This window comes from Metopolophium dirhodum, chromosome 1 (assembly GCF_019925205.1).
Source record: "Metopolophium dirhodum isolate CAU chromosome 1, ASM1992520v1, whole genome shotgun sequence".
In the NCBI taxonomy this organism is placed as follows: Eukaryota; Metazoa; Arthropoda; class Insecta; order Hemiptera; family Aphididae; genus Metopolophium; species Metopolophium dirhodum.
The window spans coordinates 40910408-41198765 of NC_083560.1; the positions used below are offsets into that span (position 1 = coordinate 40910408).

Genomic DNA, 288358 nt, shown 5'->3' on the forward strand with positions numbered 1-288358 from the left:
CTGGTGCAGTAAAATAATACGCCGCGTCCAAGTTGTATGTCTTTATGCACACATCACGAAAATTTTCAAAGACGTCCGCCAGCAGCAACACGTCGATTTTCAAGTACAGATCACTGTACTCGCCCATCGTCTTGCAACCGAAGTGGTCCCAGACCTCCTTTGCATGCGTGTATTCCTCTTCCTTTATTCCCGACTCGTTTAACGTGCTATAAAAGTCCCTATTCCTCGGTAGTCTCTCTTCATCCAACCTGCTCCAACTATCTGTGTACTCGTACGGGTACACTCCCTTCCGAGTCACGAGCGGCATATCGACTTTATTGTTACGGATCTCCCTGGAGGTCCGTGCACAAATAAAAACAACGAACACTTTCGAACTAATTACTACTCTCTATATTTAACTTGAAAAGAAAAACTTACAATGCACTTAATGAATTATTTAATGTTTTATAAAAAATGGTCTGACAAATATAATGTTCTGGTGCGAATCACAATGTTCCGTCTACTGCTCTGAAATGCCACTGGCACGGCTTGCTATACGAGCCGTGACTGAACCCAGCGCTTACCTGGAATTGCTGTCGCAGCAATTCCAGACAGTCGCCGTCGTACAATATTATATTATACACTATTATATATATATACTAACTAATATAGCCAGGGGTTCTTAACACCCCCCCACTTAAATGGAACTTAGGGACCTAATGGTTCCCTAATGTTCCGTACAATATGTTTTCACAACTAAATTTATGATTATAATATTTACTTATCGATTATTTAGTGATAAAATATCCGGTAAATCCGGAGAGTACATTCTAATTATGCTATTTCTAAACTTAATAGCTAATCCACTAACTACGGATATTACAGTTAACATTAAGATATACACAAGTACCATATAAAATTCCATTTGAAATATTATTAGAGAATCTGTTGTTACCTTTGGTAACTTACTTATTTCTATTAGCCTTTTGGATAAAGAATTAAAATCGTGTACGATACTTATGTCTTTTAGGTTCTAGAGAATTATATTTTTAAGACTCTCTGATAATACTGATTCATGTTTTTTGCTTTCTGGAATTAAATCAGTAGAGATACCTCTATTAGATCTACTTGTCGGAAATATAATGGAATTTTCTGTATGGATTTCACAATCTTGGGAGGTGGTCAACCTTCCTACGCCTGAGATCTGAAATGTTATTATTTGTGGAGGTTCCGCACATTTGATGGTCACTAAAGTTGGTTGAGTGTAAAATAACCATGCATTGGAATCCAATAACTTATCCCAAATGGATGTTGTTAATGTTACCAGTTTTATTTTGCAAGTTTCTGGGATTGGTTGATATGTTAGAAGTACTACTTCGCAAACATTCGATCTCGAGCGGCGGTGAAATGTTTGACCATACCTTTACATAATTTGTAAGTTCCTAAATTTACACATGATTCCCACTGTTTCCCTATCATAGTGAAAAATTCCTCATTATCATTGTTAATTACCAAATGTTCGACTTCGGGTTCAATTAAAATTAATGTATTGGTAGAATATATCATTGGTAATGAAACAACTCGATACACATTTAATACTTTACTTGAAATCAAGGGTATTTCAATAGAAAATATTAAGTACTCGTTTTGCACGAAAATCGTTATTTCAGAGATTTTGAAAAGGTTTGGCATGCACTCGGGTATTACTTCTATAGGGAGGTCGTTTCCCATGGGTAAGTTGATTTTAATTTCTTTTAACTCCTGTAATAATTTTCTGGGGGTGATTACGCTGGTGTGGATCTGACCATCCAGTGCTGCATTTATAATGGCAACAAGGTTTTGTGTTTCGTAAGCATACTGATTGAGAGTTACCTCGAATAAAAAGGCTTGCTCTAACAGTTTATTTTTAAATTCTAATTTGTTGATTTTAACGATACTTCCTTTGGTCAGTGTTTGTAAATACTGCAAGTTATTTTCGAGTTTCTGTTGATGTTCTGTGACTTCCTGTGAAGTATGATTTGCATCCAATATTACTGCTTGTACAACTCTTGTTTTTTCTTTGACTAAATTAATATTCTGAATTTTGTTTTTGGTTAATTCTACGATCTGTTTAAATATGAATTCGGTGTCGATTTTCAAGTATGCACCATACAAAACGTTGATCAGGCACTTGAAGGTACCTCCCAATCCTCGGCGATTTCGAATTTCATTATTTGAGTTATGCTCTATCGATAACATCGCGTTACGACGATTAAACTGAATTTCATATAAATATGGACGGGTTGTAGTAGAAAATTGGTTTACGAATTGATTACAAATGTTTTATATTTCTGCATTACCAAAGTTTGCTATCATTTGCTTACAAATTGTCTCCATTTCGCTATACTGGGTCATCAACTTTTCATATTTTGTGGTCAAGATTCCAATATCCAGATACGTTACCAAATTCCATTTAGTGTGAGAAGTTTTGATCATTCCGTGAGATTCATAATAGAATCCTTTGTGACCTGGGAAGGTAGTAATGTTATAATTCTCTTGAGCTTCTGATGTACTATCCCATATCCACATTATCAGGATTACCATTTTCGGGAATGACGGATTTTTCTTGGAAATTCCAAAGAATGCCATGATGAGTTTCCTGGAACAAATTAATTTTTCTTGTTTCATTTTTCGTGAAATAACTTAAGTAAATTTTGGTGTATGGTCTGATTCTTCTTGTTACTTTTTTTTATGGTTACATTTTTATTTGTCGGATTTACATCTAAAATTTCATATGGACCCAACCACTTCGGGGCCAGTTTGTTTTTCGCGGTTTTTTCTTGTAGTTAAACCTTCTGACCAACTTCAAAAATTTGATGTTTTGCTGTTTTGTCGTACTGTTCCTTTGACTTACTCTTTGCTTCCAGCAAATTGCTTCTTGCAAAAGCCTGAGCTTCTTGCATTTGTCTTTTGACTTCGAATTGGTAGTCATTATAATTGTACTGAGGTTCTGGTTCGTTAGTGAAAGATGTGGGGATTTTTACAGAATTTCCATAAACCAAATGGTATGGCTGGAATTTCGTGGCTGAATGAACAGTGGAGTTATGGCAAAACATCACATATGGAATTTTAGTATCCTAGTTTAGTTGATCTTTTCCGATAAAATTTCGTAAATATTCTGCTAAAGAACGATGACTTCTTTCGAGACGGCCATTGCTCTGAGAGTGGTAAGGTGTGGTCAACGTCTGTCGAATTTTAAGGAGTTTACACACCTCTTTAAAAACGTTGCTTAAAAATTCCGTACCACAGTCTGTCACCAAACTTTGCGGTATTCCGTGTAAGCACACGAATTTGGTCACAAAATGTTGTGCTACCGTATTCGCTTCATGATTCTCCATGGGGGAAGCCCATGCGAATTTAGTGAGGTCATCTCGTAAAGTTAAGATGAAAGAATTTCCACTATGTGAACGAGGTAGTGGTCCTACGACATCTAGGAATATCTTTTCGATGGCTCTGGTAGCTGTGCTGGTAATCACCATAGGCTCTTTTGGTGTTCTTGTCGCTGTTTTATTCTTTTGACAATCTGGACATTTTTTATGAATTGTTTGATTTGTTTTCTCATGCCCTTCCAGTTATGTTCTTCATACATCTTATTGAACGTTCTAGTTAATCCATGATGTCCACCTAGCGGGTTTTCATGCAATTCTTTTAGTTTCTGTATTTTCTGATCTTCTGTTAATTCATCTCTGGTGTAGATACAGACTTTGATGTTCGAATTTCCAAAGGTGTTTCGAAACATGTTTCGGATGATTTCCCATTGTAGTCCATCTGCTTCACGTCCAATCCTTGGACAAGCTAGACTGGTTATTTTTAATTGCATACACAATTCTTTAAGTTTCTGTAAACAACTATAGATTGCTTGATACGTCGACTTTTGCCAGTGATGCTCTTTTGTTAATAAATAAAATATTGTACGTTGTTCTGACTGAATAACGGCTACATCAGCAACTGATTTTTGTTCTTTTCGCAATTGGTCCACCTGCCCGAATTTCCGTCTCATTTGAAGGGCGATACCTCGAGACATATTAAAATCAGTGGAAACGCAATGTGCTATTGATGTAGTAGGTTTTGAGTCGAAAATATTACCTGGTAACTCAATTACATTGGTAGTAGGTTTAGCTTCGGTATTTAAAAAAAATTGGTATTCATCAGAAGGCTCTGTATTGCATAGAGGTTCTGAAGTGTTCGAGACTTCCGATAAATCTACAATGTTTATTCGGTCGGAACCATTTGTAGACGTTACCCTATCTTCTAGTCTTGAAGGTTCTGACTTGATTTTGGATCTAGTCGTGACAGTTCTGATTCGACTTAATGCATCAGCGTTGGTGTTAGCAACACCTGGCTTATAGTGGATTTCATACTCATATTCTTCTAGTTTCAACCTCCATCGGATTAATCGGGACCCCGGGTCCTTTACGTTGAAAAACCAGCTTAACGCTCGATGATCTGTAATAATTTTGAATTTCTGACCATATAGATACGGTCGGTATTATTTGACTCCCCATACTATTGCACAAAGTTCCTTCTCCGTTGTATTATAATTTTGCTCTGCTTTGTTTAGAGTGCGCGATGCATATGCAATTGGTAGATCTTTCCCAATTGGTCCTTGAGATAATATGCAGCCAATTGCAAAATTGCTGGCGTCACATGTGAGATTGAATGGTTGTTCAAAATCAGGGTATTGTAGGAGAGGTTCTTTGGTGAGAATAGATTTTAATTTGTCAAACGATTCTTGGCAAAGATCCGACCAATAAAATGGAACATCCTTCTTTAATAACGACGTGAGTGGTTTTGCAATTTGTCCATAATTCGGAACGAAACGTCGGTAATAGCCTGACAGACCCAAGAATGATTTGATTTATTTAGCACTTGTTGGCGTTGGAAATTTTACTACGCAATCAATCTTTTGTGGGTTAGGCCTTACTCCTTTGTCGGTTATAACATGTCCTAAATAGTTCACTTCTTTTCGCATGAATGAACATTTTGACGGTTGGAGTTTGAGGTTTGCTTCTCGTAATCTGGCGAATACTTCTTTTAATTTCCTTGAATGATCTTCAAGGTCTAGGGCATAAATAATGATGTCGTCCAAATACACAAATGCTTTGATCCCATTCAATCCCGTTAATACGGAATTCATTAGACGTTGGAAAGTGGCTGGAGCTCCCTTCAACCCGAATGGATCTCTTAAAAATTCGAAATGACCTTTGTCCGTAGAAAAAGTGGTTTTATTGCAATGATCTGGGTGCATTTTGACTTGATGGTACCCTTGGGCAAAATCCAACGTAGTGTAGTACTTGGATTTTCCCAATTGGTCCAGAATTTCTGTAATGTTCGGTAGAGGATACGCGTCTCCTGTTGATATCTGGTTTAACATTCTGAAGTCCACGCACACGCGATACTTCACGACTCCGTTTTCATCAGGCTTCTTGGGAACTACGAGTAATGGCGCATTCCAAGGGCTTTTGCTCGGGGCAATAATGTTGTCCTCCTCAAGCTTCTGAATTTTTCTGTCAATTTCTTGTCTATGATTAAAAGGCAACCGATATGGACGTACATTAATCGGTTGTGTGGCCTAACTTGTTTTGATCTCATGATAAATCTGGTCAGTGCAAGATAGTTTATCTCCGTCTAGATGGAAGATATTTGAGTATTCCTCACATATTGGCATAAGAGATTCTCTTTCTTCTTGGTTTAGATGATCCAAATTTAATTTTTCCCTTAGGGTTTCTAAACGGCCTTGTCCGCTGATCTTTTCTGGTATGTTCTGAGTTGCATAAACATTAACTTCATCAAACTTATAGATGAATAGTAATTGATTTCGTTTGTGCTTGGGTAAGTTCCACTGAAGATTCCGTGGGATTAATCACCGCTATGAGTATCTGATTCTGGTGCACTTGGTTAACCATATTGCTACATAGGATATTCTCTGAAACCTTTTGAGCTGGGATTAAAAGTGTTTCACCCTCTTGATATTCTGTGATAGGTATTGCGATTGAAGTTTCTGTTCGAGCTTGGATTTTCATGTTATCGGTATCTGGTACTATTAATTCGTTAGTTTGATAATTAATAATCTTATGGTTCCCTATTATAAAGGGTTTCCCTAAAATTCCATCTTGTGTAATGGGAAAGTTGGAATGTACTAATTGAAATTCTACTTGCATCATACGCTCGCCAATTTGAATGATTATAGTTGTCCGTCCTAATGTTGGGACTAACTGTTCGTTGATGCCCTTTAAATAGTAAATGGTATCTTCGTATACCATTACCTGATCCAAAAGTGAACAAATTTTAATTAGATTGAGATCACTTCCTGAATCCAGTAAAAATTTAGCATTGGGGTTAATTGTCTGAGAGGTTCTGCATGTAAAAGTATTATCTGTTAAATTTGACTTTAATGTGAAGATTCTGGAAATGATATGGTGGCGCTTTTTATGCTCCCTACCGGACGTCCGCCGGAAGCGCCCGGTTGATTTTGGTTTTCCGAAGTCTCTGCTTGAGCTGCTTCATTCCTTTTCCCGGTAACATATTTTAATTTCCGGCATACATCTTTTGTGTGCCCCGGTTTTTTACAGTACTGGCACGTGATAGTGTTCACTGTAGCTTTGGAGGTTCCGTGTGGCGTTCTGGAATTTTTTGATTGATTTCTGTTGTTACCTCGGTTGGATCTACAATCGCGGGCCCAATGTCCTAATTTATTGCAAATGTTGCAAGAACCATTTGGCTTTTTCGTTGCCACCGAGTTTCCTTTGTACAGTTTCTTGGATTCTTCGGATGACATCCTAATCCGTTCTTCCTCTCGGGCGGCTTGTATTGCCTTATCTAAAGTAAGCGGGTTTCTTGCCTTAATGTAGTCCTTTAGATTTCCCAAACCTACCATAAAGACTTGAATTACCTGTCTCTTAATAGAAATTTCCATCGCTTGAGCAATTTCTGGTGAAAAGTCTGCAGTTTCCTGTTCAATGATAAGATTTTGTAAAGCTTCTATTCTCATCTTCACCATTTTTTTGTTTGATGGCGTACAATTCTAAAAATAGATGTTGTGTGGTTCGCTTGGGTTCTAGACTTGTTTTAAGTGTTTCTCGTAATTCTTCCCATGTGTCGAATGTTTTAAACTTTGTTACCTGCCTCGCTTTCCCGGTTAACCTGGTTTGGATTGCCTGAAGCAGTCGTGGAATCGCCGGTTCCACTACACATGACACAACATGTGCTAGATCTTCAATGTTTTTGTAAAAGAATTCTGCATCTTGATCAGAGCAAACTCCAAAAAGAATGTTTGCTAGTCTTCCTACTGCATTTATCAACCCGCGGGGTTGTCGATTTGGATGTTCAGAAGTTCTGTGGTTTGACCCAAGGATTCGTATGACAGAATTGAAATTTGATTCAATTTCTTGCATGAACGGAAACGTGGATTGTATGAAATCCGTACACGCACTAGTTAAGATCGAGTCCTCTCTTTTTTTCAGTTGAATACAAACGTCTCCCGTTTGATCATGGAATTTCTGGAGTATTTGGTACTTCATGTAATAAGTTGTCAGATTTACGTAAGTGATGAAATCCCAATTTGTGTAAGATATGCGAAGAGGTCCCATTGCTTCAAAGTATAAGCCTGATGAGTTCTGGAATGAAGTAACTTGAAAACGTCCGCTCTGAGAGTTTGAAAGTCCACAACATAACAGTGAGATTCTGAAACACAATTTAGATTTCATTCATGAAACTTCTTCAATAGATTTTTGTGCAATTTTACATGTTTATTTTTTTTTAATATGGTCACATTCGGAGAGTCTGTATTAGTTTCCACCACTGTGAATGGTCCTAACCACTTAGGTGCTAATTTTCCTTTAATTGCTTTTTCTTGCACTATGACTTTATCACCTACCTTGATTTGCAATGGTACTGCTGTACGATCATATCGCTCCTGCGATTTGTGTTTTGATTTCATTTGTTGCTCTGTTACCATCTGATGCGTTTCTTGCATAAGACGTTTCATTTCATATTGGTAGTCTTGATAGTTATACTGAGGTTCTGGCTTACGACTTATAGAATTTGGTATTGATAACGGATATCCATACACGACTTCATGTGGTTGAAACCCTGTGGAGGTGTGTACTGAAGAATTATGACAGTACATGGCATAAGGAACATATACATCCCAGTTTTGCGGATTTTTTCCAGAGTAGTTCCGCAAATATTCACCAAGGGTTCTATGACTTCTCTCTAAACTACCATTACTCTGAGGATGATACGGAGTAGTTGAAGTTTGAGAGATCTTCAAGAGTTTGCATACTTCTTTAAAAACCTTACTAAGGAATTAGGTTCCACAGTCCGTCACTAGAGATTCTGGTTGTCCATGCAGACATACAAATTGAGTAACAAAATGCTGTGCGACGGTGTTTGCTTCATGATCCTTCATTTCACAGACACAAGTGAACTTTGAAAAATCATCGATCAGAGTTAATATATACGAATTCCCGTGGTAAGACTTGTTGAGAGGCCCTACAATGTCCATGAATACTTTTTCGAATGGTTTCGAAGCAGTAGTTGTTATCACCATAGGTTCCCTGATGGTCTGGTTTGGAGTTTTGTTGATCTGACATACAGGACATTTCTTTATGTATTTCCGGATTTGTGCTCTCATGCCCTGCCATTGGTATTGTTGTGCAATTTTGTGGTATGTGCGCGTTACACCTTGATGTCCACCAAGAGGATTTTCATGAAATTCCTGGATGATCTGCAGTTTGCTATCTGCCGTTAACTCATCGCGGGTGTATATCTGAATATACACAGGAGAGTCACGGAAGATATACCTTAATATATTTTGTACGACTTCCCACTTCAGTCCATCTAGGTCGCAACCTAGACATGGACAAGCGAGCTGTGTAACTTTATACTTGACACAGATTGACTTGAGGTTCTGCAGACTTTGAAAGAGAATTTCATAACTTGTTCTTTGCCAGAAAAATTCTTTTGTGATTATATAAAACACCTGATGATTGTTCACATTAATTGCAATCTCTGTTGTTTGGCATTTTTGTCGACGGAGTTCATTAACTTTTCCAAATCGGTTTCGGAATTCGAATGCAATTCCTTTTATCGATTTAAAATCTGCCGATACACGATGAGCTAATGAGATTCCAACATCTACGGAAAACAGATCTCCTGTTTTCTCGGCAATGTTCTTCGTAGGACCCAGCTTAGTTTCATCTGCTTTCAGAAATGCTTGATAACCAACATCACCTTCGCCCTTCGATTCTAAGTCTAGGTGTTCGTTATCTACTAATTGTAAAGAGGTTCCTTGAGTTTCTGGAGGTTCTGACTGGTTGTGATGTCCCAACGAGGTTTGAGCTCTTGTAGTTACTATTTGAATACGACTCAGTGCGTCTGCATTGGTATTATTCACTCCTGGTTTGTAATGAATAGTATACTGGTACTCTTCAAGCTTCAAACGCCATCGAGTTAAACGTGATCCCGGGTCTGTAATATTGAATAACCAAACCAATGCACGATGGTCCGTTATTACGTTAAAATGCTGTCCAAAAAGGTACGGCCTAAATACTTTTATTCCCCATACAATACTAGTTAGCTCTTTTTCCGTAGTGTTGTAGTTGATTTCAGCCTTGTTTAGTGTCCTTGATGCGAAGGCTATTGATAAGTCCTTTCTAATAGGTCCTTGAGACAGAATACAGCCTATAGCGTAGTTGCTTGCATCACACGTTAGATTAAATGGCTTCTGGAAATCTGGGTATTGTAGAATCGGAGCTTGAGTGAGGAGGTTCTTCAATGTTTCAAATGATTCTTGACATAAATCGCTCCATTTATAAGGAACGTCCTTTTTTAACAATGAGGTCAGTGGCTTAGCAATCTGCCCGTAGTTTCTGATGAATCTTCTGTAGTAACCTGATAGTCCTAGATAAGACTTGACCTCTTTCACATTTCTCGGAATTGGAAATTGTTTCACACAACTTATTTTCTGAGGATCTGGCTTGACTCCTTCGTCAATGATTTGATGTCCGAGATAATTAACTTCTTTTCGGAGAAATTCGCACTTCAGTGGTTGAAGTTTGAGATTATATTGGCGGAGTCTCTGAAAAATCTCGGTGATTTTCTGTGAATGATCATTTAGATCTTTTGCATAGATGATGATATCATCTAGATATACGAATGCTTTGATTCCATTTATACCGATCAAAACTTTATTCATGAGCCTCTGGAAGGTTCCTGAAGCTCCCTTCAAACCAAATGGCATTCGTTCAAATTCGAAATGTCCCTGGTCTGTAGAGAACGCCGTTTTGCTACGGTCGGAGGGATCCATCAAAATTTGGTGGTACCCATGGGCTAAATCCAAGGTACTGTAATATTTTGACCTGCCTAGTTGGTCCAAAATATCCACAATATTTGTAAGTGGGAAAGCATCTCCTATCGTGACCTCGTTCAGTCGGCGAAAATCCACACAGACGTGGTATTTAACCTGGCCATTGACGTCGGGTTTCTTCGGGACTACTAAGAGTGGAGCGTTCCAAGGTGATTCACTAGCTGTAATCACACCTTCCCGTTCGAGGGCCTCCATCTGGTCCGTAATTTCCTGTCTATGCCTTTGTGGTAACCGGTAGGGCTTCACGTGAATTGGTGAAATCGCTTCTGAGGTTTTGATCCTGTGCGTCACCGCTGTAGTTGCTGATACTCGATCTCTTTCTAAAAAGAATATGTCTGAGTAGTCTTGACAGATGGCCACTAATGATTCCTTTTCTTCAGAATTCAGATGATCGGTTCTAAGTGCTCCTTCCAGTTGTTTCAGTCGACTACTGCTTGCATGAGGTTCTTCCTGTCGATCCATGACTTGTACCGAATGGATCAAAGCTTCCCTGAACTGCTCGTGGACCAGTTCCTTTAAATTTGGCGTCTTTAGCCTAATCGCTTCTTCACTAGGGTTGATGAATGTGGCTAACACCCTTTTGTTTTGTACTTTGGTTACGGCGTTGCTGCAAGTGACTGATTTCGTGATTTCTTGACATTCGATTATGATGATTTCGTCTTCTGCGAGATTCCCTGCTTCTATTCCTACAAGGGTTTCAGTGCGGGGTTGTAGCACTATTTCAGCCCCGTCAGGAATGATAACTTCATTAGTCTGATAATTCAGAATGATTTTGTTTTCCACCATAAATAGACGTCCATGGATACCATCATTGGGGATCGGGAATGCAGAATGGATTACTTGGAACATTGCAACTATAATTTTATCCTCGATATATAGTTCAAGTTGTGTTTGTCCAAGTGTGTGTACTATCTGGTCATTAATGCCCTTCAGGTGATATATAACGTCTTCATACACGATTGTCTGATCCGCGAGAGAAGATATTTTTATTAGATTAAGCTCACTCCCAGAGTCTAGAAGTAGCTTTGATTTTTTGCTGATGGTCTGTTCGATATAGCAGGTTAGATGATCTTGATCTAATTCTGCTTTGAAGTAGTGGATTTGGCGTTGCCGGTGTTTTTTAACTCGCTCACCGGGCGCCCACCGCTTGCGGCCGGTTGCTGCTGGTTTTCCTGCTGGTTGCCTTCCTTTTTTGTAGTTTATATAATTCCTTTTAAGACAATCTTTCAACAGGTGTCCTGGCTTTTTACAATAGTTGCATTCAATGCTTCTAATTTGTGCCGTTGTGGAAGAAGGTCTTGAGTTTGTCGTTGTCAGTTTGCTTCTGCAATCCTTTGCCATATGACCAACTTTACTACAGTGGAAACATGTGGGTTTCTTCGTGGGTTGGTTTGGCGCTCCATATAGCTTCTTTGTCGCTTCTTGTGAGTTTCTGACCCGTTCTTCTTCCCTTGCTGCTTGTATGGCCTTGTCTAAAGTTAACGGATTCCTGGCCTTGATGAAGTCTTTTAGAGGTCCTAGTCCCTCTACGAATACTTGAATGCTTTGCCTCTTGATACTTGCTCCTAGCGCTTGAGCTACCTCCCAACTGTGCCCACTTGTCTCTTGTTCTATGATAAGTGTTTGGAGTTGCTCAATCCTATTTGCGTAGTTAGTTACGTCTTCTCCGATTTTCTGTCTGGTTGAATACAATTCTGAGAATAGATAAGTGGTCGTCCTCTGCGGTTCCAATGCAGATTTCAACGCTTCCTTTAGTTCAGTCCAATGTCTTATTTCCTTAAACTTGACTGCCTGACGGGCTTTCCCTGTCAGTCTAACTTGGATACCTTGGAGAAGTCGAGCCTGTACATGGTCATGTGCGCATGCTAACGCGAACTCGCATTTTTCCAAGAATATCTCCAATTCCTCCTGCTTGTCTCCACTGAACGAGCCTGGCAAGAGTTTTAGAGCGGCCTCCAGTCCTATTGTCTCTCCTTTTGATCCGAATGAATATCGTACACCGGATGGATCTGGATTTTCTTCGATTACTTGAGGATTTGTTATCGTTTGAGTGTCTACATTTGATGGTCCTTCAGAATTTACCATGCCGCTTTGCTGGTTATTACTGGTACCACCCTGTGTTTGAGCTGTTTCCTGAGTACCTGGATTCATGGTTTGGTCACTAGAGTTAAGAGGAGGGGAGGTTATATTCTGATCTAAAAGATTTTCTTCAATGGATTGGTCTAGGATATTAAGGTTGAGTCGATATTCTGCTTCCCCCAAAACGGTATCTACTTCCCCCAAAAATACTGAGACGTTATGTATTAACTCTGAATTATGGTCTATTAATACGCCAGTTCTGATGAAGATGTTATCAGTACTGATATTCCCAATAGAACGTTCGGATGTCGGATTTTCTGGATTTGAGAATCGTATTGGTAAACTTACACGAGGGGTAGGACTTGGCGGTACTATTGGATTACTCGATTCGTTATCTGAATTTGGGGTTGACCTATCTGAATCGTTTTCTGATTTTCCACTCATTAACTACTTAGCTACTTGACTGATACTTAATAAATTGCTGAATTGACATGCACAAGTGTGTGTATTTACATGCAATTATACAACACTGCTAAGGTTAACTACGATATTAATATTATATTAATACAATACTACGGATTTATGATTCTGAATCATACATTTAAAAAAAAAAGAAAACATAGTTATCAGTTAGTACGGAGTGCAGTACTGATGACCTATCACTTAATCAAGATACGGTTACAGTTTTTTTTTTTTTTTCTTTTTAAATTTAATTTTGTTTATTTTTTTACTCACAGTATCGCAGTTACAATGATCCTTGCCATGGTTTTTTTTTTTATATTTACTGATTTTTATTATTTTTTTTTTTCTTCTACGGGATGCTCTGGATGGTCTGCACGGGTTTTCGGCTTGGCTTGAATTGAATTCCTTGACTGTTAACGACGACTTTCCTCTTCGACTGCGCTTGTGGAATTGAAGTTCGCTAGCCCCGAAACTGCTGGCGCGGGGACCACTACACCCTGTGGGTTTCTATGATAATACTAGTAAAGTATAATTTTATTTCACGTGTCAATGAACACGGCGCACTCGTGTAGTATATTTATATAAATAATATATACTACTATAGCGACGACCCGTGCGAAATATTTACGAAAACTGAGAGCGCGCGTAATATTAACGTATATGATAATACGATATAGATATATTATATATACGTAATACGACGGCGGTGGCCCACACTGCTTGATACTACTAGACGGCAGTATTTGTTTACAAACACGACGTTACGGCGACTATATTATAATATATATGTATTTATACACACGGCGGTGGCACAGACGTTCGGTTTCGTTAGTACGCACGGCGGATGCGTGCGTGCGTAAGTGAGTGTCGTCTGATTCGGCGGCACTATCGACACGGCGGCGGCGGCGCGTGTATTATGATATATTATAAGTCGTTTTTGTGTGTGTCAATAAATTGACCTTCGGTTTCAGCGGTAACACGTACAACGGACGCGGCGGCGTTGATGCTCGTATTACAGGTTCGCGTTCGCGTGCGTGCGTGCGCTACTAACCATTCGTTCGGGCGGCGCTACTGCGTGTTCCCTCTCCTTGTCTTGTACACTGAGTTCCTGTACACCTCGATGTTTTGGATTTTCTGGACACTTCGGATTTTCTTCTTCAGATTTTCTTCTTTAGATTTTCTTCTTCAGATTTTCTTCTTCACTTAATTATATTAAAAGCATAGATTTACTTTAACTCGAAATCACACGACATTTACTAACTTATTGTTTAACGAACTGGAATCTACGGATCCCACCGCTGCCACCAAAAATGTTATGGACGTCTCCAAAACCGAGTTTGTTCGCTAATAAGAAATACGTGGTGTAGGAGTTATCACTAATACTTTATTAATATAATCAGTTGTACAGAATACTTAGATTTAAATAATTAGACTTAAAAGATTAACAGAGGTTCTGCTCGATGGTCTGACAGTACAACACTAACTCTTATACAGACAGCGAGACACGGTAGGGGCTCGCTCGGGCTCAAAACTGTCCACACAGCGAATTCCCTTAGCCCGTGTGACTCTGCCTGTTCACATATTAATATGCTTACACACTATTCTATATAATACTATTACTATATCTTATACTGCGTATAGCATATAGACAGGGGTTCACAACAATGATTTCCTGAATCTTTAGATCAATTAATTGGCTTAAATCTGGATTATTTGAAATGTCTGTGTTCAACTGTGGTCCTAGTGCACCACTCTCTGTTGGTTGATTTTTATCTCCCATTATTTCCAATGGTTTTTGATTTACAAAAAGCTTAATTCCTTGGTTTGTCGATTCAACTGTGTCGTTTGAAGATCAGTCTAATAGTTTTTCTTGATTGGTCTGTAGAATTGTTGTGTTTTGGGAATTTTCTGAATTTTCTGTTGAAGTGGTTTCGAAGGCGACGTGAATTAAACTTTTGTCTATTTCCCTAAGTTCTTCGTTAACTTCGGCTAAAAGACTATTTGTTGCTACAGACAAATCCGCCTCCTTAATAAGTAAATGGTCGACGGAAAGTTCGTGTATTTGACGCTCGGAATTTGGATTGTCGGGATTGGAGCACCTTACAGGTAAACTTACTCTTGGTGTAGGGGTAGGGGTATCAATAACGGACGTGTTAGCCCCCTTGGTGGTTGAATCCTCCCCCGAATTTGCGCTCATTAAAGTTTGCCTAAGAGTTTCCTAAAAGGTTTATTCTCTAATCGTAAAGAGATATAAAAAAAAAAGAATTCGGAATAAGAAACACTGAGAACATGTGTTTACAAAGAAATACCTTTTTTCTACCATAGGTTTATGTTAATATACGATGTATAATAATTTATTATCCTATGTTTGTAAAAAAAAAAAATATTTAACTATAAACAGAGCTGAAAACTTTGACTGGAAACACAACTTTACTATCCACAAATTATTTTCCGTCTCTTAACGTTTACGAGGATTCGGAAATAGCTTTGTTATGTTTAAAAACGCGAAATTTATTTCCAAACATAAATTCAACTAATAACCGCCTGGAGATAGATGTAATTCCCTCATTAAATCATGCACATAAACTAAAAACGTTTATATTTGTTTTGGAAGAAGGATGTTATGAAATCGAAGATATTAACAACAAAATTAAGAAAGAATTATTTCACTTCAATAATGAATCCAGAACACAGCTAACATTCAACGTATCTATTGATCCCGTAGATTTTAGAACATACATTAAATGTAATGGAAAACTAAAGTTAAATATTCCAAACAGTATAGCATCTGTTTTTGGATTTGCAAAGAAAACCTATGATCCAATGCATGAAGCTCTTCGGTCGGGAAAAGCTGCTAATTTAAACACAATTAACTCTATAAAAGTAATGTGTAATATTGCTCATGGGTCATTCGACAACCGACTTCAAAGTCATTCAATATATGAGTTTTTCCCTAGTGGGAGAACTGGCTCGAAAGTAGTTCAGTCACCACCAAATTTGATATATTACAGATTAAACAAAACAGCCATTAATTCAATAACTGTGCAGTTAGTTGATCAAAACAATAATCCGATCGATAACTTGAATGAGTCATTGACAGTTGTTCTACATATAAAACGTCACGAGTCTCATTATTAAATTTATATCTCAGATAGCAGGATGTACGAGTCAGTTACTTTAAGTTTAACCGGGAACAAAACCATATTATCTGCAAATTATTTTCCGCCTATAAATCTTTGCGAAGACTCAGAAATTGCTTTGTTATGTTTGCAGACATTTAATTCATTCCCGAATATCAACAATGATAATAATAAATTTACTATACCAGTAGACGACCACAATAATAATTATACTGCTCGTATGTGGTGTTATATTAAACTGGAAGAGGGATGTTATGAAATTAAAGATATTAAACATCGAGCTAAGGAACAAATAAATATTTATAATGAAAAATTCAAAACCCAGTTAACATTTGACATTTCGGTTGATCCTAACGATTTTAGAGCAAATATAAAATGTAATGGAATACTACACTTTGAGATTTTACATAGCATAGCACCTGTATTGGGTTTTGAAAAACGAGAATATAAGCCAGATTATGAAAGACTCGTATCTACATCATATCATCATCGATCGGAAAAAGCTGTCAACTTAAACACAATTAATTCTATAAAAGTAATGTGTAATATAGCTCAAGGATCATTCAACAACCACCTTCAAAGTCATTCAATTTATGAGTTTTTCCCTAGTGAAACGTCAGGATCGAAAGTAGTACAGTCAGCCCAAAATTTAATATATTACAAATTGAATAAAACAAATATTGATACGATAACCGTTCAGTTAGTTGATCAAGATCATAATCCGATTTTCAATTTTGGTGAGACATTGATAATTGTGTTACATATTAGACGTTACGGGTCTTGAGATGGGATTAAAATTCAATATAAACCCACTACTTCGGATCAGTACAAGACTAAAGTGCAACCAGTAACATCAAATAAAATAAAAAAGGGTAGGACTTGGCGGTACTATTGGATTACTCGATTCGTTATCTGAATTTGGGGTTGACCTATCTGAATCGTTTTCTGATTTTCCACTCATTAACTACTTAGCTACTTGACTGATACTTAATAAATTGCTGAATTGACATGCACAAGTGTGTGTATTTACATGCAATTATACAACACTGCTAAGGTTAACTACGATATTAATATTATATTAATACAATACTACGGATTTATGATTCTGAATCATACATTTAAAAAAAAAAGAAAACATAGTTATCAGTTAGTACGGAGTGCAGTACTGATGACCTATCACTTAATCAAGATACGGTTACAGTTTTTTTTTTTTTTTCTTTTTAAATTTAATTTTGTTTATTTTTTTACTCACAGTATCGCAGTTACAATGATCCTTGCCATGGTTTTTTTTTTTATATTTACTGATTTTTATTATTTTTTTTTTTCTTCTACGGGATGCTCTGGATGGTCTGCACGGGTTTTCGGCTTGGCTTGAATTGAATTCCTTGACTGTTAACGACGACTTTCCTCTTCGACTGCGCTTGTGGAATTGAAGTTCGCTAGCCCCGAAACTGCTGGCGCGGGGACCACTACACCCTGTGGGTTTCTATGATAATACTAGTAAAGTATAATTTTATTTCACGTGTCAATGAACACGGCGCACTCGTGTAGTATATTTATATAAATAATATATACTACTATAGCGACGACCCGTGCGAAATATTTACGAAAACTGAGAGCGCGCGTAATATTAACGTATATGATAATACGATATAGATATATTATATATACGTAATACGACGGCGGTGGCCCACACTGCTTGATACTACTAGACGGCAGTATTTGTTTACAAACACGACGTTACGGCGACTATATTATAATATATATGTATTTATACACACGGCGGTGGCACAGACGTTCGGTTTCGTTAGTACGCACGGCGGATGCGTGCGTGCGTAAGTGAGTGTCGTCTGATTCGGCGGCACTATCGACACGGCGGCGGCGGCGCGTGTATTATGATATATTATAAGTCGTTTTTGTGTGTGTCAATAAATTGACCTTCGGTTTCAGCGGTAACACGTACAACGGACGCGGCGGCGTTGATGCTCGTATTACAGGTTCGCGTTCGCGTGCGTGCGTGCGCTACTAACCATTCGTTCGGGCGGCGCTACTGCGTGTTCCCTCTCCTTGTCTTGTACACTGAGTTCCTGTACACCTCGATGTTTTGGATTTTCTGGACACTTCGGATTTTCTTCTTCAGATTTTCTTCTTTAGATTTTCTTCTTCAGATTTTCTTCTTCACTTAATTATATTAAAAGCATAGATTTACTTTAACTCGAAATCACACGACATTTACTAACTTATTGTTTAACGAACTGGAATCTACGGATCCCACCGCTGCCACCAAAAATGTTATGGACGTCTCCAAAACCGAGTTTGTTCGCTAATAAGAAATACGTGGTGTAGGAGTTATCACTAATACTTTATTAATATAATCAGTTGTACAGAATACTTAGATTTAAATAATTAGACTTAAAAGATTAACAGAGGTTCTGCTCGATGGTCTGACAGTACAACACTAACTCTTATACAGACAGCGAGACACGGTAGGGGCTCGCTCGGGCTCAAAACTGTCCACACAGCGAATTCCCTTAGCCCGTGTGACTCTGCCTGTTCACATATTAATATGCTTACACACTATTCTATATAATACTATTACTATATCTTATACTGCGTATAGCATATAGACAGGGGTTCACAACAATGATTTCCTGAATCTTTAGATCAATTAATTGGCTTAAATCTGGATTATTTGAAATGTCTGTGTTCAACTGTGGTCCTAGTGCACCACTCTCTGTTGGTTGATTTTTATCTCCCATTATTTCCAATGGTTTTTGATTTACAAAAAGCTTAATTCCTTGGTTTGTCGATTCAACTGTGTCGTTTGAAGATCAGTCTAATAGTTTTTCTTGATTGGTCTGTAGAATTGTTGTGTTTTGGGAATTTTCTGAATTTTCTGTTGAAGTGGTTTCGAAGGCGACGTGAATTAAACTTTTGTCTATTTCCCTAAGTTCTTCGTTAACTTCGGCTAAAAGACTATTTGTTGCTACAGACAAATCCGCCTCCTTAATAAGTAAATGGTCGACGGAAAGTTCGTGTATTTGACGCTCGGAATTTGGATTGTCGGGATTGGAGCACCTTACAGGTAAACTTACTCTTGGTGTAGGGGTAGGGGTATCAATAACGGACGTGTTAGCCCCCTTGGTGGTTGAATCCTCCCCCGAATTTGCGCTCATTAAAGTTTGCCTAAGAGTTTCCTAAAAGGTTTATTCTCTAATCGTAAAGAGATATAAAAAAAAAAGAATTCGGAATAAGAAACACTGAGAACATGTGTTTACAAAGAAATACCTTTTTTCTACCATAGGTTTATGTTAATATACGATGTATAATAATTTATTATCCTATGTTTGTAAAAAAAAAAAATATTTAACTATAAACAGAGCTGAAAACTTTGACTGGAAACACAACTTTACTATCCACAAATTATTTTCCGTCTCTTAACGTTTACGAGGATTCGGAAATAGCTTTGTTATGTTTAAAAACGCGAAATTTATTTCCAAACATAAATTCAACTAATAACCGCCTGGAGATAGATGTAATTCCCTCATTAAATCATGCACATAAACTAAAAACGTTTATATTTGTTTTGGAAGAAGGATGTTATGAAATCGAAGATATTAACAACAAAATTAAGAAAGAATTATTTCACTTCAATAATGAATCCAGAACACAGCTAACATTCAACGTATCTATTGATCCCGTAGATTTTAGAACATACATTAAATGTAATGGAAAACTAAAGTTAAATATTCCAAACAGTATAGCATCTGTTTTTGGATTTGCAAAGAAAACCTATGATCCAATGCATGAAGCTCTTCGGTCGGGAAAAGCTGCTAATTTAAACACAATTAACTCTATAAAAGTAATGTGTAATATTGCTCATGGGTCATTCGACAACCGACTTCAAAGTCATTCAATATATGAGTTTTTCCCTAGTGGGAGAACTGGCTCGAAAGTAGTTCAGTCACCACCAAATTTGATATATTACAGATTAAACAAAACAGCCATTAATTCAATAACTGTGCAGTTAGTTGATCAAAACAATAATCCGATCGATAACTTGAATGAGTCATTGACAGTTGTTCTACATATAAAACGTCACGAGTCTCATTATTAAATTTATATCTCAGATAGCAGGATGTACGAGTCAGTTACTTTAAGTTTAACCGGGAACAAAACCATATTATCTGCAAATTATTTTCCGCCTATAAATCTTTGCGAAGACTCAGAAATTGCTTTGTTATGTTTGCAGACATTTAATTCATTCCCGAATATCAACAATGATAATAATAAATTTACTATACCAGTAGACGACCACAATAATAATTATACTGCTCGTATGTGGTGTTATATTAAACTGGAAGAGGGATGTTATGAAATTAAAGATATTAAACATCGAGCTAAGGAACAAATAAATATTTATAATGAAAAATTCAAAACCCAGTTAACATTTGACATTTCGGTTGATCCTAACGATTTTAGAGCAAATATAAAATGTAATGGAATACTACACTTTGAGATTTTACATAGCATAGCACCTGTATTGGGTTTTGAAAAACGAGAATATAAGCCAGATTATGAAAGACTCGTATCTACATCATATCATCATCGATCGGAAAAAGCTGTCAACTTAAACACAATTAATTCTATAAAAGTAATGTGTAATATAGCTCAAGGATCATTCAACAACCACCTTCAAAGTCATTCAATTTATGAGTTTTTCCCTAGTGAAACGTCAGGATCGAAAGTAGTACAGTCAGCCCAAAATTTAATATATTACAAATTGAATAAAACAAATATTGATACGATAACCGTTCAGTTAGTTGATCAAGATCATAATCCGATTTTCAATTTTGGTGAGACATTGATAATTGTGTTACATATTAGACGTTACGGGTCTTGAGATGGGATTAAAATTCAATATAAACCCACTACTTCGGATCAGTACAAGACTAAAGTGCAACCAGTAACATCAAATAAAATAAAAAAATTGACGGTGAAGAATAAAAAAATTTTACAAAATCTGGGTTACCAATTAAAGCAGAATGCCTGAAAGTGATATTTTGGATATAACTTCACAGTACGAAACGGATTCTAAGATTACGAAAATTGAATACCATTCATATGCACCGTATACAACATCATTTAATAATAATGATGAAATACGTATATCAATCCAGCAAACAGATGTTTATCCATATCTACACGAAAGCTTTATTTTTTTTGAAGGAACAATTACTGATGCTACCAAAGTGAAACCATCTAATAACGGTTACTCTTACCTCTTCGAACAAATACGATTGGAAATCAATGGGATAGAAGTAGATAGCACACGTGTTCTTGGAATCACTAGCTCGTTGAAAGGTTACCTATCCGGTACGCCAGACAACTACAATTGCTATGAAAATGCTGGCTGGAATTTTAAAAACGCAACGCAATCGGAAAATGACAAAGGGGAATCTAGTGCTTGCATTCCATTGAAATATTGGTTAGGTTTGTTTGAAGACTATAAAAGAATATTAGTGAATTCTAGATTGGAATTAATATTAACCCGAAGTCATAGTGATTTAAATGCTTTACAAGTTAAAACTGGTGCAACTGCTACTGAAGGTAAAGTCGTTTTAAATAAAATAGTCTGGATGGTTCCACATATCACTGTTGACGATGAAGAAAGGTTAAAATTATTGAAACTTATAGAAAAAGAAAAAAGTCTATTTATCCCTTTTAGATCTTTTGAAACTTTTGAATATCCTGAACTCGGAACCACTAAAAAAGTTGTATGGAATTTGAAAACTGCTTCAAAATTAGAAAAACCTCGATTTATCATAATTGGATTACAAAAAGGACGCAAAAATTTGATAACAAAAGATTGTAGTATATTTGACCATTGCAATTTAACAAACGTTAAAGTATTTCTGAACTCGATAGCTTATCCGTACAATAATTTGAATTTAGATTTTACTAAAAATAATTTCACCTTATTATATAATATGTATACATCGTTTCAAGAATCCTACTATGAAAAAAGTATTCGTAACCCTATATTGAGTCCTTCTACTTTTCTGACAAACGCGCCAATTATAGTCATCGATACTTCGAAACAGAACGACTGAGTCACTGCTTCAGCAATAGATGTTCAATTGGAAATTGAAGCTTCAGAATTGCTCGCAGGTGTGACTGCTTACTGCTTATTAATTCATGATAGAATTGTAGAATTTGTACCTTTTACTAGAGAAGTAAGAAAACTTGTGTAAATATAATTAAGAATTAATTTATAACAGTAAAAAACTTTTATTAATTTGAAATATTTTTATTAAATATTATTTTAGTTTTAAGTAAGGTTTGATAAAAAATAATTTTGAATATAGTGTAAAAAATTTATGTATATACACTAAATAATTTTGTGTAATTAATAAATAGGTTTACAACATGTGTGTAATCTCAGTAATATGTGTCTCAGTAAATCGGTGACCCCTGGAGGGATATCCAGATTAAGTCTTAACCATTATGTTATAACACGTCAATGAACTGTAAACATACAGATGTATACTACTAGTACAGGATAATAAGCGATCAGGTTTATATAAAAATGATAAACTTGTTACACAATTGGTTAAGTACAATATTGTTTTAAATGATTTAGTTATACAAAAAATTAAAACATAATTTTATAAGTTATAACACTAAATTTCAAAATTGAATGATAAAGTATAAAATGTATCATTATTCTATATATTATTTATTTAATTTTATTTAATATTTACAAGGTCAATGTTCAATTTACAATATAGAATAACGATATTAACAAAAGTATAATAATATTTACCAATTATTACATTTTTAAATAATTCAATATAAGTATAGTATATAAACATAAATAGTCTTATATATTTAATATAATAGGATAAATAAAAAGTAAAATTATATACATTTTGCTTCATCATCTTCATAGAACCGCCATATTTCAATTTCAAAATTTATTATTAAATAATTACAGTATCATAAATCATATTACTTACAATTTAACATAATGAATCTCGACCAAAGTCAATCACAATACAATTATGTATATTATTATTTAATAATAATAAAATAGAAATTAATCATACATAAAAGTTAATGACCAATGTTGGAATATTAAAATATATACATAGTTTTACATACATTTTTCATTTTTACAATTTATAAAATGTTCAATGTATTATACCCCCCCCCCCCCCCCCCATAACTTCAAACAAAATAATAAACAATATTATGTCATATTTAGTAATATTAAATTTTTAATATTTTTATTAATTTAATTAGTTTAATTTATAATGTCCGTATGGTAGAGTGCAAATACCATCTTTTAATATGACACGTTTATCATCATTTGCACTCAATACTATTTTTCTGGTTGTTTTGGAATAAACATTATGTTTTGTTGCCTGTATTGAGTTAATATCACAGTATGCACTAATTTGACTAGATTCCCCATTTTGTGCATCCAAATGTTGGGAATTTTGTATACTGAACTTTGATAAAATATCTAAATAATGATTGACCGTCATATACTTGTCTCTAACATACTTTTTTACACCTTTTGTCTTTTTATATTCAATACCACTTACTGTGAGAACAGGAATTAGAACAGGAACCAAATAAATAAATACTCACTGAATTGTAAACAATATATGATTTATTGGTATTCGTTGTATAAATGATTTGCAGATTCAGTACCCGCGAAACTAGAGAAAATTACAATGATTATTGAGTCATCTTACTGATGATGACAATGATAAAAAAATAATGTAACGTGTATATAAAAATGAATACGAACACAACTTGGGAGCTGCATTAATAGAGAGCGTATCCAGTACGACACTATTATAATACGAAGTATTTTTGGTTATATTGACACAACGTAAAGAAAAACAAAATAAAAAAAATATAAATTATGGTGGTGTTTACATTGATTTAGCAAAGACATTAGAAAAACCAGAAAAACCGTTTAGGATATTTCAGAGCCTATATTTCGCTTTGTCATCCGTGTTAATGGTTTCATTACTTCAACCTTGTAATACAGGTTGTCCACTTTAAGTTTCAATCGTATTCCAACGGTTTTAGTTGAATGGTCATCTTGAAAACTAAAATCAGAACAAGTGACTCGCAGATCGTCGGGGATTCAGTTTGACAGCTCTTCACGATTGGAACACCATTTTCTAAGAGAGAATCCTCCCCTTTGCATAATTGTAACATGTCATCTTGAAGTTTGGCAGCTTCCAAAAGAACGGTATCACTGGTCAGAAGATCATCTATATAGAAGTCACGCTTGGTAATACGTGCTGCACTAGCAAGGTCATTCCTTTCACAGTCTGCTAAGAGATATAATGTTCTGATGGTCATAAAAGGTGCTGATGACGTTTCATAAGTAACCGTATTTAAACGACGTGTTTCCAATGGATCGTTTGGGTTTTTACGGCAAAGAATTTGTTGATATGACTGACAGTTTTCACTAACATTGATTTGCCTGTACAAATTTTCGATATCAGCTGTAAGAACTACCTGATGCATTCGGAATCTCATTAAAATTTTACAGAGATCATCTTGATCCTAACCTACCAATGTGGCAATGTATGTTATAGTTATACGTTACAGCAGTACCACAGCACACTGTATAGACAAATGAACCTTATTAAGACTGTGTTATGCTAATTGTTATGACTTATGAGTTATGACGTATGTAATTTTAAATATACTATGCCTAACCGTATAAAACTATAAGTGTTCCGTGATTCTAAAAATATATTAATTAAACCGCACATGATATATTACAGGGACTGGACAATTTATGATTTGATAGGTTTAAATGTTGGCTTCGGTTTGAGTTTTGGTTTTCAAATATATAAAATGTCTGTTTCGGTTTATACTGGTTTAACCCTTTTTGTTATAGGTAGGTACTTGATTTTTTCACCTATTTACGTGGAACTTTGTTTTAAACTTTTAGTAACTATTGGCTATAAAAGTTGAACATTTATTAAATATTTAACTACAAAATTATTTGAAAATTTTCAATTTGATAAATTACGACAAAATTTGAACTTTAAATGATAATAAAAATAACGTGGCATGTAGTATTAATATTTTTCATCTGCTATTGTAACAATATATCAGGAGCCTTGTATTAATTGTTCACGCTTTTCGACCCAACAAATAAAATGCATTATAGATATTTATAGAAAAAAACCTAAAAAAAATTGAAATTTGAAATTGTACGTAAACAAGTGAAAACTCAAAACGATTCAAAATATCTTCAAAATTGTATTGTGTATAGAAAATGGAAATATAAACATTCAGTTGAATTTTCATGTATCTAGAGTTATTCGTTCATATGTTTTAGAGTTACAGCAAAAACTAAAATCAATTTTTCGTAAAAGCTCCTGTTTTTCCTTAAGTCTTATGTTGTTTTTCCCGGCGCTTTTGATAACTATTGGGAATTTTAAATGTTGACTTCCCGAACGCACCAACTAGATTCACTTTCCCAACAAACAAGATACTGTTGAAGAAAATCAAAGCAGTTTACTGTCCAAACGGTGGTGACTCCAAATTAACTTAAGTATAATAAATTAAATAATGGCGGATACGGTGAATATGGTTCTCTATATATTAACAAACTATGTAGAAATCTATTTTGAATGGCCTCTAATTCTTATAAACATTATATTATTATTTAGTGAAATGTTCATCTACATTTGGTAATTTTTTTAAAGTTACACCAAAAAACAAAATAAATCTTTTTGAAAACTTAATTTTCGTAAAAATTTTTCTTAATTTTTTGTTTTTTTTTTATCCTGATGGTTTTTGCATATTTTGGTGATTTGTTCGTCTTTAGTCAAAATTCGAACTTTAGATGCTTATAAAAAAAATTGTGTATATGTGTTTTTAATATTTTTCAACAGCAATTGTAACAATATAATATAAGGAAACTTGTATTAAATTTTCACGCTTTTTGATCGAATGACTACAATTTTATTGGTATTTATAGAAAAAAAACTGAAAAAATTAAGAACTAAAAACGTCCGCAAAAAGCTCAAATAAAGATTCAAAATATTAAATGATATTAAGAAACATATCATAAATATATGAAATAAATTTCAAGTGTCTACGGTTATTCGTTTTTGAATTCCAACAAAATAAGAAAAACGCTACTTGTGAAATCGAGTGAATATCCAATGTTGTAAAAATTTTAACTTCAAACGATCATAAAAATTTAATTTGACTTTCTTATAGACAATTTTTGTTTGTGAAAGGTAGATAACTTTATAAGGAATCTTGTATTACATTTTTAAACGTTAGATTCAAAAATAAAAATGTTTAGGAATTTCTAACCCAAAATCAATTTTCGTGATTTTTACGCCTTTTATCAAAATTTAAACTTTAAATAATAATAAAATAAAATTGTGACTGGATTTATAATATTTTTTAAATGTCATTGTAACAATATATTAAGAGCCTTGTATAAAATTTAGGTTGATTAGTTTTGGAGTGCATTGCACGCAAACCCGTTGTACGTTTAATTTGTATATAATATAATATAAGATATATTATGTGCGTCTAGGTATACCTGACTTGCAGAGTCACATAGAGCTGTCTAAGAACTTAGCTAAAGTAGGCACTGTTTAGGTAACACAAAGTACCTATAATAACCTATTCAAATTACGTGGATTGAAATAATAGTCATTGAGATGACTCTAGAATCCATACCTAATAAGTAATAACTTCACAACAGTGGAGCAATAGTTAATTTTATCATTGACTTTACATGTCTTAATTAAACAAAACATTTTTAGCATTTTCCCCAACAAATAAAATAGTATTGAAATTTATAGAAAAAAAAACTAAAATAATTAGAAACTGAAAATGTCTGTAAACAGTTCAAAATAAATCAAAATATGTTGACAGTTTTATCGTGTATAGAAGAATAAAAACAAATATAAGCAACCAGACACCAGTAAACATTTCATGTACATGTTCATTTGTTTTAGAGTTACACCAAAAACCAAATAATTTCTAATGCTACTAATTATCTCAACATTATGAGTAAACATGTTTTTTTCTCTAGTATAAATGGTATAGCTAGAAGTCAAAATGATTCTAATAGTAATATTGATCACATATTTTTAAAAAATATAGATATTAACCTTATCTCTAGTTGTACTATACGTATTAGTATTAGGTACTCATCATATGGTACTTTCAACAGATATCGATTCTCTAAAAAACAATAAACAATCTAAATATGTTTCTTTTAATCAAACTACAATTTATTAAAAAGATTAATTATAACAGATTAAATTCAATCTTAAATAGCGAAGATTGGAAGAAACATTTTTTTAATCTGCCTATTAATGATGCATTAACTATGTTCAATGAAAAAAATAGTAGGTACTGCTATAAATAGTCGTACAAATTAAGTTAAAATACAAAATTGCCGTAAATTTATTCAACTAAAAAAATGGATAACAAGGAGTATCTTAGTTTAATTTAATAAAAAAGAAAAAATGTACAAAAAAAACGAAATAGGACTTTTGATTTAAATTTTGCTACTAAATTCTCAAAATACAAAAATCTACTTAAATTGTTATTAAAAATGCACGTATACTACACTATCAAAATAAAATTATATACAAACAAATTTAAATACTAAATCTACATGGCGTATTGGCGTATTATAAATGAAATAATTGATAATAAAAATAAACCTAAAATACCAATTGCCTCGCTTTATAGTAATGGTGATAAAATAGTTGAAGACAAATTTGAAATTTGTAATATTCTAAATGATTATTTTACCAATGTTGGTGAGAATATATCAAAAAATATCATAAATTAGATTGAAAATATTTAAATAATTGTCACGTAGATGAATCATTATTTCTAAAACTATTAAAACTTATTAAAAGATGAGTGTTCATATTATGAATATGGAATGACAAATTATTTTTTAAAAAGATCGTTTTACCTATTTTTTTATTATTTAATAAGGCTATAAAATTTGGAGTTTTTCCTGATTGTTTTAAAAAATGTTTCATTGTTCCTTTATTCAAAATAGGCGATAAAAAAATCTGTGACAACTATAGACCTATTTCACTTTCACTATCTATTAGTAAAATATTTGAGAAATGTTTAAAAAAACGTTTATACGACTTTTTAATAAAAAATTATTTTTTTCAAAAAACTTATATGGTTTTCAGTCAGGTAAATCAACAATTAACGCTTTAGTCCAAGCAGATAAATATATTAGGGAAAATTTAGATAATAATAATAAAGTAATGGGCATTTTTCTTGATCTGAAAAAAGCGTTCGATTAGGTAAACTATAATATTTTAATCAGTAAGCTTGAATATGGTGGTGTTCGCGCTAAACACTTAATCTATACTCATCTTTTTTGGTTGGAAGATATCAAACTATTAGAATAGATAACGATTTAAGCAACTTTTTACCAATTAACTATGGAATCCCACAAGGTACACTGTTAGGACCTCTATTTTTTATAATTTATACAAATAGTTTATTTGGTTTAAATTTAAACGCTAAAATAATTAGTTTTGCTGATGATACCTTAATTTTAGTTAGCGGTACCTCAAATAATGTAATTAATACACTGGCTACACGCACCTTGGAAACAATTAATACCTGGTTTGAAAATAATTTACTTAAACTTAATATTAAAAAATCTAAGTATATGTATTTTAAAATGTATAATAATAAAAGTTTAATATACAATTCTTTAGTAATAATACACTGCTCTAATTGTAATATGTCATTAGATTCTTGGAAATGTGATAAACTTGAACATGTTGACTCAATTAAATACCTTGGGGTGATTTTTGATAGAAACTTGAGGTGGCCTGCACATATAAATCATGTGGCTAGTATGATACGAAAGCGGTTTTATAAATTTAAATTCTTAAAAGATATCCTCAACTCCAAGACCTTGCGTACAGTCTATTTAGCATTAGTACAATCCATTATTAACTATGGTATAGTTGTTTGAGGAAACGCATCTAAGTTTGCTTTAAATCCGCTTATTATTACATTAAACTCACTGTTGAGATTTATACTTTTAAAACCGTATGATTTTCATTTAGATGACCTTTTTAGGACATTCAATGTAAGAAACCTAAATGGCTTGTAGGTATATATGGAATATCCTTAATTATATTTTTAACATAGATCCAAAAGAATATTACCCGTCACATAGCTATCAAACACGCATGAAACAAACTGTAAATCTGAATATCCCAGTAACCAATAAAGAATTTGTTGGAACAATGGTTTTTAATGTCGGTATTCGTTTATGTATTAAACTTAACATTAATTTAAAATCAAATAAAAATAAATATCATTATAAAATTTTTTTAAAACATCTAAATCTTAACTATGTTACATTATATAAAAAAAAAAATAATACTTTTAGTTGTATTCTCATCTTTATATTACTCTAAAAAATTAAATGTTTATTCTATACTTATGTAATACGTAAATAATAATATAATATAAATATAAACAAACAACGATTCTGAGCGGTGACAGTTTGTCAGTGTGGAAATTTTATATTATATCTACTATTATTAAAGACTGGATGTAGATGTTTTTTAAATTGTAAAATATGCATACAAACATGCACTAAAAAAAGTCAAAATATGCAAGAACAAAATACAAAATTATAGTAAAATTTAAATTTTTATTTAACTTTAATTTTAGTAACATTTTTATAAACAATAAGTAAAATATAATCTACCACAAAAATGCAGTACAAAAATGTAATTAAATTTTTAGATTTTTAGATTTTTAAATTTTATTCATTAATAGATTGCAAACCAAGTAAATACCATTTTAGTAAATAGGTGAGTATGACACGTTTAATTCTTTGAAAAATAATATATGATAATTCAACGTACATATTTTAATCTTTTTTCATATGTAATATCACTAATATGTGTTTTAAATAGTATCATACTTATGCCATATAATTTATTTATAATGTCAACCATAAAATTATTGGATATAGCCATTAAGTCATGGGAATATTAAATTAGCAAATTTAAAAAGTGCGTTGAGTAAAAAAGCTTGAAAATTTAATAGAGGGCTCCTAATTTGGTGTTTCAAAGGCAGATGAAAAATATTTAAAATACATAGGCACATTTTTTTTAATAAGCATTTAAACTTTAAAGTTCGAATTTTGACAAAATTTATCAAAAACTCGAAAATTATAAATCATTGTAATTAAAAAATTATAAAATATTCAGTTTTTTGACTAAAGATTGAAAATTATAAACAAAGATTCATATAGGTATAGGTAATTATAATTTATTTTTAATCAATTATAGATATTTTATAAACATTATGATAAATGATATAGAAACTATAATTATTGTTCGTAATTAGACTCATAATGGGGATTGATTTCGTTTACATTTCCATAATCATTAACGTCCACACTTTCCAATGACTGTGATGAGAAACTTGTACTTGGTGCCGGTGAATATTGTGGTAAATTTACGAATTTACTGGTATTGCGTGTTTCTAATTCGAAGACCATTTGAAGCGACTTCATTTTTGCTTCATTTATCAATGCTGGACTAAGTTTTTTAACAGACATCGCGATACGTTTAAAAAATAAATCGATCTCATCTTCACGATTTTGAGCCATATTCTTCATGATCTCATTTCTCTCAATACGCTTATCTTCTAGAAGCTGTATAACTTTTTCATTATATTTTTGACGCTTGCTTTTTAGTGATTTTTGCAACTTCGAATTTTGTAGAGTTGGGTCTTCATTTGAATTTTCACCGATTGAACAAATCGATTGGTTATTAATTTCCTCTGGTACCTGCAGCAAATCATCGTTTACTTCTGTACTCGAATCATCGTCTCCACCTTCCTCGCCACACTCAATATTTGATATGCTACTATAAATCAAATGTATATGGTTAAATTAAATTCATAAACAAAACATTTAAAAATAAATACTCACTCTCGCTTGTAATCAGCTTTTCCAAGAAACGACAGCTTATCAGCTAATGACCAATGCTTAGGTTTACATAAAGCAGATGATCCAGTTCCCATTCCTTTCTTAACCCTTTTATGGTACGTGTCCTTGATGTTCCTCCACCTTTTTTTACAATCCTCTACTGCAAATAAAAGTAACAAAATAAGTACTAAAAGCTGATAAAACAACAAAAAATACAGAAACAAACTTAATTCGTAAATTTAATGACAAACTCTTTTTAGCGTAACTTGTTGCAGTAAGTGGGCGGTGATGAATCAGCCAGGACAAGTTTTTTTTATATATAGATAGACATACGATAAACTTACCTATATTATATAATTGTTATTATTTATATAAATAATTATCATATCGTTTGAAATGTACAGTCACGTGAATATAGTTTAGGGCCAGTTGCACCGTCTATGATTAAAATACGATTAAGCTTAATCAGCTGATAACAGATATTTAACCGGCCAAATTTGGTCGGTTAAACTGTGATTAACTTTAATCAGAGACGGTGCAACTGGCACTTACAATAATAGGAAAATATAAATAATATTATATATAATACTATTAATACTACTAATACTTATATAATAATCTAATATGTTATTTATACCATTTTGATTGGGTCAACTATTGAGTCAATATTGAAGTATAAATAAATTGTTAGTACACAACTAGACAGGAATGATATTTTAAGCTCGTTCATAATTATATTAAACAGTTTATTATTAGTATCAATAATAACAATAAGTAAAATAATTTTGTATTTTTAGGTTTATGTTAAGTGGCGAATTGTACCACTCACTGCAATTTGCATTCAGAATATCGGCTAGTTACATTAGAAAAATTGTAAAAATTACACTTAGAGTTCTAAAAGAAAAATTAAGTCCTATATTTTTACCGTCGATCAAATGTGATGAGCTGAAAGGAAAAGCTGAAGAATTTGGACAAAAATGGCATTTTCCTAATTGTGCAGGGGCAGTTGACGGTAAACACGTTCGCGTGTTTTGTCCTAAACGATCAGGGTCACTGTACTACAACTACAAAATTTTTTTTTCCAATGTCTTACTAGCTGTTGTTGATGCAAATTATAAATTTATTTTTACGGATGTCGGATCATATGGTAAGGAGGGTGATAGTGGTATATTCGACAAAAGTAATCTAGGAAAGCTGTATAGAAATGGGAATTTATTTCCTCCACCCTGTAAGCTACCAAACTCGAGTATTGTATTGCCACACGTTTTTTTAGGTGACGAGGCTTTTCGCTTACATACAAATATAATGAAACCTTATTCTTGTACTGTTGCAAGGTAGTAATTCTTGGCTGAATTTCTTCTAATTCGTTTCTCAGTATAACGAATTTTTTTTTCATATGGTACTATATTATAGTAAAAATATTATAATTTTTCGCGTGTCTTTAATATATTTTCGTGTGCCACCTCGGGCACGCGTACGATGGATTTGCCATCCCTGCTCTATAGAATATAGTCGCGCACTGCAGACGCTAGCTTTATAGTGTCTAATTCTTCACGCTGAATGAGTATATAAACCAGATCGTTTTCTAATACTAGGAAGTATATTTAAAAAATATAAGATTGGTATGATAAGTCTACTGTACCGGTCACCCTTTTTCTTTAAATTTTTTACCCTCAAAATATGTGTACAACTTTACTAGCGGTATACTGAATTCAAAAAAATTTGAAAAAAATTGCGGAAACTTAGGCCCTGTTCAAAAGTTACAGCAAACCATAGTTTTCGATATTATACAGTGCTTCCTGCTCAAATCTGGTTGACTTTTTCTATTTTCTACTCCCACGGGATGTCAAGTAAAGTAGACTTATTCCGAAGTTTTTCGTTACCTCGAGACCACCCAATATGATTTTACTTAAAAAATCGAGGGATGTTTTCGATTTTAATTGTCCGAACAAGTGACTCCGCTATAATATTACATTTTGCTGTAATTGGAATTTATTTCCGTAATAAAGAAAATATTATTATTATTATATGTTTTAAATCGATCCAGAACTTATAATTATCCTCATATGTGGTGATGACAGGTTTGGAGGCCAAACCCATAGTAAGTTTTTACAATAATATCTACGATATATTTATTTAAAGAAAACCATGTTTGTAAATTACTGTTGAAACTGAATGCATCAAATGTTTATATTTTTAAATTACTATAATTTTCCTTTACAATATTTATGTATTGAATAGTTGGTAAAACTGCGTAAATTTAAGTATCACTCCTCAAAAGTTCAAAAACCACTAAAACACTTAAAATTTCAACTTACAAAAAAAAAAAAATTAATTAAAATTAAAAAAATAATATGTCGTTGTTACGTGTAAGTATACAATGTAATAACTGTGTAAAAAAAATTCTATTTTTATCGTTGAAGTGTGAAAATTAAATAATATAAAAATGCATAAAAGTTTGAAAATATCAATCAAATAATGTATATATTTTATACAAACAGCTGTAAGTCAGGTGTATGTTAATTAATTCTTTTGAAATTCTGGTTTAAGCGTCAGAATATTGTAACGATAATTTATTGATAAAAAAACAATAATTTTTTAGTGTCTACCACCGCATTATTATATAATATTTAATATTTAAATAAATAATACAGAATATTCAATGTTTTAATATATTTTAATAAATAATAATAAATAAATGATCAAATAAGTCTGTAAGTAATTGTAAGTAAATGTTTAATATCATTATCAACTAGTTAAAATAAAATGAATAAAATATAGATGAACTATAAATAATAAATACAATTAGTACCAGAGTAATTTTTGTAATTCTAAAGAGGCTATTGCTTATTTCATGTACTTCAACACTTTTATAGATATGTTTTACACAGTGTTGGGAAGGAACGCGTTCCTGGAACGCGTTCCTTTTATAGGAACGAAGCTCGGAACGAGTTCCTATTTTGAAGGAACTTGAACGAAAATTTCCGTTCCTCAAATAATGAAAAAATTTTAACACGTTGAGTGCCACAGTATATTTTATGAAGCGCATATAGTGTGTTTCCGCGCCAAAACTGAGCCGCGACGCCGTCGGTCGACTACGTGTCGTGTTCCGGGTCGTTTCCGGTTCCGCGCTCCAAATTAGTTCTTCTCAAACAAAACAAAATGTCAGTATAAAAATATTTTTTCAAATAAATTGAATTAAAAAAAAAAACAGATTGTTGTATCATACTATGTCCTATACTCCTATGGGCTATAAGCCTATAACCTATAGCATGTCTCTATGTGTGGTGTATCGTGTATAGTACACACTATACACTGTATACTATACTACTATAGTAATATACATGTATAATATTATGCAATTATGCAATATGAATGTATATATATAAAGTTTCAAGTCTACGCTATACAACTTTTGAATTATAACAAAAAAAATCTAAGACAAATCACTTTTGTTAAAAATCGGTGCTCCTAGAAAGGAGTGAGTTAACCGATTTCAGTGGTGGTCAATGGTGTTTTTTGCGAAAAATTTTTAAGTCAGAAATAATCGGTTAACTCTCTCGGTTCGATTATTTCTGACTTAAAAATTGTTCGCAAAATACACCATTGACCACCACTCAAATTGCAAAAAAAGGAACATGAAGGAACGGGAACGCGTTCCTTTTTAAAAAGGAACGGGAACGCGTTCTTTTTTCGGGACAGGAAAGAGGAACGGGAACGAGTTCCTTTCTTACAGTAGGAACGAGGAACGGGAACGAGTTCCTTTTTAAAAGGAACTTTCCCAACACTGGTTTTACATTAACAAATATTCCAGTGATCCAGTTTAATGAACTGTTGGTAGAAAAAGCCATACATATTGAACAATGCATTTTATTATTAATAACATTGTAACTTAACCACTTACGTTGAACAACTTCTTTGTTATGTTTATTTTCTAGATACCTATAATATACCTTTGAAACATCAAAACATATTTCAGGACCAGTAGGCTGTATTGGATGACTGTTGACAAAAGAAACTTTTACATTAGTTGACATATTTATTGGTGGAATGGAATATCCAGTACTACTAGTATTGTCATTTTCGACATTTGCTACATTATCAGTTGTATTAATATTAAAATCAAAATCATTTTTCAAACTATCTGGGATTTTATTAATATGTTCTTGTGTAATATCTATACTGCCATCATCATAATTACTATTCATTTCTTTGGATGGAATTACAGATAATGTAGTAGCCTCAACATTTTCTTGTACTATATTAATATTTGAATTATTGCTAAGCCTAAGTTCTACAGATTTAATAATTTCTGTTGAAGCATTCTTGGACACTTCTGTAATCTGTATTAATGTTTTCAATTTCATGTTTAGTGTTACCATTATTATGATTTTGGACACTAACAAAAGATAACTTGGACTGTTTTGGATGGTTAGCTGCATAAATAAGCTCAGCTTGACGTTTTTTTTGTCGTTTTTGATGACCTGACAGCATACTTGTATGTTGTTTATTATTCATTACGTGACTCGTGTATTTTATTTTGATATACAATCTTCTGTAAAATAATATTTAATATTTTTAACTAAGTCAAGTAAGCAAGTAGGTACCTAATTAGCAAATGATGTGTTTGTATTCCAGATTTGTATTAAATCCTACAATGCATGACATTTTGTGTTAAAAAAAATTCTTTTTCATGAGAATTTGATGCTGAGTTCGGGAAAAATTTCAAAAATATCGTTATTTTCAAATAAAACAAATATGGTTATATTTAAGATTAGGTAAAAACAAAAAATTAGAAAATCGATAGTCAACATTTCGCTTGGAAAATTTGGGAAATTATCAACAATTATACGTATCTACAGTTTCTATTAAAATTAAAAAAAAAATACTAATAATGCAGCATATTACATAACAAAAAATACCAAAGTTATAATAACAATTCCAAAAAATAAAACGTGTGAAATAGAATGTGTACGTGCGGGTACGATTATGCCGCGATATCCCGCAAGCGTATGCACGGTACACCGCTTCGTCCAAACATACCAATGATAATTTTTTTCCAAACTAAATAAAGCAATTTATTTAATATAATTAACTAATAAATCTGAACAATTTACCCGCGGATTATGATTTCCGACTATGAGATAATAAAGTTTATTATTGTGGTATGTGAGTGTATTAAATAAGTAGCAAGCGTGTGGGTTTTTAAACCGCGATTTACTCTCGAGCTACACTCTGTAGATTATCTGACTATATACAATATTATAATATGTAAATATCTTACCGTTATAGTTTGTGATATGTAACTTATAAAATAAAACTTGATAGTTGACGTTGACACGCTGATCAAGACGCACAGACGACAGTCGACAGTCGATAGACGATAGTGCCGAGCATCGTGCAGTCAGCACTATACAAAACAATCCAAAAATAGAACTAAAACGTGTATTTTAACCACCTCAGTTCCTTATCTAATTTTGAGGTACCATAGTGTTCCAATTTTCTATTTATCTTACTGTGGTTTATCCGTTGTATATCGATTTATAATATTATATAATATAATAATATAGTATTTATCGCACGGTATTCATTATTTTTAAAATAACACAATACGACTATCTAACACGATTATATCTACAATCTAAGTTATTTATGAACATTTTAAATAATATAATCTCAATCGGGTAATGGCTGTAATGGCCCATTTAGCCGAGGGCCCAGTCGGCGATCGCCGACTCGCCAACCTGGCCAGGCCGCCACTGTATAGATATTTATTATATTATAATGGATACTGTCTGTATAATAGTAATAGAATTGACATCGGACATCACGCGAACACTGCAGTGGGATGTCAACCAACAACCCAGCACCGATTTAAATTATCTTACAAATTACAACAAATACATTTCATCACGATTTGAACTAGACGATTATTTTTTTAATAATTTAAAAATGTGTTCATTGCTATCGTAAATTAAGATTTAATTTGAGAAAACATCAATTAATCTCAAATTACTATACTATTATACATTTTACTAAATTTATAACGAATATTATTAGTTTAAAAAAACATAATAATATTACACCTAGTGTTTTATTTTTTTTGACATTGCTGACTAGCAGATAAAAATGTGCAAACACTATTTTCCTCGCACTTCGTAGCCAATTGAAGTCCTTGGATAAATAATTAGGAGGTTATAGTATCATTTTTTTTTTTTAAGACTTCAAACTGCATGGTTATTATAGCTGGTTTTTACTGTGGACAATATTCCACACCATTATTTTTAACTTGCAATTCACTATGTCATGCGAGAGGTTCAAAAATAAATCAAAAATGAAGTTTTTTTGACACTCGGCAACCCCATTCGGTTTATGTGGGGGCTACAGTTGGTACGCGTTTTTTATGTGAAGCAGATAGATCGTCACAAGGAACCCTGTTGGTCACCCATCTGAGAGCCTGCTCGACCGCTGCACACATTATTATATTAGTGACTACGTCCAATCACTGCGCTCCGCCAGGTCACCATACAATGAACTCTAATACCAACCACGTTAAATTGTATATTATAGGTATGTTTATATATTTACCAGTTTAAATTCTTGCCGAATGTATTATATGTAACATTTGACATATCAACAAATTGTTTACAATATTACAATCCTTAATATAGCAATAGTATTGAGTAGGTAGTAAAATATATAATGGTATATACAGAATACAGATTAGTGTAAATTAAATCATTTGTTGGTTGTTGCCACATCGATAAAATCAAATATTTAAGTAACTTGATCGTCATATTGAAAAGGTGATTTTGAAAGGATTTATTATAGATACTTGTATATTTTAGAAAATTAAGGTTTCAGAAATATAGTAAAAATATATTGGATAGGTTATGATACCTACGTTATGATATTTGGTATTAGCAAGACTTAAACTTTAACCTAACTATTAATTAATCATATAAATAATAAACTAGGTATAGGATCATGTTTGATAATGTTTAGAAAACTATATAAATATTTAAATTAATAATTATGTGTATCCTTATAACGTATCTACTATACAGAGTATATATGAAAAAAAAAAGAAAATTAAATATGTCCATTTATGTTCAATTATTACCTAATAATCGTTAGGGATCAAATATGTACCAGGATAAGGTATTTTTTCATTGCTCAACATTTAAAAAAAAAACCCCAAAATATATAGATTTATTAAAAATTTGATATAGATATATAAATAGTATGTATTATAATAATTAAAAAGTATAAAATGTATCAAAAAAGAATAATGAAAAAGTTCAACAAATCAAATTATACTATCGGTACCTAGCTGAATACTGATGCAATTATTAATTAAGAAAAATAAATCAATAATGTAGTATTGTAATATTGTAAAATATATCAATTTTTTTGAACTTATAGTACCTATGAAATCAAAAAACTGTGCAATCGGACCAGAAGTTTTAAGTTTTAAGTTTTCAGTAGCTAGTACATAATATTATATAATATATAGCGGTCACCAATTAATATTTTTGAAGGTATATTATTTTCCACGAACGTTTCCCCAGCCGCCCCCCCCCCCCCAAAAAAAAGATTTTTTGAAATTTTTTTTCATTTATAATTAGTATGGAATATGTATGAATTTGTACGATGAAAATCAGAATTTGTACGGATTTATTTTATAAGGAAAAAACAAAAAAGTGTGGGGGGGGGCTGTAGAAACGTTTCTCCAGCCCTCCCAAAACTAAAAAAAGGTTTTTCCAAAATTTTATTTCGCAAATATTTAGTACGAAATTTGTATGCATTCGTACGACCATTCAACAATTTTCCGGAAAATCCCTTCCAACCAAAAAACGGTTTTTCCACAAAGGGTGTTTCCCCAGCCCTCCAAAAACTAAAAAAAGGTTTTTCCAAAATTTTATTTCGCAAATATTTAGTACGAAATTTGTACGCATTCGTACGACCATTCTAGAATTCTCCGGAAAATCCCTTACAACCGAAAAACGGTTTTTCCACAAAGGGCGTTTCCCCAGCCCTCCCAAATACTAAAAATAGGTTTTTCCAAAATTTTCTTTCACGAATATTTAGTACGGAATTTGTATGCATTCGTACGACCATTCAACAATTTTCCGGAAAATCCCTTCCAAACGAAAAACGGTTTTTCCACAAAGGGCGTTTCCCCAGCCCTCCCAAATACTAAAAATAGGTTTTTCCAAAATTTTCTTTCACGAATATTTAGTACGGAATTTGTATGCATTCGTACGACCATTCTAGAATTTTCCGGAAAGTCCCTTCCGAAGAATGTTGATACAAAAGAAAATTTTAAGAAAATCCACCGAAAAACTGGATGTAAAAAATACAACAGTGGCGCAACAGTGTATTATAATTTATATTGATTGTTATTGGTTAGGTTAGGGCATGTTTGATGATTTGTATTATTGTTTTTTGTCAATATATATAAAAATAAATAAATGTTTGTATGTAGATTACACCTCTGGGAAGAAGACAGGCTAATTTAAAAATGGTTAAATTTGGTTTTTTTTATTCATCTGATATTAGTACGGTTAGGATTTTGTATTTACTAATTATATTAATATAATCCATATAGGTATAACTTTGATAATTGAGACTTAAATCATACACTTACGTACAAACATCACGGTGTCCGCGATCTACCCAGGTATATTGCCTACCTGATAATATACTGCTGCGAATCAGAATCATTATTATTATTTCGGGCAACGGAAAAGTTAAGATAAATGTTGAACACCATACACATACACTGAATATTAAATATCGAATTGAACAAAGTTTGAGTCATATAGATTTTGTACATTTAACGGGTAACGAAGTACACTGGATCAGCTAGTATAATATATATTATTTATTGTGTTAAAAATATAAGAATTTATAAAAATTAAATTTATCTCATAAAATAATTAGTGTATTGCGACTTTGCGAGTTGCGACATCCGACAAATTGTAATCTTTTATATAATTTTTTCCAGAAAAAGTTACATTTAAAAATATCATTGTTTGTATAAAATATAGTAATATAGTTTCAACTTTCAAGTACCCACGAATAATATTAGATTCGGAGCGGAGCGAAAGAATGTATTTGTTTTACAATGATGTGTGTTTTTTTTTTATATTATTTTTATTTTTGTCTCTGTCACCACCTTTTAGGACAGTAAAAATGCTTAGATTTTCTTCAACAGTATCTTTTCTGATAGGAAAGTGCTAGTTGTTACTTTGGGGGGACATAAGTAAAAATGTCAAAGAAGTTTTCAAAAGCACCGCGAAAAACATTCTGCGAAATTTTCATGTATCTACAGTTCTTCGTTTTTGAATTGCAACAAAACAAGAAAATCGCTACATGAGAAATCGATTGAATGTTAAAAAAAAAAAAATGAAAATGAACGAAATCCAATATTGTAAAATTATTAACTAAAAACACTCATAAAAATTTTAATTTGACTTTCTTGTACACTTTATTTTTTTGATAAATGTAGACAAACTTATAAGGAATCTTGCATTACATTTTCAAACCTTAGATTATTTTCAAACCTTAGAACTTAAAATGTTTGACAACAATTAAAGGTACGGTAGAAACTAGATTTTCTAGCTTAGATAATATTGTTAATTGTTATATACAAATAGGTATACTAATGGGCAGACAGTGGCTTTAATTGAAAAATGGTGTATAGGTAAGACCGCTGAGCGAATATTTAAAATATTATGGCGACAATGCATTAATTACGTGTATGAATTTTATTTCGACGGGATACGTCACGGACGAAAGTTCATAAGATAATATTGCTCCGTTTGGAAGAAAGAATCTAAAAATACTTTTATATTATTTACATAACCATATTAAATATTAATAGCCATGATATTATTACTATTAGAACTAGTTGTTTCTAATATTATGTTATACATTATTTTTAACGTGCTCAGTGTTATGTTTCATTGTCCATTGAACAAGTACTTTTTGAAACCTTATATATTTAAATCCGTAATTTAATTGAATTAAAAATTATTAAAATGAGAGGACGTAAAGCATCTGTTCATCCTGACAAGATAGTCCAAACAGTGCTTCGATTCAGAGATAGAGTCGTTCAGGAAATTAATGGAGTAAGAAGTAAGTGATTTTTTAAAGTTACCAAATTAATTCCAAAATATTTTTTAAAAACTTTTAAATCTAAGTCTTTTTGCATTTTTTCATACCTGCCATAAAAAATTATTGTTTCTTAAGATTTATTATTATTGTCTTATAAATAAATATATGCTTACTTCCATGTATTACTTACAACATTCATATTTTAACTGCTAGTACAATAATTATAACAGGTACCTACTTACAATGTGAATATCTACATATTTTTATAGGTATGCTATTTTTTACAAAATTAAATTACTTATATTACCTATTGGCTGTTACTATAATAAAATATTAAATTATATAATATATAATATTTATTTATTGTTTTTTCAAGAAATTTCTGTTGCGACAAATGATGTATGGAGTGACATTAGTAAGCATTTAAATGGGGCAATAAGTAAAGGGGCTTTACATTTATTTGTCCACAATGGAAGGCATGGTATAAAAGAACACTTAGGACTTCTTCCAGTTATAGACCAACTCATAACTTCTGCTGCTATACAAACTGCAGACAAATTACTACAGGATGATTCTGGTAAAACTATTACCTATAACAATATAATAATGAGCAGTACCTAATACCTTTATAATATATATACTTATACTTAATAATTATTATTAATTCACTATATTAATTTTCTTTTAATAGAATCAAATAGCAGCGAAGATTCTAACAATTTTCCAAAAAAAGAATTTGTTATCACATTTTCGTCAACTGAGTGGCAACAAATTCAGCCTGAGGAAGTCGTATATAAATTAAACAATAAATCTAGGCCTATGAGCAGTTGTCGCTCTTTTTATGTTTTACCAAAAGGAAAATGGAGTCCAATGATAGCTGAACACTTTTGGGAGCACACACAACTACCTTGTTGTATCTCTTTTAAGAGATCTAAAGTGTTCAATGAAGGATCTATATATGTTTGTGTCATTGGAAGATGTTCTATATGTGGGTCCAGCTTTAAAGGGATTATTGGAGAGAAACCTGTTGGAAACTCAAGGTATATTTTTATTTCATAATTAGAAAACTAAATTTACATTTACACTATATTTAAGACTTTAGAATATGAGAATCATTATTAGGTAAGCAAACAAAATAAAAACATAACTATAATGCTCCAAACATAAAACTTTTATAATAATACCAAATTAGTACCTTTATTATATTATTATGTACTGTTATACCTAGTGTTGTCAGTTGACTTTTAAAATTGTAATTTATGATTGTACCTACACTATATTTGAAAATTTAGGTTCTAATGTACGATAAATGTAGGTAATATAATTTACAATGTACTGATACTCAACCAATAACATAATAGTTCATCGAAATATTATTTCATACTCCTATTCCCTATTAGTAACTTTATAATAATAATAACTACAAAATAGTATATATTATTACTATAAAGGAACAATATTGATTTATTTTCCAATTTTCCATTAATACAAAGTTAATAATTTTTTCAGATTAACTATTATAATATTAAATTTAAATCATATTTTATTAATATTTAAATTTATTGAACTTAGTATTGCAGTTTAGTATCTTAATAGTCTGTGTCTACTACATCAATCTTGCCTATAAAATCTATATTAAACTAAATTAAAATATTAATTACCTACCTATTTATACATTTATAGAGTTCTTATGCAATGCACATACATTGGGAATTTCACCGATGAACATAGACAAGTTAAGAAGCGTCGAATGATTGGATCAGATATTGACAAAGCATTAGAATCGGTAGTAAATAATGGTATATCGTGTGAAAGTTATAGAGAAATGGAAGCTCGCCGTCTGGTTAGTTGAAGTAAACTTTTATTTTTATCATTAACTTTAGGTACTAGTTATAATGCATAAATTTATACCTTAGGTTAAAAATTGACTATTATATTGATTATTAGTATCAGAAAAAAACTAATTGTTCTTAACAGTAGTTATTTAGGTATGGCTATTGTATATTTTATAATTTGAATTTTATATTACTCCATATTGTTATAATATTATATGATAGTAAAACAAAAACGGGTAACATTATACATTTTGTAATTTGTATGCAATTCATAAGTATTTATTTTTAATTCTTATAATAAATTGTGAATCATTTTTTAAATTTAAGTTAAATAACTTATTTTATTGTGGTTCATAGAAAGTAGGTAAGTAAACAAAATGTAATTTTGTTGTTATTAGATATTTTATAGAACAAGATTTTCAAATTTCTTTTTTAATATTTTCATTAGTTAAGTTGTGATATATACATAAAATTAGGTACTTACTTTAGATTATAATTTACTATTACTAATATTGGAAGAGGGCGGTATTTTAAATAATTTTAAATTTATACTTTAATACTTCTAATACATTTTATACTTAACGCTCTTAATAAATACAAAATACTGAATGATAAAATGTATTTTACATATTTCTTGCCTTGCAATATACTTACTGTTAAATATTTTTGTACAACTTTTGTATTTCAATTTAATTTAATTTAATTCATTTTGGATATAAGAAGCATGAAAGAAATATATCAGTATGATATAGTGTCTATTATGGTTAACTTATAACGATAATAAGTCAGTAATATACAAAATCATTATACTAAAATATTAAACCCATTTGGAACCTAATTATTTTAGTATTCTAAATTGGTGGGTCCATATTTTAAAACTGTTGTATTAGGTTGATAATTGTATATAATACTATAATAGAGCTGCTGCTGATTATCATATATTTATTTTGTAGGAGCCCCAAATCCAGGTATAATCCCAACAGGAAATGCATTGAGGATATTAAAATCACGTAAACAGGCACAAAACAAAAGGCATACTGACAAACTTACAGCTCTAGCTATTATGAGAACCGAAGAAGACTTCAAAAATATATTGCAGGATATGGGGAGTCATCCATTTTTTATCCACTACCACTGCTCTGAACAAATTCATATATATAGGAGTTATTGCCGAAGTGTACAATATCCACGCTTAATAATTGATGCAACTGGATCAGTTGTAAAAAATTTTTCAAAATTTGGCTTTCAAAAACCCGTTTTTTTTTTCTATATGAAGGTGTGATTTATGATAATATTAAAAAACACAGCTTCACAGTATCTAACATGATCAGTGAAAGGCATAATAATATATCAATATTTAATTGGTTAGCTAAGTGGATTAATTGTGATATACCAACTCCAAGAGAAACTGTCTGTGATCAATCGCTTGCCCTTCTTTCAGCAATAGTACAATGTTTTACACAATACTCGTCATTGAAAGATTATTTGAGAATTTGTGCTGATATTGTGTTTGAGAAGTTACCATCTAATTCACATTGGTTGCCAAATTGTTTTGTGCGAACAAATGTGGCTCATTTTATCAAATTAGTCAGTAAGTGGACACCATTGAAAACAGCACCAAGAAGAGTGAGAGAAATTATTATTCGTGTCATTGGAATTATTTTAAAAAGCCAATCTCTGGTCTTTATTGAATCAATTATTATGTCATTGTTTATAGTAATTACCAATGAAACAGATGGTACTGATTTAATATCATTTGAAGACACACCATGCGAACAGCATAAAAAAATCTTAATTCAAGCTGTAAGTACTGAATTACATTTAGAAGAAATATTAACATTAAAAGAGACAGGTGATGATCAAAATATAAACATGGATCTTGAGTATGAATGCCAGAGCGAAGAAGTAGAAAACATTGATAATCCCTTTCAATCGTGGTCTGAAGGTTTATTTGAAAAAAGTAAAACATTTATCCGCGAAGGAAATGGTATCAATGCAATGTTTTTACCTGCATTAGTTCCTTTTATATTAAAGTGTACAAAACTTTTGCCACTGTGGTCCGGATTAATGGTTCCTTTTTTCGGTTATGGTGAATTAACTACCAGTTCAGCTGCTGTCGAGTCCAGTTTCAAAAAGCTAAAACATGTTATATTTAAACATACTTCTCTACCAGTGGACATTGAAGAGTTTTTAGAAAATCATATTATGTCACTGCAGGGCGCATCACTTATTCGGTCTGCAGTTAATACCCAAACTATTGAACCATTACCAATTTTAGTTGAAAATGTAACCATTTCAACTCAAATTGTGGAAAATTTGGATAATATGTTAGCCTATATTAGTAATGATTGTCCACTATGTAATAAAGGTAATTTACCAATGCAAAATGGAGCTCATAAATGTATTATATGTGGTATACCTGTGCATGCTCTTTCTTCTTGCTCCACTCATGAACTTGGACAAGAAGAAAGAAGAATATGCAGAAATTGTTCCCAGACTCAAAACAAAACTTGTTTAGGCGAAGAAGACATTGCTTGTGAAAATTGGAATAGAAAAAGCAAAAAGCAAGCCAATAAATCATATTTGACGCCAAATTCACTTTTACGCCATTTAGGAATAAATAATCCAAGAAATATAAGATTATTACCTATACTAAAAAATGGATCACGGGCAGAAGAATTGAAAAGTTGTACAACTGCTGAGGTTGGAAAAGTAATTCTTAGTAACACGTGTGCTTTTGACACATTAGCTTCAATATTTATGGCAGCATATTGTGACAGTGATAATTATCAACAACAGATTGATGCTATAAAAGAAAATGATGAATACTTCCAATTTATATCCATCATAGTCACAAAAGGTATAACTGCATCAACATATTCAGACAGAGCAAAATTTATTATAAATATGCTTAATCCAGATTTAAAACAACTAGAGTATAATACAACTCTTGCTATTTGTGATGCAACAGCAGGAACAATTCTAAAAGCTGTTTTGAAACAAAACCCAACAATAAATGAAATTAGTTTATGTTCAAACTCTGAATGTAAAAGATCTCTAAGTCAAACTATCACTTATATTACATATCAAACGACCGATGGTAGTATAAACGACCTTCAGCAGTTCTTAGATAATCGTTTATGTGAAGAAAGTTCAGTATGTGGTTATGGTGAATGTATTGGAATAAAAAGTATAGATCCAATAATTTCAAATATGCATATTATAATAGAAATTTTATATTGGAATAGTGAGTTAACGGTTTTATTATTTTCCTAAAAATATATAAAAATAAAAGAACTTAACCGTTTTTCTTGTTTGTTTGTAGGTGATGAAACCACTTACAGCACAGAAGTAGGACGCTTTGTTGAAACAAAATTGTCTGATTTACCTCCTGTGTTAATATATAATGAATCAACATATGAGCTGAGAGGTGTAGTAAACTATATACGTGGATTAAGCAGTTTGAGGACATCAGTTGGGCATTATACTGCTTATAGTAAACGCAGTGAAAGAAGTTTGGAACTAATGGATGATCAAAAGAAAAAAACCATATCAGTAAAAGCCTCAACTAAAGTCATATGTGAATATTTAATATATACAATTTAATATTAAAAACAATATAGTTTAGGTAACAATAACTAATAAAATATGTGTTTTAATTCAAATTGATTATATAAGTTATTCAATATTTAACCATGTAGATATCAGAACAAGAAAAGGCATACCTGCATTACCTATAATTGGTGTTTTCATAAAAAAACACCTATGTGTATTATTTCTATTATGTACTTTATTATTTTGAATATAAAGGCATATTTTTAATTTAATTGAATAAATTAATATGAAAGCATATTTTTACATATTTAATTATGATTTTCGAAGAAAATTGGAAGAATATTTTCAACTTTTTAAAATATTAGCATCTTATTTTAGCTATTTTAAGATAATATTATTCAGGCCTCTACTGAGTTTTATGTTGTAATTTATCACAACCATATAATATAGTTAGGACAATACAATATAAATATTGACCAAATAAAGAGTGCGTAAGTGTATGATTTAAGTCTCAAGTATCAAAGTTATACCTATATGGATTATATTAATATAATTAGTAAATACAAAATCCTAACCGTACTAATATCAGATGAATAAAAAAAACCAAATTTAACCATTTTTAAATTAGCCTGTCTTCTTCCCAGAGGTGTAATCTACATACAAACATTTATTTATTTTTATATATATTGACAAAAAACAATAATACAAATCATCAAACATGCCCTAACCTAACCAATAACAATCAATATAAATTATAATACACTGTTGCGCCACTGTTGTATTTTTTACATCCAGTTTTTCGGTGGATTTTCTTAAAATTTTCTTTTGTATCAACATTCTACATTTCTACAAACATCTTAAAAAAAATTTGAGCCAAATCCGTCCGGCCGTTCTCGAGTTTTAGCGAGTAAAGGAACAGCAATTCATTTATATATATATAGATAGAAATTATGTTTAAATGTTTTTGATGGGGTTGTTATGGATATTTTATATAAAATTAGAGGACTCGATTTTCGATACTTCATTCTCAAAATCGATAAAATCGTTAAAATTAACGAATGCATACAAATTCCGTACTAAATATTCGCGAAAGAAAATTTTGAAAAAACCTACTTTTAGTATTTGGAGGGCTGGGGAAACACTCAGTGTGGAAAAACCGTTTTTTGGTTGGAAGGGACTTTCCGGAAAATTCTTGAATGGTCGTACGAATGCATACAAATTCCGTACTAAATATTCGTGAAAGAAAATTTTGGAAAAACCTATTTTTAGTATTTGGGAGGGCTGGGGAAACGCCCTTTGTGGAAAAACCGTTTTTCGTTTGGAAGGGATTTTCCGGAAAATTGTTGAATGGTCGTACGAATGCGTACAAATTTCGTACTAAATATTTGCGAAATAAAATTTTGGAAAAACCTTTTTTTAGTTTTGGGAGGGCTGGGAAACGCCCTTTGTGGAAAAACCGTTTTTCGGTTGGAAGGGATTTTCCGGAAAATTGTTGAATGGTCGTACGAATGCATACAAATTTCGTACTAAATATTTGCGAAATAAAATTTTGGAAAAACCTTTTTTTAGTTTTGGGAGGGCTGGAGAAACGTTTCTACAGCCCCCCCACACTTTTTTGTTTTTTCCTTATAAAATAAATCCGTACAAATTCATACATATTCCATACTAATTATAAATGAAAAAAAATTTCAAAAAATCTTTTTTGGGGGGGGGGGGCTGGGGAAACGTTCGCTTATTTTCCACATTAGGAATCTGGAAATTGTTGGCGACCATCAAAATTTCAGACGTCAGTAAAACCCAATGAACAAAAATAATAAATTACAACACTAAAACCTCCTTTTCAATTTTTATTCAATTATTGTCGTTAAATAATATTGTTTTTCGCTAAATCAAAAATCTTTGAAATTTACCCATAAACCATAAGTCATTTCGTATTAGAAGTTCAAAAGTAATGAACATATACAAAATTAAAGGCACAATTTTATTCATAAGCATTTTAAATTCAAATTTTTACAAAATCTATCATAATCCCAAACATTATCAAATTATTTTGTATTTAAAAATGTATATTATGTATGGTCAATTTTTATAGCTAAGAACTAAAAGTTTAAAACAAGGTTAAAATATTTATAAATATAAAGTTATACCTATTTAGCTATTGCAAATAATAGGTAGGTAACAACTTGGCAACAATAAACAGCGGTAAAACCGAAATTTTTACACAACACCAGTTTTGAATTAAATTTATTATGATGTTTTTGTTGTAATTGAAAATGATTAGGTAACCCTAATGAGTTAAAATCTTAATCAAATACTTAAAGTACTTACATTTTATATAGACCTGATATTACAATGTCTAAAATATTTTAAATTTTGTAGAGTCTGCATATTACCTACCTAATAGTTTATTAGGTATTATAGCAAAATCATTAAAAATATGACATCTAGGACGTTACTAAATAGGTATGTGATTTTTATTTATTAGATTTATCGAATTCGTTACCAAAAATTCGTACCGGACTCGACAAGAAGAATAATATGAGTTCTAATATTTACTACGATAACCATAGGTGGTCTTAGGATTTGAATTTTGAAAGTAATTTAGTCTCGTATACATTTTAAACATAATATAACGAGCCTATGGCTGATGGGCCTTTCGCTGATAAATTATTTAACTAAAAGCGGTTTTTGAATTAATCTGGCTTTTCAAATCTATCCTAAGTGCACCTATAATTGTATAATTAATTGTAATTAATGCAATCTAAACTACGTCCTGCAGCCACATCTTAATTGGTTGACGGAACATCACTTCACGCGTGAAACTTACCTTAGCATGGTAAGTACTGTGTTGGTAGCTATTTTAAGTCGAGGAAAAATAATTCAATTAATTGAAAACATTACTTTACTTTACTTCAATTTAAACACTATACATAAATACCAAACTTAAAAAAAGTTAAATGCTTATTGGAAACAATTTAGTGTCGAAATATTACAATATAAATAAACTAATTCTATTCGATTAAACAGTGTATAGGCACAATCGTCGTCAACAATAAACAATACTAGCCAACACAGTATAATATCAATGTTATATGCGACATAGTGTTTACTGTTTATACGTCATAATAATATTATAATAATAATAATGGGGGACGGAGTGACCGAACGGATTAAGGCGTCGGTTGCGACGCACGCCGGCGCCGGTTTGATTCCGGCCGCGGGCGGCTTTTTTTTTCGGACAAGTCACGGTGTCTGGAGAAAAGTGCAGTCATCCTCCACCCGGGCATTGCAAATACCTACAGGTGCCCACTAAAAAATATGCTAAAACCAGAAAACACACATGTTTTAAATTTGCAGTACCCACCCCTACAGTAAAAACCACCCAATGGCCTAAGTTGCGGGTTCATTAGTAAAAAAAAAAAAATAATAATAATAATAATAATAGGTATAAAACGTCATTGAAGGTACTTCAGGTATTACTTGTAGGTATATACAACAGTATATTGTGCGGCAAGGGCTGGAAGTGAGCAATTTCAGTCGCGGGCGACGTGTGTAGCGAGCCGCAGTTGTGGGCCGCATTTCACTAAAGACTGAAATTGCCTTCCCGTACGAGCCAAACATACTATTTTTTGTCACGCCTCTGCGTTCATCGATCACAATAACAAATCGGCAAAGGTAATGCATTATGCACTATGCAGAGATATTCTATGCAACAACCAGACTGTTCTATGAAAATAATTTCATGAAGGAAAATTGTTTGCTCATCATGCACGGAGGTTACAATATAAGTATAAGATGGAGCCCACGTTGTAGATAACCTAAAGTTTATGTTTTGTAAGGACCGCGGTATAGTTTTCAGTGTTGCCCTAATAACTTATTAATTAAGAAGGGGTAACATTTTTTTTATCCCCAATGATTTTTTGACAGCATACAGTATACAATTTATATATAAATCTATCTAGTTAAGTCTCAACACAAATTAATGTGACTTTCTGGTAAGGTTTTCTTTTAACTTTTCTTTGGCAGACAGTCGAAAATTTTTTAATTTTCTCAATTTTTATGAATAAAGTTTTTACTTTAGACCCACATTAAAAATAATATATTGTGGATCTGTGTTCAACTTGACCGAGAGAGAAAATTATTTATCGATGATATTTAAAAATAAAAATGTTCAAAGCTCATAAAGAGTCAATATATTTTGAATATCTTGTAGGAAATATCTTATAAGGAAAATGCTCATATTATATTGTATAAAAATGTTGTTAAAATATAAAGTTTTTACGCTTATTCATTTTTGAGTTACAACAGAAAAACATAATCGATTTTGTCGATAACTGGTTTTGTGTAAAAATTACTTTAATTTTTTTTTTTGTTTTTCGCGACGCTTTTGAAAATTACTGGAAACTTTTTTACTTTTGAGTTTTGACCCAAGAAAGTACCAACTAGATTCACTTTCCCATCAGAAATTATGCTGAAGTAGAAATTTGAACCATTTTTACTGTCATAAAAGGTAATTGCAGACACAAAATAAAAATAAAATATAAAACCACTAATCATTGTAAAATAAACTTCATTCATGTGTGCCGGCCGCCGGGGGGCCATCACCCCCGCTATTTCAGTCAATAGGTAGGTACTAATTGTTTTATCCCTTGTAAAATAAAAATAGTAAATGTTCTGTATTATCAGAGATTTTTGACTTTTTACACAATACTATTGATTATAAATACTAGAATTTATTTATTAATGGTAAAACTATTAATTAAATTATTAATTAGTTATTGACTATTTCTAACGTTATTACACAGTACACACTGCACGCTACGACACACTAGGAAGTCATCTTTCTTATATTTGTACAATATATTTTTATACTTAGGATTACGACTACCCACCAATTTTGGAGGTATACCCACCCCTTAAAATAGGTGTGGCGGTATTCACAAAATTTGAGTTTTGTGTTCATGAATATTAAAGCTTTCGCAAAGTTCCCATTCTTCATGACCTAACTGCGTGAATGAAATATTTTTTTCTTTTACCTTGCATCGATAATATTCATACGAAATATAATTACGGTCTAATTCAGGGAACTTTTCTATAAAATGTTGGTGTATAAAAGTTATAGTGACATCACTTGGTAAATAACGAATGTTTGGCGTGTGTTCACGGCGATAATGTGAAATTGTTGGATTAAATGATTCAATGTGATCTATAACTAAGGTTTCATATTTAAATTTATTAATTGCTAGATGTTTACCCTGTTTACCAGAAGTCGGTGTAATTTGACCTTTGGGGGTTGAAACAAGAACATTAAGCACACGATCATTAGTCTTCTTAAATCCTAAAGTAGTTAAAAAAAAGGCTTACAAACTTGCATTCGCACATCAAATTCATCATATAAAAATAATTTCAAACTATTTAGTCTTTTACAATTTTCATTATTTTTATGTGATTTTACGTCAAAACGTTCGCAAGTATTTAAAATATAAGATTTTCTTTCCAACCAATTCATTTCCCAATACTGTTTATTTATTTCTATTCTGCGATTTTCCGTTATTTTTTGTGTACATTTGTTTCTATATTTATCATGTTCACACCCAGGTAAAATAGTATGTTTATATTTCACAAGTTCTATTTTTTTTTTCTTTACGAGTTTTAGGAGACGTGTTATATTTCTTACGTTTTCTTATTTGGCCACGTTTGGTATAGGACTCATTTTCGGAATTGTTCGAAGTTGATGTATTGTCGTGAGCTGGATCGACATTTTCAATTACGAATCCGTCATCAAAGTGCATGGGCAACGCTGCAATATCAATTATTTCATCAAGGTCATCTAATGTTTCAGTTGAATCTGTAATTGTATTAAGGAAGATGATATATTTCTGAAAGTTTGTTTTGAAATATTAAAAAACATAATAAATTATAACCGATGCTTACTTGGTGAGGCAGGTACAACCAGAAGATTTGGATCGTAAAAAAAAGGTTCATCATTTTCATTATTAATTTTAAAAATTTAAAAATTATTACATTTGAACGTGGCAACGATACAATGTAAACTAAACTCCACCGTAGAAAAATAATTAAATATCGAATAAGCCTATAATAGGCACCTATAATTCAGTACTTACCATAGGCGGACGTTTGTTTGAATTTTTGGGGCTTAGTAAGTTCCCACACGAAAATTTATTCGGACTTACGACTGACAACTTGAACGTAGTTGGTCCAAATATATAAAAAAAAAAAATAATATAATGTGTAGGTATATGGTTCACATATTATTTGTACTTTCACAAGCGTTTGTAGTAAGATTTGTATCAGAATTAGCACTAGCCCAAATACTAGGTGGGGGGGGGGGGAAACTATATCAATAACAAAATATCAGATTATAACTCAAAAATAATTACACAGTATCATAAGTGTGCGCACAGGGGGGAGGGGGGTGGCAGGTGGTCCGTGGCCCACCCTGCAAGACGTACCGAAATTTGTATACCTATATAGTAATACATGATCTAAACATCACGATTTTTGATTTTTGAAATCATAAAACTTTAAATAGGTAGGTGAAAAATAACATTGATACTCAATGATCATAAATAATAATAAATTAAATGTCTTTAAAAATAAAATTAATAACATATATTACCATTACAGATTGCGAAATTGTATTTACTTAAAATTTAAAACTGTGTTGACAGTTGAAATATTTGTTATTTAATTTTTTAAAAATATGTATCGGTTTTTTATCATATAAATGATCTGTGCCTTAAATAGTGGGTGATTATGAGTAGGTAAATTAAAGTATGTACCTAAAATTTTAATTGTTTCTTCAATCAGAGTTGAGGTTTCTTAATGTTTATTGACTTAGTCTACCCTGCTACAGATATCTGCGCACGCCTATGCTCAGTATGACTATGTGAAGTGTTTGAGCTTTCGCAATAAGCCAAATAAAATTTAACTTTTTCTATTATAGTAGAGTCCCGCTAATCCGGTCATCGCTAATCCGGACATCCGGATAATCCTGACAATTTATGTTTCGAATTTAGTACTCATGTATAATATATATATTCGGGAATACCCATAATTAAGATATTATCGTTTCGATTATATACATATTGTGATATTTTTTGCTAATATTCGGGAATGCCCATAATTAAGATATGGTTTAAACTTATCGTTTCGATTAGGTACATATGTATTGTGATATTATTTCGTTTAGTGGTGATTGTGTACCAGTGTAGACCGTTCCGTTTATTTTTTCCTCTGCTTATTATAAAAACAACATAAAATGACAACTTCGGTTAAACGTAAGAAAGTGACTGTAACAATGGAACAAAAACTCCTAGCTTGATTAATGAGTAAGTTAAAAAAAAACGTAATTCCGTTTAATCCGGATTTTCGATAATCCGGAGAGAGTCCGGTCCCATAATCTAGTCCGGATTAGCGGGACTCTACTGTACTATTATTATAATTATTATAACTATTATTATTTTATACCTATACAAACAATATGTGGACCATACCTACACATTATAATATTAATTTTTATTATACATTTGGACTAGAGTGAATTAAAAAATTGATAGTACTTTTTTTTATGCAACACGAAAACAAACAAATTTTAACCACATCAATTACATTTAAGTTGTCAGTCCTAAGTGTGAATAAAGTGGGAAGGAAGTTTGTATTCGGTGTAATTTTTTTTGGTGTGGGAACTTACATTCACCCGAATTTTTAGGGGGCTATAATAATCCAATGTAAAGTGACACACAGCACCCGCTATCAACACACAAGTATAACATATAACTAATCCAAATATTTATTTTAAGTTGTAATAAAAAAAAAATACTAAATAACATATATTAAACAATAGGTAATTAATATTTTATTTTAATGCCAAATATCTATTTTTATCAGCAGAGATATTCAAAATATCATTGCTATTAATATTTTTGTTCAAATCTTTTTCAATGTATAGTAAAGAAAGATCGATGAATCTATCCTGAAACATCGATGTCCTTAGCCAAGTTTTTATTTTTCGCATTGACTGAAACTTCTTTTGCAAGTACCTGAACTGATTGGTATCGTTAATGCTATTGTAAATAGTTTTTGAAAATTAGGGAATATTGTTTGGTTTTCTGACAAAACTCTTATAACATCTGTTATATTAATATTCACATCAGAACCGATATTTTGAACTACAACATTTTTTACCGCTGTCATTTCTGACATTCTTTGGACACATCCATTAAAGACTAAATAAATATATAAAATAATACTAGTTATAATAATACTAGTTAAAATATTAATAGGTAGATTGCCATTAATTTAGGTATTTACATAATAATGGTTAATGAAATGAAGACTACTTATCATTAAAATTCAGATTGAAAAAATGATACAAGGGTATATTATGAATTTGATACATTTAATTCCAGTAAATTATTTCCCAGCGACCAGCATTATATTTTCCAATGTAAGGTATATTTATGTTATTTTGTAAGGTATTTTATTACCTAGGTACATTCCCGTATAATATTTTCCTGTATTCCTAACTAATAGTCTCAGGATTAGTATCTACTATCTAAGTACGTAATACTTTTCCGATTTTTTTTATTCCCGTTAAATACTTTCCCGATATATTCATTTCTACGTAATAATTGTTTGTGTGTAATTTTTCTCGTGTAAATGTGTAATGTTTTACATCATTAGATCGTAGAATCGTACGGCGTCCGTGGAGGTAAAACGAACAGAATTCCTAGAATTACTGTTGGGGACCATTTGGTAATTTGTAACTATGTACCGATGGAACGAACAAAAGTACTCATTACTGATTTGTAATCCAAGACCGTGATTACAGGAGTTCCGCTTATCACTAGTCGGTTGTCTTTTGTTTTCGTCGTAGTTTAGGTTATAAAGAATATTATTATTTTTTTTACCGTGTGTGTCTGTCTGGCTAAATAATAAATAGGCGTTTTTTCAAACATTCATTCTAAGTTCCAACTGCGTACAATACAGATAACTGTCTACTGATTAGGCTAACTTCAATATCCGACTTGTCAAATTGGTCTCGGTGGTTGCAGTTTTATATTAATTATTTTAACTAAATATTTGATAGTAATATAACAACAATACGTATTAAAAATGCATAAGTGTATAGTGTGTGGCAATACATCGAATAACACCAAGGTCACTCGTCCAGGAGTTATGTATCATGGGTGAGTATCAATTGGTTCTAGAAATTTACTCGCTCAAACTGTTGTGAAAAAAATGCACATGGATTTTTGAATCATATGATGGTTCATTATCCTGGTGCGGGATACTGTGAAATAATTTTGAACCGGTTTAGCTTAGTAATTTCTACTTTGTGTTCCTAACCTAACATTAGCAATTTATTGTATTCATTGATATTTGTTTTAATATAGAATTCCCAAGAATCCATACATGAGAAGAAGATGGCTTAAAGTTTTTGGAATTGATCGTTGTCATGATTGGCAACGTATATGTAGTGATCATTTTTTAGAAGAAAACTATAAGCCAGGAAACAAGCGATTTTTATTTTCAAATACTATTCCCCAACCTTATGATCCAAATGGTTTTCCTACTAAGTAATACTTCTGGATCTCTATAATTTAATTTTTCATTTTTAATATTATTTTTATTTTTATATAGTTATGTTACTCAAAATAATGATGTTGAAACTGGAAATAATGTAAATTTACCAATGGGACAATATATTATAAAGTGAGTTAATGAAAATTGTATTAGACTAGATTTTGTTTTTTATAATTATTTGACAATCTAGAAATTTGGCTTATTATGATGAAAGTGATTGCATAAAATTTTAATTTTACAGGGAGGAACATATTGGAAATGGTGTTATAAATAATTTTAAATCACCAAGACGGTCATCTAAACTTACTAGAAACAATGAGGATATGAGTAATAAAAATATGCAGGTCAGTAATAAGTATTAATATTTTTAATAAACATTGTCAATACGGTCTGATATTTTTATCTTTTTTATGATTTTCCATGCTTTCCTTATTGATTATGTAAGGCCTTGGTCTTAAACGTCCTGTTTCCTCTTCTTTAGTAATTTAGTGCTTCTAATTAGACGTTAGTATTATTCTTGTCCACTTATATTTTTAAAATAGTTAGTTGTTTAACCTCCAATGTGGTGTACTCTTTTTGGTAAACTCTCGGGATATATATTTTAGCCGCTACTAGTGTATTGTTAGAAAATATCTACTGTAATTATTAGGGGATCTGTGGATTCATTAAAGCATTTAACTATAGTTCAAGATCTTTTATGAAAAGAAAACCAGTTCTACTATTTTTCTGAATTTGCAACGAAGTTGCAGTAACTGCATGTTATTGCATAGAACGTCTTTGGTTGATTTATGCTACTATCAGTCTCGTTGGTAATCCAGAAAAATAGTAAACCAGATTGAAAAAAAAAGTTTTGTAAAATTGAGTTACGACAGTTCTTGTTGCGGCAGTCGATATATAGATTGCATAACTATTGCCTTTCATTATACGTGACAGTATGAATTTCTATTTTAAAACAGCAACTGAACATTTTTGATATACTTAAATGCGTACATAATATAAACCAATATTTCGTAAAATATAAAATCAAAATGGTCAACTAATAACACCCAAATAAAGCTGTGTGTATATTTACTATAAGGAAATAATCATCTTATAGACTGTTCATTGTATCATAATATACGAATAAATATGTACACACAATTTATTTTGCATAGTATACGAATAAATATGTACACACAATTTATTTTGCATCATATACTGTACAGCCAACGAGGTACTGAGAATCATTGATTGTAAATATTAATAATTGTTCTTAGCTTACATCTGAACAATACTGCAATGATTAGGAAAGATTAGCTGGGTTATCAAGTGGTCTATAATAATAAGTAGTATTATGATTCTATATTATTCACAACCAGTACTCTGTAGTTCATTATTTTGGTTACAAAGAAATGGAAGGATCCATACCCTCTAGTTTCTACAAAAAAAAGTCTTTAGACTATCGTAAATATATAGACTCTATACAAACTAGACTATTGAATGTTATATCACTAAAATATGTATTTAGCTCATATTATATTTTAATTTGTACTATAATTGGCAACCTAGCTGTTGCTAATATTAATATATTTTTTTTTAATATAAATTATGTGTTTAAATTTTTAAGTACCATACTTTAGGATCTGGATTACGATGTTCCGTTAAAAATTGCTTTAACAGGCATTCAAAGAATCTTAGTCTCTTTGGCTATCCTAAGGATTTCACGCTGAGAAAAAAGTGGATGGAAAAATGCGGAATAAAAATAGATCCTGCTCAAATAGTAATGAGTAGTACAAGAGTTTGTAGGACTCATTTTGAACTCGATTGTTTCAAGAATATTGAATTAAAGAACAGATTAAAACCAGGCGCTGTTCCATCATTATTTTTAGATAATGGTAAGAAAAAAATTAAGTACTTGTTATTTTATTTTGTATTCACTTTTTAACTAATAATTAGCATTCTATTATTATAGTTTAGGTAAATGCAAAGTTTTATTTTGCTATATAGTGTAATAACTTATACATTTTTTTTTTAAAAAGAAAAAATGTACTTCTTCAAATCTTGAAACCCGTGCAGTAAAAAAACTAGTTCATAACCACAATTCCCTTTTCTTTCTATTAATATATATATATATATTTTAATAATGTTAAGTTGCAACTGCAATATGTAATTATTGATTAAAACATTTTGAATTTAATTAATTCCATATTAATTTTCAAAAATTTATCCTTAATGACCGCAGAAAATATAAAACTTACTTATTTTTGTTGAATAAACATGCTTAAAATAGTAATTTTTCCTCTTAAATCAATTAATCCAAGATAAATACTTGGGATTATCCTTTTAAATAATCTTTCGCGGATGTTATATTTCTTTTTTATAATAAAATTGTATTTAAAATCTATATAATAATTTAAAACTAAAATTCTTTTTTTCAAATCATTAGCACCTAATGATTTGCCAGTGCCAATTAATGAGGTACCTGAATTGAGTGAAGATCAATTCATAAGTCCAATACACAATAAAGTTGCTGAACAGTCGTCGTCAGAAAAAAAAAATAATTTAGAAGGTACTATGTAAAAAATTCTTACTTAAATACATTTTAACTTGTAATTTAAATCCAATATTAAAATCAAATACTGAAAAAATGTATAACCTTTCAGATAATATGGATAATACTTCCATGACAATTGATCTTACAATTGATGATTCATCTAATAGTTCATCGTCCATCATTTTGGAACCAATTGAGAAAAGAACATCACAATGTATTAAAATGAATGTTTGCAATACTGAAGATTTTACAAGCGATGACCACAGGCTTATTTTTGAAATGTCTAAGGAAGTTGTACTTCCTAGTTTATATTGGAAGAGTGAACATCTTAATACACATAATGCAACCCGGTTTTATCAACGAGACGCCAATGATGTAACTGTAAAGAAAATTAATTTTAATAATAACCTTGTGCCAACTATACAAATATATGGCAAGAAATACGAATTTAAAACGCCTATTACAACAAAGGAAGAGTTGGACGATCTTTTAGAAAAAATCGATAGTATTGAAAAATGTTATGGTAGAGGTGGATTTGTCTTTGAACAATGTATAGGATATTTTGAAAATAGCTTAGATAATATGTGTTCTGGCTGTCAAGGATTGGTAAAAGATCGAGATTTGCAAAGAATGAAAGCAAAACTTGAGGCTAAAAACAAAAAATTGGAAAATTTTAAAAACAGAGTGAGTTTACTGGAGGATCTTAAGTCCTAAAATAAGACACTCGTTCTTTCAAAAACTATTAATGTTTTTAAAATATTATTTGCCATAAGTTGTCAAAAAACAACACATTTTTAAAATAATATATTTTTTACTTTTTTTTCACTATAATTTTTTTAATTGTTTACTTTTTTAGTGATAACATACATATTCTTTGAAACTTTTATGTTGCATATTTTGCATATTTTGACATTTATAGTTTTGATTAATAACAAAATAAATTAATACGTACACTAGTTGGTGAAAAAGGTTTTGTCAGGGAATTTATTTTTTTCTTTACAAATAATTATTTAGGCACCTACCTAAATAAATTCCTTTTAGAAAACATTTTTGATGTTAAGAGGATGCCACACAGACATATTATGTTGTCTCCGTCTTACAAGTGCGTAACATAGCAAATTTACTCTAGAGTTTAAAAATTAGAGTGAATCGACCTATTATGAAACTTGATGGTAAGAACATTATCTGTGTTCGTATGGTTTTTTTTTTTTACGATTATACAGTATTTAAGTGAGTTATGAGCATTTTTAATTTATGTTATATATTATGTACGCATAATTTGTTAAAAAATGAAGTATCGTAAACTATTGCAAAAACATTATCTGTGTTCATATGTTGGTTACACAGGTAATGTACTTACCATCAAGTTTCATAATAGGTCGATTCACCCTAATTTTGAAAGTAACTGAGCTAAGCGTTATCCGCTGTGCGTAAATTTGGTATGGTACACACTTGTCAAACAAGGACAACAAATGTCCGGGTGGCATCCTCTTAATTGATTCCTATTTTTCTTATAGATTAAAACTACCTACAAAATACAGATATTATAAAGAAAAGTATTAATAGTAGCGTTCCATAATTTTAAATTTAACATTCAGAAAATAAATGAATTTTTGAGTGCAAATTTGAACATTTTAGTGCATAATATATTTTAATATATTTATGCATTTTTAAGATTTTTTGACGCATTTATAGGTGGTTTTTAATGCATACAAATTCGAGCTCCAGTTTTAAGTATTTAAAACTTCAACAAATTAATGTGGAAATACTCCAAATAATATTATGCTTTGTAATTCAAAAGGTTAAAAAAAAAACCTAAAATGGCTTATGGTATTATACTTACGATAAAAAATATTGTTATGTAACGAGTTCATATTATGTAAAAAAAAATTTTTCCAAAAACATTTATTTTCTGAAAGAACGGATGTCTTAAGTCAAATGGAAAACCCTGTATATTAGTTACTTATTAAAATGGCTTATATTTTATTTTATAGATTGCTGAAAAGAAAGAACTTTTATTACAACTAAGAAGAACGATGGCAGAAAATAAAAGAAATCGTCAACATAGCCTCGCGTTAAAACCATCAAGAATTTCAAATATTTGAAGCCATAAATAGTATGCATTGTATTACACAATATTCATAATTTTTTTTTCTTATTGGGGGTTTAGTCTGAAGTATATATTAAAATGAAAAGCATAGGAACAATAAAAACAAGAAAACGAACTTTGATAAAAAAAACATATTTTTACAAATTCAAAATATTTTACTTAAAAGTTTTTAATAAATAGTATTTATAAAAAATATTAAAATAAAGTAATAAAGAAAAATTGTCCAATAAACACTAAAAAATATATACCTTAAATCAAACAAAATCATAAAATGCAAAAAAGATTCTAAATTGAGTACATTTGTTAGTACCTACCTAATAATTTTTCTTTAACGTTAACTGGAACATTTGATTAAACTAATTTAATTTGATTTCTATCTATTACCAGCATTTTTAACAAATCCTTAAAGAACAAAATCTGATGGAGTCATCTCTAGACTACATGCTTGGCGTTGGCTATTGAATTTTCAAACTTTGTGTACCCGTCCACAACCTACAAAAAAATCTATAAATAAAGAAATTTGGCTCAAAAATCAAAATCAACTAAATTTGCAAAAATATGTAACATAAAATTACAGATTTGAATTGGTCGTAACATAAAATAAATTTCAAATTTGTATCTCTGACATTTTTTTTTTTTTAAACATACAAAACAATATTATGTAAAATATTGTATGAATATATTTTTATTTATTTTATAGTTCTAACATTTTTTTTTTCTTTAAACATACAAAACACTATTATGTCAAATATTGTTTGAATATATTTTTATTTATTTTATAATTCTAAAATGTACATTTTAGATGAGCGGAGTGCAACAGTTTTTATTTTATATCCAAAATAGTAGAATTTGAGTAACCTAACATAAAAAAAAATGTAAGCCACACTGTATTTAAAAGTAAAATATTTATACAAATTTATTATCGGTATAATATTTATTACTATTAGTTATAAATCAACAATTTTCAGAATTTATAAATAAAAAACATTTGGTTTTGTGAATATTTTATTTTTATGGGCACCATATATAAGTAATTATATAACAAATGTGTGTAAAAATACCAATTAGTAAATAAATTATTAGTACATTGTTTATCCAATAATATAAATCTAAAAAAACTGATTTCCTATAAAGTATAAAATGTATAATAGGTATATCCAAGGCTGGGCAAGTTAATGATTTTTTTTAACTCGGATAAGTTAAGTTTATATGCATCAATAACAAAAAGTTAAAAGTTAATTTAACTATAGGTTAACTCAATTAAGTTAAAAGTTAATACACACTTTTAATTAAGTAAAAAAAAATTTCATTTGTTTGTTTGTACAAGGCTAGCGTACTTAATTTTTTTATAGCCCAAAACTAAATTAGACACTATAATGTTTATAATGTATATAGTATTTCTATATAAGTTGGATTCAAATAAATATGAATAATACATTTTTTTTAATTTAAACAATTCACAGTTAATATTGTTTGACATGACAACAAAATAGACTGAAATAGTGAAATATAATAAAATTAAAAACAAAATAAATTAACATAACTTGCGTCTTAAAATGAAAAATTAATTCGTTAATTTCACGTTAATTAAAAAAGAAATTCAGTAAGTTAATAGTGAGGTTAATGAAAAGCCAAAAGTAACTATTTAAGTTAAAATGTTAAAATAAAATAAACTTTTTAACTTAACTTTAACTTTTTAACTCGTTAATGCCCAACCTTGGGATTACTATACATTTACATTTAGTGTTTTTTTAAATTTTAATTATGTACATTTTCTTTGGTATATAGGTACTATTTTAAACTTCTGACAAAAAATGTATTAGCTATTAAACTTACAACTTACTAAATAATAATCATAATTATTCTTTTTATACTTATTATTATTCTATTGGATTTAATTTGGATTTTGTTTTTCTAATAAAAATTAAAATGTAAGTATGAATTTAAATTATTTTTTTATTTTAAAATTAACTTCAAAGGACGCTACGCTCACATGTGTTGTCTCCGTCATACAAATGTAAAACATAGCAAAAACTGTTTTGGTGCAGGAATGAATCGAGGAGGTTAGAGTAATTACTAAGAAACAAAATATTCACCACATGAAAAGAAGAATTTTAGCTGTGAAATATCAGTTTTTATTTTTTTATATCAGAACTACGGAAAAGGTTATTGGGGTTCGAAAAATACAGAAAATAATGGATTTTTAAAACAATAAGAACTTTTTTTGTATACCTAAGTGGTATCAAATAATTAAAAACGATATTTTACAGATCATGTTCTGAACTATATTGTATATCAATTTAGAGTCATAACTATCACTATCCAGTCTAAGTGGTTGTGGTTATATCCTGCGCAAAATAGTTTTTGCTATGTTGTACATTTGTAAGCCGGAGACAACACATGCAAGTGCAGCGTCCACTTAAGTTCAATATTTTAATAGTACCTACACGTGCCATAGAATAGTAAAATATAAATGGTTGATGTAAGATGTTCATCACCAAATCACCACAATGAATTAAAATTACATTTCTATTAAGTCATTAATATTTAGTTATGATACCCTAATTCTATAAAATAAATACTAAAAAAAAAGTTGAAAATATGGTGAAGTGCCTAAGGCCTAACTAAATATTATTTCAGCCCTTGAAAAAATATGTAATTAGAATATTAACATTTGTCGTTTAATATTAACAATATACCTTTAAAGGATCTTATTGTAATAAGTGATTAGGTGCTGTAGAGTTACAAGTGTAGACAATCACAAGAATACATTGAAAAACTAGTAGATAACTTGATAACTTGCAAAAGCTATTTATTACAAAAAAACATTTTTCATCAGATAATTATTTAAAAAGTTATAATTTTGAATACATAGAATAGGCTAGACAAATTTGACTCTACATTTTGGTCCTTTTGGCACTACTCTATATGGCTTTGTTGAACAGTGTATGTATATATAGTGTATATAGTGGCTTACACATGATGAGGGTTTTAGATGGTCACAAACCTTTGAAACCCTAAATTGCCTTTTTTGAGTCACAAAAATTGTATTTATTATGTATCATACAAAAGTAACTATAACTATTGAGTTGGAAGGAAAAAACTAAAAACATAAATACTTTTATTGTGATTTACAAATTACTTCAATATAAAAATTCACTCATTTGAAATGAGTTTTTTTTTTTATCGATTAAATAAAAATGCTGTATACGCCACTGGTATGACAAATCATTTATTGCAATAAAAATAATTACAATTTAATTTCTAAATACATAACTAACAAAAACGCAATAAAATACAATAATATTGCACATTCGTGACGCAGTATAATCAATATTGACTTAAAATATATAACACGATATTTAATAAAGTTATAAAATATAAAAAAAAAATTTATTTTGATGATATTATTGTGAATAAAGTAATTATACATATTATATATCTATTGAACTTTTTTTGAATTTTCAAGCATTTTTACCAAACAATTAAAATTTTATTGACTTTTATAGAAAAAAAAAACTAAAAAATTTGAAAAACTTACAATGTCTGTTAATTGCTCAAAAAGAGTCAAAATATTTTCAAAATCTTATAGTGTATAGAAATTGAAAACATAAACTTTTGTCAAGATATAAACTTTAAATGTTCATAAAAAAAAACTGTAACTAAGAACTTTTAATATTTTTTAAATATCATTATAACAATATAGTAGGAGCCTTGTATTACAATTTCAAGCTTTTTTACCAACAAATAAAGTTTTCTTGACATTCATAGAAAAAAAAAATTATAAAGTTGGAAACTGAAAATGTCCCAAAACAAATCAAAATATTTTGAAAATGTTATTGTGTATATAAAATGCGAACATAAACAACCAGTGAAAGAGTCAAGGGTTACGGTCAGAGTTATGAAATTGAAACATAACAAAAAAGCCTGAGATGTCCTAGGTATCTTTCCTTTAAATTCTATAAGAGGTAAATTCACTCTAATTTTTATAACGGAGCTAAACGTGATCTGCTGAGCGTAAAATGTGCTATGTTAACCACTTATTGTAAGACGGAGAAAACAAATATCTGTGTGGCATCTTATCTTAACTCTAAGGGATTGCGAATTTTTACCATAAATTAAATAATATATCATCATTTACATGACCATATTTACGTCCATACCTCCTACAACATGTACGATTGAAAGATAATTTATTACCTAGAGTTCGCCACGTAAAAACATGGTTAAGAATTAAGATCTACAATGACGGACCAGAGACTATCTGGATTATGTAGGTATACTTAGTATACTTTGTCAGAATATTCAAGATTTAAACTTAATTCCAATTATTTAGTTATATAATGTTTTAGATTCTGAGTGGAGCGATAAATGTATTGGTTTTACAATAATGTATGTTTTTTTTTATATTTATAATTTTTAAATTTTTAAATTTTTGAGTGTGTATACGATAGGTAGTCGAGTAATGCTTCGATTTTCAATTTCAGTATCTTGTTCGATGGGAAAGTAAAATATATTGTTGATGCGTTGGGGAGGTCAAAATTGAAAATTTCCAGTAATTATCAAATCGCCGTGAAAAACAAAAGAAAAATGAAGGAACATTTTGTAACAAAATTTTTCTTTTAAAATCTAAGATTTGAAAATGTAATACAAGTTTACCCATAAGTTTATCTACCTTTATCAAAAAAAAAATGTCTACAAGAAAGTCAAATTAAATTTTTATGAGCGTTTGAAATTCACTCGATTTCTCGTGTAACGATTTTCTTATTTTGTTGTAATTAAAAAACGTATGTACCACCGAATAAGCGGACGTAGACGATTTGTTGTCTCCGTTTTACAAATGCGTAACATACCAAATTTACGCTCACGTTTAAAATTAGAGTGAATCGATGTCGATCTATTATGACACTTAATGGTAAGAATTTTACGATAGTTCAATTTGTTAGCAAGTTATGCGTAGGTAAATTATAAATGCTCATAACTCCCTTAGAAACTGAATTAATGTAAAAAATCCACATATAAACACAGATAATGTTCTTATCATCAAGTTTCATATTATAGGTTGATTCACTGTGATTTTTAAACCAACAATATTGTAATAAAATAAATAGTAGGTACATAATTTAAGTTGAAATAGCAATTTTTTAGTCATATAATATTATTCCTATCTAATCTACTAATATATTATACTACCTATACACAAAATTAAATGATCAAGAAAAATAACAGAAATGTTTGTGTTATTATAGTACTGAATTATTTTAATTTTAATATCAATATAATATTTACGTACAAACCCATAAAAAAGAAAAATTTCAAAAAATGTGTAATTTGAGAAAAGCTAAGTTGTTTCAACTGTCAATTAAACTAGTAAAGCTCATACAGTCATACACTCATACGTTGATTAAAAAATTAACTAACTAATTTTTTAGCCCACCTTCGCATATTAATATATTATACAGATACAGATAAAAAATATCGTGGAAACGTGCAGCTGTTCGTCGTCTCCAATGACCGAGTGTACTTATACTACTAGTATTACGGACTTACGGTTCGGTAGGTATATACCACGGAATTCAGGGGAAAAAATGTTATGCTATAAATGATAAAATAAAAATGTAGTGAAAAATTGAAATATCTTCAGTAGTACAGTTATTTGTTTTTGAATAACAATAAAATAAGAAAATCGTTCAATGGGTATTCGTATATAAACGCTATATAAACATTCGGTGAAATTTCCAAGTATATTCATACGTTTTTTTAATTACAACAAAATAAGAAAATCGTTACACGAGAAATCGAGTGAATATCAAATGTTGTAAAAATATGAATTTCAAACGCTCATAAAAATTTAATTTGACTTTCTTGTAGACATTTTTTTTTCGATAAAGGTAGACAAACTTATGGATAATCTTGTATTACATTTTCAAATCTTAGATTGAAAAAGAAAAATTTTTATGAATTCTCAACTCAAAATAATTTGCTAATTTTCGTATTTTTTCGTATTTTGTCAATATTTGAACTTTAAATGCTTATAAAAAAAAACTGTGACTAAGGATTTTTAATATTTTTCAAATGTCATTATAACAATATAGTAGGAGCCTTGTATTAAATTTTCAAGCTTTTTTACCCAACAAATAAAATTTTATTGATATTTATAGAAAAAAAACTAAAAAAAATAGAAACTGAAAATGTCCGTAAACAGCTCAAACCAAGTCAAAATATTTGGAAAATGTTATGGTGTAGAGAAAATGCTAATATAAACATTCAGTCAATATTTCATGTACCTACCTCTATGGTCATTTGTTTTAGAGTTGCACCAAAAACCAAAATCGATTTTCTCAAAAACAGATTTTGCTTAAAAATTCCAGTTTTTCCTTAATTTTTCTTTTGTTTTTCATGTCGCTTTTGAAAACTACTGGACAATTTTTACTTTTGACCCCCCAAAGTACCAACTGGATTCACTTTCCTATCAGATAAGTTACTGTTGAAGAAAATCCAAGCACTTTTACTGTCCTAAAAGTTGATGACAGACACAAAAATAAAAAAAAAAACACACATCATTCTAAAATCAATAGATTCATCGCCTTGCTCTGAATCTAAAATCTTAAATTTATCTTAGATCAAAAAGAGTGAAAATATTTGGAAAATTGTTCAGCGTATATAAAATTATAATATAAATAGTTGGTAAAAAGTTCTTTGCACTTTTCGCTAAAGGTGAATTTACTTATATATTAAATACGTAAATGTATTCCACAATATTTCAAAAATTGTGGTCTACGCAAAATAGTTAAGCAGCCAGCCACGATTTACGTCAAACCGTCACTGCAATATAATGTATATTATATTTTTGTATTATACATTAATACTGTATTGTACACATTTAAATTATACCAATGATTACAAATTAAAACGAAAGGTAGACAAGTTCACTCTGTTGTATAGTAGGTGTATTATAGAGGAGTCAATGTAACGGATGGGTTAAATTTGAATTCAACGATTCTGAGCGAAGATTGTCAGTTTGTAATATTACAAAGACACAAAGTATATTATTTTATGATATTATTATTGTGATCAAATTAATTTATTTTACTATTAGGCATTAGTATTAGTGTATTACAGTAGGTATAGTCGTATAGATTAGGTAGGTAACTTATTTATAATTTGAATTTCAATATTACTATTACATCCAAATATTTGTTTTGATTGTATAGGTACATTTTACAATTAATTTTTTGTTATACATTTTGAAATTTTGTATCGAATATTTAATGTTTTTTTGTTGTTATGATTTATTCTTAAAATTCATAAAAATATATCCTAGATGAATTGAATATACCTAGTTGTATTAAAAATATTTATGACTTTGGTACGCAATGTTGCATATTTCAATAATTGCAACAAACTGAAAACTTGTTTTCTACAAAAAAAACTATTAGTCCAATATTTTTTAAATTTTTTTTCTCAAACTCCGCAATGATACAATTAGTTTAAAAAATGTTAATTGATAAAAAAATATTTATGCGTGATGAGTTCGCTATCTAGTACTATAAAGAAATCTGTGGCTCCGACCATAATATAGTTATCAGCTGTGGGACAATATGTGTCTTACTAGCCGTCCCATCACGAAAATAGGGTTAGCACATTCTTTAAGACCGACAAAAGCTTACACATAATAAAATAGCAATAAGGAAATATTTTTATTACCACTATAGGTATACTTTGTTAAAATAAAAACAGTGGTTCTTAACGATTTTAAAAGTTTCAAGTACCCACGAATAATATATTTAAATTACAACAAAATAACTAAAATCGTTATTATTCTTCGTTTAAATATCTAATTTCGTCAAAATTTTAACTTTAAATGGCTGTAAATAACTGTGTTTAAATATTATTTTATTAAATCAAAAAACCTTTTAAATGTTCAATCCTTGGAGCTTGGACATACAAATTGAACATTTTATAAATTTTTAACTACAAAGTAGCTTGCACATTTTCAAGATTATAATGAATTCTGTAAAAATTTTAACTATACATAATGATTATAAAAAAAATCATTACTTTAATGTATCTTTAATATTTTTCAACTGCTATTATAACAACTTATGAGGGACATTGTATTACATTCAGTGGCGTTTTTTATTTTAGTTCGGTTAGGATTTTACCTGAGTAAATTATTTACATTATTTTTTTCTAAACTGCTTTTATACAACAAATTATAGTTAGTCTCAAATGTAGTATATATTTACAGTGTTTAACCTGGTCATCCATAAAGCCTCTTTGGGCCGTAATAAACGTGGTAATAATCGACGGACTATACACCATATTATCTATTAAAAATGACAATCAATAATTGATCGGTGTGTATAAAAATGGTGGTAAATAAGATTTTTGTAGAAAAAAGAAATTTCAGGGGGTGTCAGAACTCTAAAACCTTACGACTGCGTATGCCACTGATAACATTTATCAAGCTTTTTTAACCAAACAAAAAAATGTTATTGACGTTCTTAGAAAAAAAACTTAAAAATAGAAATTAAAATTCATAATAGACTTAAGAAATAGGTCAAAACAAGTTAACATTTTTAGAAAATGTTATCAATGTTATCATAAAAAGATAATAATATAAATATTCAATAAAAACTTCAAATATCTAACGTTTTTTGTTTTTGAATTACAACAAAATAAGAAAATCATTCTATGAGATATTGAGATATTGGGTGAATATTTAATGCCCTCAAGATTTTAACTTCAAACGCTCTTAAAAAATTAATATGACTTTCTGGTAAACTTTTTTTTTGGTACGAAATCTCACGAGGAATCTTGTATCACATTTTCAAATCTTAGATTTAAATAGAACATTTTTTATGCATTTCTATTTTAAATTATTTGGACATTTTTGTGATTTTTTACTTCAGAAGCTTATAAAAAATTATTTTGGATTTACGCTCAAGTTTTAATTTTTACAAACAAAAAGTTATGATGAACATCGTACTAAATTTGACAATAGTTAATTAAAAACTAATGAAAATTGGAATTTCCTTATACACTAATAAATATATAGTTACATTTTAGAATGACACGAAAAATCAAAATCGATTTTGTCAAAAACTGGCTTTGTATAAAAATATCTGTTTTTCCTTAATTACTTTTGATTTCTGAGCGGAGTGACCATTTCAACAAAATCGATCTTCAAAAAATGACCGTAGGTACATGAAAAGTTCACTGAATATTTATATTAGCATTTTCTATATACCATAACATTTTCAAAATATTTTGACTATTAATTTGAGCTGTTTACGGACATTTTCAGTTTCCATTTTTCAGTTTTCAATTTTATTAGTCTTTATTTCAATAAATACCAATAAAACTTTGTTTGTTGGTTAAAAAAGCTTGAAAATTTAATATAAGGCTCCTAGTATATTGTTTCAAAGGCAGATGAAAAAAATTAAAAATCCAAAGTCAGAATTTTTTTTTATAAGCATTTATAAGTTCAAATATTGACAAAATAATACGTACAATTTACGAAAATTTGGAAATTATTTTGATTTAGAAATTCATAAAAATGTTTCTATTTAAATCTAAGATTTTAAAATATAATACATAATTCCTCATAAGTTTTTTTACCTTTATAAAAAAATGTCTACAAGCAAATCAAATTAAATTTTTATGAGCGTTAAAAGTTCATATTTTTACAAAATTGGATATTCACTCTATTTCTTATGTAGCGATTTTGTTATTTTTTTGTAACTCAAAAACGAATAACCGTAGACACTTGATATTCATATCATATGTTTATTTTATCAATTACTATACTTGATACAATTTTCAAAATATTTTGACTCGTTTTAAGCTGCTTACGGACAATTTCAAATTTCCATTTTTTTTAGTTTTTTTTGCTATGAACTGATACCTATTTTTAAACTGATAAACAAGTTTTATCTATTGGGCCAAAAAGTGTAAAAATTTAATACAAGACTCCTGATATATTGATTCAATAGCAGTTAAAAAATATTAAAAACACATAAGCACAATTTTTTTTATAAGCATTTTAAGTTCGATTTTTGACAACATGTATTAAATTTAAAATTCAATGATTATTTTGTAGTTAAAAATTTATAAAATATCCAACTATTATAGCTAAGGATTGAAAATTTAAAACACGTAAATGGGTATATTAAGTTAATAGGTTATATATAAATTACTTTATTCACAATAATTTCATCAAATATTCTTAGTAATATTATAGACTGACTGACCGTCTTCGCTCAGAATTGTTTTCTTACACAATGATATTATATCATTAAATTCAAATTTAACACAATCCATTACAGTGACCTACTTATAACATACTGTACAGAAGGAAGACACCCACTCGCGCACCTTTTTTTTTCGTGACCATTTTGAAAACCGCTGTGAATTTTGGTTGGCATTGATTACTCAGGTAGATCAGGTACAAGCATTTATCAAATTGTCGAGTTTACGCGGCCTTAATTAAAAAAACAATATCTTAAAACAAAATGTATGTTTGTAATTGTAACTTATATACTCAAAAACTTTTTGACGAAAATCTCAGAGATTGTTTTTAGAGTTATCAGAAAAATGTAGAGAGTAAGTAGTTTAAGCCATGTTCTAAATCCAATCACATATTGGTTGCCCTTGCCCATAGGTATAGGTTGAATTATTTTACAAAGCTAAGTAGGTACTCTGACGCTGATTTGTCCGTGAACTGTCCTACACTAAAACTGAGATACACATATATTCGCACACGGGTGAATCCAGGTTCTTCAGCTAGTATAATAAATATTATTATATATAGCACGAATCGACACAACTTACCAACAATATTTTCTTTGTCGGTTGTATAACTGTTGAATATAATTAAATATTGTATAAAGTGTTATCATATTGTGCAAAAACAACAATATCGTTATTATTCATAATGGACAAAATCACGCCATATCACGCGGTATAGCAAGCTAACTAAACTACTAAAGTCTTCTCAGAATATATTTTATATTTTACGAGTCGCTATTCAAAAACAACTGCGGGTCTACGGATACAGCTGCAAGTAGACGTTTGCACATGTACGACCGTGTGTAGTAAACACTAATTCGGGACATCGACCAGGCGACCCAGAGCGAGAACGCTTATTGCTGCAAGGGACAAGAGAAGTAGAGAGGTATATATTGGCCTGTCGTTTGTATATTTTGAAAATACCGACAACCCACAGCCAGATGTGATTTTACAAATAGCTAGTGCGGGACTCCGAGCACGTTTACGCCAGACGATCTTTTAAAATATTAATTTGCACGGACAGAGTATAATATTTTGCAATATATTGGACGTCGATGTATGATATTGCAGTATTGTGTATTTCTATAGAATCTAGACATTTAGAAATATTCGTTGATCCAAATTTCTAATATACATTAACATTTACGATTTGAAATTCAACGTTACTTTTGAAGCATTTTGAAATAAACAGTGAATAATTATTTGAGTGTAGGTACGTATATATAGTCATTTACAACTCTACCTCATCTTGTCTAATCAACGGTATATGAACGCGGGAGAACACGAAAAAGAAACTATAATATTATAGTTAAACAAATTATAGTAAATATAACTATTTAATAGGTAAAATAACTAAAATGATTTACTTATTATTTCTATATAAATATAGTTATTAGGTATGGTTAGATTTACTATATTTAATAGTTAATGCAGTTTTGAATGTTTGAATCAACTAAAAAATATAGTTAAAATAGCATATTTCAGTTCGAATAACTATAATAACTTGACTATAATATTTTAATAAATCTGATTAATCTTATAGGTATCCCTATAGCAATTATAATGTACAGTCAATCCTACTATTTTTATAGTACAAACAACTGTTTTGTTTTTTCCGTGAACCTATACAGCTATCGGTCTATACAGTCTACACATTTAATTGACACAATCATTATGACAATCTTTTATTATGATATACATACTTACATGTCACGTGTGTACCCACTTCTCAGACAAGGTGATAATGGATTATAATATTATTAATAACTTTAAAATATGCATTAACCGTCAGCCATGTCAATAACAAAATTATGTCGAATCATTTATTATTTTCTGATAGTCCGTAAGGTCTTTGTGTTATCTTTGATCCGGCCTCGGCTAGAATATTATGATAAAGACCACTTATTTATGTACCTACCTATCAAACAAATATCAAGGATAAAAAATGAATGAATCAATTTTGAAAATAAAATATTACTCTTGGAGTATATATTTATAAATTATAAGTTATATCTAAACGCTGTATTTAAACCTAAACCTATAACTATTTTAGCTAATGGCCGGCGCTTTTTGAAATAGCAGCCTCTGCCACAGTTCCATGCTGCTTAGAATATATTGTAACTATTTGTAATTAATTATAGTCACTCATATAGTACCATGAATACCTAAATTATTAATATGAATAAAACATTATTGTTAACAAAATGTAATAGGCAAAATATATTATTTTAAAAATGCTAAATGTATTATTGTTATTCGTAGGTAGAGTAGGTATATAAACTATAAAAAAGTGGGTTTACTTTGCTTCACACTAGGTATCTAGAGAGTCACTGTAATGAATGTGTTTAATTTTAATTCAATGGTATAAAATCATTGAAAAACGTTTCTGAGCGAAGACGGTCTGTCAGCCTATAATACTACCATTGAGTATATTGGTAGGTATAATAAGTATACAGTATATACCTACTCAATGTTATTACTAACTACTAAGTATATTTTATGATATAATTGTGATTAAGGTAATTTATTTTAATATTAGCATTACTGCATCAAGGTAGTTTGTACTACAGTAGGTTAAATTAATTTTGCCAAACGAATTGCATTTAAAAATGTCATTACTCTTGTGTGTATAAAATATAGTAGAGTATACACTAAAAGTTTCAAGTACCCATGAATAATATATTTTTTAGATTACAACAAAAAAACTAAAAACGTTATTCGTGATTTTAATATTTATATGTAATTTCGTTCAAATTTTAAGTTAAAATGTTTGTAATAATTTGCTTTTGATGAATTTGTAAAAAATCTAACCTCAGACGCGCATAAAAAATGACTGTAGATTTACGCTAAATCTTTTTTTTAATTTCCACCGACAACAACTTGAGGAACATATTGTATTCAATTTTCAAGTTTTATGACTGAGTGAAAATTTTTTTATTGACTTATTTTTTAATAAAAGCTCATAATAGGTAATCGATATTTTTTATACCTATAATTAGTTCAAAAATAGTCAAACATTTTTTTGAGTGTACCTATAGGAAATTCCAATATAGACATTCCGTAAAAATGTATCTATGGTTATATTTTTTTAGAGATACCTACACCCAAAAACCAATTCGGGTTTGCTTAAAAACCTTAGATAACTAAAAAAAACCTTAATTTATTTTTATTTTCTCACTGACGCTTGGAAAAGTACTGGACATTTTTTAAATTTCACCCCTAAAAATAACAACTAGATTATTTTATTTTCCTACCACAAAATATGCTGAAGAATAAAACCAAAGCATTTTTATTTGGCCCAAAACACACACAAAATCATTGTAAAATCAATACAGTCATCGCTCCGCTCAGAATCTAAAATAGAACTACTAGGTACCAATACTTATCAAATATAATAATTCAACTACGAAGTGACTATTATAGGTGAACAACTATTTAGGTAAGTAAATTATAATAACGTATATTGTCATTTCCTATTTATTCATTACTTTTGTGTCTTAATATTACACACCTATATTGTATAACATATATTAATATAAAAGTTAGAAACTAACTAAGTATACGGAATAATTAACATATCATAATATATAACGAAAAACCATAAAATATGTGCACCAAATAAAGCATCATGAATCATCATAATGAATATACAAATATGATCAAGCAAGTAAAAATCCAACAAATATGCAAAAATATGCAATATTATATTGTTAATTTGAATTCTTAAAGTAATTAAATAAATTTCTATCTTACTCAAAAATATGATAAATGCATAAACATCCCTATGAATGGCATTATTTTTGCTTTGTATTTTGATCCTGTTCTGGATTTACAGCGTGACAATACCACGTAATGTTATTCCTTGATAGCAGAATATAATGGCATCGTTGGTAAAGAAAAATCACATTATAATTGTTTTTAATATTATATTGTTTATTGTTATACACGATTACTGATTAGGGTATCTCCGAACTCCTAGTGAAGTCCATGGAGAGGGGGGGAGAGCGTTCAGGCGCAGTGTTTCTAGATATTCTACAACGAAAGAGAATCAAGCATGTACTATGTAATAATTTTATTGTTTTACATATTTCTATTCTGAGCAGAGCGATGATATTGTATTGATTACAATGATGCGTGTTTTTCTTCAGTTTCCAGTTTCCAGTTTTTTATTTTTTTTTCTATAAATGTCAATACAATATTATTCGTTGAAAATGCTTATTCGCAAAAGCTTGAACATGTAATACAAGGCTCCTATAATAATATAATGTTACAATGACAGTTGGAAAATATTAAAAATGTATAGTTTAAATTTTTTTTATAAACATATTTTAAAGTTTAAATTTTGACAAAATACGTAAAAGTCAAGAAAATGTGCCAATTATTTTGAGTTAGAAAATCATAAAAATTTTTCTTTTTAAATCTAAGATTTGAAAATTTAATTCATGATTTCTCATATAAGAACAGGACAGGAAATGATTGTAATATCTTACTTTTTTAGTATTATTTCTATTATGAAATCGGAATTGTTACATGGTTTAACTATTGCATTAAATTATTCAAACATTTAAATTAGGTCCCACATTTTTAAAGGCAGTGTTGTATATGCATGCGCGTTGCGCATATATGTATGCGTGTATATGTATATACGTGTGTATGCAGGTATATGTACCTATATAATATGTATGTATGTAGTACATATATAGGCATATAAGGCTCAATAATTTGTTGACTCAGGGTAAAACGAGTATGTGACCGATTCGATTCTCACGATGGTCTACCCGAAAGGGCTGGGTCAGCACATTCCGGACGCCCCGGACGGCGAACGGCTGCCGAGTCTGGTGAAAAGAGCACCCGCGTTACTCAGCAGAGCATCCTTTGAGTTTTACAACAGAGCCTCATAAAGTTTTCTAATCAGACCCTCTCATAATATCAGTGTTCAATATTCATGATATACAATTATATAAATTATATTCATTTCTTCAGTTAGAATTGAGTTAGAAATAGAGTTTGATACCAAATACCTATGGTTTAACGTTTAACGTTTTAACCATTCGACGTTGAATTACACTTCAGCAGTACAACATAAGTCTATAATTATTAATCAAAACAAATTAAATTGATGGTTAACTATTCTACTTCAGACTTCACTCTGCTTCAACTAATACTCTAAACGTCTGGATAATGATAAGATAATGGTTTTTTTAGAAGTTGTGTGTTGTTGTATGAACAATCGTTAAACCAAAAATGTGTTGCAGCGAAGAACTACTAACCGTCTAATGATAAATTAACTAAAATTTTTATTTTAATGAAGGATAATGAATAGTATATTGACTATTGAGTAAAATATTGTAATCAAAATTATAGATCACCGTTTTATTCTAAGACGATAACAATATAACAATAATTATAATTGCCTTTAATTAAAAAGAAAAAATGTTAATTTTAGTAAGAAAGTGTAAGTTTTTTAATTAGGTATTCAATAATTGTATCTACGATACAAACTAGAGTGGTTTTAAATCAAACTAACTGGTCATGTATACATATTATAATTAGGACAAGGATTTATATTTAACATATAACCAAAAATATTATATATATTATATTATATATCTATAATTAAAATTACCAAAATAAAATATCCATGTAATGAAAATTCAAAATACGTAAAAGACACTATACAGTCAAAATTATGCGTTTTCATACAGTTAAGTATTTGTATCCAAGTGCACACGTAAATTGTAGCTTAATATAGATTGATATTTCACTATGAAAAATATGTGATTAAAACAGTAAAATTCATGGTTATACCTAATAGTAATAATAGTAATAGTAATAATACACTTATAAAAATAAGTTTAAAATATTATGTAATATTATATATCTATAAAAAATGTAATATAATATATGAGCAGATTTTTTAAAAGAAAAAAGACTAGATAATGACTAATGAATAATGAGTTTTATTTTTTTTATTTTAGTACCCATAAGCGGGATAGCCGTAAGTCAATTTACTCTAATAAATTACTCTAAATATTTTACTTACTAAAATTTTTATTTCCCACATACCTACCGGCTACCACATAATATATTTATCATGAAAGTATTTTGTCTTTTTGTTTTATTGGCACTTCTTTTTTTTTTTATCCTGCCTAGGTGGTAGGTATACCGTAGTTTTTCAATATCATTTCAGATTGAGTTTCAATTAGTTTTATTTACAAATCGTCATTCTCTCAAATATAGTATCTAAATATTACTAATAATATCCGGTGAATCCGATAAAAGTCCGATAAATGTCAACAAAATATTATCTTGCTCAAATTATTATTTAAAGGACCATACAACACAAAAATCATATTTTTTTTTTTTGTCTATTATTATTATTACGAATTTGCATAAACAAAAAATGTAAATACAAGTTGTCAACGGTGATTCGTTCTAAAGTTACAGCAAAAAAAATGCATGCGAATTACTACTTCAAGAACTTGTAAAACACGACGAATGTAACATCAATGTATTTTTGACAGATCGACATAAGGGAATTGACTAAAAACTCAAGAAAAAAATCATCATAGTGCTTTTATGTGGAAAACAAGTATAATAAACCACTTATGGTGGTCTGTTCAAACGTGCGATGGTAATGGAACTGTATTAGTTGAAAAATGTACACCAGTTCTGTATCACATTTCAAATATTCATCAGTGGAATGATAATGAAAAGACAAAAAAATGTGAGCACCGATGAAGAAACAAAAAATAAACTCTGGATTCCTAAAAATAGTGATTTGTATTTTGCGTTAAAAAAAATTATTACTGCCAAAGATTTATAGAAAGATTTGCCTCATGCTAAACATTTTATTCACAGGGACTGCCTAGAGTCATACCACAACACACGTTTAAAGTACATGCCAAAACGTATACATTTGAAGTACGAATGCATGTAGGTATATTCGATCAATAATTGCTATTTTAGATTATAACGATAATACCTTCAAAAAAATAGTTGGAGATAAAATGGTTTATTTCAAACCTCTAGGACGGTATACAATAAAAAATACTTATGAAAACACGGAAGGAAATTGGAGAATAGACATTATAAACAAGATTCATTTGATGGCAATAGAAGGTTCTTCGGGACCACTGAAACTACCAGAAAAAAATTTAATACCAAAAAATATTGTATAGACACCAAAGCCATATGTTGAAGAATTAAAATCAAAAAAGTATTTTAGGTTTAAGTAGTGTAAATTATTACAAAAATAAGTATAATTTAATAATGTTTTCAAATATTTAAAAAAAATATTACTGTGTCTAGGATTTCTCCTATTATTTATATGTAATTTTACTGTAATTTCGTGTGTTCAAATTATAACAATTAGCTCATGCTCAAATTATTTTTTATTTCTGGTGGTTTATTCCAACGCTTTCTTACACAAGTAAAAAAAAAAAAAAATACGAGATAAATTCATTCAAAGTATTTTTGTACATTACGATTTACGATTTATTTATAGTTTTGAAGAATGTAAATTGATACGCTAACCAACTATTATTAAAACAATAATATTATCCATTTCCAGTTTATTATTATTATTATTATCATTATCGATCAGTATTACAGCAGTAATGTTTTAGTCTACTTTTGGATCAGTTGTTTGTTCGTTATAACGAGTGTAAACCTTATCAGTTTGAACCAGATTGTTTAAATGAGCGGGACTCAAACAATTTTACTGAAAATAATGATTTTTAAATTAACGTAGATAATCGAAGTGGTAAATTAAATTGGTGCAAATGTAGACAGTGCGTAGTTATGACGACGGATCAAGAAAGCGTCTGTTGTCAAGAAAGTGAAAAAGTAAACTAAGTTATAGTGGAATAGCTGGTTGTGTGACAAACAATGTTTTATTCAACAAACTAGTTTTAGACAAAGATGTTTTAAATATTTCTCGTCATAAAATGATTTTAAAGTCTAAAAAAAACAGAAAAAAAAAGTTTTGTATAAAAGTGAACCACAAAATAAAGTCTGGCGATACTTGGCTTACAAACAGTTTATTTCGTGGATAAATGCATGAACAATGATTGGAAAGGGAAATATCAAATAGGATAGTAATTCCATCATGTGTGATTTATAAAATAAGACAAACTTATCCAGAAGAAAATGATGTTCTACCTAATTTCTGTATTTCTGATTACTCGCTGTATGTACAAATATTATGTTTTTTTTTTTTTTTAATACAATACTTATAATAATATTAAATCAATTTAACGTTGTTAACAACATTTGTATACGTACTTGTTATTAATAACAATAATAATAATAAGTTAATAAATAATAATGATTAAGAGGACGCTACCCATACATTTGTTGCCTCCGTCTTACACACGCACAATATAGCAAATTGTCGTTCACTAGTTTTAATAGTGTGCTGTTAGTTTTGATACTAGAGTGAATTGACCTATTATAAAACTGTTAGGTCAAAACATTATCTGTGCTCAAGCGTTGCCAAATTTTCAAATTTTTCATTTTCAAGCAAGATATGGGTATGTAAATTATTAAAAATAAAAAATGCTCACATCTCGCTTGAAAGTTAAAATAGCGAATAAAAGCCAACGCTTAAGCACAGATAATGTTACAATATAAAAAATTGATAATAGGTCAAATCACTTTAATATCAAAACTAACAGCACACTATTGAAACTAGTGAACGAAAATTTGCCATGTCGTACGTGTGTAAGACGGAGACAACAAATGCATGGGTAACATCCTCTTAATACGTAATAAAATACATTGTTTTGTTACTCATATGAACCAGATGTTATTCGTCTTAAATAAACAATATCATAGCATAGTATCATATTATCGAAAAGATAATAATTACATGTTTAGAAAAATTATGTGAAAAACAAAAGTATAGGAATCAATTTACGAAGAACAGTAAGAAGACACTCGATTAGTAACAGGCACGTGTACACGTTGCCGCCGCGAGTATAGGATCTTATGACGTCACGCGTGATTTTAAAGACTTCGTAACTCGAAAACTATTTAACGCAGAAAAATATTATTGGTACCATTTTTTTAGTCTGATTTTTTGTGATTTTTTAAATAAAAGTAAATTTTGAGTGTTTAATGGTCCTCTAAGAATTGTTCGATAACAATAAATTATTAAATTTGGCAACGTTGGTAAAAAAAATAAAAATCGAGCGTTCTGAATCTTTTTACTAAAAATGACATTTTCAATCATACACCGTCCCTCAATCGAAAATCGTATTTTATCGCCTAAACTGTAAGTGAATTTCTGTAGAATAATAAATAATTAACCAAATTTACATTTTTATTTGTTCAATATAAAAAAAAATAATAATACAATACAATATTGTTATACGATTGTAAAATAACATTCTGGTCACTGGTGATAATAATATGATTAAATGAAATTATTAAAATTAAGGAAAAATTTCATGAGAATTAATTTGGATTACTTTAATTTAATATAATATTGACCTCCTTGTTTTTATATAAAAATAAAATTCGATATACATTTTATAAGTAAACAATATCAGCCGCACTCACCCGATTGTGGCAATATGTTTGTAGGTAATGTCTCTGGACATTGCTTAAACACTATAAATATTAAATACAACGTTCCAACAAACAAAAACAAGGTTCCACGTAAATAGGTTATATATAAATTACTTTATTCACAATAATATCATCAAAATATATACTTAGTAATATCATCGGCTGACTGACCGTTTTTCATATACAATGATATTATATCATTAAATTTAAATTTAACACCATCCATTACAATGACCCACTTGTAACCTACGTAAAATTGTTTACGTAAAATCCATATCAATAAAAATAACTATAAATAAAAATGTTTTATAACATTATAGTTTTTAGTTTATTTGGTTACAGAATTAATTACTTACGTTTAACCTTGTTTTAAATTTTCAATCCTTAGCTATATAAAAGTTAAACATCATTGACTTTTTCCTTTAATTAATGAAAACGCGTATTTTTTTATTTAATTATTATATATTTATTAAATGACACTGATCCTTTAATAAAGAAAGGAATAAATTAATATTATTGAAATATAAATAACTTTTCAATTATTACAAATATTAATTAATCTAATACAATTATAATAATAATAATAATATTTTAATAATAATTATAGTTCTCAGTAGTTCTCAAAAACATCCGGGAAAACAAAGTTTTTTGGTGCAATTCTGAAAAAAATTACGATTTTATTATTTTGTTGTAATTTAAAAACGAATATAGTAGAGGTTTCTTCTAAAATTAAAAATAGTTAATTTATCATTTTCTATACATTATAACATTTTCAAAATATTTTTAATCGGTTTGAGTACAGTATTTTCCATTGGGTCCATATTCTTGTAAATTTAATACAAGGTTCCTCATAAAAATAGTTCATACTGTAACCAAAAAATGTTTAAATATATGAATAGGTACAATGTTTTTTTAAATAGACATTTTAAGTTTAAATTTGGACAAAATTATAGATACCTATACCTACTTAAACGAAGAATTATGATTTTAATTACTTCGTTGTAATTTAATAATTTAAAAATATTATTTGAGGGTACTTGAAACTTTTAATGTATATCATTGTATTGTATGTGTCGCATCCACTTAGTGAAATCGCTCATTTCATGAAGTGGATGTCCACTTCATGAAATGTATCCATTTAGTGAAAATGACGTTTTACTACACTATATGGACAATTTGCTGACCTTTTCATGAAGCGGATAAAATGAATTTCATCCACATTCTGTAATAACACTATTTATGTATACGAGTATTTTTGATATTGGGCTATTGTACGATTTGCAGTAGGTAATTGTGTATAAAATAAATATAAAAGTTGCTTGATATAATTTGTAACTTGTACACTGTATAAACTGGTTCGTCAGTCGATCAGGTAATTTCAAGATAAGATATCAAATAATTGAAAATGATTGTACAGATACACAGTAATATACAGATAGTGTATGATCCCGAAATCCTGTTGACAATAATGTGTCAGTCTGTCTTATACCAGTTGTTGGTTACGGACTATTACGACTGAAGAAGAAATTGAAGAAATTGAAGAAAATTAAAAAAATGTACAATGCTCAACAGTTAATTATACATGTCATACATGTGAAATTGACATACATGAAGTTGTAAATTTCAAGATGAAGCTGGATCTATTATGTGTAAACTATGCATAAAAAAGGAACAGATTAAAATGCAACGAAAAAAAGGCTCTGATGGCATTAAAAAATTTGATGAAAAAATGTTACAGGTAAATTTTTAAATAACACAATTACCTAATGCAAATCCAAAATAAACCAATATAATAACCCATTATCAAAAATACTCGTATATATAAATAGTAATATTACAGAATGTGAATAAAATGAATTTCATCCACTTTATGAAAAGGTCAACAAATTGTCCATATAGTGTAGTAAAACGTCATTTTCACTAAATGGATACATTTCATGAAGTGTACATCCACTTTATGAAATAAGCGATTTCACTAAGTGGATGCAACATATACACACCATGACATTTCAAAACACAAATTTTTCGAAAAAAATAATTTACCCTGCTGTAGTACCTATACCTAACTAATGTTTAATAGTAAAATAAATTACTTAAATAACAATAATTACAAAAAATATAAGGAGGTACACTTAGTACCTATCATTCTAGACCTAATGTATAGGGTGACCTACTGTTTTCGCTCAGCATTGTTTTTCCTATACCTACAATAGCATTTAATTAAAATTGAACACATCCATTACAGTGATTCCGTTTATTATACTCGAGCGTTGCACTTATATTATTATAATAATATGTAAAAGTTATGTATCACCAGTCACTGCTCTAAACTCATTGTACAAATGTAGAATATATTTATATTTAAATTATACATAATAATATGTATAGGTATAATAGGTCCTATTTAAAAAATATTGTATCCGACCTTAGAGTGCGTTCCTATAGTAAATAATTTTAGATTTTGTTTCAAAACGATAATTTTTATGTAACTACACAGCATTAAAAGAAAATAATATTCGCGGTCTACACATTAAACGATTTCATCTCATTTAATATTGATTATTTAATATTGATTAAGCTCATAATTTTATATTTTAAATAGTTTTTTCTGTACACGCAGAGTCGATATTAATGGTCATGTCTGTGATAATTCGATAGATATAAAAACAAAATATTTATAATTTTTTATAAATCTCTTATGCATAGGTACTTAATACTGTTTTAATATTATTCAGTACCTAAAATGTCTCTACTTATATGTTATTAAAATATTATATAGTTATTTGCTGTACATTATAAATTATTGTAATTTATGGAGGTACCCATATAATATGTTAAATTGTTGCGGCATAATATTTGTTAGCTTTGTATGATTGTATATTACTGATACATGTATCTAAATTGATATTATTATCTGAATTAAAAATTAATATTTTACTAATTCCATCCGCTTTTGATCTGAGCAATGAAATCGATATTCATATTTATCATTATAACATTTTAGCTGTACAATTTATAACATGTAAAATATACCTATACCATATTATGTTTTTTTAACCACTTGTATAATAATTTACCATGCATATCTAGTTATTTTAAAAAGTGATTATTTTGTACATTGTTTATATTGATATATCTTTTATGGATATATATTATGAAAGGTAGGTACTATAGTATAGTTATAGTTACAGTAATATGCACTCATACATCATATAGGTCACGCATTGAACTTATTTTTAACAATCCCTACTCCAAAGTATTGAAATAATATATAAATTATAAATATATTATCACTTACCTATCGTATCAATTCATAAATTAAGGTTTCATATATTCGTTAATCGTTTTGAACTGATCATTTTATTTTAATATAGGTACATTGTACCTACCACAGATTGCAAACGTTATAATAACGTTATGATTATAACCACAGCTAAGAATTGTATGCAATAAAAAAAAAAATTGTAAAATGTGCATTTTATTTACCAAAATATGCAGAATTATGCATTTTAATTATTATAAGATGAATACAAAAATATGGTTACAAAAAAAATATTTTTTATTGAAATACATTGTAATTGAGATCATCATAATTTTTCGTCGAGATTAAAAATAAAAATAATTTAATTATTTATTCTTCGCATGCATATTTATTAATTATTATTTTAGTAATACAATTTATAATTCACATTCAACATCAACAGTGGAAATACGTGTGCTACATGATATGACCATACATTTTTTGTCTACAATTCTACAACAAATTTTCGTAATTTGGCACTTTCATTATTGACTTTTGGCATTTTTAAAACAGAAATCACACTGAAAAACAGTAAAACAGTCTAATAAATGGTGATGCATGGACTGCTAACGCCTGAACGGTTTGTTCAGACAATATCTATTAGGATTGTGTGTAATAGGTATTAGGTACACTATAATACCGGAAAAATTACATCTTATCTAGGATTTTATATTGACACCTATATATACTTTTATTAGGTAATTGTGTTTATATTTCTCCGTCAATCTATTCATCCTTTTGTCGAATACTGTACCATAGGATTTTATTTATTAAAACAAAATTTAAGTTGTATATACCTAAGCTCAATATATCCCAAAACATGCAAAATAAAAATAATACTTACCATTTTCATCAGAATAATATAAATCGTGGACATGACTTACTAAAACTCCATTTGGATTTTGGACGTAGCAAAAAAATACGCTGTTGCATACAAATCTCAGTGGCGTCATTTCAGTTTTTAATAGAGGGGGGCAAAGGTTTAGACCGGCCCAAATGAGTAAAAAAAAATTGCTCGCTTCGCTCGTAGTAACAGGCAGAGTCATAAGAATATTTATAATTTTAAGAGTTTCTTGAAAAGCATTTGGAAGTTGATTTAAAATTTTGGAAATAGAATAAAGGTCATGAATTCCATCATCTCGGTCTTTGTTTGCATGATTTATTAAATTTTTTGCAGATGGAAAATCACTTTGAAGATTTTCATAATTAATTTTAAAATGTCTATAATGGTCAATAAAGGTTAACTATTATTATTCACTATTATTGTTGTGCATACAATATTATGTTTTTTTCCTTCACAAAACACACACACACACACACACTAACACACAAACATGCACGTGCCCGCATGTGTCTAAATATAAATATACAATATAGGTATAAGGTATTCCAACTATCAATTATTAATTAAAAATGTATCTTTGTGACAATAATTTCTTAGTACACGATAAAATATTTTCTGAAAATATTATAAAAATAGGTACGTTTTTGAGGTAATAAGATATAATAATGATTAAACGGCAACAACCCGTCACAGGCCCATCGGCCTGCTTTTAAAATCAGACAGGGGCAAATGCCCACCTTGCCCCCCCCAAATGACGCCACTGACAAATCTTAGCCTTGAATATAACGGTTATATTATTTGACAAAAAAAAAAACGGTTGAAATTTGTAAACGTAATTATAGGTACCTATACAATAATCAAAAATAATTAAATACCACATGATAAAAGATAACGATTAACAAAATATATAATATATCAATAAACAAAACATAGCGTATAACGTAGTTTATAGAATATCACCAAACGAAAAATAACGCAAAACGAAATAATTTATGATATAACTTATAATATTGGTTTCGTAGAAACATTTATTCCATGCGATTTATTTTTGTCTAAGCAAAACACCTAAGAATTTATTATATATTCCGTATCTGGGCATTAGTTATTATTTTAGATACTGAGAGAAGCGATGAATGTATTGATTTTATAATGATGTGTGCTTTTTTTTTTTTTGTGTCATCACCTGTCATCACCTTTATTAGGACAGTAAAAAATAAAAATACTTGGATTTTCTTCAACAGTAACTTTTCTGATAGGAAAGTGAATCTAGTTATCCTTTGAGGGGTCAAAAGTAAACATTTCCCAGTAGTTTTCAAAAACGATGTGAAAAACAAAAGAAAAATTAAGGAAAAACGGGACTTTTACGCAAAATCTGTTTTTGAGAAAATCGATTTTGGTTTTTGGTGCAACTCTAAAACAAATGACCGTAGACATGACATTTTTACAGAATGTTTATTTTAGCATTTTCTATACACCATAACATTTTCCAAATATTTTGACTCATTTTGAGCTGTTTACGGATATTTTCAGTTTCCATTTTTTTAGTTTTTTTTTCTATAAATATCAATGAAATTTTATTTGTTGGTTAAAAAAGCTTGAATAGAATAATTTATAATTTTAATAGAAGGTTCCTAGGTTATTGTTTCAAAGGCTTTATCAAAAAAAAAAAAAATGTGTATAAGAAAGTCAAATTAAATTTTTATGAGCGTTTGAAATTCATATTTTTACAACATTTGATATTCACTCGATTTCTCATGTAACGATTTTCTTAATAATGATATAATATTGCGATAACAGTTGAAAAATATTAAAAATACATAGGCACAATTTTTTTTTTATAAATAACATTTAAAGTTTAAATTTTGACAAAATTTATTTTATTTTATTGTATTTTATTAATTAAAATTATTTTTCTTCTGTAAATGTCAATAAAAAATTATTTATCTGGTCAAAAAGCATAAAAATATTTTACGTAAGTATTTACTATAGCTAAAATATTAACATAGGCATCATGGTTATTTTTTATAAGCATTTAAAGTTCAAATTTCGTCAAAGCCACAGTTAATTTGTAGTTTAAAACTTATAAAATATTAAATGTGTATAAGCTAAGACTAGAATATTGAATATAAGGTCCTTTTTCCGAAAAATTACAAATAATTTTAGGAAAATTGGTATGCAAATACAATGTTTTTTCAAAAATGATTTCATTCTGGTAAGACGTATAATATGTTATTATTTTTTTTAAGTAATTATAATACGAGGAATGGGGGGGGGGGGCCTTCAGCCCGTTATCACCCCCTCCTGCGGACGCCACTGATAAAAGCAGTCTGTCTCTCATCCACATTCCGGCACACAACCCTTCGTACATTAATATGAGAATGATCGATCCATTCTTTTATTATCTATGGTTATATATAATTATATCATTGAATTCAAAATTAACATATCCATTAGGCCTCTTTCACAGCCGCGCGTACGGTACGCGACGTATCGTACGCGCGCGTTTTCATTTACATTGAATAAGTTCATACGCGCCAAACCGACGATGGCGCGTTTCCCTCGCCGGTTTGGCGCGTATGAACTTAATCAATGTAAAATGAAAACGCGCGCGTACGATACGTCGCGTACCGTACGCGCGGCTGTGAAAGAGGCCTTACAGTGACTTCTGTATATACCTGCAGCCTATACTATGTATATCAGCACACTTGTCGATTGATGATAAAATTGAAATTTTAAATTTTTATAATACATTACATTTTATGTTTAACGTGACGGATGCTTATAGTTATTATTTTGTATTCAATTTTTGAAATCTTAGATTTAAAAAGAAAATTTTTATTAATTTCTAACTCAATATAATTTGCAATTTTTCGTGATTTTTACGAATGTTGTCATATCTATATCTCTAAAAAGGCGGATAAGTGGATGTCACTCTGCTGTACAGTAGGTTACAAGTGGGTCACTGTAATGGATGGTGTTGAATTTGAATTCAATGATATAATATCATTGTATAAGACAAACGATTCTGAGCGAAAACGGTATGATATTACCAAGTATATTTGATGATATTATTGTGAATAAAATTATTTATATATAACCTATTTACGTGGAGCCTTGTTTTAAATTTTCAATCCTTAGCCATAAAAGTTAAACATTTTATACGTTTTTAACTACACAATAATTAATAAATTATAAATTTGATAAATGTTGTCAAAATTTGAACTTTAAATACTTATAAAAAAAAATTGTGCCTATGTATTTTTAATATTTTTCAACTGCTATTAGAACGATATATTAGGAGCCCTATATTAGATTTTCACGCTTTTTTACTCAACAGATAAAATTTTATTGATATTTATAGAAAAAAAAAACTAAAAAAATTTAAGACTGACAATGTCCGTAAACAGCTCAAAAAAAGTCAAAATATTTCCAAAATTTTATGGTGTATAGAAAATGCTAATATAAACATTCAGTGAAATTTTCAAGTATCTACAGTCATTCGTTTTTTAATTAAAATAAAATAAGAAAATTGTTACATGAGAAATCGAGTGAATATCAAATGTTGTAAAAATATAAATTTCAGACGCTCATAAAAATTTAATTTAAGTTTCTTGTAGATATTTTTTTTTTGATAAAGGTAGACAAACTTATGAGTAATCTTATATTACATTTTCAAATCTTAGATTTAAAAAGAAAAATTTTTATGAATTCTCAACTCAAAATAATTTGCTAATTTTCGTGAATTTTCAGTATTTTGTCAAAATTTGAACTTTAAATGCTTATAAATAAAAACTGTGACTAAGGATTTTTAATTTTTTTCATCTGCCTTTGAAACAATAACCTAGAATCCTTCTATTAAATTTTCAAGCTTTTTTACTCAACAGATAAAATTTTATTGATATTTATAGAAAAAAAAAACTAAAAAAATTTAAAACTGACAATGTCCGTAAACAGCTCAAAAAGAGTCAAAATATTTTCAAAATTGTATGATGTATAGAAAATGCTAATATAAACATTCAGTAAAAATTTCATGTCTCTACGGTCATTTGTTTTAGAGTTACACCAATAACCAAAATCGATTTTCTCGAAAACAGATTTTGCGTAAAAATTCCCGTTTTTCCTTAATTTTTCTTTTGTTTTTCACGTCGCTTGTGAAAACTACTGGGAAATTTTTACTTTTGACCCCCCAAAGTACCAACTAGATTCACTTTCCTATCAGAAAAGTTACTGTTGAAGAAAATCCAAGCACTCTTACTGTCCTAAAAGGTTATGAGTATGACAGACACAAAAATAAAAATAATAAAATATGTAGTAAACCGAGCATTGCGTAGGTGATTACAAAAAAAAAATAGGAGAGCAATGCAATAAGACGTGCATCGAAAGCCCGGCCTACTTATCACTTATCAGTAGTTTATTTCGCGGTATCACGGGCTTCAACCACAGATATTATGTTAATATATTATGTAATACAATATTTACAATATTATGATATAATTATTTTTTTTTGTGGCGTCTGTTTTTTTCTCGCACGAGTGTTTTATAATATTATCAGTGGGATTGCGTTATTTATATTGTTCGTCGATTGGCAGGTGTGAGTTTTTTGTTTCATTGTCGTCCGTGTTTTTCGTTGCCGCCAGCAAAACATCTGCCGGCGGCCTGTACCGCAGAAACATTGCGCGAACAATATTATATTATAAACAACATTTTTGTACATTGTCACTCGAGTGTTATTATTGTTATTATAATGTGGCGGGCATAGACCTATAAACAAGTTTATAGGAGGCGGGCGGGCCATAACCACAAAATGTTTTCTCCTCGTAGTCTGTAGGCAGTGTAAGGACGGTTGGTCATATTGGCTTGCTGATGCCGCCGACGGACGTCGGGCGTCGCATTGTTACGGCGACGACGTCAGACCCGCCACCCACCACTGCACACTCGCTAATCGTTCACTACTGACTACTGTGGTACTGTCTACTCTCAGTTTCTCGGTCCGTCGCTCTAGCAGTCTACCGTAACTCGTAAGTGGTGCGCATGTCGGTTAGTTATACAGTTTCTTTTAACTCGCTGTTACGTAGCCCGTACATAACAAAACCTTGTCGTAAGTATTTTTGTATCAGGTAGGTAACCCAAAACATAGGCGTGCGCAGACTTTTTTCGCAGGGGATGCCAATATTTTTAAAAGTACCTAACCCAATACAAAAAAAATCACTCCCCAATAACTCTGTATATTATAAATAAAAAGGTGATAGTCAAAGAGCATGATTTATAATGTATCGAATCCAAAAATCAGAATCATCACAAATATATATACAAAACATAGTTTTTAATTATTATTTTTAATTATATATTTAACAATATTTATAAAGAAATTAAATAGTATTAGAGTTCTAATCTTCTCTCAAAAGGATGCAGATTCTTAAACTCGTCAATTACATCTTCGGGATTTATCTGCGATGCTAATTCTTGTTCAATGAAAATCATCATCATATCATCTAATCTCTCCTGCTTCATACGGCTTCTTAATTTCGTTTTTACCAAACTGAGTTTAGAAAAAGCTCTTTCGCATGAGCAGCTGGTAACTGGAATTGTTACAAAAAGTTTCAATGCCTTATGAATGTTTAAAAAGTTTTGACTTGTTGATAAGTTTTCCAACCATTGATAAATTGTTTTAGTTGATGTGCCTGGTATAAAATCTGGCATGGAACGTAGAAGACTTTGCTCGCCTTCTAATTCATCATTATTGAGTGAAAATGTTTGAGATAGCAAATCAATATCAAACTGTTCAGCTTTCAGTTGTATTAAGCGGCCTATTGAACTAATAATATTTAAAGTTTCCTGGTTGAAACGATTTTCAAGACCGTTGCACATATCATCTAACACAGTAAAGAATACACAGTATTTCATTTCACTTTTTTTATCTATGTGTGTATGCTGTGTTTTGTTATTTTCTATTTTTGTAGAAACCTTTCTATTTTTGACACATGGTATATCAATTTCAAATTCACTACAAACTTTAAGAACATTATCATAAAGTGTAGAATATTTATCATCGTTGTTTCTTAACTCACCTAAAGATTTTTTTAAAGCATTAACAATAGATACTGCTCCCAATAAATCCAAGTTGGGAGCTTGTAACTGAGCACTGACAATTTGAATTTGAATTAAAATAGGTTTCAACATATAAAGTGCAAAAATAAAATTGAAACTCTTCATTTGATAAAGAATACCATTAGCTTTTGCTCTTACCTCTGAATATTTAGTGTTATTGGCAATTTCTTGAAGACACTGAATAACAGATGAATAGTTATTTTCAACAGCTGTGACAGCCTCAGCACGACATGCCCATCTGGTTGTTGAAAGCGTCTTAAGAGTTTTCAATTTAGAATTTGTTTCTTGAACAATTTTTTCAAAAACAGCGTGCCTCGTTGGACTTCCTTCAATGAAACTGTATATAAGTTGAACACAGCCAAAAAAATCAAATATAATCCGGTTCTTATTCCCTAAGCTATCAACCAAGGTTAAATTTAAGCAATGGCCATAACAGTGAACATACAATGCGCATGGATTAATTTCCTTGACTTTGGCCTGTACACTGTTAAATTTTCCAGACATAGCTGAGGCTCCATCAAAACATACAGCTATGACTGATTTCCAATTAATATTAAACTGAGCAATTTTGTTTGATAAACTATTAAATATAGTATTGGCATCTACTGCAGTCAAACGTTGGATGCCAATAAACTGTTCAACAGGTTTACATGCTTCGTCATCAAAGTAGCGTATAACCACAGACATCTGTTCGTGATGTCCCACATCGCTAGTCTCATCAGCCATTATCGTAACAAGACGGTTACTTACTTTTTTTTCAATACAACGTTTCATTACATTATTAATAGAAGCCAATAAATCATTTTGTATATGATTGCTTATATACTTGGCATTTTGTGGCCCTTTTTGTAAATGTGTTTGTAATGTTGAATCATATTTTTTCAATATGTCCACAATATCTAAAAATAAACCTTTACACACATGGGAATCATTTTCAAAGTGTCCACGAAATGGTTTGCCACTTTTAGCTAAACACAATGTTATGTCTATCAATCTATGCAGGATGCTTCGATTGTATAACCTCTGTTTTTCTCTTTCACTTATGGCCAGCTCTCTAGATTCATCCAAGGTGACGTCAATTGGTTTTGAACTCAAAAAATTGTGATACGCTGTCATGGTGAAATTATGGGTTTTTGAATTTTGGTGTTTTTTAAATTTTGTAGTAGCAGAACTCCAATTTTGAAAACCTTTTTTTGTAAAAGCTAAATCTATCTGCCCAACATTTAACCCAGAAGCTGTGTTAAACATTCGGCACACAAAACAAAATGCTCTATCAAGTTTCAAACTATATTCTAGCCAGCTAAAATCATCATACCAGGCGCTTTGGAAACTTCGAGCTCTATTACCGAATTGTGTCCTGGGATACATTTTTAATTTTGGCTGGAATGGCCCTTTATGTATTCTCTGTTTTCGCTCTAATCGATAAGTTGGTGCTGTATTATCTGTATTCGCTGGATCTTCAGGGTCACAATCATAATGGTCACATACTGAGTCTAATAATTATTTAAAGATACAGAATACTGTATTATTATATTAAAATAGAAAAAGATGAAAAGTAAAATACTTGTTAATTTATATGTACCTAATATAATACAATCATGCAACATCCTTGTCAAATATACTATGCTAAATAAAAGACAGCAACACAAATAGGTAGGTACTAGGTACTTATAAAAATGTTTACTTTATTTCATTTTGATAAATATGTACATGTTACTATGTTAGGTAATGATATTGAAATTTGAAATGCATCATGATAAATGCAAAAAAAGTTTAACATTATTAAAACTTTTAAACTTTGTTAAAAGTTCAAATAAAACTTACCTACTATAAGCAAAAATATGTCAGGTTAAAGTCATATTAAAACTCAAGCGTAAAAATTACTCACCTACAAAAAAAAATGTATGTCTTGCAATTTCACTGATTAAATAATAGATACCTTATAAACTATAATTTATTTATTATATTAACTCTTACAGAGCAACACAAAAAAAATAAACAACACAATTTTTTTAAGTTATATACAAAATATTTAATTACAACATTTAACATCAATGTTATTAAATAAATACATATTAGACAATAGACAGGTACTAAGTTACTACTAACTAATATGTTAATATACAGCCATACAGGCCACAGGGTATTTCACAATATAAGACATTTATGAAACAAAATCATTAGGAATTAGGATATACATATTACATAATATATTATAAGTTATAAATTAAATATTTAACTAGAGACAATGCATCTATAAATACAGTCTAGAACTGAACATAAACATTAGGTAATACATTATTAAAATAATTGTAAATAAATACCTAACAGCTCATGTACAGTAATTTTTTCGGATTCTACAACTGTTTGACTACACTGTTCTAATGTTACTGGATCATCTAGATCATTGTCACCTAAATTAATAAAATGAATATTATTAATTCATAAGTTAAATAAAACATTATTAAAATAATTGTAAATAAATACCTAACAGCTCATGTACAGTAATTTTTTCGGATTCTACCACTGTTTGACTACACTGTTCTAATGTTACTGGATCATCTGGATCATTGTCACCTAAATTAATAAAATGAATATTATTAATTCATAAGTTAAATAAAACAGCTTACATAATATGTATAGACTGTGGATATGTGGATTATATTATATTAAAGTACTAATATAATTAATATAAACTTACCGGAATTTCGTTTTGATGTGTTTGGCATAAAAAACTCATGCAAAGTTTTCAATTTTTTACTTTTAGCTGCCATGATTATTGTGTGTTAGAATAATGACAGAATAACGTTTTTTTTATAAAATTCTGTGGTGTAATGTCATGATGAGAATGTTGATAATGTTAATAGTGACAATGAGAATATGAGATATGATTAAATATATGCCCATGATAAAAGAACATTATTTTATCATGTATATGCCTATATCGCGGACCGTGGTAACCGTGGTCGTTTGTGAACACGATTTAAGATAATGTAAAAATAATAATTCACATAATCAAGCTATTATGCCAACATCATGGTTATGGTATCTACTATCAGCTATTATCTATAGAAAATATGAGCATCATTCGCAATCTAATTGATATTAGATATCATTTAAACTCTAAACATTTTTGTAAGTAAAAATAAAAATATTTTGGTCAAAAACCAAAATGTTTTAAATTTTGATCAAAATATTTACAACCATAAACTATGATAAAGATGACCTCCGCAGGGGATGCCATGGCATACCCGGCATCCCCCGTGCGCACGCCTATGACCCAAAACACGTTAGTTGAGTCGTCGTTTTGTTTTTTAACACGACGACGCTGCTCCCTCAAAACCATCTCGATACGAATAATACGATCAGTGAGTACTGCGTAGACGTGTCGCACGAGAACGCGGTAGGTTCGTTTCGAGCAGTCAGCAGAACGAGAACCGCTGAAATTTGACCGTGTGAATCATAAATAATAATAAACAAAATAATAATTTATAGACATCTGCAGTACAACGACATAATATTTCAGTTGCCCCTCAGACGCGGCGATACGACACAACAACAACCGCCGCCGCCGCCGCCGCCGCCGTCTCCCCTCCACGCAACTAGGAACGCCAACTGACGCCGTATAATATTGACGTGTACAACTGTGTACTGCGTAGCGTCGTACGGCATCGGTGCACTGCGGACCGGTCGGCCATTTTTTTCATTAGCGTCACTCCTTCCTCGCCGGTACTGCTCTGTTCAAGACGTGTGCGCACTGTGTTCGTCTCATCGCCTCCAAACCCGAAGGTCATCGTTTTCCTGTACTGAACTATACCATCGGCCAACGTAACATTAACCTGTAATAATGATTACGATTAATACGACGCGTTATAATATTAATATTATTCTACTGTTTACCGTTCTCATCGTCCGTCGACGCCTATGTCGATTTCGCGTATCTGGAAAATACTTGTCTGCGTGTTTTTTGTACATTTTTTCCGTTTTTCATGCTAGGTCCTTTCGACGGCGAGAACTTGTTGATTCGGTAACGTAGAGTGCAGTACTTCGGTCTCGCCATGAAAGCTGTGGACACTGACCACATCCAGGGCAAGGACAATGGCTGTTCGTCGTGCAGAGTATCCGGATCTGTTACCTTGTTACTGGTTGCTGCTTATTTTTACTTCGGCTGCAAGCACGTGAAACCCGTGTATTACTTCGGAACCCCGAGTATGTATGAAACAATACATAAAATCACGGAATTATATATTAATTAATTATCCTTCAAAAATTTGCGATTTTACGTTTATATGCTTGTGAACAACACTGCATTTTACTGCTGTGCACAGTGCATATAACAAATTTTGATTTTTTTTTAATGTACCTTTATAGTTAAGGATGCTGAAAATGATGGTGAAGGACTGGCAGTCGGACTTAGTTTTAAAGTTATAGCTAAATGAAACTTACAGTATTTTCATATACACACAGTGTGGTCTTGTTATGTAAAACCACACCTTAAACTACAAACTAGCGACTGGTTGGTGGTGGAGCTGGTCAGTGTTGTCGTATGATTCAATGGTGACAATAATATTGGGGGCCAGAATGCACTTTGTGCTATGCTAGCTTATGACGACAGCGACGGTGACAGCGATAGCCGCTGGCGGCCGTGAGTCGAGTGTGCGAACACTGCCGTGTGAGTGAGGGGGTCGAGGATAAGATATTACATAATATTGTTGTTGTCGTTAATAATAATAATCGCGCGTTCACTTTTAATAATCATAATAATAACCGCAACTTTTACATAATAATCACTTGGTTTGGGGAATTTTTGTTATACTATCAATAATATAAGAGGCCCAAATTCTGTAACGTTACAACATTAAAACTAAGTCTGACTGCCAAATTCTGACTATACCATCATTTTCAGCATGTTTGACTAAACACATACGTTAAAAAAGAAAAAAAAAATTTGTTAAAGGCGCTTTTAGTATCAGTAAAATGAAGTGTTGAGCGTGGCATATAATATAAATTCGCAAACTTTAGAAATGTAACTTCCTAAATAATTACATTTTTTTTTCGCACCATCAATCTTAACTCTATTTCAAAAATTCAAAAAAAAAAAATGACTAGACTACAATATAACAAAATTATTCCGGTTTTCTAGAAGGATACACTATTTGACGTCGGTCGTGAACGTGTTAATATAAATTATCTCGTAAATAATACTGACATTTTACGTTTTTTTTTAAAAAGAACCAATTTAATTTTGAAATACAAAAATATACTGATTTAAATTTTGTGATTTAAAATACCGGGGGACCAAATGAAGAGGTGGGTGCAACAACCAGACATCTCCATATTATGAAAATGTTCAGGAGAGACAAAATAGTGTTTTAAAAAATAACTAAAAATTTTAAAAAATTGTAAAAAATATAATTGAAATCTAATTTTGGGCTTATAATTGATGCCAACACCCAAATTGTCAAAAAAAAATTTCTGTACTCACCAAACCAAAAACAATTTGGAAATGTCTGGTTGTTGCACTAAAAATGTTATCATCGGTAATATAACATTATAGTATATGCATTGTTTTAAACATTGATACATCTATACAAATAAATAACAAAAAGGTACATGTTTTTTTGTTAAAATAAAAATGTTTCCTTCATTTTATTAGTATTTATAAAACAAGTTATAATAGTATTCATGAAAAAAAAATATATAAAATATAAATAACAGAAAACTGTAAGTAAGTACTTGCTTCTTTTTTAAAATAAAACTGTTACCTTCATTTTATTAATAGGTATTTAAAAACAATAAAATAAAACAATTTATAATAATAGTTAACAATATAAAAATTAAATAATAAAAAATAGTAGTAGGTATACATGTTTTTTGTTTATATACAAAACAAATTACTTATATTATTCATGAAAAAAAAAACTAATATAAAATATAAATAAAAAATAACAGTAATTTTGTTTTACTATTCATCAGAGTTGTCTTCATGTGGTAAATCGTTTGATTCAAGAGCATTATAAAACCAGAGATTGTCAGGTGGGACATACTTAGACGCCAAATCCCTTACATCTAATAATTTAGCTTCTTTTATTTTGAGAGGACTATTATAAAGAATACTTAAAGGTCCTGGTAGACTTAACTGTGCATTTGGTTTATGTAATTTGAAAAGTTCTTTGGCAGTGGAATGAACCTATATACTTGCAAACAAACCATCTTTAGTATACTCCATAAATCGGTATGATAAAATGGAAAAATGTTTAACTGTTTTTTTAAAAAAAGGTTTTGTATGATCTGTATAATTTAGTATTGTATCTTGTTTTACATCAATAACATTGAAGCTTTTACATGTATCTTTGACAAGTTTTTGGTAAGTGGCTGGTAAAAAAACATATTCTAATTTTCTTTTATTTTTTTCGATTAATGCAAAAGCTTTATCACAAGGTAAAAAACTATGTCCAGGTTGTGGATATCGATGTACTATAGTTTTTATACCAAATTTTTTTGTTAATGCTAATGTGTAAAAGTACTGTGTTAGACCAAAGTTTTTATTTTGTGTGCTACAGTTGTCAGAAAACAAATATACAGTCTCAACACTTTTATCCATTATATTGGAAAAAAAATGATTTATAAAGTTTATAACTTCATTTTGGCCCTTGCGACCTGTAGCTTCGTCATACATATAAAAATATGATTTTCCTGTTTTCCCTGAATGTATACAAAAATTGTACACCCACAGTTGCCTTTTATAATAAACATCTCCACTTGGTATTTGGGGCAGTGGCATATTTTGTTGATAATCAAATGATAAAACTTCACATTTGTTGTTTGGATCCTTGGATTCTATAGTTTTTTCTTTTAAGTCAGTATAAAATACTTCAGCTTTAGAAAGGTGCAATTGTTTTTCAGTCTGTAGTTTATTTTTTAATTCTTCATTTGTTTCCACTTTAATTAAATTTTGAAGCTTATCACACACCTGACAGGTGTCAGAACGTGGATAGCCAAAAGAAAGTTTAAAATTGGTTAAAAAGTATCTTCGATAGAAGTCATAGGAAAGATTTGGTTTTATATTTTCATATTCTAGTACTTGTTGCCAATTTTCATTTTCATATTTCAACATGTAAAGCTCATACATTTTATACATAAAAGGTAATAGGTATCGAACAGATTCATTTTTATTGCGGCTGTAATGGGATTCATGAGCAGGAAAACTTCTAATATGGGTGTCTACCTGAAAAATAGTTTTCTCACTTTTAGAATTTCCTCTATTCATATGTTTTCCGCGCTTATCTACTGGACTTGGTATATTATCCTGTATTGATTTTATGATCCGTTCCACTCTAGATTTATGTATACCAAACAGAGAACAGAATGCTTTCTTACACACTACTTTTTCACTTTGATCAACTCTGATTTTATAAATACAAGCACATGATTTAGGTTTACTAGAGTCCTTGGGTCGTTTTCTTATAATTTTATTCACTTTTATTAAGCCTCCAAGAAAAGTATCTTGTTTCTCCTTGTGTCCTATTTCATTAAATAAATTTAAAATTTTACTTTTTTCGCTGTCAAGTACTTTGGTAAAACATTTGTGGATACATTGACAGTCAGGTCCTGTTACTCTTGGCATAACATGTTTTCCACGTAAACTTACATGGTCTACACCAGTTGCATTCAAACTTTTACTCACATTTCGTCTCCATCTATGAATATTCTTACGTTTTTTTTTACCTTGAGTACTGTTTTCTTCATCGGAATCTTCTATGATACGAACGCCGTCATCTTCGACATTGACATTATTATTGTTATTTATTGTTTCTAGGTCACTATCATAAGCCAAAATATTACCTAGATTGCTATTAAAATCAGATAGGATAGATATATCAGACACTTCAATCGGCGAGAATGGATTGTAATCGGAATCATCAAAACTATTCGAAAACGTAGTCGGAACACTCGAAACACTCATTTTTATCACAAAATGTTACATCTAACTGGTTAGTAGGTACTAAAGTAGAAAGTAGGAACTAAACTACGTCTTTTATACATCTAACAACAACTAACTTGTAATAAGTTTAAAGTTAATAAAACTACAAATCTAATAAAACTAAAGGAACAATATTTATTATTTAGAAAATAGAAATTAATATATTATGATAACATTGATTTCATATCAGTGATAAGAACAGTCATTACAGTATGACCAATATTCGGCGCAACAACAAGACATCTCCGGAGAAGTCTTGTTGTTGTAACAAAAAATAAAAGAGACATCTCCGTTTGTATTATATCTCCGTATCTAATGTTCGTATATGTCTGATTGTTGCACCAATCGATCGAGATTTTTTTTTTCTATAGGAAAAGTGAAAAAAGTGATTTTCGAAAAAAAGTGGAGATGTCTGGTTGTTGCACCCACCTCTTCATTAATATCCTATGGATAAATAACTCCTGGGGGGCCAAATGTTCTATCTTAAATTTTTGACTGTGATAACATATTCATGAACTGGTTTCTTCTGCGGGGAAAAAACGTCTGTATACCCAATACATCATACTATTTTGCATGTCGTTTGAACACTAAAACATGGTGTGTGCCAATATTGGTAAAATATTAATGTTTCCATACGTCATACTACCTCCTATATTATTATTTGCAATGTCTGGGGCTTATATTTTTCTTTTTTTAGGTATGATATCTTTAGCTGTGGCTAGAGCATTAGATTTGACACCTTTCAATGGTTAACATTTCAAAATCAGCCGTGTGGTCAGAATTTATATTATGGTATAAAAACTTTCACTATCCAGGTAAATTACATAATTTATTAATGTCTTATAAAAATTCTTACCCAAATTTTCAGTTTTACATATATTAAAAGAAATAATTATGCATTTTTTAAATTAATTTTAGTCATGTGAATACATAATTAAAAAAACTTAATACTTTTTTTGGTTAAAAAATGAATAAAAATTAAATTTAAAAAAAACATTATGCTGTTCATTTATGAAAAAAACTAAAAATATATATAATATGGATATTATCATTCACTTGTTGTGAAATGTTATAAAGCAGTTTCTTGTTTTATGCCTGGAATACACGACGCTAGTTTTTCAAGCTAAGATAGCAAGCTAGCTATTCCCAACGCCTATCCTGGCTTACTATCCTGGCTAGGAAGAAGCTAGAATAGTTTATACGATGCTAGGAAAAATTGTATTATAAACAGTTTTTTATAGTTTAGTATACTCGAGACCTGCATTTCGGGCGAATTCCGGGCACTATTTAAAATTTGTAAAATTAAATTTAGTGAAAATTAATAAAAATGAACCGTGTACTAGCTTTGTCGTCCACATGGTGATAGAACACTAGCTAGGATAGTAAATTCAGTGGTGGGAGGTGTGCTAGCTCAAAAAAAATAGAACGCAATCCTATTAAACTAGCCTGGCTCGACACGTTAGCTTTATTAGAATATTCCCTAGCTTGCTAGCTTAAAAACAAAGCTAGTTCTGTTTACACAAAGCTATTATTACTAGCTTTCTAGCTTACTAGTATTACCTTGCTATCCTAGCTTGAAAAACTAGCCTCGTGTATACCAGTTATGCACAGATGAATTTTGCATTTACTACATTTCATAAATGTAGTTTGCTTGCAAGCTCTGCACCGTTCTTTTATATCCACCATTTCAGGCCAGTGATGATATCCGTCCAATCTGATGTCAGCTACTGGTGTTGGTGTACAATTAGCTTTTTTTTCTTTGGTAGTTCAGTTGGCGAATTTACCGTTTCTGTGGATGGTCGTCCTCTTTTGCGAGTCACTGCAGTTACTTCACATAAAGCAGCAGCAATATTAGTTTGAAACTAGTAAACTCATTTTTAATTTTTCTTTTCTTTGTTTTAAATGACGTCGATAAAGAAGCCAGCAATTTACAATACAAACTCCAATCACCCAAAAAATTATTCGCATGTACCATTTATTTGATCTTATATCAATTCTATACAGTTCCAACAACATATCAGCAAGGTCTACTCCACCCATAAATGTATTATATTCCTCCACAACAGGTCGATGACGTCAATAAAGAAGCCAGCAATTTACAATACAAACTCCATTCACCCAAAAAATTATTCGCATGTATCATTTATTTGATCTTATATCAATTCTATACAGTTCCAACAACATATCAGCAAGGTCTACTCCACCCATAAATTTATTATATTCCTCCACAACATGAGGTCTTTGTACTTCAATAAATTTTTTGTCAGACATGCTCCAGCGCTTACAAGTCCCAAGAGGTTCAACACTCCTATACGTAGATAAAAAATTGATTGACTTCCGATCATATGTATTAGTTCTAGGGTTGCCATAATTTCATCAAGTAAAACCGGGACAGACAGAAAAATAGTAAATAAATTTAGAAATATTATTGAACTATATTCGCCATTGGATATGTATTAAATAACGACACAATACTACAATAGGTTATAGTGTTATAACTTATACACTTTATTACTATAACAAATTGACAATGTAAAATTTTTTTTAAAATTTATTGTTTTATAATATTTAACAATATGAAATTAATATACTATAATTATAAAATAACAACATTTTTTATTTATTTACTTGTACTTGGGCCGGGGTGGCTGGGCTCTTCTGTCTCATTTTCTTTGTACCATTCATATTTCTTAGATGATTTAACCGATGTAAGTAAAGATGGCTGTGTTTTAACATACTCGTAAAATTCGGAACAAGTCTTTTTATAATTGTACTTGCACATTATAATACTTTCCACGGTATCAAGCTGAAGACGATTTCGTTCGTCAGTCCATTGTATTTCCATTAAAGAAAATACACGTTCGACGTTAGCATTGTGGGCTGGTATTGCAAAAACATACTGAGCAATTTTTAAAAGTTCTGAGTGTTGTTCATCGTGTATTGACACACTAAAAAAACATTGCCATTTTTCACTAGCAATTTTATTATCCCAATCTAATATACTGTTTTTGAATTCTTCGATTTTTTTTTTTAAGTATGTTAGCTGATCAAACAATAAAGAATCATCTAACTGTATGTTTTTATCAGATAAATAAATTATTGTTTCTTCTACGTCACGCCATGCTATCGGCTCCAATAAAGACATCCAGTCAAAAACATGAAAGTGATTTGTTGAGACCGACCATTTGGTTAAATACGTAATTGCTGTATTGTAAAACTCATCAACTTCTTCATAAAATGCATGTTTTACTTGATCAGATATTTCTTCTTTTCTCAACATTTCTAGAACTTTTAAACCAACAAATTTATTAATTTGTCTATTTTTTAAGTTATCTGAAATGGTGCTTAATATTTTTCTTAGTTCAATTATACTCGTTTTAGATTTTTCAATCAATAAAATGTTCCTGTTAAAAATAACGAGTTGTGCATGTAAAAACCACATATATGTTTCACTCATCGGACTATTAAATGTGTCTAATAGTATTTTTGGAGGTTTCTCTTCGGACTGAAAAAATGATTTTAGTGCAGGCCACATAGATAGCGTTCTTTCTACTGCTGGTAGCAATGATACCCACCGAGTTTTGGAATGATTTAAAATAGTTCTGTAGTTGATATCCACAAATTCACAGAAATCTTTTAATTTTTCTGTTCTTACAGTGTAAATAGAAAAGTACCCAAATATTTTAAATATGATCATTTCAGCATCAAAACTAAACGTATTTGCAGCTGTAGAAATAGTATTGTGCAATATGTGAGCAGAGCAGCCAACACCTTCCAGTTCATTTTGAATGGCTTCTTTTAGTTTAAAAAAAATATTATTTTGTCCTTTTCTATGAATTCCTCCGAAGTTTGTGTTTGCATTATCTGCACAAAATGCAATGCATTTTTTTAAAGGTATTTTCAAATTATTTAATGTATCAATACAATATTGCGAAATTGTTTCTGAAGTTTCGTTTTTAAGAGAACTCATTTTTATTAATTGACTTTTTGTACCATCTGACTTTGTAAAATATTGAATTATAATTGGAAATATTTTTTCTGATTTATGATTACTAGCGTCCGTCGCCAAACTAAAGAAAATTGTATTTTCTAAATCTGATTTAAATATATCAACTGTATGTGGAGCTAAAATGTATTTTACTATTGCAGTGCCTTTAGTTCGTGCGGTTGACATTTTACAAGCAATTTTTGAGTCGGGAAATAATTTTGAATAAAGTGGTGTAGTACAGTCCAGTGAATTAAATGAATTATGGTGAAAAATTACCTTATAAACATTAACCAACTCTGCAGCAGCTACCAATTTTTCTTCTTTTGTATCAGGAGTTACAAAAAACTTGGTCACTTTTTCACTAATATTTACACTTTGAGAATTTTTTTTATGTTTGTTACATTTAATATGATCGACTATGTCAGATTTTCCACCGTGGTCAACTTGAAGATAGCTTTTGCAAAAAGTGCAATATGCTTCAAATTCATTTCTACCTTTTTTTATAAAACTCCAAGTAACGGAAAACTCATCACGAAAGTGACATTTTCTTTTTGGTGCCATAATAACGAATAAAATAATAAATACGAACAATCTAGGCTACGGTCTACGAGTGACTAGTGACTACGACCTACGTTCTACTGATGTAAAAGTCATTAGTCTGTCTCTGTATCACCCGTATGGCTATATCGATTATCGATAAGACGATAAAATATAAAAATAAAACATGTAAACTGCAGCATAGTGCACAGCGCACATGACTTGTTTGTTGTTCTCGAATATTACGGTATTATTATTTTATATTTAGCCTATGGATTTATCAATTATTCGTTATCTTTAACATTAACATGTTGACTCTCGATTTCAATTATTATTTTTAAAAATAAAATTGTAGAAATTAAACAATTTTAATTTTTTCCTAAAACCGGGACATATAGACGTCCCGAAAAATGTTTTCGGGACACCGGGACACAAAGTCAAAAACCGGTGACAGTCCCGGTTTTCCGGGACGTATGGCAACCCTAATTAGTTCAAACATTTTGTTGGAAAAAAAAAATCAGCAGTTATCAGCTAATCACTGTTGTATTTCGATAGATAAATATTTTTTTTTTGTAACTATATTTTTGCTTTTATTTTTATTAAAAATTAAAATGCATATTTTATAATTTTTTATCGCATACAATATACAAATAATAATTTTTTTCAAGTAACAGCACTTTTGCTTAGTAGGGCACTCGGGCAGTATTCAAGAGTAGAGCATTTAATACTTTAATTTATAATTTAATAGCTAAGCTATATATCCGTACTATATCCTACAGATTATAAGAAAATAAATAGTCTGTGTATTATTATACTTACCAAGATCAAGTTTGATACAGAAGCAGGATCGTCAATATCGTGTTCATTAATTTTATTTATTGGCATAAAAAAGTGTTGTATATTTTGACACGATTTTGCAGCTACATTTAACTTTATTCTTTTTTTTTCACGCTCTTTAGCAGCTCCTCCTTTTGTAGTTATACTTTTGTTAATATCCATCGTCCAATCGTACAATCAAATTTAATTTAAAAATTAAAACAACAAAGTCTCACAACGGACGCGAAAGACGTATCGTGTAGGTATGATTTGTGTACACGCTACACAGTCCGTTAGTCCACAGCACACGTACCCGAGGATATAACTATATAAGTAATAATAACAATAGTACAGAATTATTAAAAATAACATATTATTATGATATTATATTAAATTATGATATGATGATGGAAAACCCTACGTAAACGGTAAACTCGTATTCAATTATTCCAATAATAAGATAACAATCTTTACCATATTATTGTTTATAGCTTATTACATAATATTATACATAAACTATAAAAACAATTTTGATACTAGTCAAAATAATATGTCTATACGACTATAATACACCATACTGTATAGTGTATACAAACTTTCAACTACAGAGTGAACATAGTGAATTATTCAATTTTTTTCAAATCCGCTATTTGGTAATTTCGGTAAATTATGGCATAGGGCGCTTCGGCCAAGAAAAATCAAGGGTCGTGCCTGGGCACGCCCTGTGCGAACGCCTATGTAGATGGTAAATGATTTTCGATACTTAATGATTTCGAAGGTGCTTCCGGCTTAGGTAATAGGTTACTTAGGAGAATAATGCGAAAATCATATAAACTTAATGTTGTACCGATATTATATTGATTATATAAATTGTATGAATTCAAAAGTAGCATTTGTATAATATGTATACCTAGCTTTTTGTACCACCTGATTGTTTTTCTCGTGAAAGGGTAATAGCTCATCTGGTCCTGTCTGCCGATTCCACTCATAAACTTATTATAATGTTTAATTGTTAACCCTTAATTGCATGACTTTTTTTTTTTGCTGAAATTAAATGTTTTTTATTAATTTGGGAGTGGCGAATTTGGCAAAAATAATAAAAAAATTCCAACTCAAAATCCAACCTAGAAAAGTACACCTTTTAAGTCCATTGCACAAATGCAACTATATGCGCACAAACTTAATTTTTTATTTTCAACGGCAAACATTAATATGTATGTTTATTTTAATTTCAACTACCTATTTTTATTATTTATATGCTAACTACTAAAAATTAGTCAAAGATAGGTTATTTAAAATAATATATTTTTATTGAGAAAATAAAAAATAAAAAACATAAAATCATAATATTATATAACAATGTTAAATGGTGTTCTAAAATTCAATAAAATAATAAGAATGACATCCAGTCTTTATAATAATGTAAATATCCAAATAAAATAATAATATAATAACAACTTGTATTTGTAAATTAAAATATAACAAATTGGTAAAATAAGTAATTTAATGTTCAAATAAAAAAATAACCATGACAACCAGTCTTTATAAATTATTATAACAAAATAATCAAATAAGTACCTAATATTAAAATAAAATAATGATATTATATCAACTGATATATGGTATTCTAATTATAAAAGTTTAAGTATCTAACTAGACTTCTGGTAGATACCAGTTTTGAACTATTTCATATGATAACTGTTGAAACAGTCACTATTTCTAGTAAAACACAAAGCCTTATTACATTTAGCACAGCTTACATATGTAATACCTTTACAACCTATGTATTTGCATTTTTGTCTCTTTTGAGACCACTTAGGATTATGTTGAAAACCATCAAACCTTACATCTATAGGCGTAGTGTTGACATTACGTTGCCTTTTTTTATCTGTTATATTGCCAAATTTATCTTCTTTAAGTGGTCTACCTCTTTTAGGCGACACTAATTCTCCCATTTGACATAATGAAACAGCCAATTCCTCACGGAAATCTGCCAAACTAGATTTATATTTTTGTCCTTTACTTTCATAAATACGTTTTTGTAATATCCAAGAATTAGTAACAGTAATGTCTACTAAATGATAGAACAACCTCATGTACCACTTTCTGGATTTTATTGAAATTTTATATCTTCCAATATTTGCATCCAACAAGTCAACCCCACCCATATGTTTATTGTAAATACTTATAATATTAGGAAAAGGAACCATTATTGATTGTTTTTCTTTTTTGGAAAACCTTTTTACATTTTCAACTGGGTTCATACCTACAAATGTTGAAAGTAAAGTTACCAACTTATTATCTTTCCATAAGACTGCTGTAATTTTTTGCTGATTTACAGTAGCTGTACATTCATACATGGTACCCCTATCCTTAGATTTCATAGCAGCATCTGAAGGAAATGGTACATTTTTTAGTCTATTTCTTCTAACAGTCCCTAAGCTTTCAATACCTCTAGTTTTTAAATAAACCATTAATTGTATTGAGGTATAATAATTATCATAATACAATTTAAAATTGTTATTTGATGGTATTATACGAGCAAGACGTACAACAACATTTGCACTTGCACCAATATCTGGTTCACAAGGTAAACGTAGCTCTGAATTATTTTCTTGTCCACTATAAATTTCCAAATTATATGCAAAACCAGAAACACCTGCCATAACAAACAATTTATAACCCCATTTGTGCGGTTTCATGAGTATATATTGTTTTAAATAATGTCTAGCTTTAGTAGAACATAATTGTTCATCAATTGACAAACTTTCTTCAAGCGGAACTAATTGAAATTTTTTATTTAATGTTTCTAGAACCGGCCTTATCCGATAAAATCTATCATGTCCAGGTCTATTGAATGGGATAGAGATATGTCATACAAGATACATATTAAAAGTATTGCTTGCTTTTTACGAATACTCCCAGCTCTCTATAAAGTTAACTTCTATAACACACCTATATCTAATAAACTCCATTGTGAATAATAATAGGTTAACTCACTATGCCAGCAACTAATGAAAATTAAAGAAATGAACATAAAAATCTGAGTTTGTTTGAATTATAGATACCATCTTGTTTTTATTTTTTAGCCTTGTCAGTTTTGCTAGAAATGTTTACCTTTTTCAAACATGAAAAAAAGCATTATTAGCAGAAAATTGAGAAAATTAATGTACCTAACCACACATTGCTCACATTTCAGAAACTTGAGATATAGAGGATACCTCTCTCTCTTCTTCTAGAATGTCCACAACTGACCTTCCCCCTGCATTGAACTTTATTATTTTTATTGATGGTCAACCTAGCATCTTGCCATTTGTTTTATAAAATATTATTTTATTGTTGAAATGTACTTTAAAGTTTTACCTGTTGTAATGACTGGTGACCTCCTCACCTCTAAAATTGGTGTGATAATTTAATTTTTTTATTACAAATTTGTATCTTTTAAGTCATGAAAATTTCCATTTTATTTAAGAATAGTTTCAATTACTATATCAAGTAAAAACAATTTTATGCTTGTAGATGATTATTAATTCATAAGTACATTTACTGTATAATATTAACATATTTTGTTAATCGAAAACAATGAATGTTTGATACAATTTTGATCTGAATTATGAATTAAAGATTTTATTTGGTTTTTTACATAAACTACAATTAAAACATTTTTTAATAAAACAATATATTTGAATCTTTATTTTATTATTACATTATAACTTTATTATTAATTATGTATACTTATATAATAGCTATTTGTTCTTATCTACCATAATTGCATTGACATTGATATACATTTGTTTTAAGTTAAAACAAATAAAAAATAAAAAAGATGCTTTATACATGTTATACGTATTATAGTGCATAATAATTGTAAGTTGAAAATTCAACTGATATATGATCAAGTTAGCTGTGATTTGATGTAATATTCAATAAATGCATATGTATGAGCCCCTGGCGTGGTCTAACAATCCGCAAGCTCTTAAATGTATATTTGAATGAACATGTTAAATATACAACCCAAAATCTCAAACATAAATGGTTGGTTGTACATGTTAGCTAATTAGTATATGTGGTAAAAGCTTGTATGTGTATTTATACACAACAGGTATATTATATGTCTATACACAATGGTGTTATAAGAAATACGGTAAATTAACAGTGAACAAGTTTATAATGCAATGTGTAGTAAAGAATATTTAAAAAAATAGTTGTTATATTATAGTGTGTATAGTTAGTTTTATTTTTATTCTGTAAAATAAAATAATTTACTGATCAAATAAGTTTTATGTAAGATTAAGCTATTATTATTGTTATTAATTGGTGATGTAGTAAATATGTAAACAACCATCTATAAATATAAATTACACTACTAGAAAAATATTGTACAAAAAAAAAAAAAAAAATAAAAAAAAATAGTTTTCGTGTTACAATGTTAATATTATAATATAGTGAACCATTATTATTAAAAAAAAAAAAAATATTTTTTTTTCAAATATTATATTATACTAGCTTGTAATGTTGTATGAAAAATTATCGTTTTGAAGAGTTTAAATTAAAGTGAAACAATTACAAAAACATCACAAGCGTAAAATAAAGTTTTTTTTATAAAAAAATTTGATTGTTAGTTTGGTTTCATTTTCTCAATATGTTTTATAATCAACAAAAAATAATGAAATTTTACAACGTATTTGTGCTAGGTTGTACCATCTAAATCCTGCATAGTATAGTGTTTAAATCCATTATATGGCAGTTAGTAAAATATCATTCAATTAATTTTTTTTTTTCTGTTCTTAATAAAAATAAAATTCAGATTATACATCATTATTTTAAAATTCAAATAATTTTAATTAAGTTATTCTTAAATAGCTCAAATTTCTAGTTATGTTGTATAGGCTTTTAAACTCAATAGGTTGTTTTATCCTTATCTCATTAGATAATCATCAGCTGACTCATAATTCAAATCCCTGAGTATTGCAGCAGTTGAAACTTTTTCTTGCCTTTTGATTTTTATTAATATGTCACAACAAATAACTGTATATCCTATTTGATCAAGTTCTTGAAAAACATTAAACAATATTGATTTTATCATTTTTGTATCAAAATCTGTCATAACAGGTTGTTTCCAAGGTGAAGCAATGTCACGTGCCATTACTACAGTGGCGGCGCCAGATATTTTCTTCTGCTGGGGCATTTATGTATCGCTAGGTACTTGATCACCTACTAATTTGCTTATATCATATATTCAGAAAGTATTGCTGAAAATGTTTTGGGTATAATATGCTATATTTTTAAATGATAAAAAAAAAAAAAAAAATAATTAATTAATTGAAATGTCTTTGTTAACTTACATATTTTTAACATAATGGAATCTAAAGTAGGTATAAGGTATAATCTAAAGACTAAAGTACTTATAATATCGATGGTGACAATGCAAAAGGGCATAAGCGACATTTTTGAAATTATTCAGGAGAGCCATAAAACTTTTTTTTAACAATTATTACATTTTGTAAGTTATATTTTTAATTTAGAAAAATATGATAAGAATAAAAAAGATGAGTTGTACTCTATTTAAGACTCTTGTTCTTTCATTTTTTTAGTTAAACACTTACATCAGTAAGAATTGAGTATTATTATATAATTTGGCGCTTATGCCCCATTATTTTCCTTACCTGTAATTTTAGTTCTAGTATTTTGGTGCTTATGCCCTATTAATTTTCTTCCCTGTATATTAATAGAAAATGAACATATTTTTGAATTTTAAAATTTTAATTTTTCCAGAATATTGCAGAGTTTTATTAAATCATATAAAATCAGTTAAAAATTAAAAATAAAACAAAAACATGACTCGAATTTAGTTAAAATTTAATATTACTTATAAATAATCATATAATTAATTATAAATATTATACATTTATAATAATATTATTATTATATAAAATAGAAATAACATGAACAATACTGTAATATTTTAAAAACATAAGTACATCTCATACAGTGTTTAGTAGCAACTGTTTAGTTTTCCCCTTTAATTTTTTCACAACTTTTGTTTTATTTGTTTTCTTATGGACATCTTCGTCTGGTGGTACTTCATCATCTTCATCAGTTTCTTGAATACAGTCTCTTACTAATTCATTTGAAGTCATATTAATATATTCTTGATGAAATTTACCCGGTATAATGCCATCTGTACACAGCTTTAATAAATCTTTAGATTTTTCTTTAGAAATCGAAAGATTTGAAGTATATGCTTGTTCTGGAAAATATAATGCTTCCGAAGTTGGTTTTGGTATGTTTATTATAAATCCTTTTGCATCGGCATTGTATGAATAAAATGCTTCAAGTATCACGTCATCGTTTTGTAATGGATTTCTGTAAAAATTAATATATTTAATTTTGGAAGTTTTTACAATATTTTTTTCCGTATCTTTTAGGACTTTTGGCAGCACTTCATCAGCATTTTTTTTCCAATTTAGGAAGTTTTGAAATTGTTGCTCTTTCACCTCTATTGACTTTGGGTTAACCCTCGAGTTCCTTATAAGTGGAGGCCATTCACTAGGTGCCCAAATTGTTTTATCATTAATAAAGCGTTCGATCGTCGCATGAAATGAATCTACTGGCATATAACTATGTCCCGGGAGTAAGAAAACGATTTTTACCTCGGTTAAATCGGCCCATTGTTTTTTCAAACAACTCATAATCATAAATAACATAGCTCGATTTTTATTTTGGCCTGCACACGAATCACAATACAGGGAAATTGACTTAAACTTTGGATTTTTATTGCAATCGCACAAATATTGATAAATACACGACACAATTTCATTGCAACCACGTAAACCGTCAATCTCACCCCACAAATAAGCATACGCATTGCATGTACCAGACTCGTACATAGAACAATTGTAATAACTGTATTTACGGCTGTAATATAAATTCATGCGTGGACCCATGGGTGTATTTAAGACTTTCTGGAGGTCAAAACTTGAGCATACAAAATCTCCACCTGCTTTAGATAATTGTTGATCAAATAAAAACATTTGCCGACACTCATCTTTTTCCTCTAGATGTTTTTCTTCTTTAATTTTTTGTTCTTCATTCAAGTCACTAGATAATTTTATATTATCAAATTTTGAACAAAGATTACATTTATCTTTTTTAGGAAGATGAAACCCAATATTGTATTTTTTCGTAAATACTGTCTTGAAAGTACTTTTCGACATAACTGTATGGTTATTTTTCTTACAAAAATCCATGTATACCAAGTATAATCTTGATATATTACCAAATTCTGCTGGTAAGTATTTTTTTATACTTGATGCCCGACAATAGTGCGAAGGTACTGCAGGTAGTTTTTGAATAAAATAATCTAGATTTTTCATATTTTCAATTGCCACTGCATTTGGTGGACGGCCCTTACCACGTCTATCGTTAGGAGAAATATCAATATTTGTTTTATTTTGTAGCGTATATCTCAAAAATTTATGGGATACATTTAATGTTTTCAATAAAAATTGTAAGCACACTTTTTTCGATTCAGAATTATAAGATAAAAAATATTCATAGGTAATACTACGTCGGCTAAGTCCATGTTTCGCTCTTACTCTTTTTATAGGTATTTCAATGGCACATGATATAATAAAATCTCGCTGTCTTTGAATACTATTTAATCCCCAAAATGCTGTAAAAATGTCTTTTCTCTCATCCTCAGAAAATTTTTGTACACATTATATAATATTGGGTTGTATATATATAACCGTTTGCGGAGTTTGTAAAACGAATTGTAGCGGGATAGAATGATTCAAGAAAAAATTTGGATGGAAGAAAAATGAGCAAGTTTTATGTAAATAACACTCTGTTAGTGTTTGCATTACTATCGATAATTTTTGTGCGGAACTATGCGATAGAAATAACCACAGTTTCGGAGCGCCTCCGTATAAGATATTTATCAAAGGCAGTTGGTCGATTTCTACGCATAGACCTACAGTTGTATTTGAATTTCCAATATGAAAAACCGATCAATTACTCCCGAGTGCTTGTCGTTTATTACTTCCAGTCCTGATTGTTTTTGAATCACGCTATCAATTTCGTTTTGTACTTCGTCCAGCGAATGTACTATCTCATGAATCGTTTCTAGATTGAGATGCAGTTTGAGTGAGAAAATTTTTAGAACTAATTGATACTCACCCATGATAAATTAGTCCTAGACGATTGACTTTGGTGTTATTAGATGTATTATCGCACAATATATGCTTATACATTTTTAAAACGTATTGTGATGTATGTTTTATTATTATCGAAAATAAAGTTAAAACAATTAATATAAAAGGGCAACCATCAAATAAAATATTGGGTTGTATATATATAGCCGTTTGCGGAGTTTTTAAAACGAAGTGTACCGGGATAGAATGATTCAAGAAAAAATTTGGATGGAAGAAAAAAGAGCAAGTTTTATGTAAATAACACTCTGTTAGTGTTTGCATTAATATCGATAATTTTTGTGCGGAACCATGCGATAGAAATAACCACAGTTTCGGAGCGCCTCCGTATAAGATATTTATCAAAGGCAGTTGATCGATTTCTACGCATAGACCTACAGTTGTATTTGAATTTCCAATATGAAAAACCGATCAATTACTCCCGAGTGCTTGTCCTTTATTACTTCCAGTCCTGATTGTTTTTGAATCACGCTATCAATTTCGTTTTGTACTTCGTCCAGCGAATGTGCTATCTCATGAATCGTTTCTAGATTGAGATGCAGTTTGAGTGAGAAAATTTTTAGAACTAATTGATACTCACCCATGATAAATTAGTCCTAGACGATTGACTTTGGTGTTATTAGATGTATTATCGCACAATATATGCTTATACATTTTTAAAACGTATTGTGATGTATGTTTTATTATTATCGAAAATAAAGTTAAAACAATTAATATAAAAGGGCAACCATCAAATAAAATATTGGGTTGTATATATATAGCCGTTTGCGGAGTTTTTAAAACGAATTGTACCGGGATAGAATGATTCAAGAAAAAATTTGGATGGAAGAAAAAAGAGCAAGTTTTATGTAAATAACACTCTGTTAGTGTTTGCATTACTATCGATAATTTTTGTGCGGAACTATGCGATAGAAATAACCACAGTTTCGGAGCACCTCCGTATAAGATATTTATCAAAGGCAGTTGGTCGATTTCTACGCATAGACCTACAGTTGTATTTGAATTTCCAATATGAAAAACCGATCTATTACTCCCGAGTGCTTGTCGTTTATTACTTCCAGTCCTGATTGTTTTTGAATCACGCTATCAATTTCGTTTTGTACTTCGTCCAGCGAATGTGCTATCTCATGAATCGTTTCTAGATTGAGATGCAGTTTGAGTGAGTAAATTTTTAGAACTAATTGATACTCACCCATGATAAATTAGTCCTAGACGATTGACTTTGGTATTATTAGATATATTATCGCACAATATATGCTTATACATTTTTAAAACGTATTGTGATGTATGTTTTATTATTATCGAAAATAAAGTTAAAACAATTAATATAAAAGGGCAACCATCAAATAAAATATTGGGTTGTATATATATAGCCGTTTGCGGAGTTTTTAAAACGAATTGTACCGGGATAGAATGATTCAAGAAAAAATTTGGATGGAAGAAAAAAGAGCAAGTTTTATGTAAATAACACTCTGTTAGTGTTTGCATTACTATCGATAATTTTTGTGCGGAACTATGCGATAGAAATAACCACAGTTTCGGAGCGCCTCCGTATAAGATATTTATCAAAGGCAGTTGGTCGATTTCTACGCATAGACCTACAGTTGTATTTGAATTTCCAATATGAAAAACCGATCTATTACTCCCGAGTGCTTGTCGTTTATTACTTCCAGTCCTGATTGTTTTTGAATCACGCTATCAATTTCGTTTTGTACTTCGTCCAGCGAATGTGCTATCTCATGAATCGTTTCTAGATTGAGATGCAGTTTGAGTGAGTAAATTTTTAGAACTAATTGATACTCACCCATGATAAATTAGTCCTAGACGATTGACTTTGGTATTATTAGATATATTATCGCACAATATATGCTTATACATTTTTAAAACGTATTGTGATGTATGTTTTATTATTATCGAACATAAAGTTAAAACAATTAATATAAAAGGGCAACCATCAAATAAAATATTGGGTTGTATATATATAGCCGTTTGCGGAGTTTTTAAAACGAAGTGTACCGGGATAGAATGATTCAAGAAAAAATTTGGATGGAAGAAAAAAGAGCAAGTTTTATGTAAATAACACTCTGTTAGTGTTTGCATTACTATCGATAATTTTTGTGCGGAACTATGCGATAGAAATAACCACAGTTTCGGAGCGCCTCCGTATAAGATCTTTATCAAAGGCAGTTGGTCGATTTCTACGCATAGACCTACAGTTTTATTTGAATTTCCAATATGAAAAACCGATCTATTTCTCCCGAGTGCTTGTCGTTTATTACTTCCAGCCCTGATTGTTTTTGAATCACGCTATCAATTTCGTTTTGTACTTCGTCCAGCGATTGTGCTATCTCATGAATCGTTTCTAGATTGAGATGCAGTTTGAGTGAGTAAATTTTTAGAACTAATTGATACTCACCCATGATAAATTACTCCTAGACGATTGACTTTGGTATTATTAGACATATTATCGAAAATATATGCTTATACATTTTTAAAACGTATTGTGATGTATGTTTTATTATTATCGAAAATAAAGTTAAAACAATTAATATAAAAGGGCAACCATCAAATATAATATTGGGTTGTATATATATAGCCGTTTGCGGAGTTTTTAAAACGAATTGTACCGGGATAGAATGATTCAAGAAAACATTTGGATGGAAGAAAAAAGAGCAAGTTTTATGTAAATAACACTCTGTTAGTGTTTGCATTACTATCGATAATTTTTGTGCGGAACCATGCGATAGAAATAACCACAGTTTCGGAGCACCTCCGTATAAGATATTTATCAAAGGCAGTTGGTCGATTTCTACGCATAGACCTACAGTTGTATTTGAATTTCCAATATGAAAAACCTATCTATTACTCCCGAGTGCTTGTCGTTTATTACTTCCAGTCCTGATTGTTTTTGAATAACGCTATCAATTTCGTTTTGTACTTCGTCCAGCGAATGTGCTATCTCATGAATCGTTTCTAGATTGAGATGCAGTTTGAGTTAGTAAATTTTTAGAACTAATTGATACTCACCCATGATAAATTAGTCCTAGACGATTGACTTTGGTGTTATTAGATGTATTATCGCACAATATATGCTTATACATTTTTAAAACGTATTGTGATGTATGTTTTATTATTATCGAAAATAAAGTTAAAACAATTAATATAAAAGGGCAACCATCAAATATAATATTGGGTTGTATATATATAGCCGTTTGCGGAGTTTTTAAAACGAATTGTACCGGGATAGAATGATTCAAGAAAACATTTGGATGGAAGAAAAAAGAGCAAGTTTTATGTAAATAACACTCTGTTAGTGTTTGCATTACTATCGATAATTTTTGTGCGGAACCATGCGATAGAAATAACCACAGTTTCGGAGCGCCTCCGTATAAGATATTTATCAAAGGAAGTTGATCGATTTCTACGCATAGACCTACAGTTTTATTTGAATTTCCAATATGAAAAACCGATCTATTACTCCCGAGTGCTTGTCGTTTATTACTTCCAGTCCTGATTGTTTTTGAATCACGCTATCAATTTCGTTTTGTACTTCGTCCAGCGATTGTGCTATCTCATGAATCGTTTCTAGATTGAGATGCAGTTTGAGTGAGTAAATTTTTAGAACTAATTGATACTCACCCATGATAAATTACTCCTAGACGATTGACTTTGGTATTATTAGACATATTATCGCACAATATATGCTTATACATTTTTAAAACGTATTGTGATGTATGTTTTATTATTATCGAAAATAAAGTTAAAACAATAAATATAAAAGGGCAACCATCAAATATAATATTGGGTTGTATATATATAGCCGTTTGCGGAGTTTTTAAAACGAAGTGTACCGGGATAGAATGATTCAAGAAAAAATTTGGATGGAAGAAAAAAGAGCAAGTTTTATGTAAATAACACTCTGTTAGTGTTTGCATTACTATCGATAATTTTTGTGCGGAACCATGCGATAGAAATAACCACAGTTTCGGAGCGCCTCCGTATAAGATATTTATCAAAGGCAGTTGGTCGATTTCTACGCATAGACCTACAGTTTTATTTGAATTTCCAATATGAAAAACCGATCTATTACTCCCGAGTGCTTGTCGTTTATTACTTCCAGTCCTGATTGTTTTTGAATCACGCTATCAATTTCGTTTTGTACTTCGTCCAGCGAATGTGCTATCTCATGAATCGTTTCTAGATTGAGATGCAGTTTGAGTGAGTACATTTTTAGAACTAATTGATACTCACCCATGATAAATTACTCCTAGACGATTGACTTTGGTATTATTAGACATATTATCGCACAATATATGCTTATACATTTTTAAAACGTATTGTGATGTATGTTTTATTATTATCGAAAATAAAGTTAAAACAATAAATATAAAAGGGCAACCATCAAATATAATATTGGGTTGTATATATATAGCCGTTTGCGGAGTTTTTAAAACGAAGTGTACCGGGATAGAATGATTCAAGAAAAAATTTGGATGGAAGAAAAAAGAGCAAGTTTTATGTAAATAACACTCTGTTAGTGTTTGCATTACTATCGATAATTTTTGTGCGGAACTATGCGATAGAAATAACCACAGTTTCGGAGCGCCTCTGTATAAGATATTTATCAAAGGCAGTTGGTCGATTTCTACGCATAGACCTACAGTTTTATTTGAATTTCCAATATGAAAAACCGATCTATTTCTCCCGAGTGCTTGTCGTTTATTACTTCCAGTCCTGATTGTTTTTGAATCACGCTATCAATTTCGTTTTGTACTTCGTCCAGCGAATGTGCTATCTCATGAATCGTTTCTAGATTGAGATGCAGTTTGAGTGAGTAAATTTTTAGAACTAATTGATACTCACCCATGATAAATTACTCCTAGACGATTGACTTTGGTATTATTAGACATATTATCGCACAATATATGCTTATACATTTTTAAAGCGTATTGTGATGTATGTTTTATTATTATCGAAAATAAAGTTAAAACAATAAATATAAAAGGGCAACCATCAAATATAATATTGGGTTGTATATATATAGCTGTTTGCGGAGTTTTTAAAACGAATTGTACCGGGATAGAATGATTCAAGAAAACATTTGGATGGAAGAAAAAAGAGCAAGTTTTATGTAAATAACACTCTGTTAGTGTTTGCATTACTATCGATAATTTTTGTGCGGAACCATGCGATAGAAATAACCACAGTTTCGGAGCGCCTCCGTATAAGATATTTATCAAAGGAAGTTGATCGATTTCTACGCATAGACCTACAGTTTTATTTGAATTTCCAATATGAAAAACCGATCTATTACTCCCGAGTGCTTGTCGTTTATTACTTCCAGTCCTGATTGTTTTTGAATCACGCTATCAATTTCGTTTTGTACTTCGTCCAGCGATTGTGCTATCTCATGAATCGTTTCTAGATTGAGATGCAGTTTGAGTGAGTAAATTTTTAGAACTAATTGATACTCACTCATGATAAATTACTCCTAGACGATTGACTTTGGTATTATTAGACATATTATCGCACAATATATGCTTATACATTTTTAAAACGTATTGTGATGTATGTTTTATTATTATCGAAAATAAAGTTAAAACAATAAATATAAAAGGGCAACCATCAAATATAATATTGGGTTGTATATATATAGCCGTTTGCGGAGTTTTTAAAACGAAGTGTACCGGGATAGAATGATTCAAGAAAAAATTTGGATGGAAGAAAAAAGAGCAAGTTTTATGTAAATAACACTCTGTTAGTGTTTGCATTACTATCGATAATTTTTGTGCGGAACCATGCGATAGAAATAACCACAGTTTCGGAGCGCCTCCGTATAAGATATTTATCAAAGGCAGTTGGTCGATTTCTACGCATAGACCTACAGTTTTATTTGAATTTCCAATATGAAAAACCGATCTATTACTCCCGAGTGCTTGTCGTTTATTACTTCCAGTCCTGATTGTTTTTGAATCACGCTATCAATTTCGTTTTGTACTTCGTCCAGCGAATGTGCTATCTCATGAATCGTTTCTAGATTGAGATGCAGTTTGAGTGAGTACATTTTTAGAACTAATTGATACTCACCCATGATAAATTACTCCTAGACGATTGACTTTGGTATTATTAGACATATTATCGCACAATATATGCTTATACATTTTTAAAACGTATTGTGATGTATGTTTTATTATTATCGAAAATAAAGTTAAAACAATAAATATAAAAGGGCAACCATCAAATATAATATTGGGTTGTATATATATAGCCGTTTGCGGAGTTTTTAAAACGAAGTGTACCGGGATAGAATGATTCAAGAAAAAATTTGGATGGAAGAAAAAAGAGCAAGTTTTATGTAAATAACACTCTGTTAGTGTTTGCATTACTATCGATAATTTTTGTGCGGAACTATGCGATAGAAATAACCACAGTTTCGGAGCGCCTCTGTATAAGATATTTATCAAAGGCAGTTGGTCGATTTCTACGCATAGACCTACAGTTTTATTTGAATTTCCAATATGAAAAACCGATCTATTTCTCCCGAGTGCTTGTCGTTTATTACTTCCAGTCCTGATTGTTTTTGAATCACGCTATCAATTTCGTTTTGTACTTCGTCCAGCGAATGTGCTATCTCATGAATCGTTTCTAGATTGAGATGCAGTTTGAGTGAGTAAATTTTTAGAACTAATTGATACTCACCCATGATAAATTACTCCTAGACGATTGACTTTGGTATTATTAGACATATTATCGCACAATATATGCTTATACATTTTTAAAGCGTATTGTGATGTATGTTTTATTATTATCGAAAATAAAGTTAAAACAATAAATATAAAAGGGCAACCATCAAATATAATATTGGGTTGTATATATATAGCTGTTTGCGGAGTTTTTAAAACGAATTGTACCGGGATAGAATGATTCAAGAAAACATTTGGATGGAAGAAAAAAGAGCAAGTTTTATGTAAATAACACTCTGTTAGTGTTTGCATTACTATCGATAATTTTTGTGCGGAACCATGCGATAGAAATAACCACAGTTTCGGAGCGCCTCCGTATAAGATATTTATCAAAGGCAGTTGATCGATTTCTACGCATAGACCTACAGTTTTATTTGAATTTCCAATATGAAAAACCGATCAATTACTCCCGAGTGCTTGTCGTTTATTACTTCCAGTCCTGATTGTTTTTGAATCACGCTATCAATTTCGTTTTGTACTTCGTCCAGCGAATGTGCTATCTCATGAATCGTTTCTAGATTGAGATGCAGTTTGAGTTAGAAAATTTTTAGAACTAATTGATACTCACCCATGATAAATTAGTCCTAGACGATTGACTTTGGTGTTATTAGACATATTATCGCACAATATATGCTTATACATTTTTAAAACGTATTGTGATGTATGTTTTATTATTATCGAAAATAAAGTTAAAACAATTAATATAAATGTGCAAACATCAAATAAAATATTGGGTTGTATATATATAGCCGTTTGCGGAGTTTTTAAAACGAATTGTACCGGGATAGAATGATTCAAGAAAACATTTGGATGGAAGAAAAAAGAGCAAGTTTTATGTAAATAACACTCTGTTAGTGTTTGCATTACTATCGATAATTTTTGTGCGGAACCATGCGATAGAAATAACCACAGTTTCGGAGCGCCTCCGTATAAGATATTTATCAAAGGCAGTTGGTCGATTTCTACGCATAGACCTACAGTTTTATTTGAATTTCCAATATGAAAAACCGATCTATTACTCCCGAGTGCTTGTCGTTTATTACTTCCAGTCCTGATTGTTTTTGAATCACGCTATCAATTTCGTTTTGTACTTCGTCCAGCGAATGTGCTATCTCATGAATCGTTTCTAGATTGAGATGCAGTTTGAGTGAGAAAATTTTTAGAACTAATTGATACTCACCCATGATAAATTAGTCCTAGACGATTGACTTTGGTGTTATTAGACATATTATCGCACAATATATGCTTATACATTTTTAAAACGTATTGTGATGTATGTTTTATTATTATCGAAAATAAAGTTAAAACAATTAATATAAATGTGCAAACATCAAATAAAATATTGGGTTGTATATATATAGCCGTTTGCGGAGTTTTTAAAACGAATTGTACCGGGATAGAATGATTCAAGAAAACATTTGGATGGAAGAAAAAAGAGCAAGTTTTATGTAAATAACACTCTGTTAGTGTTTGCATTACTATCGATAATTTTTGTGCGGAACCATGCGATAGAAATAACCACAGTTTCGGAGCGCCTCCGTATAAGATATTTATCAAAGGCAGTTGGTCGATTTCTACGCATAGACCTACAGTTTTATTTGAATTTCCAATATGAAAAACCGATCTATTACTCCCGAGTGCTTGTCGTTTATTACTTCCAGTCCTGATTGTTTTTGAATCACGCTATCAATTTCGTTTTGTACTTCGTCCAGCGAATGTGCTATCTCATGAATCGTTTCTAGATTGAGATGCAGTTTGAGTGAGTAAATTTTTAGAACTAATTGATACTCACCCATGATAAATTACTCCTAGACGATTGACTTTGGTATTATTAGACATATTATCGCACAATATATGCTTATACATTTTTAAAACGTATTGTGATGTATGTTTTATTATTATCGAAAATAAAGTTAAAACAATTAATATAAATGTGCAAACATCAAATAAAATATTGGGTTGTATATATATAGCCGTTTGCGGAGTTTTTAAAACGAATTGTACCGGGATAGAATGATTCAAGAAAACATTTGGATGGAAGAAAAAAGAGCAAGTTTTATGTAAATAACACTCTGTTAGTGTTTGCATTACTATCGATAATTTTTGTGCGGAACCATGCGATAGAAATAACCACAGTTTCGGAGCGCCTCCGTATAAGATATTTATCAAAGGCAGTTGATCGATTTCTACGCATAGACCTACAGTTTTATTTGAATTTCCAATATGAAAAACCAATCAATTACTCCCGAGTGCTTGTCGTTTATTACTTCCAGTCCTGATTGTTTTTGAATCACGCTATCAATTTCGTTTTGTACTTCGTCCAGCGAATGTGCTATCTCATGAATCGTTTCTAGATTGAGATGCAGTTTGAGTGAGAAAATTTTTAGAACTAATTGATACTCACCCATGATAAATTAGTCCTAGACGTTTGACTTTGGTGTTATTAGACATATTATCGCACAATATATGCTTATACATTTTTAAAACGTATTGTGATGTATGTTTTATTATTATCGAAAATAAAGTTAAAACAATTAATATAAATGTGCAAACATCAAATAAAATATTGGGTTGTATATATATAGCCGTTTGCGGAGTTTTTAAAACGAAGTGTACCGGGATAGAATGATTCAAGAAAAAATTTGGATGGAAGAAAAAAGAGCAAGTTTTATGTAAATAACACTCTGTTAGTGTTTGCATTACTATCGATAATTTTTGTGCGGAACCATGCGATAGAAATAACCACAGTTTCGGAGCGCCTCCGTATAAGATATTTATCAAAGGCAGTTGATCGATTTCTACGCATAGACCTACAGTTTTATTTGAATTTCCAATATGAAAAACCGATCAATTACTCCCGAGTGCTTGTCGTTTATTACTTCCAGTCCTGATTGTTTTTGAATCACGCTATCAATTTCGTTTTGTACTTCGTCCAGCGAATGTGCTATCTCATGAATCGTTTCTAGATTGAGATGCAGTTTGAGTGAGAAAATTTTTAGAACTAATTGATACTCACCCATGATAAATTAGTCCTAGACGATTGACTTTGGTGTTATTAGACATATTATCGCACAATATATGCTTATACATTTTTAAAACGTATTGTGATGTATGTTTTATTATTATCGAAAATAAAGTTAAAACAATTAATATAAATGTGCAAACATCAAATAAAATATTGGGTTGTATATATATAGCCGTTTGCGGAGTTTTTAAAACGAAGTGTACCGGGATAGAATGATTCAAGAAAAAATTTGGATGGAAGAAAAAAGAGCAAGTTGTAGGTGTTGGAACAGTTAGGGCAAACTTAATAACACAATAACGACACACGCTTTTTCTGTGAAGCACCTTTTATTCAGAGTTCGAATCACAATTTGTTACAATTAATAATCGCGCGTGGGTTCGTCGACGACGGTTCGGCTTAAGCTGTTTTCCGTCGCCACCGCCGCTGGCCGGGCCGGCGGCCGTGCCACAGGCGGCGGCCAGACCGGTTGTCGGTCGCGATCTCGCAGACGTCGATAGAGACGCCGCGGTCGTTGCGATAACGACCGCGACATACTCCCCCCCGAGTCCGCGAGACGCGACCGAGCAACCTAGTCCACGGGGAGGATGACTGGGTCCCCGGGCGTCACCTCCATGGCCTGGATCCACCGCTCCACCGCGGCCAGCTGCTGTTCCGGGGTGTCTGGCTGCTGGGCCAGCTGCTGCTCTGCTGGCGGCTCTGTTGGCGGGGGCACCACGGGCTGCTGGGCTTGCGGCTGTACCATGGGCCGCTCGTCGGTCTGGTCGGCTTGTGGCCGAACCGCTGGCCGCCTGAACCGGCCACGCCCATCCCGGACGTCGTGGCGCTGGTACGCCGTCGCTGTTCGGCGAGGTGGCACTCGTCCGGGCGGTCCTGCCCTAGGCCTGGCGGCTTCGGGCTGTGGGGTGTTCGCTCGAGTGGACCGGCGTCCCTCGGCGAAACCCCGCTCGAACAAGGCCCATGCAGTCGGGCTTGCTCGTATCCGGCCGAACGACGCGGTAGCCGCGCGTTCGGCCGACCAACCGCTCACCGTGTCCTCCGGACCATCGCCCGACAGCCTCCTGGCTTCCCGCAACAACTGCGTGGCCATTGCCCGGAGCTTTTCCACATGCGCGGCAATCATGCCGCGGGATGGCCGGTTGTTGCGGTTCGGTGGGGGGTTATTGGCGCGTTCTGCCATCTGAAACAAAGTATGATTAGTTAGTGTTCTCTGACGGTCCTACAGCTCGCTTCATCGCTGAGACATGTAACTTAGTAGGGTGTTTACCCTCCGTCAAGAACACTCCGGTCCCTAGTGGTTTACCCAACTTAACCGGACCTAACCATTTCGGGGCGAACCCCGCGTGAAAACGCTTCTCCGCACTTGATTGCGGATGCGCTTTGTAATATACCCAATCCCCTACTGACAGATTGTCTTTTCCCGGGGATTCTGGGGCTATATGGGTACTGGGGCTTTTGGGGCTGGACCCCACCGGGTAACCCCTCTCTCCCACCGGAGCATCATCCGGTTCCACCGGAGGATCTTCGATTTCTACCGAAGGGTTCCGATCTGCTCCGGACACCTCCGGACCACCTTTGCCGTCGTCCGGCGACTCTTCAGCCAACTCGAGCTGCCAGTCTCCGGGGCCCTTGATCTCCCGACCAAACATCATTTTGGCCGGCGACTGTCCAGTGTTTCGGTTTTCTCTGTTCCTTACAGAGAACAACACGTGTGGCAGGTAGACATCCCACAGATGATGAGGCTTATCAACGAGTAAGGTCCGCAACCCTTTCTTCAACTCTTGATTTCGCCTTTCTACCGGGTTGGCACGTGGGTGGTATATTGGGGTCGTCCATCCTTCCACTCCCCACCTCTTGAGTGCGTCTCCCATTGCCTTGGACACGAACTGCGGGCCATTATCTGACAATAATGCCCTCGGGTATCCGAACCGTGGGAACAACTCCCGTTCGAATGTATCTACAATCGATTTGGTCGTCGCCTTTCCTAAGGGGTACGCCTCTACCCAGCGACTGTAACAATCAGTTACCACCAAAATCGTTGTCTTACCCCGCTGCGTTCGTGGGTATGGACCCATAAGATCGATACTCAGCACCTCCCAAGGTTGCCGTGGGACTCTGGTGCATATCTGATCTTCTGGTTTGCGATTCAGTGGTTTTACCCGTGCACAGACGTCACACGCCCGCACGTAATTACGCACTGCTTCACGCATACCGGCCCAAAAGAAACGACTCTTTATACTTCGGTACGTTTCTTTCCACCCTGGGTGATTCGCTGCCTCATGGTCGTGAAACCTTTGTAGCAAAACCTGGGCCTTGTCTACCGGGACGACCACCCCCTCTTCTCCAAGCGCGATGGATCGAGGGTGGCGGTGCAACACCTTGTCCCGGATGACGTACAACTTCCGAAGCCGACCGAACCTTGCACCGTCTCCAGAGAGTTTGGCAACTAACTCCCGTATGTTCGGGTCGTTTTGTTGCCACTCTCGGACAGCTTGCAATGTGACGTTTCCGTCACTCCTCTTCGGCTGGATCGCTCCACACTGGGTGACACCCACACCGGATCCTCCGGACATGCCGGACAGATCACCGAAGACTCCGGAAGTTTCTCCGGACACTCCGGGCCGAATCACTGGGGGATCGTGGATATTGTTCTCCAACGATTCTTCGTCCACTGTGTTCGGTCCCACCGGACAACGGGATAGCGCGTCGGCTGCTTCATTTTCTACTCCGGGCACGTGCCGGATTTCAAAATCGAAAGCCCCGAGTTGTAGCGCCCATCGCGTTAGTTTGCTGTTGGTACAGCGAGCTTGCTGTAACCATCGGAGTGCCGCGTTATCTGTAAATAACGTAAACTTACCAGACTCAAGATACGGCCTGAACCTGTCAACCGCCCAAACTATGGCTAGACATTCACGTTCAACTGCCGAGTATCTTCCCTGTGCTGGATTTAGTTTTTTACTGGCGTAGGAAATGATTTTCCTGTCACCACTCTCCCCCCGCTGGAAGAGCACGGCACCAACTCCGACTTCGCTCGCGTCGGTCTGTAGGTTGAATGGCTTACCCGGAAGAGGAGGGCAGAGCCGTGGTGCGGACACCAAAGACTCCTTCAACTTCCGGAACGCCTCTTGCTCAATTTCTGACCAACGCCATTTGGTCCCTTTGGCCAACAGACTCGTGAGTGGTGCTGTGATCTCGGCGTAGTGCGGCACGAACTGACTGTACCAACCACAAACGCCTAACACCCGCAACACGTCTTTAGTCTTCTTTGGAACCGGTAATTCTTGAATCGCCGTCAGTTTTTCCGGCTCCCGGTCTATTCCTTCACCGTCCACGACGTGACCTAGGAATTTGATCTGTGTCACCCCGAATGTACATTTTTTCGGCTGGCACGTCAGACCGTAAGACTGGAGTCGCTCCAAGACTCTCTGCAAGTGGTTTAGATGTTGATCGGGACCCTCGGAGTATACCACGATATCATCTAAATAAACCAACACAAATTTACCAACTAACCCACGGAAGACTTCGTTTACCAAGCGGCAGAAAGTGGCGGGGGCGTTTTTAAGTCCAAAAGGCATTACTCTGAACTGGAATAATCCTCTTTGGGTCCTAAACGCCGTGAGTGGACGTGTCTCTGGTGAGAGACCCACCTGCCAGTATCCTGATTTCAAATCCATGGTGCTGTAAATCTTCGCTCCACCCATTCCTCGGACCATGTCATGGAGATCCGGCATCGGGTGAGCGTCCGACTCCGTCTGCATGTTCAGACGGCGATAGTCAACGCAAAATCTACGTGAACCATCCTTTTTCTTCACGAGTACCACCGGTGCAGCCCATGGAGATATGCTCGGTTCGACAAAACCCTGTTCCTCCATGTCTCGCACCATCTCGGCAATCACCTCGTTTTTCTCTCGGGAGTACCCGTAAGCGTTTAGAGCCACCGGATTTGGATCCTTGAGACGGATCTGGTGCTCTATCACCCGAGTTCTGCCTACCTCTCCGGAGAATACCTCCGGATATTGGCATAGGACTTCTTTGACCCGCATACCGTACTCTCCTTCGGGTAAACCTGCGGTTGTTAAGTCCACTCCTACGGTGACCGGAGTTACTGGATTTCTCCAACTCACGGAAACACGTCTTTCTTTCCCCAGGTGGATTATGCAACCGCTATAGTCCCAAGCGACTTGTTGCTCCACGAGGAAATCATGGCCCAGGAAGACATCTCCAATTAGGTTGTCTAGCACTGCGGCCCTAAAGCTTACCTCCAGATCCACTATCCGGGCCCGAAATTCGGAAAACTCCGTAATTTCTCGGGTCCGACCGTCCGCCATCCGGACAATCTCCAGTTCTTCGGTAAAACTCCGGCCAAACTTCTTTGCCACCCACGGTTTGACGTATGTCCTCGCCGCTTGGGAGTCCAGTAGCGCTACTACTGCCCCGAGTGCAAACTCTAGTTCAATGGCCGGTAACGGAACATCCGTTACTTTCGTTTTCCCCGTTGACACCGTTGCAATGGCTGGAGACTCTAACACTCCGGTCCGCAGATCCGAAAAGCGTTTTCTCAACTCAAACTTTGAGTCCGTATCCGAGTCTCTCCTCTTGCACTTTTCCCGTGGATCAGGAATAAACTCCTCGGAAAAATCTTCGGATGTGACCGGACAAATTAACAACTGCTTTGTTAACTCATCTTGTTCCGCATCACCTGAAATACTGTCCGCGACATTTTTATTGGAAAAATTACTCACCTCGGTGAAATTTTCACTTTTGTCCGGAACATTTTCGATCCTTAATGATTTTCCCGACCTGTTGTCCAGCTGGTCGGAACCCGTATCCATCACCGAACCATTTACCCGGTCCATTGTCACGAACTGTGGTTCCTTTGTCGGAACGTCGCTTTCAATGGGTTTTCTCGGGTGGATTCGGCGATTTCTCCGGTGTTTTCCTAGAGGCTCGACGGTTTTCACCGGACAACTCTTCACTCCGGAGGTTATCTTCGGGTGACCAAAGTTTTTCTCCGGAGGAATTCCGTTCGTACCGGATTTCTCCGGTTCAGAACCCTTCTGACCCGATTTCTTCGGGTCCTTTCCCGAGTCTCCGGTCCGTAACGCTCCGAAGTTCCGTTTCTTCGGGTCAGTTCTTGTAATTTGTGGTTCCTGTACCGGAACGTTACTCACTGCCCGACTTGAACTCCGTTGCTTACCTCTCTTCGGACGACTCGTACTTTTTCCGCCGGTTACTTCCTGGCCGGCCGGGACCCGGCGGTCCCGCCGGTCGTTTTGGCGTTTCCCGACTCCGACTTTCTTTTTGGACATGCAGCTTGCCAGTGGTCATGACTACCACATACCCTGCACCCTGCTCCCGAAGATTGTCGTTGCTTCGGATTCGGCACTTGGGATTTCTCAGCACTCTCAGCTTTTCGTTTATCCAACCATTTTAACTTTGGTGGTACGCTGGTGCTCACTCCCGCCTTATCCGACATTACGGCCTTGCTACCATCCAGTACATGGGCAAGCGCTCGTAATTCGCTGAACGATTTCAGTCGCTGTATACGTGCATGAATTCTAAATTCATCACGCATGAGCCCAATCACTGTCATCACCACCGCTTCTTCTGTCAGACCAAGGTTTAACCTCCGATACAACTGGTACTTATGTAGGACGTACTCCCCCAGTGTTTCGGTCTTGGTCTGAGCGGTGCTCAACAATTCTGATTGCAGACTCGACTGCAACTCGTCCCCGTTGAACTTCTCCAATAGTTCAGACCTGAACTCTTGCCATGGTAAGTCCAACGCTCTCATGGTTCCCCACCATGTTCCTGCCTGTGCCTTAAGCTGAGGGGCCAAAACGGTCACCCATCTAGCCTTGTGGATACCAGTTTCTTCAAGTATTGCCTCGGCCTGGAGCAAAAACCGCACCGGGTCTTCCTCCCTCTTACCGGCAAACTCTGGTATCGACGCACGGGCCATATTCAACTCATTTTGAGGAATGAGCAGGCTATCCGGGAAATGCACGCGTTTTTCACCGGAAAAACTACTCCGTAACGCTTCCTCACGACTTCTACCGGACCCTTCACCGAACACTCCGGACAGATTACCGAAGACTCCGGACGTTTCACCGGACACTCCGGACCGGTTACCGGAAACTCCGGAAACACTCCGATTTCTCGGGTTTTCCCCGGTCAATCTGCTCCGTATGTTCGCCCATCGGCTCTCAAAACTCACACTTTGAGTTTTGACCGGAAGATTTTGACTTTTGTCCGGGCAAATCTGATTTGCCCCGGACATATCGCTGGTTGATGGTTGTTGGGAATTTCCACGGCATGAGCAACTTGCTTGCTCCACCCGTTCGGTCGACCTAAGCTTTTCTTCGGCTAACTCCCGCTCCAAGCGTTCCACGCTCTCGCTGAGAGTAGCGATTGTCAGTTGCTGCTTGTCGACCGTTGCTTCCAACCCCTCCAGTCTATCTAACATCTGCTCCATGAAGTGGTTTATCAAATTCTTATCAGAGTCGACCTCATCCTCCCCACTCAGAGCCTCCGATGTTTTCCCTTCCGGTACCTGGGCTGACGTCTCGTCAGTTTCCCCAAACCGTACTGATCCTGGATCCATATTTTCCTTAGCCCTAATATACTCTTCTAATGCTAAGAGTTTATCGGCCTTGGACCCCCCGGTCTCAATACCACGTTTCAATAATTCCCTGTTAATATCGACAATATTTAACTCACTAATGCGTTTACCCACCATTGTGGAGATTAAATCTAATTGCTATTATCTATACTAAATTAAATTACGAAATTACGTAATGGATACGAAATTACGTAACTCGGGCTATCGCTGGTAGAGATATGTACTTTCCAATCTATAAATAGCCTAAACCAAGTTTAGCACTGTAGGGATTACGCTAAATTATGCAAACTTTGCTACAATTTACCACCTTAGATTGGACAAGCCCTTAATATTTTATTTATAATAAAAAAAAAAAATCAGAATAAAAAATATTAGGAACCGGTATGATCAGGACACCTATAAATTGTAGGTTCTTTTAACCCGATATGTGCTAATTTACTTTAATTTACGTAAAATTATTTTTATTAAAATTAGCACTTACCTTACTCCTTACTCGACTGCGCCAATGTAGGTGTTGGAACAGTTAGGGCAAACTTAATAACACAATAACGACACACGCTTTTTCTGTGAAGCACCTTTTATTCAGAGTTCGAATCACAATTTGTTACAATTAATAATCGCGCGTGGGTTCGTCGACGACGGTTCGGCTTAAGCTGTTTTCCGTCGCCACCGCCGCTGGCCGGGCCGGCGGCCGTGCCACAGGCGGCGGCCAGACCGGTTGTCGGTCGCGATCTCGCGGACGTCGATAGAGACGCCGCGGTCGTTGCGATAACGACCGCGACAAAGTTTTATGTAAATAACACTCTGTTAGTGTTTGCATTACTATCGATAATTTTTGTGCGGAACTATGCGATAGAAATAACCACAGTTTCGGAGCGCCTCCGTATAAGATATTTATCAAAGGCAGTTGATCGATTTCTACGCATAGACCTACAGTTTTATTTGAATTTCCAATATGAAAAACCAATCAATTACTCCCGAGTGCTTGTCGTTTATTACTTCCAGTTCTGATTGTTTTTGAATCACGCTATCAATTTCGTTTTGTACTTCGTCCAGCGAATGTGCTATCTCATGAATCGTTTCTAGATTGAGATGCAGTTTGAGTGAGTAAATTTTTAGAACTAATTGATACTCACCCATGATAAATTAGTCCTAGACGATTGACTTTGGTATTATTAGATATATTACCGCACAGTATATGTTTATACATTTTTAAAACGTATTGTGATGTATGTTTTATAATTATCGAAAATAAAGTTAAAACAATTAATATAAAAGGGCAACCATCAAATATAATACTGGGTTGTATATATATAGCCGTTTGCGGAGTTTTTAAAACGAATTGTACCGGGATAGAAGGATTCAAGAAAACATTTGGATGGAAGAAAAAAGAGCAAGTTTTATGTAAATAACACTCTGTTAGTGTTTGCATTACTATCGATAATTTTTGTGCGGAACCATGCGATAGAAATAACCACAGTTTCGGAGCGCCTCCGTATAAGATATTTATCAAAGGCAGTTGATCGATTTCTACGCATAGACCTACAGTTTTATTTGAATTTCCAATATGAAAAACCGATCAATTACTCCCGAGTGCTTGTCGTTTATTACTTCCAGTCCTGATTGTTTTTGAATCACGCTATCAATTTCGTTTTGTACTTCGTCCAGCGAATGTGCTATCTCATGAATCGTTTCTAGATTGAGATGCAGTTTGAGTGAGAAAATTTTTAGAACTAATTGATACTCACCCATGATAAATTAGTCCTAGACGATTGACTTTGGTGTTATTAGACATATTATCGCACAATATATGCTTATACATTTTTAAAACGTATTGTGATGTATGTTTTATTATTATCGAAAATAAAGTTAAAACAATTAATATAAATGTGCAAACATCAAATAAAATATTGGGTTGTATATATATAGCCGTTTGCGGAGTTTTTAAAACGAATTGTACCGGGATAGAATGATTCAAGAAAACATTTGGATGGAAGAAAAAAGAGCAAGTTTTATGTAAATAACACTCTGTTAGTGTTTGCATTACTATCGATAAATTTTGTGCGGAACCATGCGATAGAAATAACCACAGTTTCGGAGCGCCTCCGTATAAGATATTTATCAAAGGCAGTTGATCGATTTCTACGCATAGACCTACAGTTTTATTTGAATTTCCAATATGAAAAACCGATCAATTACTCCCGAGTGCTTGTCGTTTATTACTTCCAGTCCTGATTGTTTTTGAATCACGCTATCAATTTCGTTTTGTACTTCGTCCAGCGAATGTGCTATCTCATGAATCGTTTCTAGATTGAGATGCAGTTTGAGTGAGTAAATTTTTAGAACTAATTGATACTCACCCATGATAAATTAGTCCTAGACGATTGACTTTGGTATTATTAGATATATTATCGCACAGTATATGCTTATACATTTTTAAAACGTATTGTGATGTATGTTTTATAATTATCGAAAATAAAGTTAAAACAATTAATATAAAAGGGCAACCATCAAATATAATATTGGGTTGTATATATATAGCCGTTTGCGGAGTTTTTAAAACGAATTGTACCGGGATAGAATGGTTCAAGAAAACATTTGGATGGAAGAAAAAAGAGCAAGTTTTATGTACATAACACTCTGTTAGTGTTTGCATTACTATCGATAATTTTTGTGCGGAACCATGCGATAGAAATAACCACAGTTTCGGAGCGCCTCCGTATAAGATATTTATCAAAGGCAGTTGATCGATTTCTACGCATAGACCTACAGTTTTATTTGAATTTCCAATATGAAAAACCGATCAATTACTCCCGAGTGCTTGTCGTTTATTACTTCCAGTCCTGATTGTTTTTGAATCACGCTATCAATTTCGTTTTGTACTTCGTCCAGCGAATGTGCTATCTCATGAATCGTTTCTAGATTGAGATGCAGTTTGAGTGAGAAAATTTTTAGAACTAATTGATACTCACCCATGATAAATTAGTCCTAGACGATTGACTTTGGTGTTATTAGACATATTATCGCACAATATATGCTTATACATTTTTAAAACGTATTGTGATGTATGTTTTATTATTATCGAAAATAAAGTTAAAACAATTAATATAAATGTGCAAACATCAAATAAAATATTGGGTTGTATATATATAGCCGTTTGCGGAGTTTTTAAAACGAATTGTACCGGGATAGAATGATTCAAGAAAACATTTGGATGGAAGAAAAAAGAGCAAGTTTTATGTAAATAACACTCTGTTAGTGTTTGCATTACTATCGATAATTTTTGTGCGGAACCATGCGATAGAAATAACCACAGTTTCGGAGCGCCTCCGTATAAGATATTTATCAAAGGCAGTTGATCGATTTCTACGCATAGACCTACAGTTTTATTTGAATTTCCAATATGAAAAACCGATCAATTACTCCCGAGTGCTTGTCGTTTATTACTTCCAGTCCTGATTGTTTTTGAATCACGCTATCAATTTCGTTTTGTACTTCGTCCAGCGAATGTGCTATCTCATGAATCGTTTCTAGATTGAGATGCAGTTTGAGTGAGAAAATTTTTAGAACTAATTGATACTCACCCATGATAAATTAGTCCTAGACGATTGACTTTGGTGTTATTAGACATATTATCGCACAATATATGCTTATACATTTTTAAAACGTATTGTGATGTATGTTTTATTATTATCGAAAATAAAGTTAAAACAATTAATATAAATGTGCAAACATCAAATAAAATATTGGGTTGTATATATATAGCCGTTTGCGGAGTTTTTAAAACGAATTGTACCGGGATAGAATGATTCAAGAAAACATTTGGATGGAAGAAAAAAGAGCAAGTTTTATGTAAATAACACTCTGTTAGTGTTTGCATTACTATCGATAATTTTTGTGCGGAACCATGCGATAGAAATAACCACAGTTTCGGAGCGCCTCCGTATAAGATATTTATCAAAGGCAGTTGATCGATTTCTACGCATAGACCTACAGTTTTATTTGAATTTCCAATATGAAAAACCGATCAATTACTCCCGAGTGCTTGTCGTTTATTACTTCCAGTTCTGATTGTTTTTGAATCACGCTATCAATTTCGTTTTGTACTTCGTCCAGCGAATGTGCTATCTCATGAATCGTTTCTAGATTGAGATGCAGTTTGAGTGAGTAAATTTTTAGAACTAATTGATACTCACCCATGATAAATTAGTCCTAGACGATTGACTTTGGTATTATTAGATATATTATCGCACAGTATATGCTTATACATTTTTAAAACGTATTGTGATGTATGTTTTATAATTATCGAAAATAAAGTTAAAACAATTAATATAAAAGGGCAACCATCAAATATAATATTGGGTTGTATATATATAGCCGTTTGCGGAGTTTTTAAAACGAATTGTACCGGGATAGAATGATTCAAGAAAACATTTGGATGGAAGAAAAAAGAGCAAGTTTTATGTAAATAACACTCTGTTAGTGTTTGCATTACTATCGATAATTTTTGTGCGGAACCATGCGATAGAAATAACCACAGTTTCGGAGCGCCTCCGTATAAGATATTTATCAAAGGCAGTTGATCGATTTCTACGCATAGACCTTCAGTTTTATTTGAATTTCCAATATGAAAAACCGATCAATTACTCCCGAGTGCTTGTCGTTTATTACTTCCAGTCCTGATTGTTTTTGAATCACGCTATCAATTTCGTTTTGTACTTCGTCCAGCGAATGTGCTATCTCATGAATCGTTTCTAGATTGAGATGCAGTTTGAGTGAGAAAATTTTTAGAACTAATTGATACTCACCCATGATAAATTAGTCCTAGACGATTGACTTTGGTGTTATTAGACATATTATCGCACAATATATGCTTATACATTTTTAAAACGTATTGTGATGTATGTTTTATTATTATCGAAAATAAAGTTAAAACAATTAATATAAATGTGCAAACATCAAATAAAATATTGGGTTGTATATATATAGCCGTTTGCGGAGTTTTTAAAACGAATTGTACCGGGATAGAATGATTCAAGAAAACATTTGGATGGAAGAAAAAAGAGCAAGTTTTATGTAAATAACACTCTGTTAGTGTTTGCATTACTATCGATAATTTTTGTGCGGAACCATGCGATAGAAATAACCACAGTTTCGGAGCGCCTCCGTATAAGATATTTATCAAAGGCAGTTGATCGATTTCTACGCATAGACCTACAGTTTTATTTGAATTTCCAATATGAAAAACCAATCAATTACTCCCGAGTGCTTGTCGTTTATTACTTCCAGTCCTGATTGTTTTTGAATCACGCTATCAATTTCGTTTTGTACTTCGTCCAGCGAATGTGCTATCTCATGAATCGTTTCTAGATTGAGATGCAGTTTGAGTGAGTAAATTTTTAGAACTAATTGATACTCACCCATGATAAATTAGTCCTAGACGATTGACTTTGGTATTATTAGATATATTATCGCACAGTATATGCTTATACATTTTTAAAACGTATTGTGATGTATGTTTTATAATTATCGAAAATAAAGTTAAAACATTTAATATAAAAGGGCAACCATCAAATATAATATTGGGTTGTATATATATAGCCGTTTGCGGAGTTTTTAAAACGAATTGTACCGGGATAGAATGGTTCAAGAAAACATTTGGATGGAAGAAAAAAGAGCAAGTTTTATGTAAATAACACTCTGTTAGTGTTTGCATTACTATCGATAATTTTTGTGCGGAACCATGCGATAGAAATAACCACAGTTTCGGAGCGCCTCCGTATAAGATATTTATCAAAGGCAGTTGATCGATTTCTACGCATAGACCTACAGTTTTATTTGAATTTCCAATATGAAAAACCGATCAATTACTCCCGAGTGCTTGTCGTTTATTACTTCCAGTCCTGATTGTTTTTGAATCACGCTATCAATTTCGTTTGTACTTCGTCCAGCGAATGTGCTATCTCATGAATCGTTTCTAGATTGAGATGCAGTTTGAGTGAGAAAATTTTTAGAACTAATTGATACTCACTTATGATAAATTAGTCCTAGACGATTGACTTTGGTGTTATTAGACATATTATCGCACAATATATGCTTATACATTTTTAAAACGTATTGTGATGTATGTTTTATTATTATCGAAAATAAAGTTAAAACAATTAATATAAATGTGCAAACATCAAATAAAATATTGGGTTGTATATATATAGCCGTTTGCGGAGTTTTTAAAACGAATTGTACCGGGATAGAATGGTTCAAGAAAACATTTGGATGGAAGAAAAAAGAGCAAGTTTTATGTAAATAACACTCTGTTAGTGTTTGCATTACTATCGATAATTTTTGTGCGGAACCATGCGATAGAAATAACCACAGTTTCGGAGCGCCTCCGTATAAGATATTTATCAAAGGCAGTTGATCGATTTCTACGCATAGACCTACAGTTTTATTTGAATTTCCAATATGAAAAACCGATCAATTACTCCCGAGTGCTTGTCGTTTATTACTTCCAGTCCTGATTGTTTTTGAATCACGCTATCAATTTCGTTTGTACTTCGTCCAGCGAATGTGCTATCTCATGAATCGTTTCTAGATTGAGATGCAGTTTGAGTGAGAAAATTTTTAGAACTAATTGATACTCACTTATGATAAATTAGTCCTAGACGATTGACTTTGGTGTTATTAGACATATTATCGCACAATATATGCTTATACATTTTTAAAACGTATTGTGATGTATGTTTTATTATTATCGAAAATAAAGTTAAAACAATTAATATAAATGTGCAAACATCAAATAAAATATTGGGTTGTATATATATAGCCGTTTGCGGAGTTTTTAAAACGAATTGTACCGGGATAGAATGATTCAAGAAAACATTTGGATGGAAGAAAAAAGAGCAAGTTTTATGTAAATAACACTCTGTTAGTGTTTGCATTACTATCGATAATTTTTGTGCGGAACCATGCGATAGAAATAACCACAGTTTCGGAGCGCCTCCGTATAAGATATTTATCAAAGGCAGTTGATCGATTTCTACGCATAGACCTACAGTTTTATTTGAATTTCCAATATGAAAAACCGATCAATTACTCCCGAGTGCTTGTCGTTTATTACTTCCAGTTCTGATTGTTTTTGAATCACGCTATCAATTTCGTTTTGTACTTCGTCCAGCGAATGTGCTATCTCATGAATCGTTTCTAGATTGAGATGCAGTTTGAGTGAGTAAATTTTTAGAACTAATTGATACTCACCCATGATAAATTAGTCCTAGACGATTGACTTTGGTATTATTAGATATATTATCGCACAGTATATGCTTATACATTTTTAAAACGTATTGTGATGTATGTTTTATAATTATCGAAAATAAAGTTAAAACAATTAATATAAAAGGGCAACCATCAAATATAATATTGGGTTGTATATATATAGCCGTTTGCGGAGTTTTTAAAACGAATTGTACCGGGATAGAATGATTCAAGAAAACATTTGGATGGAAGAAAAAAGAGCAAGTTTTATGTAAATAACACTCTGTTAGTGTTTGCATTACTATCGATAATTTTTGTGCGGAACCATGCGATAGAAATAACCACAGTTTCGGAGCGCCTCCGTATAAGATATTTATCAAAGGCAGTTGATCGATTTCTACGCATAGACCTTCAGTTTTATTTGAATTTCCAATATGAAAAACCGATCAATTACTCCCGAGTGCTTGTCGTTTATTACTTCCAGTCCTGATTGTTTTTGAATCACGCTATCAATTTCGTTTTGTACTTCGTCCAGCGAATGTGCTATCTCATGAATCGTTTCTAGATTGAGATGCAGTTTGAGTGAGAAAATTTTTAGAACTAATTGATACTCACCCATGATAAATTAGTCCTAGACGATTGACTTTGGTGTTATTAGACATATTATCGCACAATATATGCTTATACATTTTTAAAACGTATTGTGATGTATGTTTTATTATTATCGAAAATAAAGTTAAAACAATTAATATAAATGTGCAAACATCAAATAAAATATTGGGTTGTATATATATAGCCGTTTGCGGAGTTTTTAAAACGAATTGTACCGGGATAGAATGATTCAAGAAAACATTTGGATGGAAGAAAAAAGAGCAAGTTTTATGTAAATAACACTCTGTTAGTGTTTGCATTACTATCGATAATTTTTGTGCGGAACCATGTGATAGAAATAACCACAGTTTCGGAGCGCCTCCGTATAAGATATTTATCAAAGGCAGTTGATCGATTTCTACGCATAGACCTACAGTTTTATTTGAATTTCCAATATGAAAAACCAATCAATTACTCCCGAGTGCTTGTCGTTTATTACTTCCAGTCCTGATTGTTTTTGAATCACGCTATCAATTTCGTTTTGTACTTCGTCCAGCGAATGTGCTATCTCATGAATCGTTTCTAGATTGAGATGCAGTTTGAGTGAGTAAATTTTTAGAACTAATTGATACTCACCCATGATAAATTAGTCCTAGACGATTGACTTTGGTATTATTAGATATATTATCGCACAGTATATGCTTATACATTTTTAAAACGTATTGTGATGTATGTTTTATAATTATCGAAAATAAAGTTAAAACAATTAATATAAAAGGGCAACCATCAAATATAATATTGGGTTGTATATATATAGCCGTTTGCGGAGTTTTTAAAACGAATTGTACCGGGATAGAATGATTCAAGAAAACATTTGGATGGAAGAAAAAAGAGCAAGTTTTATGTAAATAACACTCTGTTAGTGTTTGCATTACTATCGATAATTTTTGTGCGGAACCATGCGATAGAAATAACCACAGTTTCGGAGCGCCTCCGTATAAGATATTTATCAAAGGCAGTTGATCGATTTCTACGCATAGACCTACAGTTTTATTTGAATTTCCAATATGAAAAACCGATCAATTACTCCCGAGTGCTTGTCGTTTATTACTTCCAGTCCTGATTGTTTTTGAATCACGCTATCAATTTCGTTTTGTACTTCGTCCAGCGAATGTGCTATCTCATGAATCGTTTCTAGATTGAGATGCAGTTTGAGTGAGAAAATTTTTAGAACTAATTGATACTCACCCATGATAAATTAGTCCTAGACGATTGACTTTGGTGTTATTAGACATATTATCATACAATATATGCTTATACATTTTTAAAACGTATTGTGATGTATGTTTTATTATTATCGAAAATAAAGTTAAAACAATTAATATAAATGTGCAAACATCAAATAAAATATTGGGTTGTATATATATAGCCGTTTGCGGAGTTTTTAAAACGAATTGTACCGGGATAGAATGATTCAAGAAAACATTTGGATGGAAGAAAAAAGAGCAAGTTTTATGTAAATAACACTCTGTTAGTGTTTGCATTACTATCGATAATTTTTGTGCGGAACCATGCGATAGAAATAACCACAGTTTCGGAGCGCCTCCGTATAAGATATTTATCAAAGGCAGTTGATCGATTTCTACGCATAGACCTACAGTTTTATTTGAATTTCCAATATGAAAAACCAATCAATTACTCCCGAGTGCTTGTCGTTTATTACTTCCAGTCCTGATTGTTTTTGAATCACGCTATCAATTTCGTTTTGTACTTCGTCCAGCGAATGTGCTATCTCATGAATCGTTTCTAGATTGAGATGCAGTTTGAGTGAGAAAATTTTTAGAACTAATTGATACTCACCCATGATAAATTAGTCCTAGACGATTGACTTTGGTATTATTAGATATATTATCGCACAGTATATGCTTATACATTTTTAAAACGTATTGTGATGTATGTTTTATAATTATCGAAAATAAAGTTAAAACAATTAATATAAAAGGGCAACCATCAAATATAATATTGGGTTGTATATATATAGCCGTTTGCGGAGTTTTTAAAACGAATTGTACCGGGATAGAATGATTCAAGAAAACATTTGGATGGAAGAAAAAAGAGCAAGTTTTATGTAAATAACACTCTGTTAGTGTTTGCATTACTATCGATAATTTTTGTGCGGAACCATGCGATAGAAATAACCACAGTTTCGGAGCGCCTCCGTATAAGATATTTATCAAAGGCAGTTGATCGATTTCTACGCATAGACCTACAGTTTTATTTGAATTTCCAATATGAAAAACCGATCAATTACTCCCGAGTGCTTGTCGTTTATTACTTCCAGTCCTGATTGTTTTTGAATCACGCTATCAATTTCGTTTTGTACTTCGTCCAGCGAATGTGCTATCTCATGAATCGTTTCTAGATTGAGATGCAGTTTGAGTGAGAAAATTTTTAGAACTAATTGATACTCACCCATGATAAATTAGTCCTAGACGATTGACTTTGGTGTTATTAGACATATTATCGCACAATATATGCTTATACATTTTTAAAACGTATTGTGATGTATGTTTTATTATTATCGAAAATAAAGTTAAAACAATTAATATAAATGTGCAAACATCAAATAAAATATTGGGTTGTATATATATAGCCGTTTGCGGAGTTTTTAAAACGAATTGTACCGGGATAGAATGATTCAAGAAAACATTTGGATGGAAGAAAAAAGAGCAAGTTTTATGTAAATAACACTCTGTTAGTGTTTGCATTACTATCGATAATTTTTGTGCGGAACCATGCGATAGAAATAACCACAGTTTCGGAGCGCCTCCGTATAAGATATTTATCAAAGGCAGTTGATCGATTTCTACGCATAGACCTACAGTTTTATTTGAATTTCCAATATGAAAAACCAATCAATTACTCCCGAGTGCTTGTCGTTTATTACTTCCAGTCCTGATTGTTTTTGAATCACGCTATCAATTTCGTTTTGTACTTCGTCCAGCGAATGTGCTATCTCATGAATCGTTTCTAGATTGAGATGCAGTTTGAGTGAGAAAATTTTTAGAACTAATTGATACTCACCCATGATAAATTAGTCCTAGACGATTGACTTTGGTGTTATTAGACATATTATCGCACAATATATGCTTATACATTTTTAAAACGTATTGTGATGTATGTTTTATTATTATCGAAAATAAAGTTAAAACAATTAATATAAATGTGCAAACATCAAATAAAATATTGGGTTGTATATATATAGCCGTTTGCGGAGTTTTTAAAACGAAGTGTACCGGGATAGAATGATTCAAGAAAAAATTTGGATGGAAGAAAAAAGAGCAAGTTTTATGTAAATAACACTCTGTTAGTGTTTGCATTACTATCGATAATTTTTGTGCGGAACTATGCGATAGAAATAACCACAGTTTCGGAGCGCCTCCGTATAAGATACTTATCAAAGGCAGTTGGTCGATTTCTACGCATAGATCTACAGTTGTATTTGAATTTCCAATATGAAAAACCGATCAATTACTCCCGAGTGCTTGTCGTTTATTACTTCCAGTTCTGATTGTTTTTGAATCACGCTATCAATTTCGTTTTGTACTTCGTCCAGCGAATGTGCTATCTCATGAATCGTTTCTAGATTGAGATGCAGTTTGAGTGAGTAAATTTTTAGAACTAATTGATACTCACCCATGATAAATTAGTCCTAGACGATTGACTTTGGTATTATTAGATATATTATCGCACAGTATATGCTTATACATTTTTAAAACGTATTGTGATGTATGTTTTATAATTATCGAAAATAAAGTTAAAACAATTAATATAAAAGGGCAACCATCAAATATAATATTGGGTTGTATATATATAGCCGTTTGCGGAGTTTTTAAAACGAATTGTACCGGGATAGAATGATTCAAGAAAACATTTGGATGGAAGAAAAAAGAGCAAGTTTTATGTAAATAACACTCTGTTAGTGTTTGCATTATTATCGATAATTTTTGTGCGGAACCATGCGATAGAAATAACCACAGTTTCGGAGCGCCTCCGTATAAGATATTTATCAAAGGCAGTTGATCGATTTCTACGCATAGACCTACAGTTTTATTTGAATTTCCAATATGAAAAACCGATCAATTACTCCCGAGTGCTTGTCGTTTATTACTTCCAGTCCTGATTGTTTTTGAATCACGCTATCAATTTCGTTTTGTACTTCGTCCAGCGAATGTGCTATCTCATGAATCGTTTCTAGATTGAGATGCAGTTTGAGTGAGAAAATTTTTAGAACTAATTGATACTCACCCATGATAAATTAGTCCTAGACGATTGACTTTGGTGTTATTAGACATATTATCGCACAATATATGCTTATACATTTTTAAAACGTATTGTGATGTATGTTTTATTATTATCGAAAATAAAGTTAAAACAATTAATATAAATGTGCAAACATCAAATAAAATATTGGGTTGTATATATATAGCCGTTTGCGGAGTTTTTAAAACGAATTGTACCGGGATAGAATGATTCAAGAAAACATTTGGATGGAAGAAAAAAGAGCAAGTTTTATGTAAATAACACTCTGTTAGTGTTTGCATTACTATCGATAATTTTTGTGCGGAACCATGCGATAGAAATAACCACAGTTTCGGAGCGCCTCCGTATAAGATATTTATCAAAGGCAGTTGATCGATTTCTACGCATAGACCTACAGTTTTATTTGAATTTCCAATATGAAAAACCAATCAATTACTCCCGAGTGCTTGTCGTTTATAACTTCCAGTCCTGATTGTTTTTGAATCACGCTATCAATTTCGTTTTGTACTTCGTCCAGCGAATGTGCTATCTCATGAATCGTTTCTAGATTGAGATGCAGTTTGAGTGAGAAAATTTTTAGAACTAATTGATACTCACCCATGATAAATTAGTCCTAGACGATTGACTTTGGTATTATTAGATATATTATCGCACAATATATGCTTATACATTTTTAAAACGTATTGTGATGTATGTTTTATTATTATCGAAAATAAAGTTAAAACAATTAATATAAATGTGCAACCATCAAATAAAATATTGGGTTGTATATATATAGCCGTTTGCGGAGTTTTTAAAACGAATTGTACCGGGATAGAATGATTCAAGAAAAAATTTGGATGGAAGAAAAAAGAGCAAGTTTTATGTAAATAACACTCTGTTAGTGTTTGCATTACTATCGATAATTTTTGTGCGGAACCATGCGATAGAAATAACCACAGTTTCGGAGCGCCTCCGTATAAGATATTTATCAAAGGCAGTTGATCGATTTCTACGCATAGACCTTCAGTTTTATTTGAATTTCCAATATGAAAAACCGATCAATTACTCCCGAGTGCTTGTCGTTTATTACTTCCAGTCCTGATTGTTTTTGAATCACGCTATCAATTTCGTTTTGTACTTCGTCCAGCGAATGTGCTATCTCATGAATCGTTTCTAGATTGAGATGCAGTTTGAGTGAGAAAATTTTTAGAACTAATTGATACTCACCCATGATAAATTAGTCCTAGACGATTGACTTTGGTGTTATTAGACATATTATCGCACAATATATGCTTATACATTTTTAAAACGTATTGTGATGTATGTTTTATTATTATCGAAAATAAAGTTAAAACAATTAATATAAATGTGCAAACATCAAATAAAATATTGGGTTGTATATATATAGCCGTTTGCGGAGTTTTTAAAACGAATTGTACCGGGATAGAATGATTCAAGAAAACATTTGGATGGAAGAAAAAAGAGCAAGTTTTATGTAAATAACACTCTGTTAGTGTTTGCATTACTATCGATAATTTTTGTGCGGAACCATGCGATAGAAATAACCACAGTTTCGGAGCGCCTCCGTATAAGATATTTATCAAAGGCAGTTGATCGATTTCTACGCATAGACCTACAGTTTTATTTGAATTTCCAATATGAAAAACCAATCAATTACTCCCGAGTGCTTGTCGTTTATTACTTCCAGTCCTGATTGTTTTTGAATCACGCTATCAATTTCGTTTTGTACTTCGTCCAGCGAATGTGCTATCTCATGAATCGTTTCTAGATTGAGATGCAGTTTGAGTGAGAAAATTTTTAGAACTAATTGATACTCACCCATGATAAATTAGTCCTAGACGATTGACTTTGGTGTTATTAGACATATTATCGCACAATATATGCTTATACATTTTTAAAACGTATTGTGATGTATGTTTTATTATTATCGAAAATAAAGTTAAAACAATTAATATAAATGTGCAAACATCAAATAAAATATTGGGTTGTATATATATAGCCGTTTGCGGAGTTTTTAAAACGAAGTGTACCGGGATAGAATGATTCAAGAAAAAATTTGGATGGAAGAAAAAAGAGCAAGTTTTATGTAAATAACACTCTGTTAGTGTTTGCATTACTATCGATAATTTTTGTGCGGAACTATGCGATAGAAATAACCACAGTTTCGGAGCGCCTCCGTATAAGATATTTATCAAAGGCAGTTGGTCGATTTCTACGCATAGACCTACAGTTGTATTTGAATTTCCAATATGAAAAACCGATCAATTACTCCCGAGTGCTTGTCGTTTATTACTTCCAGTTCTGATTGTTTTTGAATCACGCTATCAATTTCGTTTTGTACTTCGTCCAGCGAATGTGCTATCTCATGAATCGTTTCTAGATTGAGATGCAGTTTGAGTGAGTAAATTTTTAGAACTAATTGATACTCACCCATGATAAATTAGTCCTAGACGATTGACTTTGGTATTATTAGATATATTATCGCACAGTATATGCTTATACATTTTTAAAACGTATTGTGATGTATGTTTTATAATTATCGAAAATAAAGTTAAAACAATTAATATAAAAGGGCAACCATCAAATATAATATTGGGTTGTATATATATAGCCGTTTGCGGAGTTTTTAAAACGAATTGTACCGGGATAGAATGATTCAAGAAAACATTTGGATGGAAGAAAAAAGAGCAAGTTTTATGTAAATAACACTCTGTTAGTGTTTGCATTACTATCGATAATTTTTGTGCGGAACCATGCGATAGAAATAACCACAGTTTCGGAGCGCCTCCGTATAAGATATTTATCAAAGGCAGTTGATCGATTTCTACGCATAGACCTACAGTTTTATTTGAATTTCCAATATGAAAAACCGATCAATTACTCCCGAGTGCTTGTCGTTTATTACTTCCAGTCCTGATTGTTTTTGAATCACGCTATCAATTTCGTTTTGTACTTCGTCCAGCGAATGTGCTATCTCATGAATCGTTTCTAGATTGAGATGCAGTTTGAGTGAGAAAATTTTTAGAACTAATTGATACTCACCCATGATAAATTAGTCCTAGACGATTGACTTTGGTGTTATTAGACATATTATCGCACAATATATGCTTATACATTTTTAAAACGTATTGTGATGTATGTTTTATTATTATCGAAAATAAAGTTAAAACAATTAATATAAATGTGCAAACATCAAATAAAATATTGGGTTGTATATATATAGCCGTTTGCGGAGTTTTTAAAACGAATTGTACCGGGATAGAATGATTCAAGAAAACATTTGGATGGAAGAAAAAAGAGCAAGTTTTATGTAAATAACACTCTGTTAGTGTTTGCATTACTATCGATAATTTTTGTGCGGAACCATGCGATAGAAATAACCACAGTTTCGGAGCGCCTCCGTATAAGATATTTATCAAAGGCAGTTGATCGATTTCTACGCATAGACCTACAGTTTTATTTGAATTTCCAATATGAAAAACCGATCAATTACTCCCGAGTGCTTGTCGTTTATTACTTCCAGTCCTGATTGTTTTTGAATCACGCTATCAATTTCGTTTTGTACTTCGTCCAGCGAATGTGCTATCTCATGAATCGTTTCTAGATTGAGATGCAGTTTGAGTGAGAAAATTTTTAGAACTAATTGATACTCACCCATGATAAATTAGTCCTAGACGATTGACTTTGGTGTTATTAGACATATTATCGCACAATATATGCTTATACATTTTTAAAACGTATTGTGATGTATGTTTTATTATTATCGAAAATAAAGTTAAAACAATTAATATAAATGTGCAAACATCAAATAAAATATTGGGTTGTATATATATAGCCGTTTGCGGAGTTTTTAAAACGAAGTGTACCGGGATAGAATGATTCAAGAAAAAATTTGGATGGAAGAAAAAAGAGCAAGTTTTATGTAAATAACACTCTGTTAGTGTTTGCATTACTATCGATAATTTTTGTGCGGAACTATGCGATAGAAATAACCACAGTTTCGGAGCGCCTCCGTATAAGATATTTATCAAAGGCAGTTGGTCGATTTCTACGCATAGATCTACAGTTGTATTTGAATTTCCAATATGAAAAACCGATCAATTACTCCCGAGTGCTTGTCGTTTATTACTTCCAGTTCTGATTGTTTTTGAATCACGCTATCAATTTCGTTTTGTACTTCGTCCAGCGAATGTGCTATCTCATGAATCGTTTCTAGATTGAGATGCAGTTTGAGTGAGTAAATTTTTAGAACTAATTGATACTCACCCATGATAAATTAGTCCTAGACGATTGACTTTGGTATTATTAGATATATTATCGCACAGTATATGCTTATACATTTTTAAAACGTATTGTGATGTATGTTTTATAATTATCGAAAATAAAGTTAAAACAATTAATATAAAAGGGCAACCATCAAATATAATATTGGGTTGTATATATATAGCCGTTTGCGGAGTTTTTAAAACGAATTGTACCGGGATAGAATGATTCAAGAAAACATTTGGATGGAAGAAAAAAGAGCAAGTTTTATGTAAATAACACTCTGTTAGTGTTTGCATTACTATCGATAATTTTTGTGCGGAACCATGCGATAGAAATAACCATAGTTTCGGAGCGCCTCCGTATAAGATATTTATCAAAGGCAGTTGATCGATTTCTACGCATAGACCTACAGTTTTATTTGAATTTCCAATATGAAAAACCGATCAATTACTCCCGAGTGCTTGTCGTTTATTACTTCCAGTCCTGATTGTTTTTGAATCACGCTATCAATTTCGTTTTGTACTTCGTCCAGCGAATGTGCTATCTCATGAATCGTTTCTAGATTGAGATGCAGTTTGAGTGAGAAAATTTTTAGAACTAATTGATACTCACCCATGATAAATTAGTCCTAGACGATTGACTTTGGTGTTATTAGACATATTATCGCACAATATATGCTTATACATTTTTAAAACGTATTGTGATGTATGTTTTATTATTATCGAAAATAAAGTTAAAACAATTAATATAAATGTGCAAACATCAAATAAAATATTGGGTTGTATATATATAGCCGTTTGCGGAGTTTTTAAAACGAATTGTACCGGGATAGAATGATTCAAGAAAACATTTGGATGGAAGAAAAAAGAGCAAGTTTTATGTAAATAACACTCTGTTAGTGTTTGCATTACTATCGATAATTTTTGTGCGGAACCATGCGATAGAAATAACCACAGTTTCGGAGCGCCTCCGTATAAGATATTTATCAAAGGCAGTTGATCGATTTCTACGCATAGACCTACAGTTTTATTTGAATTTCCAATATGAAAAACCGATCAATTACTCCCGAGTGCTTGTCGTTTATTACTTCCAGTCCTGATTGTTTTTGAATCACGCTATCAATTTCGTTTTGTACTTCGTCCAGCGAATGTGCTATCTCATGAATCGTTTCTAGATTGAGATGCAGTTTGAGTGAGAAAATTTTTAGAACTAATTGATACTCACCCATGATAAATTAGTCCTAGACGATTGACTTTGGTGTTATTAGACATATTATCGCACAATATATGCTTATACATTTTTAAAACGTATTGTGATGTATGTTTTATTATTATCGAAAATAAAGTTAAAACAATTAATATAAATGTGCAAACATCAAATAAAATATTGGGTTGTATATATATAGCCGTTTGCGGAGTTTTTAAAACGAAGTGTACCGGGATAGAATGATTCAAGAAAAAATTTGGATGGAAGAAAAAAGAGCAAGTTTTATGTAAATAACACTCTGTTAGTGTTTGCATTACTATCGATAATTTTTGTGCGGAACTATGCGATAGAAATAACCACAGTTTCGGAGCGCCTCCGTATAAGATATTTATCAAAGGCAGTTGGTCGATTTCTACGCATAGATCTACAGTTGTATTTGAATTTCCAATATGAAAAACCGATCAATTACTCCCGAGTGCTTGTCGTTTATTACTTCCAGTTCTGATTGTTTTTGAATCACGCTATCAATTTCGTTTTGTACTTCGTCCAGCGAATGTGCTATCTCATGAATCGTTTCTAGATTGAGATGCAGTTTGAGTGAGTAAATTTTTAGAACTAATTGATACTCACCCATGATAAATTAGTCCTAGACGATTGACTTTGGTATTATTAGATATATTATCGCACAGTATATGCTTATACATTTTTAAAACGTATTGTGATGTATGTTTTATAATTATCGAAAATAAAGTTAAAACAATTAATATAAAAGGGCAACCATCAAATATAATATTGGGTTGTATATATATAGCCGTTTGCGGAGTTTTTAAAACGAATTGTACCGGGATAGAATGATTCAAGAAAACATTTGGATGGAAGAAAAAAGAGCAAGTTTTATGTAAATAACACTCTGTTAGTGTTTGCATTACTATCGATAATTTTTGTGCGGAACCATGCGATAGAAATAACCACAGTTTCGGAGCGCCTCCGTATAAGATATTTATCAAAGGCAGTTGATCGATTTCTACGCATAGACCTACAGTTTTATTTGAATTTCCAATATGAAAAACCGATCAATTACTCCCGAGTGCTTGTCGTTTATTACTTCCAGTCCTGATTGTTTTTGAATCACGCTATCAATTTCGTTTTGTACTTCGTCCAGCGAATGTGCTATCTCATGAATCGTTTCTAGATTGAGATGCAGTTTGAGTGAGAAAATTTTTAGAACTAATTGATACTCACCCATGATAAATTAGTCCTAGACGATTGACTTTGGTGTTATTAGACATATTATCGCACAATATATGCTTATACATTTTTAAAACGTATTGTGATGTATGTTTTATTATTATCGAAAATAAAGTTAAAACAATTAATATAAATGTGCAAACATCAAATAAAATATTGGGTTGTATATATATAGCCGTTTGCGGAGTTTTTAAAACGAATTGTACCGGGATAGAATGATTCAAGAAAACATTTGGATGGAAGAAAAAAGAGCAAGTTTTATGTAAATAACACTCTGTTAGTGTTTGCATTACTATCGATAATTTTTGTGCGGAACCATGCGATAGAAATAACCACAGTTTCGGAGCGCCTCCGTATAAGATATTTATCAAAGGCAGTTGATCGATTTCTACGCATAGACCTACAGTTTTATTTGAATTTCCAATATGAAAAACCAATCAATTACTCCCGAGTGCTTGTCGTTTATTACTTCCAGTCCTGATTGTTTTTGAATCACGCTATCAATTTCGTTTTGTACTTCGTCCAGCGAATGTGCTATCTCATGAATCGTTTCTAGATTGAGATGCAGTTTGAGTGAGAAAATTTTTAGAACTAATTGATACTCACCCATGATAAATTAGTCCTAGACGATTGACTTTGGTGTTATTAGACATATTATCGCACAATATATGCTTATACATTTTTAAAACGTATTGTGATGTATGTTTTATTATTATCGAAAATAAAGTTAAAACAATTAATATAAATGTGCAAACATCAAATAAAATATTGGGTTGTATATATATAGCCGTTTGCGGAGTTTTTAAAACGAAGTGTACCGGGATAGAATGATTCAAGAAAAAATTTGGATGGAAGAAAAAAGAGCAAGTTTTATGTAAATAACACTCTGTTAGTGTTTGCATTACTATCGATAATTTTTGTGCGGAACTATGCGATAGAAATAACCACAGTTTCGGAGCGCCTCCGTATAAGATATTTATCAAAGGCAGTTGGTCGATTTCTACGCATAGACCTACAGTTGTATTTGAATTTCCAATATGAAAAACCGATCAATTACTCCCGAGTGCTTGTCGTTTATTACTTCCAGTTCTGATTGTTTTTGAATCACGCTATCAATTTCGTTTTGTACTTCGTCCAGCGAATGTGCTATCTCATGAATCGTTTCTAGATTGAGATGCAGTTTGAGTGAGTAAATTTTTAGAACTAATTGATACTCACCCATGATAAATTAGTCCTAGACGATTGACTTTGGTATTATTAGATATATTATCGCACAGTATATGCTTATACATTTTTAAAACGTATTGTGATGTATGTTTTATAATTATCGAAAATAAAGTTAAAACAATTAATATAAAAGGGCAACCATCAAATATAATATTGGGTTGTATATATATAGCCGTTTGCGGAGTTTTTAAAACGAATTGTACCGGGATAGAATGATTCAAGAAAACATTTGGATGGAAGAAAAAAGAGCAAGTTTTATGTAAATAACACTCTGTTAGTGTTTGCATTACTATCGATAATTTTTGTGCGGAACCATGCGATAGAAATAACCACAGTTTCGGAGCGCCTCCGTATAAGATATTTATCAAAGGCAGTTGATCGATTTCTACGCATAGACCTACAGTTTTATTTGAATTTCCAATATGAAAAACCGATCAATTACTCCCGAGTGCTTGTCGTTTATTACTTCCAGTCCTGATTGTTTTTGAATCACGCTATCAATTTCGTTTTGTACTTCGTCCAGCGAATGTGCTATCTCATGAATCGTTTCTAGATTGAGATGCAGTTTGAGTGAGAAAATTTTTAGAACTAATTGATACTCACCCATGATAAATTAGTCCTAGACGATTGACTTTGGTGTTATTAGACATATTATCGCACAATATATGCTTATACATTTTTAAAACGTATTGTGATGTATGTTTTATTATTATCGAAAATAAAGTTAAAACAATTAATATAAATGTGCAAACATCAAATAAAATATTGGGTTGTATATATATAGCCGTTTGCGGAGTTTTTAAAACGAATTGTACCGGGATAGAATGATTCAAGAAAACATTTGGATGGAAGAAAAAAGAGCAAGTTTTATGTAAATAACACTCTGTTAGTGTTTGCATTACTATCGATAATTTTTGTGCGGAACCATGCGATAGAAATAACCACAGTTTCGGAGCGCCTCCGTATAAGATATTTATCAAAGGCAGTTGATCGATTTCTACGCATAGACCTACAGTTTTATTTGAATTTCCAATATGAAAAACCGATCAATTACTCCCGAGTGCTTGTCGTTTATTACTTCCAGTCCTGATTGTTTTTGAATCACGCTATCAATTTCGTTTTGTACTTCGTCCAGCGAATGTGCTATCTCATGAATCGTTTCTAGATTGAGATGCAGTTTGAGTGAGAAAATTTTTAGAACTAATTGATACTCACCCATGATAAATTAGTCCTAGACGATTGACTTTGGTGTTATTAGACATATTATCGCACAATATATGCTTATACATTTTTAAAACGTATTGTGATGTATGTTTTATTATTATCGAAAATAAAGTTAAAACAATTAATATAAATGTGCAAACATCAAATAAAATATTGGGTTGTATATATATAGCCGTTTGCGGAGTTTTTAAAACGAAGTGTACCGGGATAGAATGATTCAAGAAAAAATTTGGATGGAAGAAAAAAGAGCAAGTTTTATGTAAATAACACTCTGTTAGTGTTTGCATTACTATCGATAATTTTTGTGCGGAACTATGCGATAGAAATAACCACAGTTTCGGAGCGCCTCCGTATAAGATATTTATCAAAGGCAGTTGGTCGATTTCTACGCATAGATCTACAGTTGTATTTGAATTTCCAATATGAAAAACCGATCAATTACTCCCGAGTGCTTGTCGTTTATTACTTCCAGTTCTGATTGTTTTTGAATCACGCTATCAATTTCGTTTTGTACTTCGTCCAGCGAATGTGCTATCTCATGAATCGTTTCTAGATTGAGATGCAGTTTGAGTGAGTAAATTTTTAGAACTAATTGATACTCACCCATGATAAATTAGTCCTAGACGATTGACTTTGGTATTATTAGATATATTATCGCACAGTATATGCTTATACATTTTTAAAACGTATTGTGATGTATGTTTTATAATTATCGAAAATAAAGTTAAAACAATTAATATAAAAGGGCAACCATCAAATATAATATTGGGTTGTATATATATAGCCGTTTGCGGAGTTTTTAAAACGAATTGTACCGGGATAGAATGATTCAAGAAAACATTTGGATGGAAGAAAAAAGAGCAAGTTTTATGTAAATAACACTCTGTTAGTGTTTGCATTACTATCGATAATTTTTGTGCGGAACCATGCGATAGAAATAACCACAGTTTCGGAGCGCCTCCGTATAAGATATTTATCAAAGGCAGTTGGTCGATTTCTACGCATAGACCTACAGTTGTATTTGAATTTCCAATATGAAAAACCGATCAATTACTCCCGAGTGCTTGTCGTTTATTACTTCCAGTCCTGATTGTTTTTGAATCACGCTATCAATTTCGTTTTGTACTTCGTCCAGCGAATGTGCTATCTCATGAATCGTTTCTAGATTGAGATGCAGTTTGAGTGAGAAAATTTTTAGAACTAATTGATACTCACCCATGATAAATTAGTCCTAGACGATTGACTTTGGTGTTATTAGACATATTATCGCACAATATATGCTTATACATTTTTAAAACGTATTGTGATGTATGTTTTATTATTATCGAAAATAAAGTTAAAACAATTAATATAAATGTGCAAACATCAAATAAAATATTGGGTTGTATATATATAGCCGTTTGCGGAGTTTTTAAAACGAATTGTACCGGGATAGAATGATTCAAGAAAACATTTGGATGGAAGAAAAAAGAGCAAGTTTTATGTAAATAACACTCTGTTAGTGTTTGCATTACTATCGATAATTTTTGTGCGGAACCATGCGATAGAAATAACCACAGTTTCGGAGCGCCTCCGTATAAGATATTTATCAAAGGCAGTTGATCGATTTCTACGCATAGACCTACAGTTTTATTTGAATTTCCAATATGAAAAACCAATCAATTACTCCCGAGTGCTTGTCGTTTATTACTTCCAGTCCTGATTGTTTTTGAATCACGCTATCAATTTCGTTTTGTACTTCGTCCAGCGAATGTGCTATCTCATGAATCGTTTCTAGATTGAGATGCAGTTTGAGTGAGAAAATTTTTAGAACTAATTGATACTCACCCATGATAAATTAGTCCTAGACGATTGACTTTGGTGTTATTAGACATATTATCGCACAATATATGCTTATACATTTTTAAAACGTATTGTGATGTATGTTTTATTATTATCGAAAATAAAGTTAAAACAATTAATATAAATGTGCAAACATCAAATAAAATATTGGGTTGTATATATATAGCCGTTTGCGGAGTTTTTAAAACGAAGTGTACCGGGATAGAATGATTCAAGAAAAAATTTGGATGGAAGAAAAAAGAGCAAGTTTTATGTAAATAACACTCTGTTAGTGTTTGCATTACTATCGATAATTTTTGTGCGGAACTATGCGATAGAAATAACCACAGTTTCGGAGCGCCTCCGTATAAGATATTTATCAAAGGCAGTTGGTCGATTTCTACGCATAGATCTACAGTTGTATTTGAATTTCCAATATGAAAAACCGATCAATTGCTCCCGAGTGCTTGTCGTTTATTACTTCCAGTTCTGATTGTTTTTGAATCACGCTATCAATTTCGTTTTGTACTTCGTCCAGCGAATGTGCTATCTCATGAATCGTTTCTAGATTGAGATGCAGTTTGAGTGAGTAAATTTTTAGAACTAATTGATACTCACCCATGATAAATTAGTCCTAGACGATTGACTTTGGTATTATTAGATATATTATCGCACAGTATATGCTTATACATTTTTAAAACGTATTGTGATGTATGTTTTATAATTATCGAAAATAAAGTTAAAACAATTAATATAAAAGGGCAACCATCAAATATAATATTGGGTTGTATATATATAGCCGTTTGCGGAGTTTTTAAAACGAATTGTACCGGGATAGAATGATTCAAGAAAACATTTGGATGGAAGAAAAAAGAGCAAGTTTTATGTAAATAACACTCTGTTAGTGTTTGCATTACTATCGATAATTTTTGTGCGGAACCATGCGATAGAAATAACCACAGTTTCGGAGCGCCTCCGTATAAGATATTTATCAAAGGCAGTTGATCGATTTCTACGCATAGACCTACAGTTTTATTTGAATTTCCAATATGAAAAACCGATCAATTACTCCCGAGTGCTTGTCGTTTATTACTTCCAGTCCTGATTGTTTTTGAATCACGCTATCAATTTCGTTTTGTACTTCGTCCAGCGAATGTGCTATCTCATGAATCGTTTCTAGATTGAGATGCAGTTTGAGTGAGAAAATTTTTAGAACTAATTGATACTCACCCATGATAAATTAGTCCTAGACGATTGACTTTGGTGTTATTAGACATATTATCGCACAATATATGCTTATACATTTTTAAAACGTATTGTGATGTATGTTTTATTATTATCGAAAATAAAGTTAAAACAATTAATATAAATGTGCAAACATCAAATAAAATATTGGGTTGTATATATATAGCCGTTTGCGGAGTTTTTAAAACGAATTGTACCGGGATAGAATGATTCAAGAAAACATTTGGATGGAAGAAAAAAGAGCAAGTTTTATGTAAATAACACTCTGTTAGTGTTTGCATTACTATCGATAATTTTTGTGCGGAACCATGCGATAGAAATAACCACAGTTTCGGAGCGCCTCCGTATAAGATATTTATCAAAGGCAGTTGATCGATTTCTACGCATAGACCTACAGTTTTATTTGAATTTCCAATATGAAAAACCAATCAATTACTCCCGAGTGCTTGTCGTTTATAACTTCCAGTCCTGATTGTTTTTGAATCACGCTATCAATTTCGTTTTGTACTTCGTCCAGCGAATGTGCTATCTCATGAATCGTTTCTAGATTGAGATGCAGTTTGAGTGAGAAAATTTTTAGAACTAATTGATACTCACCCATGATAAATTAGTCCTAGACGATTGACTTTGGTGTTATTAGACATATTATCGCACAATATATGCTTATACATTTTTAAAACGTATTGTGATGTATGTTTTATTATTATCGAAAATAAAGTTAAAACAATTAATATAAATGTGCAACCATCAAATAAAATATTGGGTTGTATATATATAGCCGTTTGCGGAGTTTTTAAAACGAATTGTACCGGGATAGAATGATTCAAGAAAAAATTTGGATGGAAGAAAAAAGAGCAAGTTTTATGTAAATAACACTCTGTTAGTGTTTGCATTACTATCGATAATTTTTGTGCGGAACTATGCGATAGAAATAACCACAGTTTCGGAGCGCCTCCGTATAAGATATTTATCAAAGGCAGTTGGTCGATTTCTACGCATAGACCTACAGTTGTATTTGAATTTCCAATATGAAAAACCGATCTATTACTCCCGAGTGCTTGTCGTTTATTACTTCCAGTCCTGATTGTTTTTGAATCACGCTATCAATTTCGTTTTGTACTTCGTCCAGCGAATTCGCTATCTCATGAATCGTTTCTAGATTGAGATGCAGTTTGAGTGAGTAAATTTTTAGAACTAATTGATACTCACCCATGATAAATTAGTCCTAGACGATTGACTTTGGTATTATTAGATATATTATCGCACAATATATGCTTATACATTTTTAAAACGTATTGTGATGTATGTTTTATTATTATCGAAAATAAAGTTAAAACAATTAATATAAAAGGGCAACCATCAAATATAATATTGGGTTGTATATATATAGCCGTTTGCGGAGTTTTTAAAACGAAGTGTACCGGGATAGAATGATTCAAGAAAAAATTTGGATGGAAGAAAAAAGAGCAAGTTTTTTGTAAATAACACTCTGTTAGTGTTTGCATTACTATCGATAATTTTTGTGCGGAACTATGCGATAGAAATAACCACAGTTTCGGAGCGCCTCCGTATAAGATATTTATCAAAGGCAGTTGGTCGATTTCTACGCATAGACCTACAGTTGTATTTGAATTTCCAATATGAAAAACCGATCAATTACTTCCGAGTGCTTGTCGTTTATTACTTCCAGTTCTGATTGTTTTTGAATCACGCTATCAATTTCGTTTTGTACTTCGTCCAGCGAATGTGCTATCTCATGAATCGTTTCTAGATTGAGATGCAGTTTGAGTGAGTAAATTTTTAGAACTAATTGATACTCACCCATGATAAATTAGTCCTAGACGATTGACTTTGGTATTATTAGATATATTATCGCACAGTATATGCTTATACATTTTTAAAACGTATTGTGATGTATGTTTTATTATTATCGAAAATAAAGTTAAAACAATTAATATAAAAGGGCAACCATCAAATATAATATTGGGTTGTATATATATAGCCGTTTGCGGAGTTTTTAAAACGAATTGTACCGGGATAGAATGATTCAAGAAAAAATTTGGATGGAAGAAAAAAGAGCAAGTTTTATGTAAATAACACTCTGTTAGTGTTTGCATTACTATCGATAAATTTTGTGCGGAACCATGCGATAGAAATAACCACAGTTTCGGAGCGCCTCCGTATAAGATATTTATCAAAGGCAGTTGGTCGATTTCTACGCATAGACCTACAGTTTTATTTGAATTTCCAATATGAAAAACCGATCAATTACTCCCGAGTGCTTGTCGTTTATTACTTCCAGTCCTGATTGTTTTTGAATCACGCTATCAATTTCGTTTTGTACTTCGTCCAGCGAATGTGCTATCTCATGAATCGTTTCTAGATTGAGATGCAGTTTGAGTGAGTAAATTTTTAGAACTAATTGATACTCACCCATGATCAATTAGTCCTAGACGATTGACATTGGTGTTAATAGACATATTATCGCACAATATATGCTTATACATTTTTAAAACGTATTGTGATGTATGTTTTATTATTATCGAAAATAAAGTTAAAACAATTAATATAAAAGGGCAACCATCAAATATAATATTGGGTTGTATATATATAGCTGTTTGCGGAGTTTTTAAAACGAAGTGTACCGGGATAGAATGATTCAAGAAAAAATTTGGATGGAAGAAAAAAGAGCAAGTTTTATGTAAATAACACTCTGTTAGTGTTTGCATTACTATCGATAATTTTTGTGCGGAACTATGCGATAGAAATAACCACAGTTTCGGAGCGCCTCCGTATAAGATATTTATCAAAGGCAGTTGGTCGATTTCTACGCATAGACCTACAGTTGTATTTGAATTTCCAATATGAAAAACCGATCAATTACTCCCGAGTGCTTGTCGTTTATTACTTCCAGTTCTGATTGTTTTTGAATCACGCTATCAATTTCGTTTTGTACTTCGTCCAGCGAATGTGCTATCTCATGAATCGTTTCTAGATTGAGATGCAGTTTGAGTGAGTAAATTTTTAGAACTAATTGATACTCACCCATGATAAATTAGTCCTAGACGATTGACTTTGGTATTATTAGATATATTATCGCACAGTATATGGTTATACATTTTTAAAACGTATTGTGATGTATGTTTTATAATTATCGAAAATAAAGTTAAAACAATTAATATAAAAGGGCAACCATCAAATATAATATTGGGTTGTATATATATAGCCGTTTGCGGAGTTTTTAAAACGAATTGTACCGGGATAGAATGATTCAAGAAAACATTTGGATGGAAGAAAAAAGAGCAAGTTTTATGTAAATAACACTCTGTTAGTGTTTGCATTACTATCGATAATTTTTGTGCGGAACCATGCGATAGAAATAACCACAGTTTCGGAGCGCCTCCGTATAAGATATTTATCAAAGGCAGTTGATCGATTTCTACGCATAGACCTACAGTTTTATTTGAATTTCCAATATGAAAAACCGATCAATTACTCCCGAGTGCTTGTCGTTTATTACTTCCAGTCCTGATTGTTTTTGAATCACGCTATCAATTTCGTTTTGTACTTCGTCCAGCGAATGTGCTATCTCATGAATCGTTTCTAGATTGAGATGCAGTTTGAGTGAGAAAATTTTTAGAACTAATTGATACTCACCCATGATAAATTAGTCCTAGACGATTGACTTTGGTGTTATTAGACATATTATCGCACAATATATGCTTATACATTTTTAAAACGTATTGTGATGTATGTTTTATTATTATCGAAAATAAAGTTAAAACAATTAATATAAATGTGCAAACATCAAATAAAATATTGGGTTGTATATATATAGCCGTTTGCGGAGTTTTTAAAACGAATTGTACCGGGATAGAATGATTCAAGAAAACATTTGGATGGAAGAAAAAAGAGCAAGTTTTATGTAAATAACACTCTGTTAGTGTTTGCATTACTATCGATAATTTTTGTGCGGAACTATGCGATAGAAATAACCACAGTTTCGGAGCGCCTCCGTATAAGATATTTATCAAAGGCAGTTGGTCGATTTCTACGCATAGATCTACAGTTGTATTTGAATTTCCAATATGAAAAACCGATCAATTGCTCCCGAGTGCTTGTCGTTTATTACTTCCAGTTCTGATTGTTTTTGAATCACGCTATCAATTTCGTTTTGTACTTCGTCCAGCGAATGTGCTATCTCATGAATCGTTTCTAGATTGAGATGCAGTTTGAGTGAGTAAATTTTTAGAACTAATTGATACTCACCCATGATAAATTAGTCCTAGACGATTGACTTTGGTATTATTAGATATATTATCGCACAGTATATGCTTATACATTTTTAAAACGTATTGTGATGTATGTTTTATAATTATCGAAAATAAAGTTAAAACAATTAATATAAAAGGGCAACCATCAAATATAATATTGGGTTGTATATATATAGCCGTTTGCGGAGTTTTTAAAACGAATTGTACCGGGATAGAATGATTCAAGAAAACATTTGGATGGAAGAAAAAAGAGCAAGTTTTATGTAAATAACACTCTGTTAGTGTTTGCATTACTATCGATAATTTTTGTGCGGAACCATGCGATAGAAATAACCACAGTTTCGGAGCGCCTCCGTATAAGATATTTATCAAAGGCAGTTGATCGATTTCTACGCATAGACCTACAGTTTTATTTGAATTTCCAATATGAAAAACCGATCAATTACTCCCGAGTGCTTGTCGTTTATTACTTCCAGTCCTGATTGTTTTTGAATCACGCTATCAATTTCGTTTTGTACTTCGTCCAGCGAATGTGCTATCTCATGAATCGTTTCTAGATTGAGATGCAGTTTGAGTGAGAAAATTTTTAGAACTAATTGATACTCACCCATGATAAATTAGTCCTAGACGATTGACTTTGGTGTTATTAGACATATTATCGCACAATATATGCTTATACATTTTTAAAACGTATTGTGATGTATGTTTTATTATTATCGAAAATAAAGTTAAAACAATTAATATAAATGTGCAAACATCAAATAAAATATTGGGTTGTATATATATAGCCGTTTGCGGAGTTTTTAAAACGAATTGTACCGGGATAGAATGATTCAAGAAAACATTTGGATGGAAGAAAAAAGAGCAAAATTTATGTAAATAACACTCTGTTAGTGTTTGCATTACTATCGATAATTTTTGTGCGGAACCATGCGATAGAAATAACCACAGTTTCGGAGCGCCTCCGTATAAGATATTTATCAAAGGCAGTTGATCGATTTCTACGCATAGACCTACAGTTTTATTTGAATTTCCAATATGAAAAACCAATCAATTACTCCCGAGTGCTTGTCGTTTATAACTTCCAGTCCTGATTGTTTTTGAATCACGCTATCAATTTCGTTTTGTACTTCGTCCAGCGAATGTGCTATCTCATGAATCGTTTCTAGATTGAGATGCAGTTTAAGTGAGAAAATTTTTAGAACTAATTGATACTCACCCATGATAAATTAGTCCTAGACGATTGACTTTGGTGTTATTAGACATATTATCGCACAATATATGCTTATACATTTTTAAAACGTATTGTGATGTATGTTTTATTATTATCGAAAATAAAGATAAAACAATTAATATAAATGTGCAACCATCAAATAAAATATTGGGTTGTATATATATAGCCGTTTGCGGAGTTTTTAAAACAAATTGTACCGGGATAGAATGATTCAAGAAAAAATTTGGATGGAAGAAAAAAGAGCAAGTTTTATGTAAATAACACTCTGTTAGTGTTTGCATTACTATCGATAATTTTTGTGCGGAACTATGCGATAGAAATAACCACAGTTTCGGAGCGCCTCCGTATAAGATATTTATCAAAGGCAGTTGGTCGATTTCTACGCATAGACCTACAGTTGTATTTGAATTTCCAATATGAAAAACCGATCTATTACTCCCGAGTGCTTGTCGTTTATTACTTCCAGTCCTGATTGTTTTTGAATCACGCTATCAATTTCGTTTTGTACTTCGTCCAGCGAATTCGCTATCTCATGAATCGTTTCTAGATTGAGATGCAGTTTGAGTGAGTAAATTTTTAGAACTAATTGATACTCACCCATGATAAATTAGTCCTAGACGATTGACTTTGGTATTATTAGATATATTATCGCACAGTATATGCTTATACATTTTTAAAACGTATTGTGATGTATGTTTTATTATTATCGAAAATAAAGTTAAAACAATTAATATAAAAGGGCAACCATCAAATATAATATTGGGTTGTATATATATAGCCGTTTGCGGAGTTTTTAAAACGAATTGTACCGGGATAGAATGATTCAAGAAAAAATTTGGATGGAAGAAAAAAGAGCAAGTTTTATGTAAATAACACTCTGTTAGTGTTTGCATTACTATCGATAAATTTTGTGCGGAACCATGCGATAGAAATAACCACAGTTTCGGAGCGCCTCCGTATAAGATATTTATCAAAGGCAGTTGGTCGATTTCTACGCATAGACCTACAGTTTTATTTGAATTTCCAATATGAAAAACCGATCAATTACTCCCGAGTGCTTGTCGTTTATTACTTCCAGTCCTGATTGTTTTTGAATCACGCTATCAATTTCGTTTTGTACTTCGTCCAGCGAATGTGCTATCTCATGAATCGTTTCTAGATTGAGATGCAGTTTGAGTGAGTAAATTTTTAGAACTAATTGATACTCACCCATGATCAATTAGTCCTAGACGATTGACATTGGTGTTAATAGACATATTATCGCACAATATATGCTTATACATTTTTAAAACGTATTGTGATGTATGTTTTATTATTATCGAAAATAAAGTTAAAACAATTAATATAAAAGGGCAACCATCAAATATAATATTGGGTTGTATATATATAGCTGTTTGCGGAGTTTTTAAAACGAAGTGTACCGGGATAGAATGATTCAAGAAAAAATTTGGATGGAAGAAAAAAGAGCAAGTTTTATGTAAATAACACTCTGTTAGTGTTTGCATTACTATCGATAATTTTTGTGCGGAACTATGCGATAGAAATAACCACAGTTTCGGAGCGCCTCCGTATAAGATATTTATCAAAGGCAGTTGGTCGATTTCTACGCATAGACCTACAGTTGTATTTGAATTTCCAATATGAAAAACCGATCAATTACTCCCGAGTGCTTGTCGTTTATTACTTCCAGTTCTGATTGTTTTTGAATCACGCTATCAATTTCGTTTTGTACTTCGTCCAGCGAATGTGCTATCTCATGAATCGTTTCTAGATTGAGATGCAGTTTGAGTGAGTAAATTTTTAGAACTAATTGATACTCACCCATGATAAATTAGTCCTAGACGATTGACTTTGGTATTATTAGATATATTATCGCACAGTATATGGTTATACATTTTTAAAACGTATTGTGATGTATGTTTTATAATTATCGAAAATAAAGTTAAAACAATTAATATAAAAGGGCAACCATCAAATATAATATTGGGTTGTATATATATAGCCGTTTGCGGAGTTTTTAAAACGAATTGTACCGGGATAGAATGATTCAAGAAAACATTTGGATGGAAGAAAAAAGAGCAAGTTTTATGTAAATAACACTCTGTTAGTGTTTGCATTACTATCGATAATTTTTGTGCGGAACCATGCGATAGAAATAACCACAGTTTCGGAGCGCCTCCGTATAAGATATTTATCAAAGGCAGTTGATCGATTTCTACGCATAGACCTACAGTTTTATTTGAATTTCCAATATGAAAAACCGATCAATTACTCCCGAGTGCTTGTCGTTTATTACTTCCAGTCCTGATTGTTTTTGAATCACGCTATCAATTTCGTTTTGTACTTCGTCCAGCGAATGTGCTATCTCATGAATCGTTTCTAGATTGAGATGCAGTTTGAGTGAGAAAATTTTTAGAACTAATTGATACTCACCCATGATAAATTAGTCCTAGACGATTGACTTTGGTGTTATTAGACATATTATCGCACAATATATGCTTATACATTTTTAAAACGTATTGTGATGTATGTTTTATTATTATCGAAAATAAAGTTAAAACAATTAATATAAATGTGCAAACATCAAATAAAATATTGGGTTGTATATATATAGCCGTTTGCGGAGTTTTTAAAACGAATTGTACCGGGATAGAATGATTCAAGAAAACATTTGGATGGAAGAAAAAAGAGCAAGTTTTATGTAAATAACACTCTGTTAGTGTTTGCATTACTATCGATAATTTTTGTGCGGAACTATGCGATAGAAATAACCACAGTTTCGGAGCGCCTCCGTATAAGATATTTATCAAAGGCAGTTGGTCGATTTCTACGCATAGACCTACAGTTGTATTTGAATTTCCAATATGAAAAACCGATCAATTACTCCCGAGTGCTTGTCGTTTATTACTTCCAGTTCTGATTGTTTTTGAATCACGCTATCAATTTCGTTTTGTACTTCGTCCAGCGAATGTGCTATCTCATGAATCGTTTCTAGATTGAGATGCAGTTTGAGTGAGTAAATTTTTAGAACTAATTGATACTCACCCATGATAAATTAGTCCTAGACGATTGACATTGGTGTTAATAGACATATTATCGCACAATATATGCTTATACATTTTTAAAACGTATTGTGATGTATGTTTTATTATTATCGAAAATAAAGTTAAAACAATTAATATAAAAGGGCAACCATCAAATATAATATTGGGTTGTATATATATAGCTGTTTGCGGAGTTTTTAAAACGAAGTGTACCGGGATAGAATGATTCAAGAAAAAATTTGGATGGAAGAAAAAAGAGCAAGTTTTATGTAAATAACACTCTGTTAGTGTTTGCATTACTATCGATAATTTTTGTGCGGAACTATGCGATAGAAATAACCACAGTTTCGGAGCGCCTCCGTATAAGATATTTATCAAAGGCAGTTGGTCGATTTCTACGCATAGACCTACAGTTGTATTTGAATTTCCAATATGAAAAACCGATCAATTACTCCCGAGTGCTTTTCGTTTATTACTTCCAGTTCTGATTGTTTTTGAATCACGCTATCAATTTCGTTTTGTACTTCGTCCAGCGAATGTGCTATCTCATGAATCGTTTCTAGATTGAGATGCAGTTTGAGTGAGTAAATTTTTAGAACTAATTGATACTCACCCATGATAAATTAGTCCTAGACGATTGACTTTGGTATTATTAGATATATTATCGCACAGTATATGGTTATACATTTTTAAAACGTATTGTGATGTATGTTTTATAATTATCGAAAATAAAGTTAAAACAATTAATATAAAAGGGCAACCATCAAATATAATATTGGGTTGTATATATATAGCCGTTTGCGGAGTTTTTTAAAACGAATTGTACCGGGATAGAATGATTCAAGAAAACATTTGGATGGAAGAAAAAAGAGCAAGTTTTATGTAAATAACACTCTGTTAGTGTTTGCATTACTATCGATAATTTTTGTGCGGAACCATGCGATAGAAATAACCACAGTTTCGGAGCGCCTCCGTATAAGATATTTATCAAAGGCAGTTGATCGATTTCTACGCATAGACCTACAGTTTTATTTGAATTTCCAATATGAAAAACCGATCAATTACTCCCGAGTGCTTGTCGTTTATTACTTCCAGTCCTGATTGTTTTTGAATCACGCTATCAATTTCGTTTTGTACTTCGTCCAGCGAATGTGCTATCTCATGAATCGTTTCTAGATTGAGATGCAGTTTGAGTGAGAAAATTTTTAGAACTAATTGATACTCACCCATGATAAATTAGTCCTAGACGATTGACTTTGGTGTTATTAGACATATTATCGCACAATATATGCTTATACATTTTTAAAACGTATTGTGATGTATGTTTTATTATTATCGAAAATAAAGTTAAAACAATTAATATAAATGTGCAAACATCAAATAAAATATTGGGTTGTATATATATAGCCGTTTGCGGAGTTTTTAAAACGAATTGTACCGGGATAGAATGATTCAAGAAAACATTTGGATGGAAGAAAAAAGAGCAAGTTTTATGTAAATAACACTCTGTTAGTGTTTGCATTACTATCGATAATTTTTGTGCGGAACTATGCGATAGAAATAACCACAGTTTCGGAGCGCCTCCGTATAAGATATTTATCAAAGGCAGTTGGTCGATTTCTACGCATAGACCTACAGTTGTATTTGAATTTCCAATATGAAAAACCGATCAATTACTCCCGAGTGCTTGTCGTTTATTACTTCCAGTTCTGATTGTTTTTGAATCACGCTATCAATTTCGTTTTGTACTTCGTCCAGCGAATGTGCTATCTCATGAATCGTTTCTAGATTGAGATGCAGTTTGAGTGAGTAAATTTTTAGAACTAATTGATACTCACCCATGATAAATTAGTCCTAGACGATTGACTTTGGTATTATTAGATATATTATCGCACAGTATATGGTTATACATTTTTAAAACGTATTGTGATGTATGTTTTATAATTATCGAAAATAAAGTTAAAACAATTAATATAAAAGGGCAACCATCAAATATAATATTGGGTTGTATATATATAGCCGTTTGCGGAGTTTTTAAAACGAAGTGTACCGGGATAGAATGATTCAAGAAAAAATTTGGATGGAAGAAAAAAGAGCAAGTTTTTTGTAAATAACACTCTGTTAGTGTTTGCATTACTATCGATAATTTTTGTGCGGAACTATGCGATAGAAATAACCACAGTTTCGGAGCGCCTCCGTATAAGATATTTATCAAAGGCAGTTGGTCGATTTCTACGCATAGACCTACAGTTGTATTTGAATTTCCAATATGAAAAACCGATCAATTACTCCCGAGTGCTTGTCGTTTATTACTTCCAGTTCTGATTGTTTTTGAATCACGCTATCAATTTCGTTTTGTACTTCGTCCAGCGAATGTGCTATCTCATGAATCGTTTCTAGATTGAGATGCAGTTTGAGTGAGTAAATTTTTAGAACTAATTGATACTCACCCATGATAAATTAGTCCTAGACGATTGACTTTGGTATTATTAGATATATTATCGCACAGTATATGCTTATACATTTTTAAAACGTATTGTGATGTATGTTTTATTATTATCGAAAATAAAGTTAAAACAATTAATATAAAAGGGCAACCATCAAATATAATATTGGGTTGTATATATATAGCCGTTTGCGGAGTTTTTAAAACGAATTGTACCGGGATAGAATGATTCAAGAAAAAATTTGGATGGAAGAAAAAAGAGCAAGTTTTATGTAAATAACACTCTGTTAGTGTTTGCATTACTATCGATAAATTTTGTGCGGAACCATGCGATAGAAATAACCACAGTTTCGGAGCGCCTCCGTATAAGATATTTATCAAAGGCAGTTGGTCGATTTCTACGCATAGACCTACAGTTTTATTTGAATTTCCAATATGAAAAACCGATCAATTACTCCCGAGTGCTTGTCGTTTATTACTTCCAGTCCTGATTGTTTTTGAATCACGCTATCAATTTCGTTTTGTACTTCGTCCAGCGAATGTGCTATCTCATGAATCGTTTCTAGATTGAGATGCAGTTTGAGTGAGTAAATTTTTAGAACTAATTGATACTCACCCATGATCAATTAGTCCTAGACGATTGACATTGGTGTTAATAGACATATTATCGCACAATATATGCTTATACATTTTTAAAACGTATTGTGATGTATGTTTTATAATTATCGAAAATAAAGTTAAAACAATTAATATAAAAGGGCAACCATCAAATATAATATTGGGTTGTATATATATAGCCGTTTGCGGAGTTTTTAAAACGAATTGTACCGGGATAGAATGATTCAAGAAAACATTTGGATGGAAGAAAAAAGAGCAAGTTTTATGTAAATAACACTCTGTTAGTGTTTGCATTACTATCGATAATTTTTGTGCGGAACCATGCGATAGAAATAACCACAGTTTCGGAGCGCCTCCGTATAAGATATTTATCAAAGGCAGTTGATCGATTTCTACGCATAGACCTACAGTTTTATTTGAATTTCCAATATGAAAAACCGATCAATTACTCCCGAGTGCTTGTCGTTTATTACTTCCAGTCCTGATTGTTTTTGAATCACGCTATCAATTTCGTTTTGTACTTCGTCCAGCGAATGTGCTATCTCATGAATCGTTTCTAGATTGAGATGCAGTTTGAGTGAGAAAATTTTTAGAACTAATTGATACTCACCCATGATAAATTAGTCCTAGACGATTGACTTTGGTGTTATTAGACATATTATCGCACAATATATGCTTATACATTTTTAAAACGTATTGTGATGTATGTTTTATTATTATCGAAAATAAAGTTAAAACAATTAATATAAATGTGCAAACATCAAATAAAATATTGGGTTGTATATATATAGCCGTTTGCGGAGTTTTTAAAACGAATTGTACCGGGATAGAATGATTCAAGAAAACATTTGGATGGAAGAAAAAAGAGCAAGTTTTATGTAAATAACACTCTGTTAGTGTTTGCATTACTATCGATAATTTTTGTGCGGAACTATGCGATAGAAATAACCACAGTTTCGGAGCGCCTCCGTATAAGATATTTATCAAAGGCAGTTGGTCGATTTCTACGCATAGACCTACAGTTGTATTTGAATTTCCAATATGAAAAACCGATCAATTACTCCCGAGTGCTTGTCGTTTATTACTTCCAGTTCTGATTGTTTTTGAATCACGCTATCAATTTCGTTTTGTACTTCGTCCAGCGAATGTGTTATCTCATGAATCGTTTCTAGATTGAGATGCAGTTTGAGTGAGTAAATTTTTAGAACTAATTGATACTCACCCATGATAAATTAGTCCTAGACGATTGACTTTGGTATTATTAGATATATTATCGCACAGTATATGCTTATACATTTTTAAAACGTATTGTGATGTATGTTTTATTATTATCGAAAATAAAGTTAAAACAATTAATATAAAAGGGCAACCATCAAATATAATATTGGGTTGTATATATATAGCCGTTTGCGGAGTTTTTAAAACGAATTGTACCGGGATAGAATGATTCAAGAAAACATTTGGATGGAAGAAAAAAGAGCAAGTTTTATGTAAATAACACTCTGTTAGTGTTTGCATTACTATCGATAATTTTTGTGCGGAACCATGCGATAGAAATAACCACAGTTTCGGAGCGCCTCCGTATAAGATATTTATCAAAGGCAGTTGATCGATTTCTACGCATAGACCTACAGTTTTATTTGAATTTCCAATATGAAAAACCGATCAATTACTCCCGAGTGCTTGTCGTTTATTACTTCCAGTCCTGATTGTTTTTGAATCACGCTATCAATTTCGTTTTGTACTTCGTCCAGCGAATGTGCTATCTCATGAATCGTTTCTAGATTGAGATGCAGTTTGAGTGAGAAAATTTTTAGAACTAATTGATACTCACCCATGATAAATTAGTCCTAGACGATTGACTTTGGTGTTATTAGACATATTATCGCACAATATATGCTTATACATTTTTAAAACGTATTGTGATGTATGTTTTATTATTATCGAAAATAAAGTTAAAACAATTAATATAAATGTGCAAACATCAAATATAATATTGGGTTGTATATATATAGCCGTTTGCGGAGTTTTTAAAACGAAGTGTACCGGGATAGAATGATTCAAGAAAAAATTTGGATGGAAGAAAAAAGAGCAAGTTTTATGTAAATAACACTCTGTTAGTGTTTGCATTACTATCGATAATTTTTGTGCGGAACTATGCGATAGAAATAACCACAGTTTCGGAGCGCCTCCGTATAAGATATTTATCAAAGGCAGTTGGTCGATTTCTACGCATAGACCTACAGTTGTATTTGAATTTCCAATATGAAAAACCGATCAATTACTCCCGAGTGCTTGTCGTTTATTACTTCCAGTTCTGATTGTTTTTGAATCACGCTATCAATTTCGTTTTGTACTTCGTCCAGCGAATGTGCTATCTCATGAATCGTTTCTAGATTGAGATGCAGTTTGAGTGAGTAAATTTTTAGAACTAATTGATACTCACCCATGATAAATTAGTCCTAGACGATTGACTTTGGTATTATTAGATATATTATCGCACAGTATATGCTTATACATTTTTAAAACGTATTGTGATGTATGTTTTATAATTATCGAAAATAAAGTTAAAACAATTAATATAAAAGGGCAACCATCAAATATAATATTGGGTTGTATATATATAGCCGTTTGCGGAGTTTTTAAAACGAATTGTACCGGGATAGAATGATTCAAGAAAACATTTGGATGGAAGAAAAAAGAGCAAGTTTTATGTAAATAACACTCTGTTAGTGTTTGCATTACTATCGATAATTTTTGTGCGGAACCATGCGATAGAAATAACCACAGTTTCGGAGCGCCTCCGTATAAGATATTTATCAAAGGCAGTTGATCGATTTCTACGCATAGACCTACTTTTTATTTGAATTTCCAATATGAAAAACCGATCAATTACTCCCGAGTGCTTGTCGTTTATTACTTCCAGTCCTGATTGTTTTTGAATCACGCTATCAATTTCGTTTTGTACTTCGTCCAGCGAATGTGCTATCTCATGAATCGTTTCTAGATTGAGATGCAGTTTGAGTGAGAAAATTTTTAGAACTAATTGATACTCACCCATGATAAATTAGTCCTAGACGATTGACTTTGGTGTTATTAGACATATTATCGCACAATATATGCTTATACATTTTTAAAACGTATTGTGATGTATGTTTTATTATTATCGAAAATAAAGTTAAAACAATTAATATAAATGTGCAAACATCAAATAAAATATTGGGTTGTATATATATAGCCGTTTGCGGAGTTTTTAAAACGAATTGTACCGGGATAGAATGATTCAAGAAAACATTTGGATGGAAGAAAAAAGAGCAAGTTTTATGTAAATAACACTCTGTTAGTGTTTGCATTACTATCGATAATTTTTGTGCGGAACCATGCGATAGAAATAACCACAGTTTCGGAGCGCCTCCGTATAAGATATTTATCAAAGGCAGTTGATCGATTTCTACGCATAGACCTACAGTTTTATTTGAATTTCCAATATGAAAAACCAATCAATTACTCCCGAGTGCTTGTCGTTTATTACTTCCAGTCCTGATTGTTTTTGAATCACGCTATCAATTTCGTTTTGTACTTCGTCCAGCGAATGTGCTATCTCATGAATCGTTTCTAGATTGAGATGCAGTTTGAGTGAGAAAATTTTTAGAACTAATTGATACTCACCCATGATAAATTAGTCCTAGACGATTGACTTTGGTGTTATTAGACATATTATCGCACAATATATGCTTATACATTTTTAAAACGTATTGTGATGTATGTTTTATTATTATCGAAAATAAAGTTAAAACAATTAATATAAATGTGCAAACATCAAATAAAATATTGGGTTGTATATATATAGCCGTTTGCGGAGTTTTTAAAACGAAGTGTACCGGGATAGAATGATTCAAGAAAAAATTTGGATGGAAGAAAAAAGAGCAAGTTTTATGTAAATAACACTCTGTTAGTGTTTGCATTACTATCGATAATTTTTGTGCGGAACTATGCGATAGAAATAACCACAGTTTCGGAGCGCCTCCGTATAAGATATTTATCAAAGGCAGTTGGTCGATTTCTACGCATAGACCTACAGTTGTATTTGAATTTCCAATATGAAAAACCGATCAATTACTCCCGAGTGCTTGTCGTTTATTACTTCCAGTTCTGATTGTTTTTGAATCACGCTATCAATTTCGTTTTGTACTTCGTCCAGCGAATGTGCTATCTCATGAATCGTTTCTAGATTGAGATGCAGTTTGAGTGAGTAAATTTTTAGAACTAATTGATACTCACCCATGATAAATTAGTCCTAGACGATTGACTTTGGTATTATTAGATATATTATCGCACAGTATATGCTTATACATTTTTAAAACGTATTGTGATGTATGTTTTATAATTATCGAAAATAAAGTTAAAACAATTAATATAAAAGGGCAACCATCAAATATAATATTGGGTTGTATATATATAGCCGTTTGCGGAGTTTTTAAAACGAATTGTACCGGGATAGAATGATTCAAGAAAACATTTGGATGGAAGAAAAAAGAGCAAGTTTTATGTAAATAACACTCTGTTAGTGTTTGCATTACTATCGATAATTTTTGTGCGGAACCATGCGATAGAAATAACCACAGTTTCGGAGCGCCTCCGTAGAAGATATTTATCAAAGGCAGTTGATCGATTTCTACGCATAGACCTACAGTTTTATTTGAATTTCCAATATGAAAAACCGATCAATTACTCCCGAGTGCTTGTCGTTTATTACTTCCAGTCCTGATTGTTTTTGAATCACGCTATCAATTTCGTTTTGTACTTCGTCCAGCGAATGTGCTATCTCATGAATCGTTTCTAGATTGAGATGCAGTTTGAGTGAGAAAATTTTTAGAACTAATTGATACTCACCCATGATAAATTAGTCCTAGACGATTGACTTTGGTGTTATTAGACATATTATCGCACAATATATGCTTATACATTTTTAAAACGTATTGTGATGTATGTTTTATTATTATCGAAAATAAAGTTAAAACAATTAATATAAATGTGCAAACATCAAATAAAATATTGGGTTGTATATATATAGCCGTTTGCGGAGTTTTTAAAACGAATTGTACCGGGATAGAATGATTCAAGAAAACATTTGGATGGAAGAAAAAAGAGCAAGTTTTATGTAAATAACACTCTGTTAGTGTTTGCATTACTATCGATAATTTTTGTGCGGAACCATGCGATAGAAATAACCACAGTTTCGGAGCGCCTCCGTATAAGATATTTATCAAAGGCAGTTGATCGATTTCTACGCATAGACCTACAGTTTTATTTGAATTTCCAATATGAAAAACCAATCAATTACTCCCGAGTGCTTGTCGTTTATTACTTCCAGTCCTGATTGTTTTTGAATCACGCTATCAATTTCGTTTTGTACTTCGTCCAGCGAATGTGCTATCTCATGAATCGTTTCTAGATTGAGATGCAATTTGAGTGAGAAAATTTTTAGAACTAATTGATACTCACCCATGATAAATTAGTCCTAGACGATTGACTTTGGTGTTATTAGACATATTATCGCACAATATATGCTTATACATTTTTAAAACGTATTGTGATGTATGTTTTATTATTATCGAAAATAAAGTTAAAACAATTAATATAAATGTGCAACCATCAAATAAAATATTGGGTTGTATATATATAGCCGTTTGCGGAGTTTTTAAAACGAATTGTACCGGGATAGAATGATTCAAGAAAAAATTTGGATGGAAGAAAAAAGAGCAAGTTTTATGTAAATAACACTCTGTTAGTGTTTGCATTACTATCGATAAATTTTGTGCGGAACCATGCGATAGAAATAACCACAGTTTCGGAGCGCCTCCGTATAAGATATTTATCAAAGGCAGTTGGTCGATTTCTACGCATAGACCTACAGTTTTATTTGAATTTCCAATATGAAAAACCGATCAATTACTCCCGAGTGCTTGTCGTTTATTACTTCCAGTCCTGATTGTTTTTGAATCACGCTATCAATTTCGTTTTTTACTTCGTCCAGCGAATGTGCTATCTCATGAATCGTTTCTAGATTGAGATGCAGTTTGAGTGAGTAAATTTTTAGAACTAATTGATACTCACCCATGATCAATTAGTCCTAGACGATTGACATTGGTGTTATTAGACATATTATCGCACAATATATGCTTATACATTTTTAAAACGTATTGTGATGTATGTTTTATTATTATCGAAAATAAAGTTAAAACAATTAATATAAAAGGGCAACCATCAAATATAATATTGGATTGTATATATATAGCCGTTTGCGGAGTTTTTAAAACGAAGTGTACCGGGATAGAATGATTCAAGAAAAAATTTGGATGGAAGAAAAAAGAGCAAGTTTTATGTAAATAACACTCTGTTAGTGTTTGCATTACAATCGATAAATTTTGTGCGGAACCATGCGATAGAAATAACCACAGTTTCGGAGCGCCTCCGTATAAGATATTTATCAAAGGCAGTTGGTCGATTTCTACGCATAGACCTACAGTTGTATTTGAATTTCCAATATGAAAAACCGATCAATTACTCCCGAGTGCTTGTCGTTTATTACTTCCAGTTCTGATTGTTTTTGAATCACGCTATCAATTTCGTTTTGTACTTCGTCCAGCGAATGTGCTATCTCATGAATCGTTTCTAGATTGAGATGCAGTTTGAGTGAGTAAATTTTTAGAACTAATTGATACTCACCCATGATAAATTAGTCCTAGACGATTGACTTTGGTATTATTAGATATATTATCGCACAGTATATGCTTATACATTTTTAAAACGTATTGTGATGTATGTTTTATTATTATCGAAAATAAAGTTAAAACAATTAATATAAAAGGGCAACCATCAAATATAATATTGGGTTGTATATATATAGCCATTTGCGGAGTTTTTAAAACGAATTGTACCGGGATAGAATGATTCAAGAAAAAATTTGGATGGAAGAAAAAAGAGCAAGATTTATGTAAATAACACTCTGTTAGTGTTTGCATTACTATCGATAAATTTTGTGCGGAACCATGCGATAGAAATAACCACAGTTTCGGAGCGCCTCCGTATAAGATATTTATCAAAGGCAGTTGGTCGATTTCTACGCATAGACCTACAGTTGTATTTGAATTTCCAATATGAAAAACCGATCTATTACTCCCGAGTGCTTGTCGTTTATTACTTCCAGTCCTGATTGTTTTTGAATCACGCTATCAATTTCGTTTTTTACTTCGTCCAGCGAATTCGCTATCTCATGAATCGTTTCTAGATTGAGATGCAGTTTGAGTGAGTAAATTTTTAGAACTAATTGATACTCACCCATGATAAATTAGTCCTAGACGATTGACTTTGGTATTATTAGATATATTATCGCACAATATATGCTTATACATTTTTAAAACGTATTGTGATGTATGTTTTATTATTATCGAAAATAAAGTTAAAACAATTAATATAAAAGGGCAACCATCAAATATAATATTGGGTTGTATATATATAGCCGTTTGCGGAGTTTTTAAAACGAAGTGTACCGGGATAGAATGATTCAAGAAAAAATTTGGATGGAAGAAAAAAGAGCAAGTTTTATGTAAATAACACTCTGTTAGTGTTTGCATTACTATCGATAATTTTTGTGCGGAACTATGCGATAGAAATAACCACAGTTTCGGAGCGCCTCCGTATAAGATATTTATCAAAGGCAGTTGGTCGATTTCTACGCATAGACCTACAGTTGTATTTGAATTTCCAATATGAAAAACCGATCAATTACTCCCGAGTGCTTGTCGTTTATTACTTCCAGTCCTGATTGTTTTTGAATCACGCTATCAATTTCGTTTTGTACTTCGTCCAGCGAATGTGCTATCTCATGAATCGTTTCTAGATTGAGATGCAGTTTGAGTGAGTAAATTTTTAGAACTAATTGATACTCACCCATGATAAATTAGTCCTAGACGATTGACTTTGGTATTATTAGATATATTATCGCACAGTATATGCTTATACATTTTTAAAACGTATTGTGATGTATGTTTTATAATTATCGAAAATAAAGTTAAAACAATTAATATAAAAGGGCAACCATCAAATATAATATTGGGTTGTATATATATAGCCGTTTGCGGAGTTTTTAAAACGAATTGTACCGGGATAGAATGATTCAAGAAAACATTTGGATGGAAGAAAAAAGAGCAAGTTTTATGTAAATAACACTCTGTTAGTGTTTGCATTACTATCGATAATTTTTGTGCGGAACCATGCGATAGAAATAACCACAGTTTCGGAGCGCCTCCGTATAAGATATTTATCAAAGGCAGTTGATCGATTTCTACGCATAGACCTACAGTTTTATTTGAATTTCTAATATGAAAAACCGATCAATTACTCCCGAGTGCTTGTCGTTTATTACTTCCAGTCCTGATTGTTTTTGAATCACGCTATCAATTTCGTTTTGTACTTCGTCCAGCGAATGTGCTATCTCATGAATCGTTTCTAGATTGAGATGCAGTTTGAGTGAGAAAATTTTTAGAACTAATTGATACTCACCCATGATAAATTAGTCCTAGACGATTGACTTTGGTGTTATTAGACATATTATCGCACAATATATGCTTATACATTTTTAAAACGTATTGTGATGTATGTTTTATTATTATCGAAAATAAAGTTAAAACAATTAATATAAAAGGGCAACCATCAAATATAATATTGGGTTGTATATATATAGCTGTTTGCGGAGTTTTTAAAACGAATTGTACCGGGATAGAATGATTCAAGAAAAAATTTGGATGGAAGAAAAAAGAGCAAGTTTTATGTAAATAACACTCTGTTAGTGTTTGCATTACTATCGATAAATTTTGTGCGGAACCATGCGATAGAAATAACCACAGTTTCGGAGCGCCTCCGTATAAGATATTTATCAAAGGCAGTTGGTCGATTTCTACGCATAGACCTACAGTTTTATTTGAATTTCCAATATGAAAAACCGATCAATTACTCCCGAGTGCTTGTCGTTTATTACTTCCAGTCCTGATTGTTTTTGAATCACGCTATCAATTTCGTTTTGTACTTCGTCCAGCGAATGTGCTATCTCATGAATCGTTTCTAGATTGAGATGCAGTTTGAGTGAGTAAATTTTTAGAACTAATTGATACTCACCCATGATCAATTAGTCCTAGACGATTGACATTGGTGTTATTAGACATATTATCGCACAATATATGCTTATACATTTTTAAAACGTATTGTGATGTATGTTTTATTATTATCGAAAATAAAGTTAAAACAATTAATATAAAAGGGCAACCATCAAATATAATATTGGGTTGTATATATATAGCTGTTTGCGGAGTTTTTAAAACGAAGTGTACCGGGATAGAATGATTCAAGAAAAAATTTGGATGGAAGAAAAAAGAGCAAGTTTTATGTAAATAACACTCTGTTAGTGTTTGCATTACTATCGATAAATTTTGTGCGGAACCATGCGATAGAAATAACCACAGTTTCGGAGCGCCTCCGTATAAGATATTTATCAAAGGCAGTTGGTCGATTTCTACGCATAGACCTACAGTTTTATTTGAATTTCCAATATGAAAAACCGATCAATTACTCCCGAGTGCTTGTCGTTTATTACTTCCAGTCCTGATTGTTTTTGAATCACGCTATCAATTTCGTTTTTTACTTCGTCCAGCGAATGTGCTATCTCATGAATCGTTTCTAGATTGAGATGCAGTTTGAGTGAGTAAATTTTTAGAACTAATTGATACTCACCCATGATCAATTAGTCCTAGACGATTGACATTGGTGTTATTAGACATATTATCGCACAATATATGCTTATACATTTTTAAAACGTATTGTGATGTATGTTTTATTATTATCGAAAATAAAGTTAAAACAATTAATATAAAAGGGCAACCATCAAATATAATATTGGATTGTATATATATAGCCGTTTGCGGAGTTTTTAAAACGAAGTGTACCGGGATAGAATGATTCAAGAAAAAATTTGGATGGAAGAAAAAAGAGCAAGTTTTATGTAAATAACACTCTGTTAGTGTTTGCATTACTATCGATAATTTTTGTGCGGAACTATGCGATAGAAATAACCACAGTTTCGGAGCGCCTCCGTATAAGATATTTATCAAAGGCAGTTGGTCGATTTCTACGCATAGACCTACAGTTGTATTTGAATTTCCAATATGAAAAACCGATCAATTACTCCCGAGTGCTTGTCGTTTATTACTTCCAGTTCTGATTGTTTTTGAATCACGCTATCAATTTCGTTTTGTACTTCGTCCAGCGAATGTGCTATCTCATGAATCGTTTCTAGATTGAGATGCAGTTTGAGTGAGTAAATTTTTAGAACTAATTGATACTTACCCATGATAAATTAGTCCTAGACGATTGACTTTGGTATTATTAGATATATTATCGCACAGTATATGCTTATACATTTTTAAAACGTATTGTGATGTATGTTTTATTATTATCGAAAATAAAGTTAAAACAATTAATATAAAAGGGCAACCATCAAATATAATATTGGGTTGTATATATATAGCCGTTTGCGGAGTTTTTAAAACGAATTGTACCGGGATAGAATGATTCAAGAAAAAATTTGGATGGAAGAAAAAAGAGCAAGTTTTATGTAAATAACACTCTGTTAGTGTTTGCATTACTATCGATAAATTTTGTGCGGAACCATGCGATAGAAATAACCACAGTTTCGGAGCGCCTCCGTATAAGATATTTATCAAAGGCAGTTGGTCGATTTCTACGCATAGACCTACAGTTGTATTTGAATTTCCAATATGAAAAACCGATCAATTACTCCCAAGTGCTTGTCGTTTATTACTTCCAGTTCTGATTGTTTTTGAATCACGCTATCAATTTCGTTTTGTACTTCGTCCAGCGAATGTGCTATCTCATGAATCGTTTCTAGATTGAGATGCAGTTTGAGTGAGTAAATTTTTAGAACTAATTGATACTCACCCATGATAAATTAGTCCTAGACGATTGACTTTGGTATTATTAGATATATTATCGCACAGTATATGCTTATACATTTTTAAAACGTATTGTGATGTATGTTTTATTATTATCGAAAATAAAGTTAAAACAATTAATATAAAAGGGCAACCATCAAATATAATATTGGGTTGTATATATATAGCCGTTTGCGGGGTTTTTAAAACGAATTGTACCGGGATAGAATGATTCAAGAAAAAATTTGGATGGAAGAAAAAAGAGCAAGTTTTATGTAAATAACACTCTGTTAGTGTTTGCATTACTATCGATAAATTTTGTGCGGAACCATGCGATAGAAATAACCACAGTTTCGGAGCGCCTCCGTATAAGATATTTATCAAAGGCAGTTGGTCGATTTCTACGCATAGACCTACAGTTTTATTTGAATTTCCAATATGAAAAACCGATCAATTACTCCCGAGTGCTTGTCGTTTATTACTTCCAGTCCTGATTGTTTTTGAATCACGCTATCAATTTCGTTTTTTACTTCGTCCAGCGAATGTGCTATCTCATGAATCGTTTCTAGATTGAGATGCAGTTTGAGTGAGTAAATTTTTAGAACTAATTGATACTCACCCATGATAAATTAGTCCTAGACGATTGACTTTGGTATTATTAGATATATTATCGCACAGTATATGCTTATACATTTTTAAAACGTATTGTGATGTATGTTTTATAATTATCGAAAATAAAGTTAAAACAATTAATATAAAAGGGCAACCATCAAATATAATATTGGGTTGTATATATATAGCCGTTTGCGGAGTTTTTAAAACGAATTGTACCGGGATAGAATGATTCAAGAAAAAATTTGGATGGAAGAAAAAAGAGCAAGTTTTATGTAAATAACACTCTGTTAGTGTTTGCATTACTATCGATAAATTTTGTGCGGAACCATGCGATAGAAATAACCACAGTTTCGGAGCGCCTCCGTATAAGATATTTATCAAAGGCAGTTGGTCGATTTCTACGCATAGACCTACAGTTGTATTTGAATTTCCAATATGAAAAACCGATCAATTACTCCCGAGTGCTTGTCGTTTATTACTTCCAGTTCTGATTGTTTTTGAATCACGCTATCAATTTCGTTTTGTACTTCGTCCAGCGAATGTGCTATCTCATGAATCGTTTCTAGATTGAGATGCAGTTTGAGTGAGTAAATTTTTAGAACTAATTGATACTCACCCATGATAAATTAGTCCTAGACGATTGACTTTGGTATTATTAGATATATTATCGCACAGTATATGCTTATACATTTTTAAAACGTATTGTGATGTATGTTTTATTATTATCGAAAATAAAGTTAAAACAATTAATATAAAAGGGCAACCATCAAATATAATATTGGGTTGTATATATATAGCCGTTTGCGGAGTTTTTAAAACGAATTGTACCGGGATAGAATGATTCAAGAAAAAATTTGGATGGAAGAAAAAAGAGCAAGTTTTATGTAAATAACACTCTGTTAGTGTTTGCATTACTATCGATAAATTTTGTGCGGAACCATGCGATAGAAATAACCACAGTTTCGGAGCGCCTCCGTATAAGATATTTATCAAAGGCAGTTGGTCGATTTCTACGCATAGACCTACAGTTGTATTTGAATTTCCAATATGAAAAACCGATCTATTACTCCCGAGTGCTTGTCGTTTATTACTTCCAGTCCTGATTGTTTTTGAATCACGCTATCAATTTCGTTTTGTACTTCGTCCAGCGAATGTGCTATCTCATGAATCATTTCTAGATTGAGATGCAGTTTGAGTGAGAAAATTTTTAGAACTAATTGATACTCACCCATGATAAATTAGTCCTAGACGATTGACTTTGGTGTTATTAGACATATTATCGCACAATATATGCTTATACATTTTTAAAACGTATTGTGATGTATGTTTTATTATTATCGAAAATAAAGTTAAAACAATTAATATAAATGTGCAACCATCAAATAAAATATTGGGTTGTATATATATAGCCGTTTGCGGAGTTTTTAAAACGAATTGTACCGGGATAGAATGATTCAAGAAAAAATTTGGATGGAAGAAAAAAGAGCAAGTTTTATGTAAATAACACTCTGTTAGTGTTTGCATTACTATCGATAATTTTTGTGCGGAACTATGCGATAGAAATAACCACAGTTTCGGAGCGCCTCCGTATAAGATATTTATCAAAGGCAGTTGGTCGATTTCTACGCATAGACCTACAGTTGTATTTGAATTTCCAATATGAAAAACCGATCTATTACTCCCGAGTGCTTGTCGTTTATTACTTCCAGTCCTGATTGTCTTTGAATCACGCTATCAATTTCGTTTTGTACTTCGTCCAGCGAATTCGCTATCTCATGAATCGTTTCTAGATTGAGATGCAGTTTGAGTGAGTAAATTTTTAGAACTAATTGATACTCACCCATGATAAATTAGTCCTAGACGATTGACTTTGGTATTATTAGATATAGTATCGCACAATATATGCTTATACATTTTTAAAACGCATTGTGATGTATGTTTTATTATTATCGAAAATAAAGTTAAAACAATTAATATAAAAGGGCAACCATCAAATATAATATTGGGTTGTATATATATAGCCGTTTGCGGAGTTTTTAAAACGAAGTGTACCGGGATAGAATGATTCAAGAAAAAATTTGGATGGAAGAAAAAAGAGCAAGTTTTATGTAAATAACACTCTGTTAGTGTTTGCATTACTATCGATAATTTTTGTGCGGAACTATGCGATAGAAATAACCACAGTTTCGGAGCGCCTCCGTATAAGATATTTATCAAAGGCAGTTGGTCGATTTCTACGCATAGACCTACAGTTGTATTTGAATTTCCAATATGAAAAACCGATCAATTACTCCCGAGTGCTTGTCGTTTATTACTTCCAGTTCTGATTGTTTTTGAATCACGCTATCAATTTCGTTTTGTACTTCGTCCAGCGAATGTGCTATCTCATGAATCGTTTCTAGATTGAGATGCAGTTTGAGTGAGTAAATTTTTAGAACTAATTGATACTCACCCATGATAAATTAGTCCTAGACGATTGACTTTGGTATTATTAGATATATTATCGCACAGTATATGCTTATACATTTTTAAAACGTATTGTGATGTATGTTTTATTATTATCGAAAATAAAGTTAAAACAATTAATATAAATGTGCAAACATCAAATAAAATATTGGGTTGTATATATATAGCCGTTTGCGGAGTTTTTAAAACGAATTGTACCGGGATAGAATGATTCAAGAAAACATTTGGATGGAAGAAAAAAGAGCAAGTTTTATGTAAATAACACTCTGTTAGTGTTTGCATTACTATCGATAATTTTTGTGCGGAACCATGCGATAGAAATAACCACAGTTTCGGAGCGCCTCCGTATAAGATATTTATCAAAGGCAGTTGATCGATTTCTACGCATAGACCTACAGTTTTATTTGAATTTCCAATATGAAAAACCGATCTATTACTCCCGAGTGCTTGTCGTTTATTACTTCCAGTCCTGATTGTTTTTGAATCACGCTATCAATTTCGTTTTGTACTTCGTCCAGCGAATTCGCTATCTCATGAATCGTTTCTAGATTGAGATGCAGTTTGAGTGAGTAAATTTTTAGAACTAATTGATACTCACCCATGATAAATTAGTCCTAGACGATTGACTTTGGTATTATTAGATATAGTATCGCACAATATATGCTTATACATTTTTAAAACGTATTGTGATGTATGTTTTATTATTATCGAAAATAAAGTTAAAACAATTAATATAAAAAAGCAACCATCAAATATAATATTGGGTTGTATATATATAGCCGTTTGCGGAGTTTTTAAAACGAAGTGTACCGGGATAGAATGATTCAAGAAAAAATTTGGATGGAAGAAAAAAGAGCAAGTTTTATGTAAATAACACTCTGTTAGTGTTTGCATTACTATCGATAATTTTTGTGCGGAACTATGCGATAGAAATAACCACAGTTTCGGAGCGCCTCCGTATAAGATATTTATCAAAGGCAGTTGGTCGATTTCTACGCATAGACCTACAGTTGTATTTGAATTTCCAATATGAAAAACCGATCTATTACTCCCGAGTGCTTGTCGTTTATTACTTCCAGTCCTGATTGTTTTTGAATCACGCTATCAATTTCGTTTTGTACTTCGTCCAGCGAATTCGCTATCTCATGAATCGTTTCTAGATTGAGATGCAGTTTGAGTGAGTAAATTTTTAGAACTAATTGATACTCACCCATGATAAATTAGTCCTAGACGATTGACTTTGGTATTATTAGATATAGTATCGCACAATATATGCTTATACATTTTTAAAACGCATTGTGATGTATGTTTTATTATTATCGAAAATAAAGTTAAAACAATTAATATAAAAGGGCAACCATCAAATATAATATTGGGTTGTATATATATAGCCGTTTGCGGAGTTTTTAAAACGAAGTGTACCGGGATAGAATGATTCAAGAAAAAATTTGGATGGAAGAAAAAAGAGCAAGTTTTATGTAAATAACACTCTGTTAGTGTTTGCATTACTATCGATAATTTTTGTGCGGAACTATGCGATAGAAATAACCACAGTTTCGGAGCGCCTCCGTATAAGATATTTATCAAAGGCAGTTGGTCGATTTCTACGCATAGACCTACAGTTGTATTTGAATTTCCAATATGAAAAACCGATCAATTACTCCCGAGTGCTTGTCGTTTATTACTTCCAGTTCTGATTGTTTTTGAATCACGCTATCAATTTCGTTTTGTACTTCGTCCAGCGAGTGTGCTATCTCATGAATCGTTTCTAGATTGAGATGCAGTTTGAGTGAGTAAATTTTTAGAACTAATTGATACTCACCCATGATAAATTAGTCCTAGACGATTGACTTTGGTATTATTAGATATATTATCGCACAGTATATGCTTATACATTTTTAAAACGTATTGTGATGTATGTTTTATTATTATCGAAAATAAAGTTAAAACAATTAATATAAATGTGCAAACATCAAATAAAATATTGGGTTGTATATATATAGCCGTTTGCGGAGTTTTTAAAACGAATTGTACCGGGATAGAATGATTCAAGAAAACATTTGGATGGAAGAAAAAAGAGCAAGTTTTATGTAAATAACACTCTGTTAGTGTTTGCATTACTATCGATAATTTTTGTGCGGAACCATGCGATAGAAATAACCACAGTTTCGGAGCGCCTCCGTATAAGATATTTTTCAAAGGCAGTTGATCGATTTCTACGCATAGACCTACAGTTTTATTTGAATTTCCAATATGAAAAACCAATCAATTACTCCCGAGTGCTTGTCGTTTATTACTTCCAGTCCTGATTGTTTTTGAATCACGCTATCAATTTCGTTTTGTACTTCGTCCAGCGAATGTGCTATCTCATGAATCGTTTCTAGATTGAGATGCAGTTTGAGTGAGAAAATTTTTAGAACTAATTGATACTCACCCATGATAAATTAGTCCTAGACGATTGACTTTGGTGTTATTAGACATATTATCGCACAATATATGCTTATACATTTTTAAAACGTATTGTGATGTATGTTTTATTATTATCGAAAATAAAGTTAAAACAATTAATATAAATGTGCAACCATCAAATAAAATATTGGGTTGTATATATATAGCCGTTTGCGGAGTTTTTAAAACGAAGTGTACCGGGATAGAATGATTCAAGAAAAAATTTGGATGGAAGAAAAAAGAGCAAGTTTTATGTAAATAACACTCTGTTAGTGTTTGCATTACTATCGATAATTTTTGTGCGGAACTATGCGATAGAAATAACCACAGTTTCGGAGCGCCTCCGTATAAGATATTTATCAAAGGCAGTTGGTCGATTTCTACGCATAGACCTACAGTTGTATTTGAATTTCCAATATGAAAAACCGATCTATTACTCCCGAGTGCTTGTCGTTTATTACTTCCAGTCCTGATTGTTTTTGAATCACGCTATCAATTTCGTTTTGTACTTCGTCCAGCGAATTCGCTATCTCATGAATCGTTTCTAGATTGAGATGCAGTTTGAGTGAGTAAATTTTTAGAACTAATTGATACTCACCCATGATAAATTAGTCCTAGACGATTGACTTTGGTATTATTAGATATAGTATCGCACAATATATGCTTATACATTTTTAAAACGCATTGTGATGTATGTTTTATTATTATCGAAAATAAAGTTAAAACAATTAATATAAAAGGGCAACCATCAAATATAATATTGGGTTGTATATATATAGCCGTTTGCGGAGTTTTTAAAACGAAGTGTACCGGGATAGAATGATTCAAGAAAAAATTTGGATGGAAGAAAAAAGAGCAAGTTTTATGTAAATAACACTCTGTTAGTGTTTGCATTACTATCGATAATTTTTGTGCGGAACTATGCGATAGAAATAACCACAGTTTCGGAGCGCCTCCGTATAAGATATTTATCAAAGGCAGTTGGTCGATTTCTACGCATAGACCTACAGTTGTATTTGAATTTCCAATATGAAAAACCGATCAATTACTCCCGAGTGCTTGTCGTTTATTACTTCCAGTTCTGATTGTTTTTGAATCACGCTATCAATTTCGTTTTGTACTTCGTCCAGCGAATGTGCTATCTCATGAATCGTTTCTAGATTGAGATGCAGTTTGAGTGAGTAAATTTTTAGAACTAATTGATACTCACCCATGATAAATTAGTCCTAGACGATTGACTTTGGTATTATTAGATATATTATCGCACAGTATATGCTTATACATTTTTAAAACGTATTGTGATGTATGTTTTATTATTATCGAAAATAAAGTTAAAACAATTAATATAAATGTGCAAACATCAAATAAAATATTGGGTTGTATATATATAGCCGTTTGCGGAGTTTTTAAAACGAATTGTACCGGGATAGAATGATTCAAGAAAACATTTGGATGGAAGAAAAAAGAGCAAGTTTTATGTAAATAACACTCTGTTAGTGTTTGCATTACTATCGATAATTTTTGTGCGGAACCATGCGATAGAAATAACCACAGTTTCGGAGCGCCTCCGTATAAGATATTTATCAAAGGCAGTTGATCGATTTCTACGCATAGACCTACAGTTTTATTTGAATTTCCAATATGAAAAACCGATCTATTACTCCCGAGTGCTTGTCGTTTATTACTTCCAGTCCTGATTGTTTTTGAATCACGCTATCAATTTCGTTTTGTACTTCGTCCAGCGAATTCGCTATCTCATGAATCGTTTCTAGATTGAGATGCAGTTTGAGTGAGTAAATTTTTAGAACTAATTGATACTCACCCATGATAAATTAGTCCTAGACGATTGACTTTGGTATTATTAGATATAGTATCGCACAATATATGCTTATACATTTTTAAAACGTATTGTGATGTATGTTTTATTATTATCGAAAATAAAGTTAAAACAATTAATATAAAAAAGCAACCATCAAATATAATATTGGGTTGTATATATATAGCCGTTTGCGGAGTTTTTAAAACGAAGTGTACCGGGATAGAATGATTCAAGAAAAAATTTGGATGGAAGAAAAAAGAGCAAGTTTTATGTAAATAACACTCTGTTAGTGTTTGCATTACTATCGATAATTTTTGTGCGGAACTATGCGATAGAAATAACCACAGTTTCGGAGCGCCTCCGTATAAGATATTTATCAAAGGCAGTTGGTCGATTTCTACGCATAGACCTACAGTTGTATTTGAATTTCCAATATGAAAAACCGATCTATTACTCCCGAGTGCTTGTCGTTTATTACTTCCAGTCCTGATTGTTTTTGAATCACGCTATCAATTTCGTTTTGTACTTCGTCCAGCGAATTCGCTATCTCATGAATCGTTTCTAGATTGAGATGCAGTTTGAGTGAGTAAATTTTTAGAACTAATTGATACTCACCCATGATAAATTAGTCCTAGACGATTGACTTTGGTATTATTAGATATAGTATCGCACAATATATGCTTATACATTTTTAAAACGCATTGTGATGTATGTTTTATTATTATCGAAAATAAAGTTAAAACAATTAATATAAAAGGGCAACCATCAAATATAATATTGGGTTGTATATATATAGCCGTTTGCGGAGTTTTTAAAACGAAGTGTACCGGGATAGAATGATTCAAGAAAAAATTTGGATGGAAGAAAAAAGAGCAAGTTTTATGTAAATAACACTCTGTTAGTGTTTGCATTACTATCGATAATTTTTGTGCGGAACTATGCGATAGAAATAACCACAGTTTCGGAGCGCCTCCGTATAAGATATTTATCAAAGGCAGTTGGTCGATTTCTACGCATAGACCTACAGTTGTATTTGAATTTCCAATATGAAAAACCGATCAATTACTCCCGAGTGCTTGTCGTTTATTACTTCCAGTTCTGATTGTTTTTGAATCACGCTATCAATTTCGTTTTGTACTTCGTCCAGCGAGTGTGCTATCTCATGAATCGTTTCTAGATTGAGATGCAGTTTGAGTGAGTAAATTTTTAGAACTAATTGATACTCACCCATGATAAATTAGTCCTAGACGATTGACTTTGGTATTATTAGATATATTATCGCACAGTATATGCTTATACATTTTTAAAACGTATTGTGATGTATGTTTTATTATTATCGAAAATAAAGTTAAAACAATTAATATAAATGTGCAAACATCAAATAAAATATTGGGTTGTATATATATAGCCGTTTGCGGAGTTTTTAAAACGAATTGTACCGGGATAGAATGATTCAAGAAAACATTTGGATGGAAGAAAAAAGAGCAAGTTTTATGTAAATAACACTCTGTTAGTGTTTGCATTACTATCGATAATTTTTGTGCGGAACCATGCGATAGAAATAACCACAGTTTCGGAGCGCCTCCGTATAAGATATTTATCAAAGGCAGTTGATCGATTTCTACGCATAGACCTACAGTTTTATTTGAATTTCCAATATGAAAAACCAATCAATTACTCCCGAGTGCTTGTCGTTTATTACTTCCAGTCCTGATTGTTTTTGAATCACGCTATCAATTTCGTTTTGTACTTCGTCCAGCGAATGTGCTATCTCATGAATCGTTTCTAGATTGAGATGCAGTTTGAGTGAGAAAATTTTTAGAACTAATTGATACTCACCCATGATAAATTAGTCCTAGACGATTGACTTTGGTGTTATTAGACATATTATCGCACAATATATGCTTATACATTTTTAAAACGTATTGTGATGTATGTTTTATTATTATCGAAAATAAAGTTAAAACAATTAATATAAATGTGCAACCATCAAATAAAATATTGGGTTGTATATATATAGCCGTTTGCGGAGTTTTTAAAACGAAGTGTACCGGGATAGAATGATTCAAGAAAAAATTTGGATGGAAGAAAAAAGAGCAAGTTTTATGTAAATAACACTCTGTTAGTGTTTGCATTACTATCGATAATTTTTGTGCGGAACTATGCGATAGAAATAACCACAGTTTCGGAGCGCCTCCGTATAAGATATTTATCAAAGGCAGTTGGTCGATTTCTACGCATAGACCTACAGTTGTATTTGAATTTCCAATATGAAAAACCGATCTATTACTCCCGAGTGCTTGTCGTTTATTACTTCCAGTCCTGATTGTTTTTGAATCACGCTATCAATTTCGTTTTGTACTTCGTCCAGCGAATTCGCTATCTCATGAATCGTTTCTAGATTGAGATGCAGTTTGAGTGAGTAAATTTTTAGAACTAATTGATACTCACCCATGATAAATTAGTCCTAGACGATTGACTTTGGTATTATTAGATATATTATCGCACAGTATATGCTTATACATTTTTAAAACGTATTGTGATGTATGTTTTATTATTATCGAAAATAAAGTTAAAACAATTAATATAAAAGGGCAACCATCAAATATAATATTGGGTTGTATATATATAGCCGTTTGCGGAGTTTTTAAAACGAATTGTACCGGGATAGAATGATTCAAGAAAAAATTTGGATGGAAGAAAAAAGAGCAAGTTTTATGTAAATAACACTCTGTTAGTGTTTGCATTACTATCGATAAATTTTGTGCGGAACCATGCGATAGAAATAACCACAGTTTCGGAGCGCCTCCGTATAAGATATTTATCAAAGGCAGTTGGTCGATTTCTACGCATAGACCTACAGTTTTATTTGAATTTCCAATATGAAAAACCGATCAATTACTCCCGAGTGCTTGTCGTTTATTACTTCCAGTCCTGATTGTTTTTGAATCACGCTATCAATTTCGTTTTGTACTTCGTCCAGCGAATGTGCTATCTCATGAATCGTTTCTAGATTGAGATGCAGTTTGAGTGAGTAAATTTTTAGAACTAATTGATACTCACCCATGATAAATTAGTCCTAGACGATTGACTTTGGTATTATTAGATATATTATCGCACAATATATGCTTATACATTTTTAAAACGTATTGTGATGTATGTTTTATTATTATCGAAAATAAAGTTAAAACAATTAATATAAAAGGGCAACCATCAAATAAAATATTGGGTTGTATATATATAGCCGTTTGCGGAGTTTTTAAAACAAATTGTACCTGGGATAGAATGATTCAAGAAAAAATTTGGATGGAAGAAAAAAGAGCAAGTTTTATGTAAATAACACTCTGTTAGTGTTTGCATTACTATCGATAATTTTTGTGCGGAACTATGCGATAGAAATGACCACAGTTTCGGAGCGCCTCCGTATAAGATATTTATCAAAGGCAGTTGGTCGATTTCTACGCATAGACCTACAGTTGTATTTGAATTTCCAATATGAAAAACCTATCTATTACTCCCGAGTGCTTGTCGTTTATTACTTCCAGTCCTGATTGTTTTTGAATCACGCTATCAATTTTGTTTTGTACTTCGTCCAGCGAATGTGCTATCTCATGAATCATTTCTAGATTGAGATGCAGTTTGAGTGAGTAAATTTTTAGAACTAATTGATACTCACCCATGATAAATTAGTCCTAGACGATTGACATTGGTGTTATTAGACATATTATCGCACAATATATGCTTATACATTTTTAAAGCGTATTGTGATGTATGTTTTATTATTATCGAAAATAAAGTTAAAACAATTAATATAAAAGGGCAACCATCAAATATAATATTGGGTTGTATATATATAGCCGTTTGCGGAGTTTTTAAAACGAATTGTACCGGGATAGAATGATTCAAGAAAAAATTTGGATGGAAGAAAAAAGAGCAAGTTTTATGTAAATAACACTCTGTTTGTGTTTGCATTACTATCGATAATTTTTGTGCGGAACTATGCGATAGAAATAACCACAGTTTCGGAGCGCCTCCGTATAAGATATTTATCAAAGGCAGTTGGTCGATTTCTACGCATAGACCTACAGTTGTATTTGAATTTCCAATATGAAAAACCGATCTATTACTCCCGAGTGCTTGTCGTTTATTACTTCCAGTCCTGATTGTTTTTGAATCACGCTATCAATTTCGTTTTGTACTTCATCCAGCGAATGTGCTATCTCATGAATCGTTTCTAGATTGAGATGCAGTTTGAGTGAGAAAATTTTTAGAACTAATTGATACTCACCCATGATAAATTAGTCCTAGACGATTGACTTTGGTGTTATTAGACATATTATCGCACAATATATGCTTATACATTTTTAAAACGTATTGTGATGTATGTTTTATTATTATCGAAAATAAAGTTAAAACAATTAATATAAAAGGGCAACCATCAAATAAAATATTGGGTTGTATATATATAGCCGTTTGCGGAGTTTTTAAAACAAATTGTACCGGGATAGAATGATTCAAGAAAAAATTTGGATGGAAGAAAAAAGAGCAAGTTTTATGTAAATAACACTCTGTTAGTGTTTGCATTACTATCGATAATTTTTGTGCGGAACTATGCGATAGAAATGACCACAGTTTCGGAGCGCCTCCGTATAAGATATTTATCAAAGGCAGTTGGTCGATTTCTACGCATAGACCTACAGTTGTATTTGAATTTCCAATATGAAAAACCTATCTATTACTCCCGAGTGCTTGTCGTTTATTACTTCCAGTCCTGATTGTTTTTGAATCACGCTATCAATTTCGTTTTGTACTTCGTCCAGCGAATGTGCTATCTCATGAATCGTTTCTAGATTGAGATGCAGTTTGAGTGAGTAAATTTTTAGAACTAATTGATACTCACCCATGATAAATTAGTCCTAGACGATTGACATTGGTGTTATTAGACATATTATCGCACAATATATGCTTATACATTTTTAAAGCGTATTGTGATGTATGTTTTATTATTATCGAAAATAAAGTTAAAACAATTAATATTAAAGGGCAACCATCAAATATAATATTGGGTTGTATATATATAGCCGTTTGCGGAGTTTTTAAAACGAATTGTACCGGGATAGAATGATTCAAGAAAAAATTTGGATGGAAGAAAAAAGAGCAAGTTTTATGTAAATAACACTCTGTTAGTGTTTGCATTACTATGGATAATTTTTGTGCGGAACTATGCGATAGAAATAACCACAGTTTCGGAGCGCCTCCGTATAAGATATTTATCAAAGGCAGTTGGTCGATTTCTACGCATAGACCTACAGTTGTATTTGAATTTCCAATATGAAAAACCGATCTATTACTCCCGAGTGCTTGTCGTTTATTACTTCCAGTCCTGATTGTTTTTGAATCACGCTATCAATTTCGTTTTGTACTTCGTCCAGCGAATGTGCTATCTCATGAATCGTTTCTAGATTGAGATGTGCATTTTCTTCACAACAGTTTGAGTGTGTAAATTTTTAGAACTAATTGATACTCACCCATGATAAATAACTCCTAGACGATTGCCTTTGGTGTTATTAGATGTATTGTCGCACAATATATGCTTATACATTTTGAAAACGTTTTGTGATGTATGTTTTATTATTATCGAAAATAAAGTTAAAATAATTAATATAAAAGTGCAACCACCGAGACCAATTTGACAAATTGGATATTGATGTTAGTCTTATCAGTAGACAGTTATCTCTATTTACCCATTTTTATACCGTAATGTTCTATAACGTTGTGCTATTGATCCAGACATTGCACACAGTTTTAGATATTTATTATTCCATTGTGCATTGTGAAATAGATGCATGTAAACTTTTAACTTATGTATCGTTTTTATATGATTGTCGATTCGTTTGTATTCTTTTCTGCATATAAAACAAATCTTCTGCATACGACTGTCATTATAATAAAGTTTTCATTCTGCACAAAAGTGGTTTCCAATTGGGAGACAGAAGGCGAAGTATTGTTTCCGGCGATGGATCGAAACACTCGAAACTGCTCAACGTCGATTTTGCCATTATCCATTTTCTAGACCCATTATTGACGGATTCTGAAAAATTTGCGCCCAAATTGATCGATTGATATATTATATTGTTGTCGTCGAGTCGTCGAGCTACGTCCGCGCGAAAGGGGTTTCGGAGCCGTCGGCGATTCCGCCGGAGTCGGGGACGTAGGGTAAAGCAAGGTATATTCGTGATGAATTAACTAGATGTGTAATTGCAAAGTCAATTTCAGTAATTTTACATAATTACTTTAATTGTTTGATGAACATAGAGTAATGTTACTAGAATTTGCAGTTTTGGGATTTTAAGTCCTTTGATAAGTTTTTATAAAAGCTCAAAAGTCATTGAGAAAAGTTAGGTAATTTTGTGATATGACATTTTATTTCGTGATAGCGGTTACGTAATTTCGTGAGTACACAATAATTTAAATTTTTCTTTATTAATTAAGTATAACATCTGGTATAATATAACATAAAATATCAACACTTTTTTTGAATTCATAATTATTCAATCAGACTTTAAGTTCATAAAATATAAATATAGTCAGGCTTATAAGTTAACAAAATTATAATAAAACTTTCATTACTTTATATTTATATAAAAAAAAAATAAACTTTTAACATAGGTAGCTTAGAAATTAAAATAACAGACCTACTAAACACACCTAATATTAATATATATATTATATAGGTACCGTAACATGGGGTAACTTTGTACCATTTTTCAGCATTTTTAAACTTTAGGGCTAATATTAGGTAGGTTGCACTTAAAAAAAAAAAAAAATTCGTACATAATTGTGTATGCTTAGACATGCCTTCTGTGAAATCTAATTTTAATTTTTTTCGTATTTTAACTTTAAAAAATCTATTCAAAAATTTGGGCCAATGTTACCCGGCAATGGGGTAACTTTAACTCACCTCCAATATCTTTATATTTCTGCCCTTCCTGCTTCTTTGGGCCAAAGTTAGCCTATGTCAAATTAATCAGCAAGTTTCTAGAAAGCAATTAAACCAATTTTGGGGGGTAAAACAAGCGAAAATAACGAATAAAATAGCCAGTTTAAGGAAATTAATTTTTTTATTACGCCTTAAATACATGTTTATTAAATAATAATAAAAAAAAATACTAAATGTATGTTTTAATTATAGAAGTTAAAAAATATAACATATTACACAAATTCATTTAATTCTGGTACAAGAAAAAAATTTCGTTTGCACAAAATCGCTGGATTTATTTTTGCTATGACGTCGCGCCACTCATAGTCAATGCAGTCTTTCTTTGCGGGCCACCTCCACTGTTTTGAAAGCTTCTCCATGCAGTCCACAGTTGCGCCTTTATTGGACATTTTTGTGATACGACCGGAAAACTGATTTTCTTGAAATTTGACCAGAACCAAATCACCAACCTTATAATTTTGTTCCGGTTCTTCGAGGTTGTCGTCGGGTTCAACTAGGTTATTTACATCTTCACTGTCACTGCCGTCGTCGGGTTTAACTAAAGACGCGGTCACACGGTGATAGTAAAACGCCATAGTCACTATCGATACTATCACGATAGCTACTATCACTATCTCAATAGTGTTCACACGTCTAGTATAATAAATAACTTATACTGTGATTTTTTCACTATCATCTAACATAATAATATGGTATTACAATAAAACTAATTTTATTGTTTGTTGATTGCAAAAAATATATATTCGTAGAAGCTTTTGTATTTTTTTTTATAAGTTTAAAATGTCATCTGAACAAATTGAGATTGCTATAATACAAATAATCGAAGAATTACTTGTTATTAAAAGAAAATACGGGGCACGTGAAAAAAGGATTTGGGTTAAAAAATGGATTAAACGTAGAAATCAATTTGGTGCATCTAATACACTTCTAAAAGAGTTAGCTGTAGAAGATCCAAAAAGCTACTTCAATTTTTTAAGAATTAATGAAGAAATGTTCAACACACTACTTGAAAAGGTACATTCACCAACTGGATCAATTAAATACACTCCATATATCATGATGTAAATAATAATTGTATTATTTGACCTAAATAGGTTAGACTCAGAATTCAAAAGCAAGATACGATGATGAGGTGTGCATTGCCTCCTAAGTTGAAGCTAGAAGTTACGTTACGTTACTTAGCAACTGGGGATTCTTTCAAAACACTGCAGTATATATCGATGGTTAAGCGCACACATGTGTTATGTAAAAATTTATGCATTTTTCAAGAATGGCATTCAAAGATTTAGAAGGATGTAAAGAGAAATAATTTTAACAATTTCTTGTCAAATACATTATATTTAAAATCGTTAACTTCCTGAGAATAATAATATAACAAAATAAAATCATTAATTATAATAACCAACTTAGAATAATTGATTTCAATTAATTAAGCCATCACTTACCACAAATGGCAGGGTAATTAAAGTATTTATCACATTTGTTACTACATAATAACTTATTAAACAATTACAATTCATGGTAATATTAACATAGTCAAGTCTTTTGAAAGTAAGGAACTTAAGTCTTTAAGTTATAAGTTATTAATTTATAACAATGTATTGTTACTAGATACTAAATAAAAAAAATGTCTTCCCTTAGTTTAAATTTAACTTAAGTATTTACCTAATACTTAACTAAATATTAAAAATGTCTTCCCTTAGTTTAAATTTAAGTTAAGTATTTACCTAATACTTAACTAAATATTAAAATTAATTAAAATAAAATTGTATGTCAGTAATAATTGCACTTTTAAATTAATGTAATTTTCAATCACACTTTTACTCATCATCATAATCATCATCAGATACCCTATTTGAAATATTTTTTTTCACTGTAGGAATTTCTTCAAATAAGTGTGTATACTCTTCTGGTATAACTTTTTTGTCAAGTAATGACATCAAATCTTTCTTTTTTTCTGCACTTATTAATAGTTTTTTCTCATAAAGCTGTTTTGGGACTATAGTCGACCAATCTAATGTGTCTTTATGTTGAAGTCTTGTTTTTTTATCTAGAGTTATATCTATTTCCAAAAATGGTGAATCGTCAAGATTATATTTGAATTGAATAATTTGAGGTTTAGATTTCTCCACTCTGATCCATTTAATTTTTATCCAATTGACCTTTTGGCTTGTAATAGTGGTTGATACATTTTTAACAGTTCTTCCAACCAAATCTTTTAAGTCATAAAAATCATTATAGCTCATAACATTTACCTGATATGGCCTTGGGTTTAGTCTTGCAGTTGAGATTAAAAGTGCCCATTCACGAGTTGTATAAATATTTTTGTGTTTACTTTTTCTCTCTATAGTGGCATGCATTGAGTCACATTCTAAATACGAGTGCCCTGATTCCATAAATTTTAGGTCTATGATGTCCAAATTTGTTTTCTTGTTTACTGCAAAAAGCAATGCGGTACATACGAATTGATTACGATTTTGCCCTCCACAAGTATCACTAAATCCTGTTAAATGAGTTACTGAGTCTGGTAAATCAAATATGTATTTTAGTAAACAACTTCCAATTTCGTTACTACCTTTTTTACCATTAGTTTCATCCCATACAAAACAAAATCCATCATTTTTGCGTGCATCTATAATGGTAAAGTTGTACACATTTAATTTACGTTTGTAATAAATTTGACTATCACTTGCAAAAGGAATACTCAATATTGCTTGTAGATCAAAAGTTACTGATCTGAAATGAAGGCCTTCATTTTCAATTGCTTTTTTTTTGTCCTCAGATTTCATATTCATTGCTTGATTTTCTCTTAACTTATGCATTTCCCACTCTTCTTGTAATGTACTTTTATTTGCTGCCATTTGGTATGAATTACATTTTGAACATTGATCCTTCTTTGGAATAAAAAATGAAAGACTTGGGTCGTAATCATGAAAAACACTGCGATATACAAAGTCAGAAACTGGAACAGTATTATTTTTTTTACAGTATTCACCACGATACAAACGGTACATTAAAGACAGATTTAAATCAGGTGCTAAATATTGCTTTTTAGTGTCTTTTCGGCAATAATGGGATTCTACTCTGGGAAATGAGTCAATATGTGTTTTAACATGGTTTTTTTTATCATCTGAAGTAGAATTATACCTTTTTAAACTTATCTCAGATCTACCATCATAGCCAACATAAACACCTGTTTTACTAACTTTTTTCATACAAATTTCAACTACCCTGTGACTTATTGAAAACGTTGCACAAAAAAACTTCAAACACACTCTATTCTTTTCTCCAGAAGAATTACATAGGAAAAATTCTCTAGACGTTTGTCGTTTTTCATTCGATAACATTTGTCTTCTGTTAACTGGTTTATTTATAATCAATGAGCTGAGCAGCAATTTCTGATGTTTGTCATCTCCCATGTTCCAGTATTCTTTACAAAGAATAAAACGTTGTTCCTCTGATAATTTATCATTGCATTTAAACCTAAAAATCAAATATTTTTATTAATAATGTAATACTTTAGATTTAAAATACTAATAATGTCAATCAATTTATTTACCTGCATTTTGAGCAATCAACAAGTCTTGGAAGTTTTTCTGAGATTTCTTTACCACTTCTATTGGTATATTTTAAACCTTTCAATCTAAGATTTTTTGATACTGTTCTTTTCCAATTACTTTTATTAAGTTTTTTTGACCTTTTTTGCACAGTTGATTCTATTTCATTAATTCCAGACTCTAGTAGACTTTCAACTTCATCAACATGTTCTACAATACCTATATTAATATACTAATTATTAAACAATATTTTAATTTTATCATAATATTTAATTATATTACAATTTGACATGGTGTTTTAGTATTAAAACTTATAATTTATAAAATACCTTCATTATTATTTGAGTTTAATGTTTGATTGTTTGAAAGTTCTACATAATTTAAGGATGTTACTGAACTATCATTTGAAAAATTATCTGTAAATATTAATTTATATTATAATAAATCTAATATGTATTTAAACTAACAAGAAACTTTATTAATATAATATTTTATTAATCAATTTAATTGTATACTAACTATTAGTTTGATATATTTTATAAATAATATTGATTGATTTAAATATCTAATATTGATTCATTGTTAATGACTAAAAGAGGTTATTCATATTATAATACAATTTTAAATTACCTTTTTCGAATAAATTATTTGGCGTATTCACATCTTCATCACAAGAAGAATCTGTAATTGCCATTGATGTTGGTACATAATAGTCACTTGAGCCCGAGTCATCATAATTAACACTACCATCGTCAGAACCAAAATCAAAACAGTGTGGTGCAGACTTATTTTGAATATCTGTTTTAATTTAAGATAATTTAGTAACAATTTTTATTAAGAGCACTATTATTCATACTTGTATTTGGTGTAAGTGTTTGATTTTTGTTATTTTCTTTACACATCTGCAGTAATTTTCTAGTTCTTGAAGTCATTGTATTTAATATAGTTTAACTTTAAATATAACTATTTAATTATGTACTATAATTAATTTAACATTTTACTTCAACAGCACAATTAAGTTACCTATTGGTAAAAATACCGCATTATCTTACTATAGAATGACGGTTTAGAATTTTTTTGCTTTCTATGGCCCGCTAGATTTTAATTTTCTAAGTTTTTATGTAGAATATGCATAAAATATGCACAAAATAACGAAATATGCAACTTTCTTTTAAATCTTTAAAATATGCAAAAATATGCAAAAAAAAATTTTAGATTTCAACTGGGGGGCCTATGATTTATATTTATATCTTGGTTTGCTATAAAATAGAGGCCCAGAATAAAACATGCAAATCCTATAACTTCTCTGCCTTAGTGATATTCAACTGAATCATCTGATGAGATACCTGTACTTGATGTTAATGGTCTTGAAATTGTTTCAGCTTCAAGTCTAGCGTTGGTTATTAAACCTTGAATTTTTTCTTGAAGTAACAGACCTTGTTTTATTGGCAACTTTTCAAGTTGAGCTGCAATATATTGTCCAAAAATTGAAAATTCGTTGTTGGTTGCCTTTTGAGCACAAACAGATTTTAATGTCTCAACTGCATAGTTTAATGAATTGTCAATTTTGCACATTTTATTACTAGCTCTTCCACTATTTTTTTGAGTACGTTTAGTTAACTGAGGTGTAACTTGAGATGTACTTGTAGATATGACAGTACTTTCTGTGGATGCATGGTTTGGTTCTTCACTTTCGTTTGTTGTACCACTTTCTTGGGATGGAGTAGCAATAGTAGTTTCTGAATATGTATTATCCTAAAATAAAATATGAATAAATAAATATTTATAAAAATTAAATGTACGCAATATTTTTTTAGGTTCCACGTGAAAAATCACAATGGCAAAAAATAGTTCATGGATTTGAAAATATTTGGAATTTTCCCTTATGTATTGGAGCTATTGACGGGAAACATATTGTTATTAAATGTCCATCAAATACGGGGTCTGATTACTACAACTACAAAGGTACTTTTAGTATTGTACTATTAGCCTTGGTTGACCATGAATATAATTTCACTTGTATTGACATTGGAAGCTATGGAAGTAATTGCGACGCAGGAATATTTGCAAAATCATCTCTTAAAAAAGCGTTAGAAGAAAATAAATTAGATGTACCAAACAATTGTGTGATTTTGGGTAACGAGGCTTTTCCGTTGCAAACATACTTAATGAAGCCATATGGAAGACGTAACCATTTAAGTATTCGTGAAAAAATATATAATTATAGACACTGCCGTGCAAGGCGAATAGTTGAAAATGCATTCGGAATTTTGTCTAGTCGTTTTCGTGTGTTTAGACGACCCATCTCATTAACACCAGAAAAAACCATAAAATTAGTGAAAGCAGCTTGTGCATTACATAACTGGATTCGTAAGAATGGAACGTCATCTAACTCTATCTCAGTCGACACAGAAATGGGACATATAATACCAGGATCATGGCGTAAAGATTCCGACCATTCAGGTTTAATACATTTAGGAGCACCAATGCAACGAAATTTTACAACAGAGGCAAGACAAAAAAGAGATTATTTTGCTGACTATTTTATTGGGGAAGGTGCTGTGAATTGGCAAAACCAAATGATCGACTAAAAATATAATTTTGTTTCATTATAATATACTATACTTACTAAATTTGTTTCTGATTCCCTAACACCATCAAAATTCCTTCTCAAGAAACTATGAGCTGTGGCAAACCAATTTAATTTTGGAGCATATATGTTAGCTGTTCCAGATCCGGTTGACATGGATTTTGATATTTTGGCCACTTCTTATAAGTACACCTAATAAAATAAACAAATAAGATAGTTTATAATTTACTTTTAACAATACATAATAATAATGCATTAATTTAATTTTGTTACTTAAATACAACTTTTGGTATTATTTAAGTATTAATTAAATATTATTATGTATAAATGTTATCCTATGTTAAAATACAATAAAATTAATCAAAATTTACCGTATAATTCTGATCTTCTGCCTCAATTCTTTGAGAGTGGTGAGTCCTGAACTTTCAAGTAGTTTTTCTTCAGCAGAGTCACGTTTATTTCGTAATTTGTATTCAGGATCACTTTTAAGCCAAAGGCAAGGGAACCTTTGGTACTCTTCCAAAAATGTCTGAATATTAAATTTACTTTTATTCATTTTGATTTTAAGTATAATTTAATATAATATAATTTTAAAAATAAAAATAAAATATAAAAATAAGTGATAACTTATAATAACGTTTTTTTAAAAGTGTGATTGTGATAGTAAAACATTGGTAGTTCACACGATGATAATAACTATCACTATCGTGATATCTACTATCCACTATAATGCATGCATGATAGTATGAGAGTCGCTTTCGTGATAGTTTGATAGTAACTATTGATCAGTTCACACGATGACAGTCTCTCGATAGCAGCTTTCACGATAGTAACTATCGCGTTTTACTATCACCGTGTGACCGCGGCTTAAGTTATCTACATCTTCGCTGTCACTGCCGTCGTCAAGATTATCGCTGTCACTTGCCAAATCAAAATCCATAGAATCTGACTCACTTGATGAAGTTGACGGAACTTGACCTTTTTTCTTGTTTCGTGTAGGTTTTAAAGTTGAAGGTCCCGGGTTATCGCGTGATTTTCTTAGATCTTCAATTGATATACTATTATAGCCTAGATAAGTTCAATTATTATAATTATCATTTAATATTAGTTAAAATTAAACATTTGCTAATGACAGTTCCAAGTGCCAAATCATATAATATTAAAATTCTAAGTGCCAAATGGTGTGATTATTGTTCCAAGTAACAATATTTTTTTGGAAATAACAGAGAATTATTCTTTATTATATTAATATAACAAAATTACGACTTTAACGTAAAATAAACATATTTTCTTCATTAGGTCATTGAAAATTTAAGAAACATTATCTTTTTAAGTATCACATATTGATAAATAAAATAACAAACTGAATAAAAATTAAAAAAAAACTCTTGATTAAACTTTATATCGACTTGATACATTTTAGAACGTAAAATAAACATATTTCCTTCACTTCAGAATATAACAAATAATAGACATAATAAATTAACAAATCTAATTAAAATTTAAAGAAAATTCTTGGTTAAACATAATAAGAACAGTCAAAGAAGTTCAGGACGTAATATTTTTATAAAAGTTTCTATGCTCTTCGGGTAGAAAAGGAATCATGGCCAGAAGATCTTTTTTCTTCTCTGACGACAATGTGGGTTTCGGAATAGGTATTCATTTCTGATTTTTAAGTTGTTCTGTAGTAGCATTTCTTTTAAAAACATCAAAATCTTTCCAATGTTCTTCATCAGAAAATGTTTTTTTATAATAGACTTTTTCGGGAATCAAAGACGAAACTTTAATCATTGAACATGTAGAAATTGGTAACTTGGTAGTGTTCAGAAAATTATTAGCAATATCTTTAAATGAAAAAAAGTGGTTTTCGTCCATCGGAATCACTTGAAATGGATTTGTTAACTTTGTTGTTCTTACCATCTTTTGCAAATCAGAAGGAGCAAAATTTATACACACGACGTCTTTTTTCGATTATAGCAAAATCACGATCGCAAGCTAAAAACGAGTGACCACTTACCAAAAATTTTTGTATAATCTCGTCGAAAATTCCCATATTAACTAAAAATAGCATAAAAACTAATAATGTTTTATTTTTATTTTGACCAGCACAATTTTATTGTCAGACCATAAAATTAGTTTTTTACGATCTATCATATTATTATTTTTATTAATGACTTCAAAAAGACAAGAAGCGATTTCCGAACTTCCACGAGAAGCAATACTTTCATTTCACATACACATAAAGGCTGTATTGTTATCACCGAGATGTATTCCAAAGTTATAACAACTAAGTTGACGGCTGTAATACATATTACTATGAGTAAGTGAGAACAGTATCGGTTTTAATATATTTAGTTATGTTTTTTCAATATACAATATTGATGTGTTGTTGAACCGCTCCTGCAACATGGAAGTTCGAAGCCAAGTTTTGATTCGACGCATTGCTGAAAAACTCCTTTCATAAGTTGAGGAACTTATTGGTATTGTTATGGCAACTTGAAATAATTTGTATAAATTAGGGAAAACACTTTTTGTTAAAACCTTTTTTACATAATTTAAAGATATATATTCTTCGTCAGTAGACTGCAATATGCAATTCTTTGCCACTGCCATTTCTGACTTCAGTAAATCTTTAGATACACACGTCAAATCCTAAAAAATTTATAAAATACAGGATTACTTTTAAAAATAGAAAACTAGAGTGTAAGTAGAAATTCATTTTTCTAAACGATAATCAATACTTACTTTATAATGATCTACAAAAAAAACACTTTCCTCAAAGTTAAGTTGACAAAATTGATCAACAGCTGTAGCCATTTGGAGACTTTCAGGAGAAAACCTTTTTTCCAGATTTACCAAGATAGCATCAAATACAGGAAAGAAAGCATTTTTTTTTAAATAATCTTCAGTGGTTTCATTAGTTTCATTGATGCTATGTTCAGTACTTGTGGTTGCAGTGACATCAACATTTTTAAAAATTGTTGGCTCTTGTCTTTTTCTTTTACATCCTAGTTAAGTAAATATTTAGTTAAAATTAAGAATTATAAATAAATATATGTATAATCAAGGCTCACCTTTAGACGGTGTTTGTATTGATATGTCATGATCTTTAGCAAAGGTTTCTATTTCACACCAAAGCTGAGAAAAATATTCTGTTGTTTAATATTTTTGTTCATGCCCAGAACAATGGTTATGGTTCATGGTTTTCGGGCGGCATTTCAGGTGGCCAGCAGAGTTTGGCCTCCTTATCTCTAGTCCTCTCTCATAGATTATCATAGATAATAAAGATATGGATAGGATAATATAACGGTCTTATCGGCGGTAATTAACTCTTTGAGGCACGAGATTTTAATAAATGAAAAAACCCGTCTTGCACACAAACTTAAATTTTTATTTTTTTCAAAATTTTTTTACAACATAACACTGTTTATTACTTATCATTTAATGTTCAAAAATTAAAAAATAAAAAAATCAACTTTTTCATTAATAAAAAATAGGTGGGTTAAAAATCGTCCCACTGTGCAGGATCGTCATTTATTCCTTTTGCACTGTAATAAATCAAAAAAAAATATATCAAAATTCAAAAATTGATTATATTAAATCTAAAATACCAAGCACTAAAAAAAACTTACATTTTAACATGAGTGGTAAATATTGAAGCAATTTCTGGACTTTGAAATGCAAAGTGGCACATAACATATGGTGCATTTCCAGTCTGTTCGAACTTCCTTTTCTTTAGTGCTACAATGAGCGCATCTTCTTCTGGTCGTCCGGTCTGGCTGATGTGCTGATTGATCCTTGCGAAGGGATGGCGATACAGATGCTCTTTTTATGAGAAGAGGCGATGGTGATCTGGAACTTTTCTGTCGGCGTTTTTGAACAAAAGTTTTTGAAACGAGGCTTTTTGATACTTCACGACGAAAATTTTTTAATGTTATTTTTTCTCCCGTTATTTTTTTATATATAATATGAGAATTCACAATAGCTGCGTCAAAAAAAAAGAAAAATATGCGATGCCACCACTTTCGACTTTTCCTATCTATATGATACATTTTTTTATATTGATCAAATTTATCAACGCAGTTCTTATTATTATTATAGTCCTTAAGTACACTGGGACAAGGTATCATTGATGTGGTTCCATCTTTAGATTTTCTTTTGACTTCAACGACATCAGTAGGATTATGAAAGTTGGACAGCAAAGTAACTCCTCGTTTGTCTTTCCATTTGACAATTGAAATATCATACTGGTCGCTCATGTTCCAGTCAATGTCACCCATGGTCATGTTTTTATCTGATTCTAACTTTGGCAAGTATTTTCTAGTACTTTTTACAGTTCCACAGCAAAAAATACCTTTTGATTTTAAATATGCCAAAAGTGGTACACTTGTAAAAAAATTATCAATGTATACGTTATAATTTTTATGTTGTAATGGATTTGTTAAATCTTTGACTACTCGTCCTCCAAGATTTGTTTCGACAGAGTCGCCTCTTTTACCAGTGTATAAATCGAAATTCCAAAGATAACCATGTTTATCGGCTAACGACCATACCTTGTACCCTCTTTTAATTGGTTTGTTCGGCATGTATTGCTTTAAAGTTGATCGCCCTTTGAATTTTATCATAGATTCATCGACTGCAATAATTTTGTGTGGGTGGTAATATTTTTGAAAATTTTCTCGAATTTTTATTAAAAAAGGTTGAACTTTGTACAATTTATCATAACCTGTTTCGCCCCGTTTTGCCATAACCGAGTTGTCATTTAAATGTAAAGATGAAAGTAGCCAACCAAAACGATTTACAGTCATAAGAGAACTTAAATAATCGTCATGTAAGTCCAAAGCTGTAGACCAGTAATCTCTATAACTTGGATTACGTTTTATGCCCATTAAAATATTCATACCAAGGAAAGTCATTATTTCATTTGTATCTGTAGGAATATAATTTTTTCCAGTTTTCATTTTTAATTGGTATGCATACAAATTTGTTTGATACACTATTAATTCTACTATATCATTTGAAAATAATAATTGAAAAATTGAATATGGAGTGTGTTCAGCTTCAATATCAATAATACTAGATGGACCATCAAAACACGTAAATTCAGGTAAAGGATTTTGTGAAAAAACATTATTTTTTGACCACGTCGGAGTAGTAAATTCAAAATTATTATTTTCGTTACTATTTATCAATGTATTTTCGGGTGGACCATTTACAACTGTATTGTTTTCTACTGCAATAGTTTCTGTTGATTCCTGATTGATTGGTGGAAATAAAGGACGCCGAATATGACTATTAGTATCGTTATTTTTTAAATGTGATTGCCTTTGCAAATTGCGCGTTTTTATAGGACTAGGTAATAGTAAAATGTTACCTTCATCTAAATTTAAAATTTCTACCAGTTCATCGTCATTTTGATCCATTAAATCATCAGATAAATTGTTGTCCTCCACTACTTCAACATCTTTATTAGGTAAATAAGTTTCATCAGCATCAGAATCATCGTAAGACGTAAAACTATCACTATCGGATGGTAAATCTTCGAACAAACACTCGACAATATTATTTTCGTTCATACGCGCGCTCATTGTAAACAAATGGACCGTACGGCACAGCGGGTTAAAATTTAAACACTGAAATATTATTTCGTTACGGCTAAAATAATGTCATTTAACGGAATCTAATCGGCTTATATGAATTCTAATATGTTTTTATATAATATATCACGAGCAAGAATACAAAAGTGGTACGAAAATAAAATTATTTTGTTGTGAAGTTCGTAACCGCATTTCCTCGCGATACGAAGGACATCGGATTACTAAATTGGTCATTCCATACGTTTAAATCAACATAGTCGATTAATTCTTGAAGCTATTGATAAAAAATAATGTAAAATATCTAATAATAGTAACGGATAAACGTGGTTTATTAAAAGAAATAAAATATCTATACTACTATTGGTGGGTTATTTTTCGTCCCGCTATGCCACAAATGTATTTATTTTGTGGGTTATAATTCGTCCCGCTATGCCTCAAAGAGGGGAACAGTTGAAAATAAATTCTTACAAAACAATATTTTTTTTTTTATATTTTGATTATTTTCTACAATTGTATCAATATTGTTTGTTGTAATTGAAGTAGAGATACTAGAACCTTCCGAGGGGGCTTAAGCCCCCCAAGTCCCCCCCAATATCCGTCTATGTCTGTGAGGTTTGTTTCATCATAGTTATATATACGTGAGGGCGGAAGACCAGCTAAGGTTTGTTCAAGACGGTCCATATAATCATTTACATCGTCAGTTGTGATGTTCGCACCTAGCGATCTTTTTGGATTACGCGGCATCGTTTACTGTTGAGCAAAATAGACAAGACAGATGAGAGACTATATAAACTAAGTAGGCAGGTATAACCTAAGCGCCTAAAATGAATAATTATATCATAAACATGACAAAAAATGGGTCAAAGTGGGTCAAAGTTACCTCCCGGAGACAAAGTTACCCCATGTTACGGTACATAACTTTATATAAAAAAAAAAAAAAACCAAAAAAACTCTTAATATAAAAACTAAATTTTTCATTCAAATTTTTCTTTAATAATTAAGTAGGTATAACATCTAGTAAACCTAATATAACAAAAAATATCAACACTTTTTGAACTCATTACTATTCAATCAGACTTTAAGTTTATAAAATATAAATATAGTCAGGCTTATAAGTTAACAAAATTATAATAAAATTTTCATTACTTTATATTTACATATGAAAATAATATACTTTCAACATAGGTAGCTTAGAAAATATAATAACAGACCTACAAAAAACTCTTAATATAATAACTATAATATTAACCATATTTAGGTATCTGTTTTACTTATTTTTCTAAATCACATTCTTGTTGACAACATATATCACACATAATACTCCACCAATGTCCTCATATGTTTGACAACTCTCAAGATAAGGTACTAAACAATAGGAATAGGGTTCTAAAAATTCATGAAATTTATTTTTGTGAAATATTTCATGAAACTTTCATGAAATATTTCATTTTAATGAAAAATTAAATAAAATATTTTTTTTTTAAATTGTAGTAAGAAATACAGTTAATTTTTACTTAGTAAGGTAGATATTTATTGCCTTTGTGTATAAGTATTAAGTATAATATACCTATATGGCATCTACAATATGAATCTTAATGTATACATATAACTGTAGGGCAGAGAAGTTATAGGAGGTAAAATTGGAAAAATATGCATGCAAATATGCACATCAAAAATTGAAAATATGCATTCAAATTCATTAAATATGCAACATAATATGCACAAAAAAAATTGTGCAAAATGTTAGCAGAAATGTTAAAAGAAAAATGTAAGCATGGAAAACACAACAAACGGCACGCACTTTCGTATCGATCGACACTTAACACCATACTAACGTAATATTACTGACGGACACTGGACACATAATAATGTTGATATAAAATTTAATATAGATACTTAAATGCCAATTACTTCGACATGAAACTAATAAAATATAATAATAAAGATAAGTTATCTTCTATACTACATAGTCTACACGGGCATCGGGTGGTGTACAATGTATATACCTACTATATTATAGTACAGAGGTGGGCAACTTGCGGCCCGCATCCGGCCCGAGAACCTTTTTTATCTTACTATAGAATGACGGTTTAGAATTTTTTTGCTTTCTATGGCCCGCTAGATTTTAATTTTCTAAGTTTTTATGTAGAATATGCATAAAATATGCACAAAATAACGAAATATGCAACTTTCTTTTAAATCTTTAAAATATGCAAAAATATGCAAAAAAAAATTTTAGATTTCAACTGGGGGGCCTATGATTTATATTTATATCTTGGTTTGCTATAAAATAGAGGCCCAGAATAAAACATGCAAATCCTATAACTTCTCTGCCTTACATATAAGTATATAACATATCGTCGCCGTCGTGCAAAAAGTGTCTAAGTGAAATTTGAACTTTGTTGGTAAACCACAATTGAATATTCATAATGGTCTGGAAATTCACCAACTCGTTCGATTTTAATAATGTTTGTCTTAAAAAATCCATAAAACAGTAAGGAATTTAAACCTTAATTTAGCCAATTTTATATTTCATAATTACTATCAGAATAATTGTAAAACATAAAAAAAGATAGATGAAAAAATGACCAACTGACTTCTTAATCACTTTGTCAAATTAGGAAATGACTAACTGACTTACTCAAATCACTTGGTCAAAAAATGTGGAAAATAAAAAATTATTATTTTATTAGAAAACAAAACAACAAATTATTTATAATTTGAATCAATAAAAAAAACAAACATTGGTATAGAAATGTCTGTTTATAACAATTAAATAACAAGTAGTAATTAAAATCCTACTTTAAAATAAACATAATAATTATAACAATATAATAATATTATCATCACAGAAACTTTTGTGTATAGGAATAAATGAAACATAATACTTTAAAATAAATAATAAACAGAATTAATTGTTATACTTTTGTGTATAACAAAGTAATGAAACAAACTACTTTATAATCAATAAAAAACAATATTGTCGTAATAATAATATCACCACAGTAACTTTTGTGTATAGGAATAAATGAAACATAATACTTTAAAATAAATAATAAACATAATAAATTTATATACTTTTGTGTATAACAAAGTAATGAAATAAACTACTTTATAATCAATAAAAGACAATATTGTCGTAATAATAATATCATCACAAATATTCTTTACAAAATGGTCCAGTTTTATTTTTAAAATGACATAAATCAGCTATAACTTGTTTAGCATCAACATCTAAATTGTCCAACTTCTTAGATAGTTGATAAATAAACTCAACTGCATCACCATGTTCTTCAGTATTTAAGCATTTGCCTAAATATTTTGGATCAAGTAAATGAGCTGCATTATGTATGTTTGAAATACAAAATTCTTTTCTGATTTTTAGTGCTTTCATAATGTTTTTTTCTTCAGTTTTGAAATATTTACTTTTTTGTATAGTGTTTTTAAAAGATGTTTCAAGTTCTTTAAATATAAATGGTACACTACTTAATTTAGGAACATCACTTTCAATTATTTTTATCCATTTAGCAAGTGGGTTTACAACTTGATGAAAATAGTAAATTTTATCCCAAAAATTTGCACTACTGATTAATTTCTTGACTTCTGGTTTTAAATCTTTTTCAATGGCCTCATTAATATCATTGACCTGATTATTTGTTTATTTACTAGTAATGAATCTAAAAAAACAACTACTGAAGCCCACCTTGTAACAACTGGCAACGTAAGAGCAGTAGAGTTTTTATTATTTTTTCTTTCTTGGAGAAACAATGCATTTGTAATATGTCCTCTTCTAATATTATTTACAACAGATTTCCCTTCATTTATGACATCATTAAATAATTTTAAATTCATCATATCATTTACCAATAAATTTAGCCCATGTGCGACACACCCATAAGCCGTTATATGAGGATATTTCTCATTAACCAAATGCCAAGCTTTTTTCATATTTTTGGCATTATCCGTAACAATTCCAAACACTTTAGTTTGTCCAATTTCTTCAATGACAATTATTATTTCTTCAGCCATTTTCTCTCCTGTGTGACGATCAGTACCAGTTGAAATTGATTTAAAAAATACAGGATTTGGAGTTGTTACAACAAAATTTACAATACTCTCGTTTCGCAAATTTGTCCATCCATCACACATTACACCAAGCACTTTGGCCCTCAAAATATTATTATCAGTACATTCTTTTACTCTTTTATACTCATCATCAAGCAATCTATTAGAAATTATATAAGTTGAAGGTGGGCAATAAGCAGGTCGAATTTTTTTAAAAAACTCTTTCCAATATACATTTTCTACCAAATTTAATGGTGATGATGATGCATAAATTGAACGAGCCAAGAGTATATCAATATTTTTTTGTTCATTTTGATTAATTTTGTCACCAAAATTCAAAATGTTATTAGATATTGACTCATTTTTTTTAATATTTGTACAATAATTACTATGTGTAGAACTACTTTCAGTAGTAAGTGAATCAACTAATGCATTTTTACTTGATTCAATGACTTTATCGAAGTTTGTTGTTGTATTCGGTGTAGAAGTAGTTAAATGCTCTTGGTGGGGTTGACATTGATGATGACTTAACTGGAATATCATTTGAAATTGACAATAATGGACAATCTTCAACAACTTCATCATTATAATCAACATCAGCACTATTCAAATTGTTTGCTATAAAATAAAAAATATAGGTATAGGTACAAGCATTAATTAGGTAAATACTTTTAAATTTTAAACATAATAAATAATAACTAATAATTGATAAGGTATATTAGATTGACAAATATGATAGATTATTTTATCTTAAAAATAAAAGTTTAATATAACAGATTTAATTAAATATGTTGGTTGATATTACAACCATACTTGTTCTATTCATCCGTGAAAATTCGAAATCCATTATGACGAATTTGACTTCCCTTCTATTACAAATTTCGTAATTACATTTCATTTATTATTTTATATACATTATTACTTTATACTGGATGGTATATCTACCCCCTGGACTAGTTATTTTTTGTCTAGATTATTTGTTTTAGGTCCATCTTTAGCGGTTTCCGCATAGAATCTACTTCTTCCCGTTTGTACCATTTCATAACATGGTCGTCTTAACGAAGTTAACTTACACTTATACTTTATATTTATAAAAAAATATTAACATTATTGAGAACACGAACAATCCTAACGTTAAATATAATCAATAGTTGCGCTTGTCGTTTATGACTTCTAGCCCTGATTGTTTTTGAATCTCGCTATAAATTTCGTTTTGTACTTCGTCTAGCGAATGTGCTATCTCGTGAATCGTTTTTAGATTGAGATGTGCTTTTTTTCACAACAGTTTGAGTGAATAAATTTTTAGAACTAATTGATACTCACCCATGATAAATAACTCCTAGACGATTGACTTTGGTGTTATTAGATGTATTGCCGCACACTATATACTTATGAATTTTTAAAACGGATTGTAATGTATGTTATATTATTATCAAAAATAAAGTTAAAACAATTAATATAAAAGGGCAACCACCGAGATCAATTTGACAAATTGGATATTGATGTTAGTCTTATCAGTAGACGGTTATCTGTATTTACCCACTTGGAACTCAGAAAAGAGAACTCGATCAATGGATGTAGCCTCGAAAACTCAGTCTTGGAATGTATACGACACCTGTATTCCGGTCTTTATAGAACAGCTGGGTAGTTAGGTATCGGGTGTCGTATTTTTAAAGGTATAGTGTGCTTTAAGTATAATACATAATTAATATGTCTACTGCAATCTCGCCGAGTACTGTACAAAGCACATGAATGAAACCAAGAAAAACTAAACTTTTTGATTTCACAGTCACAAATTTGATGAGATATTATTTGATATTTGTATTATTAAAAATTAATGTTTGAAAAGTGCCTATTTATTATTTAGCCAGACAAACACACACGGTAAAAAAATAATAATATTCTTTATAACCTAAACTCTAAAAGACAACCGACTATTGATAGCTGAACTCTTAAAAAGAAAGAAATAAATAAATAATGAATGTCCAGTGTTAAAAATAAAAATTATAAATACCTATTTCAAATTATAAAACATGACATGTATTTTAAATTTTAAATAAAGGAACAAATTTAGTTAATTAACTAGCGTTTTTATTATTTTTTTTTTTAAACACGTATTTAAATGAGTTAAGAACAACGGTACAAAAAAAAATGTTCAAATCATTATTTTGGTAGTAATATCCTTCTAAAACTTGTGATTTTCTGTTTTCATGTAAGCGCGCAACGTTACGGTTTACAGCTATGCATCTCGCCTTTAATTGAATTTAATAATACCCATTATTAATATGAATTTTATTAACAATTGAACATATAACACATTTATTATTAATAATTATATTATTATAATGAAGGTAATAAGTTTAGACAAATAGTAGGCATAATATACATTTAATGATAACATATTATGCATAATTTTATTTATTTAACACTGCAATAAAAAAACTTAACAAACTTAACTTATAATATATTAAAACCCCATATTATAATATACCTAACCTGACATACTTCAATTTGTATATTATTAATTCCTGTGAGAAAGTATTTTCTTGAAAATTGTCTTCTACTGGGTGTGGAGTTTTGTTTTATACGTTCAGTTTTTTTAGGGTACTCTTCTATATTATTTGATATGAACTGGCTTTGTCCTTCTGATTCCAACTTATAAAAATTATCAAAAATAACAAACATTTGATCTGTGTCAATTTTTTCAAAGCATTTACGTTTACATGAACAAGGGGGCTTCAATGTTTTTGCTGGAACTAATTTACCTTTTGTAGTTATATAACTTTTGCCTTGCATCTTTGACGTTTTCCTTACATTTTTAGTCCAACCTTCTGGATTTCTTTTACGTTTTCTTGTCAGTAATTCATCAGCCAATTTTTTCCTACCACCACTAAATGTGGTACTTCAGCTGAGAAGTCTTGAGATGGACCTGGTGTTTTTTGTATGTCACCATAATTTTGATCGATTGAAGAATCACATTGTTCGTTGACTGGTGGCATATTTCCAGAAGTAGGCATATTAGTCTTCACAAACGGCAGGGCACACTGCATCGCTTCCATTAAGTAATATGGTCTCTTTTTCTTTGAGCCTGAGCCACTGGGGGGAGCTTTCAAGTTCCGAACAAAAACAGATCTCAAATTTTTCCATCGTTCTTTACATTCGGAAGCCGAGAACAAAAAATATAAGAACTATAGAAATAAAAACTAAATTAAAAAACTAAAACTATCAAAAACTATGATTATAATTAGGGCTGTGAATTTAATGCACTAAAAAAACCTTAAAAATGCATTAAAAACGTCAAAATAAAAGTTTCATAAATTAATTCATTGTTATATAATTCAAATTATGTACAAACAAAGCTACGTTTCACAACAACCAAAAAAAATGCACTTTTCTACAAATTCACAGCCACAATTATTATAATAGTTGTAATAATAATAATAATAATTTAAACTCGCATAACTCTGGTACTTTTATTAAATTTCTAAAAATAATAAATAATATAAAAAAATCGTTTCATTTCAGATATTTGGCAACTGGGTGTACATTTGTTTCACTTTCGTTCTACTTTGCTAGAGGTGAGAGCACCATTGGGTATGTCGTGTACGAGACTACTAAAATATTCCTGGATGTGCTCAGAGAATCTTATACGCCAATACCAACCAAACAAGAATGGAAGCAAATTGCTGAACGATTTTATTCTGTGTAGAATATTCCGAATTGCATAGGGGCAGTTGACGGCAAACATGTGCGCATCGAAAAGTTGCCGAACAGTGGTTCAACCAACTTCAACTACAAAGGGTACCATTCCATCGTATTAATGGCTTGTTGTGACGCGGACGGATTGTTTACAATGATTGAATGTGGATATGCAGGAAGGAACAGCGATGGAGGTATATTTCGTGCATTAGCAATTAAATATTGGTTGACGCACAGTGGACTTGATATTCCGTCACCTAGTCGGCTTCCGAATGATATAAATGAGTCTCTTTGCCCTTTTTACTTGGTTGGAGATGAAGCGTTCCCATTATCCACTTATCTAATGAGACCATATTCAAAAAGAATTCTTGATAATACAAAAAAAATTTTCAATTATCGCTTAATTCGTGGTCGAAAAACTATTGAGTGCGCGTTTGGAATGATGTGCAAGAAATTCCAGGTACTAAATAGTCCAATACGTTGCCGAGATGTAGAGAAAATTAATGGCATTATAAAAAGTGTTTGTGTTCTTCACAATTTCGTTAGAAAAAGAGAAGGTATACAATACCCGACTTCACAACGTGACGAAAATGTCTCAGATGGTGTCGCAGTTTCACCTTTACAAAACGATAATATGCCAAATATCGAAATAAATATTCGATCTTCCGCAAATGATATAAGAAATTATTTAGCAAACTACTTTATTACCCCTCAAGCTTCTCTTCCTTGGCAGTGGAAATATTGTGTGTTTGATATTATATACCTAATAATATATTTTATTGATGATTTAAAATATTTTACATTACATACATGGAAAATATAGAAGTAAAAATAAATTGTTTTTCATTTGACATTTTATCTTTTCAATAAAGAATAAATACAGTACAATAAAATAGTTCTTATGATTCGTACGTACCAAATATAAATAATTATAGAACGATATGGTCAATTCACAAATGTTATTAATGGACGGCGATCGGGAAAAAGGGTATAAGTCAAATTTAACAACTTTTCAGGAGACGAAAAAAACTGATTAGTTTTAGTTTTTTTGTAAGAATGGTAATGGACGTATTTTTAATTAATTAAACTATTTTTATTATAATTTAAAATTATATAGTTTTAATGAAAAAGTTAATTTTATAAATTATAGATGACTTATTCCCTATTGCACTGAATATATTGAAATATAGTGACTTATGCCCTTTTTCACTACTGACTTATACCCTTTTTCACCATTATGATGTATATATTTTTTGAAAATATTCATTGTGAAAAAGGGTATAAGTATTAAACAATATAAAAAAATAAAAAATATATTTTATATTATTATTATTATTAATTAATTATAATACATTTTTTTAATTTTTATTGTTTTGTACACGTAGTTAAACAATAAAAATAATAAATACACAATATTCTTAATTATCTTAATTTCCTTTTATTTTACAAATTTTTAATCATACAGCTATAGGTATAATATAATTTTATTATTGACATAATAATATAAAAAATAATATAAGCCTTTTGTATTTTATATTAGGTAATTAAAACCACATCATATAATTATGTATTAAAAAAAATAAAACATTTCTATATTATTGAGATCCTTACTTTAGGAACATTATTAAGTATGATAAAGGTTTATTAAAAATTAAAATTAAAATTGAAAAAAATAACAAAACAAAAAATAAAACTAATATTTTTAAATAACAGAGTTCTTTGCTTTAAGAACATGCAATTATTAAAATGTTAAAAAAAAAACAACAAGATTTATTAAAAGTTGCAATTAATATTGAATAATATAAAAGAGAATAAAATAAGACTAAATTTTAAAAATATGATGAAAACTTACTCTCGTTCATCAGACACAAATGGATCACTTACATCATTTTTTGTTTTTAAGTTTTTATAAAATGTGTGATATAACTCTGGAATGAACTGTAGTAATGACATTAAATCTTTTTTCTTCTTTTCAGTTATTGGCAATTCTTCATTATATGCTTTGGGTATTGGTGTATCGCATAAAGCATTCCTTTTGGTTAAGTCCATTTTATGAAATATTTCATCATCATTCAAAGATAATTTGTAAAACACAATATTTTTGTCAGATTTATTATATCGTAGCCATTGTACATTTCTAATAGAAAATACTTGTCCTGCCTCATTTTTTTTTTAAATTTATATTTAGTTTTTAATAAGCTATTAAAATCTTGAAAATTACTTTGTTGAATTTCAATGACATTAAATTTTTCTTTGCCAGCATAACGGATTAATTGGGCCCAATCATAAGGATGATTAATTTGGATACCATACTTTTTTTTTGCTTTTTCGATTCGGCCATGGTCTGAGTCACACTCCATTCGAGTATGTCCGGAGATCATAAATTTATGATCAATAATTTGAATTGTATCTTGTTTTTCTAAAAAAGCCAAACACATGGCCATGAAAATAGAATTTTTATTTTGACCACCACAATTATCACTGTACATGACAACATGGGTTATATTTTTTGGCAAGTTTGCTAAATAATGAAACACACATGACCCAATATCATTAGCACCACGTTTTGCGATGGTCTCATTCCATATATAACATGATGCATTTGAAGTTTGTATATTATGAACTGTAAGATTGAAGGTCCACAGTTGTCGCTTGTAAAAAGCAACAGATGATTCCAAACTTGGAGTGGGCAGACATTGTTGTAGGTCAAAAGCTATTACACACTTATTGACATCTTTTGTTTTTGAATCTTTTCTTTTGGCCTCATACATTTCTTCTGCTTCATCATGATGCTTATTCTTTTTTATAATTAAAGCAGCCTATTCTTCACTTGAGGAAATATTATTGGAAATCTGTATTTTAAAGCGATCACAGATTGCACATGTGTCTTTTTTGGGTTGTTTTATTTTTAAACCAGCTTGTTTAAAATATCGCCTATAAACAGGGATACTAACAGGATTATCAACAATTTCTACATAATCATCATAAACTAATTTCAAAGTGAAATAAGCTGGTAAATATTTTTTTGTAGTCTCTTTACAACAATAGTGACTTTCATAAGATGGGAGCATTTTTATATGAACTTGAACTAAGTCAATTCTCCTTTTACTCAATTTATTTCTGGGTGCTCTTTTACTTCTTTTATCGGATGTCTGTTTTTGGACAGGTGACAGAACTTTTTGTGTGCAGATTATTTGTATAAATTTTGGTTTTTCTCCAAATATACTTAAAAAACATAATTTGCAGACAACAATCAATTCATTATTTTTAGGAATAAAATATTTGTAAGTAACATGTCGATTTTTTTGATTCTCAATGTTGTCAGTTCTTTTTCTATTAGCAATTTTATTGGTAGGAACTATGAGATTTGCCATGTAAGACACTCGTCTATCATGTGACTTCAAGGACCAATACCCATCAAATAAAGGTTGTTGTAAATTGATATCAATTTTATCTTTACATTTAGACCTACAGTCCATTAATGGTCTTAACATCCTTGCTGGAACTAGCTTGCCTTGTTGTGTCATATATTCTTTACCACTATTCCTTTTTGTTTTTATATTTTCTCTAAATTGTCTAGTGATTCCTTTTTTACTAATCCGCTTTTTTTTATGAACATCCATAACAGTAACTAAGATTTAAAAAAAAAATATATTTACTTAACAACCTTTAAGATTTTCATACTATATTTTTAACATTAATACCTGATTTATGTTCAGGCGTTCCTAGTATAAGACTAATATCATTATAATTGTCTTGCTGCATTAATACATTATTAAAATCATTATTACTATTACTATCGACATCCATAACAGCAACTAGGATTTAAAAAAATATATATTATTAAAACTTAGTTAACAATATTAATTAAGATTTCCATACTATATTTTTAACATTAATACCTGATTGAATTTGTTCAGGTATTCCTAATATTTCACTAATATCATCCCTATAGATTGGTTCTTGTATCACAATTTCATAGTTCTCTCCATTTAGCATTACTATATTATTATTTTCATTATTTTGGCTATTATCAGGATTAGAATCACATTGATTTACCCATTCCTAGCCACAACAATATAACATCAAAGGATTATTATATTAGATATTATAAAAAGTTAACATTTTCTAATTAAAGAAGTTACAATAAGTTTCTATTGACCTGTACATAATTTGTTTTTGAAGTGTCAACCTCATAACAATGGTTTTCATTTTTATTGAACTCAGTTTGTATCCCGGTTTGTATGTTGTATTGACTTTCATTTTTCTGGTCCTAAATAAAACAATAATATTTTTAGAAAATTGAATCGACCAAATTACTTTTATTTTTAAATAAACTATTATTTTTCAATTATCTACCTACAAGAAATGAATTATAATTCTCACCTTCACATATTCTTTAGAAGTAGCATTAAACTCATGAATTAAATTGCGACGCATTGGTATGGTGGTATTCAAAGGATCTTTTATATTAATATCTAAAATATAAATAATAATTAATCATAACTTTACTAAATTGTGTCTACAAATAAAATATTATAATATTATGATATTAGTATAGCTATAAAGTATTTAGTTTACTTTTGAATAGATTATTTTAAATAATATTATTGTTTAAACTAATATAAAATATATCATTAAATTCAAAACAATTTAGGTACTTACTTCGTGCCAAATTTAAAAGTTGTGCCGTTCTTTTGGAAGTCATCTTGCAACGAAGTATTATAACAATAAAACATTTAAATAACTTTATTATAAACAAAAAATGACGTCTATACAAAAAACAAAATACGCGTCATATAAAAATAATATATTATTATAATAATATTACCTAGTATAAAATTGACTTATACCCTTTTTCACAAACTTTTTTTTAACACTTTTTGACTTATGCCTTATCACACATGCAATTTACACAATATTTAAAACAGATGGACTGTTTTCAGTGCCACCATTAGATCCGGCGTGAAATTTCCTACAAAATTGATGCATAATGTCAAAATGACAAAAAAATGACTTATACCCTTTTTCCCGATCGCCGCCCATTTTGAAATACGATTATCTTATAAATAGAGATGTGGAATTTACCGGTAAAAAATGTTCGGTAAATTTACCGGTAAAATTTACGTAAATTTACGTAAAATTCAGTAAATTGGTAAATTTTGAAAAACAAAAATTTTAGGTGTAATTTTTTTCAATTTTCAAATAATGCTTAATACTAAATTTCTTACCTTCTTCAAGTTTTTATGAACTGTTCGAATGTTGGAAGAATATTTATTTTCCTTTTTTACCTACCAGTCTATCAAACCTATTCCTATATGACAATTGAGTAATGAATATTGGTCTAAAAATATATTTATATAAATAATATAATTCACATAAATTGCAATAAGACGTAATAACACTAATAACACTGATAAGACGTGATAACCGACAATTAATTTTAAAACGAGGGATTAAACAACGACAATATAAATCATGCTTACTCCTGCATGTTTAATACAGTACACTGGCTTTGGGCAAAACCACTAAAATCATTGACTATAAACACTAGTATTTATAAATATCTATGATAAAATTTATTTCACTTGTAAAAACATTGGAAATGAGGGGTCACTCAATTTTTTTCAACGGTAAAAAATTTACCGGATAAAAAAATACTCGGTAAAATTTACGTAAATATACTTTTACCCGTAAATTTTACCGGGTAAATTTACCGAGCTCACATCTCTACTTATAAAGTGTATATTTATAATAGTACAAATAATAACGCAGTGGTTAATTTAGATAAAAATAAATACGAGTTCTCAGTACTATATTATATAGATGATAATATTATTGGGAAAAATACAAAAATAGCCGCTGATATATTAATTTATTTTGTCAAACATATTATAAAATTTAGAATTTTAGCTGTCATAAATCTAATATTTGTTTTGTTGAACTATAAATTTGTAAAAAAAAAATGTATGCGTTAAATATGCAAATAAAAGTTCTTAAATCTATATGCAAAATTATGCAACAAACATTTTTGTATTTAAAGTTATTTAAGTATTTATTTATAGTTATTTAAGTTCAATATGCAGTTTTTAAACAAATATGCAAATGCCTAAAGTTCCGAGCCTTGATTATAATTAATAATAACATAATATAATATACATAATTATATAACTAAGGCCTAATTATCAATTATATTTTAACTTTTTTTACCTGACATGTTCATTTCCTTTCCAACTTCCATCCAGCCCTTCTCCGCAACATCTTTACGGGAATATTGAGGCAAAGTGTAATTATAAAGTTCTGGCCTTTTTTCAACTTCACCCACAAACTTGATGTTAAACACGTGTTCGGCCATAGTTGTATGATTAAAAAATTATAAAAATATAAAAAAGAAAAACACTTGAAACCACTTGTAATATTCGGTAATATTCGGGAAACGCAGGCAACGCAGACGACGGGCGACCTTCCTTGTAAGTCGCGCAAGACTGGTAGAATACGCGTCGCTTGGGAGTTGCGTCATTTGTGCCTTTCCATTACTAAATATAGGAAGTGATTTACAAGATACTCGAGTATCCGTCGCGTCGCCTGGGAGTTTCCTGGTGTGAAGAAGGCCTAACTCATCACTTCATGATGGTGAATAATTCTAGTATTAATTGATTCAATATCGCTATCGTTTTCTTTTTGCAATATCGATTCAAAATCTGCATAAATTGCAAAAGGGTGTTTTTGTGTACGATTCCAATTTGTAAATTTCATATGCGTATTCGGTTTTGGTAATAACGGTTTCATTAATTTATTTTGATTGCAATTTATTTTATGATCTTTAATTTTTTGATCGGCGTCTGCACCAGATTATGTTTTAAAACATCTTTTACACATTATCATAGCATGACCGTGAAAAGATAACTGCGAACCGATTAATTTTGGTAAATTAGTGATCCTACAATAATGGTGATTACCATTTCCATCTCCGAACAATAATAGATCGTGGTGGTCATCTAACTCTTCGTCACAAACTTTTGAAGGGTAAACAATATATGATGCATTTACATTTGAATTATTATGATTTTTTTTGGTATTTTCTTCACATTATTTTTATAATTATATTCTCCGCGTTTTAATCCATAAACATTAACTGAAACTCCCGAATTTAGTTTTTCAAATTTTTCGACATCTTTTAACGAAACCGGGAAAGATAAAGTTGTAAAATCATAGCTACCCTCTACTTCATTATAATTCAAACCTAATCTTTTGGCATGAATCGGATTGACTAGCTTGGCTAATATGGTATACTTGAAACAATTTCGTCGTCATTTTTTACATTGATAGTTGATTTTTTCGACTGTATACTACTATACTAACTGGCAGTGGTATGTATGATGAACCCCCCAAAGGTTTATTAATATTAACGTTTATTATTAATCCGTCAAAACTATGTAATACAAAACCGCTACCCTTAAGAACCATTTCTTCTTTTTCTTGCAGCAACTTCAAAAAATCTACTTCCAACAGTTGATTTATATCGTCCGCTTCAAATACGGACCTCGATTGTGTTTTAAATGCTCTGTTTTGTTTGTTATCCGTATTTGGTAGAGTATATGTAGCCTCTAATTTTTTATTGTACTTAATTGATGACTGTTTAACTGCATCATCGATTATTTCATACAAACCGGGCTTTGAAATTTCTAAAAACTCCCTCGCGTCTATAATATTATCTAAATTCTTCTTATAAAATTCTGTACATAACCCTTTAAAAGCAAACTTTGTTTTTACGAATTTCGTGCACGTAGTCTTGTTCATTCGGATACGTTTATTATTAACCATTGTAATAACGTAAAATTAGATAAAATAAAAATACAAATATAAATACGGCTCCTGCCGATAGTTATATTAAAATAGTAAAAGTTAGAATAGTAAAGTTGCGCTATTACCTTCCTCCAGGTGTTCGGAGGGCTCTCGAGATCGTGTATTCGAGAATTATATCAAATACACCGTACAATATGATTTTATGGAAAAAAGCACATAGAACGTATTGACTGCAATCAACATAAAATATTATATCAAATGCCTTACCTGATTCGCAGTTGTTCGTAGACAATATTGTTATAGTTTTAGGTTTTAGATAAAATAAAGTACTACTTCAAATACATAGATTGAATTAACGAACGCACTGATTATTGCTTGCATAAGAAGTCCAGTTGTCGCTCGTTGAAATCGGTTTGATACTTGAGAGGTTGTTACTTTGGTGGTTGGTGCTCATGCACTGGTTTAAGGGACGGACGCGAGGATGCTGACCAGAGAGTGGAGGGTGGCTTTGTCACTAACTTATTGTGGGCCTGGGAACTAGATTATTCTTTGGCGTCAGCATAAAATAAGGTCACACACATCCTACGTAATATTGTTATGAGTGCGTGTCGAATTATTAGTTGTCGTTGTCAATGGTTTTATTTGATGCGACCGATTTCTACAAGCGACAGTCTGGCCGTTGTTTATTATTCTGTAAAATTTTAAGTTTATTATAAGGGTGTGTGAGCATATCATTACATCCACCCTGCACTTTTTGGTGTTGTGCCCTCACAACACCACTCGTGGGTGAGAGTGAGAGCAATACAAATATTTAAGTAGAGGAGAGATTAAGTTAGAAAAAGTTGAAAGTTGAAAAATTAAAAGTTGAAAGTTGAAAGTTGAAAGTTGAAAAAAGTTATACAATTTAAACTGGACATTTATATATGTATATATATATATATAAAGAAAACAAATTTTACTATACAATCTAAAAGGGGCAATGTAAGTAATATTAAAGTTTACATAATACATTGGAAACAAAAATTTAGGAAGATAGAACTGAAGCTGAAAGTTCGTATTCCCCGCATTCTATTGATGTGTTTCTATTCTTATATATTTTATATTTAAGTTCCCTATCTGGTGTTGTAATGATAGCTATACAGTTTTTTTTTTTTTTAATTTTAATATTTGTGTACAATATTTTGTCATGTTGATATGTTATGAATTTTACATATTTTGGTTCTTTAACCTATATATTCTACATAGTTTTAACTTTTAACTAATCTAATTATACATTTTTTATATTTACTTTGCTTACAATGTATTTAGTTCATAGACATTTTTTTTTTTGTTTCTATGATAACTTAAAAGTTAAACAAAGTTAATTTTTTTTTATATATATATTTTTTTTTTTGGTATTTCTTATGCTTAACATTTATTTTCTTATTAGTACTAGCTTAAAATTAAGTTAATCATTTTACATTTTTTTTTTTTTTAAACTTTTTTTTTTACATTTGTTTTTATGCTTATGCTGACTTAAATAAATTATAAAAATTTTACACATTCTTTGTACTTGACTTGCTTTAACATTTTTTTTTTTATATCTTATACTAACTTAAATTAGGTTAATCATTTTACATTTTTTTTTTTTTAAACTTTTTTTTTTACATTTGTTTTCATGCTTATGCTGACTTAAATAAATTATAAAAATTTTACACATTCTTTGTACTTGACTTGCTTTAACATTTTTTTTTTTTATATCTTATACTAACTTAAATTAGGTTAATCATTTTACATTTTTTTTTTTTTAAACTTTTTTTTTTACATTTGTTTTCATGCTTATGCTGACTTAAATAAATTATAAAAAATTTTACACATTCTTTGTACTTGACTTGCTTTAACATTTTTTTTTTTTATATCTTATACTAACTTAAATTAGGTTAATCATTTTACATTTTTTTTTTTTAAACTTTTTTTTTTTTTACATTTGTTTTCAAGCTTATGCTGACTTAAATTAGGTTTTAATGCTTATGTAAGTAACTTAAGGTATGTTATTTGTATTTGTTAACGTTATTCTGTAAATTTTTTATTTAAAATCTATAATTTATGTGTATATTACTAAAGAGAAATGAATAGTTTGAGTGTGTTGTGCGACGTCTCGGTTTCCATTTTTTTTTTATATTATTATTATTAATGTAATTCTGTGTTTATAATGTATATATTATATAGTTAGATATATTTTTTATACTGATAGTCTTCTGTTGTTCGATTTTAATAATTGTTCGGATTCTTTGTCGTGCCTTTTATTTTTTATTGTTCTAAGCTGGCAATTGCTGGAACTGTATTGTTTTTTATGCGTGTTATGCATTAAGTGGTGCGTTACGTTGGAGAATAAGCCCGCAATAAGTTTGATGCTCCACCCGAATGTTTTGTATAGTAAAGTGATATTTAGTCCAGTGTTTATGGATGTTATGATCATTTTACAAATTATGACTAATCCTAGCACGCCAGAAACTCGTGAACCAGCCCCACATGTTGTGTAATTCCTGATGTACTAATTTACTTATAGTTTGCTCATCTATTAGGTTTTTTATGTTTATGCCCTGGTTTATAACGTCATGGCCTAGTGTCTGTCGTATTAAATTTCTTTGGGCCGTTTCAGATTCTTGAGGGAACATTAGGTGATTTTGGAGTGCTTTCATGATGTCGGGTGTGTATATGCCTGCCGTCATAAAATTATCTGAACTTTCGTATGACCAACTTAGTGTGGTGTCTGGTTTTAGTGTTTGTGGATTATTAACTTTATGGGGCTTTGGTGTTAATGAAAACCATTTTCCATTTTTTTGGAAAGCGGGTGGCAGATATTCATTGCAATCAATCTGTGTTCTGTAAGTTTGAAGTATGTGTGATTTTGGGGTCATGAATTGTGTTCTATTGTTATACAGTACTGGTAATTCGTTGAAGCATGAGGTTTGTATAGATATCTCTACATTAACAGGCTTACATTTTTGGAGATATATGATTTCCCCGTTTTTTATAGCAATATATCCGGGTCCTTCTCCTATGGTGTATGCGAATTCGGAAAGGCTATATGAAGCGAGGGTGAGTTTCTGTAAGAGGAGCTGTCTTTCAAAATTACATTGTTTTTTTATGAGGTCTTCGTAAAGCTTGGTCATTGTTCTTTTTATCGTGTATTCTAGGTATACAAATTTTGTGTTGATATAAGATAGTAGGTCAGTATTAAAAGGTTGAATTTGTTTGGGAGTGAAACTGTTTGCGTAAATTGGGTGGGATATAATTAGTAATTGATTGTTTTCAGTCTGAATGACCGGAATATTGCACGCGAATGTCATAGATACTTTTTTTAGCGCAAAAGCTATGTAGGTTGTCTCTACAACGTATGTTTCAATCTTATAATTGTTATGGGTTTCGGCTGTGACAATAGAGGCTGGTCCGTCATATAATACGTCGTATTCTGATATACTACAGTCTTGTCTTTCGTTTGTCCATATTATTTCCCCCTTGTATTGGTCAAGCCCATAAGAATCTGATAACTTTAATCTAGACCCTGTCGGTAAAATTAGAATATTTTCTTTGGTGTTTGCCATGGCTGTGCCCTCAGATAGATGAATGTTATATTTAGCCTGTACTATTACATTATTCCATGTACCCCTGGCATTTGTAAATGTTGTTCCTATACAGTTGCCATTTTTGTCTAAAGATCCACCACTTGTGTGTGATGTAATGAAAGTTTCATTTATATGTAGGCCTGATATTATACCTCCCAACGGGGTTTGATATATTAGTTTGTGGTGCACTTCTTCGCATCGAGCGTGTCCTAATTCAATTATTTCAGAATAAAATCCCCCTTCTACCATTTGTGCGTCTTCGAATGTGGAGCATCTTGTTATTAAGTAATCTATGGAAATTAGACATGATTTGTATTGTTGTGAATGTATTTCAATTTTCTGCAATAATTTTATTTTAGGTATTGATTGTATCTCTGTGGGTTTTGGATTTTCGCAAAAGTCTACGTTTATGCTATTAAATGCACTTATGTTGACTTGTGGACCTCCGCAGTCGTAAGCTATGAATGTTTGTGTGGGATTAAATTTTAGGATAAGAATAAATGTGAATACTAATTTTGTATTAAGTGACTGCATCTTTGTAAAATTGTTGTGTGCGTTTATTATTATTTTTTTTTTTTTTTAGGGTAATATTTAATTATATATTCGTTTATTAATTATTTATGTATGTTTTAGTTATGGGTGATTTGGTGTTTTGGTTTGGTCTCTGAAACAATATATTGTTAGTGTGTGTTTGTAATATTTAGGTACCTGTATAATAAAACATAATATGAAACAATATATGATAAATAAATCATATTAAAATATATAGTGTATTACATATTATAGAAAAAAAAAAATTTTTTTTTTTTGAGTAATAGTGGGTTTACCTATTATGGCTGGGATATTTTTATATGTATGGTTTTATTTACTGAATTTGTAATTTAAGTTATGTGATACATAATAATAATAAATAATGTGCATACAAATGTAATAATGCACTAGTCTTAAATTTAAATTAATAGTGTATTTTCCATTATTTTTGTGTAAGTATTAATATTCAATTCATATTGTTAGAAATTATTGTGGTGCGTGTTATATAAATAATTTGGTTTGGTTGATATATTTTTTATATGTTATATTGACATGTCTTACATTTTTATGCATTTTATGATATTTAATAGGTTGTTTGTGTTTATTTTATTGTTGTAATAATTTAAAAGAAAGAGAGAGGAAAGAAAAACAAAAGTATATGTATATATTTATATTTTGACGGGCTGAGCCCATTGTGTTTTAAATTAATTATATTGGTATTTAAAGAGTTAAAATCGAGAATGCCTTAATTTAGTCCCTTCTGTAGTATGGTTTTAACCTCCGTACATGTATAGTGTCGACGGTTTCTTTGTTGTTTAATGTCATTTTTATCGGGATTTTTATTTTATAATTTAAGTCGTTAATTTTGTCTATTATTTTGAATGGTCCTCTACTCTGTACATGGGTCCTAGTTTGGGAGACTTTCCCACTTCGAGGAATGGAAAACTAATCATAACTAAGTCATTAATGTTATAGTTTATTGCTGTATGTGTTTTTTTTGAATTATTTGAGCTTTATGAATTTGCCGTGGTATCTTGTTTCTTATTTTGTTTAGTTCTATTAGTGATTGTTTTAAATAATATGGTACGTTTTCGGGAATGATTTTGTTATCTATGGGAAATATTGGTTCAAAACCGTGCATTAGGTAAAACGGGCTAAACTTGGTGGTAGTTTGGGGTGTGGCATTGTATGCTAGTGTTATGTATGGCAGGAAATATGACCATTTTGTTTGATCATTATTTGTTAAGTAGTTTTTTAAAGAGCCTGTTAGTACACCATTAATTTTTTCAACTAGCCCCTGTGTCTGCGATGAATAACTCGTTGACAAAGTTTGTTTTATTCCTAAATTTGAACATATATCAGTGATTAATTTATTTATGAAATGAGTGCCTCGGTCGGACGAAAAGTTTCTAAAACAGCCCCAATGTGATACTATTTCTATTAAAAATTTGGCAGTTGCTTCGGCCGTGGCCGATTCAACTGCCTTGGTAAATATGTATTTTGTGGTGTTGCATGCGGCTACTAGAACATATCGTTTTTTGTTGCTTGATACTAGGGGGCCTAAGTAATCAAATGTTATCCTATCTAATGGTCTCCCTGTCGTTATTGGTATTGGATGTAATAAACCTATTGGTTTACCGCTCATTTTTTTATTGATTTGACATTCATCACAAGATTTAATAAAATTAGTGGTGTCTTTGTGTAACGAAGGCCAATAATATTTGTTTTGAATTTTATGAATAGTGCGTGATATGCCTGTGTGTCCACCTGTCGGTGAATCGTGATAGGATTCTAATATTTCATGAATCAATGTTTTTGGTATTACAAGAATTGGGTTATAACTTTTCGGTGGTGTGTATCTTTTATAATACAATATTTCATTTTGTAATGTAAATTGTCTAGATTTTCTTCTTATGTTGGTGGGTATCTCCATATTTGATAGTGCTTTTATTATGTCATTACAAAATTGGTCATTTTTTTGTTGTGTTTTAATATCGTGTAAGCTAGTCAATGCATCGTTGTCGTCATTAATGATATTCATAATTTTAATATTGCTAATTGCATTTCTTGATAGCGAGTCAGCGACTTTGTTTTCTTTACCTTTTATGTATTTAATATCGAAATCGAAGTCCAATAATTTTAATGTTAGCCTAGCTATCCTAGCGGAAGGTATTTTTAGGTTGTTATAATATTGTAAGCTTATGTTGTCACAAAATACAGTAAATTTACGTCCCCACAAGTATTCTCGAAAATATTGGACACCAAAACATAAACCAAGTAACTCGAGGGTTGTGGAAGAATAAGTCTTTTCTGAATCTAATAACTTTCTAGATGCATATCCTACAGGGCGTAATGTGTTTATGTCATCGGATTTTTCAATACATGCTCCTAATCCTAATATAGACGCGTCTATTGTTAAATATACGTGTTTATCATCGTTAAAATGTAATAAGAGGGGCTTCGAAGTTAAGCATTTTTTTAGTTTATTGAACGTTTCTTCGTGTTCGTCAAGCCAGATTATTTTATTTTTACCAACTTTTATTAATTCGGTGAGTGGGTGTGCAATTTTAGCAAATTCTTTAATATGTTTCCTATAGTATGAGCACATGCCGATAAATGACCTGACGTCTTTTATTGTTTTTGGTCTATTAAATTCAGTGATTGCTATTGTATTTCTGTTTAACGGTCGAATACCAATTGTTGATATTTCATGTCCTAATAATTCGATTTTATCGTAGAAAAAATTACATTTTTTTGTTTTCAATGAAAAATTAGTTTTGTCAATGATTTCAAATGCTACGCGTAGGTTGATTATCGCCTGATCAAAGTTACTGCCATAGGATACTAAATCATCAATGTAAATTATAATAGATTTGTATAAAATATGTGAAAATGATTTATTTAATTCTCTCTGGAATATAGCACTACTATTTTTGAAGCCTTGCGGAAGTCTCGTAAATGTTAATAATCCTAATACAGAAGTGAATGCAAGTTTGAACTGGTCTTTTTCTTCAACAGAAATTTGAAAATAACCACTATTTAAATCTAAGGAACTGAAATATTTTGATCCTTCTAAAGCTCTGAATAAATCTGCGGTCCGAGGTAGTGGACATTGATCGCATTCTACTCTATCATTAAGTTCTTTGTAGGATACTACTAAACGATATGAGCCTATCTCTTTCTTCTTTACAAGGAAGGCTGGGGCGGCAAATTTTGAAACTACTGGTTTTACGATGTTTGCTTTTAAAAGTTTGTCAATTTGGCTTACTAGTTCTTGACGCTGTTGTGGTGATACTCTATGGGGTGCATTAAACTTTGGTTCTTTATACATCGGCTTCATTTTGATCTCGCAAGGTTTAATATTAGCGGCTTTTATATTGGAGGTGTCTGTAGTAAAAACGTGATTATATTCAGTTAATAGTTGAATAACTTGGTTGTGTTGTGTTATACTTAATTTCGGAGAAATAGAAAAGGGTGTGCCCTCAGAATCTGTTAAAAAATGTTTTGTATTTGAGTTTATATAGTTTACACTTTCGACTTTAGGGATATTAGTTTCTTCGACTTTTCTGTTGTTAACCCTTTCAATGGATTCGCATACTGGTGATTTGTGTGTGTGTGTGTTAAAGGGTTCTGTTATTTCTTTATTTATTTTTGTATAATTATGAGTTGGAACTATTTGTATTTTATTTATATTATTCATTGCATTTTTACTATCGTTTCTTATTTGTTTATATTTTATATTGCTTTTTAGTGAAATGAGTGTCGGCATTTCTTGTATGTGGATTATATTTTTAGGAATTTTGTTGGATTTTGTTGTTGTCAAAGTGCCTGGTATCCAATGAGTATTTTTACTAACGTTATATAGCATTATGGGTGACCTATTGCCGTAACCATATATTATACCCGTATTATTGTCGTCATTATATATGTAAGTATCATGGTCGTAATAATGTGCTATCGCGGCTAATTCCTCGTCTGACCACCAATAATTTGGTAATTCGTTTAGACCTAATAATTGTAATATCTCTAATATTGAAGTTATTTTATTGATTTTATGGTCATTTAAAGCATTGCAGACGGCGTATATCCCACAGTTCCCATCACTGAGTACGTTTTCTCCTGGTTTGAAATTAGAAAATATATTATAGGCTTGATCGTTGTACTTGGGTTGTGTGACGTTTATTTTTGTTTCGTTTTTATTGTTACTATTGTCGAGAAAATTATGAATATTATTTATTATATCAGAATGTTCTTTTGATTTCAAATTTTGTGATATGCTTTCCTCATTTTTATGGTATATATGTATTTCGATGTTAGTGTTTTGAAACTCTGAATATAGTAATTGTTTTACAACGGACCAATTTAGTTTGTCTAGCCCCGATGCTAGTGTGGGCATTGCAATTTTTGAAATATTTAGCTTTATGGCTTCAATTTTTAGGTTGTGAATTGAAGATTTTAGGTCTTCATATTTAGGCTTGTGATAGTGTAATACTTTTGTTATTAAATGAAATATAGTTTTATGATTGCTGTTTATAGGTATGGTGTTTCCCACATTTATCTTTTGTAATGCAAGTTGTGGTCTGGTGTCACCGTATACTTTGCATATTAAATTTGCTATACCCTTATTCATTTTGAGGTCAGTAGATATACAGTGTGCTATAGCGAAGTTATCTGGGCAATTAAATATGCTACCTTTTACTTCTATAATATTATCGGTATTATTTATACAGTTTATCGCGTTTATGTAGTTAATTTTTAGCTGAATGTTTAAATTATTATTTAGAATAATATTATTGTCTTTAAAATCGATTAAGGCATTGTTTTTTATTAAAACATTATTTCCTAGTATTATTGCGCTAGATAGATTTTTGACAACGTAGGTTTCTACATCGAAGTTGCATTTGTTAATTTTGATTTTGATTTTTGTTAAACCTGCCACGCATAGTGGTTTATTATCTGGTCCTGATAAGTGTATAGTGCTTAGCGTTATTGTATATTCTAAGGGTAATAATTCTTGTCGAATACAACATATGTTTGCCCCCGTGTCAACTGTTATTGGTAAAGTGATATTATTGAATTCAGCTTCGATGTAAAGGGCATCGGGTGAACAATTAATTTTATTTATTTGTTGATACGAGGATGCTGTAATTGAAGGTGAACAATTATCAGCCATGTTTAACCTTGCATTTAGTTTTTTGACTTGTTAATGTATAGATTACAATTGTTAGCGGTATGCCCGAATTTATTACAAATTTGACACATTGATGGGCGTGGTTTATTTCTAAAAAAACATTTATCTTCTGAGTGATTAGTTTTGGAGCAGATTAAGCATTATTTTTTTTGAATGTTAAAATCATTATAATTATATGGTGAATAGTTTATTTGTGACGTATGGTTTATCAGATTTGATGGGTGATATGATTGGTTATATGGTGTTGGATTCGTGTTCCAATATGGTGTATTGTTATATAATGTATTATATGTTTGAGGTTCTTGTGTACGCCATTGTTGATTGTTAAGTTTGTTTTGATTTTGTTTATTGTTGAGTGTGTGTGAATTGTTTTGTTCTAAGTTATTTTGGTGTTGTTTATTTTGTTCGTTGTTTATAAGTTGGCCACACATCGTTTTTAAGTTATTTAATTCTTCACGTAATTTATCTATTTCACTATCTTTTGTAGTTTTATTTGTGTTAATTTGTTGGAGTTTAGATTTTATTATTTCTGTTTCGAAATCAAGTGAAGTTTTAGGAGTGTCACCTGTTATCATAAATTCGACCATTTCATATTTCCGCACGTTACTTTTTAATTCTGTTAAATTTTCATTTCCCATTATTCCTATGTATCGTGCTATGGAGGGTTTTAAGCCTTTCATTATATTGCGGACCATTTCCTCTTGTGACATTTTACTATCAATGCGCCTACATAATGATTCAGCATCGTTAATGTAAGATACCGTGTGTTCGTCTGGGAGCTGTTTACGTTTTTCTAACATTAGTCGGAGCATATCGGTCTGTGCTATTGGTTCGAATTCTAGCCTAATTTTTTTTTCTAGATCAGCCCATTTTAGGTCTTCACCACTATCTATTATGTTATCATAAAAAGTAAGGGCAGAACCTTCCAAAAATACAGGGATATATTGAGTTTTTTCGGCTTCAGTCCAACCATTTATGATGGCAGCTCTTTCATATTTTTTTATAAAAGTGTCAATATTTTCAGAAATCGAACCTGTGAAATTGCTTGGTTTGAAATATGGTTTTTTATTGTCAGGCATGTTGTGTTTTATTATATTATCGTTAGATTTGTCAATTGGTTCCGAGATAAATGTTATATTAGTTATTTGTGTATCGAAATCGTCTGAAATGGCTTCCCCCTTTAAGTATTTTTGTAGTCTAGCTTTTAGTTCTGGAACCAAACCAGTTGTTATTAGGTGTCTTCTAGATAATTCAATAATTAATTTTTCTTTATTACATTTATTTATCCAACTTGTTGAGATAGCGGTAAAATCGATATCTGGGAATTTAAAATTATCCTGGTGGGTTTGGTCGGATTTTTGCATATGTGAGATTTATTATTAAATATATTAGAAGAATAATATAAAAATACAAAAATTTTATTTATGGAGAGTTTTTTTCTAGATTAGAAAAGCCAATTGGATTTTATTTAATATACTGATATAAAAATGTGATCAATAGTTATTTGTATTAGTGTTGATTGATTATGATTTGTTTTCTTATGATGAATTATATCTGTATATATATACTAAATAATTATGTTATTTTTGTTAATTTCTTTTAAGGTTAAATTAATAAAATCTCGTAGTAAGTGTTTGTATGATAATGCATGTATAATATATAATTATAATGTTTTTGATTTGATAAAGTAATTGTGAATTGTTATAAAACTATATATTCGAGCTAGGTATACTTTTTTATTTAGTGATTAAATTAGTTAATTAGACTATTCATAAAAGAATTAATTTTTTTAGTTGATTTTGTGAATAATATATCAGTCTATTAAATAATTAATAAAAAAAAAAAGGAAATTTAGTTTGTTTTTTTTTTTTTATTGTAATAAAATAACGACACCTAATGTATATTGTGTATAGTATTATATGTAAAATAAAAAAAAAATAACATATATTTATTCTTTTTAAATATATATTTTTTATTGAATTTTAATTTTAAGTTATTAAATAATTGAATTTTGTTTTATCTAAAATAAATGAGTCTTACTTTTTATAAATAAATTAAAATAGGTATTTACTCTAAAAATTGAATAAAATAAATTATTATTATTATACTATATTATATTATAAATAAAATATTACTTTAAATTTAACATAATAATCTTATGAATATATTTATTTATTTATTTTTTTTTTTTGGTAGATTATATTATTATGTTTTATTGTTAAATAAATACATTTTGTAAGCTTAAAACTTTTTATTTTAATTTTAATTATTATTGTTTTACTAGATTTTATATATTTATTTATTAATTTTTTTTTTTTAATATATTTTTTTGTAGGTATTGGTGATTTATTATTATTTTTTTTTTTTATTACTTCTTAAAATGAATAGTAAAAATATTGTAATCTTATATAGCTGATATAATGTTGTAAAATGTATTTGATCAATTCTCAGTTTATTTATCTGAATAAACTGAACTTGTGTTGGGCGCCACTTTGTAATAACGTAAAATTAGATAAAATAAAAATACAAATATAAATACGGCTTCTGCCGATAGTTATATTAAAATAGTAAAAGTTAGAATAGTAAAGTTGCGCTATTACCTTCCTCCAGGTGTTCGGAGGGCTCTCGAGATCGTGTATTCGAGAATTATATCAAATACACCGTACAATATGATTTTATGGAAAAAAGCACATAGAACGTATTGACTGCAATCAACATAAAATATTATATCAAATGCCTTACCTGATTCGCAGTTGTTCGTAGACAATATTGTTATAGTTTTAGGTTTTAGATAAAATAAAGTACTACTTCAAATACATAGATTGAATTAACGAACGCACTGATTATTGCTTGCATAAGAAGTCCAGTTGTCGCTCGTTGAAATCGGTTTGATACTTGAGAGGTTGTTACTTTGGTGGTTGGTGCTCATGCACTGGTTTAAGGGACGGACGCGAGGATGCTGACCAGAGAGTGGAGGGTGGCTTTGTCACTAACTTATTGTGGGCCTGGGAACTAGATTATTCTTTGGCGTCAGCATAAAATAAGGTCACACACATCCTACGTAATATTGTTATGAGTGCGTGTCGAATTATTAGTTGTCGTTGTCAATGGTTTTATTTGATGCGACCGATTTCTACAAGCGACAGTCTGGCCGTTGTTTATTATTCTGTAAAATTTTAAGTTTATTATAAGGGTGTGTGAGCATATCATTTCACCATTGATTTAGAATTTTCGTTATATTCTCGTTTACCTAAATAAATTATAAAAACTACCTCAAAATTTAACCGAGGATATAACGCTTTGTTTTATTATGTTAAACTACATTTTTTTTGTTATAAGAAAATTATGAAAATTTCTACACCCGTTTAATAAAAAAAACCTTACCTTGATTCTCGCAAATATAGTCGTCTTCAATCGTATAAATCAAATTATCATATCCATCATCACACCATAATTCGCTTGTTGTGTTGTCTTGTGTTGCTATCTGAGGCCGGATTTAAGTATTCAGAAACTGCTGACATTGTCGAATGTTTTTGTTGTGGACTGGTCTTACAAAAATGGACCAAAGATGACATTCCGTTTGTTGAACACGCAAAATGGAATCCTAAATGTATATTTGTTTTACTTTGTAAGGGTTATGAATTTATAGAAAATGTAAAAAACGAATATTTAAAATCTACACATGTTTGTGATTGTAATCAGTCTTATTCATAGTATGTTATTTTACTTGAAGAAATTAATTACACTTCAATAAATTGTAATCATTTAAAAAATAAATATTGTATTAATCAACTTAAATGTGTTAATAATTGATTTTATATGTCGTGGACCTGTAGCCAAGTAGGATAACGCGTCAAGTCATAATTAAATATAGTAGGTTTAAAATTCAATAAAGTTACATGTTCAAAGATCCAGGTAAGTATCCCCTCTCTACGCGTTATTTGATTTGGTTTCATGGTCACTTTAGTTTTTATATCAATTTCAACCAAATAAGTTTTGTATATAATAATACAGGATTCAAGTAATATACTCAGTTTTCAAATATGTGTGTTGTAAGGATCATCCGTTATTTTATTCCACGTTATTTAAAATTAAAATATTTTTTACATTTATGCGTTTTTTTAAAAAAATTATCAAAAAATCGACTATATCAGAAAGAACACGTAGCAGTACAATATGATTCCAATTGTTGTTTCAAAGTCAGTAATCGATATACGACCTCTTAGCAAGAAAAGTGCAACTGTTGGATTTTTGGTTGATAAAAATATGTTTAATGTTATTATATTACTCCAATGTAATTTCACAAAGAAAATGATAATGGTCGATTTAATACAGTGGTATACACTAATTTCGGATTCAATTTATAGCTCAATAACTAATAATCTACATACTAAAAATTGTAAACGTATAAAAATAACAGATATCATGTATTATTCAGTTAATTTAAATCAGCTTACTATCAAATTGTATGTTAATAACCAATTTATCACGTTATCATATAATGATCTCCATCGAATAAAAGAATTACAAGACTGTATAAATTCGTATATTGTTGAAAAGCAGAAAAAGTTGGTTTCATATAAGTCAACTTTTGATACAGTGTATTCATTAATTGAGGGGCCTCAATGCAAAACGTACTTTTTCCATTTTTATAATTTTTCAGTAGAGCAGGTTTTCTGTTTAGAGTATTTTTAATTGTAGTAGACCATCCCGGAGTATTTTAAAAACTTCTAAAAAATATTCTTATTTTGTTTATAAATTCATTTCTTGTCTGTTTAATTTATTTATTGCCTTTTCTTAATATATAAAAATATCGTTTTCTCCAAAATGGACCTTTTCCGGAATAAGTATGTTTTGCATTAATTATGGAAAAAGTACGTATTGGAAAAAATATAAACAATTTTAAACAAAACGTACTATTTCCGAAAAACGAACATTTTGTAAAAAATCTATTAATTTAGTCCATTTTGCAAAAAAACTAATTATTTTTGATAAAATGGACTTTTACAGGAAAAAGTACATTTTGGAATAAATTTTAATTGATTTTTTATTTGAAAAAAATTAAAGAATTAAATTATAAAATATAATATTAAAGAGTTGGTAATAATATAATACAACATTTTTTAACTTCATTTACCCTTTTATTTTATTTACCGACCTTTGGTAAAAATATCATATAATAAAATAATAACAAATAATAACATTTTATAACAATACATAAAATATAAGAAGTAGTATAATGATACATTAATACATTAATATTTAGTAACATTTTTTAGTATCAAAAATTTTATTTATATAATCATTTATTTACCTACCTTGGTAAAATATCAAACAACTAAATTAGAATAATAATAATAAATTACATATTATAACTACATATTATAACTACAAAATATTATAGTATAACAATACATTTTATTAACATTTTAGAGTGTCAAATAAAATAACTTTTATAGACTAGAAATGAGTTATTATATAATAATTTATTTACCTACCTTGGTTAAATATCAAACAACATAATAATAATAATAAATAACATATTATAACAGAATATATAATATGTAGTATAACAATACATTTTAGTTATATTTTTGAGTATCAAAATATAAAATAATAAATTATCAACTAGAAATTAGTTATTTAAACATAGGTAGTAATTTATTAAAGTGTATCTTCTTCATATTCTTGGCAATCTTCTTCAGCTGATGTTTCAGTGACTTCATCATTTAAAATATCACTATAAAAATCTTTAGCATCGGGTGGTATATTGAAATACTTTAACAGTCTTTTTACATCATCCCTTTTCTGTGGTTTTACATGACTAGTTTTAGGTAGTTTTTCAACTAATCCTATATTTTCCAAATTTCCATTTTTTTTTTAATACAGGAACTCTAATTGGTTCTCCTTCATATGTCTGAGAAATACCAACAGTCTTTTTTCCTTGGATATAGGAAAAACATTTTTGTTCAGTACTTTTGAATTCTGTTTTTTTAATAATTTTTTTAGTTGCTTCTTTATAATCCATAATAGAGTAGTCCTTATCAAAAATTTTGATAGTAGTATATTTCTTAAAAACATTATAATATTCTTCAGGAGAAATTATATTTTCCATTTGTCTAAGGTCTTTCTCTATTCGACCGAATACTTGGTCCGGTGGCATATAGCTATGTCCACGAACTGGGAAATAATGTTTGATTTCTTTAATAATTTTAGCCTTAAAGTTAACAAAATGTAATAATGCAATCATTACATACAAGTTTTTGTTTTGTGCCGAACAGGAATCAGAAAACAAATTGATAATAGTAGGAGGATTGTTTTGACTTTGTAACTTAGTATCAATCATTTCTAAAAAATCAATGAGCGCAGATGCAACTTCATTTGGACCTCTTCCACTTTGAGTTTCAAGCCATTGTTATAAGCCAGGTAGGCTTACAACGAGTTTTTTGTAGAAAGTGAAGGTAACTCAAAATAAATAACAATTTGTTAATTAATTAAGTATATTTTAAAATAAACACACATATATCGACAATGATAAAGTACGAGTCATACGCTTGTTGTAAGACTGTTCCCTACTGTCCTTTACAATGGACTTATATATCTGAATCTATGTTATAATTAAACAATTTATATTCGCACTACATACTTGTGTTACTTTCCTTATGACTATAATGTTTTGCACAATTGCACAACCATTACCTTGCTATCTATTCATTGAATATAAAGTATTGATTAGTACTACGTGTTAATAATATTACAACTACGTAGGTGGTCTTCTACACCTCCCCTACCAGACGAAGGATTATACTTCAATAAGAATAATCTTTCGCCCTTACATTTTTCTTAAACTCTAGTGGTTATTGGTATTAATTCTCTCCTGTTAACTATATGTATGTTACTTCTATTATTAGTTTTACAATTTTTATATATATAATAGCTTAATATTATTATTACAAATGCAATTATATAATAAAAATATTGATATATAATTCGTATAATTTCCTTTTCCTTATATCTAATTTCTATGTCTACTAAATCGTCTATCTCACCTAGCGATTGTGATATATCATTAGTAGATTTATATATATTTTCGCGTGATTTTTCCAATTTTAAATCTTCGAGTTTTGTGTAATTTTTAATATTCAATAATGTTTTCGGTATTTTAGACCATGGCACTATATCTATATTCCTATTAGTTGATAAATGTTTTATTGGTATTAGGACTGAATCAGATGTAAAAATCCTACAATCCTCCCTTATTGAAATTATCCCTGTCCCTGTTAAATTAAGTTTTATACTTGCTTTTGCTTCCTCACAATCTAATATAACATTTTCTCTTGAAACCGAATATATCCATGCGTTTTTAAATTTTAATTTATGAAATATGTTTTCTACTAACGTAATGTGTCGTACATGACATGTTTTTGGTATTTCTACTGGCTCTAATAGTAACTTTACTTCACACACTGTTCTTTCATGTCTATTGTATATTGCTTGTCCTCCTGCACACAATTTATAATTTGGTGTTTGTCTACATTTATTTAATTCCTCTGTCCTATATGAAATGTAATTTTCATAATTTTTACTTATAGCTAAATAATCCATTTTTGGGTTTATGTACATATGTAATGGATCGTTATTCCCACTTACTGGTAATGGTATTAAATTATATAATGTAAATTCGTAATTATCAATTAAAGGTATCCTTATCAAAAATATTAAAGTTTTATTTTTATATATACATACTACGTCGGCTATACTTAATAATGTATGAGCTCCTATTATGTCCAATGGAACTGGTAATCTCTGGTGTTTAGGTATATCGTTTTCGATTTTTTTTAATTGTTCTAAAATGTCTTTCGGTGTTAAAACACTAGCATGAATAACACCCCCTTGTGCTGCTGTTACAATTTCTCCTAATAAATCTACTTCAAATAATACCTGACTTATCATTAAATTAAATAATATAATCTGTTGTTCCACCAATTGTTCTAACTCTATATCCATTATTAATTCGTTCATATTTCTTAATTGATTTTCTATTTTTCCAAAATTTTCATTTAATAATATTTTTTCTTTATTTATATTAAAAAATGTATTATTATAAAGTTCTACATTCGACTTAACTGCATAAATTTGTTCTTTTATAATATTTAATACTTTATAATTACTTGAATGTAATTCCGAAATTTGAGTAGAAAATTTATCCGCATCCTCCTCTGTTAGAGTACCATATAATTGTTTATACACATCCCCAACAAAATTAAACCAACCCCTTTTTTTCCGTGATGTGGGTGTAGTTCCTAACATAAGAAAATACTGATTTTTCCTTTTTTCTACTTCCTCTAGTAATGAGTTTATTGTAGTATTCACATCATTACATTTAGCATTTTTTACTACTTTCGTTACGTTTCTACATACTACCTCAATTACTAAAAAATATTGTTTTAACGTAGTTATTCTTAAATCATAATTAGTTAAATTTACCGAAGTTATTATATTCCAATTTATATTTGTTAATTTTAACTGTCCTTCATTCTCGTAATATAACCCTGACGTATTTGGTACTTGAGATATATTGTACGTACTGTCTGCCAATATGATATCTAATATTAATGAAGTTGCCAAAACTAACCTAAATAACAAACAAAATTCTAATTTAATATTTACTCATCAAATGCTTTCACATTGTTAATGTGAACACGTACATTTTTATTGTTTTTTCGTATTGTTATGTTCTCATTGTCATGCCACTCTATTATTTCATATGGGCCTTCCCATTTAGATGCTAATTTATTTTTCATTTGATTATTCTTAAGTAATATTTTTTTACACGATCCTTTCGTTAATGGGTTCATCGTTTTATCGTAATTATCTTTGCTTTTATTTTTATTTATTATTATAGTGTCACGTGCCACCTCGTAACACTCCTGCATTCGTCGTTTCATCATGAATGAATAATCGTCATAATTGTATTGCGGCTCTACCGGTTTCGAAAATGAATTAGGTATTCGCGGCGGATAACCATATATTAGTTCAAACGGTGTATAGTTTGTACTAGTATGAATCGACGTGTTATATGTATACATGGCATATGATATTAACTCATCCCAGTCGTTTAACTTTTTATTTACAAAACTCCTTAAATATTCCTTTAACGTCCGGTGTGATCTCTCTAACGCCCCGTTTCCTTCCGGGTGGTAGGCCGTGGTGTGAATTTTTTTTACCTGTAGTAATTTGCATACGTTAGCAAACACTTTACTCATAAAATTTTGTCCTTGATCAGTTAGTATGGAACCCGGTATCCCGTATGTACAAATCACCTGTTCTACGAAATGTTTTGAAATAGTATTCGCATCCGTTGTTTCTAAGGGTATTGCTAAACTAAATTTGGTTAAATCATCTTGAATGGTTAACAAATACTCCTTGTTACTAATCGTTTTTAATAATGGTCCTACTATATCCATGAATATTTTTTCAAACGGCCTGGTAGCCGTTGTTGTAATTATTAACGGTTGCTTAGTTTTCCTATTACTTTCTTTATTTTTTTGACACAATTCACAATTCTTTATATATTTTTTTACTTCCGATTTTAACCCCTTCCAATTAAAGTTTAATTTAATTCTTTTGACTGTGCGGGTTACCCCTAAATGTCCGCCTAATTTATTCTCATGAAATTCCTGAATAATTTGTAACTTTTCCTCGCTTGGAAACGTTTGATTATAATCCGTATTATCTAAAAAAAATTGTATCTTTATAACTGTGTCGTGAAAAATCATTTTTACCATTGCCGTAACGATTTCAAAATTTAGGTTACAAGTCTCGTAATCTATACGTGGAATTGCTAATTTTTCTATATCATACTCCACACAAAATATTTTTACCTTTAATAAGATTTCAAATAACTGTTCATAACTTGGCACTAATGGGTATTTTTCTGCAATAATGAAAAAAAATATTTTCCTGTCTTCACAACCACTTATTTTTATAATTTGTCCTATTTCATGCTTCTTTTGTTTCTCCTCCTGAATATTAAATTGCTTTGCCATATATAAAAAATCCATAGCTAATTTACCTCTAATCGATAAATCCCCTGTTACTGGTAACCCTATGTGGTAATCCTCACCCGCTTCTAATAGTGTCCCTTTTACTTCTTCTATGTTTTTATTCACTATTTTTTTACTAGCTAACGCTTGATTAAAATTACTGTACGTTATCTCCTCCTCATTAGCTGCTATTAGTATTCGACTTAATGCATCAGCATTTTGGTTTTCTGTTCCTTTTTTATAAACTATCTCATAGTCATACTCCTCTAATTTTAGTCTCCAACGAATTAATCTCGACCCTGGGTCTTTGACATTAAATAGCCAGGTTAATGGTTTGTGATCTGTCACTACCCTGAATTTAGCACCCCATAAATAAGGGCGGAAGTGTTTCACACTCCACACTATTGCTAGACACTCTCTTTCCGTAGTACTATACCGCTGTTCGGCGCTATTTAATACTCGAGATGCATATGCAATAGGGAGATCTCTCCCAGCACTCATTTGTGAAAGTACTGACCCAATTGCCTGTCCTGAAGCATCACACGTTAAAATAAACATTTCCTCAAAATTTGGGTACTGTAGTATAGGTTCGCTCGTTAATATTTCTTTCATGGTACCAAATGCCTTCTGACACATATCACTCCATACAAATACTACATCTTTTTTTAATAATGCCGTCAAAGGTTTTGCTATTTGACTATAATTCTTAATAAATTTCCTATAAAATCCTGTTAACCCCAAAAATCCTTTTAACTCCCTTTGGTTCTTTGGCTGTGGAAAATTCACTACGCTTTCAATTTTTTTCTCATCCGGACGTACCCCATCACCTGTTATAATATGCCCCAAATATGTCACTTCCTTCCTTAAAAATTCACATTTGGACGGTTGAATTCTTAAATTATGTTCACGTAATCTACTTAACACTTTTTCCAATTTTTCATTATGGGTCCTTAGATCTGGTGCAAATATTATTATATCATCTAGGTAAACGTATGCATCTACCCCTTGTAATCCTGTCAGTACATTATTCATTAACCTTTGAAAAGTACTAGGTCCTCCCTTTAGTCCAAATGGTAGTCTTAAAAATTTGTAATGATTTGTCCCCGTTGAGAACCCTGTTTTGTCTGTATCTTTTTCATCTAGTTCAATTTGATGATATCCTGCCGCCAAATCAAGGGTTGTAAAATACTTACATTTCCCCAATTCATCCAAAATTTCTGTTATCTGTGGTAAAGGAAATACATCGCCTACCGTCACTTCATTTAATTTTCTAAAATCTACACATACTCTATACTTTTTTCCTCCTGATAATCCCTCTTTCTTCGGAACCACTATTAACGGTGCATTCCAAGCCGAATTGGCTTTTACTACAATTTTATTCTCTTCCAATTCTCTTATTTGTCTATCAATTTCCTCTCGCTGTGCTCTGGGTAACCTATATGGTTTTACGTTTATCGGTGTAATTCCGTCTGGGACTGGTATTGAATGCTTAATTGATTTCGTTGTCGATAGCCTATCTCCCTCTAACAAAAATAAATCCGCGTATTTAAAACATACTTCGTATATAGTTTCTTTTTCTTCTGTATTTAAATGATCTACTCTTAACGCGTCTAATAGTAAGTCAATCCTATTTTTCTCGTTGCTGCATATTAATACCTGTTCACAGTCCTCGTATTCTTCATACTCCAATTTATCTAATTCCAATTCATTTATTTCTTGCCACTCGTCCGAATTATTTAACACTATTCCTTTCATATATTCTCTCTCTACTTTGCCTACTGTACTACCAATTATCACGTCCTCATTAATGCGTTGGCTTTGAATCACCAAACACTTGTTTTGTAATAACTTATTCACTCGTATCGGTACTATCGTTTGCGCGCGTGGTGGAATATTAATTTTGCTGTCCGGTACTACTAACACGTTCCTCTCTAGGTCAATGCACATTTTATATTCCTTCAATAATTTTTTTCCTATTATACCGTCTACATAAATCGGAAAGTCATCAAATACTACTTCGAATTCTGATGATAGTCTTACGTCACCCGCTATTAACTCTAATGTTGTTCTACCTAATGTTAAAACTGGTGTCGCATTTATACCTCTTAGTTGTACCGTCTTACTTGGGAACATTCTCACTTCTCCCTTCAATTTCGAAAATTTTATCAAATTTAAATCAGCACCACTATCCACTAAAAATTCTCCGACATTATTTCTTAACAATGGTACATCACACTTAACACATTCGTTTTTCATTTCAATTATGGTCAACACTCGCGCTTGGTACTCACTGACTGTTAATGAGTTCGCTACCGGTGCATTACTTCCACTACTGTTACTACTATTTTCACCTTGGTACCTATTTCTATTTTTTATTTTGTAACAGTTCGCCATTACGTGTCCTGGTTTCTTACAATAATTACACGTTATTTTCGCTTGATCTTCCCACTTCTTTTTATCACTTTCCCTATTTGTCTTTTCGTAACTTTGATTTTTTCCTTGCCCTGTACCTTTACTATAACACTGGAAACTCTTATGTCCTATTTTATTACACTTAAAACACTTAATACCCGATTTTACTCCTTTGTCAGTATTTACAAATAATTTCCTATTATGTTCCTGAGCTAATAACGCTTTTTCCTCTTCTAATGCGACCTGGTACGCTTCTCTTAGTGTATTTCTACTCTGAGCCTTTACTAATATATTATATGGTTCTCTTAGTCCTGCTATAAATACATTTAATGCTTGCTTTTTCACTATTTTGTTTATCACTGTCTCTTCCGTTTTTTTCGGATTCTCTAATACCATTGCCTCTATTAATTTAAAACAAATACCTTCGACCTTTTCATAATATGCTTTTATTCCCTCATTCTTAGTTTGTACACATGCTGCTAACTCTAATTGCAACTGACTCACTGTTTGATATATTCCAAAATTCTCCGTTAAAATGGCTTTTAATTCCTCAAATGTACCAATGGTTTTAAACCTAGTTACTTGATCGGCCCTACCTGATAATTTTGCCAATATCCCTTCTAAAATTAATGGTTGAAGAGTATCTACGACATTATTTAAAACATATTCACATGATTTAATAAAACTACCCAATTCGTTTTCCTCTCCCCCGTACCTTGGTATAAATTTAATCCCTGATTCATAAGTTAATTTGGGAATAGTCATTTCTACTATTTCAATTTCAAATAATTCTGTCAACTGATAATTACTATCGCTAGATTCGATACTACTACTATCGCTACTTTGACTATCGTCGGACATAAACAGTTACAATAAAAAAAAATTTTACTTCAACATGACGCCCTGATTGTACTTCCCCTTTGATTGATTGTCACTTTGTTGTCCTCTGTTGTCCGTACCCACTGTTCCTTTCCTGTTGCTGACTTATCCTATGATTGCACTCCTTGTCCACCAACTCCCGATTTGAACCAGGCTTAACACAAGCCACGCCTGACCCGAACCTCCTTGTCCGTGTGTTGTATGAAAAATTTGTTCACCTCCTGAATGTCCGCTTCAACAATTATACTTATTGTATTACTACTGCAGATAGTATACAGTATATTATGTTTGAAGAGCACCGCTGCCACCAATTATGTTATAAGCCAGGTAGGCTTACAACGAGTTTTTTGTAGAAAGTGAAGGTAACTCAAAATAAATAACAATTTGTTAATTAATTAAGTATATTTTAAAATAAACACACATATATCGACAATGATAAAGTACGAGTCATACGCTTGTTGTAAGACTGTTCCCTACTGTCCTTTACAATGGACTTATATATCTGAATCTATGTTATAATTAAACAATTTATATTCGCACTACATACTTGTGTTACTTTCCTTATGACTATAATGTTTTGCACAATTGCACAACCATTACCTTGCTATCTATTCATTGAATATAAAGTATTGATTAGTACTACGTGTTAATAATATTACAACTACGTAGGTGGTCTTCTACACCATGTGTACATATAACAACTATCAGGGTTTTGTTTTTCTGAGTTTAAAACAAATGTAAGATTGTAGAGCCATACTTGCCTAGAATAAAACGTATCAGTAACACTTAGTTTTGGCAGGGGCTGATTTTGCATCATGTCAAAGCTGATATTAATAATTGATTTATTGTCTGTTAGTTTCATGAGTTTATGAAAAACCTTGCTACGCTGTTTATGGAAACTTAAATTTTCAATCAATTCAAGTTTAGTTTTTTCATCAATTGCATTTTTTATTTTTATTTCTTCCTCAGTACATAAGCTACAAACGTCTTGACGGGGGTGACCAAATCCCAAATTGAAGTTATTAATAAAAATTGAATAAAACTTGCTAAAAGAAGAAACTGGTGCATTATTCATTATCATTTTATTTTTCCAAAGTGAAAACATTTTACTTACTGATAGTCCAGGTGGAAGATATGAACGACCTGTATCTGCCCTTGAATAATGGCTTTTCTTAGCTTTGAATAGTGTAATATGTTCAATTATAGACTCTGTTACTTTTTGATCTATTGGATTCTCATGTTTACCTCCACGTTTCTCTTTTGGGCTACATAAGTCAAGTTGGAAATTTTTAGCAATTATATTCAAACGTTTACGGGATATAGAGGTTATTGAACTGAATACTGCAGCACACACAGGAATTTTCCCTTCTTTGGTTGGAATAAAATATTTTATTGTGTTTCGGTCTGTTAAATTATTTTTGGTTTCATTTATTTTTCTTCTATCTGTTCTTAAAGGTTTTTGTACAGTCATCATTGCTATTATGAATTTATCCTGATCTATTTTAGATTTTAAAGACCGTAGGTTTTCTTTAAAAATGTTTAAACATTGAGGATCAATCTCAGATACTTTACAAAATGGTTTATCTTTATGAATACAATTAATCATTAACCCAGGTTTAATTTTATTTCTGTTGTATTGATCAATTTTTCTTTTGTTTATTTTTTGCCTTTTTCTTCCCCCGTTTACAACTTCAATATTTTCTGAATATTCAGGATCTAAAATTAATTCTTCCATGTTATCTGTTGATGCATTAGCAACTTCAAGTTGTGGAACAACAATTATTATTGGTGGTTGAATTATGTTTGATTCTGTATGATTAACTATCTCAGATGGAATCTCTGTATTTAAAATTGCATTTGAATCATTGATGTTATCATCATCAATCAAGAATTCAATAGTATTGGGATCCAAATAGTTATCTGAATCATTCTAAAAATACAAATTTATATAAAAAAGTTGTTTTATTTATAATATTATGTAAACAAAAAAACTATAAAATAATATTATATGATGAGAAAAAAACTACTAGTACCTACCAAAAAATGCTTCAAATAGAGAAACATACCATTATATCTTATTAAAAAAAAAGAAAACAAATTACCTTGTTTTCCTAAATTAATCTAGATTATTCATTTAAAAGTAGGTGCATTATTAGTTATAATAATTACAACTAGGTATTATTAAGTAGGTATTCTGTAGGTTATTTTTAAATTTTTCATCTTACATGTTTCTTTATTAAGTACCTACTATCTGTGGTACCTAATATATTGTTTTGGTATTGTGAGAGTTCGTCGCTTTTTAGAGCTCCGAAAACCACCCATGACGAAAGGGGAACACTTTCGTCATGACCTGTGAGCCGCACCGCGTGAGACCCGAGGGTCAAGTCGGTGGAACTCACAGGCTTTGATACACGCAACTACAAATGAATGTAGAGGATTTATGTTGGGAGAGAAAAAAGAATATGAGTTAATTAAAATAAATAATAATAGTATTAGGGTAATTATGTGGGTATATTTTACATATCGGTTATAAAATAATAATATAAGGGCACATGGCAAATACAATAAGTATATAATGGCACATGGCAAATACAATAAATATAAAAGTTTGGCGCATACTTCCCCGGCCCACGGGAGGCGACACGCCATATTAATCATGGTATGCCCTCACAGGGTTACCGGGAAAGCGTGCGGGGTTTACATTAGTCGGGAAACAGGGGGAATACATTTTGTAGGGAATTGTCTTGCGACGCCTCCTCCGGCACACACGTTATACGAACGTGAATTTCGCATAACGTGTGGCCCACGTGTTGGTAAAGGGGGGGAATAAGGGGAAAGATATGACATATTACGACTGGTTGACTGCGTGGTTGACGTGGTTGACGTGTCCGCTCCGGCCGCCGCCCGGGCCCTCGTGGTTAGTCTTAGCCCATCATTTTGTTGTGGACAGCGTGGTTGACTCTTTTAAGACGGATCCGGGTCGATGCCAGGTGGAATCGGCAGACAGACTGTGTCGGCAGACGAAAATTGTATCGGCGGACGAAAACTGTGTCGGCAGACGATAAGTTGTGTCGGCAGACGATAAGTTGTGTCGGCAGACGATAAGTTGTGTCGGCAGACGATAAGTCGTGTCGGCAGACGATAAGTGCCTTAAGTGGTGACCAGTCGACAGACAGAAAGGAATTTAATAGCCAGCGATGAGATGGTGAGCTGATCGTCCGGCCGTTGCTGGTGTCGTAGCTTTTTTCGTGGTAGTAGGGTGGATCAGTGTCGTCGTTTTGCGGGATTGTACATATTATCGTGGGAGTACAGTATTGTCTGCGGGCCGTACCGGCGGACGCGACGAAAGCGCCGGAGGCGACGGGTGACGGGCAACCGCGACACGTCGGCGACGGACACTGCATGATGACGGGGGGATCGGGGAGCATTTATTGCATAACACTGCGGTCGTTTGTGCATTAGCGCGCGATATCTACTTTTATTACTAATGGTTATAAGAATAACGGTGCGTTGACTTGTCAACAACGTGAGCAATAGGTATGTTCAGGGATGGTTATCATAATTTATGAGGCTGAAAATTCCGTGACGTTACAGTATTTTAATGATATGTTGAAATTAAAATTTCAAAAGTACATAGGTTCTATTAAAATAATTAGTTTAAATGATTAACATCTACTTACATAAATCTAACAGACTAATTGTTCCATATTTTCCAAGGTATTGTCCACAGTAATACAATTATTATTAGTTTCAAGCCAAGTTTGTACTTTATCCTGATTTTATAACACATTATAACAATATTATACATAATATCATATCATATTATAACATGCCTATAAATATTAAAATATAATATGAACAATATTATTACTTGCAGATAATCATTATTTGCTATAGACATAGTATTTGAATTTTCCATGTTACCACCATATGTTAAACGTTTAGGTTCAAATGCCTGAAATAATAATAAATTAAACAGCATTAAGTAAATCATACATTTTTGAAGTATTATGTAGAATACTTACTTAATAAATTTAAATTATAAAAAAATATAAAATTGTTTACTTGCTGCTGTTGCTGCTTTAAGCATTTTGTTTATTCGTGATCTTTTCATTGTATGACTAATACAGGTAATGAGGTAAATATAATAAAATATAACAAAGCAATTATTTTAAATATTAAAAAGAGAATTATAAACTAACTATTAACTAGTAACTTCTAACTATAGTAACTATAATGATTAATGAGGAATGACACAAGTCGATCAAATTTCTAATCAGTAATACAATTTTGGAGGGAAATGGTAACATATCTCACATTGTAATGAAGTTAGTAACGTGATTGATATATTTTATGAAAACTTGAAATACACAGAATTTTAAATAAACGCATGGCATAAATATAATTATTAGCAATTAAATTAAATTAACTTAAATTAAAATTAATTTTCTTAAAATTATAATTAAAAATCAAAAAACCGTTTTGGGAAAAAAACATTTAATGACTCAATACAAATGCGTAGGAAAAGGAACGTTTTGTTTCATTATGGAAATAGACCTTTTTGACAAAATATGAAGGAAATAGTCAGTTGTGCAGTGAAATTCTATGTATAGTACACTATTAACATTGGAAAAGGTATATTTTGAAGTACAGTAGTCACTCGATAATTCGAAATTCAGGGGACCGAGTTAAAAATTCGATTTATAGAGGTTTTCGATTTACCGAGTGTTCGAATTATCGAGGGAAAAAAAATTAATTCGAATTAAAGAGAGGTGGAAAATTGTACATAATGTATGTATGTATTACGTTTATTTTTACATTTACTTATTATAAATATTATTACAATGTATATTTTAAAACTATTATTAGATATTTATTTATTATACATACATATTATTATATTTTACGTTTTTGAAACAGCGTGGGTTAGCAAATTGTCCGATCATTAAGGGCTTAAGTTTCTGGGATCCATCCATGTTCGCGGCCAACATCACTGTTATCCGTTCTTAACTATTTTTACCACCATGATATTTTTCGTTTTTAAATGTCAAAGTGCGATCTGGTAAACATTTGTAAAAAAGTCCGGTCTCATCGGCATTAAAAATATCCCTAGCATCATAATCAACCAATAGATTGATTAACTCATTTTTCCAATCTTGTGAAATGCACGGGTCAACACTTGCACTCTCTCCACATACTTTTTTGAAAGTTAAATCATGACGTTTTTTAAATTTTTCTAACCAACCCTCACTTGAAAATTTGTGATACCTAAGTTGGTAGCAAACAACTTAGATTTTTCTTTTAAAATAGGTCCTGATATTGGAATATTATTTTGCCTACTTTGAGTAAACCAAGCCATAAGACATTCTTCCAGATCGGGGTACTCACATTTTTTCTGTCTGATCCGCGATGAATAAGGTGTTAATGTTGTAAGATGGTCCTTTTGTTTTAGTATTGTTGAAAGCGTAGAAGCTGGTATACCAAAACGTAGAGCAACATCTTTTTTTTTTCACCTGCTTCAACTGCTACGATCACTTTTTGTTTGTCGGCTATCGACAAACACTTGTACACTTTTACGGGACCCATATTGCGACTGACTACGTTAGCTACGACTGATTTCGTTTGTTCAATTTCAATAACGGTTTACCCATAGCAGAGGTTTATTTTGGTATAGATTAGGTAGGTAAGATACGATAACATTAAACTACGATAATATTTAACTATCATAATCCTTATATGTACATATGAACGTACATATAATCGTGTTTAAAGAAATTCGAATTATAGAGATTCGTGAAAAAAAAATTCTAATTGTAGAGTGTGCCTCACCGACAGACATTTCGAATTATCGAGGGGACCGGAATACATGTATTTTTTTCTAATTATAGAGGTTTTCTCAGGGGACTTAGCGTTTAGTTCGATTTATGGAGTTTTTCGAATTATCGAGGTTCAAATTATCGAGTGACTACTGTAAAATGGAAAAAGATTGTTTTGTATTGAAGGATATCTTTGAAAAGGAACGTTTTGCAGAAAACGCAGTTTTTCTATCATCGTTTACTAAAGGAAAAAGTCCGTTTTGGCTTATAATAATGTGACCATTCGAATCCCCATATAATTTATCATAAGAATCGATGTAATTAATTTATTTTTTAGTATTTTTAATAATTTTTTTCTTAGGATCTGCTGAAAACTGGTCCAATATTTCACGAACAACGTCATTGATTTTGTTTGAAATGTTCGAATCTTTTGTATCTCTAGTAGATGTATGAATTTTAATACTAGCTTCCGCATGTTTCCATCTAGTATAAAAATTCACTTTTTATATTTTTTATTTTAAACATGTTATAGTCCATAGTTTTTTACTAACCTTTCATCTGACGGAATATCTTGAATTGTACTAATTTTGTAATGCTGAATAACGTAGTAGTCTTCACAGTGTGGTGCAACAGAATATTTAAAAGTGTATGAATTATTTCCTTCCTTCATTGTTAATGTGTTCAATACATCATTTTCAACTTTGATATCAAATCCATAAAAATATCCTTGTATGATTCCGATTGCTGATATATGAAATAAAGTAACATTTCAATTGATATTAAAAATGTGTATGTGTGTGTGTGTGTGTGTGTGTGTGTATAATATTTTAGACATTTTTGAAAAGAAACTAGATCAACTTCAAACTATACTGAATGAATTAAATTTAGCTATGGAAACAAAAACTTCGAACTTAACCAAAAACTATTTAAAAAACTATCTTAATTTTAAAAATCAAAATTCAATTATTTTACTATGGAATGGTAGTTCAGATAAAAATATTTTATTGAGATTAGGTCTTAATACCTATATAATGTTGAATATGACTGCATACGATACTGATACATAATAATAAAATATTTTATTTAAAATTAGTTAATTTTCAAAGTAATGAAACTATTTTAAGCTATAAATTAGGTTATATAAATAAAAATGGCAGATATTTATCATTGAAAGAAACTCATGATTTAATTTGTGATCTTAACCATGATATTACTTTTATACACGACGCAGTTAATGATGTAATATTAACGAAATGTATTTTCAATTACTTATGTTCAAAAAATAATTTTCAGAAAATTTTAAGTAAAATATGCATTGCACTTTAAAATTGAAAATTAACCTTTATCTATAGAGTTATACCTAACTTAATATTTTAACATGAATATATTATAAATATCACTATCATAAATCACATTATAATTTATAATTAGATTATGACTTGTAATAACATGCAATATGCTGAAAAAATTAATTTAAAATTAATAAAAAACCTTAATCTTTCAATGGTTAATGCTAATTATTGTAATGATAATCATATACTATTTAATATTTAATTTAAATATATATATATATATATGTAATTTTTTCTTATTTAATTACAGTAAAATGCAGCGAAATTTAGTAACAAAAAAAACACGCATGAACATAATTGGAAGCGCACTCATTCAGTTAGATCGGTTTAAAAAATGTTCAAAAACTTATGTCTTAAAAAATGGTTATAATTTTATAGACTTTATCAAATTTTTTGACTACGGTTTTGATATGATAATTTGTAAATTAAAAAAAATGACGCAGCAATCAAGTATTAAATTTAACTTGTATCTTGATTGTGTTTACGTGCATGTGTTAACACAGGAACGCCGAGATATTTCATTTAAAACCGAAAATATGTTAGCGTTTACAAATTCAAATTTCGAAAATTGATTAAAAAAAATGTTTAATAAACTTATTAAGGAAGAATCTGACTTTGTCACTAGAGGGAGTGGTTGGAGTTTAGACTCAATTGATGTCTTACAGTTAAGAATTAATATTGTAAACCCGTTAAATGGATCTAGTTATTTAATTTTACCTGACTCAATACGTAATAAGAAAGCTGTTATAAATGTAAAAAACAATGATGAAAAATGTTTTAAATATGCAATTTTATCTAAGTTTAATAATCATTCAAATAAAAGTCAATTTAACAAACAATATTTTAAAATGCTTGAAAAGGAAAGTGATTTAAATTTTCACTGTATCGATTATCCGACACCAGTCAAATAAATTAAAATATTTGAACGTTTAAATTATGTGTCAGTTAATGTTTTTAGTTTAGATGATACAAATGTTGTTTTCCCATTATATATGAATAATGTAGAAAGTAAAAATCATTTCGATCTGCTTTTGATTAATCGTGGTGAAACATTGCATTATTGTTTTATTAATAATTTCGACAGACTTATTCGTAGTCAAAAGACAAAACATAAATCTAAATTAATTATATGTAAAAGGTGTTTTACAGTTTTTAGTAATACTCCTTGTAAATATAAATTGTGGGGTGTTAATGGATTAAAAAAACATAAAAAAAATTGTGGAAAGCACAAACTAGGAAGACCTGTAATGTTTGAAGACGATGATGATGATTTTATTTATTTTAAAAATTTTAAAAGAACGCAACGAATACCGATAGTAATTTATTCTGACTTTGAATGTTATTTAAAACCTAAATTCACCAAACAAAATTGTAAAATTAAAACACTGATAACACATAAACATAAACCAATGAGTTATGCATATTACGTGAAAATAGATTATAATATTATACCTAAATATTTAATATAAAAATATAAAATTCCTACGAAACTTCATGTTTACAGAAATCAAAATGCTGCAAAACATTTCTTAAAGACCATGATAGATATAGGTACAAAGGTTTATAATCTTTATCAAGTAAATATACCTATGAATAAATTAACTAATAACGAAGAGCTTAAATTTCAAAATGCAAAAATATGTGAATGCTGTTCCAAATCATTTAAAAAAAATAAATTAATTAAATTAAGAGATCATAATCATTTTACAGGACGATTTAGATCAGTTGTTTGTTTAAATTGTAACTTTGAATTGTGTAACGTTTCGTTTCTACCGATATACTTTCATAACTTAGCCTATGACAGTCATTTCATTGTTCGTGAACTTGGTTGTAATGAAAATGATATTCATGTAATACCTAATTCATCAGAAAAATATATATCGTTTAGTAAATCAATTCAAGATAAATTTAGTATAAAATTTATTGACACATTTCGTTTTATGTCAGAGTCTCTTAGTTCATTAGCCGATAATTATTTATCTGATGATAAAACTAGATTTAGGGAAACCTTAAAAATATTTTCTCTGTCGACTTTAAATTTAGTTACACGTAAAGGTGTGTTTCCTTATGAATATATTGATCATCCTAGTAAATTAAATGAAACATGTTTGCCACCAAAAAAATCCTTTTATAATTCGTTAAGAGACGAAGAAATAAGTGACGAAGATTATACCCATGCTCATAAGATTTGGAAAAGATTTAATTTAAAAACATTAGGAGAATATAGTGATTTATATTTAGCCACTGATGTATGTTTACTTGATGACGTTTTTGAAAATTTTAGAGATCTTTGTTTACAAACACTTAAATTAGATGCTTCACATTACATGACCGCCCCAGGATTTGCATTTGATTGCATGTTGAAACATACTAATGTCCGACTAGAACGACTTAAACAATACGATTTCCAATTATTTCTGGAGAATGGATTACGCGGTGGCATTTGTCATTCGGTTAAAAGACATGTAAAAGCAAACATTCCTAATATCGAAAATATTAATTATGATTCGAATAAGCCTGTAACGTGGTTAGCTTACCTGGACTGTGTAAATCTATATGGAAAGTCTATGCTATCCGCTTTACCTTATAAAAATTTTGAATGGTTTGACGATTTATCTATAGATATAACACAAATTGAAGATGATGCTGAATATGGTTATATTTTAGAAGTAGATGTTATTTACCCTAAACAATTACATAAAAATCATAACGATTTTCCATTTTTACCAGAAAATAAATGTCCACCAAATTCTAAAGTAAAAAAACTTTTAACAACTTTAGAATCAAAATTTAATTATGTAGTTCATTATAGAAATTTAAAACAAGCCATTGCCAATGGATTAAAAGTAAAAAAGTTCATAGGATTCTTCGTTTTTCGCAATCAAAATGGATGGCACCATATATTGAGTTATGTACAAATATGAGGGTAAAGTCACAAAATGAGTTTGAACGTCAATTTTGGAAGTTATTGGTTAACAGTGTGTTTGGAAAATGTATGGAAAATGTTAGAAAACGGATGTTAATGACACTAGTTTCTAACGAGAAAAAAGCTCATCGTTTAATGTGTAAAGTAACATTTAAAGATAGAACAATTTACTCAAAAAAATTAATGGCAATTCATACGAATAAAGAAAAAATTAAGTTTGATAAACCTATTTATGTTGGATTTGCAATATTAGATATTTCAAAAACGATAATGTATCATTTTCATTATAATATAATGAAAAACGTGTATGGAAATAAAATTGATATTGTATATTCAGATACTGATTCACTAGTTTATGAAATTAGAACTTTAAACTTTTTCGATGACATAAAACATAAATTGTTTTTTTACTTTGATACTTCAAACTATCCTAAAAATTACTATTGTTTCAGTGATCTTAGAAAAAATCAACCAGGGAAATTTAAAGATGAAATGAAGTCTGAAATATTATTAGAATTCATTGCTTTACGTCCTAAACTTTATGCATATAAAATAAATAACGAAGAAGTAAAAAAAGCTTAAGGTGTAAAAAGTATGTAATTGATAAACACATGAAATTCAACGAATATTTGGAAATATTAAATGCTTATACCAATAATTTATCTGATCAAAAAATATGTAAAACTATGAATTTTATACAGTCAAAAAACCATTTTGTTTATTCTAAATCTGTAAAGAAAATTGCTCTTAGTGCTAATGATGATAAAAGAATTAATACTATTGCATATGGACACTATCTTTTAAAAAAATAGTACATATTGTATTTTATTTTTAATCGAATAAAAGTGAATAATATGTAAAAAAAAATGTAAAAATTAATACTAAGTAAATTAAATATAGATCAAATAAAAAAAACATACAAATAATACAACAAAACATTAATTAATTTTTATTATCATTTCAAAATTCATATTTAAACAACTAACTATACGACATAAGCTGTATAACATTATATTTTTTTTCAGAATGCACAAACCTATACTTTATGTAAAACCAAATATTCGATCCGAACCTAAAATACCAAATCTGATGGAAATCGATATTGAAAATCTTAGGGAACTGTATTTTGATTTAGATAGAGGTTGCTGTATTTTAAAACGTGATAACTGTAACGTAAAGTTGTATAAGGATTGGAAAATTGCTAGAGGCTTAGTGGTTAAACGTCTATCAGATTTAATACAATTATGAAGTATATACAGCATTTAGTATACAGTTATTAAAAATAAAATAAATTAATCGATCATAAAAATTGGATCAATACCGTACATTGTAATGATGAGATGGTTTATAAAATCTGAACAATAGGTATTGATTGATTGATATATTTCGTTTAATTACAAATCCACTTATTAGCTATTTTAAAGTGTCGTTTACATTTACCCACGAATTATGGCTATTGTCAAAACCTAACCATTTAACATATTATTTGTTTTTATGTTTTTTTATTACACGTTCAATGAGAAAGGTATCGGGAAAAAATGTTTTTTTTAATTCTTTTACATACAAATTTCCTAATATTAAATTATTTAAACTGTCTTTTGGTAATACGTTAATGGATCTGTATTTAAAACTTTAGAGATAGTGAAAACTTCTGTTGTCCAATTTGGTGTATAACCTTTACTAAAATTATGTTTATACTTTGATATTCTTACTTTATCATTAATTTTAAATTTAAATTTTTTTGATGTACTAATTTGTATTTTTTTTTTATTTATTGTAATCGGCTTGGTCCGAGCTTCGTGTGGTGTACATTTTATTGTTGAATGTTTTGTGTTATTATAATTATATACTAATTTTGAAATTGAATTGTATCAATTCCATGAACCTGTTGATGTAAAATGTTTGTACATTTTATTTTTTATAGTTTTTATTACACGTTCGGCTATCCCTGCCTTAAGAGGATGTCACACCAAAACCTGTACGCGTGCAACGCTCCAGAGATGGCGTTGTTCGTCATATCACCGCCGTCGCGGCAGGCCGTAACCACGCCCATTATCTCCGTGACGGGGTCCTTACGTCGTAGTCGCGGGAGACGCACATTATTATTCTAAAGACCGTCGTGTTGAGCATTACGCGTCAAATGTAGTTGACGACAGTAGTATAGGGTAAAGTATACAGTTATTGGCACTCTTTAGAAAAGTGTATATTTGATTCCATGATATTTCAGACTTAAACATAGTTAAAACTTGTATTATCATTTTCAATGATTTAGCAAATTGTTATCAATTTTACCTTATGATTATTATATATAAATATTAAATACTTTTTTTTTTATTTACCATTAAGTATAAAAAAACTGAAAATTATAGTTATTGGCACCTACAATTGTGTTATTGGTTTTATAATTTCTGTTATTGGCATCCTCTTAAATTATGTATGTAATTTAATAGTTTTACCGATTCATTTGGTTAAATTAATAAATAAAACTACCTACTTATACTATATTTTAGATAGATAGTTACTACTACTTAGGTATAACAAATAATAATTAGAAAACACATATAGGTATAAGCACCAAACAAAGTTTAAACTACACCTAACTGTAGAAAAATATACATATTTAGTTTATAATTCTTAATAAAACAACTAATGAACTAATTAATTGTGTTGTAAAGATATTTTATAATTTATTATTTAACTACCTATTTGCTTCAATTAGGTAACTCATTCTAAAATTCATAACATTTTATTTAATCACAATATGTAGTACTCTATTGTGGTGAGGAATCAAACAGATGCCTATTATAAAAAACTAAAATTAGTACATCTAGCAGAAATAATAATTATGCTAAACAACTTTAATAGGCAGGTACCTAATAATTTAGTTAAAATATTTGATTATAATAAGAAGAAATAATAAAATACATTTTAAAGTTTAAAATATTTATTTGGTTATAATTAAAACAGTCTTATGTTTTATTATCACTCATTTAAGTATTATCATTTTCTTTTGACTTTTATAGTTCACAATTAAATAAAACACAATTATATTATTTAAGTTTCATACTTAACAAAATTTAAAAATATTAACAATATAGAACTTAATAAACTAAAAACAATTACATGATTTAATTTGTATAATAAAATATAAAAATATTAACAGTTTAGAACTTAATAAAGTAAAAAAAACAAAGTTTTTGATTATAATAAGAAGAAATAATAAAATACATTAGGTACAAAGTTTAAAATATTTATTTACCTAGTTATAATTAAAACAGTCTTATGTTTTATTATCACTCATTTAAGTATTATCATTTTCTTTTATAGTTCACAATTAAATAAAACACAATTAAATTATTTAAGTTTCATACTTAACAAAATTTAAAAATATTAACAATATAGGACTTAATAAACTAAAAACAATTACATGATTTAATTTGTATAACAAAAATAAAAAAATATTAACAGTTTAGAACTTAATAAAGTAAAAAAAAACAAAGTTTTTGATTATAATAAAAAGAAATAATAAAATACATTAGGTACAAAGTTTAAAATATTTATTTACCTACCTAGTTATAATTAAAACAGTCTTATGTTTTATTATCACTCATTTAAGTCTTAACATTTTCTTAAATTTAATAGTCAACAATTAAATAAAACACAATTAAATAATTTAAGTTTCATACCTACTCAACAAAATTTAAAAATATTGACAGTATAGAACTGAATAAAAAATCTTAATATATTAAGCTAAAAATATATAAATCACATTGGTGTGATGGTTAAATTTTTTTGGCAGGAGTTACATATAAATAAAATTGATTCCTCTAATCCTTCATTACAGATTTTGTTTCTATCCAAACATTTTAGATGATAAATGTATGAACAAAACTCACAAGTCAAACCATTTTCAACATCATTTAAACTATGCCCACATGCAAAACACAGTCCAGTATTTTTATAAACACTAGAAGAACTTGACTTATTACTACATTCATCTGTGTTTAACGTCAAAACATCAGAAAATTGTTTTGTCTTAGAATTTTCAAAAAGTCCACTAGTGATAGTTTCAGCTGGTTTTTTATTTGAAGCCAATGGTTTAAAAATATTTCTGACAACATTTTTTCTTGAAATGTTTTTAGTTACAGGCACAATTTTAGTTTTCGTTAATTTATTCTCCAGTCTTTGTTTTTTCCTGTTTTATTTTTGTTCAATAATGCTTCTTTTTGATTGTTCTTTTTTTTCATACAGTCTTTGCCACTTATAAGAAGAAATAACAAATGGAACCCGCTCAGTATTTCTCTTACCCTTACGTTCTGGAGTTATTGGCCATATTAGACAAGTGTCAATTGGAGACACCTGAAGGTTTTTTATGTTAGCACGTGGTGTGATAATTTTGTCTTCTTGCAATACATTTTTATCAGTTGTAATTGAAATATCAATATTATTATTTTCAGGTAAAATAACTGCACTTGTACTCTGTTCAACATAAATATCATTTTGATCTACACAAAATATATTACTATCGTGATTGCTGTCATCTAGAAATAGACTATCAATTATAATATCATTGTCATGTAGATTTTCAATTATAATACGATCTTGATGTAGATTATCAATTATAATATCATCATGATGTAGATTTTCAATTATAATACGATCTTGATGTAGATTATCAATTATAATATCATCTTGATGTTGAATACTAATTTCACCTTCGTTATTTGACTTCTCTTTTAAAAAATTGTACACATTAATTAGTGCTTGCAATTCTTTAGATATAGGTGTAATTTCTATAGAGTCATTAATAGTATTACATTTTGTTACAATTTCTGGACCAATAATATCACACAATTTATCAAAGTTCAAATTATTTTCAGTCAAACAAGGCTCATCAACTGCAGCTACTAGATTTTTGCCAAGACATTTATCAAAATTTATATTATTTGGATTCCATGGGTATAGTCCACAAGCTCTAAATCCATTTTTTAGAATGTCTGGTGTAATGGTTTCTTTAATAACATTTTGTAAAATTGGAGCAAAATCTACTTTAGTTACAGCCGCCATTGAACAATTTTGTTTCCTCCACTCAAATACTCCTTTTTTCCAACCTTCTTTGAGTGGGCGAAAAGCAGCTACGTCGGCTGGCTGTAATATCCTAGTAGAATTAGGGTATAGTGCAACTAAAATAATTTGTAAGTCAGAATAAAGTGTACTGAGTTGATATGTGAGATGACTTTTATGGCCATCAACAAATAAAATTACAGGTAGTTTTATGTTATTTTGTAGTAAAAAAGGATGAAAAATATTAGCAATAAACTCATAAAATGTTTCTGATTTCATCCAACCACTGTCAGACAGACCAATTCCCCAGTTAGACGGTACTGAGTTCAAAATATTTTGAGGAATTCTCTTGTAATTATATACAACCACCGGGTGACACATCACTCCAGCTGCACTAAATACAAACATAACGGTTAAATTTTCTTTTGAATTCCCTACTGAGACTTCATATACATCTTTACAGCCCTTGGGAGCTAAAACTGCTTTTGTTTTGGGACACAAGGAAAATCCTGTTTCATCGCCATTAAAAATTCTTGTTGGATCACTCAATATATCAAATAAACCTTCTTCTTTTAAATACTGTTTAATACCTTCAAACCATTTTTTTATATCCTGACAGATATATTTGGATGACGCTTCATGAAAGATTTGTACCATCCAATACCTATAAAAAGAATATGGTGATAATAATATAAAAATTTATTTAAAATCACAAAATTACCAGGATAATTATTTTTAAAAATAGTAGTTCGCTCATTTTTGTCCAGATATTGTTTTACACTAACTAAAAGATCATCTTTTCTTTGTGGAAATCCTTTTCGACTACTTTCCAGTATCCATTTTTCTAATGTTTTTTCTTCTTCCTCGGATAATACTGGAGCTGGTCCACATGACACTTTTTGATCAGGATTTTTAAGCCTGTGTTGTAATGTAGATCTTCATACAGAAAACTTTTTTGCTGCAGACTTTTTTGACATACCTTCATTAACTACTGCTTCAACAGCAGCAGTCAAATTTGACTGAGAAAAATGTTCTCTTTTTTTTTTGGCATTTCTATAAATAACAATAACACATTATTGTTTAAGAATAAGCAATATTTAATGACCAGTCAAGTTAAATTTTACTCAGGTTCTATACTTTTTAAAGTAAGTGCCAATAAATAAATTAATACATTTTATGTCCATTTCAATAATTGGCACCCTATGCCAATAACAAAAAATTCCAATATGTACATATCAGTTATTGGCATACCAATTTTTCTCAAAAATAATAAAAATAAATTATTGAATATTGTATTGATTGATGAAAAATGTTCTTAGGAACTAAAATATACATCATGCTAATACTTAGAGTAGTTATAACTAAATTTAGAGCTTATTTCCTAAGTATAGTCTACTAATAAAAACAGTAAATTCTTACCAAATATTTGAGATCTCTGAGACGATTGAAAACTTTGATAATAACTAAATTAACGATATATTATTATCGACGGGAACACTTGATTACACGACATAATCAGTTTAGCCAGATATATATAAAAAAAAATCATTTAAAAGTCAAAATGCTCATTAATTAAAAATAAAATACTTTCGTAGTGCCAATAACTATACCAGTGCCTATAACTACTGTACACTTTACCCTATGCGTATTTAGGCCGACGACCTATATATTTCTAATGTACTAACACGCTATACTCGGCATTTTAAATACCCTCGAGTAACCATGAATTAACGATTATATTTTATAATGCAATTCACTCCTTTAATATATGTAGCAATATAAATAACGTAGAATCTGTATTAAAACATAGCTTGTTTTGTATTTATTGAAATATTACTCATTTAAATATCATCTAGGTATAATACCTATAATAAAATTAAATAAAAAAACTGTATTATAAACCTTTTATGGTAATAATTTGGCATTTTTTTTGGAATAGAAACAGATAACTTATTATTTAAAAAAAATAATAAAATAAAGGTAGGTATACCTAATAAACCTATAATTAATTAAAACCAATTTCTTTTGATTGTCGATTTAACTACTATATGTCTATATTGATGATTGATGGATAATTGATGTATACAATATATAAAACCACTTATAAAAGGTTTATTTATTAATAGTTCTGTATAAATGGTACATTATTTTATTAACACGATTGTTTGGTTGGAGCTGTTTTTTTTTAAAAATAATTTGTTGTCTTTCCTTTATATGTTTTGGCTCAGCAATATCACTTATTAAAAATCTTTTACCGAATTTGGGGTTCACTATTTCAGGTAGCAAACACTTGGTATAAAATCTGAATCAAATTTAAATGTTACCTACAGATTTAATAATTATTGAAAAATTATTTTTAATACGTACGTGCATAAATGGTCTACCATATTGTCTCAAAATTGATTTTCATATGGAATTTCAACCATACAATTCCAGTTTTCAGTGTACATAAAAAAATAACACGTTGATCTTTTTGTGATGTGCAACTGTCCCTGGATTTGATAAAAGTAATCACTATTTTTTTTTAGTTTTACTTTATTATTTTTGTCAACTTTACAATAAGTAATCTACAACAATATTTAAATGTGTTGAAAACGAAATTAAATATTTAAGACATAGGTACATTGATTATTACTTTTCCTTCTCGGATTGCTTCAAATATATCATAATATTCACGAGCGGAAAAAGGACATTTTATTTCAATAATATAATTTTTACCTAAAAGTCCATCTAAAAACAAGATATTTGTACAAGTATAACTTATTTATTATTATAAATATATACATATATTAAATATACTGTAATATTATAATTACTGTAATGTAACGTGCATTCTAAAAAATATTTATAAAATTATAATTCTTACCTGGACTTGCAGCCAAATAAGGTATTTTATCATCTACAAACAGACCAGCTGGGTCGATATTAAATCCAAATTTTTTTTCAAATTGTAATTTCGCGAATGGCTCCATAACTCTTCCATATTCAATTGCCTTTATTTTATGGTTCATGTTTCCGTATAATAATTCATGCACTGTATTCTTACACGAAGTATTAGGCCTCATCTTACATATTTTCCCAAACTTTGAGGCTATTAGACGATGTTTTCTTTCAGTATGCCAAACTTGAGATTTTGCCTGAGATCTTGTTACTTTCTCCAACATTTCTAAAATTCAATTACATAATACATTGGTAGAATTTTGTAGGTAAATACATATTTAAAATACAAGGTAGGTAATCATTACAATTTTAACTTTTTTGAAAATAATCTTATACATAATTTCAAGTCGTAATAAAACAATATAAAAAAATTATATATACAGGCTGTAACTGAAAGAACTGACAAAAAAAAATCTATGCTACTTAAACGTATGACAAAAATTGATAAAATTATATGATTAATAAATAGTTTAAGGGTATATTTCTTAAACTATTTACTAATGTTTGTAAATTTCCAAGAATAATATTTTTAAAAAAGTTATTGAGTTCCAAATTAATTTAATCAAAAAAATATTGATATTTTAAAAAACTATAAAATATAAACTACTTGACTTAGATAAATGTTTTTACCATCCAAATCGTTTTTATAGTCAGATTCACAAATTTACTATTCAAAAAATTCAAATCAAATTTATAATTTTTTATTTTTAGTATTAAAAAATAAAAATAATTTTTTTGATTACACGTATAGCGCAAGTGGCTATAAATTATATATAAACAAAAAAATAGTTAATATTTCAAAAAACACAAATGAGGTTCCCTCCGAAATATTGTTCTCTATAAGTTTCATAATAAGTATTTTTACTCTAAAACCACTTTTTGATGCCGTTTTGTTTGTTTTCCGTGGACGTGTTTTTACCGCTGAAAATGACCGGTGTGGTGTTTTAGCCCTAGTTGTGTCACTGTATATAATACAAGTATAATATAGTGCATACTTATCTGGTACTTCAAATGATATCTTCGGAGATGCATTAGCTTCAAAAGCAGACGACTCAATTACATCATGTTCGTGTAAAACATGCTTAAAATATTGGAATGGGTGGACAGCAGAGCTGTAAAACGATGAATGAGTATAGGTAATAGATAACTTAAAGGTAGAACATAATTATGTAGTATAAAATAAATAGTTTATTACCAATGTGGTGTAGAAATAGATGATGAAGTACCTGGAAGGGAAAAGTCAGCTCCTAAAGTACGTGGGTCAAAATTGATGTTTCTAAAAAAAATGGTAGTATATAATAATATTTTATAATTTTAAAAAATAGGCGTTATATTACCTAATTGGTTCAATATTAGATTGATCATTCACTATTTCTTCATTAGTTAATTTTTTGAATATTTTAAAACGATGTTTCATTACACTTTTTATGGATCTTTTTTTAGAAACAAACTGTGGCGTATGGATTTTATTTTCCGGTGGGTCAGTAATGTTTGCGTTTGAAGTTTGTGCATAATTTATCAAAGTAGCATTATATCGATATTTTCCAGTCAACTTAAAAAATACTTTTGTATGCAAAGTATTCGACTTGCATAATTGGTTTTTCATCACTAGGTAATAAATTTGTGCCTCTCGCTTGCCACTCGATGCCATCTGACATTAATTTTGTGTTATTATGTTCTGTACAATTATACCACTTACCTGGCTGTGGCTCAAGTTTTGAACATTCAACACTGTTTGATATTTTGTTCGGATTTTTAAGCATTTGTATTGCTTCTCGTAGATTAACTTTTAACCGATTGGTCAATACATATAAATGATGTGGTTGATTATTTGTTTTAAACATATTTGTAACTTTGTAAGTATATAAATGTTTAAACAATAAAAATTACAGATCAAAGTTAATAATATATCCACTGTATTTGCACATTACAATGTCACATTTGACTTATATCTACTTACATCGCGCGTCACGTATCAACTAAATACACTAATGAAACTAGAACAAGACGTTCGACGGACGCGTCCTGATATTCATAAACAAACTAAATCAAAGTCATGACATTTATTGTAATTATAAAACATAGATAGTGTGTTGGACGATGCTGCAACCGTGGGATCTGCTGAATAAGAGTTTTTGTTTGTGACACGGAGCACTGTCGTGACAACACACAAACCCGAATCAAGTCAGTCGGTCGTAGTATTACCAGGTCAACAATTTTTAGCTATAATTATAATTTTTAATTACCAATTTCATAACAAACACAGTAATTATATCAGTTCTGAGTATAGCAGAGCTGCTGTGGATACTTGTAATTTTTGAGCAAATAACTGCCTCTTGTGAAATACAAACATAGAGTTACTTATTATTTACATTTATATTTTTTTACACCTATCATACTTGTTGCAATACAATATAGTCAAATATCTATAGTGTAACGTCAAACTACTAAACAAAGTAAGTACCAATATTATAAATTCATATTGATTTTTTTTTCTATTATTAATAATATTATAATTGTGTTAAATGTTCATCAGAGTATTACAATGAAAATGGATGTCTGGAACTTGATTTGTCGTACCATGCTATTACAGTTTCTGCTGATCAATCATATTATATCCAGTGAAAATCAAGACAATGCATTTTTCAACCTCACTCTAACCACCAATAGTCCGGGGTTCCAGCACGAGATATTAGGGGAAGGTAAATTATGTAAAAGTAGTTGGACCATTAATACATTTATAGATTTAAAATATTTAATAAATAGCCTTAGTGATATAAGGAGTATGTTAAAAACAATTGACACATATGCAATTAATAACACTTACCAAATAACTATAAAAAACTTAGAGAAGCATTTAAAAAAAATAAATTTAGATATACAGGTAATTAGGCAAATGGCTAGGTATAGAAAAAAGGTTAAGCGATCATTTGAGTCTGGAGGTTCGGCACTACGATGGATGTTTGGTATTGCCGATGCTGACGATGTACGGAGGTATGATAGTTCGATTAACAAATTAGAGAATGATCAAAAAGATATGATACACATAGTTCAAGACAAAGTCTCTATTTAAAGTAGCACAATAACAAATTTCAATGAGACCATAACAACATTTAATGACAATAAATTGTTATTTGACAAAAATATTAAAAAATTGAAACCACTATTAACAACATAAATATTGAATTAATAGACGAAAAAAAACAAATTATTGTTCTAAGATTAATATCCCTAATTGAAAATAATATATTTGAATTAGATATATTTGTAACGAGGTTACAAAGAATGATATCAAACGTTCAAACAAATAAATTAGATGTTTTTATAATTACACCAGATCAGTTGTTGTCAGAAATAAAACAAATAGAAAATATTCTACCTGAAAATTTACAAATCCCTATCAAATTTAATGAAAATAATATACAAGAAATATACAAAATATTACATATAGACCTTCACCCAATGAACGATAGAATAATATTTTCAATAAAAATTCCACTATGTATCGGTGAAATTTTCAAATTGTATTACATTATACCAATATACGTTCCAATTAATGAACACGGGCAATTTATGCATATCGCTGAAAATCCAACGTACTTATTAACAGATGATATAGTGACAAAATATTTTATTTGGTCAAATATCAATAACTGTTTAATAGTTTCCGACATTTTTGTTTGTGGTTTCAATGAAATGTTACACAATAGTGATACTGATCCCACTTGTGTAACAGAAATATTAAAAAATTCTATAACTAAACCTACGCAATGTGATACTTATATCACTGAATTTAAAAAAGAATTATGGTACCCATCGTTTTTCAAAAATAATTGTTACTTTGTGTGTGAAAAGCCTACAACAATTACAATAATTTGTAATAATCGATCTTTTATTCGTAAAATTACATTGAAAAGTTCTGGCAAATTATTTCTGAAAGCTGGGTGTCAAGCTCATACTTCTAAAGGCGTATTAATAACAGAGCAAACAGTAGAATCGTCTTTTGCAACACTACCTTTAGAGTTAAGTATTTTAAATGATTCATGTTGCAATATTACACTTAATCAACGTTATCCAAAACCAATTCATTTAGATGAAATAAAAAATTTAAAATTCGACAAAGAAGCTTTTTTAAAAATCATTTCAAAGTTAAATACACAAGATGAATTACTAAATTCAATATTATTAAATAAGACGTATGAATTTGTATATACAAACAAATATTTAATCATTATAATAGCTGTTATAATATTATACGCGAGTCTAAAATTCTGTATAAAAAAAAAAAAAAAAATTTCAGCTTTAGAAAATATAAATTAGGGCTATTGTCCTGTGCCCATTGCTCCACCAAAACACTAAACTTTACTTTATAATTTATAATTACATTTATACATGTAAATTTAAATCTCTTATACATTTTTTCATACTAATAGTAGGTAGTTATACTTTATTTTTTAAGAATACAGATTTTATCGTATCCACGCATTTGTTAAATATAAGACTTAGAAATTTAAATGATTTATGTGTATTTAATATTTAATTTATTTAATATTTTAATATTTATATAATAATTTATAGTTATTTGTACAGTTAATAATTATGTAATTTTTAGTAATTTAAACGATTATAATATGACATTTCGTTAGTAAATAGTAATAATTAAATATTTGTAATTTGTGTACAATACGTTCAATAAATGTTATAACATTTGAATTAATTTTGTTTATTTTTTTTTTTACAAAATACTCCGATACCATAGTTTATATTTTAATTATTGTAATAATAATTTATTCATTCAAACGATTGTAATATAATTATTATATTATGACATTTAATATTAATTTTTTTTTATATAATTATTAATTATTCCGATATCGCAATAATTAGTATTTTTATCATACCCAAATAGTTCGATAATTCAAGTAATACGGCTTATTGAAGCGGTTTACAGCAAAACTACGTATTACAAAAATTGTAGAGAAGAACTTTTTTAACAATCGTAAGAAACCCGAATTTCGATATTTTTATAAATTAGTTGAATAATTAATCGATAAAAAATTTTAAAAACCGTGTTAATTTACCATGTGATATTGGACGATTGGAATACGATATCAAAAATCGGATTTCTTACGATTGTTAAAAAAGTTCTCGTCTACAATTTGTATAATAGGTAGTTTTGTTGTAAACCACTTCAATAAGCCGTATTACACGAAGAACAAAAGTATAGTTTTTATTTGTATAAAATTCGAATACGAAGAGGGCGCACTATAGAAGACAAAATATGGCATAAAAACATGGTTTCGTAATTCCAGTAATACGGCTTATTGAAGCGGTTTACAGCAAAACTACCTATTACAAAAATTTTAGAGAAGAACTTTTTTAACAATTGTAAGAAACCCGAATTTCGATATTTTTATAAATTAGTTGAATAATTAATCGATAAAAAATTTTAAAAACCGTGTTAATTTACCATGTGATATTGGACGATTGGAATACGATATCAAAAATCGGATTTCTTGCGATTGTTAAAAAAGTTCTCGTCTACAATTTGTATAATAGGTAGTTTTGTTGTAAACCGCTTCAATAAGCCGTATTACATGAAGAACAAAAGTATAGTTTTTATTTGTATAAAATTCGAATACGAAGATGGCCCCAGTAAACATTTATACGAATATAAAACGTATAATATACGTATACATTAAACTAACCCTACGTATATTATACGTACATATTTAGTTTAAGAATAGTTTAACTGTGGCATATTTTTGGGTCAAAAGACAGATATTTCACGAATATTATACGTTTAATAAACATTAAGTTTATACGTTTATTGATCGTATAACCTACGTATAGATTTGACGTATATGTTTCGTATAAAATCAGTATATATATATAAATATAACCAGTGCCGGCGCGAGGGGTGTGCATAAAGTGCAATTGCACGGGGCCTCGCGATTTTATGGCCTAGGGTCTAGGGGTACCTATCAAAATGTTAAAATAATATAAAACGTTGATATTATAATATTATATTTCTCGTAACTCATAAAATCGTCTATAAAGAATATTGGGTACGGCCATGAAATGGGAATTTTTTGTTGTGTTATATTATAATTTATAATCATTGATTTTATTATTTACAAACGCACGGTTGATCGACAACGTAGTCAAAACAAACTTGAAGTCATTATTATAATATAGACGTACCTGTGGGTTGTGACCGGTTGATAATAATAGAATAGTTCATAAGTCTTAATAATATTAATCTATAATTAGATTTTCCAATAATATTAACTATTAATATTAACTAAAATCCTTCTAATTTAGTATAACATAATATATAATAATGTTACGATAGTTTGATATAATTTCTTTTTCCTGTGAATGGTAGAATTATGTGATCATTATTTTATTATTTGTACGAATGCTCGAGTGCTCGACAGACGTCAGTTGTTTTCGTTGCTGTATTCACATTTAAGTGTTGACAACTAAGAAACATTGGTGAGTCTTATTTAATAATAATAAAATATAATATACGAATTAATAAATAAATATTACCTTCATGGCTTCATTATGTCATTAAATACTGTAATATAGTAAATAGTGTTAAAATAAGAAGACAAGAAGTAATAAATAAAAATAATGTTTGTAATTTTGTTTATGAAAATTCTAAGTATACTGCCGTCCTAAGAAAAAACGCAGAAATTTCCCTCCATGCCATTTTGAGGAAAATGACATTTTATGTTTAGTAGTTTTTGGATATCTTGGTAGAATATATAATTTATTTTCAGCGTCTACTCATAGATGGGACATATTTAAATCTCACTGTAATCTATACACTGTAAAACAATGGTCCGAGACCAGATGGGAAAGCCGGATTAATAGTGTTAAAGCCATACGTTTTCAAGTAAAAAATGTGATGCATACATTAAGTAAAATTTTACAGACAAATTGGGTCCGATGACCCAATTACTAAAAGTGAAGCATTATCATTGTTGAATGAAGTTGGAAGTTTTGAATTTTTATCAAGTCTGATTATGAACTACTTACAGAAGTAAATATTGTAAGTAAAAATTTTCAAAATCCTAATATGCAATTCGATGTTTCAACTAACATGCTTAAAGGTCTTATTGTATTTCTTGAAAAATACCGAGACAACGGATTTGAAAAAGCAATGGAAACTGCCAAACAACTAGCAGTTGTTATTGAGATTGAACCTACATTTAATGAAGTACGTTACAGAAAAAATAAAAGATGTTTTAGTTATGAAAGTGTTGATGAAACCCTTCAAGATCCACAGCAAAATTTTCGCACTCAATATTTTTTAGTTATTTTGGATTTAGCGATTATGTCAATGTCAAAGCGATTTAACCAAATAAAAAATTTTAATTCGAATTTTGGATTTTTGTATGATGTAAGCAAGTTAAAAACTATGTCTGACGAAGAAATTCGAAAACATTGCCAAGATCTTCAAATAATTTTAACAGATGGTGAAGATAAAGATATAGATGCTATTGATTTATTTGAAGAACTTCTCATTCTTCGAGAAATGGTTGATAATAATATGACAGCTTTACTGACATTGACATTGGTTAAAAAGTCATTGGGTTCATTTTCAAACGTTGAAGTTGCTCTAAGAATTTTATTAACAATTCCGTAGCTTCAGCAGGAGCAGAAAGAAGCTTTTCAAAATTTAAATTAATAAAAAATTTTTTAAGAAATAGCTTGTCACAATTCAAATTAGCTGGTTTAGCATTAATCACCATAGAAAGTGAAATAGGGGACAGTTTAAGCTTAGAAAATATTCTAGATACTTTTGCAGCACAGAAAGCTAGAAAAAAAATGTTTTAATTTAAACGATTATTATTTAATCACCCTTATTGGCTATTTTATACTTATTGTCTTATGTTTTTTAATATGCTTAATTTCAGTATTTTTTAATCTTTAATTCAATAACCTATAGAAGTATTGACTCTGACTATGTTATATATTATGTTATAATAACTATTGACAGTGATGAAAATATAAAATATTTAATAAAAATTAAAAAAAAAAAGCTGTTTTGTTATTAATTACACTATGCTAAAATATTTTAATTATGTATTTACCAATGAAATATGGTAATTTGGATTTAGGTCCGGGGCCTCGCGTTTATAATTTGCACAGGGCCTCGCAAATCTTACCGCCGGCACTGAATATAACACGTATATTTTCCGTGTAAAACTGGTATAAATACAAACATTTACCACGTATATTTTGCATATAAAACTGGTATAGATACAAAATGTATATTACCCATACCAAATCTGAAATTATGTAATCAATATTATATTAAATAATGTTGTATACATTATATATAGTAAAATATTATACAGTATTGTATATCATGTCTGATACACATAGATATTAAAACAGAAGGGATTCTAATAAATAAATAAATAATTACGTATTAAGTATTTCACTGTATATTGCAATACAGTAAATGTATTAAAATCAAAAACTTAAAAAACTTATTCCATACCTATATGGATATGTCTACATATTATATATAAATGAAAAAAAAAAAAAAACAATATTATGTATCACTTTCTCCTTGGTGCTTGTTTTAACCAATCACTAATTTGGTTTTTTATGAGTGGTACAGGTTCATCAGGAAATAAGTGTTGCACACTATCTATAACAGAATTGTATATAGAGATGAAAAATGTATAATAAGTTGAATAGATTTTATAATTTTGACATCGATCAATCATCTGATCAGTATATAGTATTAATTTAATAATATAAATTAATTAACTTACCAATTAAAATAGTGTACAAGTCCATTTTAACAAATGATAACTTTATGCCCCTTTTGCCATCGACATTTAAAAGTTCAGCTACTCTATTGTCCATTAATATTTTTAGCATTTGATAAGTAGTACGCTTGGAATCAAATGATTTCCCATTTCTGCGAAGTACTTGAGCCTATTTGATAATTAATTAACTGTTCAATAAAATAATAATGTTATATTTCTTTTAACTTACTAGAATTTTTTTTTGTTCATCATTTGATTCCAGTGCCTTTAATTCTTCAACATTTTTTACTGGTATTTTTAAATTAGATCTATCAAAATAGCTTTTATCCTCATTATTAAATCCTTTGTTATTTACCATTCTGATTAAATCAACAAGATATTCTTGGTTTTTGGCAAGGTCTACTTTTAATGTTTCGTTGTTTTTTTTTAATACATTTATCTGTCCTGCAACTGATAAAAGAGCTTAATAAAACAAATTGTATTTAAAATAAATATAATTTAAACTGTGATGTATACCATTTTTTAAGACATTACCAATATTCATCAACATTTGAGTAGTGTCTGGTACATGATCATCTATAAAAAGTAAGTAATCAAAAATACAGTTGTTGAACATATTTATTTGATTAATGATGATAATATAGATTATTACCACAGATAGTTAATGGCTGACTATAATCTTCTACTAATGGCTGACTATCTTCAACTAATTTTTCCACATTTGGTAAGACAGTGATTTGAGTTGATGAATTTAATATAAATTAATTAATATGATCATTAATATGATGAAATTGTGTTAATTCTTTTAGTGGAAAATTGTCATTGAAGTGTGTTAATTTGTGTTGATGTAATATTTTGCAGGCAGTTATCAACTGAACGATCATTATTTGCTAGTAATTTGTCCAACTTGTTTAGTATTGTATTTTGATTCAACAACAGTTTTTGAACCTTTACCTTCACTTCGGCTAGATCTTCAAGAACAGATACATTTTATGATATTAATATCATGATTGTATATATTTGTTTTACATAGCAGTTAAATTGTTAGTGTAATGTAAAAATTGTTATCGTACTGCACTTCAAAAATCTATAGTTCTATTACTTAATTACCATATTGTTATCTGCTTTACCAAAATTTAAAAAATTTTAATTCTATATAAATAAGTATTTAGAATATTTATAGATACATAACTATAATATATTCAAACAATAATTAATATAGGTACAATACATAGGTACATATAGGTACTTACAACTGTATAGTAAAGTGCAGTATAGTCTGCTGTGAATTTCCAATGGCACTGGCAATTTGGGCAGATTAGCACAAAAAACAAACAGCGTCTCTTATAATTTGTAAACGAATACGATGGAGTATGGACGAAATGCTTCGTCACGCCAACGGCCAAAAGTCAAATCAATACAACGGCTTTAACGGCTTTAACGGCTTTAACGGCTCGTACATGGTACATCAGCATAGGCGATAGACCGTCGAACGAAGATGCTGTGAGGCGTGAGCGGGGAGGTAGTTGCTTCTAGAATATTCTACGCCGACAGCGCTGTCGGCGGACTAGTTGTACTTTCACACGACGGGTAAACCGACGGACCCCGCGTAGCTTACCCCGCCTACGAGGAAGTAAACGTTGTCTGATTACGGGTAAACAAGGATCTGACACACTATTAAATCGTGATCTGACATCATGTTTCAGAATTCAGATCATAGGTAAACGTAAATTTAACCGAATCAGCTGATCGAGTTTCGTAGTTTCGCTTCTATATTGTTCTATGAGTAATTACCAGATGTACAAAAAAATGTTTATCCGAATCGGTCGAGCCGATTACAGAGGAGTTCACAGTTTCACACACTAACACCGTGACACGAGATTTCATATATTTAAATGATTAAAAACTCAATCATTTTACATGGACTTATAAGCTCCCCACGGCTCTGTGTTCTGAAAATGATCTGGACACCCTCCCCATGACAAATTCCTAAATACGCCACTGCCCACTGTGGGTAAACTAAACGAATATTTTTCGCCCTATATACACGTTTCTTCGACCAACCAATTATAAACGTACTGTCGACGTTAAATAAACGTAGATACACCACGTAAGGTAAACGAATATAGCTCTACTTATCTTAAACGAAAAATAAACGAATATTTTTCGTCTTATTTACACGTTTCTTCGACCAACCAATTATAAACGTACTATTGACGTTAAATAAACGTAGTTTTATCACGGAAAATATACGAATATGTATCAACGTATTTTAAACCTAATATATTCGTATATCCTTACACGTAAATCGATGTAAGTTCGACCAACCAATAATTACACGTAGTATCAACGTATATTATACGAATATTAATTACGTATATATATACACCAACATTATCCTTAGTATACACGTATATTATACGTGCTGTGTTTACTGGGGCGCACTATAGAAGACAAAATATGGCATAAAAACATGGTTTCGTAATTCCAGTAATACGGCTTATTGAAGCGGTTTACAGCAAAACTACCTATTACAAAAATTGTAGAGAAGAACTTTTTTAACAATCGTATGAAGCCAGAATTTCGATATTTTTGTTAATTAGTTGAATAATTAATTGTTAAAAAATTAAAAACCTTGTTAATTTACTATGTGATATTGGACGATTGTAATACGATATCAAAAATCGGATTTCTTACGATTGTTAAAAAAGTTCTCTTCTACAATTTTTATAATAGGTAGTTTTATTGTAAACCGCTTCAATAAGCTGTATTTCTTGAAGAACAAAAGTATAGTTTTTATTAGTAGGTATGAAATTTGGATACGAATAGAAAATATAAAACCGAACAAAATTAAATAATATTTGTCATGAAATATAATATAATAATCATTTTCTTATCTGGGTTATTTATAAACTATGTATGGGCGCACGGCTGCGATAGACGCCGTGCAAACCATGAAATAGCGCGCGCCGTAGTGGACCACTTACGAACTAATCGATAGCAACGAATGAAATGTGTATATTGTATAATATGTTAGTTACCTACCTAGGTTAGGCAGTAATTATTAAATTATGTTAGTTCTGACTTTAGACTATTGTTGTTTATCGTTGTTGCACATAATAATAGTATCATACCTACATATTGTACATATTAAAAACATAAATACCTTTTCACTTTATTTGTAAAAATAAATAACATATATTTCACAGGTTAACTAAGTCTTAATACATATATTTTTTTCCAACATCTAATAAATATAATAATAATATATGATTGTATAATATGACAACTTCTTATTTTATCTTTAAAATAATATTGATATATAATATTATGTATGTAAAAATTATATTTATATTATTAAAAAAAATAAACAAATATGTTGAATAAAACATAATATTATGATACAATTAAATAAATAAGTATTTAATTTAAATAAGTAATTTTGGCAAGTAAAAATGAAAGTAAAAATATTCAATTTTGGGCATTAAAGAATTAAGGAAGTATTCGTCTCTATTAATAGTTAACAAAACAGGCTCAATATTATTATAGATAAATAAATCGCAGTATTTTAAACCTGCACAATACATTAATACCTGGACTTGGGTATAGTATACATTAGATTTTTTTAGTTCTAATTTATTATTTACAAATTCTAAATATTTTAAATTAGGTACTCCATTTTTAATAATTTGTTTATTTTTACAAGAGATAGGGCACTTTATTTCAAGAATTCTTTCAATATTTCCATTTTTGATAACAAGACCGTCTGGGCTGGCACACACCCATGGTGTTTTATGATGGATAATAAGTCCTGCCTTAAGTACTATAATATCATCATATAACTCTTGGTATTTTTCAAAAGCTAGAGGTTCATTTAAATTACCATATTTAACATTAATATTACCTTTCATACCTAAGTCAGTTCTTTTTAGGAAAGAGTTAGCAAGCTTATTGAGACCTATGTCCGTCCAATTACGACATGTTTTAATTTTATGTGCCCTCATACTAGCCGAAATACGAAAATGTCTAGAGGTTTTCCAAATTTCTGAAGAAGACTGGCTCATAGTTAAATTATAAATACTTAAAAGATTGTCTGCCAATAAAGCAATATTAGTAAAGTAAAAACTGTTTTCATTAAAATTAAGTGGAAATTTCGATGAAGGAGTATTATTTATAAACAATATTTTTTGGTTAATTAATATAAGTGAGAAATGATTTTTATTTAAAGAATATGTAAAATCTAGTTCTACTTGATCAATGATGGAATTCAAAATTTGTTTACACTGTCTTTCTGTTTCAGTAAGGCTTTCTTCTTTTAAAAGTGTGCTTAAGCTACATGGTATACTTAAAATGTTATGCATTGAAATTAAATCTTTATGAGTTACATAATCTATAAAATGTTTTTGCCTTTTACATGGGAATAAGTCTTGAATTGTTCTACCTTTCTTATACTTCAATTCTCCAGCCTTTGAAGGTTTTCCCCATTGTTGGGGCAAGTCTGTTTTAGAAATTAGTTGCTCATTATTAATGTAGTAAATTAATGCACATATATGTTTGCATTTTCCTCCTGCGCCAGCAGGACAATCACAAGATGTATTTTTAACTCTTCTAGTTCCATCAATCTAAATAATATAATATAAAGAATAAATATTAAAAAAGAAGATAACATTTGATTATACATAAAAAAAATATAAGACACATGTATTCAAATACTTTACAGCAGTGAATTTGTCATAAAATTAAAATAAATAGTCTAAAAAATGTGTACATTATCTTCCTACCAAGTATAAACATATTAATTATTGTAAGTCGATATATAATACTGTATTGTTGATTTAACTTACTTCAAGAATAACTGTCCATGGATCATAAGACACAGAAGTTTGCCTTATACATAGTCCTTTTATTCTAGGTGCAATATGATTAGTAGCCGGTTTTATTTCTTCGACATTAATTAAATGTCCACTTTCTACTAATCTTTTGCCTTTGTCATTTGGAAAAATAAAATTATATGTGACTGGTTGGAAACCACATTTAATTTTTAAGTCTGCCATAAGTCATAACACGACATACCAACAAGTTCAGACGTTCAGGGTCTGGTGATCGGGTGATCCATATATGGTTCGTGGTTTAGTTAATTGATTAGAAAGCTTATCATCTCACCAGTTTAACAAGGTTATTATGAATTTCATAGAATGTAGTCGAAACAAATATAAATAATGTATAAATAGGTAAATGTATGAATGAACCACATGTGGATCATGGACTAATAAAATAGGTTTAATGTGACCCACATATGGGTCAAGGACTGATCAGTCCTGATTTAATCAAACAGTGCATATTGTGTTAAGACAAGGTACAATCAGAATTGGCGTAATATTTGAATGTAGTGAATTACATACAATAAAATACAATGGTTTTACTGCATGAATGTATTATTTACGCATATTTGTTGCTATCGATTAGTATGTACATTATCTCCCCAGAGCGCTAGTTGTCAGTTTGCACGGTGTCTATAGAAAACCCGTTTTGACCTATGGTGCGGTACTGCTGTTATCGCGCGCGGGGTGGTGGTATAAACACCTAGTATCGAGCGCTGCCGCTGCCTATAATGGGCGCAACACATGACGAGCGTAAATAAATGTTTTTTTTACCGAAAAACATGGTTTTGTAATTCCAGGAATACGGCTTATTGAAGAGTTTTACAGTATAAACACCTATTACAAAAATTGTAGAGGAGATTTTTTTCTAGAAACGTAAGAAGCCCGATTTTTGATATCTTGTTCCAATCGTCCAATATCGCATGGTAAATTAACACGTTTTTTTAAACTTTTTATCAATTAATTATTTTACTAATTAATAAGAATATCGAAAATCGGGCTTCTTACGTTTCTAGAAAAAATTTTCCTCTACAATTTTTGTAATAGGTATTTATACTGTAAAACGCTTCAATAAGCCGTATTCCTGGAATTACGAAACAATGTTTTTATGCCATATTTTGTCTACTAGTGCGCCCTCTTAATACTACTGTATGTTGAATAATGTCTAATATTATATTTTTTCATAACACTTTGAAATTCGCTATTATAAAACTCTGTACCATTATCTGTTTGTAATAATTTTGGTTGATTTTTTTTTAGTATTTTTATTATTCCTTTTGTACCTTCCTTTGCTGTTTTATTTTTCAGTGCTTCAAACCAAAGATATTTTGTATATGTATCAATAACAATTAAAATGAACTTAAAACCATTATTCTTTCTAGCATGTGTCTGCATATCAATTAAATCAGCTTGCCAAAGATCATCTTTAAATCGAGTTATTACACAACGTCTAGGAAATATTTTTCTCGCTGGTTGATGTAACTCGTTAGCTATACTTTCTAAAATTGTCATTATATTATAATATTTCTCTCACGTAGTTCCTCTAAAATAGATATAATTTCATTATTAACACCAGTATTACCAACACTTTTTGATGATGACAAAAGATTTAATCTAGTTACTAGTTCATTCGGATCATCATAATAAACTAATTGTGTTTGTGGCAATACATCTTTATATAAACCATTACCTATCTTAGACTCAGGTGATGAAGTAAAATTAAACATCTTTGCAGTCATATGATCCGTAGACGAAGAACTGTTTGCTGTTTGATAAAAATCAAATGGTTCATTTTCTTTCGTTATTTTTCTACGTTTAGCTCTAGATAAGCTAGAAGGGGTAGAAGATAAAGTATTGTTAAATGATGTCAAGTTAATTCGAGGAGTTGCAGTCTCATTAATTTTAGCTATTTTTTCATTAAACTGTTTTTCCTCAATTTTCATCCGATCGTACAGTGGTTTTACAACGGTCATCCATTTATGGTATCTCGAGGTTCTAGGCTTCCCGTCTGCTTTTAAATGGACTCCGGAAGTTTTCAATATATTGTAATAAGATTCTATATCTTCTATAATTGTATTTTTTGGTTCCTTCTCACATAATAAAGACCATAGTCCTGGTGTAAATTGATAGTATTTATTAAGCAACAGTAATTTACCGTGGTTAAAAGTTACAGTATGCTTTCCTATTTTATATGAAGTGACCTTTATCATAATGCATACCATAAGATTTGTCATAACGTGTTGATTTAGGACGGTTATTTAAAAAAATTTGGTATGGTGAATTTAATTCATCGTCATCATCTTCTTCACTAGTGTATGAGGTTTCTGATTTATTTTTTAGTTCAGTCGACTGTGTGTTACATATAGCATTTTGTTCTGTATGTGTATTTAGTGGTTCAATTATTGGTTTAAATGCTTCACGAAAATAATTGTCGGAATCTATAACACCACGTTTCATTTCCATTATTTTTCGTTTAATATTTTTTTTTGACGCTATTAAATTTTGTAACAAAACTTTCTCTGTATTCATTGTAAATAATAAACTTAATATAACTGTATCGTACGAGTACTGTTAACATTATGTAGATAATATCAGTGTCATGGTGTATATATATATATATATATATTATAAAAATTATTTTCTTATATTGTTCACATACAACACTAATTTATTTTAATAAACGTATGAAATCCACATCTATATCTTCCTTCATTCATTTCTCGAGTTTTATCGATAACCATAAAACCATAATCACTACTTTAAACTCATTTCTCATATAAACGTTTTTATTTACTATCATTTTGCTCTGATTCGTCATTGTCTTGGATTGGCAATGGACACAACAATCTTACAGCTCTCTTCTTTGGTCCACTCGCTGTATTGACCATTGCAACTCGCACCACACCATCCTTGCCCGGAAATATGTCAACTACGCGGCCTAGGTTCCATTGTAGTGGAGGTAAATTGGTATTCTTTAATATTACCATTGAGCCCACTTTTATCGAGGGACCACGAGATTTGTCCCACTTATTACGCTTCTGAAGTTGACTCAGGTATTCAATACTCCAATGCCTCCAAATTTGCTGAGCAATGTTTTGAACCTTTTGCCACCGTGACAACAAGTTGTGAGCAAAATTACTTACGTCGGGTTCCGGTAATGACACGAGGGAGTCTCCTATTAAAAAATGGCCAGGAGTAAGGATGGAAAAATCTAGAGGATCGGTAGACAAGGGGGTGAGCGGTAGTGAATTTAAGCACGCTTCGATTTGCACTAATAATGTATAAAATTCGTCGTATTTTACGAGTGCCACGTTGCGGTTCAAATGTTTTTTTATGCTACGTACAGCTGCTTACCACAGGCCACCGAAATGTGGCGCTCTTGATGGAATGAAGTGCCATGTCATTTCGTGACTGGTCATTACTTGGCGATTGCGATCCTTATGGCTTTCGGACGACATCAATTGTTTTAAATCACTTAATTTGTTATTCGCGCCTACGAAACATGTGGCGTTATCAGAATATATGTTTTTGCACAGACCACGTCGAGATATAAATCTTGTTAACGCTGCGAGAAATGCATCAGTGCTCAATTCACATACCAACTCTAAATACACCGCCTTTGTTGCAAAACATACAAATACGCATATATATGCCTTTTGAGTTGCGGCGTTTCGTCGGTTGCTGCATTTCAACATGAATGGACCTGCGTAATCAACACCACAGTTTTCAAAGCACTTACTTGGGCGGTTGACTCTGAACGTGGGCAAATTACCCATAACTGGCGACACATTTTTTGGCCGTGCTTTAAAACATGTTACGCACTGATGTATTACCTTTCTTACACATCTCCGTCCATTGATTGGCCAGTACTTCAGGCGCACTGCGGCAAGCGTGGCATGTGGCCCAGAATGCATTAATTTTTTATGTTCATAGCATAATTAATTTTGAAAATGTTGTGTCGCTGGGTAATATAATTGGAAAACGTTGATCAGTATTGATATCTGTCGCGTTTGTCAACCTACCACCTACGCGCACAATTCCGCTGTCGTCTATAAATGGATTTAACTTAATCATCTTACTTTTTACCGACACATTACGATTATTTTTTAACTCTTCAATTTCTCTAGAAAAATGTGCTTGTTGTGTAATTTTCATAACAGTTTTGGTCGCCGATGCAACCTCGTTTACATTCAGTGGTCCGATAATCCGAGAGGTATTATTCCGCTTCGATAACGCATTATTTTTGTATCGTAATAAGTATGAAACAACGTGTAGTAATTTGGTCAGTGACGAATATTTATTAATATCTAATGACACGTCTCTTTGTGAGGTGCACACAACGATTGGTGCAGTCTTTTCCTCACTTTGAACGTCATTACTGTGTTCCATGTTATCTATATATGCGGTTGAACACTTAAACGTTTTGTTTTCCAGCCATGTCGGACCATGCCACCACTGTGTGTTATATTTTAGTTCGCTAGGCGTACACCCTCGCGACAATACGTCTGCTGGATTGTCACTCGACGTCACATGCCCCCACTCCGCGCGATCCGTCAACGTATGGATTTTGCCGACACGATTTGCAACAAACGTCTTCCACTTGCTTGACTCCACGGCTATCCAAGCTAGCGTGACAGTTGAATCAGTTCATAAATATCGCTGTGATATATTGAGTCGAAGTCCAGGTATAATTACGTCTATTAGGCGCGATAAGAGCAGCGCTGCACATAGCTCTAATCTGGGAATCGAGATTACCTTTACTGGCGCGATACGAGACTTAGCACACACTAATTGCGACTTAACGATGCCTTCTGTATCTATTGTACGTATATATATATACATGCACCGTATGCTTTCATAGATGCATCAGCGAATCCGTGTATCTCTATTTGTTTTTTCTTGTCGGAGCCCAGCCAACGGGGTATATTAAACAAATCGAGCTCATTTAAATAATTATTGTATGTCTCCCACTCCAATTGTATGTGCTGTGGAACTGGGCTGTCCCAACCGATTTTTTCACGCCATAAACTTTGCAACAATATTTTTCCCACCAATATTACCGGACCTATTAAACCGAATGGGTCAAATAACGTCGCTAGGCCGGCAAGAATGTGTCTTTTTGTTGCTTCAATTTTTATTTCCGGTACTTATACGACGTACGTGTAGTAATCATTTTCCGGTTCCCAATATAAACCTAAAGTTTTCACGCGTTCTCTATCCATCGATATGGTCGTTGATTCATTTGTATTATCCTTCGGAGATAAATCTGTATGGTACTATGGTTCGTTGTCCATTTTGATAGTTCAAAACCCACACCTTGCATAATTGAAATTAACTCGTTGCGTAATTCTATTGCTTCCAACAATGTATCTGCCCCGATGAGACAATCGTCGACACAAAAATCATTTTTAATTATTTCTTTTAACCTCGTGTTTGTGGTCTTGTCGCTGATACGGTTGACGCAACTTATTGCCAAAAAACCAGCTGGCGCTAAACCATAAGTAACAGTGCATAGTCTATATACTTTAACTTCATCATTCAGATCTGATCTCCACAATACACGTTGATAGTCGCGATCTTCCTCGTGAACTAACACCTGACGATACATTTTTGTTATGTGTGCCGAAAATGCATATTTATGTGTTCTGAATCGTACCACGATTTCAAATAAATCTGGTTGTATTTTTGGTCCGTTCATTAGTATGTCATTTAATGACACACCGCTACTAGTTTTCGCCGACCCGTCAAACACGACGCGTAACTTTTTCGTTCTACTACGATCGTTAATTACGTATGAGTGCGGTAGATAAAAACATTTGGGTGATCGATTAGCTGCCTATCGCCACCCGTATCACAAACACGTTCCATGTGATTAAGACTTTCGTACTCATTAATAAACATTTTATACTTCGTGTACAGTTCGGGATTTTTTATTAATCGTTTTTCTAATGAAAGAAATCTTCGTAGAGCTGAACTGAATGAGTTACCAAGCTGATGACGATTTTCTTTGAACGGTAGTTTAACTATAAATCTGCAGTCCTCATTTTTTGCGAGGTTCTCGTTAAAATGTGTTATACACGATTTTTCTTCGTCAGTGAAATTGTGCTTCGACGATACTTCCTCCATTTTCCAAAATAATTATATTTTGTTATCTAATAATTGATATTGATTTCAAATTGTTAACAAACACGAGTTTAATTTTCTAGTTCATAGTTTTGCGTTTTCTACAGACTCTAACATTTGACTTCTTTTACCCAGGAACTCCATCATTAATTGTACACTCGGTAAGTCATCTCTCGACACTTCGGCTTCCCATTGCCGTATTGAATTTGTATCAAGTTTCGTGTATATGACATGTAGCAGTAATGCACCCCAGTTGTGCGGTTCATGATTTAAAGCTTTTAGTGCTTGTATATGTGCATTTAGTGAGTCAGTTAATTGTTTTAACTTAATGGCCGATTCTTTATTAATAGGCTCTAGTTCGAAAATGCGCTTCGTGTGTGTTTGAATCAACATACGAGTATTATTGTATCTCGTAGTGACTATTTTCCATGCAATTTCATAATTCGATGACGACGTTTCTAAATTTTTAATTAATGAACTAGCTTCGCCTTCTAGTGCATTTATTAAATGACAAAATTTTTGAATATCTGTTATCGATTTATTTGTATGTACCAATGCGCAAAATATGTCTTGAAACGTAACCCAATCATCGAATTTTCCCGTAAATGTAGGAATCTCTAACGGTTTAAGTTTTATTAATGGGAAACTATGATTATTTGTGACTACACTTGGATCACCCTGTATTTGTTGTCGATTTAGCGCAGGCGCGTTGCTTCCCGACAATCTTTCGTCGACTTCTGACATTATATCGAAATATAGATCTTCGAATGCAGACCTATATTGTAATTGGTCATTACTTTGAATTGCGACGAATTCGCTCCATGCTTCACGAATTTTCTCGGCCCTTAATCTTAATTGTGTTGAAACGTTGGACTTTGGATCATTCAGAAACGTCTGAAAACGAGTGAGCTGTGCTTTTACCTGACCACGACGTAGAACGAATGCAGCCAATTCGTTGTTATCACCAGTCATTATGATCAACCTTTACCCGCCGTCTACCGAATTTACTGATCTGATATTGTGGATATAATGGACTTAAATATATTCCCCAACAATGTTTGATTTAACGCAAGAACAGGATAATATAAATTATGGAAATAAGCCATTTTAATTTTAATAGTTGCCAAAGTGCTATAGACTCACTCACCTGTCAGCCGTCTTGATCCTTGAATTGTACAATTTCACCTCTTGATCTTCACCATGGACTTGTAAATCGAATTAGCTATACAATGTATGTACCAATATTGACGCGCACGATTTGATCCGGTTCGTTAGGACCAATGTTTCGGCTCAGTTTGTAATTAAATAAATACAAAAAAAAACTAGTGGACTGTATAAATGATTGATAATAATTTATTGATAATAAACACTATTTTAATTACGTTTATAATGAGTGATTATTAGTTTACGTCGCATATATTGACCGGCATTGTCACCGATGCGTCGTCGAGAACGAACTGGCGACCCGTGCCTTTTATTACCCCACCTGGGATGGCATAATAAATACCATCTACATTCAATATACAGATAACGACGATCGTCGGTAATACTTATTACCTGTATATTGAACAGTTAGAATTATGGTTTTTTGAAATATTTTCAAAAAATAGATATTATGTGAGTAAAGATAGTAAATATAGTTTTTCTGAAATAATATAAACTGATGTGTGGTAATAAGGAAAATAATTATTTATTAATTCATTTTTAGTAAATATTTATTTCAGGTTTCTTATTCTATGTAGAATAAAACGAGAAGTGTGAAAGTCAAAATATAAATATGACAGAATGGTTAAAACGTTCAACGTCCAATTCATTTCTAATTTTTCCCTAATACGTTCGGAATCAAAAATCGCTATTATCCTGAGGCCGTACACCAGCTGCATAATTATATAGTACTGGGTATGCCTACGGATCGTTCTAGATGACTGCATTAACACACTAAACGATAGTTGAATCAATAATAAATTAAGTGATATTAGTGGAGGCTGTCCTAGGATCAGCATTCTTATACTACTTCCGTGATATAAGTATCACATTGCGTAGGTCTAGTTAAAGATTTTTTAAAATTTCTGTTACACAAGTGGGATCAGTATCACTATTGTGTAACATTTCATTGAAACCACAAACAAATATGTCGGAAACTATTAAACAGTTATTGATATTTGACCAAATAAAATATTTTGTCACTATATCATCTGTTAATAAGTACGTTGGATTTTCAGCGATATGTATAAATTGCCCGTGTTCATTAATTGCAACGTATATTGGTATAATGTAATACAATTTGAAAATTTCTCCGATACATAGTGGAATTTTTATTGAAAATATTATTCTAACGTTCATTGGGTGAAGATCTATATGTAATATTTTGTATATTTCTTTTATATTATTTTCATTAAATTTGATAGGGATTTGTAAATTTTCAGGTAGAATATTTTCTATTTGTTTTATTTCTGACAACAACTGATCTGGTGTAATTATAAAAACATCTAATTTATTTGTTTGAACGTTTGATATCATTCTTTGTAACCTCGTTACAAATATATCTAATTCAAATATATTATTTTCAATTAGGGATATTAATCTTAGAACAATAATTTGTTTTTTTTCGTCTATTAATTCAATATTTATGTTGTTAATAGTGGTTTCAATTTTTTAATATTTTTGTCAAATAACAATTTATTGTCATTAAATGTTGTTATGGTCTCATTGAAATTTGTTATTGTGCTACTTTAAATAGAGACTTTGTCTTGAACTATGTGTATCATATCTTTTTGATCATTCTCTAATTTGTTAATCGAACTATCATACCTCCGTACATCGTCAGCATCGGCAATACCAAACATCCATCGTAGTGCCGAACCTCCAGACTCAAATGATCGCTTAACCTTTTTTCTATACCTAGCCATTTGCCTAATTACCTGTATATCTAAATTTATTTTTTTTAAATGCTTCTCTAAGTTTTTTATAGTTATTTGGTAAGTGTTATTAATTGCATATGTGTCAATTGTTTTTAACATACTCCTTATATCACTAAGGCTATTTATTAAATATTTTAAATCTATAAATGTATTAATGGTCCAACTACTTTTACATAATTTACCTTCCCCTAATATCTCGTGCTGGAACCCCGGACTATTGGTGGTTAGAGTGAGGTTGAAAAATGCATTGTCTTGATTTTCACTGGATATAATATGATTGATCAGCAGAAACTGTAATAGCATGGTACGACAAATCAAGTTCCAGACATCCATTTTCATTGTAATACTCTGATGAACATTTAACACAATTATAATATTATTAATAATAGAAAAAAAAATCAATATGAATTTATAATATTGGTACTTACTTTGTTTAGTAGTTTGACGTTACACTATAGATATTTGACTATATTGTATTGCAACAAGTATGATAGGTGTAAAAAAATATAAATGTAAATAATAAGTAACTCTATGTTTGTATTTCACAAGAGGCAGTTATTTGCTCAAAAATTACAAGTATCCACAGCAGCTCTGCTATACTCAGAACTGATATAATTACTGTGTTTGTTATGAAATTGGTAATTAAAAATTATAATTATAGCTAAAAATTGTTGACCTGGTAATACTACGACCGACTGACTTGATTCGGGTTTGTGTGTTGTCACGACAGTGCTCCGTGTCACAAACAAAAACTCTTATTCAGCAGATCCCACGGTTGCAGCATCGTCCAACACACTATCTATGTTTTATAATTACAATAAATGTCATGACTTTGATTTAGTTTGTTTATGAATATCAGGACGCGTCCGTCGAACGTCTTGTTCTAGTTTCATTAGTGTATTTAGTTGATACGTGACGCGCGATGTAAGTAGATATAAGTCAAATGTGACATTGTAATGTGCAAATACAGTGGATATATTAATAACTTTGATCTGTAATTTTTATTGCTTAAACATTTGTATACTTACAAAGTTACAAATATGTTTAAAACAAATAATCAACCACATAATTTATATGTATTGACCAAACGGTTAAAAGTTAATTTTCGAGAAGTAATAAAAAATGCTTAAAAATCCGAACAAAATATCAAACAGTGTTGAATGTTCAAAACTTGAGCCACAGCCAGGTAAGTGGTATATTTGTACAGAATATAATAAGTAGTATATTTTAGCCGATTCTAAAACCTCATCCCTCATCTCTCATCACTCATCCCTCATCATTCATCCCTCATCCCTCATCTCTCATCACTCATCCCTTATCACTCATCCCTCATCACTCATCTCTCATCTCTCATCCCACCGCCCACACCCTTATTCTCATCCCACTGCTTGCGTACGTGCGTTACTTATATTATTGTTATCACAAGTTATCATATATCATATATCAAGTTAACGTGTATTATCACTGAACCCGGACCCACCAGCTACAACGCGAATTAATTACCACTAGGCCACCCCGACCACTTGAGTACTAGATGTTATTTTCACCTATTTAAGACATGCGTTTTAGTAATAAAAACAACTGACGTCTACTCGGTCATTATACCTTTAATACTGTATTAATAGATGAGGCGTTCACTACATTATTACACGAGGAGGAAATTTATGTAGCAAAGGGTAGTGGTTATGTTTTGGAATCTATCGATGGACTTTTATTAACAGTTTACAAATACACACCCATAGGCGATACTCCAAATATTCAATTTCCGATTAGAAATATTGACAACGGAAATAATACCGATAACAATAATAATACACAAGATAATAGTTCTTTTAACGAACAACCTGATAATTACAATGTAGCTGGCTCATCCTACATTAAGCTTCCACCTTCTTTAATTAATAAACGGGCTACAATTAACCCTCAAAACAATGATCAATATTGTTTTATATGGGCAATTTTGGCAAAGCACGTGACAGGTCCAAATAAACACCAAGTAGGCGAAAATTATACAAGCATGAGCACAAATATATTTTCACAGGGTTATCATTCCCAACACCGTGGTGTGAAGTTAAAATTTTCGAAAAAAATAACCCGGGGGTGTCTGTAAATATTTACGGAGTTAAAAAAATATCTTTACAGCGTAGTCATGTATATCCAATAAAAGTAGTAGATGATGAAAAAACATACCATTTCGATATAATTTTATTCGGTGATGGTGAAAAAAGTCACTATATATATATTTCAAATTTTTCACGTCTTATTCGTTCACAAACTACCTTACCCGGTCATTCGGTATATTATTGTAAACGGTGCTTCACGTCATTTGATAACCAAAATTTGAAATATAAGTTAAGCGGACAGCTAGCTCTCCAACAGCATAAACTTATTTGCGGGTCACATAAACCTATTCTCCCCATTATGCCCGAAGTTGACACAACGCTTGATTTTAAAGCGTGGGGAAATGCACAACGTCACCCTTTCGCAATTTATGGAGATTTTGAGGCGTTACTAATAAAGACCGATGAGCGCAGGGGTGAGAATACGACAATAATACATAGGCATAAACCTATTAGTTACGGTTTTGTAGTAAAGGTATCTGAAGACGTTCCGTTGGAGCTTATTGAAAAATTCAATATACCGACTTCTCCGGTTATTTATCGCGGTAGTGGTAATCGAGAGGAGGTTGCAAGGCATTTTGTAAATAGTATTGTAGAGGTAGGTTTAAAAATTGAAGAGTTATTAAAGACAAATGTTCCTATATGTATGAGTGATTAAGATACACGAGGCATAATGAAAATAATCAGTGTAATCTTTGTAAATGTATCCTTAATAAAAAATGAGAAAGTCCGTGATCATTGTCACCTGTCCGGAAAATTAAGGCAGACATTATGTTCTAAATGTAATATTAGTTTACAACAGCCTAAATTCGTTCCATGTTTTTTTTCATAATTTAACTAATTACGATGCTCATTTTATAGACACTGAATTGGGATATGATGCAAAAACAATAAAAGTAATTCCTAATAGCGAGGAAAAATTTATAACATTTTCGAAATATATTAGCAAATCGTTTACCATACGATTTATAGACACGTGTAGATTTATGGCAACAAGTTGGAGAATTTAGCTAAATATCTTTTGACTCCAGATTTTTCGAAATTCTGTGAAACACCTAAGCATTTTTCTGCCGAGGATATGCCACTGGTTACCCGAAAGGGGGTATACCCATATGAATATACGGATGACTGGTCCAAGCTTGAGCAAACAACTTTGAAACCAAAGGAAGACTTTTATAGCTCATTGACGGAAAAAAACATTGAAGATAGAGAATATCAGTTTGCAACCGAGGTCTGGGATCACTTTGGATGTCGAACACTTGGCGAATATTCTGATTTGTATTTGAAAATTGATGTGCTTTTACTGGCAGTCGTTTTCGAAAATTTTCGTGATGTCTGTATGAAAGCATACAATTTAGACTCGGCTTAGGTTAGGTACTCGACTTTTTTCACCATCACCAAATAAAATTATATCGAAATGGTATGTTTTTTCATCATCTACTACTTTTATTGGATATACATGACTACGCTGTAAAGATATTTTTTTAACTCATAATACATATTTTAATTAACATATTTACAGACACCCCCGGGTTATTTTTTTTGAAAATTTTAACTTCACACCACGGCGTTGATTTGGACCTGTCACGTGCTTTGCCAAAATTGCCCATTTAAAACAATATTGATCATTGTTTTGAGGGTTAATTGTAGCCCGTTTATTAATTAAAGAATGTGGAAGCTTAATGTAGGATGAGCTAGCTACAGCGTAATTATCAGGTTGTTCGTTAAAAGAACTATTATCTTGTGTATTATTCACCTCGTTGTACATTTCTAACTTTTCTGTTAGTTACTCTTGAATTTGTATGGATTTATGGTTTTCATCGAGTAAATGCTCAATTTTATCGAGTTTATTCGAATACGATTTAAAAAATGTATTTGTTTCACTAGACTGAGAACTACCAAACACGTTCATGTCTGTAGATCGACTGACACTATGTTCTAATGTCACCTGTATTTATCCAGCTATTATGTGTATTATCAAACCCAAGTCATTTCACAAAAATGTTGTCCCCCTTCTTACGTATAATTTTCTCTACTAAAAAGTCATTTGGGTAATTTGTTTTCAATATTTCTTCTGAATAAAAGCAACCAGCAATCGGGTTTCCAGTATAATCTTGCAACTGATAAGTAGTAAGTATCGTATGGTTTACTTTAATAATTTTAAATATTTCTGTAGACCAACTAGGTAAATAACCTTTTGCAAATACACCTTTATATGTGCTTATACGAACGTTATCACCTAACTTAAGTTTTAACACTGATAATGGCAATCTTAACCTAGTACAAAATAACTATGAGGGAAAACATATGAAAAGTAACAAAAATAAAAAAAAATAAATAAATAAACATAGTATGCAACGCTTATGTGGCGTATCGCGGAACATTATACAATATTGAAGTTACATTAAACATACATCAATGAATATTACATATTTTATAGATAAACTCATATAATATAAAGTTTACATGTAAATAGAAAATAAGCAAAATAATCATAATAATAAATCGTTTGACATCTATACTTGTGGTAAATGAAAAGAAACAAACAAAAAAAAAATAATAATAACCAAATGCACCTATTTAGCAGCATAATAATAAATAACTTATTTTAAAAACGGATCCACATTTTCATGCGGTCCGGTCCAACGATACCTTCGTACGGACGCTGAGTTAATTGGAACCCCTCTATATCACTTACTATGTATCTATCCCGGTCTAGCACTTTCCTTATTACGTATGGTCCCTGGAATTTCGGTATTAACTTTTTATTGTGTCCTAATGTCACATCTACGTTTTTTATCATTACATAGTCGTTTTCCTTGTAAATCGTCGGTTCCTTACGTTTTGAATTATACTGTATTTCATTCGATTTCTGTGACTTAATTATCCGTTCCGCTGCCTTAGTTCTCAGAACCTCCATTTCGCGCGGATTATAGGTCACATTATTTTCTAATATTCTCCGGGCTATAGGTGAGTTGCGGCCCGACATGTCATTTACGTGTTGAAGATCGGTGAATTGCGGCCCGGTCATATTTTATCAATAAGTTAATTGCGGCCCGGGAAATTTATTTATTTTCAATTTTGTGCCGGCAGTATCGGCAGTATCTTATCTAAAGTAGATACCATAACGTCAATAGTTCAAACGAAAAATATTACTGTGTACATATTAGTCTGTTCACCACTTGAGTGTGTTATACAGTTTATTATAAGTGCGTTATGGAGTTCGTAAATAGTGAAAAATCAAAACCAATTATTCTCTACGAAGGCTACAAATTTCGTTTCCACAAAACACTAAAACACGATGTACAGAGGTGGCCTTGCAGTGTCAAAAGTTGTAAGTGCTTTTTAAAATTATCTCCTTTAAATAAAATAGTTGACAGTAATACTAATCATAACCACAATAAAAACGACGAAAAAGTCCTGAATAGGCAAATATTAAGTAATTCTCTGAAAAGAAAAGCCATAGAAGACATTTCTTGCAAACCTTCAAAATTAATTCGTTCAGAATTGAAGAAAGGCGATATATCGACTTTGACAACGAATGATTTATCATTAATTAGACACAATGTTCATCGTGCCCGTTCATTTGTACACCCTCCTCTGCCAAAATGCATTAAAGAATTACATGCTGCTTTAGAGTCTATGAATATAAAAACTAATATAGGTGAGCCATTTTTGTTTATCAACGACAAAGAAAATTGTATAATTGGTTTTTCTACTATACAAAACATAAAAGTGCTGTGCGATGTAAATACATTTTACGTAGATGGAACTTTCAAAAGCTGCCCTAAACACTTTTATCAACTTTTTACCATCCATGGCCTAAAAAATGATGTATATTTACCTCTAGTGTTTTTTTTACTACCCGACAAGTGTAATAACACGTACAAGTGTGCATTTCAACATTTAATTTGCCATTCCATGTCCATTGGTCTAACGTGCTCTCCTACTGAAGTTGTTATAGATTTTGAACAAGCTATCCACAGTGCTGTAGCGGAAGTCTTCCCTAATGCTAAAATAAGTGGATGTCGATTTCACCTTGGGCAAAGTTGGTGGAGGAAAATTCAAAGTTTAGGACTCACGAAAATGTATAACACAAATACAGATAAAAGTTATTTTTTAAAATTTTTTTTTGGTTTGCCATTTTTGGACTCTGACAACGTCATTGATTGTTTCACGGATGACTTTTTAGCAATACTACCCGCTAAAGATGATCGGGTTGTACAATTTACCGACTATGTTTTCGAAAACTATATATCCCCGGATGCTATGTTTCCCCCAAATATTTGGGCACAGTTCTCTGCTAGCTGTAACCGTACCACTAACGGCTGTGAAAGTTTTCATTCACACCTAAATTCATCGTTCTACTCTAGTCATCCTAACATCTATAATTTTATTGATGTGTTAGTAGAAATTCAATCAGAAACGTATATCAAATGTAGAAGCAATGGAATAAAAACGAAGAAAATATGTGAAAAAGAAGCATTTATAAGACAACAGATGACAAAGCTAGCACAAAAAGAAATAGAGCAGTTTGATTTCGTCAAATCATTAAGTTTTAAGTTTTTGCCCAACCAATAAATATTTTTTACATTTTTACATATTTTACATAAATATTAAAATTAATTTTACCATAAATTACCATACATTTTGCCATTTTTGCCATTTTTACAAAAAAAAAACAAATTTAAATAAAATGTAAAATGTGGCCGCAACTCATACGTCTGTTTTATAAACACGGGCCGCAACTCGCACGTCTGTTTCATAAACACGGGCCGCAATTCGTACGTTATTTAGGGATCGGGCCGCAACTCACCAACACCGATTCTCCGTATCTCGTCATTAATTTCACCTACCTGGTGTACACCTAACAATAACATGCTAGGGCTTTGGCCTGTGGAGCTGTGCGCCGTGTTATTGATAGCGAATTCTACCTTATGTAACACTCGATCCCACCTACTCGTTAACTCCGTTAACTTAGCCAGCATTGGTACTATAGACTTATTCACTATCTCTACTTGACCGTTGGCTCTAGGCGTGCCTGTTGCAACTAACGTCAGTTTTACTGATTCGTTTTTAAAAACTCCTTAAAATCAGTGGTCGTAAAAGACGTACCCCGATCACTAACTATCTGACGGGGTTTGGAGTAAGTTTGGAAATAACTACGCAAATG

General features: G+C 30.9%; 11 protein-coding genes, 1 long non-coding RNA gene and 6 pseudogenes across 13 annotated transcripts; 8 read left to right on the plus strand and 10 right to left on the minus strand.

The window, feature by feature from the left end:
* Nucleotides 1-30481: 30481 nt before the first annotated feature.
* Nucleotides 30482-35602, minus strand: LOC132938529 (uncharacterized). The gene is made up of 6 exons (XM_061005421.1): nt 35489-35602; nt 35268-35427; nt 34989-35177; nt 32557-32583; nt 31088-31244; nt 30482-31022 (listed from the first exon to the last, which is right to left on the minus strand). The coding sequence occupies exons 1-6, from the start codon at nt 35600-35602 to the stop codon at nt 30482-30484; spliced, it is 1188 nt and encodes a 395-aa protein (XP_060861404.1).
* Nucleotides 35603-51533: 15931 nt separating this feature from the next.
* LOC132938542 (uncharacterized) lies at nt 51534-54813 on the minus strand (annotated as a pseudogene).
* Nucleotides 54814-55484: 671 nt separating this feature from the next.
* Nucleotides 55485-62664, plus strand: LOC132935837 (uncharacterized). Of its 2 annotated transcripts, XM_061002469.1 has the most exons (9): nt 55485-55808; nt 56016-56198; nt 56263-56334; nt 56447-56549; nt 57812-58079; nt 58631-58753; nt 58848-59422; nt 60733-60854; nt 61236-62664. In XM_061002469.1, the coding sequence occupies exons 1-8, from the start codon at nt 55735-55737 to the stop codon at nt 60841-60843; spliced, it is 1509 nt and encodes a 502-aa protein (XP_060858452.1). In that variant the 5' UTR covers nt 55485-55734; the 3' UTR covers nt 60844-60854; nt 61236-62664. The 2 variants fall into 2 exon arrangements, with proteins under 2 accessions (XP_060858452.1, XP_060858451.1); XM_061002468.1 differs by lacking the exon at nt 61236-62664 and having other exon boundaries at nt 60733-60933.
* Nucleotides 62665-89490: 26826 nt separating this feature from the next.
* LOC132936394 (uncharacterized) lies at nt 89491-99633 on the plus strand. The gene is made up of 3 exons (XR_009663449.1): nt 89491-89957; nt 94494-94808; nt 94964-99633. It is a non-coding gene; the product is annotated as an uncharacterized LOC132936394 (long non-coding RNA).
* On the minus strand, nt 90239-92781 carry LOC132936390 (zinc finger MYM-type protein 1-like). Its single transcript, XM_061003111.1, has one exon. The coding sequence runs from the start codon at nt 92333-92335 to the stop codon at nt 90239-90241; it is 2097 nt and encodes a 698-aa protein (XP_060859094.1). The 5' UTR covers nt 92336-92781.
* A 58-nt stretch (nt 99634-99691) lies between the features above and the next one.
* On the plus strand, nt 99692-196530 carry LOC132938549 (putative nuclease HARBI1; the record flags this gene model as incomplete). Its single annotated transcript, XM_061005458.1, has 2 exons — nt 99692-99766; nt 195642-196530. Coding segments are annotated over 2 exons (849 nt in total), but the record flags the coding sequence as incomplete, so codon positions are not given.
* LOC132935891 (uncharacterized) lies at nt 188921-191564 on the plus strand. Its single transcript, XM_061002527.1, has 2 exons — nt 188921-191281; nt 191362-191564. The coding sequence occupies exons 1-2, from the start codon at nt 191048-191050 to the stop codon at nt 191554-191556; spliced, it is 429 nt and encodes a 142-aa protein (XP_060858510.1). The 5' UTR covers nt 188921-191047; the 3' UTR covers nt 191557-191564.
* A 2722-nt stretch (nt 196531-199252) lies between the features above and the next one.
* LOC132936391 (piggyBac transposable element-derived protein 4-like) lies at nt 199253-206627 on the minus strand. Its single transcript, XM_061003113.1, has 2 exons — nt 206222-206627; nt 199253-203620 (listed from the first exon to the last, which is right to left on the minus strand). Exon 2 carries the CDS (start codon nt 202000-202002, stop codon nt 200050-200052), a length of 1953 nt encoding a protein of 650 aa, XP_060859096.1. The 5' UTR covers nt 202003-203620; nt 206222-206627; the 3' UTR covers nt 199253-200049.
* Nucleotides 205166-206160, minus strand: LOC132938556 (uncharacterized). Its single transcript, XM_061005470.1, has 2 exons — nt 205705-206160; nt 205166-205657 (listed from the first exon to the last, which is right to left on the minus strand). The coding sequence occupies exons 1-2, from the start codon at nt 206158-206160 to the stop codon at nt 205166-205168; spliced, it is 948 nt and encodes a 315-aa protein (XP_060861453.1).
* Nucleotides 206628-209419: 2792 nt separating the features above from the next.
* Nucleotides 209420-210994, plus strand: LOC132938564 (putative nuclease HARBI1; annotated as a pseudogene).
* Nucleotides 210995-216821: 5827 nt separating this feature from the next.
* On the minus strand, nt 216822-218592 carry LOC132938571 (uncharacterized; annotated as a pseudogene).
* A 27798-nt stretch (nt 218593-246390) lies between these two features.
* Nucleotides 246391-246832, minus strand: LOC132938591 (uncharacterized; annotated as a pseudogene).
* An 838-nt stretch (nt 246833-247670) lies between these two features.
* On the plus strand, nt 247671-249090 carry LOC132942051 (uncharacterized; annotated as a pseudogene).
* Nucleotides 249091-249356: 266 nt separating this feature from the next.
* Nucleotides 249357-251590, plus strand: LOC132938597 (uncharacterized). The gene is made up of 3 exons (XM_061005522.1): nt 249357-250172; nt 250229-250614; nt 251368-251590. Exons 1-3 carry the CDS (start codon nt 249357-249359, stop codon nt 251588-251590), a joined length of 1425 nt encoding a protein of 474 aa, XP_060861505.1.
* Nucleotides 251591-260891: 9301 nt separating this feature from the next.
* On the plus strand, nt 260892-263014 carry LOC132936257 (uncharacterized; annotated as a pseudogene).
* A 3872-nt stretch (nt 263015-266886) lies between these two features.
* Nucleotides 266887-267757, minus strand: LOC132938606 (uncharacterized). The gene is made up of 4 exons (XM_061005534.1): nt 267658-267757; nt 267371-267591; nt 267145-267310; nt 266887-267017 (listed from the first exon to the last, which is right to left on the minus strand). The coding sequence occupies exons 1-4, from the start codon at nt 267755-267757 to the stop codon at nt 266926-266928; spliced, it is 579 nt and encodes a 192-aa protein (XP_060861517.1). The 3' UTR covers nt 266887-266925.
* A 267-nt stretch (nt 267758-268024) lies between these two features.
* LOC132938613 (uncharacterized) lies at nt 268025-272228 on the minus strand. The gene is made up of 3 exons (XM_061005547.1): nt 271986-272228; nt 270625-271763; nt 268025-268112 (listed from the first exon to the last, which is right to left on the minus strand). The coding sequence occupies exons 1-3, from the start codon at nt 272193-272195 to the stop codon at nt 268025-268027; spliced, it is 1437 nt and encodes a 478-aa protein (XP_060861530.1). The 5' UTR covers nt 272196-272228.
* Nucleotides 272229-275371: 3143 nt separating this feature from the next.
* Nucleotides 275372-276410, minus strand: LOC132938620 (uncharacterized). The gene is made up of 2 exons (XM_061005558.1): nt 276101-276410; nt 275372-275823 (listed from the first exon to the last, which is right to left on the minus strand). The coding sequence occupies exons 1-2, from the start codon at nt 276408-276410 to the stop codon at nt 275372-275374; spliced, it is 762 nt and encodes a 253-aa protein (XP_060861541.1).
* Between the last annotated feature and the right edge of the window lie 11948 nt (nt 276411-288358).

Coding starts and splice junctions, on each gene's coding strand:
- LOC132938529 (XM_061005421.1), bottom strand. CDS start 35,602: ATGAATAATAAACAACATACAAGTATGCTGTCAGGTCATCAAAAACGA. Junction 35,178..35,267: donor TAGTAATTATGATGATGGCA/GTATAGATATTA, acceptor CTGATAATGTAG/CAAATGTCGAAAATGACAAT. Junction 31,023..31,087: donor AAAGCTGATTACAAGCGAGA/GTGAGTATTTAT, acceptor TTTGATTTATAG/TAGCATATCAAATATTGAGT.
- LOC132935837 (XM_061002469.1), top strand. CDS start 55,735: ATGCATAAGTGTATAGTGTGTGGCAATACATCGAATAACACCAAGGTC. Junction 58,080..58,630: donor ATCATTATTTTTAGATAATG/GTAAGAAAAAAA, acceptor TCAAATCATTAG/CACCTAATGATTTGCCAGTG. Junction 59,423..60,732: donor TGGAAAATTTTAAAAACAGA/GTGAGTTTACTG, acceptor TTTATTTTATAG/ATTGCTGAAAAGAAAGAACT.
- LOC132936390 (XM_061003111.1), bottom strand. CDS start 92,335: ATGTATCCCAGGACACAATTCGGTAATAGAGCTCGAAGTTTCCAAAGC.
- LOC132935891 (XM_061002527.1), top strand. CDS start 191,048: ATGTCATCTGAACAAATTGAGATTGCTATAATACAAATAATCGAAGAA. Junction 191,282..191,361: donor TCAACACACTACTTGAAAAG/GTACATTCACCA, acceptor TGACCTAAATAG/GTTAGACTCAGAATTCAAAA.
- LOC132936391 (XM_061003113.1), bottom strand. CDS start 202,002: ATGAGCGCGCGTATGAACGAAAATAATATTGTCGAGTGTTTGTTCGAA.
- LOC132938556 (XM_061005470.1), bottom strand. CDS start 206,160: ATGTGTGATGGATGGACAAATTTGCGAAACGAGAGTATTGTAAATTTT. Junction 205,658..205,704: donor TTGTTACAAGGTGGGCTTCA/GTAGTTGTTTTT, acceptor ACAAATAATCAG/GTCAATGATATTAATGAGGC.
- LOC132938597 (XM_061005522.1), top strand. CDS start 249,357: ATGTCAGAGTCTCTTAGTTCATTAGCCGATAATTATTTATCTGATGAT. Junction 250,173..250,228: donor AATGTCCACCAAATTCTAAA/GTAAAAAAACTT, acceptor AGTTCATTATAG/AAATTTAAAACAAGCCATTG. Junction 250,615..251,367: donor GATATTTCAAAAACGATAAT/GTATCATTTTCA, acceptor ATTTTTTTTCAG/AATGCACAAACCTATACTTT.
- LOC132938606 (XM_061005534.1), bottom strand. CDS start 267,757: ATGTTCAACAACTGTATTTTTGATTACTTACTTTTTATAGATGATCAT. Junction 267,592..267,657: donor TGGTAATGTCTTAAAAAATG/GTATACATCACA, acceptor CTCTTTTATCAG/TTGCAGGACAGATAAATGTA. Junction 267,018..267,144: donor CTTGTACACTATTTTAATTG/GTAAGTTAATTA, acceptor ATTCTGTTATAG/ATAGTGTGCAACACTTATTT.
- LOC132938613 (XM_061005547.1), bottom strand. CDS start 272,195: ATGGCAGACTTAAAAATTAAATGTGGTTTCCAACCAGTCACATATAAT. Junction 271,764..271,985: donor CATGGACAGTTATTCTTGAA/GTAAGTTAAATC, acceptor TATATTATTTAG/ATTGATGGAACTAGAAGAGT. Junction 268,113..270,624: donor TACTTCCTTAATTCTTTAAT/GCCCAAAATTGA, acceptor CTGTTCTTGAAG/ATCTAGCCGAAGTGAAGGTA.
- LOC132938620 (XM_061005558.1), bottom strand. CDS start 276,410: ATGGAACACAGTAATGACGTTCAAAGTGAGGAAAAGACTGCACCAATC. Junction 275,824..276,100: donor TCGTAATGTGTCGGTAAAAA/GTAAGATGATTA, acceptor CATGTTTTAAAG/CACGGCCAAAAAATGTGTCG.